Here is a 220,429-nt window from a genome sequence, read left to right as displayed (position 1 = left end):
TGGTGGCAAGTTTTCAGCTGGGTGAGGCGTGAGGGTTTAACCCCTTGAGGCGCTCCTTGGAACTGAGAGGTATGGTTTAATAAGTCAGCGAATGTGACTTGGGACAACTAAAGTTGGCAGGCTTGGATTAGCTGTCACTCAAGGAAGGGTGGGTCCTTGGTCTGTAACTGCCAATCAGGTTGTGGAGATTTTAGGGCAGCCGCAGCAGCAGCAGCACTGCAGTTGAAGGAAGAGTACAGCCTGCTAGTCAGAGGGAGGCTAGAGGCAGCAGCTACCTGTCATCGCTACTTGCTTTCTGGAAACTGTTGGGATATCGTAGAGCTCACAAACTCTCATACATGTTCTTAGTTCCCGGGGGGTACAGAGGATCTATTTTATTCTCATATTGTAGATGAGGAAACTTAGTGAAATGCCTTACCCTTTACCTAGTGAGCTACAGGTTAGGCTAAGACCCATTTATCCTGACCTCCAGATGAGTGCTTGTTCCTTAAAGACGGTCATGTGAACTCCAAGATATTAGGGACTTTAAAAAGTGGATGTGTGGGGAGAAGCTGACTTCTGTCTCACCCCAACTCTATGTTTTCAGTTGTATCTTGACTCCCCACCTTCCATTTCCAGACCCACACAATGATGATAGTTGAATGTATTACTGCAAATGCAAGAATATAGCATTTGAATGTGAAACAAATCTGAAATCAATGAAACAGGTAACGTCCTGAAGCAGTGCTGTTCAGTAGAAACATGTCAGCCACGTATGTTACATTTTCTAGTAGCTCCTTTTTATAAATAAAAAGGGACAGAGTAAATTAATATCTTTAATTTAATTCAATATATCAAAAATATTTTTAAAACAATCAATATAAAATATTAATGAGACAGTTTAAATTCTAAGTCTTCAGAATCTGGTGTGCATATTACACTTAAGGACATCTCAGTTTGGACTAGCCATATTTCAAGTACTCAATTCGACTTGTAGCTTGGACAGTCTTGGTCAGTGCAGTTCTAGAAGTAGAATTGCTAGTCGTTGAGGCTGACCAGTGTGAAGTTGGCAGACATCTTTTTGGGGACAAGATGTCTTCTAACATCCCTCATGTCACACGAAATAAGCATGTACTAGGCCATCCTTCAAGAAAAGGAAATGAAAAGGAACTATAGCTAAGTCAACTTTTTAAATTGTAAAAGATTGTATTGGAAGGGCTCTCTGAGATGACCTAGTCCAGAAGTTGGCAAACTTCAGCCCTGGGCCATATCTGGCTCACTGCCTGCTTTGTTTTTTAAATTTAATTAATTAATTAATTAATTAGGCTGCGTGGGTTCTTCGTTGCTGTGCGCGGTCTTTCTCTAGTTGTGGCGAGCGGAGCTACTCTTCGTTGTCATGCGCGGGCTTCTCATTGCAGTGTCTTCTCTTGTTGCAGAGGACAGGCTCTAGGTGCACCGGTGTCAGTAGTTGCGGCTCGTGGGCTCTAGAGTGCAGGTTCAGTAGTTGTGACGCACCGGCTTAGTTGCTCTACAGCATGTGGGATCTTCCCGGAGCAGGGCTTGAACCCGTGTCCCCTGCATTGGCCAGCGGATTCTTAACCACTGCGCCGCCAGGGAAGTCCCTGCCTGTTTTTTTTCTGTGGCCTGAGAGCTAAACAATGGTTTCTACATTTTTAAATGGTTAAAAAAAACTAAATGAAGAATAATGCTTCATGACGTGAATATTATATGAAATTCAAAATTCAGCGTCCATAAAATAAAGTTTTTTCAGAACACCTCCACCCTCATTTGCGTACATTTTGTCTACGGCTGCTTTTGAGCTACAACGACAGAGTTGCCACAATGACAAGTGACCCACCAAGCTCTTTTACAGGAAATGTTGGCTGACTCCTGCACTGACCAGTCGTTCCCATTCTATTGGTAGGGAATTGAGGCACAAAGAAATGACAGGCCTGAGATCACACAGTCCGCCAGTGGCCTAAATGAGAACTCAGCGGTGCCCTGTTAAGTGTTCTTTTCACTACACCATCACATAAAAGCAAAAGCTTCTCAGTTTATCATGATAATGTCTGCTTGGTCCTTTTACTTGCGTATCTGCTTCTCACCCGCAGGCCTAACCTAGGTTTCAGTAGGGGCGGCTGCAATCTGCAACCTCGAGAGGGCAGCAATGGTTAAGGTGACTCCAGAGTGCAACCTCTTATCCAAGAAATAACCAAAATAGAGTATATTGTCCCGACTTAAAAAAAAAAAAAAGGAAAAAAGAAAGCAGGTCAAAAAGGGCCTGAGTTGCTTTTGATGATGACATGCATACATACTAGTGCAAATGTAAGGCATTTTCAGTTTTTTTTTTTTTTTGGACAAATTGCCAAAGGTGAGTTCACGCTCAGAAAATCTCCACATCTAGCTGGAATTGAAAGAACAAAAGCCAAATTGGCAGCGAAACAAAGGTAGGCATTTAAGAGAAAAGCACCCACACATTAAAAAAAAAAAAATCTATTTTCTGAGTATTGGGGGAACATGGAGTGGAAATTAGTTCTCCTCGAGCCCTAGGGACAGTTTTAAGTAGGCGAGTGGAGCTGTGCTCATGACCCAGATTTGTCCTCGTTCTGAGTGGGCTGAAGAAGGGGTTCCATCTCTTCATTTGGGGGATGTCTAATCATAAAATGTGTCTAGTGAGGCTTACAGCCTAGTATCTATGAAGTATCATTAATATTTGCAGGGCTTCCCTGGTGGCGCAGTGGTTGAGAGTCCGCCTGCCGATGCAGGGGACACGGGTTCGTGCCCCGGTCCGGAAGATCCGCGGCTGGGCCCGTGAGCCATGGCCACTGAGCCTGCGCGTCTGGAGCCTGTGCTCTGCAACGGGAGAGGCCATAGCAGTGAGAGGCCCGCGTACCACAAAAAAAAAAAAAAAAAAAAAAAAAATTTCAGTGGTATGTAAGATCCTTCATATTAAAAGGTGCCCTGTGCAAGATGCAAGATAGATTGGTGTTACTGTGAGGGCAGATATATTTTGTGGATGTCACCACTGTTGTTGTTTACTGAGGTGTCATGGGAAAAAAAAGTAGGTTAAGACCAGGTGGCATAGTCTTTCAACGTGACCTAGAACTGGGCCACAGGAACCTGTATAGGCAGACTATCACATCAGATAGTGTAGAGAAATCTCCCCAAGAATGCATAACTCCTCAGAGGCAGAATGGTTAGTTTCATGACACATAATCACGCCTGGAAGAAATCTGGTGGGGCTAATTAGAAACACACATATGGCACTCCCGACTTTACAGGGGAGGGGACTGAATTGTATTACTCAGCAAATATTTTCCTCAGCCTGAGCTTGACTTCTGAGATTTTCTGAGAACTGAGCATTTTTTCTAAGTAATCCTAAAAGGCCTGGTGCTGGGTAACAGCAGGAACTAGGCTGGTAGCCTAATTAAGCATCCCAATACTGCAATACTTAAAAACACTTATGGGAACCCCAATGAGTTCCTAATGTCTAATTCCTAAATTTAATCCTAAAGTGCTCCACTGAATCCTCTTGTATGACCTTGGTTAATTATGTAATATCTAATCACCAGAGATAACGATGAAAAATTGAAAATGATGGCATGAGCTGATTCACTCTCCTTGCAGGTATTCCATCAGGACCAAAGATTAGGGCTTCTCCTAGGAATAAAACTTCAGCATATAGGGAATTGCTTTCAAACTCTAGCAATTAAGTGTATTACTTACTTTAGTCCCTGGAATGATAAGAAAATGGAAATGAACTGAACGGGATTTTTTTTTTTTTTTCAGTCACAACTCTGGTCCAAATCAGTCCTATAATGTGGGAAGACCATACAGAATTATCATGAAAATAGTCTGGTGTACTTGGAGTATGTTAAGAAATCCTCAGCAGAAATATCATTATGTTTACACCTTGTTTCTTTTACCTAGAAAAGTAAATCCACAACTCCAATACTGTATTTACTTTGGAACTTATAAATTACCAGAAAATAAAACAAAGACAGGAAGAAAGAAAAGAAAAAGAGAGGTATTATACCACTCATATGTCCAGTATTGTAAATATAACTTGGAACTTAATTTACGACATCGCATAAAGCTAATTGACTTAGATGGTTTGGGTTTTCTGGCCTTTGTATATTTTTGTCAGTTCTGTAATGTTACATGGTTTATAGGATCAAATCCTATTTTACAAATTCAGATACAAAGGTTGTATTCCACCTTTGAATTTCAAACCAGTTGACAGAATCTTTAGGTCTTGGTATATCCCTCAAAGGAAAAAAAAATCCAAACTAACAATGACTCTGTTTCCATATTTATATTGTATTTCTCATTTAAGGAGTCAAAAACTCAGTGGACTTTACTCCAACTCTTTCTAACATAATACCTTGGATTTCAGTAGCATTTCTCAGATTATAAAGTACTTTTACATCTACTCTCTCATTTCATCGGGTCTTCAGAACAACCCTGTGGGGTAGGTATGGCATACATAGTACAGTTCTTTAATAGATTAATTTCCAAAAATTAATTCAATGAATATCTATTGAATAGCTATTGTTTGCCAGACACTCTTTTAGATAATGACCATTCAGTGGAAAATAAAACACACCAAGGGCCTGCAAAAAATGTTTGTGATTTGCCCAAGACCATAGAAAGTAAATCCAAAACCTTTTGACTGTTCCCATCCTCAGCTGGAAAAACGGAGCATGGAAAACTTACTTATCTCGACTCTGTCTCTTAGTACAGTAGTGGCATTTCTTGTATAGACTTGTTCACCAGCATTTGCTCCCATACATTCCAGCTCCTGGTCTTTCACTAGATCAACTATTTTATACTCCCAGCTAAGGTCAATTCCTTGGGACTTCCTTGGTAGTCCAGTGGTTGAGAATCCTCCTTCCAATGGAGACAAGTGGGTTCGATCCCTAGTCAGGGAACTAAGATCCCACATACCGCTGGGCAACTAAGCCCGAGTGCCACAACTACTGAGCTCACACGCCTCAACTAGAGAGAGAAAAAACCTGCATGCCACAACTAGAGAGAAGCCTGCACGCCGCAACAAAAGATCCCGCACGCTGCAACTAAGACTCGACGCAGCCAAAAATAAATAAATAAAATAAGTCTTAAAAAAAAAAGTATTGAAATTTCTTCCCTCTTAAAAACAAACTTCTCGGGAATTCCCTGGCGGTCCAGTGGTTAGGACTCCACACTTTCACTGCCGAGGGTGTGGGTTCAATCCCTGGTTGGGGAACTAAGATCTGCAAGCCGTGCAGTGATGCCAAAAAGAAAAAGAATAAATAAAATAAAAACAAACTTCTCTCAATCCTACTTCCCCCCCAGCCACTCTCCCCTTACCAGTGACCACTCCATTTTTCTTCTCTTCTTTCACAGCAAACTGCTCCCATTCTCTAATTTATAAGTCAAATAAGTATTTATGGAACAGATACAGAATAAATGAACTAGGAATGTTTCACATGAAGATAAGTAAGTTTGAATATTCAGAGGACTTGTAACAAAAAAAAACAAACAAAACAAAACTGGTTTTATATTTCTCCAAAAGGGAGAACTGTTAACCATTGGCTAGAAACATCCAGCATAATATTTGCACATATAGTTTCAATACAAGGGATCCTACACTTTTTCAAAGTAAGAAATCTTTTTTTAAAAAAATAGTATTCTTGGACCTTCCAAGGAAGTCGATTTTTCATGACATATCCTCCACACCAGCAACTGATGCACTCATACCACCAGAAATACATCTCAAGTCAACTAACTGGTTTGTTAAGGAAGTGGTCTTTTGTTCCTCAGTTATATTTTAAGTTCCACATCAGGGATTCTCAGGAGGTATGAGAAAAGTCCTACAAAGCAGACATATCAGAATCCCTGGAATGCTGATATTCCATTCTAGGGAGACAGTCTCCCTTCAACCCCTGAATGACTCTCTTACCAGTACAAATCAGTATGAATTGATGGAAGTATAGTCTGTGCTAGTACAAGAGAGTAATTAGAAAATATAAACTACATAATGAGCTAGGCTTCATAAGTAGAAATTGTTTCAACAATTATTAAGCATAAATGTTTCAGGATAAAATATACATAATACTTTATATTTTATCACAAGCTCCAATAAGGAATGATAAAGTAATACAGTTGAAAGTAAAAATTTTAATGTCTGTATTTATCAGAACACAAGATTCTGAAGGTGGAGCTTGAGCCCAGGATGATAAACACATTTTCAAATAAAGCATGTAGCAAAACTAGTTAACTGTTGTTCATTGGGGAACTACAGCAGGCTCCAATATGACAGGTGGAGAAAACCTGTTAAAAGGAAACTTCTGGGCACTTACCTTCTAGGGCATTACCATTCTTGTGATGGAGTCAGTTTGTTATCATTGTTCTAATACTTTTACAGGAAGTCCAACAAAAGTTGCAAAGTCATCAGCAATTATTGAAGTATACACTTGAGAAACCAGGGTAAAGTCTGCCTTGTTGCATCTCTAAGCACTGCACGACTGGCTGGCTGAATCACCTCAGACCACTGGTGAGCATCAATACTTATATAAATTCCAGGAAAATCTCTCTGCTAGATTCTTCGTCCTACTAACCAAATTCTTCTAAGTACTGACCAAATTCCAAGTTCAGAATTTTCAGATTTCATAAGATAGTATTCTTTCTCAAAGAAATCGTGCATTATTCAGATCATTATGGAACAGATACAAGGCTAGCAGCAGGCCGTATCTTGAGAGTGTAATAACTCTTCCAAAAGCCTAAAGGTTTTGAGTTTCTGATTCTTGCACTGATCCAGGAACTTTTTGAAACTGACAGTACTTTATATCACCATAGTCCCTGGCATCTTTCTCTCCAAGTCCACTGTAGTACTTTTCCAAAGGTCAGACTTCATATACTAATTTTTTTTTCAACCCGGTCCAATCAAGCTTTTGTCCCTTCTGCTCCATTAAAACTGCTCTTGCCAAGATCACCAGTGACCTCCACATTGCTCCAAGAGTCAATTCTCAGGCCTCACCTTAACCTCTCAGCAGCATTTCACAGTTGATCACTTCCTCCTCCTTCAGATATTTTCTTCACCTGAATTCCAGGACACTACTCATCTCTTGGCTTTCCTCCTGCCTAACTGGTTTGTTCCTACTCAGTTGCTCTGCAAGTTCCTTGCTTCTGAGACCTCTTAAGTGAGAAATGCCTCAGGGCTTTCCTGGTTCTCTTTCCTTCTGTATCTACACTTACTCTCTTGGTGATGTCATTCCGTTTCAGACTTTAAATGCCATTTATATGCTAACAACTCCCAAATACACAAGTACACACGATTATGCATTATATATATATATATATATGTAAAACACATCTTCAGAACTTCATCCTGAACTAGACTCATATCCAACAGCCTACCTAATGTCTCCATTTGAATATTTAATAAATATCTCAAATTGAACATGTCCAAAACTGAACTCTTAATATTCCCCTGGATAATTGTTCTGTCTAGTGTTTCCTATTTCAGATGACTGCAACTTGATCTTTCTCGTTGCCCAGGTGAAAAACCTCAGGCTCATCCTTGACACCTTTTATGAACTCTATATTCAATCCTTCAAAAAGTCCTCTTGGATTTACCTTCAAAGTATATCCAGGATCCCTTAGTCATTAAAGCTCTCTTATTTTTCATTTGGGTTACTGAAAGAGCCTCCTTTCTAGGTTCCTGCTTCTATCCTTGATTTTTTTTTTTAATTTATTTATTTTATCTTTGGCTGCACTGGGTCTTTGTTGCTGTGCATGGGCTTCCTCTAGTTGCGGTAAGCAGGGGCTACTCTTCGTTGCGGTGCGAGGGATTCGCATCGCAGTCGCTTCTCTTGCTGTGGAGCAGGGGCTCTAGGTGCGTGGGCTCAGTAGTTGTGGCGCACGGCCTTAGTTGCTCCGCGGCATGTGGGATCTTCCCAGACCAGGGCTCGAACAAGTGTCGCCTTCATTGGCAGGCGGACTCTTAACCACTGCGCCACCAGGGAAGCCCCTATCCTTCATCTCTTATTCTCAACGCTTCTCAAAACCTAAGTCATACCATGCAACACCTCACCAATTAAAAGCCAAAGCGTTCCTGCTATGGCCTACCAGGTAGTGTAGATCTGCCTCTCACTCCCTTTACCTCTTTGACATCCATCATATCTTATACTCTCTCCCTTGCTCATTCTGTTTCAGCCACACTGGTTTACCTTGCTGCTTTTCATGTGCCCGTCATGCTTCTACCTCAGGGTCTTTGGACTTGCTGTTCCCTCTCCCTGGAATCTCTTCCCTAGATATCCACAGTTTGCTCCCTTAGCTCCTTCAAGTCTTCAGTATTTTCTTAAGGCCTACCCTGGTTGCCCCATTTGAAACGACAACACATGCTTTCTCTCTCTTATCTTTATATTTCACCATCTTACTGCTATTATTTAATTTCCTTTTTATTATATTTATTGCCTCTTCTTCCCCTCTCCCCCACAATAAGCTTCATGAGAACAGGTATTTGTTTTATTCTGCAACGTATCTTAAGTATTTAGAATAGGACCTGGCACAAGGGTGATGCTCAAAAATTATCTGTTGAGTGAAGACCCTGATTTTAGAAGTCTTTTTGATGTGTTGTCTAACTTGGCCATTTAAAACTGTGATGCCAAAATGATAAGCCTACAGGTTTCATATAATCTGCACAATTGTCTTGTTTTAGGGATGACCATATATACTCTGGCAGGACAAACAAATGTTGGGCTGTTCAGGAGTATTTTTAATTTGTAGAGATATATTTCTATTTTAATAAAAAATATACTGTTGGCGGCAAGGATTTGTTCTTTGAACTCCAGTACTTCTGAAGTGCTGAACTTCTCAGCTTTGCCTCAGAAGGGAAGAGACTATTACAGCATGTGGGAGTGCTTAACTACGGCCAAAAATATTTTGAAAAACTTCTCATATTACTAAAGTCTTTAAAGAAGATCATTTATCTTTTCCAGGAAAAGGTTATTATTGTTTTAAATTTGCTTCTATGCCAGAGTTTGACATGAAAAGCTATCCTTTCCTGGAACAATGAATAGAGATATTTAATATTTCTATATGTTGTTTAGAAAAGTTGCACACAAGCTTCACCAAATGCCAAAAGATAAAATCAAAGGCATGAGCCAAAGAGGCCTAGCACATACCACTTCAATTCTACACCAGCTGTCTTAAGGATCTGGGTATAATTAAAGGTTTTGGTTAACACTTAATTTCTTTCAGGGAACACAAACTGCTACAAATTAATTCAAAACCTGTTTTAGAATAAGAAAGAAAAACTAAAGGAACAATGGATTGGTAATCCTGAAATTCACTAGTCCTGCCTGCTTCGACAAAGTGAAGAGACCCAGGACTACATATACAAAAGTATTTTCACTCCTGGGGCAGATTATGAGACTATGAAAAGTTGGAAAATGTTTTGAGGCCAACAATAGAAGGGGAGAATGGGGAGGAGAGTTATTCCTGAATTTCTGTTCGACTGTTTTGCAAATGTATGGCATTGGTCATAAGGGAGAAGTGAACAGTGCAAGACACTACCTACTTTTTTTTTTTTAAGTGGTATCACTTTTTAAGTTAACCATTTTTGAGAGCAGTTTTAGGTTCACAGCAAAATAGAGCAAAAAGTACAGAGTTCCTATATACCCCGTGCCCTCAACACATACAGCCTCTCCAACTACCAACATCCCACATCGGAGCAGTAAATTTGTTACATTTGATGAGTGTACATTGACACATCATCACCCAAAGTCCACAGTTTACATTAGGGTTCACTCTTGGTACTGTAAGTCTATGGGCTTTGACAAACATATAATGACACATACCCACCATTGTATCACTGCCCTAAAAAGCCCCTGTGCTCTGCCTGTTCATTCATCCCTCTCCACTAACCCTTGGCAACCACTAATCTTTTTACTGTCTTCATAGTTTCGCTTTTTCTAGGATACAGTTGGAATCATATAGTACATACATAGATACTACCTACTCTTAAGAATATACGAATTGCGGGACTTCCCTGGTGGCACAGTGGTTGACAATCCGCCTGCATGCAAATGCAGAGGACACGGGTTTGAGCCCTGGTCTGGGAAGATCCCACATGCCGCGGAGCAACTAAGCCCGTGCGCCACAACTACTGAAGCCTGCGCGCCTAGAGCCTGAGCTCTGCAACAAGAGAAGCCACGACAATAAGAAGCCCACACACCACAACAAAGAGTAGCCCCCGCTCACCGCAACTAGAGAAAGCCCACGTGTAGCAACGAAGACCCAACAACGAAGACCCAATGCAGCCAAAAATAAACAAATAAAATAAAATGAATGGGATTACTGCAAAATATATATATATATACGAATTGCAAACATTTTTGTGTAAAAAAAGATGTGCTTTTGTGTTAAATGTAATAGCTAAAGATGTGAAATAAGTACTCGTTTTATAAATTTAAAAAATTCGAATTAGAATTGTTTAAACATACTTCTATGTCTGTACAAAGTGAAAGAAAGGTTGTGCGATCATTCTCTGAATTTCAACTGCTTGGCTAATTAGGGGCATGATATTTTGTTTGCATTATTAGGATACCATATTCTAATTTCCCAATAAAACTAATAGTTTCATACTATTTAATTTTGGTTGTGTAGGCAAAAAGTAACAGCATTTAAAAATAACACATTTCAGGGACCTCCCTGGTGGCACAGTGGTTAAGAATCCGCCTGCCAATGCAGGGGACATGGGTTCAAGCCCTGGTCTGGGAAGATCCCACATGCCCCGGAGCAAGTAAGCCTGTGTGCCACAACTACTGAGCCTGCGCTCTAGAGCCCGGGAGCCACAACTACTGAGCCCACGTGCCACAACTACTGAAGCCTGCGTGCCTAGAGCCCGTGCACCGCAACAAGAGAAGCCACTGCAATGAGAAGCCTGCGCCCCACAACTAAGACTAGCCCCCGCTCGCTGCAACTAGAGAAAGCCCGTGTGCAGCAACGAAGACCCCAGCACAGCCAAAAATAAATAAATAATTTAAAAATATACATTTCAGTAAATCAACTATACCCCAATATAAAATCAAATTTAAAAAGGAAAAAAAATGTTTCATAAACTCTCACAACCAAAAGAATGTACAGTATTCTGCTTTACAGAAATCTTGGGTATAAAAAATCAAAACTCTGTGCAGTGCTTTTAGTCATACTGGAACTGAAATAAAATTTGGAATCTAACATCCACTCCTCAGACACATCTTTCATCTGGAAGCCATCAAATCCTGATCTGTTCCCTCAACAACAAATATATTTTTTACATTTCCATCCTATCATTATGGCTTACCCCCCCATTACTGAAACAGATAGCCGCCTATAATTAAACGTAGTAAGAAGAAGAAAGAAAAACCTACTGTAGTTGTGACACCAAAAAACTTGAGCCAGAAAAGCCTGTTTAAATTATGAACTCAGGCTACTGTGGAAAAAAAAAAAAGTTAAAAACAAAAATACCTTGTACAAAAAGCAAGTCTAGAAGACAAATTCAGCAGCATTACTGTTGAATTTCCTGGCTTTGTTGATTCGAGTCGCAAAGTTAAGATTAACAATGCCAAGATTCATATTTAAATATGTCCCTTGAAATCAGGAAAATAGCTCTTTCAGGATTTCAAATGATACTGGAAGGCACAGAACGGAGATTTTATTGAGTCAATTTGTTATTCACATACTCACAAAGGATTTTAAAAAGAAGTCAAATGGAAGATATTCTCAATAGACAGAAATAAGACATTCCAATCTATTGTTCCAGTTTATAGCTCAGATATAAATGGGCTATAAAACCTGATCTGAAAATAGTTGCGCAGTGCGTGCTTCACAGCCAGCCAATGAAAAGCAACGTCTCGTTTCTCCTACAGCTGACAGCCCTCCAAAGACACTACTTTTTTTTTTTTTTAAAGAGACCAACCTCTCGGTTACACTGGCGTTTAGCACCTTTGTTGGGTCTCCCAGCTCCGCAGTTTTAACTTCTATTTGCGGAACGCCACTGTGATTCAAGACATGGCATTCCAGCGGGCTTAGTACCCCCGGCAGCACAGGGGTGCAGAAAGCGCCTCCACTCTCAGAGTGAAATTACAGCTTCCCACGCTCCAGTTCTGAGCACTACCTTGTAAAATCGATCCCTTTCACACTGCAAGGGTGGGGGTGAGCAATCCCACTTTTCAAGGGCTTAGAGAGCAGAAAGAATTCGGGACTCCGTGCACGCCTCTCGGAGCTTCTCAGAGGTTCACACGCCGCGCGCACCCGGCGCGTGTCCGGGGCGGGTCCCGGCACAGCCCGAGCCGAGCCCAGAGCCCAGAGGCGAAGAACAAAGGGCATTCGCCCGCCTTCACTGCCGGAGGCTGCCCGCGCGCGCTCGCCGGCCCCGCCCCTCCCCCCCACCCCTGCGGCTGCGCGAAATGGCGGCCACACCACAAAATGGCAGCCCAAGCGGGCCCAGGCGAAGAAATGAAAGGCGCCGCGGACCCCTCCCCCACAGCGCAGCAATGCCAGGCCGAGCTTTCTCCTGATGGCACTCAGGGGCCTCGGCGCGCCTCCTTAGCCGCACGGAGACACCACGGCCTCCCCGCGGCGCCCCGCCGGGCAGCACCGTCGGCCACCCCGCCTCGAGTCCAAACGACGCAGCGGCTTTATGCCTGGACTGCCTCTGCTCTTCCAAACGGGCCCCTCTTAAGGAGTCTCTTACTTAAGGGGGTACAAACTGGAAAGAACTGAGCGTGGCACACCTGCCGGGCGACCCTTGCCCGCTCAGGTCGCCCCTCGGGCAGGGCGCGGGGAGGGAGCAACCTTTTCTAGGGTCTCCACACTCGCAACTTTAGCTCCAGGTCACCAAAGAGAGGAAAGGGGTGATCAAAGAAGCCCCCAAATGAGGGGGAACTAAGGAACCAGGGGCCAAAGCCCCAGACCACTCCTTCAGCAGCCACGTCGACCCCAACGCACTGAGCCCACACCCGAGAGCGCAGCGAAGAGCCGCTGGTGGCCCGTCGTGCGCGGGCAGCTCCAGAGCGCGGATGTCGGCTTTCCCTCCACCACGCAAACATCCAGTGAGCGTTTTAGGTTTTTCATCGTTCCCCCCTGCCCTCTCCCTTCTCCCTGTGGTGAGGGGCCTCGGGGGCTGGGCACAGGTACAGGAAGGAGCGGTTGCTGTGGTCCCCTTGCTTTTTCCCCTGGCGTAAGGGTCTCGGTGGGCTTGGGCTTTGCTTTGGTCGTGGCTTGATAGAGGCAGGGTGGTGGCGGTGTGCTTTGGATTTTTCGCTTTTCGTTCTCTCAAACGCTCGTTTCCCTGCCCTCCCCATCCCCCAGCTTCCCCTGAGCTCCGTCTTTCCAGAAACTTCTCAGGGAAACTCAGCAAAAAGCCGTAGGCTCCGACACCACCTTCCTCCCGGAGCATGCGCGACGCACTGGGCGGCAAGCTCAACGCCCGAGTGTACGAGTGTGAGAGTCGTAGGTGTGCGCGCGCGCGCTCGCCTTGCAGGGCGGGGCGGTTCTCTCACAATGAAGGGAATAGGTTTTTCTCCCCTCCCCCAACGTTCCGTCGTTGCGCAAGCGCGTTGAGCCAACTCCCCTGGCCTTTTGAGAGTAGTGGGGGAGGGGCAGGCCTAAAGCTCTGGAGTCGCTGCTCCGCGCGCCTGCGCACTGGGTTGGCCGCGATTTTTCCGCGCAGCTTGTGGTAGTGTCTTTGATGGTGAGGTGCGTCTGAACACCTCGGTTGTGCCCTACTCACTGTGTCCTCTATTCCCTCTCGCGAAAACTGTAGCCTCTTGAGGGGTTATTAATTACGTCCCGCGGGTTTCCTGAAGATTGGCCTTCCCTTTGTGTCTCAGGGCTAAGGTTGCACCGTGTCTCGTTGGCCCCCTTCCACCCCTGCCTGTGCCAGGACCCCAGACTGGAATCGGTGACTGGAGTGTGTTGGAGCCTTCTCCCAAGTGGGGGAAACAGCCCTGGCCGAAGGACTGGGTGATGGCAGCGCTGGCTTCCATCAGGAACTGCCTGCAGTTCTTGCTTACTAAGCCAAAATAAAGGTGTTCTTTATTTGGTACGCTGCCCTTGGTCCTCGACACCAGCCGCTGCTCGGGCTGGCGGGGCTGGCTGCTGGGTTGGTCCTCCATGTATGGATACAGACAAAGAAAGGGCCTTGGCGTACCGCTCTGTCTTCATTTGCAGAATTGAGCTTGGAGCGTGGTAACCATAGTAACCGCATTTACTCTCTTAAGGTGCCTATTGTTTTGTTCTCCTTTCCTCTTCCTTTAGTAGTGTGATGGAAATTACTGCCAGAGTTGTAGGTTCTTAACCCGCCCCCCCCCCACCCCAAGCTCTTTACCTTGCCATGTAATCCACTTCCACCCAACCCTGTTTTTGAAATCCAGAAGGTTAAGTAAGGTCGTCTTGGCAGGGCATGGAGGCTTGCCACTTTTCCAGTCTGAGCTTTGTTTCCTTGCCACTCTTCCTTTTGAAGTACCTTCGTTTCCCCAGTGGAGTAATTGTCTTCCTATATTCGTTAGCCGGGTAACATATTCAAAGCCTCAGAGATGTAAGGTTTAAAAGAGGGAGCTTGTTTGCGAAAAAGGCACCTTTCGGGGCTCCAAAAGACTGACGTGGCGGTTGCAATTTGGCATTTTATCATCGTGAGCGCTTGCTAACTCGCCCGCAGGTGCTAGGGAGCCGTTGACCACACCGAGTCCGAGGTCAGTCCAGGTCATCGCTGTGGGAGGAGCCACTCAGTGGGTCCCACCTCAGGGAGATCTTTCTTCCTGGTGGGAATTTTGAGTTGGTGCCAGATTACTAGCAGGAACTCTTAGTTATCTCGAGGCTGTTGAAGTTCTAGCAAGCAATAGAATTCTACCCCTGCTAACAAGGCTGTACTGTCATTTGAGGCTTGGAAATGACCAGATCAAGAGTCCCTTGAGTTTGCAGAACTTCTGTTAGAGATTCTGCCTTAACAAATTATGGTTAGTGAGAGTATTTAAAGACAAAGTTCCTACCATAAGGATAATGCTACTAAAAAAGGGGAAGAAAAATTTGAGTATGTACGTTTTGCAATTTTAGAAAGGCATAAAATCAAAGTTTTTATGTGCTGTCTAATAATTAGAATCTTGCAAAACTGATCTCGAGGGAAACAATGTATTTAAGTTGAAAACTATGGAGAACAAAAGTAACCAAGTTTAAAGCCACTTTTTCGGGTGAATGTTTTTTAAGTAAAGGGTTTAGGCTTGGGTGTGTGTTTAAATTATCTTGTGGGGGTGGGCAAAACACAAACCCCTTTTATTAGTTCGTCTCACTGCACCCCTCCCACCAGCTAACAGTATACAGTGAAATCTTTAGTTGTGACTCTTGCTGGTTCTGTTTTCTTAGAAAAAAACATTTTAAGTTAATCTCCTATCTTCAAAGAGAGTTATCTTGGGACTTTCTTGGTGGTGCCGTGGTTAAGAATCCTCCTGCCAAAGCAGGGGACACGGGTTCGAGCCCTGTCTGGGAAGATCCCACATGCCGCGGAGAAGCTAAGCCTGCGAGCCACAACTACTGAGCCCACGTGCCACAACTAACTGATACCCGCGCACCTAGAGCCCGTGCTTCACAAGAGAAGCCACTGCAATGAGAAGCCCGCGCACTGCAACGAAGAGTGGCCCCCACTCAACGCAACTAGAGAAAGCCCGGGCGCAGCAACGAAGATCCAACGCAGCCAAAAATAAATAAATAAATAAGAGAGAGTTATCTTGAGGCGAATGCTTTTCAGCCAAAGAATTTTCCAAATAAAACTGTAAGGGATGGTTCCTAGGACTTTTGTAGTATATAGCCTGAAAAAATTCTATTACCTCCTTTATCAAAATACTGAAATTTAACTTTTAAATATACATTTAAAAATAATTCCAGCATTTAACTCAGAAATGCATCATATCCTACCTAGCCTTTAAACAGAATGTGGTTTTATTTTAAGCCAAAGGTTTCAAGTGTCTAATTATGGAATATCATGTAAAATTAGCAATCATTACCATCCTGAAGATTAATAGCAAAATATTGAAGCAGTTACGTGATTTAAAGAAGCATTACTGGGACTTCCCTGGTGGCACAGTGGTTAAGAATCTGCCTACCAATGCAGGGGACACGGGTTCGAGCCCTGGTCCGGGAAGATCCCACATGCCGCGGAGCAAGTAAGCCTGTATGCCACAACTACTGAGCCTGCGCTCTAGAGCCTGTGAGCCACAACTACTGAGCCCACATGCCACAACTACTGAAGCCCATGTGCCTAGAGTCCGTGCTCTGCAATAAGAGAAGCCACTCATTCACTGCAATGAAGAGTAGCCCCTGCTCGCTGCAACTAGAGAAATCCTGCGCGCAGCAAGGAAGACCCAACGCAGCCAAAAATAAATAAATAAAGGGCATTACTATTAAATAGCAATAATTTAATTAAAATGGAAACAGGTTTTTTTAAAAAAATAAATTTATTTATTTTTGGCTGCGTTGGGTCTTCGTTGCTGCGCGCGGGCTTTTTCTAGTTGTGGCGAGCGGGGGCTACTCTTCGTTACAGTGCCTGGTCTTCTCATTGGGTGGCTTCTCTTGTTGCAGAGCATGGGCTCTAGGCGCATGGGCTTCAGTAGATGTGGCACTCAGGCTCAGTAGTTGTGGCTCGCGGGCTCTAGAGAGCAGGCTCTGTAGTTGTGGTGCACAGGCTTAGTTGCTCTGCAGCACGTAGGATCTTCCTGGACCAGGGCTCGAACCCGTGTCCCCTGCATGGCAGGCAGATTCTTAACCACTGCGCCACCAGGGAATCCCAGAAACAGTTTTAAAACATATTTGGAACAAGTTCATGATGTTTTGACTTCTCTACTTCAAACTAGAGCAAGGCTTTCAGAGGAGCAGTAGGGGAGCTTAACACCCGAAGTCTGAAAATGTCAAGACACATGTAATAAGTTACTAAATATATTTTATTTGGTATCATTGTTTTTGAGATTCCCATCAAGTGCACTTTGATAGTCTTCTCTGAATTAAATAGTAGCCTTAGTTTGCATTATGTGTATTCTGCTGACTTCCTGATGTTTAAGTGACAATCTCTTAGACCTGGGGTGTTTTTGCTATTGTATGTCATTTATAATGAAGAGGTTAAGTTTTTTCTCACATGAGGATTAGTAGTAGAATTTTAAAAGGTTGAATGAACTCTCTGAATTAACATAAAGAATAATAACGTTTTGTTCATGTGGGATCTGTTAACATAAATATGTTGATTTAATGTAGTGAAGTATCAGCATTTCAGAGGAGCCCTAAACTAAAGTAACCCAGATGCTGACTTCCAGCTCATTTTACTGTAACTTTTTCTAATTACAAGAGCAATATATGTTAACCAAAGAAAAGTTTAGAAAATATAGATGAATAAGAACTTTAAAAAAAATTGAATTCTACCACATAGGCACAACCATTATTAATATTTGCAAGTATCCTTCCAGTCTATCTTTTATTCAGTGCCATAAACATTAGTAAATTGTATTCACAATTCTAACTATTAGGTATAATCTACTGTATAGCACAGGGAACTCTGCTCAAAGTTATGTGGCAGCCTGGATGGGAGGGGAGTTTGAGCGAGAATGGATACATGTATATGTATGGCTGAGTCCCTTTGCTATGTACCTGAAACTATCACAACATTGTTATTATTTATTTATTTACTTTAAAAATTTTATTTATTTCTTTATTTGGCTGTGTTGGGTCTTCGTTGCTTCACGCCGGCTTTCTCTAGTCCTGGCGAGCAGGGGCTACGCTTCGTTGCAGTGCGCGGGCTTCTCATTGCAGTGGCTTCTCTTGTTGCGGAGCACAGGCTCTAGGTGCACGGGCTTCAGTAGTTGTGGCTCGCGGGCTCTAGAGCACAGGCTCAGTAGTTGTGGTGCATGGGCTTAGTTGTTCTGCAGCATGTGGGATCTTCCTGGACCAGGGCTCGAACCCGTGTCACCTGCACTGGCGGGTGGATTCTTAACCACTGCTCCACCAGGGTAGTCCTTATCACAACACTGTTAATAGGTTATACTCCAATATAAAATAGAAAGTTTAAAAAAAATAATAAAAGGTATATTCGCAGTATTTCCTCATAGAAGGAAGAAAGTTACCTTTAGCAACTTTCCAAGGAAATGGTGGAAATATAAAAATTGATTTTTTAAAAAAGAAAATATCAGCCATTATATTCATTTCTGGAAAACCAAAAACAATGTGGAATAAATTATTTAGCTTTCTTAGAGAATTGAACAGTAAAGTAGATTATGAAGTGTTATGCTGAAAGAATGATTTCGAGAAGGACTAGCTAGCTAATACTATTCAACTGATTGGCGTTTTGATCATTTATGTATATATAATTTCACTACAATGAGCCTGCTATATCAAAATAAATCCGTTAATTGACTGGTCTGTCTTTTTCACTAGTTGACCCTCAGAACTAGCAAGATGTCAAACACTCTTTGACAATAATATATTAGTGTTGTCTGTTTTATTTTCTACTGTTTAGGAAAAAGCAAAAAACAAAAAACAAACCCTGATTCTAATAATAGGAGTTTGTTAGTATTGACAAGTTCTCATGTGGTTGGGTCTTTGATCATTTTAGAGCTAGTTAATATATATTTATATGATGCCTTTAGGAACAGTGTTTATATTTTAAATATATGTTTTCTCATGAAACAGTTCAATTTTAATAGTGTGGAACTCGATTGGTAACAAAATTTTTGTTAAATATCTGGTAACTATTCTGTTCTCCTGTTTAAATGGTGATAGTAATTTATCTGCTCTATTGGCTAGGTTAGCATTCAGAGCCTGAGTTTGAGGCTCAGATGCTTTCCCCAACTGGGCTTCCATTATGCATGACTGAACTCTTTGAGCACATCTAGCATGCTAAATACAGGTGCTCTTCACAGTGTGAAATAAGACCTGATTAAAAACACATCTTTTTTTTTTTTTTTTTTTTTCGGTACGCGGGCCTCTCACTGTTGTGGCGTCTCCCATTGCGGAGCACAGGCTCCGGACGCGCAGGCTCAGCGGCCATGGCTCACGGGCCTAGCCGCTCCGCAGCATATGGGATCTTCCCGGACCGTCCGAACCCGTGTTCCCCGCATCGGCAGGCCGACTCTCAACCACTGCGCCACCAGGGAAGCCCAACACATCTGTTTTAATTCCACTTTTCAAATGCCTCTGCTTTAATGTCACCTTTCTGAATTGTCTTTCACACTCAAATGGGGAAATTCACTTCACCATCCATTTATCATAGATGAGAGAAGAGATCATACCCTACGTTTTGATCATTTTCAGTGAGCGTCAATTATTAATTGTTAGACTAAATTTAAAAAATCAGAATAAGAGTGGGTTGTATTTCTATTGAAAACATACAAAAATAAATGCTTATGAAAAAAAATTTGTAAATATTTGTAACAAGGACAGAAACAAAGAAAAGCTTTCCCAGTGTTTCCTGATACATTGCCAATAAACATGAAAGCACTGAGAAAACCCAACACTTGATTTGGGGCTGTGCAAAGGGCATGTACTTATCAGTTTTGTTGTTATTAAGAGTTTTGCAATAGAAAAAGTCAGCAAAAGAGTGCAAGGAACTTCGTACTTGATATGCAATCACTGCATGTTGATTTGATTATAAGACCTGGCTATAATCCTGAAAATGTTATAAATTGATCATGGTATGTTTTTAACTTCAACTGATGCTTACTTTTGGTATTCAAATGAAATTAGCAGTCAACTTAATAGTATTCATGATATTTTTATTCTGTGTTACTTCCAAATACTTTTACATATATTATCTCATTTGATACTTCTAGCAACCTTACCAGGTCGAGAAAACAGATATTTTTATCCTCATTTTGCAGATAAGGGTATTGAGACTTTGAGGATTTAATTGTCTTTACCTAGGCTGTATAGCCAGTGACAAAATTGGAACTGGAATTTTTGACTCTTTATTTATTTTTAAAAATTTATTTATTTTTGGCTGCATTGGGTCTTCGTTGCTGTGCACGGGCTTTCTCAGAGCGGGGGGCTACTCTTTGTTGCGGTGCGCAGGATTCTCATTGCGGTGGCTTCTCTTGTTGCGGAGCATGGGGTCTAGAGCGCAGGCTCAGTAGTTGTGGCACATGGGCTCAGTAGTTGTGGCTCATGGGCTCAGTAGTTGTGGCTCATGGGCTCTAGAGCGCAGGCTCAGTAGTTGTGGTGCACAGGCTTAGTTGCTCCGCGGCATGTGGGATCTTCCTGGACCAGGGCTCGAACCCATGTCCCCTGCATTGACAGGCGGATTCTTAACCACTGCGCCACCAGAGAAGCCCCTGGAATTTTTGACTCTTAACCCAGAGGTACTTCCATTATACTATAATGTCTCTCATTCATACCATCAGTGTTTTTCAGTATCCCCCAAAGTTCAAGGTCAAGTAGCATTATGCTGAAAGAATCTGTAAGGAGCATGGACATTACTTTTAACCTGCAAATATTAACTTTTATAGAGATGGATAGAATTCCCACCTGAATTGCTCATTTGAACTTAGCATCTATAATGTGAACTATTTTTCCTTCAAATGAATCTGCCTTATTGAAATTAGAATAATATTTTTGGGGACATCATAGGAACACATTAAAAATTTGAACAGAAATGAAATTTGTTTTACACATTAAATAATCTGCATGTCTATTTAAGCTGATGTATTGACATTTTATAAACTGAGAATTCTCTTTTGAGAAGTGTGTATCAGATTTTTTAAAACCCAAGGAGCTAAAATGAACACCTTGGGTGCTATTTTTGGTGTCTGTAATTCTGAAAACAAATATTTTGATGAAAGTAACACTTCAAGAGAATCTGAGTATGAGGTGCTATCAAATGATGTTTAATGGAATTTTGCGAGCATGTGTGTGTGTGTGTGTGTGTGTGTGTGGTGTGTTTGTGTGTGTGCGCGTGCAGGTGCGTGCCTTGCTGCTTGTGGGATCTTAGTTCCCTGACCAGGGATTGAATCTGGGCTTTGGGCAGTGAAAGCGTGGAGTCCTAACCACTGGACTGCCAGGGAATTCCCTAGCCTTTATATTGTTAAACAGAGACGGTTTCTCAGTTGTTTAATAAATCTCTGGTAAAATGAGAAATGATAATTAACTTAATTTGGCATTTGCTAATCATCTTTTTGATATCCTGTGATCTCTAAAGGTCTTTGGGAGAACTTTAACTCAACTTTGTTTAACAATTTGTATGTTAGTAATTTTCCACGCAATTTCTCTTCTGTTACCTCCCAAAGGTGGGGAGCTTGAAAGTATTTGCAAACAACTTTGTCCATTTCAAATTAAATTTTATATAAAAATTATGTATCTACCCTGCTTTCTACATGGGGAAACAGCACTGCTGTAACAAGACCTTTAGGATAATCTAAGAGAACTACATTTAAAAAAAATTTAGCTGGCAAACATGTTGCTTTTAATTTTCATTTAATGTCTCCTCATTCTTGTGCCATGGAGAAAGTATAAATACCTCTTAGTTGGTTCTTTGTTTTAGCTTATCCTTTTACTGTTCTGTGGGAGTACATAGATGGATACAAAATACCACATTTAATAATGACTCTAACTAGGCTCTCTTCTAAGATTTTGCTCTGAAAGCCCCCCCCCCCTTTCAGCCCTTTAATTTTCTTCAGCATGATTTTAACTGAAGGCTGCCTTCAAGGTGAGATATGCCCTTTATTTCTCTAATTGCAAGGTAGTGTTTTCTGAATCCTCTTCTTTGTTGCCCCTTTTAGTGTGATTGAGCTCAGCCTTTTCTCTTCTTCCTGGTGACACCAAGAAGATGCAGCTAATTCAGGGCCTATCAGGTTTTATTTATTTCGTTTTTAAAAATTTATTTATTTATTTTTGGCTGCGTTGGGTCTTTGTTGCTACACGCGGGCTTTCTCTAGTTGCGGCGAGCGGGGACTACTCTTTGTTGTGGTGTGCGGGCTTCTCATTGCGGTGGCTTCTCTTGTTGAGCACGGGCCCTAGGTGTGTGGGCTTCAGTAGTTGTGGCTCATGGGCTCAGTAGTTGTGGCTTGAGGGCTCTAGAGCACAGGCTCAGTAGTTGTGGTGCAAGGGCTTAGTTGGTCCGCGGCATGTGGGATCTTCCCGGACGGGGGCTCGAACCCGTGTCCCCTGCTTTGGCAGGCGGATTCTTAACCACTGCGCTCCCAGGGAAGCCCCGCCTATCAGGTTTTAAATGAGTAATTTACATAATATTTTTAAATGTGTTTCAAATTGTGGTTACTAATATTGAAATTTATGCTTCGTGGAAAAATGCCCATCGGTTCAACACTAACTGCAGCCACATATACAGAACTATGAAGTTCATGAGTTTAGGTAACTGTGCTGGCCTGACACTCCTTATGTGATAGTTGTGGCAAATGTAAATGGCTAATCCTACATCTGAATGTAGGTTGATTTGCTTTCACTTTTACTGAGGAATCAATTCCATAATATTTTCAAGAACAAAAATTTCCATATCATTTAATGACTGATTTGCATGAAGACAAGGTCAACCTCTGTGGTGGCGTTAAAGGCCTTAACTGAATTATGAATGAGTGCCGTTATTGTGGTGGTGCTTTTTCTAACTTTTCTAAACCACCTCTTTCCATTTCTGCCTGTTACTGGCCGGCCCCTCCCCCCCGCAAAAAAAGTGTGTTGAAACAGAAAATGTAAACATAAGCCAGAAAAATAGCATAGAAAAAAATTAAATTACCTGGCTCAAAATCTAGAATTTTTAGAAGTAACTTGTCAAAATTCCAAATATTATTTCAATGGATGGTAAGGTTATTACCTGAGCTAGCACATCTTGTTCTGTAATTGTTGCAACTGTGTAAGTAAGACAAGGGCTTGCTTAGCCTTCTAACATCCTGAGAGAGGAAGGAAGAGAGACGATCTTAGTTGAGAGTTGAGTAGACCTGCTGAGATCAAGTTTAAGTATAGACTATTAAACCAAATGCAAGAAAAGTTGATGTGACTCTGACACATCATTAAGAAGCTTATGTTAAACTATATGGCAAACAAAAAAACTACTTGGAGCTTTACCATCTTTGGAATTAAAGAAACAATTTATGCACAGGTGACCCCATATATTAGTGCTATTTATTATGGTGACCATATTTTCCAATTCAAAATAGCACAGTTTGATGATAAGTTGGCTTGTATCAATATTTATGGAGAAAGTGTATGAGATCGAATATTTAAAATCTGGTCTGTACCTAAAGCACTACACCTGTGATATTTTATTTCTGTAGATAGAAAATGTAAAAGAAAGCTGAGTTACTGATTGTTCTAAAAAATTCCATTTTTTCTGGACTCAGTACTGTTGCCTTAATTTTGTGGGTTTTCCCCGGGGTTCTGTAAACTAAAAGGTTCAACTGTAGGCTTTAAAATTTAAAAGCTTTTAGGCCTGGAAAGGCTGGAGTTCTAATCCCCTCCTCGGCTTAGATATTAAATTATATAGCAAATCCTCTGAGGGGAACACCATCAGACATGTAACCGTCTCACTTCATTCAGTTCTATTCCTGGTATGCCATAACGATCAGCAAAGAGAACGTGCAAACGGTTTCGCAAGATTCTATATAAAGTGAAGTTGCTTAATGTTACATTCTTGAGAGGGATGGGTTTCTGAAGCCGTCACAGCTTAGCTGGGCCGTGAGAAGGGCGGCCTTGTTCTGACACTTTCCCAAGCAGGCGCGTCTCTAAGTGCCCGGAAACGCCAGAAGCTGGCCAAAGGTGAGCAGGGGAAGAGGTCCTGGCTTCTCCTAGCAGAGAAGCCTTGGCAGCCGCTTTGACACGCAGCCCTGTGAATACCAACCCCCTTTCTCTCTTTTATTCCCCCAGGCCAGCGCCTGGGACCCCCTACTCGAGGGGCTGGAGGCTATGCCCGCCTCTGCAAGCGCGGGGCCCCAGGCCTGACACGGCACCCGCCCTAACAGAGTGCTGCGCGCCTGCGCACCGGGACCGAGCGCGCGAGCGTTCCTTCCTGGCCCTGCGTTCCTCCCTCCCCCGCGCGCCTGCGCATCGGCTGGGAGGAACTCGGCGTCTCAGCCTCGGCGGGCTGTCGGGAGGCTGCGCGCGCGCCCGAGGTGAGGGAGGCGGGTCGCGCGCGCCGGTGGGAAGCGTCCGGCTGCCACAGCGCCAGCTTCGTCGTAGTCGCTGCCGCCCGGGTCTCGCTCGCCCCTCCTACCCGCTCCCCCTCCCGCCGCCTCCCGAGCGCATGCGCCGCCGGAGCGCGGGGGTCGGCTTCGGGTGTGTGGTGGCGGCAGAGCGGAGCTGCGAGGCCCGAGAGTCAGAACCTGGGGGAGAGGGATGGTCTCTGCACGGGGGGGAGCCGGAGGAGCCGCCGCCGCTGCCGACGCCACCGCCGCAGCCGCCGCCGCCGCCGCCTCGGCGCCCGCCTCCCGGCGCTGACGGGCTCGTACGAAGCCGGCGAGGGGGAACCAGCACCAGCGGTCGCCGGCACACCGCCCAGCATGGTCCGGGAAACCAGGCATCTCTGGGTGGGCAACTTACCGGAGAATGTGCGGGAAGAGAAGATCATCGAGCATTTCAAACGGTGAGTGACATGAGGCCCGGGGCCGCGCTCTCTCCTCGGGCGCCGCTGGCCCCTCCGGCCCGTTGCCGGCCCCTCCCCGTGCGCGGAACTGGTGAGGAGACCCGGGCCAGACCCACGGACGGGTGCGGGGGGCACCCGGCTGCCTGGCCGCTGCTCGGCCCGTGTCGCGGCGTTGGGCCTCGGGCCTCGGCGGAGCGGGCCCGGCTGCCGCCCTCTCCGTTCCCAATAAGGAGGCGGCTGTCTCTCGGCCTCCGCGAAGCCGGCGCCGGCAGGGTGCCCTCAGGCTGGCCAGCCGGCGGTGGGGTCGCGTCCTAGCGCGCCGCTGCCCCGGCTCCGAGCAGCCGCCCCCGCCGGCCCGGCAGATGCGGCGGAACCGAGCCGCCGACGGGCCGGGACCCGAACCCCTACCCCGCCCCGACAGCCCCCGGCCCGGCCGACTCCAGAGTCCCGCAGCAACTCGCGCTTCTCGCCCTGCGGACGCGTGGACATGTCTGACCTAGAGAGGGTTTTGTGGGGAAAGGAAAGGTTATACAAAAACAAAAGTCTTGGTAGGTATCGTAGGGATATCTCGGAACTGGGAAGACCCTGCTGGATTCTAGGGACCTCTCACGGAAGGTTCACAGACCTAGAAACGAAATGGAAATGGCAAACGCAAATGTTTTGATTTCTTCCCCTTGTTTATGTGGGGTTGGGTGGGGGGTGGTGTCTGAAAATAAGTTGGTGCGTCTGTTTCGGCTCTTTTCGCCTTCCTCCCTTCAGCGCTCTGGGGTCCCTGGATGAGGAGGGTGGTGGGGACCGAGTGCTCGCAGAGGAGGAGCCACCTCATGTAGCAGAGTCCCCACCGCGCTGTGCTCCCAGCCTCGGGAATCTCCGCTGCTGCGGCCGCGCCGGCGTTAACACTGCAGAGCCTTTTTAAAAAGGATGGTGTTTCCCTCCCACCCAGAATTCCTAAATCAGTGGTTAAAAAATGCATGCCTTTTCAGATTAGAAGATGTAGCTCTTTTAAAAAAAGATGTAGCTTTTAAAAATGTTCTTCCCAGAATATTTTTTGTTTTGTTCATAGCGGAGTAGGAATGAATGTTATTACATTTTACTTATTTAGTAGCTTTTACCGTTTGATTTTGTTTTGTGAAATCTATATGGGTCATAGCTGATAGAGCCCTCCATGTGAAATACTGAAAATGACGGTTTACTTACACTGGTGTAAATTGAGAAGGACTGTAGCAGATATGTGATTGTCCTCGAAAATTACTGTTTCTTGCGATATTAAAGACTGCGGAAGGTTTTAAGTTTGGTATACTCTAAATTCCTCTTACTGTCTATTGAGTGAAGGGGAAATTATGGAGCGTCCTTATTAGTGAGTCACCATGGGAAAAAGAGATTGCGTCGCTTGCTCTTGAGCAGCTTGCATAAGGAAATGGAAGCAGAGGCAGCGGAGCTCCGCTCTTTCAAATGGAGGATCATTGATTCTGTTGGTGGTTGCTGTTACTGGGGTATTAAATCTTCACCGCTGGAGCGCGCGTCTGCGCGTGTCCGCGTGTGAAAAGGAGCCTGGAATAGTGAGGCCGTTCATAACCCGCTAAAGCTGTCCTCGTTAGGACTGGGGGAGGCGCGCTTCCAGGCACTCCCGGTGTTTACTACGTTGTGCTGAGAAATCAGGCAGCGGGAAGGCAGGAGCAAAAACTCGCCTCTGTCCCCTGTGACAAAGGGGAGATTTCGGGCTCAGTGGGGAAACAGATGGGAACTCTCCGTGGCGCTGCTCCACCCCTTACCCCATATGGAGGCCCCATATCTTCAGTGTTTTGGTGGAAAAATCATTTAGGTGCAGATTATTGGACTGGAAAAGCCACTTAGATGTGCTCACTTTTATCTCCTTGTGGACCTTCTCTGTAGGTGTCTGCCTGGGAAATTCGTATGCACCGACGTGCAAACACGTGCATTGCAGCATTTGCTTTGCCCCCTCAGTATCATGTGGCCAGACGTGTCATTTCGCATTATGCAGATTCTAGAGACACTGTATGCCTATCGCGGGGAGTTTGACCCCTCTGCAAGATGAGGGGTTAGAGAGGAAAGAGGAAATCGTCCGAGGGAGTTTTGGAAGGTTTTTTAAGTGGATGGTGCTGCCGGCCGGCTTGTGTGAATGACTTTCTAAAATGGCGGCCAGGACCCACTTTAAGTGGGAATCAGCAGAGCAGATCTCAGAATGCACAGAGGGAGGAGCGGGCAGAGGATGCGAGCTGCCTTGGAAAGCGGCGGTCTGGAGGAACGTTGCTGTATTAAAGAGGGCTTAGCTGGCACATTGCTCACGACTGCATTTAAAGGAGTGTGTTACGTATTGCAGAGCAAAAGCAGATGCTATTGATAAGATTATCTTAAAACTAAGTAGACCTAGTGTCCCTGAAATTCCTTTATTTTAAAAGCGACTTTTGAAAATTTTAAACAAGTTTGCTTAGTTCTTTGGGTAGATAGTGCATTCTTAGTGGGTTTAAAGAGTGTAAAAAGGTTTACAGAGAAAAATCTCCTCTTTACCCCGACGCTGGGAATTCCAGTTCCCACTCTCCCCTTCCCATCTCCACCCCCTAACAGGTAATCTCTAATTCTGGCTTCTTGTGTATCCTTAAAACGGGTACAAGAAATGTTCTTGCTGATCCAGCTGTGAAGCTAAATGGACTTTGTTTGGAGAAATTCAAGGTCTTTTATCCTTATTGTAGAAAATGTTTTGTAAAGTGTGTGGTTGCTACCGGGAGGAAAACTAAATGTGAATGATTTAAGTGAAAGGGATAAAACGGTTCTTGTACCAGAATGAGAGTTCTGCAAGAAAATTTAAGAACATCCAATTCTGATGTCTTCTAGAAATCATAATGAGAAAAACCATGCAATACCTATACTAAAACTGAGGTTGAAGTGCCTACTTTTACCGTTTTCCCTAGCTGATTTCAACATTAATAACTGTTTTACAGGATTAAGAGGTGTACGCTGGGAATACATTATATAAAATGTTTTCAAAATGAATGTTCTCGTAACGGTGATTAGGCTTTTGTAGTAAGTATTTGGATTAAAAAAATGATTAAATGAGGCAGCTTTGGGAGCAGGGCAGTTTAAGAGGCATTTGGGATGGGGGAGGGTCAGAGCCAATTCTTTTATTTATATTTTGATCAGTGTTTTTGGTAGAAAATAGGTTGAGGGAGGGTTGCTGATTTGGCTTTTTTTTTTCCCTCTGTGCCAAAGAAAGAGCAAACCTTTAAAATGTAATCAGAACATTTTCAAAATTTGGCTTTACCTTCTTGCAATAAGAATAATCTATTGTGCTCATGATTTTAACAGCATTCAATATGCTGACTGAAAAGAATTAAATGAGTATTTCTGAATCAGATTTAGTTAACAAAGATCCATTGCAGGGACTGAATTTGCACAATAGAGAAAGTCCTTTCCTTTGTATGGTATGTTAGCTGGATTGAAGGGGGAAGGGAGGAGTTATACAACAATTGGTCGCTGTCTTAGTTGTTAGAGGGAGAGAGGTGTGTGCAGAGGCGACTCCCTGAATCAGAATGAGCAAATGAATAGAACCCTTTAAAGGACATAAAAGTCTCTGTATCTTATTTTCAGGTTTGAAGTAAATCACATATTCAGGTTCTTCCCATCCATTCTCCACTTCTAGAGAATAAGTTAAAGATCACAGAGAGGTTGAGCAAGGTAGCAGCTCATGTAAAAATTTTGTCAAAGAATGAAACTCATTTAAAAGTGTTTTGTTTTCTTATTTTATCTTGCTGCGGTCACTTTCTTTAACCTCTTTATTGGAGTATAATTGCTTTACAATGCTGTGTTAGTGTCTGCTTTATAACAAAGTGAATCAGCTATACATATACGTATATCTGCATATCTTCTCCCTCATTTTGCTAACTTTACATGTCCAATCATAATAGTTTTCCTGAGTTTAAATAGCTGGAATATATGTTATGTTACATGAATTTGGATTACTTCTGGGACACAATATAAAGTATTGTGGTAAAATTTCCTTGTCCTTACATACTCCTATAACTAGAGATACTTTTAGACTTAAACAAATTTGACTCCCTAGCCCGCATCACTGCTACATGGTTTATTCTTTTGAGCTGAGCCAGTTTCTTTGAAGAAACCCCTCTGTTTTTGAATGTTATAATTTTGAATACCTATTTTCATGACAGGCTTTTTGAACATTAAAAAAAGTAAAGTAAAATAATTTTATACTTATCTTGAGAAATAGCATTAGAAACTAATACAGAATACTTGCGATGTTGTATTTTATTTCCTGAGTTAGAATGCTTCTGGCAGATTGGAGGAAAACATAGGGCTCAGTGCCAAGAAGAATGATGGTGTTTGACTTGTATAGAGGGCACCTTTTCCCAACTACGTTTCTTGTGGACTCTTGATTGCTCAGGCGTTGTATTGTTTGGTATGCTTATGAAGAGATTTCGGGCTTGATTTAGGAGACATTTTTAATCCTGTACGCACCAGTGGTTTGGAAAGACTTGTATAGAAGTTATAGAGATAGTGGTAATGTGGAAGTTTTTCCAAATATTCTTCCAAGTCTCATTTTCCTCTTAGTTTGAAATTTTGCCTAAATTAAAAAAAAAACTGAAATATTTCATGAAAACTAGCATATTCCAGTTGGAGACTATATATTTTTTTGCTTTTACTTTTATGACTCCCTAGTGTTTGAGCTGTATTTAACTAGTCACAGTATTTAGAGTAAACGCTGTAGGCTGAAAAATACCTTGAGTATATATATTCATTCAGATTGTGCTCCTGAATGTTGATATTGGATGATTTGAAATAAATAGGTGTTCGTCAACTTTAAACTGACATATTAGTCTGCTGAACAAGGAGACTAAATAATGTAACACTTTTCTATAATTCAATTTCTAACCTTCACTGTTTGTTTTGTTTAATGTTTTCTTTATTATTATATGTCTTACAGCTACTCAAAAATTTTTTTTTAATTTTCTTTCTTTCTTTCTTTTCTTTTCTTTTCTTTTCTTTTATATTTTGGCTGCGTTGGGTCTTCGTTGCTGCTCCCGGGCTTTCTCTAGTTGTGGCAGGCTGGGGCTACTCTTTGTTGCAGTGCGTGGGCTTCTCATTGTAGAGGTTTCACTTGTTGTGGCACAGCATGGGCTGTAGGCGCTCAGGCTTCAGTAGTTGTGGCACGCGGGCTCAGTAGTTGTGGCACGCGGGCTTAGTTGGTCTGCGGCATGTGGGATCTTTCCGGACCAGTGCTGGAACCCGTGTCCCCTGTATTGGCAGGCAGATTCTTTAACCACTGTGCCACCAGGGAAGCCCGCTACCCATATTTTGAATGAAAATAGCATACTCTATTGTGGAAACCAATTAGGATGTTTAATCAATTTATTAGAAATTACATAATTTTGCGTGCTGTCTAGCTGGTTTTTAGTGTGTGGAAATACGCTTTGCAGTGAAAAGATGTTCTTGGTATGATATTAAAGTATTGCAATATTCCGATTTTTCCCCCTACATGTGTCACTGTCTGCCAAGTTGAAAATTATAAACATCTAAAAAAAACCCCACAACGGGATGTCTCTATAAAACCCTAACTTAAATTTAGTGAATTTTTGGATTTAATTACTTAGGATTTCATTTTGAGTATAGGGATGAATTGAAATCTAGCATGTTTAAAGATTTTTATTATATAAGAACTGCTCCACCTCTTACAGCTAAGGAATATTTATGGGAAAATTCAAATGGAAGACACCTATTATTGCTTGTGTTATGCACTTGGTGCTAGATTTTTAGTCCAGCATTAAACTCTGGGGGTATGTGTATGTCTTTGTATCTTTGTATTAGATGCTGAGTTTGGGTGACATTGACAAATGAAATTAAGATTTTTCTGTTTATATCTTGTATTGGCTTTGTTACATTCTTATCATGTTTACACACAGTATATGTACTTTTACATATAATACATTTATAGTTTCTTTGATTCTTAAAATTGACTCTGATTTTTTTAGAAAAATACTCCATCATTTTATTCCTTTGATTAAAAAACTAGGGGCTTCCCTGGTGGCGCAGTGGTTGAGAGTCCGCCTGCCAATGCAGGGGACACGGGTTCGTGCCCCGGTCCGGGAAGATCCCACATGCCGCGGAGCGGCTGCGCCCGTGAGCCATGGCCACTGAGCCTGCGCGTCCCGAGCCTGTGCTCCGCAACGGGAGAGGCCACAACAGTGAGAGGCCCGCGTACCGCAAAAAACAGACAGACAAACAAAAAACCAAAAAACTAGGATATTTTTACTCAAAAACACTTTGTATTTTACAAACTATATTGGATGTATAGTGATTTGCATCTTTTGTAAGTCAGTAAATTGGTAGGTGGTGGATTTTTGTTTCAACCATTAATTTTTAAAATTTATGCTGTCTGCAGTAAAGTCTCTTTTTCACTCAAGATTTTTTTAATCTTTATTTTTAAAATTTTTTAATTTTTATTTTTTGGCCACGTGGCTCAGCATGCAGGATCTTAGTTCCCCGACCAGAGATCGAACCCATGCCCCCTGCAATGGAAGCAAGGAACCCTAACTACTGGATTGCCAGGATATTCCCCACTTAAGATTATTTAAGTAACCTTGGATAAAAAGAAAAAAGATTTTAAAAGTTTATCACTTTATTATATCAAAAGGATGTTAGAATGAAAACTATTACTATTTAGACCAGAATTTAGGAGGAGGTACTTAAATTTGGATAGGAAAATAGTATGTCTTTATTTTCACTAACTTCTTAATCAGAATTTAGCATTTCCATCAATTATAACTATATTGTGGTGTAGTACCAACCTGGTAGTATTAGTAGTACCTGTGATGATTTCACCACCAACGCCAATCAGATGTATTTTCATATTTTACATTACAGTTGTTGCAGATATTTCATTTATGCTCATCACAACTTGGAAATGACAATAGCTGTTAGACCTGCTGCTAAATACTTATATTTAATGCATCAATAAAGATGCATATATATATTACTGTATGATCAATCAGTGTTGTAGATATACTTTTAAACTTTACCTTGGAGAATTTTGAACATACACAAAAGTAGAAGAATAGTAAGTAAATCTCATGTACCCATTGTTCAGCCCCAATGACCATCAACCATGACGTATTCTGCCTTATGAGGAAAAATAAAGCAGAGGAGGGGATGGAGAGTAAATGCGGGTGGGAGTGACTAGGAAGGCCTCTTTGAAAATATGGCATTTGATACACAGGAATGAAGGCCTATCCATACACGCAGATCCACTTCTCGCCTTCCTATGTGTTTGTTTGTTGTTTTTCATTTAAAATTTATTTTGAAATAGTTCAGGAAAAGTGCAGAGAATTCCCACATTCCCTTCACACAAATTCCTCAGTTGTTAGCATTTTGCCACATTTGCTCCATTACCTTCTCTTGTCTTTCCTGGCATGACATCCTTAAATTCTCCAGTGTATATCTCCCCAAAACTGCATTGCACCATACAGTATTTTCGGCAAGGAAATCAACATTGGTATAGCACTATTACTCAATCCATAGACCTCATTCAAATGATGCCAGCCATCCCAACAATGTCCCTCTTTCCTTTTTGGTCCAGGATCCTAGCCGGTACGTGTTGTCCGTCTGGAACAGATTCTTACCCAAATTCTCATGTGCCTGATAGTCTTAAAGAGCACAATTCTTTTTTTATTTTTAATTAATTTATTTTTGACTGCGTTGGGTCTTCAATTTTTAATTAATTTATTTTTGACTGCATTGGGTCTTCATTGCTGCGTGCGGACTTTCTCTAGTTGTGGCAAGTGGGGGCTACTCTTCTTTGCGGTGTGCGGGCTTCTCATTGCGGTGGCTTCTCTTGTTGCAGAGCACGGACTCTAGGTATGCGGGCTCAGTAGCTGTGGCTCGCGGGCTCTAGAGCACAGGTTCAGTAGTTGTGGCACATGGGCTTAGTTGCTCCGCGGCATGTGGGATCTTCCCAGACCAGGGCTCGAACCCGTGTGCCCTGCATTGGCAGGCAGATTCTTAACCACTGAGCCACCAGGGAAGCCCAAGAGCATAATTCTTTAATTCTGCAGGCTGACCCTCTACCCAGGTCTGTCCAGTATTACCCCATGACCAGATCAGGTCTTGCAATCTTGGCAGGAATACCAGAGAAATGATTCTGTGCTTTTTCAGAATATGGAGACAGTATTGGATCCATCCCACCACTGGTGATGTTAACTTTGATCACCTAATAAAGTTAGCGTCTTCACCATTTTTCCCCCTTTATTTGATTAGCATTTTATGGGGAGATATTCCAGTATTACACTGATAGTCTTTTCCATCATCAACCCTAAACCCAGTAGCCTTAGCAGCTATTGATAACTTTTTGTGAAAATATTTATTTATTCATTTATTTATTTTTGGCTGCATCGTGTCTTAGTTGCGGCATGTGGAATCTTTTGTTGCAGCATGCGGGCTTCTCTCTCTAGTTTTGGTGCATGGGCTCAGTAGTTGCGGCACGCGGGCTTAGTTGCCCTGTGGCATGTGGGATCTTAGTTCCCCGACCAGGGATCAAACCCACATCCCCTGCATTGGAAGGCAGGCTCTTAACCACTGGACCCCCAGGGTAGTCCCCCATTGATAACTCTTGACTGTATTATATACTGCTGTGATTGTTGCCAAATGAGCATCTATTACTGTGATTTCTTATACATTTATTCTGTAGGTAAGAATTTTCCATAATTATATTTGGAAATATATATACACACACACATATATATGATTTCCATTTTTTTCAATGGGTTTTAATTCAGGACTTGCTTATTTTGATACCCAAATCATTCTAGATTTGACCAGTGGGAGCTCCTTCAAACTGGCTACTGTGTCCTTTTGATATCTCCCCACTACTCTTTTAAGCATTTCTTTATTTCTGGCAACAACAAAGGCTCATCTTGTATTTTCCCTTTCCCAGTCCTGTAATCAGCCATTCTCCAAGAGACTCTGGTTCCTTTTAGGGAGGGATGGTATTTGGAAACCCAAGATCTGGGTGCACAGTTTACCCACTGCTGCAGAGCTAAGAGGATATGTATTGTGTGTGTACACATGTATATATGTTTACATGTATATATAATACATGTATCTCTATATAATATATTTTGAAACTATGTTCACACATGTTTCAATACATGAGGATTCTTTGTAACCTCCCCATTTCCATGTTTATAAATCCCTTCTCAGACAGTGAGAAACTTATTATTCTCAATATATTTACTTATTTGCCCAGTATGTTCTTAGTGTAACTAATAGGCTAACCACTCTGCCTCCCCCACCTCTGCCTGCCACCTCTGGGCACCTCACCCCTGCTGCCTCTGCGTCAAATCACCTCCCTCTTGGCTTTTCTCGTTGGAAACCAACATTGTGGGGGAGGTGGAAGGCAAGGCAAGAAAAGGAAGGTGGGGCTGGAAATGACTTGCATGTTTTTGTCTTCAGTTTTTTCTCTCATAGGAGGCAACTTGTGGATGAATGAATTACCTGCCTCTGGTACCATTTGTAAGCAGATTTAGAGCTACCCCACTTTTAAAATTTTAGTTTTGGTTCTACTTCCACCACTGACTTTATGACATGAGGTTAATCACAGGATCAGTATGAGCTGTATTATATGCTGAGTCATTCAGAAGAGGGGCTAGTAAGAAGGGAGTTTGTTTTTTAGGTATCATCATTGCTCCATTTATTTGGGCGTCAGTCACTCACTTTGTGTGGTATCTCAGCAAAATCTTGCCCTTGCCCCACTTCCCCCAGGCTTATTGACCTCAACCTTATTTCTTTTTTTGTTTGTTTTAACTTAAAATTTTTAATACTAATTTTAAATTAATAAGTTTTAATTAATTTAATTCTTAACTGAAGTATAACTGACATATAACATTATATTGGTTTCAGGTATACAACATAATGATCTGATATTTGTATATATTGCAAAATGATCACCACAGTGAGTCTAGTTAACATTCCTCACCATACATAGTTACAAAAAACGTTTTTTTTCCTTGTGATAAGTACTTTCAAGATTTACTCTCTTAAAGTACTTTCAAGATTTACTCTCTTAGGAACTTTCACATATGCAATACAATATTAACTGTAGTCACTGTGCTGTACATTATATCCCCATGACTTATTCATTTTATAATTGGAAGTTTTTATCTTTTGAGCCCTTTCATTCCACCCGTCACCCCAACCCCCAACCACCAATCTGTTTTGTGGTATATAAAACCACAAAACAGCATCTGTATCAATGACTTTTTTTTTAAGATTCCACATATAAGTGAGATCTTATGGTATTTATCTTTCTCTAACTTATTTCACTTAGAATAATGCCCTCAAGGTTTATCCATGTTGTTGCAAATGACAAGATTTCCTTCTTTTTTACGGCTGAATAGTATTCCATTGTATGTACGTCCGTGTGTGTGTGCGCGCGCGCGCGTGCACATGTGCGCACTCCACATATGCCACATGTTCTTTATCCATCCATCAATCCCTGGACACAGGTTGTTTCTGTATCTTGGCTTTGGTAAATAAAATGCTGCAATGAACATGGAGATGCATATCTTTTCAAATTGCTGTTTTCCGTTTCCTTGGTTATATACCCAGAAGTGGAATTGCTGTGTCATATGGTAATTCTATTTTTAACTTTTTGAGGCACCTCCATACTGCTTTCCATAGTGCCTGCATCACCTTTTTTTTTCTGCTCCCTCTACACTACTCTTCACCCCTGTCCAGAGTTCCTTAATGAATCAAAATCTTATTCCTTTGCACAAGCCCTACAATGTGTATAGTAGGTATTATTTTGAAGTAGATCCCAGACATCTTATTTAATCCACAAGTATTTCAGTGTTTCTCTCTAGAAGATAAGAACTGTTTAAAGATGTTCAGCAATACTGTGGTATATCCTTATTTCAAATACCCAGTCAGTATTTTCAAATATCCAGCCAGTACCTGAATTTGTAATTGTTTTAAGAATCTTTTTTTTTTCACTCAGTCTCTAAATAAGGTACATAAGATATATTTTAAAAATTTTATTGAGGTATAATTTGCATACAGTAAAATGTACCTATTTCAAGTGTTGAGTTTGTTGAATTTTGAGAAATGTAGGCATCCTTGTAATCACCACCACCACAGTCAGGATACCACAGTTTATTTACTTACTGATGGACATGGGACTGTTTCAACCTTTTTTAATCCATAGGTTTTAATCTCTCTCTCTGCTTACAACTTAATTTGTTGGAAACCAAGTTGTAGAGTTTCTCAGTGTGTGTTTTGCTGATTACATGCCTGTCCTGTGGTATACATTAACATCACCTTTTGTCCTCTGTATTTCCTGTATGTTCAAAAGTTGATAATTGTATTTCAATATAATTGGTTTCTTTGTAATTCGTGCATTTTACTTGATTAATTTAATAATAGTCCGAGAAAGGGTTTATAGGTTTCACTGGCTGTCAAAGCAGTCCGTGGAAAAAAGTGTAAGAAATATTGGTTTAGGCAAACCATTATGTTAAGAATAGAATGCTAGCAGTATATTTAAGTACTTAACTTTAGCTTTGACCTAAAAAGGTTGAAGTTAAAAAGTTAAGAATCACTGGAAAACTTTAAGACTAGTAAACAAAACAAAGATAGTGTCCTGTGAATAGCTTTATTTTTCCCCTCCTCTTTTTCCTCATTGTAAACTTATAGGATTAGAACTGCTGTTTTTCTTGTGGGAATTTTTTTCTGTTTTTTCATCCACCGGCCCCCCACCCCCACCCCGCCTCAGTTTTATCGTAGAAATCATGGAATCCTTAGATCTTTTAAGGTTGTTCCTTTTAGCTTGAATTCTTTCAATGAAATGAATTTCAAGCACATCCAATGTTAGAATTAAATGCCATAATAGATATTAATTTCTCTTATGTGAGGGGGTTCAGCCTTAATCAAAGAAAACAAGATTTGCAAAAATCTCAATTTATAGAGAGTATCTAAAATTCAGTTAGTATGTGATGCTGTATATGAAAAAGACAGGGAATTCCCTGGCAGTCCAGTGGTTGGGACTCTGTGCTCTCACTTCCTAAGGCCCAGGTTCACTCCCTGGTCGGAGAGCTAAGATCCTGCAAGTTGTGCGGCGCGGCCAATAAAACAAAAACCAAAAACAAAGTAAGACACCTTAACTCTTCAGTAAAACATTTATTTGTTTATTTATTTAAATATTTATTTTGGCTGTGCTGGATCTTCATTGTTGCACTCGGGATCTTCGTTGTGGCACGTGGGATCTTTTTTGCAGCATGTGGACTCTTAGTTGCAGCATGCAAACTCTTTAGTTGCGGCATGCATGTGGAATCTAGTTCCCTGATGAGGGATTGAACATGGGGTCCCTGCATTGGGAGCGCGGAGTTTTACCCACTGGACTACCAGGGAAGTTCCCAGTAACACATTTATTATATAAAGTAGGTACATTTATTTTCTCCCATGAATTGAATGGGTCGGATTATAAGATTTATAAGGGGACTTCCCTGGTGGTGCAGTGGTTAAGAATCCGCCTGCCAGTGCAGGGGACACGGGTTTGATACCTGGTCTGGGAAGATCCCCCATGCCGCAGAGCAACTAAGCTCGTGCACCACAACTACTGAGCCTGTACTCTAGGGCCCACGTGCTGCAACTGCTGAGCCCCCGTGCTGCAGCTACTGAAACCCATGTGCCTAGAGCTCCGCAACAAGAGAAGCCACTGCAACGAGAAGCCCGAGCACCGCAATGAAGAGTAGCTTCCGCTCACTGCAACTAGAGAAAACCCGCGCACAGCAACAAAGACCCAATGCAGCCAAAAAATAAATTAAAAAAAAAAAAAAGATTTCTAAGGTCTTTTTAGTTTAGAAAATCTTGTTCTAGGGCACACCATGTTAGAACTGGCAAAGGGTCTTTATTGGCATGGGAAAATATTAAATGACAAAACAAGGTGTAAAATGGGACATGTAACATCTCTATGGGGTCAGTGAAAATCTGTACGTGACTCTCCTGTGTATATGCTCACTGTGTCAGCTTTTGATACAAATGGTGTTTCCATTGATAACTGAAAATCTAAAGTGAGAGATGAATAAGTATAATATTAAAAGCTCTCTCATGCAAAAAAAAAGAAAAGAAAATCTTATTCTAGCCATTCTCCATAGTGTATAAAGGTCACTGGAATGCTGTGAAGATTTTTAAAAAGTATATTTTGATGATTAGTTGGATTATAAAAGAGCTTAATATCTAGAAATACTGTGTAGCCATCATACAAAACATTGGTGTACCAATTCCTTTCAGATAAATCATCTCCTAACCAGCTATGCTCATCAATCAAAAATAGTCTTTCTTGGGTTCAGACTTAAGTGGCATTTGTAACGTTTCAAATAGTTTTAAATTATATTGCAGTTAATTTAAAAAAATGGTGTCTGTGCTTTGTTATACTAATCTAAGGTGTATAATGATATACTGTAGTTTTTCTTGTCACTTATACCTTTCTGTTTTTTTTTTTTTTTAATGAAGTAGCCCTTTCCACGGTGGTTTTTGACACATATTATTCCTTTTCAGCAAGTTTGCTATGCCGCTCTAAAAGTAGATGTATAAAAGGAACTTTCGTCACAGCTTGGGGTCTCACAAGGTTATGACATTTGATTTCCTTTGTGTTGATCTTATTGGAAATCTGTATAAAGGTTTTGCTTGTAAAGAAAAGCTTTTTAGTTCTAGAGATTATAATTAATGACTAAAGTGTTGACTGGAGAAGTTTGCATATTTAACAGGTTTCAAGAATGATTGGCATAGAGACTGGTGACTTATTTCTTAATTTAATAGGCTTAATTTCATGCAGAGTTTTTATTGGGAAGCATGATTATTTAAAAGTTTATAAACCATTGGAAGTGAGTAGAAAAACCCAAAGACCTTTTAAGATTAAAGAGTGATAAAGAAGACCCATTTCCTTAATCTGGAAGTATTGGTAGTCTTTAAAGATTTACAGAAATGCAGTGGTGATAAAAAGAATATGGAATTTATGTATATTACAAAAAGATCACATTTGTCCTGATTCTGTTCTAAGTAACCATATATTGTGAAATAAGGATAGAAGTCTAATCAAGTGAAATATTAGAGGGAATTTATAAATTTCTGAAAGTCTTTTTTTAAACTGTTATTTTACTAAGAAGTAAGCCATAGGTTAGAAGTTAATTTCCTTCTCAGCAGTTGTACTGTAATAGTCCTATTAAGCCAGGTAGGAAGCACATTTTCAGAGTCCTTTGTATTTACACCCCGGACTCTTGATGTGGATTTTTGTTAGTTTCTTGGCTTCTGCTACTTCAACTTTGTTTTCTCCAGCCTTCCCCTTTTGATCAACTTGCCTTGCTCCTTTTTTTCTTCATCTAACTGTTTTATTTACTGCCATTACTTTAAGAAATGGTTAATCATGGTCATTTGCATTCTCTTTACAATTGTACTTGAGCTTTTCTCAGTACTATGTAAATCAGACACATTTATGAAGTTGTTCATTAATTATTGTGAGAAGAAATGTCCAAAAGTTAACTTAGTGGCCACCATCATTGTCTGTATTCCTGCATTGTGTGTGTGTGTGTGTGTGTGTGTGTGTGTGTGTATATATATATATATTTTAATATTTATTTATTTGGCTACACCTGGTCTTATGGCACGTGGGATTTTGCGGCGTGTGGGATCTTTAGTTGCGGCATGTGGGATCTTTTAGTTGCGGCATGCGGGATCTAGTTCCCTGACCAGGGATCGAACTCAGGCCCTCTGCATTGGGAATGTAGAGTCTTAACTGCTGGACTGCCAGAGAAGTCCCCTGCACTATATATTTTGACTTTTAGAGTGTAAACTCCTCCCTCCTATTCTCTGAAGAAGTACGTTATGAATTCTTTCTAAGATTGTCTAAAAGATTCAGGCTTCCTATTTTATGTAGCCAGTAACGTCTAAAGATCATAGAATCTTTGGGATTGTTTTCTTATAATTGGATAATCTTTCAGAGGTTTACATATCAGTTGCGCACTCTCTTTTTGTTAACAATTAATTTTAGTTAGTAAATAGTTATTTTGCACCATTAGATTGGTGCAAAATAATGCATATACGTATTTTTTTCACTGAAGTAATGGTGCCGTTAATAGTTCTGAAGAATTTTGTCATTCAAAGCTTTACTGAAAACATTGCCTTTTCCCAAGAGTTGTAGTCATCAAGTTTTCATGTACAGGAATCTAGGCACTAACCATGGATTTGATAAACAGCTGACTATAGTTTTGTTGGTTGAATTAAGCTTATCTTCAGTCTTCAAGTTTTCTTAAACCTTTTCTAATTAGAGTCAATAAATCATTTCTCATCTTAAAAAAGTAATGTATTATGTTCATAGAAGCATTTACAATAGCCAAAAGATAGAAGCAATCTAAGTGTTCATGACCCATGGAAGGATAAACAGAATGTGTGACAACAAAATACGTATCACGGAGTATTATTCAGCCTTAGAAAGGAAGGAAATTCTTCTTTTTAAAATTGAAGTATTGTTGATTTACAGTATTATATTAGGAGAGGAAATTCTGACATATGCTTCAACATGGATGAACCTTGAAGACTTTATGCTAAGTGAAATAAGGCTGTTACAAAAGGACAAATATTGTATGAGTCTACTTACATTAGCTTCCTGGAGCAGTCAAATTCATAGAGAAAGTGGAATGGTGCGTTCCTTTTTTTTTCTTCTTTTTTTTTCTTTCTTCTTTTTTTTTTTTTAACTGTTATAAGCAGTGTTGCTTACTAAGCAGTCTATCAAATTGTCTTCCTAAGAGGTTTCTCTAATTTATACTCCTGCAGACGGTGTTATGAAAGTATCTATTTTCTTAGACTCTAGCTAATATCTAGGTATTATTAAAATTTAGGTCTTTGTGTTGCATGGCATTTTTTTTTAAATTTGGATTTTTGAAATTTTGAGTGGAAATTGAGCAGCTTTTTTGAGTGTGTTTGTTTTGTTTACCATTTTGTGTGTATGGGTGTATTTTTAAAGAATTTCCTGGAACTTCCCTGGTAGCGCAGTGGTTAAGACTCCGTGCTCCCAATGCAGGGGGCCTGGGTTCGATCCTTGGTCCGGGAACTAGATCCCACATGCATGCCTCAAGTAAGAGTTCGCATGCCACAACTAAGGAGCCAGCCTGCTGCAACTAAGACCCGACGCAACCAAATAAATAAAATAAATATTAAAAAAAAAATTTCCTATTTGGGTATTTTGCCTGTGTTTTGTTTGGACCTCTGTCTCCCTTGATTTGGAAGAATTTTTATATTTAGGAAATCATTTATTTCTCATGTGCAAGTATTTTTCCCCATTTGTTTTTTGACTGTATTTTGCTATTTAGGAGCTGTAATTTTTATGCGGTTTAATTTATATGGTCTTTTCTTTTATGACATAGGGATTTTATCTCAGGCTGAGAGTCTTTCCCAGACTACAACAAACTTATATATATATATATATATATATATATATATATTTATTTATTTATTTATTTTTGGCAGAGAGAGAACACAAATCAGCAAAATATTACAAATCATTCTCCCCCCGCCCTTCTTTTCCCACCTCTCCCCCATTCCTCCAAGTAGAGAAACATTTTAGGATTTTAGCTTTTTCTAAAATGAGGCTAGGGGTCCTGTGTTTGACTGCGCTTTGCTGGCTTTAGGGATTCTGAGTCTGTTTTTTTCATCTTTAGTAATCATTTGTACTTACTCCAAAGATAAAGTGATTAAAGGGAAATATATTAATTATTTAAGAATAATTTTAAAATCTTTCATACATAAATTTATTTCACAGTAGATTTCCTGAAAGAATTCTGTATCTCCATGAAGTGAAGATAGGTTTTGGCTGTCATCTAATGGGTTACTTATCTTCCCAGGCAGGCATGCTTGAAATAGAAAATGTTTTCCTTAAATGTGCCCATTTACAGGAAACATGGCAGGCAGTTGATTTGTATTGAGATAACACAGACACTTGTGACTAAAGGATATGTAAAATCTGTTGTATTAAAAGACGGTGACAGGGACTTCCCTGGTGGTCCAGTGGCTAAGGCTCTGTGCTCCCAGTGCAGGGGCCCCAGGTTCAGTCCCTGGTCAGGGAACTAGATCCACATGCCGCAACTAAAGATCCCGCATGCCACAACTAAGACCCAGTGCAGCCAAATAAATAAATATAAAAGGCAGTGACAGGTACTATTTTTTGTCTTTTTTCTTTTAATAATAGTTTTAACGAGATATAATTCGCATGGCATAAAATTTTTCCTTTGAAAAGTGTACAGTTGTTTTTAGTATATTTGCAGAGTTATGCAGCCATCACCACTAATTTCAGAACATTTCCATCACTACAGAATGAAACCCGCATACCCATTAGCAGTCATTCCCCATTCTTCCTTCTCCCCAGCTCCTGGAATCCACTAATCTATTTTATGTTTCTGTGTATTTGCCTATTTTGGACCTTTCACATATATATGGAATCATAAAATATGTGATTGGCTTCTTTCCCTTATAGTGTTCTCGAGGTTCATCCATGTTGTAGCATGTATAAGAACTTCATTCCTTTTTATTGCCAAATGACATTCCATTGTATGGACATATACCACATTTTAAAAACTCCACTCAGCAGTTGAACATTTGTTTCCATTTTTTTGGCTATTATGAATAATGATACTGTGAACATTCCTGTATGTGTTTTTATGTGGACTTCTCTTTTCAGTTCATACCCAGGAGTAGAATTGCTGGCTTATACGGTAATTCTAAGTTTAACATTTTGAGGAACTGCCAAATTGAATTCCAAAGTGGCTGTACCATTTTACAATCTCACCAACAATTTATTAGGGTTTAGATTTCTCCTTATACTTGTTATTGTCTGTCGTTTTTATCAATATTCTAGCCATCCTATTTCGTGTGAAGTGGTATCTCATTGTGGTTTTGGTTTTTATTTTCCTAAAGTCTAATATCGTTAAGCAAATTTTTGTGTGTTTATTGGCTATTGGCTGTTTGTATATATTTTTAGAGAAATTGTCTATATCCTTTGCCTATTTTTAAATTGCATTATTATTTTTTCATTGTTGAGTTGTAAGAGCTCCTATCAGATAAATAATTTGCAAATATTTTCTATTTTCTGGGTTTATATCAATTTTTGATCATTGTCTTTGGTTAGAGTAAAACTGTTAACTTGTAATTTATCATTGTCATGCTAACAATTTAAATTTATCTTTGTCATTCTAGATAATTGTTAAACCAAGTTCTTCTTTTGGATTTTAACTTATTTTAACTGATATAATGAGACATATGACATATTAAAAATATTACTATCTTACTTGGTTATGTCCAAATTGCAGGAGTTTTGCCATCTGAGTATATGATTCTGAGCTACTTACTACATTTAATGGTTTGAAGTATGGGCGATATCAGTAATTGTGAATGAGGTAGCTTTAATGTCTACCTCTACTATGTTGATGACAAGAAATAGCCGTGATTAATTTGAAAAGATTGGGATTGTACACTTAAAAATGGTTAAAATAGCTAATTTTATGTTATATTTTATCACAATAAAAAATTTTAAAAATTTGATCTGTGATTATGTAGGAAAAATGTGTCCAGCTCCAATTTAAATGCTGTTATGATGCATTATTTAAGTTTCTAGGGAATTCTGCCTTTTGGCATTCTTGAAGTATTTGTAGTCACTGGTATAGAAAATAAAATAAAGGTCTAACACAGAGGGGAAACCAGTCTTTTGGTTTAAATATAGGATCAAGTGGTTGATTTATAAATTAGTAATTCCTTCATAAAAATTTTTTACTATGAAAGGGTTATATAAATAAGTGTTGATGTTACTGCATTATTGCAGATAATTTGCTGGTTGTAATGGGTATATTTATGACCCAACTGTCTGAGTTTGGAAGAGGAATGATTTTGAATATTTTCATAATATAAAAAATAAGTGAGCTTCCCTGGTGGCGCAGTGGTTGAGAGTCCGCCTGGCGATGCAGGGGACGCGGGTTCGTGCCCCAGTCCGGGAAGATCCCACATGCCGCGGAGCGGCTGGGCCCGTGGGCCGTGGCCGCTGAGCCTGCACGTCCGGAGCCTGTGCTCCGCGGCGGGAGGGGCCACGGCAGTGAGAGGCCCGCATATGGTAAAAATAATAATAATAATAATAAGTAAACATAAACATTTATTGTTTCTACTATTATAGGTCACCCAACCAGACTGTAATACTCATCTCTTAGGCCTTTTTATCCCTTACAGCATGCTCATTTGCTTTTCGCTTTCTGTCTCTTCACACTTATTGATCGTTTTCTTTTGAATAAGGAACAGCTTAGCCATGATGGTGTGGAAGGGTGGAAAAGTGGGCAATACGCAAAGAATTGATAGTTTGATAAAATATGTAATCTTTGGAAAATGATGTATTGGGTTTTAGATGAATGGGTGTTTTAGGTTAATTGCATGCCTCTTCAAAGAGGCAGATATTCTCCTCATTACAATTCTGTAAGTCTATCCTGAATAACAGGTAAATGTTTCAAGAATGACTTGGGGAGGATTGTTTTCTGTAGTAGGAGGACTTGTGTGAAAACGAATTGTGGCTATTCTTTTTTATTGCTTATTATTAGTAGGGTCACTTGCAAAAAAAGGTAGGATTAAAATTAATAATTGCATTCTTATTGATAAACCAGCTTATAAAAGATAAATGTAACTTTTAGAAAGAAAGGGTATTGAGAGAATTCATTGGGTTTTAGCATACTAATGATCTTTAGCTTTATGTATTTAGTGTTGCTTTGGAAATTAACAAAGTAAGTTTCTTGTAGAGTTGAGGAAAAGTTTAGAATAGGAGGAATCTTCTTTTCACATATCAAGGAGCTGAAAATTGTAAATAAATCAATTCCATGAGACTAGGGATCTTTGTTTTATTCCCTGATATGCATCAAGTGCCTACAACAGTGCCTGTTAAGAACCATAAAATTAAAAATAATTGATTCAGGATTAGAACCCTACTCTTTTCTCATAGTGGAGGAAAAACATTAGAGTATATCATGATGCTCTCAAATGTAAAATGTGAGGCCATTAATACACTGCAATTATATTCTTCAAGGAGATGCTAAGGACTATAAATTTGACTGTGTAAATAGTCACATGTTGAAAGACCAAACATCTCAGCAAATCTGGCATTGTTTTGGGTTATTTTAAAATTCTCTCTTAAAAACGTAGAAGAATTATAGTGTATGTTGATCGGTTTAATATTTTTTGATGGTGAATATTTTTGACCAAACAGAAACGAATTTAATGTTGTTTTTTGATTGTGTTTTTGAAGACAAACCCATTAGATTGTTATATACTGCAGCTTGTAGCAATCAAGCACACTTTCTTAACTTTATGTTCTTATTTTAAAGAAAAAGGTTTTCTTGATTCTTTAAAAATTACAAATGAGTTAACTTATTACTACAACCTTTGACTATGTAATTTAAGAAAATATTTTGTGCATATTACTGGAGACTATTCCATAGGTTCTCTGAAAACCTGTAACTAAGGCTCTATGTTTAAAAAAAAGAAATACTATTTAACTGTGGTTTTATTATTTTTGCTCTTTTTTCTTTTTTAATTAGTAGATGTCAGTAAATGTTTCGTTTGAATACTTAAGGAATACTTGAATACTATAGGAACTGTGTTGTTTTGGAAAGAGTAGATAAAATCAGGACATCACATTTACATTTACCAGCTGAGTTCTCATGGCTGTGAAGAGTTAACAGGTTTTTTTTTTTTAGTATAGAAGAGTAATGTAATACCTGATAAAGTTCTCTTATGTTAAATTTGGAGATAAATTCGTATTTTGTTTCCAGAGTGTACTCTCCTTATGTAAAAATTATGGGAACCGTGAGCCCACCCTTTTGAAGACGGAGGGCCATTTGACTTTGTTCTGCATGCATAATCTATGCATTAAGTATTTGGTTCTTCTTTTCAGTATTGCATTTAGCTCTTTGTTATTAAGAATTTAAGCTTAAATATTTGTTTTCCCTGTATTACGCTTTGGCTAACTGACTTTTTTGATGGGGAATTGACTGATGCTTCCCTCTTTTTTTCTTCTTTCTAATAGAAAAACCTATGTAGTCTTGGGCTTAGTGATAAGTTGTGTGTGTGTGTTAAAATATACAAAATTTATTATCTTAACCATTTTTAAGTGTACAATTCAGTGGCATTAAGTGCATTCACAGGGAATTCTCTGGCAGTCCAGCGGTTAGGACTTGGCGCTTTCACTGCCAGGGCCCAGGTTTGATCCCTGGTCGGGGAACTAAGATCCTACAAGCTGCTTGGCGTGGCCAAAAAAAAAGTGCATTCACAATGTTATGTAACCATCAGCACTATCTATTTCTAGAATTTTTTTCATCCCACACAAAAACTCTGTGTCTCCCCAGTCCCTGTTAACTTCTGTTCTACTTTCTGTCTCCATGAATTTGTCTATTCCAGATTCTTCATGTAAGTGGAATCATAAACTAATTGTCCTTTTGTGTCTGGCTTATTTCATTTAGTATGATGTTTTCAAGGTTTATCCATGTTGTAGTGTGTATCGAAACTTCATTTCTTTTTATGTTTTAATATAATATTCCATTGTTTGTATATGCCACATTTTGTTTATCCATTCATCCATTGTTGAACAGTCGGGTTGTTTCCATCTTTCGGTTTTTGTGAATAATGATGCAGTGAACATTCGTGTAATGTATCTTTTTGAGCCCCAGTTTTCAGTTCTCTTGGGTATATACCTAGGAATGGAGTTTTCAGTTCTCTTGGGTATATACCTAGGAATGGAATTGCTGGGTCATATGGTAATTCTGTGCTTAACTTTTGGAGAAAAATGCCACTTTCCACAGTGGCTGCGACATTTTACAGTTCCACCAGCTATGCAGGAGGTTTCAAATTTCTCCATATCCTTGCCAATACGTGTTTTGTTCTGTTCTGTTCTCTTTTCTAATAGCAATCCTAGTGGGTGTGAAGTGGTATTTTATTGTGGTTTTGATTTGTATTTCCCTATGCCTACTGATTTTGAGCATCTCTTTCTGTGCTTATCTGCCACCTGTATTTCTTCTTTGGTGAAGTGTTTTCCCTATTTTTTATTTTTATTTTTTTTACAAATCTATCTATCTATCTATCTATCTATCTATCTATCTATCTATCTATGTTGGGTCCTCGCTGCTGCGCGTGGGCTTTCTTCAGCTGTGGCGAGCGCGGGCCACTCTTCGCTGCGGTGCACAGGCTTCTTATTGCGGTTGATTCTCCTGTCACGGAGCACAGGCTCTAGGCACGTGGGTCTCAGTACTTGTGGCTCACAGGTTCCAGAGCGCAGACTCAGCAGCTGCCGCTCCGAGGCATGTGGGATCTTCCCAGATCAGGGCTCGAACCCGTGCCCCCTGCATTGGCCAGCAGATTATTAACCACGGAGCCACCAGGGAAGCCCATCTTCCCTATTTTTAAAAAATGGGTTGAGTTGTAAGATTTCTTATATTCTAGATACAAGTCCTTTGTCAGATACATTGGAAGATTTTTTTTTTTTTTTTTTTTTGTGGTATGCGGGCCTCTCACTGTTGTGGCCTCTCCCGCTGCGGAGCACAGGCTCCGGACGCGCAGGTTCAGCGGCCATGGCTCACGGGCCCAGCCGCTCCACGGCATGCGGGATCCTCCCGGACCGGGGCACGAACCCGTGTCCCCTGCACCGGCAGGCGGACTCCCAACCACTGCGCCACCAGGGAAGCCCCAAGGAAGGTATTTTTTTTAATGTTTGTATGGAAAGAACTATTTCAGTTTCTATTTTTCCCCCGAATTTAAGAGATCCTTTCATCAGTTAATTTACGCCAAGTAATTTCGTTACATCTAGTTCAGTGGCCTGATGAAACTGCATTTTAGGATTATGTTTCCCTTCTGAGAGGTAATAACTTAAATCATACTGGAGGATGTAAAAGGAAAGTTCGGGTTTCTGATAATGTTGTCAGCTTCTTCAGGGGAAGTGTAAAATTATGATATTGGGGACTTCCCTGGTGGCACAGTGGTTAAGAATCCGCCTGCCCATGCAGGGGGCATGGGTTCGAGCCCTGGTCCGGGAAGATCCCACATGCCGCGGAGCAACTAAGCCCGTGTGCCACAACTACTGAGCCTGTGTGCCACAACTACTGAAGCCTGTGTGCCTAGAGCCTGTGCTCCAGAGCAAGAGAAGCCACTACAATGAGAAGCCCATGCACTGCAGCAAATAGTAGCCCCCATTCACCACAACTAGAGAAAGGCTGTGCACAACAGCGAAGACCCAATGCAGCCATAAATTTTAAAAAAAAGAAAAAAATTATGATCTTGGATTGTCAGCATGTAAGAGTGCTCTATTTAAAAGTGCTGTGCCCTTCTTTCTAAAATGCCAAATTATAAGTATACATAAGAGTCTGTCAAAAGATTTTCTGATTTATTAATTTATATAAATAACAATTATACATAAATTATAAATTTTAACACTTTTTCTTTTAATCCCCTGGAAAAGAGAATTAAATGGCAAAAGATTACATTAAAAACTAGACACACTTGCAAATGCACAAAATATTTGAATTTATTTTGTCTTCCAGAAAGGAGTGTTTGAAGTCATCTCATTTTTTCACTAAGATCATTTTCACTTAGTGAATTAAATTAAAATGAGATCTGTAAAATAGCCATTTTTAGCTACAGTTTTTACTTTAATGAAAATCTCTTAAGATAGGTAAGTTACTTTGATTATCTTAGGTATAATATCCTTTTTTAGAATGTAAAAATGCCTAAAAACTTCTGAGAGTCATTTCAGCTAAGTGTTCCAGGAAGGTAAAAGGCAGTTTATAGTAAATACTATATTTAAAAAGTTAGAGCAATAAAATAATGTGGTAAAAATGTTTGTAAATATTTGCCTCAAAAAAGAAAAATGTGAGTTTAAAAGCCATTTAAAATTAACTCGCAACCCCTCCCCCATACATGCATAATGTAAATTGTTTAAAAATAACAAACAGTTTTTAAAACTATTTTTGGAAAATTATTACTATGCAACAATAACGTTGACTTTATTTTTTTTCAGATATGGCCGCGTGGAAAGTGTCAAAATTCTCCCCAAGAGGGGTTCTGAAGGAGGAGTGGCTGCCTTTGTGGATTTTGTGGACATCAAAAGTGCACAGAAGGCTCACAACTCAGTCAACAAAATGGGAGATAGAGACCTACGCACGGATTATAATGAACCAGGCACCATTCCGAGCGCTGCTCGGGGATTGGATGATACAGTTTCCATAGCATCTCGTAGTAGAGAGGTTTCTGGGTTCAGAGGAGGTGGTGGAGGGCCTGCTTATGGCCCCCCACCATCACTTCATGCACGAGAAGGACGTTATGAGCGGAGACTTGATGGGTAAGTTCCAAGGTTTCTGTAGGCAGGTATTTTGTATTTGATATGGTGAAACAGAAACTCGTATTTAGGGGCCCCAGATGGATTTAAAGTTTTGGGCATTCTCAATGTTTCCTATTTTGGGTTGGAAACGGAAGTGATTTCTATCCCAGTGGCTGGTATCTTATGGAATCGTAGAGGATATTTCCTGCAGCTGGTTGGATATCTACTCCTGAGATATAAAGTGGTGGAAGATTTTATATTGCAGCATCATTTTTGGAGTTACCTGTCTTCTAGAATTAATTATTCCTTCTCTTGGATAATGTTAAGTCTTTCCTTGGATATATCCCTTCTACCTGATGGAGCTACTTGGCTACAGATTTTGTGGTTGTACTATATGGAATATTTCTGGAATATTAGAGCCTACAGATTCTTTTAGAATTTGATATCTGCTTCTCAGTTTTCACTACACAAAGTGTACAAACGAATTGGATTGTCACCAAAAAACCTAGCAGACCATATGATTCAACCTCTTGGATTCTACAAACAATACTTTAACCTGGAAATGTGTACTTGGATGAAGAAGAGTGAAGGCAATGCTTCATTTTTCCATTTTGGATCTACACAGTTTCCATGTTGGAATTATACTCCTTGATGGAATGGGGAAAAATTGAGATGATGGACGTTCCTAAATCCTGGAATATAGCCATTCTTTTCTGTTTGCTGGAATGTATGGGATGTCGTGCGGTCAAGATTCCATTAGCCCAGGAGAAGAGGATTACTATCTTGTTTCTTAAGCAAGTTGCTGTCCAATTAAAGGTACTTTAGCTTTGAACATATGGTGACGATCAGTTGTGGATACAGCAATCAAAATTGACTGTGCTGGATGGCTACAAAGGTGAACTGTTGGCGAGCAACTGTGCCTTCCTCATTTGGTGGAATTGTAGAGGATATTTCCTCTTCTGTCAGCTGCCTGATTCATACTTAGGGCTGGACATTTTTGTGAATGTGGATCAATTTATAATTTTCTGCTATCTCAAGAAAGAAGTCTGGGGGTTTGAGAGTTACAGTTTGTCTGGGACTGCTTGCTTCCAGTGGAATTATTTTGTCTGGTCATTAAGATTTTTTTTTTCCTTGTGGTTCATCTAAATATCATTTGACACCCTTACCCATTAAGAAGGTGGATTACCCCCATAAGAGGGGCCAAAATTGGGGAAGTTATGTTCACAATTCTCTCCCTAGATTTAATTGGGATTATAGGTCGTGTTTCCACACTTGGAAAAGGTTGGTATGTCCTGACCTGTGTATATTAGCCCCTCTCCTAACCCAAGTCAAACTTTCTTTTTTTCCCACTAACTCTAGAATCATTTAGTACTAATAGATGAATCAAAGAATAGCTATTAGATTTCAGCTCTGCTAGCTCTTGTGCCTGCCTTCTATATCTTCCTCATGGTTAAGAACTTTGCACATTTATAAAATATCAGCTGTAGCAGTAATTCTCCTAGAACTATTGCCTGTTGCTTCTGTTATATCATTAATAACAGCTCTTACTGATTAACATTTGATAGGGTACTAATGGAATTATTTATGAAATTTTCTCTTGTCTCAAAGGAACACCTCTTGTTTGTTAGAAGTTGAAATATCTATTCAAATTCCAGAAATAGTGAATAAAAAAGGAGAAAGTCATTTAATATATCTAAGTAGGAAAGATAATACTGAATTTTTGCCATGCCAGTTGCTTTTAATAATAGCAGTAAAAAGAAAAAACAGCCTAGGAGAAGGTATGGTTGCTAAGTGAAATGGTGGGTGAAAATGAAGGTTAGTGGAGAGATTTGGAATCTAAGCACGTATTGGGGACATAGTATTAGTTGTAAGATTTTGCCACGTATTCTTTATTGGAGAGATTCTAATTCTTCTATGTCTTTCATAATTCCTTAATCACTTTTGATAGAAGATAGACCCAAAGGTGAGGTTGAGAAGAGACTCAACCTCATGTTTGAGATTCAAGTGAAATTGTCTTTCAGGAACTCTCTTAAGTAGAGAACTTAAGATTTCTTTGTAGGACTGGAATCGGTTTTTAATATTAATACGTAATTGCATGTGTGTAATTGTACATGCAACAGTTTTTGTACTCTTCGATTGACAAGTATTCATGCCCTACAGGAAGATTTTTTAAAGTTAAACCATTGCTAATAGCAGTTTTTAGCGTATCTTAACGGTTTCCCAAGTTGACTTATTTCATCAGAGGCAATTTGAATATAGCTGAACCCTAAGAGAATATATTTCCTGTAACCATTAAGTAATACATTAACACATTGAATCATGGAATAGGCATTTTAAAAATTATGTGGAATTTGATAGCACAAGAAGATAAAATAACCATTATTCTTTAATTAGTTAAGTTCATCATAGAATAGCATGTGGCAGCCCAATATTTTTATATCCCAAGTGGTTTTTTGGTTTGATTTTCTTTTTAAAATTCCATTTTTATTATTAAATGTGATTGTTTGGGCACAACAATTTACATAATTTAGTAATTTTTATAATTACCCAAGAAGTTGAAAGTTAATAAGAAAAAGTTACACTTAACATTTTTTTCTGTACTTCTTTGAAAATGCCCTCCTATTTCTGGGACATGGGCATGCATTGCAATGGGGCTTTCATGTCTGTGTGAGAAATCTATCATGGAAATTTTGCCTGAAATACACTTGCAAAGTAAATAAAGTTTGGTATATATTTTAATCAGATGAAAGTATAGAAAACTTTCATATTAAAATGAAAGTCTCTTCTTGTTCCATTAAATTTAAAATAAAAAGGAGATGACATATGTATATTTCTGTTTATAAGCCAGAAAATCCCTAATAAAAAGAACAACTGACTTGCAGAACACTAGTCATGAAAGTCCAATATACAGTTACAACAGTGATTTCTCAGCTGTGAAAATAAGTTTTGGAGTCAAGTAAAATGTTAAGCTTATTAGTGTTTGCTTACTAAGTAGGTTAATGCTGTTTAGAAAATGACCAGTTGCAAAGACAAAGACAATGCTCAAGTGAATGTTTGCATGACTTGCTTTTAGTTTTGCTTTCCCCTTTCTGATTGATTAAATATTTTTCCCCCCCTCCTAAATGCAGGGCTTCAGATAACAGGGAGCGTGCTTATGAACATAGTGCCTATGGACACCATGAACGGGGGACGGGAGGATTTGATCGGACAAGACATTACGATCAGGATTACTATAGAGATCCTCGCGAGCGGACTTTACAACATGGGCTCTATTATACTTCTCGGAGTCGAAGTCCAAACCGTTTTGATGCTCATGATCCCCGATACGAACCTAGGGCTCGGGAGCAGTTTACACTGCCCAGTGTGGTACACAGGGATATCTACAGGGATGATATTACCCGGGAGGTACGAGGCAGAAGGCCAGAGCGGAATTACCAGCACAGCAGGAGTCGCTCACCACATTCATCCCAGTCTAGAAATCAGTCTCCTCAGAGGCTGGCTAGCCAAGCGTCTAGACCCGCAAGGTCCCCTAGCGGCAGCGGCTCTAGGAGTAGATCCTCCAGTAGTGATTCAATCAGCAGCAGCAGTAGTACCAGCAGTGACAGGTAGGTTAACAGCCTTTTGTTGTAACAGATGAGCTGTTGAATAAATTGTTACAAATTTGCTACTTTCAGTGGTACTGATTTTTAGTATAGTAATATTTTTAAAAGAAAGTAATCTTGGATCATGTATATAATGAATGAAGAAACTTTTATTAGCATTGTGGCCATTGAATTAACCATTCTCCCAGTACTTAAAGCTAAATGATGATTTGCAAATACTGTTTCATTCTCCAGTTGCTCAACATTAAAATTGCCAAAAAGGAAGAAAAGTAGTAACGTTACTTGTATGAAACAAATCTTGTGCCACGTAATGAACTTTTAAAAGTTCTTAATTTCTTAGGTATATACTACTATTTCTATTATTTGGTTGAAAATTTGTAAAAGCGCTGTTTGGGTAAAGATGTATTGGTGAAATATATTGTTGACACACTTATTATCAATGTATAAATTAACTTATGTATATTTTAACTAATTTTAACATCAAGATGGTAGTCAATTTATAAGCTCAAGTAGGAAAGCTTTCTTTAAATTCAGGTGGTAACTTTGCTGTTCACTAAGGCTGAGTAAGCTCATTTCATTAGTTGGGAATTTTTTTTACAAAGGAGTTTTATTCCAAAGATGATAAATTTATTATTTATAAATTGAAAATAATCTTAACAAGAAACAGCTTAGAAGTTAGGTATATGGGTTTTGAAAAATAATAGATCAAGGTAGACAGTATACTACTTTTACAATCTTTGGACAAGTTACTTAAGCTCTCTAGGACTCAGCTTTCTCATCTTTTATAAGAACCATGCTTCATAAAGTTATTTTGAATATTAAAATGAAGAAATATGTAAAGTGCTTAGCTTGATACCCATATATGTTAAATAAATACAACCTTTAATAACTGCTAGCTATAATTATTACTGCTATTCAGTACTTCACATGTTGATAGTCTTTTGAGTATTTCCCATTTCTAGTGATTGTTATTCAATCTGTTAATCTCAGATATTCTAGTTTTAAATTTAGGTGGTGTGTATATTATTTATTTATTTATTATTTTTTGTCTGCGTCGGGTCATAGTTTCGGCACGTGGGATCTTTCGTTGCGGCGTGCTGGCTTCTCTCTAGTTGTGTTGCGAGGACTCCAGAGAGCGCAGGCTCAGTAGCTGGGGCGTGTGAGGGCTTAGTTGCCCCGAGGCATGTGGGATCCTAGTTCCCAGACCAGGGATCCAACCATCATCCCCTGCATTGCAAGGCCGATTCTTAACCACTGGATCACCGGGGAAGTCCCAGGTGTGTGTGTTTTAAATTTGCAAGATACAGATTCTTCAACCTGATTAAAAATGCCCAGATTATTTTTCCTTTAGTATTGCCTGTTTAGAATTAATTTAAGGAAAGTAAATGATCATGGAATTGATAAATGGCTCCTTTTAGGCCTCCTAAATTTTCAAATTCAAAATAATAAATGGAAACATTTTATATCTCTGTCTATCTAGATATAATTCAAACATTCTAGAAGATGTAGCATATTATAATGAAACAAGCACTTAGTTTAGGAAGTCAGGAGAGTTAGTTTCTGGCTTCAGCTTTGCAGCTCTGTGACATGGGTAAAACCCTTAACTTTTGATTTCATTTGGTATATTATTGAGTTAAATGATTGACAGTATTCATTTGAATTCTATAAACTGATTATAAAATCTTGTCATGATTCACTTTCTTCTACGTAGAATTGTCTAAGATACTCAAGTTTTTAGTCATTTTCCCCAAACCTACCTCATTAAAGGAATGGCATTGCATTCCACTGGATCAAACCTTTTTGAGAAGTCAACCAATTGTGGAAGTATAGAAGTTAGAGGTGAAACATAATTCACGGCTTTCAGGATGGCATTGTACTTTGGTGGGAGTTACAGTGGTTTGAGATCTGGCCCTTGGCATTGTGGGCTCAGAAGCTTGAACCCAGAGGTGATCTGATGAATTTGATGGAGATAATTCTCTGTTTACATAATCAAAAGAAACAGTTATATGCTTCTGAATATTTACATTTAGAAAGATAACTGCCACAAAGGCAGGATGAGCTTGGAAAATCTACATGGGGACTAAATTACAACCGTAGAGGATATTTTCTCTTCTGTCAGCTGCCTGATCCATACTTAGGGCTGGCAGTTTTTATGATTTAGGGCTGTGAAGGATATGTATTCTTCTCTTCAACAAGAAGAGACGAATTTTAGGCTAGACAGGGAACATTGTGAGCAGAAGGAACAACTTGAAGAGATACGAGTGGGTGGAAGAATGTTTTGAGAACAGCAAATAATTTAGTATGACTTAACTACGCTAATGTTTTTGGGTTTTTTTCTTTATGCAGAGATGAGCCGTTGAAGGATTGAGAAGGGAAATATCTTGTTGAGATCTGCTTTAGGAAGGCATCTGGGGACTTAGAATAGGAAAGACAGAGATTCCAGTTAGGAGACTCTTCCAGTATTTCGGAGAAGACAAACTTGGACTATGAGAGTGCCTAACTTGGGAAAAGCGGAAGGGACATTGTATTAAGAATCAGATTATGTTGATTTATGAAAAACAGCATCAATTTTTTTTGAAGATATGACCAAATGATGGGCCTTTTGGTGTCATCCTGTAAGAACAGGGCCAGGTCTTCCTTTGTGCACATTGCAGAGCCCACCAAGTGTTTTTATTGCCCTTCTCTGAGTACGTGTTCAAATAGTTGAAATACTTAGATACAATTCTTAGCTAATAGGAAGGTAAAAGCAAAATTGATGTAAATAGTTAAAAGATTTGGTCATTATATTGTGATTGAAGCAAGTACAGAGAAATAAAATCCTTTGGTGTTCAGAGTATATCCATTATCCCTGGGTTCATCCCCCGTTTTATCAGATGTCCTCTTTTCCTCTATAATTATATTGATTTTAAAATGTACTATTTTGAGGTGTTATGTCAACTCAGAATGTTTAATGCCCTTTGGAAGAACTAAGTTCTTTTTTGTAATCTCTAAAACTTGATTGTGAAATGGTGACATTCCAAGTCCTTAAAAATGTTTAAAAGCAACATGTAATAGTAGACAAAATATAGCTTGTTTTATCTATAAAAACAAGTTTCTATTCTGTCTGTATGACTGGGAAATTAATCATCCTCCATCCCCCTTAATTGTTACAGCTTTGGTGAACAGATTCCTAGCAGTGCATTTCAAATGACTAAATGTGGGATTGATGAGAGTCTAGTTGTGAAGTCCTTATAGATGATACACTTAATGTTTCTGCCAAACTATTCACAGTATTTAGCTGGTGAGAAGTTCGGGGGAGGAGGGGGGCTTAATGTTACACACTTTCCTGTGTGCAGCCCTTTGCTGCTGTATGTCTGTTTTCTTTCTCTGCCTTGGTCATTTAGGGAGTCCCTTTGCTTTTCAACATAAAAATTTAAATACATAAATTCCACAGAAGCATTTATTTTAAGTCCTTGATTGAAGTTGAACGTATTTTATTTCTGTAGTTCCCTATCAGTTCTTTTTTTCTATCATGTTAAGAATTTGTTTTAATTCAGGCTACAGGAGTTGAAGAATTTATTGAAATTAAATTAGTTCATAATATCCTTTCCTACTATCTTAAAGTAATTTTAATTGAGATTTGTTTCTCCGTTGTTTACTTTTTTTTTTTTTTTTTGCGGTACGCGGGCCTCTCACTGTTGTGGCCTCTCCTGTTGAGGAGCACAGGCTCCGGACGCGCAGGCTCAGCGGCCATGGCTCACGGGCCCAGCCTCTCCGCGGCATGTGGGATCTTCCCGGACCAGGGCACAAACCCGTGTCCCCTGCATCGGCAGGCAGACTCTCAACCACTGCGCCACCAGGGAAGCCCTCCGTTGTTTACTTTGATCACAGCCAAAGATGATTAGGCTGGCTCAGGGTCCCTGAACCTTTTTTTTTTCCGGCTGTGCTGCGCAGCTTGTGGTGGGATCTTAGTTCCCTGACCAGGTATTGAACGCAGACCCTCAGCAGTGAGAGTGCGGAGTCCTAACCACTGGACTGCCACGGAATTCCCTTTTTAAATTTTATTATTATTATTTTTTTGGTCCCTGAATTTAGATGCAGGGGAAAAAATTACATCTTTTCACTAACCTGAAAGTGAATTAAGCATTGCCTCCCATTATATGAAAGTAGCCAACAAAAAAACAGTAGATTAGCAGTATGACTGACTTTGTTCTCAGTATAAATACACAGGTAATTTATGATTATTATAGTTGCAGAGATCTCAAAATTGGGCTTATATTAATCATGACTGGGAAATTGTTATTAAACTCAGTGTTAGGTATTGTTATTTAATGTTAATAAAGACATTACTATATCACAAAATTTTAAAACATTTTAATAACTGTGTCAGTATAATTTGTTTCCATTTAATTCCTATTTATTTTATTTTATGCATTTAGAAACATTATTCTGAAAAGGAGTCCATAGACTTCACCAGATTGCTGAAAAGGGGTCCTGGCTCCTTTGGAGCTGCAGTTAGCCCTTGATTCTATATCCTGTAAAGGTTTACAGAATGAATGAGGGGAAATGGATGAAAAAGTAATGGGAGGGAGTTGAGATTTGGATAATCCAAAACCTTTTCTTATTTTATCCCTTCCCCCTCAGTAGATTACTTCCCTAAATCTTCTTTCAGTTTAGATAAAGTTAACTTTTTTTTGGAGGGGGGGGCCCTGCTGTGAGTTATGTGGCATCTTAGCTCCCCGACCAGGGATCGAACCTGCACCCACTACATTGGAAGTGCGGAGTCTTAACCACTGGATCGTCTGGGAAGTCCTAAAGTTAACTTTTGAGTTTATATTCAGCCATCTATTTGTTTAACATATATTGCTTATTTTTTGCACCAAATTTATGAAATAAAATAGCTGGTTGTATGGAGTCCCAAAAATAGAGCCAGTTTGGATTAAACATTGGCTGTGGCTAATCCAAAACAAAATCTACATATGTCTAATTAAGAGTTAACATGTAATTAAATTAACCTGGGCGTCTATGGCTAGGTGCATCTTTACAGTTTTATCAAAGGCAACCCCATCTTCTGCCCCCTTAAAAATTCTGGAGGTGTCTTGTCAGCCTTTTTCTTTTTGTTCCTCTGAATCCTTTTGGTTTGTCTAAAGAAGAATATGTCAAGTAACTACACTTTCATTCTTTCTAATCACAGAAATAGGCCTTTAGTTGGAAACGCTTAAAATAAATGTAGTAGGAGTAAGCACAGAAAAACTACATGAAAATAACTGTAGTGGGTGACATCTCATTGTCTCTTGTCTCTGTGGCTTTCAGTAAGCCCTGTGGCCTTAAATTGTGCTTAGTTTACCTGTTTGAAAAAATCAGAATTTTAGAGCAAGCTTCTTAAGTAGATTTTAAGAATTGAAATAAGTTGATTTAAAAACTGTATGTAGGGAGTTCCCTGGTGGTCCAGTGGTTAGGACTCCATGCTTTCACTGCCCAGGGCCTGGGTTCATAAGTTGGAATATGTAAGGAAGAAGCTTGGAGACAGGAAGTGGGAGAAAAAGACACACATACAGTATCAGTTCCAGGACAGGAAAACTAGCATGTGAAATAGTCTTTGTGGTGTTTGTTTAATGTAATAAGAAAAGCCTATAGACCTGCAGGCAATCAGACTTTTCAACTCTGATGCCGTATTAAGATAACGGCATGCTTTATGCCCATCTCTTGTCCAGTATATTAGCTTTGCATTAGAATAATTACTTTTTATTGAAAGGGAAATGAAAAGTATTTCTTATTGCTGGTATTATTTGTAGAACTTGTTTGTATATTTCTTTTATATGTTTTGAGTAAAATATATCAGGGCTTCCCTGGTGGCGCAGTGGTTGAGGGACTGCCTGTCGATGCAGGGGACACGGGTTCGTGCCCCGATCCGGGAAGATCCCACATGCCGCGGAGCAGTTAGGCCCGTGAGCCATGGCCGCTGAGCCTGCGTGTCCGGAGCCTGTGCTCCGCAACGGGAGAGGCCACAACAGTGAGAGGCCCGCGCACTGCAAAAATAAATAAATAAATAAATAAAATATATCAAAAGTTGTCTATAACCGTATTAATTTTTTTCTGTTAGACAATATAAGAATATTTTACCTGAGTTATAGTTAAATAGTAATTAGAATATTGACCAAATTCTGGATTTTTACAACAGTTAAAAGGGAATGTGACCCTTTTAACTAAATAAGGATTAACACGACGACAGTCCCTAATCTTTTTCTTTTTTAACAAAGACCAATTCTACTAATCATTTTGTGAATGATCTAGACGTTTTATTTTTATTTATTTTTGGCTGCATTGGGTCTTTGTTGCTGCGGGCAGGCTTTCTCTAGTTGCGGTGAGCGGGGGCTGCTCTTCATTGTGGTGCGCAGCCTCTCATTGCGGTGGCTTCTCTTGTTGCAGAGCACAGGCTCTAGGGTGTGTGGGTTTCAGTAGTTGTGGCGTGTGGGCTCAGTAGTTGTGGTGCACGGGTTTAGTTGCTCCGCGGCTTGTGGGATCTTCCCCGACCAGGGATCGAACCCGTGTCCCCTGCATTGGCAGGAGGATTCTTAACCACTGCGCCACCAGGGAAGTTCTGATCTAGATGTTTTAGATTTCTTAGAGGGGGAATTTTATTCAAATATCCTTTTGTCTGATTTCATGAGGAAGTTTTGCAGTTCATTTAGTTTATGAGAGAGGACCTCCTTTCAAATTCATATAGAAAAATTTTCAAAATTGCTGTCATTCTGAAGCTTTGTGGAAGAACATGGATGAAGCTGAAAATGTAGTTCCCAGTGGTTATTGGATAAGGTTGCAATGCATGTATCAGAGTGATAGTGACAGTGTACTTTCCATTTCTCTTAAAGTCTGCTTATTTAGAATGTTGATTGGGGGAAGGAATGCTCATTTTATTACCTGGCTGTATAATTTGTTATGATATATATTACGTGCTAGAACCTGTCAGATATGGCACCAGTTTTAACAAATATATATATGAAGTAAGAGTCAGTTTCTTAAAGTTGTTAAAGGAGTTAATAATTAGTGGCTTTTTTGGTGATCATTGCAGTGCTTACTCATAAAAACACATTTGTCTGAAGTTTTATCATCAGAGGTGATCTTATCTATAATAATGAATAGTAGATAATTTCTGTTTAGCCGTGTGTGCTTTGAAGAGAAATACACCCCCCATATATATTAATGTATACATAAATTTTTATTTTTATTTATTTATTTGGCTGCACCGCATGGCATGTGGGATCTTAGCTCCCCGACCGGGGATCGAACCCGTGCCCCCTGCGTTGGAAGCGTGAGTCTTAACCACTGGACCTCCAGGGAAGTCCCTATTTTTATTTTTATTTTATTGGTAGTATTCTTTTCCATTCTCATCAGTGGCAGGCAAAATGAAGAGCCCATATTTTGGAAACAACATTCCTTTGTAGGCTACTGTATAGTTTGTTACTGGGCAGTAAGCTACACACTTCTGCCTTTTGGGGTCATGTTAGCCAGCCAAGCCTTTTTTTGTGCTAAATATGGAAAATGGAAGTGTTTGCTTTCTAATTGCTCTGGTGGGCTTAACTTTCATTATGGAGATTTATAAATCAGACTAGTTCCTTTCTGGTTTTCCTTTTTTGTCAAGTACAGCATTTCAGTAAGGCTTTTGAGAGGTGTAGTTGTTGCCAGTTTTAGCATTCGGTGCGGAATGGGCAGTTGGCTTCGGAAACAAGTGCGGGACTGACCCATATTTGCTGTACTGGGAACCTTGCTTTCATTTCGAGCCTCTGCTGCTAGGGAAATGAGAATGAGGTAGGCTTAGATCTGAGAATAAATGAGGAGAGTTCATTGTGTGCCGCCTGAGCAGCCAGTGCCTCTGAATATGGTGGGGAAAGCTAGGAACTGCTTGTTTGTGACTGAAACCAGACTAAACTGGAATCATCCAGTTTGAGTTGGCTGCTTGCCACCTCCCAGAGGCTTCCTTATTTTGCCAGAGTTTTTGCCTGGCCCTCAGCCCAGGGAGTGGGGCTTGCGCACTGTGACCGGCTGCTTAGGGGAGTAGAGGCTGTGAAGTGGGTGCCAGTTAACCTGGGTTTGTTCATGGGAAGGAGGCACTTCAAACAAAGGATTGAGGAGCCGAAGGCTGGAAGCTGGTGTGAATGCTACTATTTTCAGTGCATCTTTCCCTTATTACTCCCTTGCTTTAACTGTAACTTTGTCTCATGCCCCTTAGAAACGAAGGCTTGAAAAACAGCTTCTGTCATGCTGCTGCTTGGGTACATCACAGCATGGTCTGCGTTTAGTATTAAAGAATTTATTACCAAAAAATTAATTAATTACCAAAGTTCGCTGGGAACTTGCTTTTAGTTGTTAGTCTGTTTGCAGTAAAGAACTCTCTCCCATGCCCCTTTTCATTCTTTCCGCTGGGGTTGTGCTGGAGTTTATTTTGGTTTGATTGATTGTTAGGTGGAAGGAATGAAAATAGGTTTCTGGGGTAAACTTGTGACTTGGTGTCTTGTGAGTTTTAATTTAACCTTGAAGTAAATTTTTAAAATGTTGCCTTAAAAATTAACAAAAAGTAATTCACATTAAAGTCCTAAACAACAAACTTTAAAATTAAAAATGCTATGCTAGATTGTATTTGATTTAGAAGCAAACTCTTTAAAAAATGCTTAAATTGGCATATTTTTAGTGTCATGACTGCTTTGTGCATAGCCTCTCTGTCAGCTTTCCTCTTTGACAAGGGAGTTAAACGTGGCCTAATTCCTGATCAGAGAACACTCAGAAGTCACTAAGAAATATTAAAGCCACAAATAAAGGGGTACATTTATTTTTGTCTTTATCAGCGCCAGGGCTATATAGAAAATGTAAGTTCCTATAACCTTGCTTATGTTTTAAACTTTTGGAATGACATTGAAACCTCTGTTAGTCTTTTTTACTTACAGTGAAAGTTTGCTCAGAGCAGTTTCAGAGACCTTGTTATTCTCTTTTATCCTTTTTGGGTTGTTTTCACTTGGAGGCCTTCTATGGTAATTCTCAGAAGTCATGGTATAATTTTACCCTGCCCTGAACAAAGGGATCATCCATGCACAGAACTAAAGGAAAATGTGGTGTTCTCATTTTAAAATAAACATTAGCATTTTCTGAAGCTCAGAATTAGCCAAGATTTCATTACCCACACCCTCTCCTTAATTTTTTTAAAAAAATCTGTGTCTTAGACTACAGCCTAAGTGCTTGCCTTTATCTATAAAGGGTAGGTGGTTTTTTTTGTTTTTTGTTTTGCAGTACGTGGGCCTCTCACTGCCATGGCCTCTCCCGTTGTAGAGCACAGGCTCCGGATGCGCGGCCTCAGCGGCCATGGCTCACGGGCCCAGCCGCTCTGCGGCATGTGGGAGCTTCCCGGACCAGGGCACGAACCTGTGTCCCCCGCATCGGCAGGCGGACTCTCGACCACTGCGTCACCAGGGAAGCCCTAAAGGATAGTTTTGTGATTGCTTCTCCTATGAGAAAATGGAAAGAGCACCCTCTGATAATTTATTTACTTAAATTATTAGTCATTACTTAATCTAAATGCTGTTAGGGTTTCCTGCTGCTACAAATTGTATAAAGTCATTTCTGTGGAACGTCTTCCTAAAAGTCTACTTTGTAGGATGAACGAACTTCCTCTTTCCAGGTAGACAAGATAGTGAAATATATTTCAAAATTAACTTTGCAAAACAGAGTTGGTTTTTCCTAAGAATCTGAGTTACACTCTTTTTAATTTAATTAATTTATTTATTAATATTTATTTGGCTGCATTGGGTCTTAGTTGCGGCACATGGGATCTTTCATTGTGGCTTGTGGGCTTCTCTCTAGTTGTGATGCATGGGCTCCAGAGTGCATGGGCTCAGTAGTTGTGGCATGAGGGCTCTCTAGTTGTGGCACATGGGCTCAGTAGTTGTGGCACCTGAGCTTAGTTGCGGTATGTGGGATCTTATTTCCCCAACCAGGGATCGAACCTGGGCCCCCTGCATTGGGAGCTTGGAATCCTAACCACTGGACCACCAGGGAAGTTCCTAACATGGTCTCTTATTTAAGGCTGATATGCTTGTTTATTGGGGAGCTTTCTGGTTCTAGAACTAGGTTGTCCAGTACTGTATCCACTAGCCACATGTGGCTGTTGAGTGCTTGAAATTTGGCTAGTCTGTGCACCAGTACTGATCCACACTATAACATGGATGAACCTCAAAAAAATGCTTAGTGAAAGAAGATGGTACAAATCATATGATTCTCTTTATGTAAAATGTCCAGAATAGGTAATTACAGAGACAGAAAGTAGATTAGTGGTTACCAAGACTGAAGATGGAAGAGAATGGAGAGTGCTGCTAATAGGTATGAGGTTTCTTTCTGGGGCAATGCAGATGTACCAAAGTTACATTATGGTGATGATTGCATAATTCCATAAATATACTAAAAACTACTGTATACTTTTATTTATTTTTTGCTGTATGCGGGCCTCTCACTGTTGTGGCCTCTCCCGTTGCGGAGCACAGGCTCCGGATGCGCAGCCTCAGTGGCCATGGCTCACGGGCCCAGCCACTCCGCGGCATGTGGGATCTTCCCAGACCGGGGCACGAACCCGCGTCCCCTGCATCGGCAGGCGGACTCTCAACCACTGCGCCACCAGGGAAGCCCCCTTTTTATTTATTTTTTATATTTTTAAAAATTTTATTTATTTTTGGCTGCGTCAGGTCTTTGTTGCTGTGCGCGGGCTTTCCCTAGTTGCAGCGAGCAGGGGCTACTCTTCATTGTGGTGCGTGGGCTTCTCATTGCGGTGGCTTCTCTTGTTGCGGAGCATGGGCTCTAGGCGCATGGGCTTCAGTTGTGGCACGCGGGCTCAGTAGTTGTGGCTCACAGGCTCTAGAGTGCGTGGGCTTCAGTAGTTGTGGCACTTGGGCTTAGTTGCTCCCCGGCGTGTGGGATCTTCCTGGACCAGGGATTGAACCTCTGTGCCCTACATTGGCAGGATTCTTAACCACTGTGCCACCAGGGAAGCCCCAGTAGAACTATTTTTAAAAATACAGAATTTTGATGATATAGCACACAAAAAAAAGTATTACTGGTTTTTATGTTGAGATAATATTTCAAGTATATTACATTAAATAAAATACGTTATTAAATTTCACCTGTTCTTACTTTTTACATTTAATTTATTTTGGCTGTGCCGGATCTTAGTGCAGCACTTGCGATCTTCGTTGTGGCATGTTTAGTTGCGGCATGCGGACCTCTTAGTTGCGGCATGTGGACCTCTTAGTTGCAGCATGTATGTGGGATCTAGTTCCCCGACCAGGGATTGAACCCTGGCCCCTGCATTGGGAATGCAGACTCTCACCCACTGGACCACCAGTGGGTAAAAGTCTCTTACTTTTTGAAGTGTGGCTATTTAAAAATTTTAAATTACATTTTTGACTTCTATTAAATTTCTGTTGGACAGCACAGAATAGAAATGAGCTCTGTCAAAATAGAATGTCATGGAGTAATTTGTGTGTCCATTTACTGCTTTTCATTTTGTTTAAAGAATAGAGTCCACTATTTTATTCTCAACACCCTTCTACTCTTTTGAAATTATGGATTAATGGAAAAAGTTCTTGGGACTTGTAAGCTTAAAATATATATTGAACTATTTTGCAGATTCTGTCTTTAACAAATTTAGGATTGGTCAGGCTAAAATATTAAAATGCATGTTGATTTCCAGGGTGGCCAAGGGAATGTCTCAGCTGTTGAAAAACTTTAATATTTAAGTCCCCAAATAAATTAGTTTAATCCCCCAAGAAGAAAATTAAGTCATCTTAACCAGAGTAATTTTTTTTAATTAAAAAAAAAAACCACACACACAACCCCTTAATCTGAAGGTAATTTTGAAGCGATGGCTAATACTTTTGATAGAGGTTTAAAATGTGTCTATTAACAGGCATGGAGTTCTGGTGTTGGAATTAGAATAAGACACACATTTTATAGATGCTCGTCTTGCTTCTAGATATGATTTATGTAACCACACCTGGGGAGTTCCATGGTTCTTTGAATGTTATTTTTGATTGTGTGGGGAGGGGCACAGTAGCTTCCTGAATGTGCTGTGTCATGGTGGTTGGAGCCATTTGGAGTGTAGCTTTGTGTTTGTTTCCACTGGAAGAAACTGCAGAGGAGTTGTTTAAGTAGAAGGACTTTAGGTTGGAGTTTCTTAGTGAGTAATTTGAAGTCATTTATAAATAATTAAACAAGTGCATCAAACAGTGGGTGGCTTTAGGCTTCCTGGTGGGGAGTTAGGTGCCCTTCTAACCTCTTGAGTATGGAGCTGCCTTAACAAAGAGTTCAGAAGTGGGAAATAGCAAACTTTTTTATTCTGGATAGTAAGGAGATGTAATTAGCACCAAGTTAAATTGGAAAAAGGCAAAACCCAAGGTTCAAATTTACTTGCAGGTTTGGTAAAGGCTACGGCATTTGTACATAACCATTTGGAACTTAACAACAACGACAACAGAACGGTTTCACATGATCTGTATGCTTTCTTGGTTTATGCCTTTTAAACCATTTAGTTGTTCATATAAGAAATATATCTAGTTTTTATACTGCATGTGGTTAAGGAAGTAAGAAATCCCGCTGTTACAATTAACAGTTTAGATTTCTCCTGAGTTTGTCCCTTGAGTGAGGCATCCATCCTGTGGGTGTTCTAAGGGCTTTGCTGCCATACAGAAAGATTTCTTGTTCCTTAGGCAGGTGTGTTATATCTGCTTATTACTTCTAGGGCGCCTGCATGTTTGATGGTTTTTGCTTTGAGTTACCTGAGTAGCAGGTTTTGTGAGTCTTAAGGGATTGCCAAGAATGTAATGACACTGCAGGCCTAGGCTCTTTGGAATTTAAGACAGAAGTACTCTTGGCCCTAAGGGCTGTGTTTTGGACACAGAATATGTAGAAAAATAATTTTTTCACTTTATCTTCTGTGAATTTTGTACTTAGCAGAATCTTCAGTAGCAGAATCTGATCACATATCTGCCCCCAAAAACCTGTTTTAAAAAAAAAATGGTAAGCTGCACTTTGTGACTAGGTCACTGCTAACCCATCATCTTATAATTCTTAAAGTTAACTAGGGAATTTTTTAGAGTCCCATAAAGCCCACCAGCAAATACGCCACGTGATTCTTAGTGATAGATTTATAAGAGCATAGCCGCTTTCCATTTTTGCTATTGTTATTAGAATACTTAGATTTGAAACCACGAAATTATGCTTTTAATGCCAAAAACTTATAAGCCTTCAATTTTTAAAAAATTGTAAAAATATACATAATGTGAAATTACCATTTTAACTATATATATATTTTAAAATTAGGTCTAAGTTTCCGTGTTTTTTAAAATAATTTATTTTATTTATTTATTTATTTTTGGCTGCGTTGGGTCTTCGTTGCTGTGCGCGGGCTTTCTCTAGTTGTGGCGAGCGGGGTCTACTCTTCATTGCGGTACTTGGGCTTCTCATTGCAGTGGCTTCTCTTGTTGTGGAACACGGGCTATAGGCATGTGGGCTCAGTAGTTGTGGTGCACAGGCTTAGTTGCTCTGCGGCATGTGGGATCCTCCCGGACCAGGGCTCGAACCCGTGTGCCCTGCGTTGGCAGGTGGATTCTTAACCACTTCACCACCAGGGAAGTCCTGTCTTCCTTTTTAAGACTGAAAAATATTCCTTCAGGCTTTTTTTTGGGTAACCTTTAATTATCCAGCAGTCATCCTATATATAAACTATTTCCATATTCCTTTTAATTCTACTAAAAATAGTAGTAAGCTTAAAAACATTAACTTGTAGCTGTAATTGCATCCCAAAGAGTTACTTGTGCATAACCACACATAGCATATTTACACTTAATTTTAAACAGTATTTTCCACCAAAATAAGGTGCTCTTTAAAAACCTGTCTTTAATGATTTTGTTTTTTCCTTCATTTATGTAAACTATTGGACTTTAGAATAGGAAGATAAATAAAACCAATTATTTTAATTACTGTGGTTGAATTTACCACCACTTTAGTGACCATGAACACTGAACATGTTTAATCTTACCTGCCTATAAAATGGAGCCAGTACCTGTCTAAGGTTTAGGCATGCTTGATATTTATAAATGCTCACAGGGGAAGGCCACTAGAACTCAAGAAAAGTTAATTTTTGAGGTCTAGATTTTCTGTTATACTTAGAAATCCTTAGGAAATAAATTATTTTTTTTATATCAGCAATAAAAACTGATTGCAGTGAAAGGAAAAAATACTGCCGGTGGATTATGGCTCTCTTTCTGCTTCTCCCTGTTTCTATTAAAAGAAGATATACACACACACTTAGGAATATTACTCAGCCATAAAAAAGAATGAAATAATGCCACTTGTAGCAATGTGGATGGACCTAGAGATTACTATACTAAGCAAAGTAAGTCGGAGAGAGAAAGACAAATATCTTACGATATCGCTTATGTGTAGCATCTAAAAAGATGATATGAGTGAACTTACAAAACAGAAATAGACTCACAGACATAGAAACAAGCTTATGGCTACCAGAGGGTAAAGGAGGGAGGAGGGATAAATTAGGAGTTTGGGATTAACACATACACACTACTGTATATAAAATAGATAAACAATAGGACCTACTGTATAGCACAGGGAACTATATTCAATATCTTGTAGTAACCTATAGTGGAAGAGAATCTGAAAAAGAGAATATAAATAACTGAGTCACTTTGCTGTACACCTGAATCTAACACAACATTGTAAATCAATTATACTTCAATTAGAAAAAACAGATAAATGATGGAAAAAACTAGGAGAAAAAAGCTTCCTCTGTTGTCAGTTTCACTCTATTAATTTATTTAGTCATAATTTTTTAAATCAGATCTTTTCCCATTAGAAGTCTTTGTGGTTTCTAATGACAGAAGAAGAAATATGTGGACCAAAACAAAATTGAAGTTAAAATATTGGTTCCATAATTTAAAAAATGCATTTTCACTGTTTAATATATTAATACAGTTTTTCTCAATAAGTATCCTAAATACCAAGAATTTAGGCAACTTTTCATTAACTTTGGCTCTAAAGAGTTTAATTTATCATTTATACAGTCGAGTCCTAAAGTGCTTTCCCCGTTTCTTTTGCAGTAGTTGCAGAATCACCAGTTAGAGCTGACTCATTTCTCTGAAATCATTTCTGAGGAACTTTTACCTTGATAAGCCAGGTTGTGAGACCTTTTGATTCAGCAGAGCCTTATTGACAAAACCCAGCAGGTAGCCTGTTACATTGACTGGTTTGGAATCTCATTTTTTTCTAAGGCGCAAAGAGAAGAACAGTTCATTTTTGGTTTTTTTTTTTTTGTTTTTAAATAATTAATTTATTCATTTATTTGTTATTTGGTTGAGCCGGTCTTAGTTGTGGCCCGTGGGCTCCTTAGTTGTGGCACATGGGCTCCGTCGTTGCAGCACGTGAACTCTCAGTCACGGCATGCATGCGGGATCTAGCTCCCTCACCGGGGATTGAACCCCAGGCCCCCTGCATTGGGAGTGCGGAGTCTTATCCACTGCGCCACTAGGGAAGTCCCAAGAAGAATAGTTTATTTTGTACTTTACTTCTTAGGTCATGTTTGTATGTGTGTGTGTTAAAATAACATAAAATTTACCTTTTTTTTTTTTTTTTTGCGGTACGCGGGCCTCTCACTGTTGTGGCCTCTCCCGTTGCGGAGCGCAGGCTCCGGACGCGCAGGCTCAGCGGCCATGGCTCACGGGCCCAGCTGCTCTGCAGCATGTGGGATCTTCCCGGACCGGGGCACGAACCCATGTCCCCTGCATCGGCAGGTGGACTCTCAACCACTGTGCCACCAGGGAAGCCCTAAAGTTTACCATTTTAACCACTTTTAAGTGTACTGTTCAGTGGTATTAAGTACATTCACCTTGTGGTGCAGCAGTCACCACTGTTCATCTCTAGAACCCTTTCATCTTTCTGTTAAACAACTCCCATTCTCCTCTGCCCCAGCCCCAGGCTATGCCACTATTCCTTCTGTCTTTATGAATTTGACTGCTGTAGTTCCCTCAAAAAAACTGAATCATACAGCATTTGTCCTTTTCTGCCTGGCTTATTTCACTTAGCATAATGTCCTCAGGGTTCATACAAGTTTTAGTGTATGGCCGAATTTTCTTCCTTTTTAAGGCTGAATAATATTGCATTGTATATAGACACCACATTTTGTTTATCCAGTCATCTGTCGCTATATACTTGGGTTGCTTCTACCTTTTGGCTGTTAACATGCTCTGAATGTGGGTAAACAAATACCTATTCAAGTACCTGCTTTCAGTTCTTTTTGTTATATATCCAGAAGTGGAATTGCTGAATAATTGTGGCAATTGTAAGTTTTTAAGGAACTACCATACTGTTTTCTATAGTGTCTACACTATTTTACTTTTCCACCAGCAGTGCACAGGGGTTCCAGTTTCTTTACATCCTAGCCAACAGTGTTACATTCTGTTTTTTGATAATAGCCATCCTAATGAGTGTGAAATGGTATCTTGCTGTTTTTTGTGTTTTTTTTTTTTTGCGGTACATGGGCCTCTCACTGTTGTGGCCTCTCCTGTCCGGAGCACAGTCTCCGGACGCACAGGCCCAGCGGCCATGGCTCACCGGCCCAGCCGCTCCGCGGCATGTGGGATCTTCCCAGACCGGGGCACGAACCCGTGTCCCCTGCATCAGCAGGCGGACTCTCAACCACTGCGCCACCAGGGAAACCCTTGCTGTTGTTTTGATTTGAATTTCCGTAACAGTCATGTTGAGCATCTTTTCATGTGTGCCTTGGCCATTTATGTCTTCTTTGGAGAAATGTCTGTTCAAGTTCAAAGATGCCCATTTTTGCATCTGGTTGGTTGATTGGTTTTTTTGTTTTTGTTTTTTTTTGCTGTTGAGTTATGTTTTCATTCTTAAAGGCAAATTTAAAAATGTCTTAAAGTTATAAGACAAAATACCCCCTTAAGCTCTTCATGCAGAATAGAAGTTTTATTCATTCTCTGACCATGGTACTTGATGAGAAAAAATCTAGTTGTGATACTAAACTACCATCTTAAGTCCCTAGTTTGAGGGTAAACAAAGCTATTGAGCTGAGAAACAATTTTAACATGAATTGGAATAGTTATCATTGATGTAAGCCTTACTAGAGTAGGGGTAGCAGTACTATATATTTCACCCATTATTTGTTCAAAATTATAAAATAGTTTTGTCTACAAGTACTTTGACCCTGCTATTGACATGGCAAAACACATACTGTAAAAAGCTATTTGCAGTTTCTCTTTTTGTCACGTTTGCCAGAATCGAGTGACATCGGAACGTTTTGGATCCCAGCTTCTTCTCAGTCTAATCTTTAGAAGTTGACCTTTTTTTTTTTCCCCTGTAAGTTTGGACTTATTCAAAGATTTTTATGAAGTGATATATTAGTAATAAGGAAGAACAGTGACTGTAAGGATCCTGCATTTGAATCGCAGCTTAATATTAGCATGTTAGATTTTCAAAAGAAGAGAAAGCGGTCAAAGAAGGTCATGTAGGCTGGGGTTTCTCAACCTTGGTACTATTCACTTTTAAAAAATAATAAATTTATTTATTTTTAATTTTATTTAGTTTTGGCTGCGTTGGGTCTTAGTTACTACGCGTGGGCTTTCTCTAGTTGCGGCAGGGGGAGGCTACTCTTCGTTGCAGTGTGCGGGCTTCTCATTGCCATGGCTTCGCTTGTCGCGGAGCATGGGCTCTAGGCATGCGGGCTCAGTAGTTGTGGTGCACGGGCTTAGTTGCTCCGTGGCATGTGGGATCTTCCCGGACCAGGGATCGAACCCATGTCCCCTGCATTGGCAGGCGGATTCTTAACCTCTGTGCCACCAGGGAAGACCCCACTATTCACTTTTGAGGCCAGATAATTCCTTGTTGTGGGGCTGTCCTGTGCACCATAGGATGTTTAGCAGCATCCCTGGCTTCTACTCACTAAATGGCAGTAAACTTCACCACCCACCCACAGTTGGACAACCAAAAATGTCCTTTGGGACGCAAAATGGCCCCAGTTGGGAGCCACTGATGCAGGTATTCACAGTTATAGGATTTATGAATGAAATTGAATAGTGCAAAATCCACACTCTGGACTTTGTTAGATATTTAGAGCACTATTTTATGTGTTATAATTGTGCTTTTGCTTTCATCCCAGAAAAATGTCTATTTTAAAAAATCATCTTCTACCAAGTTCTAGATGACAGGATCCATGAAGTGTTTTTGTTTTTACAGTTACCAGTGATTTTTCAGTCAGGTTATTAATATATGTCAAAGTCCTAGAGTCTTGGCTAGAACAGCCATTAACATTAAAGAAGAAAGACATACTTTGCAGTTTCCAACAAAGTAATATTTTCTCAGAAATGTTCCTTTCACTCTTAGATACTGAATGTAGTTAATACCTTCATTTTATTGAGCTTGGTGTACTTTCCTAGGCATTAATTTCAGTTGCTTGGATAATTCAAATCAATAACTTTCTGGAGTCACACATCCATTACATATTGGGCACCATGCTAGGCTCTGTTTACAAAGATGAATCTAGTCTTGGACTTTTAGGAGGCTGGTAAAGGAGTAGTTATAATACAGAGTGAAAGGGTTTGAGATAGACATTGTAGTAAAAGAGGCTTAGAAATACACAACTAAGAAAGCAATGAATGCTGTGGGGCGGGGTGGGAATGTCAAGAACAGCTGCAGAGCAGGAGGTTAACACTGGAGCTAGCTAATCCTCGAAGGCAGGGCAAGCAGGGAGGGACAGAAAGGTGTCTTCAATAGGAATAGGTATGGACAAGAGCTCTCATATTCTTGCTGTATGCTAGGCAGAGTGCTAAGTACTTTACAATCACAAACTCATTAAATTCTCACCATAGCCCCTCACAAGTGATAGGTATTATCACCATTTACATACAAGAAAGTGAAGTATTAGAGAGGAAGTAATTTAACCAAGGACTTATATCTAATAAGAAAAAAAGGGGGGTGCCCATGATTAGAAACTGGTATACTCTTTTTTTGTTTTGGACACGCTTTGCGGCATGCGGGATCTTAATTCCTCGACCAGGGATCGAACCCATGCCCCCTGCTGTGGAAGTGCAGAGCCCTAACCACTTGGTGGCCATTCCTGGGCCACCAAGGAATTCCCAAAACTGGTATACTCTTATGTGGATAGATCATTAGTGGGTAGGTTAAAGAGTGACAAGGGAATGAGAATAAGCGACTGGAAAATTAGTTTGGGGCCAAGTTGTAAAGGGTCCCCTCTCTCCCTTGTTGGACAGTGTGGAGCTGTCAGAGCTGGAAGGTTTGGAGGTAGATGGAGAGTCACAGAACCCTAGAGTTAGCAGGACCTTTGAAGGTTATGAGGTCTGGTAACCCGCTAGGGAAATTAAAGTTTAGAGAGGCAAAATGTGGTACCTTACCAGACTGAACAGTTGAGTATTTCCTTCCTGATTTTCTTATAAAACAAAAAAGACAGAGACTTAATTCAGGTTGTATCAGAAGTGGTAGAGTTGAAAATGGAATTAAGATCACATCAGAATGCCTGCTAAGCTAGTGGGGTTTTTGTTTAAACTTTTAGTTTTAGTTTAAACTTTCTGGGCTCAGGACCCTTTTGCATTCTTAAATTATTGAGCTTTTGTTTACTTTGTAATATCTATTGACATTTGCCATATTAGAAATTTAAACTTTAATTTGAAAATTTTATTAATTCACCATAACTTTTTTCTTTCATTTTAAATTTTAATAGTTTATTTGAGCAAATATCTATTTGAATTGGGCAGCGCCAAACTGGAAATGGTTAGGAGGGCTCCATCAACAGGAGCTGCGGGAAAAGCTTTTATAGAGAAAAGCAAAGCAGAAAAATTAGTTGATCAGTTATAGCTTTAGCGTTTGCCTTATTTGGAAAAGCCTCATTGGCTGTTTGTTATTGGTTGTCCTTAGGTTTGATTTCTTAGCCTTGAGGCAGTTACAGGCTTAGGTTTTAGTTTGCTTATGTGGGGTTGCTAAGGTATTAGAACCACCTCAGTCTAATGGTCTCCTTGTTTAATTAATTTAACACATTCCCCCCTCCTTTTGGCCCTCCTCTCATATCGGAGAGTTTAACCAAAAATTTGGTGATAGTGCCACTCTTGGTCACCATCAGGTTGTTGTTTTTGTCTCGTCGTGAAACTCATAGGTTATGAGTCTGGTTTGTGGAAGAATTGTTTTTGCTGTTCATCTCATTGTTTATCTTATTTCTCTGCAAGTGCAGTGAGACCATCTGATGTATTGCTGATGGCTACAGACATGAATTTAAGACCCTTGAGAGAACATAGCCCACCAGGGAGATTATAATGATGACGGTCAGTCGGATAATACCAAGAGACTGAGTATGCTCCTTAGGGCTCCCTATGAACCAAACAAGTTCTTATCAAATAAAGCAAAGAATGTACCCAAAGGGCCATCAACCTGTTTTACGTCAAGAGGCTTGTTTGTTAATTTCCTGTATTTGCTATAGTATCAGAGGATGTGATCCAGTTATAGCAGGAGGTTTTTGCTATGGCACAGACTTATGGCTTGTTTTGCCAGTAAGTAATCGAAAGCAATGCTATTATCCAAAACCACCTTAGCAAGAAATTTTAGGGACTTTTGTTGTGGAGCTATGGCCTTAGTGGTAGATTTAGAGGCAGTTGCCAGAGTTAAGGAACATTGTCTTTCTGTGCATTTACAGAGAGCAAAAGCAAGAGGCAAAAAGGCAAACGGAATAAAGGTTTCATATTGGAGACAAAGATCTTCATCCATGATATTGGGAGAGCCAAATACCTCAAGATGTTGTCTGCTTCTGGAGAGGAAGCTCCAAAGTCTATTTTATTTTATTTATTTATTTAAAAAATTTATTTATTTTTATTTTGGGCGGCACTGGGTCTTCATTGCTGCATGCAGGCTTTCTCTAGTTGTGGCGAGTGGGGGCTACTCTTTGTTGTGTTGTGCGGGCTTCTTATTGCAGTGGCTTCTCTCTTTGTAGAGCACAGGCTCTAGGCGCGTGGGCTCAGTAGTTGTGGCGCACGGGCTTAGTTGCTCCGCAGCATGTGGAATCTTCCCGGTCTAGGGCTCAAACCCATGTCCCCTGTATTGGCAGGCGGATTCTTAACCACTGGGCCACCAGGGAAGTCCCTATAAACTTTTTATTGAAGTGAAGTTGATTTACAGTGTTGTGTTAGTTTCAGGTGTACAGCAAAGTGATTGAGTTATACATACATATATATCTTTTTTTTCCAAATTCTTTTCTCTTATAGGTTATTACAAAATATTGAGTATAGATCACTGTGTTATACAGTAGGTCCTCGTTGGTTATCTGTTTTATATAGTGTGTATATGTTAATCCCAAACTCTTAATTAACCCTCCACTCCCTTTCCCCTTTGGTAACCATAAGTTTGTTTTCTGTGTCTGTGGGTCTATTTCTGTTTTGTATATAAATTCATTTGTATCATATATTTTTTAGAGTCCACATATAGGTGATATCATATATTTGTTTTTCTCTGTCTGGCTTACTTCAGTTAGTATGATAATCTCTAGGTCCATCCATGTTGCTGCAAATGGCATTATTTCATTCTTTTTTATGGCTGAGTAATATCCCATTGTATAAATATACCACATCTTCTTTATCCATTCATCTGTCATGGACATTTAGGTTGCTTTCATATCTTGGCTATTGTAAATAGTGCTTCAATGAATATTGGGGTGCGTGTATTTTTTCAAATTATGGTTTTCTCCAGATATATGCCCAGGAGTGGGATTATAGAATCATAAGGTAGCTCTCTTTTTAGTTTTTTAAGGAACCTCCACACTGTTCTCCATAGTGGCTGTACCAATCTACATTCCCACCAACAGTGTAGAAGGGTTCCTTTTTCTCTACACCCTCTTCAGCATTTATTATTTGTTGACTTTTTGATGCTGGCCATTCTGATCAGTGTGAGGTGATACCTCATTGAAGTTTTGATTTGCATTTCTCTGATAATTAGCAATGTTGGAGATATTTTCATGTGCGTCTTGTGGCCAGGTAAATTTGAAGTTCACTTTCTTAAAACTATTAGTTGATGCACCGTCATTGCCACTACTTTAGACAATTTAGATTGAAAAGCTTCTTATTAACTACTTCTGGCTTTTAAGAAACAACTAAAATACTGTATATCATAAATTTTGGTGAATTCTTGTGATTCTTCTGTTTTAACAAGATTCTGAAAATAAGGATTTTTTAAACTTAAAATTGACACACATATTCTGGGCACTTGGATTTTCTTTCAGTTTATAGGACTAAAAAGTATTTGCGGGGGCTTCCCTGGTGGCACAGTGGTTGAGAGTCTGCCTGCCGATGCAGGGGACACGGGTTCGTGCCCCGGTCCGGGAAGATCCCACATGCCGCGGAGCGGCTGGGCCCGTGAGCCATGGCCGCTGAGCCTGCGCGTCCGGAGCCTGTACTCCGCAACGGGAGAGGCCACAACAGTGAGAGGCCCGCGTACTGCCAAAAAAAAAAAAAAAGTATTTGGGGGCCTAAATTTGTGCCCCTGTTTTGATTCAGGACCTTAAAATCCATAGTACATTTAATAGACTACACTGGAAATATACATTGCAGTTTTGGGTTAGCATATTAAAATGTGAACTCAAAAGTTGTATCATTTTATCACTTCATAATTTATTTAAAAACCTTTCCTTCTTTTTAGTTATAACTTCAAATTGGTCGACAGATATTTCTGCCGGTTAAATTTTACATCTTGTTTCAAAATTGGTGTGGTAGCAGGGAATTCACCAAAAGTGTGATGACATTTATAACAAAACTAAGTTCTGTCACTATTTTATACTTTAAAATCATTGCTCCCATTGATTCCTTTGCATTTTTATAATATGGACTTAAACAGAACTTTGTTGGCTCACTATTTTAGTACCCAGAAATTCTGCTCTTGCCCATATTTGTTTACTTCTTTTTTTAAAATTAAATTAATTAATTAATTAATTAATTTGGCTGCGTTGGGTCTTCATTACTGCGCGTGGGCTTTCTCTAGTTGTGGCGAGCGGAGGCTACGTTTCATTGTGGTGTGCAGGCTTCTCATTGAGATGGCTTCTCTTGTTGCAGAGCATGGGCTCTAGGCGCGTGGGCATCAGTAGTTGTGGTTCGCGGGCTCTAGAGCGCAGGCTCAGTAGTTGTGGCGCACGGGCTTAGTTGCTCCATGGCATGTGGAATCTTCCCAGACCAGGGATCGAGCCCGTGTCTCCTGCATTGGCAGGCGGATTCTTAACCATTGTGCCACCAGGGCAGCCCCTATTCGTTTACTTCTTTACCCACTACGGCCATTGATTCCTCTACATTTTTAAAATATGGACTTAAACGGAACTTTGTTGGCTCATTATTTTAGTACCCAGAAATTCTGCTCTTGCCCATATTTGTTTACTTCTTTACCTACTACTGCTAAGGAATTTTGGTGTATATATTATTGGTGGTATTGTAATTAAAGTGTTTTCCTTAATGGTTATTTTATGATTCCTTGGAATTAAATTGATAAGTCACATACATATTCTATACTGTAGTCATCTGGTGGCCTTATGAATAATCTTGTATTGCTTGGAGTACATTATACATGTAGAACATTTTTTTCTTTCTGTGCTGAAAACAGAAGATAAATTAATTTTGTTAACCCTTAATTTGAGAAAGTACAATGTCCTATTCACTTAGTACTAGTAATACTACTTTTGCTTAATGATACGGAAAAAAATTTATTGATGGGAAAATGGAAACCGAGTCATTTCTAGGAGGCTTGGCAATGATGACTTGTGGTTCTACCTTGAGGCTTTTATCATAGTAGTTTGTATTTTGTAACTCAGGTATCTACTTTTGGCTCTTACTGGCATAGGTTTATTTCTTTATGTTTCAAACTGCAGAAAGCTCTGGTAACTTCATAAAGTTTTTATCTTTTGCCTTATCATGTGAGAGCTAAATAAAAATGCTATGTAAATTCTATTTTCTTATGGTATTTCTTTTTTTAAAAAGTGATAGCAAATTTGTCTCAGATCCTGGAGTTAGACTTATTCATCTGGCTGGTTTAGAGTTTGTATTGGATGTGAGAGCTGTAGTCTGGGCGCAAATGACAAAAACTGTTGAACCTGTCCTCTACGGAGTGTGCCTAAAGCGGATTAACTGCCTGCACTCCCCGCCCCCCACCCTGAGTTATTTGCTTTTAGGATTAAGTCTTCCTCAGCAAGGAGGGGAGAGTATGAAGCAAAATTTCAGAAACCTGTAAATAGCTTTTTATTAATGTATTTGATAATGCTATAAAAGAACTTAAAACCGTAGCAGTCTTGTACATGCAGTACTGAAATAATTTAATATTTCTCACATGGTTCTTGGGCATAATAAACTTGTTCTGACCATGTTGGTAATATTTTCTCCTTGTCTTTCAACTGTGACCCTTAGAGGTTTGTATTAAACTGAAGAGAGAAATTAAATTTCATTGCCTCTCATTTCCCACATTATTCACAAAGAGCCTAAACTAACAAGACTCAAGTAACTTATATTTCTTTATTAGTCCTTCAAAAATTTAAATTACCTGGGAAATTATTTTGGATGTCTATTTTTTCCTAAAGATTAACTTACCCATGAGGCGGTGGTGGTAGTAGTAGTAACAGTAATAGTAACAGAGCATTGCCACTTCATTTATGGATTCCCGTCATATTCCAAACTCTGTTAGCCTGTGTGTTATTTTTTTAAACTCTTAACCTTGTGTTATTATTTCCATTTTACAGATGTAGAAACTGAGGTTTAGCAAGAGGTTAAGTGACTTGTCCAAGGATACATGCTGTATGTCTGAGCCAAGATTTGAATCGAGATCTCTGAATCCAAAACCCATATATCCACTATTCTATTAATATTACCCTTAAGTCATTTGTGTTTACTAGTCGTATTTCATTTAGAAAAAATTGTTCAGATTTTGCACAGAACGAAACATTGGTCTTTCGGTGGCGTGTGGTGATAAAAGATTGTTACTTTTACTTCCACATTCCCAGGCTGGTATTTGCTGTCTTCTGCCATCTCTGAAGGTAGAGTAATGAAATAGATGTGGAGAAGGTAGGGTGTCTAGAAATCCCAGATCTGCAATTTAGACCTTTTTTTGTTGTTTTTTTTTTAGACCTTTTAATTATTGCCATTTGTTAATTTTAAGAAGTTTTATATGCGACTCATTTCCTGTTTGATTTTTTCACGTAAGTTTTTTTTCCCCCCTTCTGTAGCACTGATTCCAGCAGTAGTTCAAGTGATGACTCTCCAGCCCGATCAGTTCAATCTGCAGCAGTCCCAGCACCCACTTCCCAGTTGCTTTCATCCCTGGAAAAAGATGAGCCCCGTAAAAGTTTTGGGATCAAGGTTCAGAATCTTCCAGTACGCTCCACAGGTAGAATTTTGTTACTCTACTTTCCTCTCTGCTACTGTTGGGGAACGAGAGATTGAGCAACTTAAATTCTATACTTTGTACAGAATTTGTTTAAATAGCTCTCTTTCTTATCTGACTGTGTTGGTAATATTTTCTATTTGTCTTTCAATTTGACTCTCTCCCCCTTTTTCTTTTTGTGGTTCATTGATATTTAATGCCGTGTAATAAAAAGCAAGTGATTATAACTGTATGTAGTTTCTAGATTGTTATATATGTAAAGATTGCATGTTACTTATACTTAATTATATACACATACATATATAAATACACATTATTACGCATATTATATGCATATACATATACACACATAAAGACTTTATGGTGCGTGTTATGTAAAGAAAACATGGTTCATTTTTTATTATGAATGTATTTAAAAAAAATTTTTTTTTGGCTGCGTTGGGTCTTCATTGCTGTGCATGGACTTTCTCTAGTTGCTGTGAGTGGGGCCTACTCTTCATTGCGGTGCGCGGGCTTCTCATTGCAGTGGCTTCTCTTGTTGTGAAGCACGGGCCCTAGGCATGTGGGCTTCAGTAGTTGTGGCTCGCAGGCTATAGAGTGCAGGCTCAGTAGTTTTGGCGCACGGGCTTAGTTGCTCCATGGCATGTAGGATCTTCCCGGACCAGGGATCAAACCCATGTCCCCTGCATTGGCAGGAGGATTCTTAACCACTGCGCTACCAGGGAAGTCCCAAAGCATGGTTCATTTTTGAATAAAAATGCTTTCTGGATTAAATATTTTGATATTAGAGAAAATTTGGTACGATGAAATTGTAGAAATACTATTTTCAGTTAGATTTATATTGGTCTGGAGTCCTGTGTGAAATAACTTGGATATAAAAAAATTATGATAGGAAATCCACTTCAAAACATTAACATTATAAATGAGGAAAGTCATGAATAATCACTTTGTATAGTTAAAAGCTATACCGTTGTCTTTTATTCCTAATGTTTTTGACTGACATTTGGCCATAATATGTTTTTATTTCTATGTCAGGCATATTGAGTATGTGAACAACTGTTAGTAGATGGTCTAAACAACTGTTAGTAGATGGTCTAAACAACTGTTAGTAGGTGGTCAAACCAACAAAGACCAAACTAAGCATTTCTTAGCTAAGTGCATTTTAATGATTACTTAAATTATTTATTAAAACAGCCTATAAAACCTACATACCAGGTTTATGAATAGAGATATTGAGACACAAATGTTGGTGAACTTTTGATTTAGATTACTTTGTAATTTAGGAGTGGACAGGGGTTATAATTGGCTTGTCTTTCTCTACAATTTTATTTTTTATTTATTTATTTTTTTTTGCGGTACACGGGCCTCTCACTGCTGTGGCCTCTCCCGTTGAGGAGCACAGGCTCCGGACGAGCAGGCTCAGTGGCCGTGGCTCACGGGCCCAGCCGCTCCGCGGCATGTGGGATCTTCCCGGACGGGGGCACAAACCCGTGTCCCCTGCATCGGCAGGCGGACTCTCAACCCGTGCGCCACCAGGGAAGCCCTACAATTTTAATTTTTATAATGAAGCAAATTAACACAAGACCTCCAGATAGTATAATTCATCTGTAAAAGGCCTTAAAGTTGTTTAGCATGTTACATGCCATTTCCCACACAATTTTATCATCAACATGATGCTTGGAAAACTAGAAATATGGCTTTCTTTCTAAGTCTTTAAAGTTTTATATATGCATATATATGTGTGTTTGTATAGTTTTTATCATGAAAATTTTAAACATACCCACAGTAGAAGGAGTAGCAAAAATGAACTCCCCTTATACCATACCCCAGATTAAAAAATCATCAATATTTTGCCACATTTGCTTTGTCCGCCTCCATCTTCCTTCTTTCCTGTTCTTTGTTACCTTTTTATCGTAAAGTAAATCCCTGATGTTACATCATTTCACACTTGACTTAAAAGATCTATACTTTTGTATTTATTTGTAAAATATAAGGGTATTTTCCTGTGTAAGCATGATATCATTCTTACCTAACAAATAACTAGTAACATCTTCTAACCCCCGGTTTATTTTCAGAATTGTACGGTAGTCTCTAAAATTCATTTTTAGAGTTATTTTATTTGAAAAAGTAAAGTTTTAATGCTAATTAGGTCAAAAATCAGACTAAAGATTTAGTAGCTTACACTTCGAGTTGTAACTAAATTAGAAAAATAAGCAACTTGTTTTTGTTTGGGGATTTAGATACAAGTCTCAAAGATGGCCTTTTCCATGAATTTAAGAAATTTGGAAAGGTGACTTCAGTGCAGATACATGGAACTTCAGAAGAAAGGTATGGTCTGGTATTCTTCCGGCAGCAGGAGGACCAAGAAAAAGCATTGACTGCATCAAAAGGAAAACTTTTCTTTGGCATGCAGATTGAAGTAACAGCATGGATAGGGCCAGGTAAGAGACAAGGAAGCTGAGTTTTAGTGTAATTTTTATTCCATTATATGAAAGGGCCACATGTTATCCTCAATGTGGACAGTATTCCAGCTCTGTTTATTTTATTTTATATTTTTTTAACAATTTAAATTTATTTATTTTGGGCTGTGTTGGGTCTTCATTTCTGTGTGAGGGCTTTCTCTAGTTGTGGCAAGCGGGGGCCACTCTTCATCGCGGTGCGCGGGCCTCTCACTATCGCAGCCTCTCTTGTTGCGGAGCACAGGCTCCAGATGCGCAGGCTCAGTAGTTGTGGTTCACGGGCCTAGTTGCTCTGCGGCGTGGGATCTTCCCAGACCAGGGCTCGAACCCATGTCCTCTGCATTAGCAGGCAGATTCTCAACCACTGCGCCACCAGGGAAGCCCCCAAGCTCTGTTTTTTAAAACATACCTTCGGTGTCTTCTGTTTTAAAGAGTGGTTGCATTTTGTCATTCAACTTAATAAAATAGGTTGTTTTGGCTAGGAAGGGTTAAAGATTCTTCTGTTTCTGTTAGAGAGCATGCTAACTTTTAAGAGTTGTGAAAGGCAAAGTATAGTCCGTTGTTGAATCCTGCTTTCCCAAAAGGATTGAGTTGATTGAGATAAGGTGATAGTTCCGAGGAGAATGACAACAGAATTATTCTGAATTAGAAAACAGACTATATCAATTTGAGGGACTAGTTAGACCAGTTTTCTTTCCATTATGCCCAGCACAAATTGGATCTGTTATTCTAGCTTCTATGACCTTGAAAGATAGTGGCAGAGTGGCAGGACTAAGTCTTTTGAGTGCAACCCGTTGAAAATTTCAAGGGGACATTTTATTGTTTGAACCTACCTGTAAGACCTATCTATTCTAAGGCAGGAAGTCTTGTCAGGCATGACTTGGGTCAGTGTTTTTCCTGTTTCAGAACCACTTGCAGTGCTTGTTTAGAATACAGACTCTTTGATCATACCGCAGCTTACTGGTTTAGAATTTGCATACTCAAGTTTTAAAAACCCCTGATTTACTTGTGAGTAAATCTGTAGAAGAATGAATAGAAATGTTAAAATTATGCATTCATATTAAGTGTGTGGGACAGTTGAACTTTAAGACTAAAACTTTGAGTGGAATTTATAGGGTAAACATAGCCCATTTTCTTGGAATATTCATTTTATGTGACAATTAAGAGGAAAAAAATACAATTTCCCTGGTAAGAATGTGTCATTTGTATATTAAAACAGGCACAGTCAGGGTTGTTAGAGTGAAGGCTATAAAGTGTGCATAATTTTATGATAAAACACAGGAATTCAAAGACATACTGTTTTTTCAAAGGAATTATAAGTTATGCCTTCACATTCCCTCCTCCGCAAAGTTTGAGATGTACTGCCCTAACTTGTACTGGGCTAAGAGCAACTCAGGAGTTCTTATTTAACACAATTGGAACAGGTCAGAACTGACTTTGAGGAATAATATTTAGAATGTCATATCATCTCTGTAAGTTTTTAGAGCCATATATAATTATTAACTAGTGAGGATCTAACTCAGGGGCATTATCAATAGGTGACTTTCTAATCTCCAAGTAGTGGGCTTAGCTTGAGATATTTATTGTAAAAAAAAAAATCATTTTACCTAATTAGTTAGCACCCAGGATGTTAATTGGGGCTTTTTAACCACCTGCCACTGAAGATGTTGAGAAGTTTGATTGGTTCAAGCATCGGAGAGCTGAAGGTACTTTTTCCAGATGGGACAGCATTGAAACACCAGTTTAAATGGGATATTTGAAAGCTGAGTAGGGACACTTGGTTGGAATTACGCTGTTGGATGGTTGTCATAAATGTTTTATATTGAAATGTATGGAGCTGATTGCTTCCTTAGGTCAAGGACGTCTTGGAATTAAAAAGATCCAAATCCAAGAAACCTAACTCTGTAGGCAGACCTCTGGTGGCTTCTAAGATTGTGCTTTTGTACTCCTATGCACAGCATTACAATCCCCTAAACATGAAATTGCAGGATAAAACAGTCTTTTCAATGATGTGTAGGACAGTAAGACTTAAAACTGGTCATGAAGGTTGAATAGATTACATGTGGAAAAGACACTCCCTCCCTGCCCCCAACTGAATTTCTGATTTTGAAATTTTAAGTGAGCTATTTGGTAGAAATGAATTCATTACAGATTTTAATGGTTGCAAATCATGCTTTATCCTTCTGATTCTGCTTTTTTTTTTTTTATTCTATGCCACGTGGCTTGCAGGATGTCAGTTCCCCAGCCAGGGATTGAACATGGGCCATGGCAGTGAAAGCCCAGAATCCTAACTGCTAGGTCACCAGGGAACTCCCCTGATTCTGCCTTTTGAAGTACAAACCTCAAGATGTGCCTGAATTATTTTTTTCTTTTTCTCCTTTTAAATGAAATATTCCTAAGTATGTGCCCTCTGTTAGTTACATAATTTTAAGAAGACCTAGTTGAGCTTAAAATGAGATATACCCCTGTGAAATAAGATGAAAATGTAGAGATAGGTGTATGAGTGCTGGACAGTTTCTGGGTCCACCTGACTGAAAAAGTATGTACTCTCTGATGACACAGGTAAGATTAAGCTGAGCTGCCATTATCAAACTGGAATCAGGAGTGAGATGTGTTCTGGCTGAGTTCACCCAACATCTCAGAAGTTGAGTCTTTTTAATACCGGTGTTGTCATTGACATTATCAGTAATGTTTCAGTGGCTGGCACTAAACACTTTGATTTAGTCAGGTTGATCAAATACTAACTTTTTGGGATGGGTTTGTTTTACATTAAAAAAGAGAGCGAGAACATACAGGCTGTATTATAATTACTATCCAGAAAACGTTGAATGTCCCTGCCCTAGACGAAGTTAATAAATGGAGCTTCAGAGAAAGCCTGTGATTGAATTAGACGTTGAACCAGGGCTTTTGATCATAAGAAGTAGAAACCTTAAGAGTCATTTAGTCTCTTTCTGTTTGTCATTGGGTACCATGCAACACCAAAAGAAGATATTTCATAAGCGTTACTTCAGTCAGTTTTCATACAAGTATTATTCTTGTATTTAAAAATTGCTGCATTTAGACAGTTGGGTATGGCAAACATAAAATGCTAACTGTTTTATAAAATGTTGAAATGTAAATTAAATAATGAAGCTGGACTATTTTTAGCTGAATTTTATGTTTATTTCAGATTATAGTTTTATACTGCACATTCAGAGCCTGCCACATAATTTTGGAACCTAAGATTAGGCTCAAATACTACTATTTTTTGCTGGGGATTAAAACCTATTTCTGTATTAGTGATTATTTTTTAAAACAAATCAACTTAGATTGAAATTCAGTCTTCTTTTCTATTTTAAAGATCAGGGTGTTAACTTTCTCTTAATTTTTTGGACAAGTTTCTCTAGCCTCTGTATTCTTCTTTTGATTTGGAGCTGTTTCTGATGGTGTGTATAATTTTTCAGATTATATGAGAATTAATCCCAATATTTCAGAGATCTGATTTTTTAAAGTAGATTTTCCCATGATATATGAATATATTAAAACACTCTCTGTCCCCATCCCACTTACAGAAACAGAAAGTGAAAATGAATTTCGCCCTTTGGATGAAAGGATAGATGAATTTCACCCCAAAGCAACAAGAACTCTCTTTATTGGTAACCTTGAAAAAACCACTACTTATCATGATCTTCGCAACATCTTCCAACGCTTTGGAGAAATTGTGGTATGTTTTGTTTTGTTTTGTTTTTACAATAAAAACAGTGTTAGATCTTTGTCACAAAACATAAAGCATAGCAGAGATTATATTTGGAAAAACGATACTTAGATGGTGTAATGAATATTTTTCCCATTTGCCCTATGTGGTTTATTTTTTTTAAACATTTTTTTATTGGAGTATAATTGCTTTACAATGGTGTGTTAGTTTCTGCTTTATAACAAAGTGAATCAGTTATACATATACATATATCCCCATATCTCTTCCCTCTTGCATCTCCTGCCCTATGTGTTTTTAACTGCTGCTAAAAGATGATCTGGCAAAACCCAGCAGGGACTGCTTTATGTGTGTATGTAAAAATATGTAATTGTCTGTATTTTGTTTACATATATATTTTCCTTTCCACTTTTCTTATCTTTGTCCATCTGGTGCTGTTTTAATGCCATCTCTAGTCCTGTGGGTTGAAAGGAAAATCTGGAAGAGAAAACGTGTTTGTAAGAAAGAAGCAGCAGATTAGTGTATGATTATTTTTATCACAATGCACATCAGAAGTACCTTGGGGATTACTAGAATGTGGATAGCATGCTGGAAACTCAGTTCTATTTTGAAATTCTAATTAGAATCATTTTTCAAATTATGTAATTGTTAGATTTAGGGATAGAAAGATTTTTCTATTCCCCATGACTTAAAACTTGAGTCATATTATAGTGAAAATAGTTTGGTTGCAGCTTTGTACCCTTAGGATATACTATTTTGTTTTGTGTTTGAAAAAACAGGGAAATACTTCTGTTTTCCTAGATTTTCTCTATATTAATAACAGTGAAGAAAGTACTCTAGTATATTTGGACTTTGGAGAGTAAAAAAATGTTTTGGATAGAAACAGCTATTGTTAATCTTTTAAGGGTGTGTGTGATGTCCATTTATCCATCTGTATTTATACACTAATGCTCTAAACAAAAGATTCTTAATTTTTTAAATGACATAATCTAGTCCTGTGAATAAAACATTACTTGTGCTTGTGGCTGAGCTAAACCTCATCTTTAGGGGCTTGAGGCAAGAGATTGAAGTGGTTGGTAGAAGTGAAGAAAAAAAAGAGAAGCTGTATATTTAGATACACCAGCAAAACATTCATCTTTCTTTTTCAACTATTTCGACTTTTCTCAGTTTCGTATTTTTGTGAGGGTAGTGTATACTCTTTTTTTAATTTAAAGTCATTTATTTTATTTATTTTATTTTTGGCTGCACTGGGTCTTTGTTGCTGCATGCGGGCTTTCTCTAGTTGCAGCGAGCGGGGGCTGCTCTTCGTTGTGGTGCGCGGGCTTCTCATTGCGGTGCCTTCTCTTGTTGTGGAGCACAGGCTCTAGGCATGCAGGCTTCAGTAGTTGTGGCTTGCGGGCTCTAGAGTGCAGGCTTAGTAGTTGTGGCTCACGGGCTTAGTTGCTCCGCGGCATGTGGGATCTTTGCGGACCAGGGCTCGAACCCGTGTCCCCTGCATTGGCAGGCAGATTCTTAGCCACTGCGCCACTAGGGAAGCCCAGAGGGTAGTGTATACTCTTAATTCCAGCTCTACTGCCTACCTGGATGAGTGACTAGATGGTCAATTACCTATCTGGGCTCCAGCTTCTTCTGTCTTTATACCACGATCTGTTATTTAATTTGCTGTTTGGCATTCATGAGGCTTTGAATTGATAAAACTTTCAAACATACTTTTATTGAATGTAGCTGCTACTATAAATTTTGGAGGAGTACAAAAGTTGTATTTGGGCACATGGATACATTTTCATCACCAGGGTTGCTAAAAATGGGATGATTATTGTGTTTTAAGAGCTATGCTTATCAATAAGGTGGACATGTCAGTACTCTGTTTGAAAACTGTTATCTTACCATGTTTGCAATTGCTCATGATTGTCACTGTTTTAATGACATACAGTCTTTGAGAACATGGTCTTCTACTTACCGATAACGGATCATGCTATAGCCGGAAGCACCTATTTAGTGAATCTACCCACCAGTATTCCTTTGAAACATTTCTCTTTAAGTAGAGCTATCCTGGGTTATTACATTCTACATAATGATGAAAACAGCTTCTGTTTACCATTACTTAGAAAAATTTTGAGTGTAAATTATTGCTTTTTTTTTTTTAAAGACCCATCAAACAGCTCTTTAAATGCATTACTCATTTTGCTCTGTTTCAGGTTTTGATTATTGGCTTGTGACCCTTAAGGAGGCTTAGATAATCACAATACATAATCTGCACTATATGGCCCAGCTCATTATTGTTTAAGTACAAGTTTTGCCATCCAGGTGTCTGGTTTCTCTGGACCATTTTCCTGTGTAAGCCAGGTTTTTTCACTACCTCCTTTTAATAGGCAGGACCGGAGTGTCAGATGTGACTACAGGTTTTGAGCATTCCAAAGAGATGGGGGTATTCCTTTATAGAGTGTTTCTTTAATCCAGGGATGGTGTTCTAATGCATCTTCACGGAGTAGTTCAGGTATTTATATAATCCATTCATTCTGGTTATGAGAGATTATTACCACATTTATCATCACCAGGTTTGATTCAGTTAGATATACTGATAGAATGAGTCTTCTAATTTAGGATTGCGTATTTTAAATCACTTTTTGAAAACTTGATTTCTTTATCATTCTTACTCTTCTCAGATACTGTATTTTAAATGGCTTACCCCTAATAAGGATTTTAGATATTACAGAAGAGAATTGTTTCTTAGATTTTCATTAAATAGGCTGCTTTTTTTCTTCTCATAAATGTCTCTTAACACAGGTGTTGTGGATTTAAAATTTTGAGTTTTGAGTTGCACTGCAGTTGCTCTTCTGCAGAGAGCTTCACATGAGAAGGATTTCATGGTTTGTGACTACAAATGCTGTGTTGAATAGTTTTTTAGGCTGTTAATTTACAGTTGCATTAAGATGTATAATTGTAACTAGGAAAATGATTTGGGGGAATATGACTATTTTGAGAAATATGTAGCTCATATGGACTTGGTTTATTCTGATTTATTTTTTTATTGGCATATCACTAAGTGGTATCCATCCATTGGCTTTTTCAGGATATTGATATTAAGAAAGTAAATGGAGTTCCTCAGTATGCGTTCTTGCAATACTGTGATATTGCCAGCGTTTGTAAGGCTATTAAGAAGATGGATGGGGAATACCTTGGAAATAATCGTCTCAAGGTAAAGGAATTTACATAAGTTATTGTACTGTTAATAGTCGCTGCGTTTTTTTTTAAGATTTGGAGTTTTCTGTTCATATGTCTGATTATTTAAAATTGTAGTAGTACAGTTAGATAACCATAAAGGTGATAAACCTCTTCGCATCCTTATCCTGTTATACTGTAATCTGAGTTAATCCTCGCTTAGCCAGGCAGGATAATTTTTGTGTCAGTTTCTGTTGGATTTTAACCTGATGGTTCCCACTTGAGGTGTTGGTTTGATAAGATTCCTACAGAAGACAAGTTTTCTCAGAATTTTGTTGTTGAATAATTGGTGACTTAACTAATAGAAATTTTGCCTTTTGTATTCAGCTGGGTTTTGGAAAGAGCATGCCTACAAACTGTGTGTGGTTAGATGGGCTTTCTTCAAACGTATCGGATCAATATTTAACACGACATTTCTGCCGATATGGGCCTGTGGTGAAGGTAGGTGGGAGGTTTGGTTGTGTGGTTTAAAGTTACTCCTGACTCCCTTTTTTTGGTATTCTGTCCTTTCAGTCCCAGTTTCTAGTACTGACTTTTTCTTTTCTTTAGTAACTCATACATTAAAATTCTCTTTTCCAAAATTGGGTTTAGAAGAGCATTTGCATCTATTAGCTTATGATATGAGTATTTTGAGAAACTATCTAGAACCCGCCAAAATGATTAATTTTGGAACTAATCTGCATAATACTGTTAAATAGAATATTTCTTAGGGATTTCTGTAACTTTATCTCACATTAAGATTAGACAGCCTAATTATATAATTACTCACATTCACACTAATATGTAATTAGACTTGATTTTTTTTTAAACCATGATGACTTTAAAGGGACACACAACAGAATACTCATCTAACCAATGTTTGTTATGTAACACATTCACAAACATAACAGGAACAGGGTCTCTGGACCCCATTCCATTATGTGAAGGTAAAGATTTTAACTTCTTGAAAGCAGATTTACACTGTGGTAGGTATGTTGCATAACTTTGACATTTCTTTAAATGTAGCTTTTGTTGTTTGAAGAAGCACATCTTAAAGACTATTAGTATAAATAAAAAATCTAAAAGCTTTAAGACAGTGCTGCTTATGACCAAAATTCATTGCAACTTACTATTTTTTTCTTATTTTTCCTTTGCTATAGTGTAGTTTTTTCTTTTTTTTTCTTTTTTTTGCTGAAGTACAGTGGATGTACAATATGAAATTTATGTTGATTCAGTACTCTTTACTTTTTTCCCCCTTTTTCAGGGGTGTTGTTTTTTTGAGCCAACATGAGTCAGTCAGCATAAAATAAAGAAATAAAGTAAAATAAAGTAAATACAGAAAAACAAAGTAAAGGCATAATATACCTCAAGCCACAATATCCATGGTTCTAAATGGTCCCTACGACATTTTGTTGTGTTTTCAGTATAACATGCATCATCGGAAAAGCCTGAAATTTTTTCTAGAATAAAAAAATATATATATTTTTTCTTAGCAGTGTCATTGTGATTTAGAATTTTGTTGGGACTGACACTAAGTCTAGTGGATGAGCCTCTTGTTTTTTTTTGTCGTCGTTTTTTTTACAGGTGGTGTTTGACCGCTTAAAAGGCATGGCCCTGGTTCTCTACAATGAAATTGAATATGCACAAGCAGCTGTAAAAGAGACCAAGGGGAGGAAAATCGGTGGGAATAAAATTAAGGTGTGCAGAATGACTTCAAACAGAAGCAAAACAAAATCGTGTTTAGATCCCAGCCTCTTAATAATTGGCATTTTGTTGGTTTACAGGACATGCAGTATATATGGCCTCAGTTTCTAAGGGCGATGTTACATTTTTTATATTTGGCTAGCTACTTAAGGGCACAGTGTCTTTTAAACCATTAGCCACAGAACCTTCCCTAAAAATCCTCTCATTCAAGGATGTGTGCTTCTCTACGCCCCAGGTACCTGATGCTCACTTGTGTGCTTTTAGTGCAGGCTGGCCCACAGTCACCTGTGGGTTTCTGCACACCCAGGAGCTCCAGGTATCAGTCCAGCTTCTTGAACGATCCTCTCTTCATCTTCTTTCCTCCTCTCCTAAAGAGTGGGTAACCACTGAAAGCACGATATTTGTCTGGTGTTTTTGTTTAGAAACTTCTGTTTATGATAGTTTGAAGGAATTTTTGCACTTAATAACTATGACAGTTAGATTGAAATCAGTCTTCTCGAAATAAGATATTGATAGATGGTGGGTATCATGCTTTAAGTGACTCTGAGTCCTGGCTGTGAGTAAAGTTCAAATGTTCTTCCATATTTTATGTTCTAACTGTGGTTCCAGCAAATTATGCACAGTAGATTACTGGATTTAGTTGGTCTGATTATTTAATTGACAACCTAGAATCATGATAGGTATGTTTCAGTTTTCCATATTGCTTTTTCCACTCCTCAGGATTGGGTTCTAGAACTTTAAATTGTAATTCTTTATCAAGATTTGTGTAGAATTTGAGAGGGATTTCAGGTTAAAAAAATACAGTTTTAGTTATGAGGACTGTTTCACTTAGATAAGTTACTTTTTCTTGAAATTTATCCAGAAGGCTATGTTGGGAAGAATTTTTCAAATTTGGTAACACTTTCCATCATTAAAATCTGAAACTTGGATTAAACACGCAGTATTCTTTTTTTTTTAAAGGTGGATTTTGCAAATCGGGAAAGTCAGCTGGCATTTTATCACTGTATGGAAAAATCTGGTCAAGATATCAGAGACTTCTATGAAATGTTAGCAGAAAGAAGGTATGTATTTTAAACCTACCATAGCTTGAATTTTAAAATTTCTAATACGTAAAGTTTAGATGGGATTAAATTTTGTTTTTTACCCCTTATTGCTACTCTCATTCCCCCCAAACTTATCCCTTTTATCCCCACATACAGAAAGAAACACATAAAAAACACATAAAGGGACTTCCCTGGTGGTCCAGTGGGTAAGAATCCGCCTTCCAACGCAGGGGACACCGGTTCGATCCCTGGTCTGGGAACTAAGATCCCACATGCCGTGGGTCAGCTAAGCCTGCGTGCCGCAACTACTGAGCCTGCATCCTCTGGAGCCTGCGTGCCACAATGAAAGATCCCGCATGCCGCAACTAAGACCTGACGCAGCTGAATAAATAAATATTTTTAAGAAACAAAACAAAAACAAACACACATAAAAACTGATTTTTATAGATCCAGTTTTCATGTAGCTCATGGGAGTTGGGGTATTTTCTCCCTGAGAATACTCATTAAAAGAGTTACTGTTTTCCAGATTATAACTATGTACAAATCATTTTGCCTTACAGTTTTAAATTAAATATAACTTGTTGAAATGCATTGTAAACTTTTTTTTTTTTAATTTATTTTTGGCTTTGTTGGGTCTTCATTGCTGTGCGGGCTTTCTCTAGTTGGGGCGAGCAGGGGCTACTCTTCATTGCGGTGAACAGGCGTCTCATTGTGGTGGCTTCTCGTTGCAGAGCACAGGCTCTAGGCACGTGGGCTTCAGTAGTTGTGGCACATGGGCTCAGTAGTTGTGGCTCGCGGGCTCTAGAGTGCAGGCTCAGTAGTTGTGGCACACAGGCTTAGTTGCTCCGTGGCATGTGGGATCTTCCCGGACCAGGGCTCAAACCCGTGTCCCCTGCTTTGGCAGGCGGATTCTTAACCACTGTGCCACCAGGGAAGCCCCGCATTGTAAACTATTAAATGCCCTGTGAATTTAGTAGTGACAACATCCAGGTTGTCACCACGCATGAGCTCATAGAATTAATTTAAAAAAACAGAAACTTTCAAAAGACTGTCAAGAGCTTTGTTTTAAATTCAGATCTCTTAAATTTGTGAATCAGTAAGCCAAAGCTGATATAAATTGGTAAGTTTAGCTGTGTAAAAAGTAAACCTTGGGAATTTCTTGGCAGTCCAGTGGTTAGGACTGGGTGATTTCACTGCCGTGGGCCTGGGTTCAATCCCTGGTCAGGGAACTAAGATCCCGCAAGCCATGAGGCACGACCAAAAAAAAAGAAAAGAAAAGTATACCTTACTTCTCCTTGTTAATGTTTTCAGTCATGGGACTGTAGTATTTTTTTCTGCAGCTCGTGGGAACATTTCACAATCGTTTAAGGTCTCACAGTCTGAATCAGGCTGTCTCCGTTAGCTTAAAAATTGCCCCAGAACTGATGATTGATTCTTTTTTAGACTAAATATATTAAAACACCCTAACAGTGTCACCAGGTTCTTCAGTAGCTGATCACATTTGAAAATGGAAACTATCATCCCTATGATGAACCTGTTTGTCCAAACATGCCTCTGATTAAGTCTCCTGGAATGTTACTGCTAGGTCTCCACCCCTTCAGATGTGTGTTAGACAAAAGACCGTTTGACAAATGCCTTTAGACACTCAAGTTCAAGTATAAAAGGGCTTTATGACCAGGATGAGGCAAAATCCTGATCGTGCTCCCAGAAACCTGTTGAATGCATTCTCTTTTTACTACCTCTTCTTGCCACTTCATTTTTGTTTAAATCATAGAAGATATGTATTTCTTTTTCATTTCCTCATGGAGTATAGTGTAATGGTCATTGAATACTTGAGAGGTTTTTTAATGAAAAATGTGCCCTACAGCCAAATTTCCAAAAGGTTGAACTTCTAAGGTTTCGATGATTTTTCACTAGTGGATTGGAATCCACATTCTAAATTTCTCTCTCTCTCCCTCTCTCTCTCCCTCTGTGTGTGTGTGTGTGTGTGTGTGTATGTATGTGTGTGTGTGTGAGAGAGAGAGAATGAACATATGTAAGAGAACGTAGGTGTCTGTGGGGAGGGTTCTCCATCTTGGTGGCCCTCATCCCCCACCGCAGCAGTCGGAAGTCATTGTTAATACTTTAAGTGCTTATAGGAATTCGTACCTATAAGTGAGTGAAAAGTGTGTTGATGGTCTAGTGGCACTTAAGACATAAAAATTCCATTAAAATTCTCTGTGTGCACATTAAATATTTTTCAAAGAATGGTATCTTGTGAGGGCTGGATAATGTTGTGTGGGTGTTAATTTTTGTATATTATCACTTAAATTCACTCACTTTACTGATGATCTGGCTCTGGCTTTGTTCTTTGGTTCTTACCTGTGGTTATTTATCTCTGTTGAATGGAGTTTATCTCCTAAAGTGGGAAGCAGGAGGGTGTGGGACTTTACTGTGACCCAGTTTTGCCCCATTTGGTTTCAGATGGCAGTGCTTCTGGAATGCATTCCTTGCAGTAGAACTTGAGAATCTTTGCCCTTTCCATAGAGTGGAAGGAAGTCATCCCACTGAATAGTTGATGAATAAGTGGCGGGGGGGGGGGGGAGCTTTGCCCCTAATGACAGTTCAGGTCAGGAATGCAAATGATGATCCATTTACATAGTGCCCTGCAGTTTAAAAGTAGTATTTCTTTTATTCCCTTAAATACAGTGTCAGGGAAATAGGGCTGTGGCTCTTGTCATATATTACTTATGGTGGGAACTGAAGATCAGGTGACTTGGCTGATAAGGTCACAGGCTAGTAAGTGGTTGGGCTGGGGGTAAACCCAGGGCTCCTACCTGGTATGCATTGAGCCTTCCAGTTTACCAAAGTGATTCTCAAGACATTTATAGGGTCACATTATGCTTTAGATGAATTCCCCACTTACTTACGGTGGTTTGGGTATTGTGCAGTCATGGGAACAGAGTTCTCTGAAAACCTGACATTTCAAAGTTCCTCAGAGCCCTGCCAGAGCCTTTTGTGTATAGTACCAGTGTGCAGTTGTATTGTCCCTTGCATAAGTTGAGTTCCTTGGTGGCAGGAATGCTCATTTCTTTTGGTAGAGCCCGGCAAAATATGTACAAAATCATCATCTATTAAACTGAACAGTGCAGCACTAATGTTTACACGTATATCTTTTGACTTCTGTAACTTTTTTTTTTCATATTTTGGATATAGTTTTAGTTTGCTTATTTTAGAAAATATCTGGAAACCATTTTTAAACGTACTTTTAATGCAGGCAGCAAACTAGTGGCCATTCTAGGTGTCTTAACCACTTTATATTAGAAAGTTAGGGAATTCCCTGGTGGTCCAGTGGTTAGGACTCGGCACTTTTATTGCCAGGGGCCCAGGTTCAGCCCCTGGTCAGGGAACTAAGATCCTACAAGCAGTGCTGTGGCCAAAGGAGAAAAGAAAGCTTGTAGTGTGTTCACCTTTACATAATGAAAGTGATGCTTCCTTGGAGTTTGTATTTATGATGGTAATGAGTTAAATTAGCCTAATTTCATTCCTAGTAACATCTATTTGCAAGATGGCTGGCCAGTATTGAGGCAAAGAATCTGATTCCTGTGGAACTGTAGAAGGATCATCTTGAATCAAATCAAGTCAGATATCATAGATATGTCATAAACTATTCTCTTTGAAATGAGAAAGCTCAGTATAAATGCATATAATAATGTGTTATTGATGCTTCCAGTGTTTGAATGGTAAGTCTAGATGCTTCATTTGCTATTGAAAATGGGTTAGAACATTGCCCAGTAGCAACTTTGACATATTTTTCTAAGGTTCATTTTTTTCAACAAATGAGTACCTGCTGTGAGCCGAGAAGACAAAAGCTCATGCCTTCAGAGGTTTAAGTTCTAGGTTCGTTATGTTTCATTGAGCCGTCATTGACAGTACTATGTAGACTGAGTAAGCCATACCTGCTTGAAAGACAAAAATGGAAAGTGAACAAGAGTAAAGGAATTGGCCTCTATCACAGGTGAATTTCATTTTATACACCATACATGTTCTTGAAATTTAATCTTATTTTGAATGCACTGGGACGTGTCACTGTGGGAGAAAATCTGAGGTGAATTCTTTTACAATTAAGGAATTATCTCACACAGTTTGTAATCACCTAATTTGTTAGTTGGCAGGTTGGGGAAAAGTAACTACTGAAGGCCAAGTATGTGCCTTGTATTATGTTAGGAAAGTTTTTACAAATGTTATCTTATTTAATCTCCTTAAGATCTTTGTGAAGAAGAGCTATCATTTTGTAAGTGAGGAGACTGAGCCCAGGGAGACTGGCCCCCAGCGTGTGTGGGGATTTTTTTTTGTTTTGTTTTTTTAATATTTATTTGGCTGCGCCGGGTCTTACTTGCGGCACATGGGATCTAGTTCCCTGACCAGGGATTGAACCCGGGCCCCCTGTATTGTGAGTGCGGACTCTTAGCCACTCGACCACCAGGGAAGTCCCCAATGTGTTTTTTTAAATTGTGAATTGAGGTAGAGGTGTTACCGATATACAGGTTGCATAGGTGGGAAGATTTTAGTTAAATTGTTATCTTTTCAAACAGTACATTTGTTTCCCAAGTTGTGGTAAGAATATCTTTTGGCAGGAAAGTAATTATGAAAGACTTAGAAATGTGGGATGTGATACTGTTTAATACTAGTGCTCATCATAAGTCACGACAACCGATACCAAAAGAATAAAAAGGGGCTGAAGCACTGCTGTTCAAGTCCAATAGAAATGTAATGCAAGCTGTATATGCGGTTTTGCATTTTCTAGTAAAACTAAAGGTAAAATTAATTTTATTTAACCCAATATGTCTGAAATACTGTTTCAACATATACTCAATCTGAATAAATTATTGAAGTGTTTCTTTTTTTTGAAACTAAGTCTACCAAACCCAGTGTGTATTTTACACTCACACCTCAACTGAGACTAGCCAGATTTCAAGTTCTCAGTAGCCACATGTGGCTTGTAGGTATGGTATTGGTCAGTGCAGTTCTAATGATTAAAAAATGGAAAAGATTTTTGGAAGCAGGACTTTGTAATCTCATATGTATGATTAATGTGTAAGTGACGAGGAAACAAAAAACTAATACATTCTTTTTTGTCTTTGGCAGAGAAGAACGAAGGGGATCGTATGACTATAGCCAAGATCGTACATATTATGAGAATGTTCGTACTCCAGGCACATACGCTGAGGATTCCAGACGGGACTATCCAGCTCGAGGGAGAGAGTTTTATTCAGAATGGGAAACTTACCAAGGAGACTACTATGAGTCACGATATTACGATGATCCCCGGGAGTACAGGGATTACAGAAATGATCCTTATGAACAAGATATTCGGGAATACAGTTACAGGCAAAGGGAACGAGAAAGAGAACGGGAAAGATTTGAGTCTGACCGGGACAGAGACCACGAGAGGAGGCCAATTGAACGCAGTCAGAGTCCAGTTCACTTGCGACGCCCACAGAGTCCTGGAGCATCACCCTCACAGTCAGAGAGATTGCCTAGTGATTCCGAGAGGAGGATTTACAGCCGATCCTCGGACCGGAGTGGAAGCTGTAGCTCGCTTTCCCCTCCAAGATATGATAAACTTGACAAACCTCGTTTGGAACGCTATACAAAAAACGAAAAGACAGATAAAGAACGAACTTTTGATCCTGAGAGAGTGGAAAGAGAGAGACGTTTAATAAGGAAGGAAAAGGTGGAGAAGGACAAAACTGACAAGCAGAAACGGAAAGGAAAAGTTCATTCCCCTAGTTCTCAGTCTTCAGAAACAGACCAAGAAAATGAGAGAGAACAAAGCCCTGAAAAATCAAGGAGTTCTAATAAACTGAGCAGAGAGAAAGCTGACAAAGAAGGAGTAGCAAAAAACCGCTTGGAACTCATGCCTTGTGTGGTTTTGACTCGAGTGAAAGAAAAAGAGGGGAAGGTTATTGACCACACTCCTTTGGAAAAGCTGAAAGCCAAGCTTGATAATGACACTGTCAAGTCTTCTGCCTTAGATCAGAAACTTCAGGTCTCTCAGACAGAGCCTGCAAAATCTGAGTTGTCTAAACTAGAATCTGTTAGAATGAAAGCGCCAAAGGAAAGGGGGCTTTCAAGCCACATAGAAGTGGTAGATAAGGAAGGCAGGCCTAAACCCAGGAAGCATCTAAAACCAGAGCAAACTGTTGATGGGGTAAGTGCTGTGGATCTGGAGAAGCTGGAAGCGAGGAAAAGGCGTTTTGCAGATTCCAATTTGAAAGCAGAAAGGCAAAAATCAGACGTTAAGAAAAGTAGCCCAGAGATGGAAGAGGCTCGGGTGCTTTTAAAGAAACAGCCTGACATATCATCTAGAGATGTCATTCTACTGAGGGAAGGAGAGTCTGAAAAAAAGACGGTGAGGAAAGAAATTCTTAAAAGAGAATCGAAAAAAATCAAACTAGACAGACTTAATGCTGTTCCCAGCCCCAGAGAGTGTCAGGAGCTTGCCAGCATTTCTGTTGGGACTGTATCAAGGCCCAACTCAGATCTGCAAGCAAGGCTGAGAGAACCAGTAGGTGAATCTGTGGAAAACCAAGAAATCCAGTCAAAAAAATCCACTCCTTCAAAACCACCACTTAAACAGCTGGAGCTATTAGATGATCAAGGACCAGAGAGAGAAGATAATAGGAAAAACTATTGCAGTCTTCGTGATGAACCACTTGAATGTAAATCAGGCCAAGATAAACCACATTCAGTAAATACCGAAGAAAAAATTGGCATTGATATTGATCACACGCAGAGTTACCGAAAACAAATGGAGCAGAGTCGTAGAAAACAGCAGATGGAGATGGAAATAGCCAAGTCCGAAAAGTTTGGCAGTCCTAAAAAAGATGTGGATGAATATGAAAGACGTAGTCTTGTTCACGAGGTCGGCAAACCCCCTCAGGATGTCACTGACGACTCTCCTCCCAGCAAAAAGAAAAGGATGGACCATGTTGATTTTGACATCTGCACCAAGAGAGAACGGAACTACAGAAGTTCACGCCAAATCAGTGAAGATTCTGAAAGGACTGGTGGTTCCCCCAGTATCCGACATGGTTCCTTCCATGAGGAAGATGACCCTGTTGGTTCCCCTAGGGTAATGTCAATAAAAGGGTCTCCTAAAGTAGATGAAAAAGGTCTCCCGTATTCTAATATAACAGTCAGAGAAGAGTCCTTAAAATTTAATCCTTATGATTCTAGCAGGAGAGAACAGATGGCAGACATGGCCAAAATAAAGCTATCTGTCTTGAATCCTGAAGATGAACTAAATCGGTGGGACTCTCAAATGAAACAAGATGCCAGCAGATTTGATGTGAGTTTCCCAAACAGCATAATTAAGAGAGACAGCCTTCGAAAGAGGTCTGTACGTGACTTGGAACCTGGTGAGGTGCCTTCTGATTCTGATGAAGATGGTGAACACAAATCTCACTCACCCAGAGCCTCTGCGTTATTTGAAAGTTCTCGGTTGTCTTTTTTATTGAGGGACAGAGAAGACAAACTACGTGAGAGAGATGAAAGACTCTCCAGTTCTTTAGAAAGGAACAAATTTTATTCTTTTGCATTGGATAAGACAATCACACCAGACACTAAGGCTTTGCTTGAAAGAGCTAAATCCCTGTCTTCATCTCGAGAAGAAAATTGGTCTTTTCTTGATTGGGACTCCCGATTTGCTAATTTTCGAAACAACAAAGATAAAGAAAAGGTTGACTCTGCTCCAAGACCTATTCCATCCTGGTACATGAAAAAGAAGAAAATTCGGACTGATTCAGAAGGAAAAATGGATGATAAGAAAGATGACCATAAAGAAGAAGAACAGGAAAGGCAAGAATTATTTGCTTCTCGTTTTTTACACAGCTCAATCTTTGAACAAGATTCCAAGCGATTGCAGCATCTAGAGAGAAAAGATGAAGAATCTGACTTCGTTTCTGGCAGGTTATATGGGAGGCAGACATCTGATGGAGTGAATAGCACAACTGATTTGATTCAAGAGCCAGTAGTTCTTTTCCATAGCAGATTTATGGAACTCACACGAATGCAACAGAAAGAAAAAGAAAAAGACCAAAAACCCAAAGAGGTCGAGAAACAGGAGGATACAGAGGATCACCCCAAGACCTCAGAATCTGCTTCTGAAAATAAAGAGTCGGAACTGAAAACTCCACCTTCGATTGGGCCTCCTAGTGTCACAGTTGTAGCTCCAGAGTCTGCAGCATCATCACTGGAGAAGACAGCTGCTGAAAAAACAGGAGAGGTGCCTCCAGTGACAGAAGAGAAGACCACTGAGCCAGCCTCTGCCTCAGAAGAAGCAAAACCTGTATCTGATCTGACTCCCATCGCTGTGGAACAACCAGAACAAGTAGACTTGCCCCCAGGAGTGGACACCAGGAAAGACGTTGCTGAGACTCCTTTAGTTGTTGAAGAAAATTCATCAGTTGATCAGCTGCCTTATTTGGATGCCAAGCCTCCAACTCCTGGGGCCTCATTTTCCCAGGTAGAGATCAGTGTAGACCCAGAGCCTGACAGTACCCAGACACTTTCAAAACCGACTCAGAAGCCTGAGGAAGCCGATGAGCCAAAAGTGGAGAAGCCAGACTCAGCTGCTAATGTCGAACCTAATGCAAGTCAAAACGCTGAAGATGTTCACGAGGTCCCGCCTCCAGCTACTGAGGGTGTAGAGGTTGATCCTCCAGTTGCTGCAAAAGATAAAAAGCCGAACAAAAGTAAACGTTCCAAGACCCCCATTCAGGCAGCTGCAGCAAGTATCGTGGAGAAGCCTGTCACAAGGAAGAGTGAGAGGATAGACCGGGAAAAGCTCAAGCGGTCCAGTTCTCCTCGGGGAGAAGCACAGAAGCTTTTAGAATTGAAGATGGAGGCAGAGAAGATTACAAGGGCTGCCTCTAAAAACTCGTCCGCGGACCCTGAACACCCTGAGCCAAGCTTGCCCCTCAGCCGAACCAGGCGCCGGAATGTAAGGAGTGTCTACGCTACCATGGGTGACCACGAGAGCCGCTCTCCAGTCAAGGAGCCCGTTGAGCAACCACGAGTGACCAGGAAGAGACTGGAGCGGGAGCTGCAGGAGGCTGCAGTGGTTCCTACAACCCCTAGGAGGGGGAGGCCTCCAAAAGCACGCCGTCGAGCTGATGAAGATGATGAGACCGAGGCAAAAGAGCCAGTGGAGACAGTCAAGCCAGCTGAGGGGTGGAGGTCCCCACGATCCCAAAAAGTAGCTGCTGGTGTCCAGCAGGGGAAAAAGGGGAAAAATGAACCAAAAGTTGATGCTGAACGTCCTGAGGCCACCACTGAGGTGAGTCCCCAGTTAAACGTGAAAGAAAATAACACAAAATCCAAGACTGATAAAGAAGAAGCAGGAAGTGAACAAAAACGTGATAGAAAAGAAATTAGCACAGACAAAAATCCACCCGTAACCCCCCCAGCTGAAGTGGTGGAGAAAAAAACAGCCCCTGAGAAAAACTCCAAGTCCAAGAGAGGAAGATCTCGAAACTCTAGATCAGCGGTGGACAAATCTGCAAATCTGAGAAATGTGGAAGCCACTGTAAGTCCCGGCGCGGCTGCAGGCCCTGCGGGACTGCCGGCGGAGGAGGCGGCTGCAGTCGCGGCAGTTTCCCCTGAGAAGAGCGAGAGTCCCCAAGAGGAGGCTAGTTTATCGTTGCGTTTGAGCAGTGAGCCAGCTGATCTGGACAAGGAACCAGAGAAGGAAGATGGGTCTGCCTCTAAGCCGTCCCCGGAAGCAAATCAGCTAGCCAAGCAGATGGAGCTGGAGCAGGCCGTGGAGAACATCGAGAAGCTCGCGGAAACCTCCACCCCCACGGCTTTCAAGGCGGCAGCTGCAGATGCCCCAGAGCGCCTCTCCACAGAGGACCGGGACAAGCCCGCACACCAGGCCAGCGAAACAGAGCTGGCTGCGGCCATCGGTTCCATCATCAATGACATTTCTGGGGAGCCAGAAAACTTCCCAGCACCTCCACCTTACCCTGCAGAGTCTCAGACAGATCTTCAGTCTCCTGAGGAAGGAATGGAGCCTGAGACCGATGAGGCTGTGTCTGGCATCTTGGAGACTGAGGCTGCTACAGAATCTTCTAGGCCACCAGGCAGTGCACCTGACCCCTCAGCAGGCCCAGCAGATACCAAGGAAGCCAGAGAGAACAGCAGCGAAACCTCCCACCCAGTGCCGCAAGTCAAAGGATCAAAAGAAGCAGAAGTTACTCTTGCTCGGAAAGACAAAGGGCGCCAGAAGACCACTCGATCACGCCGCAAACGGAATACAAACAAGAAAACGGGGGGCGCTACAGAGACCCATGTCTCTGAACCTGACCAAGTTCAAAGCAAGAGCCCTGCTACAAGCGAGGGGGCCACGACACAGCCCCCAGAAACTCCACAGGAAGAAAAGCAGAGTGACAAGCCCCAGTCCACTCCCCCTGAGTCATGTGCTTCTGACCCAAGCAAGACTACATCCCAGGGAAATTTGTCCCAAGAAAGCAGTGTTGAAGAAAAGACTCCAACCAAAGCATCTGCGCTCCCAGACCTTCCCCCGGCCTCACAGCCAACCCCCGTGGATGATGAGCCTCGAGCCAGATTCAAGGTGCACTCCATCATTGAAAGTGACCCGGTGACCCCGCCCAGTGACTCAAGCATGCCCACCCCCCCAATTCCTTCCGTAACCATAGCAAAGCTCCCACCCCCTGCCGCTGCTGGGGGGATCCCACACCAGAGCCCGCCGACGAAGGTGACAGAGTGGATCACGAGGCAGGAGGAGCCACGGGCGCAATCCACCCCATCACCGGCCCTTCCCCCAGACACAAAGGCCTCCGACATAGACACCAGCTCCAGTACACTGAGGAAGATCCTCATGGACCCTAAGTACGTATCTGCCACGGGCGTCACTTCCACGAGTGTCACAACTGCCATTGCAGAGCCTGTCAGTGCTGCCCCTTGCCTGCATGAGGCACTGCCCCCTCCGGTTGAATCTAAAAAGCCTCTTTTAGAAGAAAAAGCAGCAGCTCCAGTAACTAACACCTCCGACACACAGGCCTCAGAGGTTCCAGTGGCCACCGACAAAGAAAAGGTGACTCCAGTCATTGCTCCCAAAATTACTTCTGTTATTAGCCGGATGCCTGTCAGCATTGATTTGGAGAATTCGCAAAAGATAACTCTGGCGAAGCCAGCTCCTCAGACCCTGACTGGCCTGGTGAGCGCCCTGACCGGCCTGGTGAATGTCTCCTTGGTTCCAGTGAATGCGCTGGCCGGCCCAGTGAATGCCCTGAAAGGCCCTGTGAAGGGCTCAGTGGCCACGCTGAAAGGCTTGGTGAACACCCCCGCTGGCCCCGTGAACGTCCTAAAGGGACCAGTGAATGTTCTGACAGGGCCCGTGAATGTTCTCACGGCTCCAGTGAACGCCGCCACGGGCACAGTGAACACTGCCGCGGGTGCGGTGACAGTTTCCGCAGGCGCGGTGACTGCTGCATCTGGGGTTGTGACTGCCACGACAACAGGTGCAGTGACTGTGGCAGGTGCAGTGATTGCACCATCCGCAAAGTGCCGACAGAGATCCGGCACTAATGACAACAGTCGGTTCCACCCAGGGTCTATGTCTGTGATTGACGACCGTCCGGCAGACACGGGCTCTGGCACTGGGCTGCGTGTGAACACTTCAGAAGGGGTTGTGCTGCTGAGCTATTCGGGGCAGAAGACTGAAGGCCCACAGCGGATCAGTGCCAAGATTAGCCAGATCCCCCCAGCAAGTGCAATGGACATTGAGTTTCAACAGTCGGTGTCCAAGTCCCAGGTCAAACCCGATTCTGTCACGCCATCTCAGCCTCCGCCCAAAGGCCCTCAAGCTCCTTCAGGCTATGCAAATGTGGCCACCCATTCTACTCTGGTACTAACTGCCCAGACCTATAACGCATCTCCTGTGATTTCATCGGTTAAGGCCGACCGTCCGTCCTTGGAGAAGCCTGAGCCCATTCATCTCTCTGTGTCCACACCCGTCACCCAGGGTGGCACAGTAAAGGTCCTCACCCAGGGCATAAACACACCCCCGGTGCTGGTTCACAACCAGCTGGTCCTCACCCCAAGCATAGTCACCACTAACAAAAAGCTTGCTGACCCCGTCACCCTCAAAATAGAGACCAAGGTCCTTCAGCCAGCAAACCTGGGGTCCACTCTTACACCCCACCACCCTCCTGCTCTGCCCAGCAAACTGCCTGCAGAAGTGAACCACGTCACCTCGGGGCCCAGCACCCCGACAGATCGGACTGTCTCCCATTTGGCAGCCACCAAGCCAGATGTGCATTCCCCTCGACCTAGCGGGCCGGCTCCATCCCCATTCCCGAGGGCATGCCACCCCAGCAGCACCACATCCGCCGCGCTCTCCACTAATGCCACGGTCATGCTGGCTGCGGGCATTCCTGTGCCGCAGTTCATCTCTAGCATCCACCCAGAGCAGTCCGTCATCATGCCACCCCACAGCATCACCCAGACCGTGTCGCTTAGCCACCTGTCACAGGGCGAGGTGAGGATGAACACGCCCACGTTGCCCAGCATCACCTACAGCATCCGACCAGAGACACTTCATTCTCCTCGGGCCCCCCTGCAGCCCCAGCAAATAGAGGTCCGGGCCCCGCAGCGTGCGGGCACCCCGCAGCCAGCCACAGCTGGTGTGCCCGCCTTGGCCTCCCAGCACCCTCCAGAGGAAGAAGTGCATTATCACCTCCCCGTTGCTCGAGCCGCAGCCCCTGTGCAGTCGGAGGTGCTGGTCATGCAGTCTGAGTACCGACTACACCCGTACACTGTGCCCCGGGACGTGAGGATCATGGTGCATCCTCACGTGACGGCCGTCAGCGAGCAGCCCCGGGCAGCGGACGGGGTGGTGAAAGTGTCACCAGCCAGCAAGGCCCCTCAGCAGCCAGGGAAGGAAGCCGCCAAGATGGCAGATGCCAAAGCCGCCCCCGCCCCCGCCCCCCACGGCGAGGCCCGCATCCTCACAGTCACACCCAGCAACCAGCTGCAGGGGCTGCCTCTGACCCCGCCTGTGGTGGTGACGCACGGGGTGCAGATCGTGCACTCCAGCGGGGAGCTCTTTCAGGAGTACAGGTACGGGGACATCCGCACCTACCACGGCCCGGCTCAGCTCGCGCACACGCAGTTTCCTGCTGCTGCCTCCATTGGCCTGCCTTCCCGGACCAAGGCTCCTGCTCAGGTGAGAGCGCCAGAAATCTGCCTTCTGGTCCGCATGGTGGTGGAGGTGCCAGTAAGGTCCCTGAAATACGTTGTCCTTGTTGTGGATTTAAAGAGGCGCTTCCTAAATTTCAGGATGGAGGGGTGAATCACAGCACGGAGAGCCCGGGGACATGGAGGGAGCTCATTGTGGGAGCGGGTGGCGGGGCGGCTCTTGCCTGCGGTGGGTGAGGAGGTAGGGAACAGGTGACCTTTCACCGGAACCCTCAATCCTGAATGCCCAGGAGCATGGCCGTCTGGTTAAAGCCCCTTCCGGGGGCCTGGCCTACAGGAGATGCCCTGCAGCTGACCTGCCCAGGGGCTCACGGCTGCTTGGTTGGGGCAGGATGTTGTTGGTGCGTAACAGACTCTGACTGTTCCTTTCTCTTCCCGCCCAACTCCAGGGCCTCCCTCCTGAAGGTGAGCCCTCGCAGCCTCTGCAGCCTGCGCAGTCCGCACAGCCGGCCCAGTCCACGCAGACCTCCCAGCTCAGCCAGCCAGGCCAGCCACCAAGCAGCAAGATGCCTCCAGTCTCCCAGGAGGCAAAGGGCACCCAGACAGGAGTAGAGCAGCCGCGCCTCCCAAATGTACCTGGAAACAGGCCGGCGGAGCCTCATGCCCAGGTCCACAGGGCACAGGCGGAAACAAGCCAGACCTCCTATCCCTCCCCCGTGTCTGTCTCGATGAAGCCTGACCTCCCGGCCCCTCTTCCTGCTCAGGCTGCCCCAAAGCAGCCATTGTTTGTCCCTGCACCCTCAGGCCCCAGCCCCCCTCCAGGACTGGCTCTGCCGCATACTGAAACCCAGCCCGCCCCCAAACAAGATTCCTCTCCTCATTTGACTTCCCAGAGACCTGTGGATATGGTCCAGCTTCTGAAGGTAAGCCTGGGCAGGGCCTCCCCTACCACCCTTCGAGCTTTGTGCTATTGTCAGTGTCCCGAGAGCCCCACTTGACTTAGATCAGCAAGCTGCTGCCTGGGGCCGTGGCCAGCACAGCTGTGTTCTCCAGCCGTGAGCTCACTTCTGTTTGTTTCCCTGTGAGCAGAAGTACCCCATCGTGTGGCAGGGCCTACTGGCCCTCAAGAACGACACAGCTGCTGTGCAGCTCCACTTCGTCTCTGGCAACAATGTCCTGGCCCATCGGTCCCTGCCGCTCTCTGAAGGAGGGCCCCCCCTGAGGATTGCCCAGAGGATGCGGCTGGAGGCCTCACAGCTGGAGGGGGTTGCCCGAAGGATGACGGTAAGACTCAGGGCCCAGGTGAGCAACTGCCCCGCCCACAGCAAGGGAAGGCATGGGTGGCCCCCCACTGCCTGTCTCCGTGGCTTGTCACGGGGTGCAATAATGGCTTTCTTGGAGGGGATGATGAAGGGCATGTCCTCTCTCCACTAGGGGTGTAAAGTGCCTCTAGATCCAGAGATGCTTTTTTTCATTCAGCAAATATATGGATGGCCCTCAGGGTCATCATAGAGGTGGGGATTTAGGAGCCGAATCACCTGGGTTGGACAGGCCTCTTCTTGGGCTGTTTTGTGAGGTGGCCCCCCGATCACTGACAGCTTCCTGTTCCCCAGGTGGAGACAGATTACTGTCTGCTGCTGGCTCTGCCCTGTGGCCGTGACCAAGAGGACGTTGTGAGCCAGACCGAGTCCCTCAAGGCTGCCTTCATCACGTATCTGCAGGCCAAGCAGGCAGCAGGCATCATCAACGTTCCCAACCCTGGCTCCAATCAGGTCAGCCCGGTGTCCTGCCTCGGCGCACACACGTGGGGCTGGTCTCGGCTGGTCAGGCCGTCTGACTGATCTGGTGGCATGGGCTGCCAGTGCCACCCAGAGTAGTCAGGACAGCTTCCCAGAGGAGCTGGACAAAGGGGCATTCTGGGTAGAGGAAACCAGTGGAGTGCATGGGCCGGATTACTGCTGCCCATCCTGGAGACAGTCAGTGGACGGCTGAGGCAGCAGAGGTTTTTCTTTAGCTTAAGGATAGAGAAGAAGTTCTCAGGGGTTAGTTTCATGTTAGTTCTCTGATACCTAGTTTTCTTCTGGTAGACAGTCTTGGAGACCTTAGCTGGTTGGGAAATTGACTCAGCCTGGCTCTCTGTTGGGCCTTTGGGCCCCCAGTTGGAAATGTTTTAGGGAAGAGTGGTAGTGGGGTGGGTGACGTGAAGACAGGAGGTCCCATTTTTCTCTCTTGTCCCTTTCTCCAGCCCGCCTACGTGCTGCAGATCTTCCCGCCCTGCGAATTCTCTGAGAGTCACCTGTCCCGTCTGGCCCCCGACCTCCTGGCCAGCATCTCCCACATTTCTCCCCACCTCATGATCGTCATTGCCTCTGTGTGAGCCACTGAATGGTCACCACTCGGCGTATCTTCCTGAGGCTCTGCAGCAAAAAATAAAACACAGGACAACCCAGCCAAGTGGAGGAAGAAGCTGCCGAGGGGGACAGACTCCACTGCCAGACGGCCAGCCTCGCTCTCCTACCCGCCCGCCCGCCCGCCCGCCCGCCCGCCCGGCTCAGTCAGACAGACCCCCGCCCTGGGCAGTGGTGCTGCTACTCGTATGTTTACATGACATTTAGCCCAAGGACAGACCACCAACCAATGGACTTGCAGACACCTTGAGGCTGGGTTTCTCTCTCCTCCTCTTGGAGAAAAGGAACAGGGCAGTGGAATTTTTTTGTTGTTTTTGTTTTTAAGAAACAAAACAGAACTGCCTTTGCACTAAATTAGTGACTTGGACTTTTGCACAGTGAAGACAGGCTGTGACACTCTGGATGTCTTGGTGTACGTGAACACACATGGCACACACATCGCAGACTCTCATGCAGGACTTCAAACTTCTGCTGAAACCTTGGGGTCAAGGAACATTTCATTGGGCTGTGTTGTCCCCACCCCTCCCTTCCCCTTGCTCATTTGGATGTCATCTCTCTTTAATTCTCCTGCTGCCACCATCTTTGATTCACCCAGGATGTACAGTTTACAATCAGAAAAGAGCAAACAGAAGGATTTTCTCTCTTGGTGGAATATGCAGAACTTGGGATGTGTGTATATATAAATATATAATATATATAAATATATATAATACTGTCTTAAAAATCAAATTCCCCGACATACATTTTTTTTAATCTGTGCCAAAAAATGTGTTTTCAGAGAAAATCTTATTTTCATACTCAGACTTTGTATTGTCACTCATTTGTATAAGTGCGCTTCGTTACAGCACGGGCCCTGCTCCCGCAACTTGGAAGTGTCACACACACAAAAAGACTGTACAAAAGACTGGCTTCCCTTCTTCCTGTGACCTTGACCTCTCCCCCGACTTCCTAACACTTATTAATTTATGAAAACTGTTTTTCTCAGCGCAGTTTTGTTTTGTGTGTCCATTGGATTACAAACTTTATTAAAAAATACAGAACATGTCAAGTGTGGATGTGATTGTCGCTTGGATGGGAGGGCCAGGGGTCCTTGGCTTATGGGAACAGCTAGCCTTCGTCCCACTTTTGCTTTCAACCCCCCACCACGTCTGTATGTGGAACCTATTATTTCCTTTCTGCCACTGATCTTCCCAAGGATCATTTTATCTTGTACAAAAGAAGATTCTCATCACAGACTGAACTTGAACTGTTCTTCAGTGCTGTGGTGTTTATCTGACACTTCAAGGTCCCAATTGGCTCCTGCGTAATGTCGAAGGCACTTCAAATTTGATTGATTAAAGAATAAAGCCACCTCCCACTCAAACTCAGAAACATCTTAAGGAAGCCTTGGGGTCTTGCCTCTTGTCCCTTCCTCCTTCGGGTGTGGTGCAGGCTGGCCCTGCAGCAGCTGCCTCCCAGTTGGCCCTGGTGGGCCAAGCTTCCCCAGCAGCTGGGCCCACCACAAGCTGGGGAGTTGGGCGTGGGGGACGGGAACACAAGGACCACAGAGTTGCTGGTCTCACTTGCAGTATCCCTGGGGCTCCTCCAAACAGAGCTATGCTTTCGGTGGGAGATGGTACCATCTCTGAGTGAGGAATTACAGGTGCTGGGGACAAGCTGTATGGAAAAGCGGCAGAGACGGCATCTCATGTCTCCCTGCTGACAGGTAAGAATGAGCTGCTTCACAGTCCGCATTGCTGCTCCTGGTTTAAGCAGTGCTGCCATCTCCCACCTCCCCATCACAGCTCCTGGCTGCTCATCCCTGTCCCTCCAGGCTCTCAGCCTTGTAGAGACGCCACTGATTCAGGGCAAGTAAACGTTCTCAAAAGATGACACTGGCTTGGCCCCGATCTTGCGGCCAGGGTTCTACCGTGAAGCGAGCGTGGAGCCTCTCCCTCTTCCCTAGGCCCAACAGAAGCAGGCCTGCGGCCTGTTGGGTCTGGTGCTCTGCCTACCTTGCTGTTCTGGCTGAATGGGCCCCCGAGCTGGGCTCTGTACGGGTGGCCTGGATCCTGGTAAGCAGTTGTGGCCAAGCCCTGTGGGCCCAGCTCCCAACACAAGGGCGCAGGGTCACAGCCGTGGCTCCACAGCGGAGGGAGGTGGAGAGGGGAGGTCCGATCCTCACGCCGGGCCGACGAGAAGCCTCCAAAGAGGAGGCCAGATGGGGCTCGTGGAGCCGCAGTTTCTCTGGCCTGAGTGTGCTGCCCACACCCCAACTCAGGCAAAGCAACCAGCTTGCTTCTAGACGGGTCCCGGGGCTCCAGTCCCATCCTGCAAAGGGACAGCCTGGCTTCCCCCACAAGCAGGTCTCTGCCGACTGGTCGCTGGGTGGAGCAACCCTTCCCCGGCATCAGCCACAGCTGCCAGCTCCCCGCCCCAGCCCCACAGGGAGCTATAGGCAGCGTTAGAAAATAATCAGATTTATTCTCTCTAGGGAATGGGCTCACCCCTCTCGGTTCCAGGGTGCCGTCCAACCTTAAATAAACAGGAGGAGGGGGTGCCTGCTCACTCAGCAGATGGTGGACATTCAGGGGCTGTGGGAGGTGTCTCTGCCAGGGCCGGCTGCCCATCAGCCCCATCCCGAGGGCGGAAGACTAGCTCCCCAGCCTGCAGCACCTGCCCGGCTGGCCACGTGCTGCCTGGCCCGTACTGCTGGTAGAAGTCCGCATCCGTCTGGAACATGACCAGTGCCTGGGCCGTGTGGATCCGCACGTGCTGGGCCAGGCTGTTGGCATCCAGGAACTTATCTCCACAGGAGTCACAGGCATAGAGGATGTGAGTGTTGGGATCTGTGGGAGTGGGGCTGCAGTTAGGACAGGAAGGGCCCCTGGGTCCAGCAGCTTTCCCCCAGGCAGGCCCTCTCACCTTCTTCCTGCACTTGCTTCACAGCTTTGCTGATCTCGGCTTTAAGTACTTCTGTCTCATCTGCGGTCACCGCCGCCCCCACTGGCACCACTGTGGGCGGCATCGGCAGAGCCTGAGACCAGACTCACCTGCCCCTTTGCTGCCACCCCAGAGGCAACCCCTGCTGTGACCACCCCCTGCTGCCCTGGGAGCTGAGTGACAGTCCGCACCTGTGAGCTGAGTGACGGCCGTTGCCGCCAGTGCCTCAGTGGCCAGCGTGACCATGTCATCGACGGTGACCACGCTGACCTCACCGCCCTCCTCTGGCTCCAGGATTTTGATGCCTGCCTTGCCCTGGTGCACAGTCTTCACATGGGAACGAAGGTTGTCCACCCGGTTGAAGCCGCGACCGCACTTGTCACACAGGTAAGGCTTCTCTCCTGGGGGGGGAGGCAAGGTTCTCTCCTGCCATTGGGGGGGGGTGCAGGGGGGGGTAGGACCTCAGTGGCCTCCAGCTTCCCCCGCAGCCCTGTCTCTTCCAGCAGGAAGCGCTCTGGGGCGGCCACCTGAGGCACAGGGAAGCTTCCAGTGGCCCCTGCACCTTCCAGAAGCTCTGAAAAAATGGGGCCCTCCTTGGAGTTAAACTGCTTTCAAGGCCGCCTTCAGCAAGTGCCGGCACCGAGGGCTGGGGTCCGGGGTGCCTCCCACCCCACCACGCGCCCCAGAGCCAGGGCTTGGGACAGAGAGGCGGGTGGCACGCACTCACCAGTGTGGATAATGATATGCTTGGACAGGTCCCCCACGTTCACGAAGGCCTTGCTGCACACGCTGCACTTGTGAGGACGGATGTTGTCATGGTGGCGGATGTGATTGGCCAGCTGGCTAGACTGGACAAATCTGCAGGGCCAGAAGGAAAGGCTTACACAGAACCGCCCAGGCCTGGGCCGGGGGTGCTGGGCTGGGGCCTCCCACCTCAGGGTCTAGATCCGAGAGGACGCCGGGACCTGCGCCGGAGCAGTCTGCCCGGCTACCGACCGAGCCCTGGGCTTATTCTCTGACCCCCTCCACCCAGCCGAGTGCCAGGACCCCACAGGACGCCGGCCGGGGGCCGGAAGGGCAGGACCTCTTTCCGCAACGCTCGCAGACGTAAGGCTTCTCCCCGGTGTGCTGGCGCACGTGGGCGATGAGGGAGCTGGCCTGGGTGAAGGCTTTGCCGCACATCACGCACTGGCATGGCTTCTCACCTGGGGACGGAGGCAGGGGACGGGAAGGTGTCGGCGCCTGCTCTCCTCCCTTGTGCCCGCACCCGGGCGCCGCCGGGCCGCTCACCCACCCGTGTGGATGCGGACGTGCCGCTGCAGGGCGCCGGGGTCAGCGAACTGCCGCTGGCAGTGGACGCACACGTAGGGCTTCTCACCACTGTGAATCCGAAGGTGCCGCTTCAGGTTCCCTGTGGCGAGACCGAGGGTGGGCCTGGCACTGGCGCCCGGGGCCGGGGGCGGGGCCGGGGGCGGGGCCAGCCGGGCCCTACCTGAGGTGGTGAACTGCTTCCCACACTCCCGGCACTTGAGGGGCCCGTCGGCGATGTGGATCTTCAGGTGGGCCTTCAGGTTCCCCACCTGCGCCCAGGCAGGGGGTCAGACGGCAGGGAACCACCGATTCTCGGTCCTCCCGGGGGCCTGTGCGGGGCTCCCCCTTTCCTCAAGGCCGGGGGAAATGGGAACACCACCCCCCTCAGTTCTTCCTGGCCCGCGCCCGCCCCCCAGGCCTGCCTTCCCAGTTTGCTCGGCAGAGCAGTCAAGAGCTCCACCCGGCAGGATCATTTTCTGCTCAGCCACCACCACCTACTTCCCCGCTAGGCACCCCGGGCCCCCGAGACGGAAGCCGCCGGAGCACAGGGGCCCGGGGCCGGCTCCCCCCACCTGGTTGAACTTCTTGTCGCAGTGAGGGCACTTGTGCTCCTTGTCGGTGTCGTGCGTCTCCAGGTGGCGCATCTTGGACGTGGGGTCGGAGAAAGAGCGGCCGCAGTAGTCGCACTGGTAAGGCTTCTCGCCGCTGTGCACCAGCTGGTGCCGCTTGAGGTTGCCCGACGTGGTGAAGAGCTTGCCACAGTCCTCGCAGCGGTAGCGCGCCTCGCCTGAGTGCCGCTTCTTGTGCAGGTTCAGCAGGCTGATGAGCCGGTAGCTCTTGCCGCACTCCTCGCAGCCGTATGGCTTCAGCGGGCTGGCGGCAGAACACGGGGACAGGAGGCTCGCAGGGCTCGCGGGGCCGGGGCGGGTGGGCGGGCATGGGGGGCGGCCGCTGGGCCTACCTGTGGGTCTTCTCGTGGGCCTTGCAGGCGGCCGGGTCGGAGAAGGCCTTGCTACACTCCCGGCACGAGAAGGGCTTCTCGCCCGTGTGGATGCGGATGTGCCGCTTGAAGTTGCCCGTGTGCGTGAACTCCTTCCCACAGTCCTGCGGGCACAGGGGGCGGGGTGTCAGGGGCGACGCCGGGCGGGGGGCCGGGGTGGGGCCGCCACTGCCCTAGGCGCACCTCGCACTTGTGGATGACGGAGCCGTACGCCTTGGACTCCGTGCGGTCGCCGTAGGTGCCCGAGCGCAGGCCCCGCGCCTCCGCGCCGAGCTCCTGGCCTGAGTCCGTGCTGGCCGACTCCTCGCTCTCCTCGGGGGCCTCGCCCTTTTCCAGCGGCGGCCCCTCCTCCTTGACCACCGCGGGCACGGCGCCCTCCTCCTCTCGTTCTTCTCCCTTCCTGGCTGGCTCCACCTCCATTTCTGCCACAAGAGGGGCAGACGCTGAGGAAGCCGACCTGGCAACTGGCCAAGTGAGGCCTGGGCACGGCTCATCTCTGCACACACCCTCTCTCTGCGTGGGCGCCTCGCAGGGGCAGGGCAATGTCTGGGACCCGCTGATAAATGGTCCCCAGCACCGCCAGGGCAAGCCCAGGGGAGACCAATGACCGGGACAGTTGCTGCTTGGAGGACGCAGATGGGCCTCAGTCCACCGGGGGCCCCATATTTGGCGACACAGGTGGGAAGGGTACCGTCAGCCAACAAGCACCGGGGGCAGGGGCTGGGGTGGGTGCCATGGGCGGCCAGGTTCCGCCACGGTGCTCAGCCCAGGGAAAAACAGCAGGGCCAGTACTGCGACAAGGACACTTCTGTGCTAAAGGGAAGCATGGCCAGGGTGTACAACCAAGAAACTGATGTCAAAATTCAAGAATGAGGAAAGATGTCGGCCCAAAAGCTGATGTGAAAGACTGACTCACAGTGAGATCAGCTAAGGGAGGAAGAGAGCTGGCGGAAGGGGTGTGTGTGTGTGTGTGTGAGACGTGTGAGTGGGGACGCTTGCGTGAGGGAGGGCGCCCCAGCTGGCAGAGGGTACCTTGCTCTGAGCTCTCCGACAAGGCAGCCTCGGCCTCAGCAGCAGCCATGCCACTCGTGGGGTCCGGCTTGAGCTCCACAGGCTCCCGGGGGGCATCGGCCTTCTCCGTCTGCTCTGCACCTGGGGTAGGGGTGTGGGGGCATCCGAGGCTGGACCGGCACCCTCTGTCCAGGGGCTGGTCGGCTCTCCTGGACCAGACCCCTGGAAGCGGCTATGGCCCCAGGGGTGGGGGCAGCACATCCAAGCTCGGGCTGCTTGAGCCTCTGCTCTGGCTTCAACAGATGCCCCAGAAAAAATAACCGGTGGTTTTGGGTAACCTGAGCTCAAGGGATGCAGTTGCCTGTGCCTCCCTCCCCCAGGAGCCTCCTGAGAAAGCTGCTCACTGCGCTGGAGCCCACGCTGCTGGCAGGTGATGGACAGTCAGCCAGGTCCTCAGCATCACAACTCACCGCTGGCCGCGCTCTCGGCCTGGCCGCCTCGCTCCTCTTTGGGCTCCCTGCCCAGGCCCGCGGGTGGACTGCTTCTGGCCAGGTCCAGCTCGCTCAGTGTAGTGGCAGCCGTCTTCTCTTCTTTGGCCCTCTTGTCCCCCACTGGAGGTGGAACAGGACAGACCTGCCATTTCCCATCAAGTGTCCACCACTTGGCGGGGTGAAGTGGCCCAGAGCTGGCAGCTCTTCCAAACCTCCCTGGGGATACGTCTAAGGAGCGGCTTGTTGGCTTGCTCATTCAACAGATTATTCACAGGCACCGACATCACACCAGGCTGCCGCCGGGCCTGGGGTACAACAGTCACGGTTGCTGCTCCCACGGGGCTTGCAGACTGGTCGGGGAGACAGTTGTCACACGTGAAATGACTCTGAGCAGAGATGGGTGCTTACAAGGAGAGGAGCGTGGTTCTCTGAAAGTGTGCCACAAGGCACGTGGCCCACACTGGGCCGCAAGGGGCCTTCCTGAGGCACTAAGGGGAGCAGGAGTAAGCGTGTGGGAGAGGAGACCTGCCGGAAGAGGGAAGTCCTGTGCAAAGGCCTTGAGCCAGGCATGGCTGCCGGTGCCCTCAGTCAGGGAGGGCAGACGGGGCCCCTCTGAGAGGCGTTCCCAGACTTCACTGCAGCTGCTCCTCACGAGCTCCCCACAACACAGGCGAGGCCAAAGAGGTGACACAGAGAGGCGGGGGCAGAGCTCCCATCAGAAGCCACCTGCTCAGGAACAGCCTGCCAAGAATCTTACCTTCCAAGGCCGAGGACTCCATACTCTCCCCAGGGCTGGCAGCCGGCTCAGCCAGTGACTTGAGGGCATGGCAGGCCGTGATGATGTCCTGCATCTGCAGGAAGCTGGCCACAGCCAGCACATCGTCCACGTTCTCAGAGCTCAGGCTCAGCTTGGCCGTGTACATAAACTCCAGCACCTGCCCCAGGCCTGCCAAGGACACAGACAGCCATCACGGACCCACCTCGAGGCCTGGCCCCAGCAGCCTGTCCAGCTGCCCCACTCCGTGGCAGGATCCAGGGATTTGTGAAAAGCAGCGGGGCAGTGGCAGCCCACTGTCTCCCCATCTCCCGTGCCAGTGGAGAGGCGGGCAACCTGGAGATTCTCAACCCAGACAACAGCCTCCAAAGAGCAGCACACCCATAGAGGGCGGAGGGTGTGAGTGCCCACCCTGAACACTCTCTGCCCATCCACTGCACTTCACCACCAGAGGACAGAGCCTCTCACCACTGGCTTTCATCAGGGCTCTGCCACAAACTCTCTACCTGACCTCCAGGCCAGTCACCTGACCTCTCTGGGCCTCAGTTTCCGCATGTGTAAAATGGGGGAACGACACCTTGCCCGAACTTCTGGCGGCATGGCACGTCATTCTGGGTTGGGAACCTGAACCTAGGACAGTTAGTTCCTTCCTCAATCCCAGGACCTTCCTGACACCCCTCCCCATCCTAACCCTTGCCGTTCCCATCAAGGTGAGCACTGGGGTAGGGGGTTGAGGACTGACTCAGCAATGGAAAGGGACCAGGGCTCAGAGCCCCTCCCGCTCTCTGTCCCTCCTGACGAGCTTGTCCTATGTTCACTCCGGAGCTTATCATGAGCCCTTCCTGCCAGCTCTCCCCTTACCACCCCACTCCCAGTCAAAAGAGGCCCCACAAATGTGCTAAGAACTTGGTACCCACGCACTCATGGCCGAGTCTTGTGTGGGAGGTCTGGCGCACCCCACAGCTGGAAGGTGCTGCTCAAAGGAGGGCCTCACGTGGCACGGGGCCCGCCACAAGCTCGGCCCTGGACCCAGTGGGGTACCTGCCGCGTTACTGATGTCCAGGTGCACCACATCCTTCTGGTCCACGAACAGCATCTTGAAGTACTCGCTGCAGGCCGCCAGCACTGCTTTATGAGCCTTAAAGTCAACACCATCCACCACAAAAGTGCAGTCACACAAAAGCCCCAGTTGCCGCTGCTGGTTCAGCTGCTCCAAGACACGCTGGCTGTGCTGGGGAAAATCCATGGCTGGGGAAAGCCACAGAGCCCTCGAGTTAGCACGAGGGAGGACACCAACCAGCCCCAACAGCAATCCCAGCACTCCCAGGTGAGAAGCAGGGGGATGGGTGGGAGGGTGAAACCAAATCCACACAGGGCAGGTGCCTCTGCAGGCCCAGACCGACGGGGGGTGGCTTCTAGATTCCTGTGCTAACTGGTCAGGAAAGTTCCAAAACGCAAGAAGCATGGAGGGACCAACACAAAATAGCCACCTTTGTGCCTTGCCAGGTAATGACATTAAAAAATCAAAAACCAAGCACACACAAAACACTGATTACTGTCAGCATTTCAAAAAAAGAAAAAGACACGGTCGCTTAACTTTTTTATTACAAAAAGAATGCATGACATAATCTTAGACTAAAAGACAGATCTTTCTCGACTGGATAGATCTGGCTTCATGAAAACCTTTCTATTTTGTTCTTATTTTTCTCAGTTCGTCACGTACAGGTGAAATATGCGCTTGGGAAGGCAGACGTTTCATCATCCAGCATTTCAGGAATCAGCCCCTCTCCCGCTGCATCCACAGGGGTCTGTGCAGGTTCCCTTGTCCTCGGCAAAGCCTGGCCCTCGGGGGTGAGGATCCATCTCTCTCCCCCACTTCCCCAACCTCTGATTCATGGGCTCAGGGAACTACACGAGAGCTGGTGAGCCTTCTGTGTCCAGAAACCTCTCTAGGCTGTCCCTCGAGAAAGAATGAACTCTGACCCTGAGGCCTGGAGTTGCTGGCCTGGCTGCAGTTTCTCTGTCAAAGGCCTCACTTGCTGCCTGGAAATTTCACAACTGTCTCAAGTAAAAATGCTCACAAAAACTCCATGGCCTGGTGCCGAATCATCCTGAACTGCACAAGCCAGGCCTAAGTTAAGTATCTAAAACGGCTCTCCCCTCCCCCTCAACACCACACCAGAGCCAGTCTCAGGATCGGCATTTTCTAGGGAAAAGCAGCAGACTCTCCTTTCAAGAAAGAACCAATTTCTAAGTAAACGTCAGTGCCCACTCCTGGAACCACATTACATAGATCCAACCAGGCTGGGCTGTCACGCCTTGGCCTGGAATCTGATAAGTGGCAGTGGTTTCTCTTCCAGTTCTTCTAGAACTTTTCCTCTGAGGCCTGGGTCTGCTCAGAGCTGCCCCAGGTGGTTTCTGGGCAGGTGAGCATGACCCTGGGAGGCTCTCGGCCTCCAGGTTTCAACAGCCACTCACTGGCTCTGGCTGTTCCCCTGTTACATCAGCCTCTCGGGGCTGAGTCACCACGCTGCAGCTCTGGAGCTGCAGTGACCATGTATGGCTGTCTGGCTGTGATGAGACATAACGAAAGCCACGCCCCCGCCCACGTAGCTTAGCCAGCACAGATCGGCTTTGAAGGATGCAAAGCCCACTCACCCATGGTGTCTGGAAACTTTTCACAAGTGGAAGGGTGTATTTGCTGAACTGGGAGAAGTCACCGAGTAGGTGGGTAGGGCTCCATCAAGTAAGAGGGGACAGGCAGTGGCAACAGGCCGTGTGCTATGGGGTGCCAGCCCCTGAGTCATGAGTTCAGAGTTGCTGCTGCTGGAGACTTGAAAATACCCTGTGTCTCCCTCCAACGTCCCCAGGACTGTCCTTTGGTCCCAGCCTCCACACACAAGCTCCCAGCCAGAGGCACAGTTTCTTGGGCCGATCAGATCGTAAGTGGCTGAGGCGCAAGCTCTTGTATAAGCAGGGGAGAGCCGGAAGCCAGCCCTGGAGTCAAGAGGTCAGGCGCAAGGCGGCTGGGCCCGCTGCGGCTGCTGAACCACCTGCTCGGTTACAAACCAGCCGGCACAGCACGGAGCCGCCGGAGCAAAGGCTGCTACTGACCAGGACACCCCATGAAGGCATCCTCCTCTAGGTCTTCAGTTCCTAGAAAAAGCAAGTTCTCATTTGTGACCTCGAGGGATACAAGGGAGAAGTTCGGCTGTTCTGTTCCTGAGCAGGTCAAAGCTAAAACAGAGAAGTTTTGGAGGACATGGGAAAGAGCCAGTGTATAGCCTGTAGGGTTAAACAGGCAGGCTGGGCACTTAGGCCTAGGACCTAAAGGGGGTACACACAGGCAAGGTGTAAATGGAACCAAAGGCAGGTGGCAAGGAGAGGCCTGGGCCAAACCGACCTGAGCTGTCTTCTCTCTGCTGTGGAAAAAGCCACGTGAGCTGACAAACGTGTGCACGTGTGCATGGGCAGCCCCTGAGCTCCCATCACCAGTTCACCCTCTTTGTCCTCAGGTGAAATACCCTCCAAGTGCAGAAAGGGAGGGGCCACCAGGGCCCACAGGTGCCTTCTCAATCAGCTGCAGAATAATCCCCTTCAGAACTTCCCAATCAGATCCAAACTCTTCCCTCCTGGCAATGGGCCTGGCTCCCTCACCTTCACCAGGAGCCAACCCAGGAACTGAACTGGGAGGAAGAACCTCCCAGGCTCAGGAACAACTGGGGAGCACTGGCTGAGCACCCATGCCCTGTGCACCCCCCCACCCCCCGCCACCGCCAGGTACAGAGTTGTTCCCAGGCCCCTGGGCTGGAGCCTGCCGAGAACAGAACCCTCCAGCCAGAAAGCGATCTGACTTGCTGGGAAGACAAACATGAGAAAAGACTCCTGGCCAACAGGGTGGAAGGGACCTACCAGCTCCAAGGTCAGGTGGTTACTGGCCTTGCCTGGGACCAAGGCTGAGAGGAGCCCTGGCGGGGGAGGGGGGACGACACATCAGGATGGGGCGCACTCACTTCCAGAGGCCTTGGGAGAAGGCTGGTACAGGTCCCTGCGAGAGGGTGGGCGGTGGCCCAGCACCCCAGCCCCTCCCCCCCCAAACACGGGGGAGCAGCTGCGCGCCACGAGTAATGTTTTCCACCCAAAGCTAACTGCAGTGTTCTGATGCGAGATGCCTGCCCAGAAGTGGGCTACTCCCCAAATGTGGGTGTCGGGAGAACACCAGAGGCTTCTGGAATCCCTCTGAAGCCTCCAGAGCTGTTCCAACGAGAGAAACATCTGTTCTGACAAAACCAAAGAAAGAAATGGACGAGAGAGAAAACACACGGGGATAAAAGGGAAGGAGGAAGCAGGGAAGGATGGGGCAAGTAGGGAGAGGAACTAGAAGGAAGGAAGAAGGGAAAAAAAGGCCATCCCCACAAACAGATAAACAGCGCTAAAACATGCACTCACAAGCCCCATCTTGTGACCGGCCCCCCCAGGGGGTGTGAGGGCCCTTGGGGGGCTTGCCGAGTGCTAAATGGTGTCACTTGTCAGCAGCACCGTGGATTTTATAATCGCACAGCCCCCCGGGGCAGTCGAGCTCAGAGCCCCCAGGCTGTCGTCCGGTGCTCACCCACTCACCTCCCCCAGCTGCCTGCCTGCTACAAAGCTCCAACAGCCCCTCTCTTCTCCCCAAGACGGTGCGGTGAGCCGGTGAGGGGTCAGCCGGCTCGGTCCTCCCCTCAGAGGGGCTGAGCTAGAAGCAGGCCGTGCCCCACCTCCAAACCTAGGTGAACTGTTGTTCTAGAATGAGCATGCAGTCCTCTGTCTCCTCTTTTACACTCTACAGTGAAAGGAACCCACCAGGATCTGGCCAAGCTTAGAGGGGACCAGGAAAAGAGGTGAGCGCGTGGGGCAGGATGCACCTGCCTGGGCCACACAGAGGGACACGCGGACCCCAGGGGCGGGCGGCGATGTGGGAGCCGCGTCCCGAGTGCACGCAAGGAGGGAGCGTTGTCTGAGGAGACCTGAATACAGTAACAAGATCAGCAGCCAGCCCGCTGCTCATGACCCGTGGCGGGGATCAAGTGCGGTTCTGCCGGCCCGCCCGCGGTGTGAGGTGCCCTCCGCTAAGCACGAGAGTGGGGTCCCCTCCTCCTCGTTTCATCTTGCTTCAAGGGTGCTACGTGTGGGCCTTAGTTAAAGCTCCTTCTAAGAAAGACCCCCAAAACATAGCACAACAGAAAACTCACACAGAACTAGACCGCAGAGCCCATCGAGCCCAAAGCCCTCGTGTTTCCGACCAACTCCGGCCTGCGAGCGGGCACCTTCCATGACACTGCCGTCTGCTCGGTCCATATCCCTGACTGACGGGGCAGACCTCGGTGTCAGAGGTGGGATGCTCCCCTGAGGACAAGCAGCCTAGCTGGACACAAGCCCTGGCCAGCCTCACAAGGAATTCATTTGGGAACGAAAACATGAGGGACCTGGGGAAGCCCTGCAGTGCGGATGCAAAGAGGCGACCCGGACATGGATGTGCGGGCGCCGTGGGCTCAGTCTCTGAGGATGGCCGCCAACAATCCCTTCCATCCGACCACGCCTGCCGTGGGACTCCAGCGGAACCCGGGCGGCCCTGGGATGACTCTGCCCAGCAGGATGCAGTGACTCTGTGCCAGTTCCAGGCCTGGCCCTTAAGAGGTCTGGAAGATTCTGCGTTGCTTTCTTGGAACCCGGCCACTCCACTGCAGTGATGGCCGGGCGCTCCTGTTGCGGGGGAGAGCACACATGGAGGGGCCCCGGAGGAGACACCAAGGTGCACGGGCCCCCTGAAGAAGAGCCGAGATGCCCCAGCTGACAGCACCAGGGCTCCAGCCCAGCCACCGGCTGAATGCTGGCACGCGAGTGACCTCAACACCTTGTAGAACAGAAACAACTGCCCAGTCGACCTACAAAATGGGGAGAAATAATAAACTGCTGATGGTTAAAGACACTAAGTTTCGAGGTGGTTTGCTTACAGCAAGCGATAACTGATACAGATGGTAAAACTGTAAAGCAAAGGGGATGACTGACAAACCATTTGAGGGCAACAGTTCTCTCTGGACGGGAGGGTCCTCTGAGACACTGGGGGCGCTCTATTTCTTCATTTGGATACACTAGGTTTATTAGTTAAATATGTGCATTTCATATACTTTTATACGGGAACATTTTTCAAAATTTAACAAAATTTGTAATAAGAAAAAAGTGAGGTAAAAGTGCCACACTCAATCCGTGCAGAGATGGGATGTTTCCAACCATGTTCCCAGACGCTCTGGCCAGGGCTGCCCTGAGGAGGGGAAAGAGCCGCAAAGGCGGACGGGAGTGACAGGGGGTGGAGCGCCGGAGAAAACACAATCCATCTCATTTGTCTTTCGGATCCAAAACATCCGCACACAGACTGCTGCCGTGAGAAAAGTTTCTCCCTGGGTCGTGAAATCCACTCTGCTCAATTCACCAAAACCTGAATCCCAGATCCCCACAGCAACAACAAAATGGCATTTATGGAGGGTCTTCAACACGCCAAGCAGCACGGCACCACGTGTGGCACAGTCCAATCACCTAAAAACTAAGAGCATGGCTACACCAGGCCCCAAGCTCCGCCCTGCTGCCTCCAACAGTTAGGACTTGAGAGGCAGCTCGGCACCACGGAGGCAGCAGAGCCTCTGGGGCCAAAGCCAAGTAGGCTCACCTCCAGGTCCTGCCTCCTACCACACCCGCAGGTGACCTACAGCAAAGCTCTCCTCTGGCATAGTGGAGCCAGGGGGACTACCTCCCACATTCTTTACAGGATTAAGCTAGGTAACGTTAGCAAAGCCTGCCCAGTGCCTGGCATGTGGTAAGCACTCAGCAAACGACTGTTACCAGGAAGCAGAGATGCTGACTCTACATATTTTTTTAGGCCAAAGACCACATCAGATGGTTTCTACATATCCTTTTACGCTGGGCACCTCGGGTGTACTCAAAAACTACTTGGTGGGCTTGCCCGGTGGCGCAGTGGTTGAGAGTCCGCCTGCCGATGCAGGGGACACGGGTTCGTGTCCCGGTCCGGGAAGATCCCACATGCCGCGGAGCGGCTGGGCCCGTGAGCCATGGCCGCTGAGCCTGCGCGTCCGGAGCCTGTGCTCCGCAACGGGAGAGGCCACAACAGTGAGAGGCCCGCGTACCGCAAAAAAAAACCAAACCAAAACAAAAAAACACCCTACTTGGTGACTTGAACCTTGTTTAGATGTTGTAATCACAACCCATTATTCCTTCTAAATGCAGTCTGGAAAAATCCCGGAGCCCAATTAACATGAAGAGACGGGGGGCACTGGGCAAGAACCACTCAGAGCAATGTTCTCTGTCAGGCAAGCACTTTATATTGAACAACTATTCCATAAACCCCAAGGGTGCTCCTGGCTGAAGGCTGGAGCGCCTGCCCAGAGCTCTAAGTGGGTCCACAGAGCAACGCTCCATCTCAGAGTCAAATGGGCACCTGTCAAACATGAAATATCGCCCAGGTTATTAGCAAGCACTGAACTGCATGCACTTCCAAACTGCTGCACAGAGGGAAGCCATTAGCCAGGAAACAACTGGCCTACCACCAGGAGGTGCCCTCCGATCTGCTGAACAACAGTCCCCAGCGCCCAGAGCATGCTGTGCCAGTTGCAGGCCTGGGCAGGAGACCTGTCCAAGGGCCTCGAGGCAGCTGAGAGTGATGACAGGGATCAGCGTTCCTGACTTTCCAGAAATACTGGTGGCTCGTGTACACAACCTGGCGTACACGAGCTCAGGCCAAGGGAACGGAAGTTCCCAGCAGGCCAGCCCTGCAAACATGAAAGCTACCTGCTGTGACAACCCGTCCCTTTTCAGCGCAACGTGGCAGAGAAGCAAATATCAACAAAACCAACCGTACTGGAACTTTCCTCCTTGCCCAGGAAACACAGCTCTTATATTAAGCTTGTGTTTCTCCAACTTTTAGAAGTCCATTTCCACTTTGTGAAAACACACAAACCTGACTCAGCCCTTCCCAACAGCCCCAAACGTTTCATCTTCTCCTGAATAGGGGCCCCGCCCTGAAAAAGCACTGCTTCCTTCTACAGAATGCTCCCTGCCAAGATTCAGTACCGTTTGCTTTGAAGTTTGTGTTATAAAAAACACTGACTTTTTTTCTAAATCTAAAAATAATGTCTGAATATAAAATTAAACTGTGCTATTGACTTTGCTCTTCAAACTATACAACTTGTATTATCTCTAAATTTAACCACACTTCTGAAGAGGGAGTGGACATCCCTTTCCCTGACCCCCGATGGGCCCTACTGCTCTAGGAACGTGGCTGAGCGGGAAGGCTGGCTGGCCCTGAAGAAAGTGTGTCCTGTACCCCAGCACCCGTGCCGGTTTAGAACCCATCATGCTAGTACTTGCTCTGGGGCTCCTGAAGCTTGACACGGGATAAATCAAGGGCCTTGCTACCAGAAAGACAAAATCAGACATGTGGGACTGGCATGGGGTCTGATCATTCTCCCAACGTCTCCCCTGCTCCCCTCTGCCCAGTACTCCCTGAGTGGTGGTGGCACATGGACACAGCCTGAAATTATACTGGTAGGTGGACTCCCCTACCAAGTTTAATAAACTCATTGCTGGGTAGGCCGACTTCTTGTTTCTTCCTTACAGCTGTTTATAGCACCTACCCTAGGACTGTGCCCTCAAATCAAGTTGGGGTACAGGCCTGGTATAGAACCAATTCCTGGCCTTGTTGAATAGGACCAACTCAAGGTCAAAATATTCTGAAATGATCATTGTACTTTTGGTGCTTGTTAACTGAAAAAATATAGACAAAAACCACTATGAAAAATGAATTTCCCATCTAATAATCACAACAGCACTAATATGTATTTGAGAAGCAGTTCTATGTAAGTGAATGATAAATCTCCCCTAATACACAGAAGGTCTGTGGTGTGATACAGCCGCACAACTACTCATACATACTGCATTCCCCCTAGGGGTCCTCACTCCATAAATTAAGAAACAGATATAAACAAAGGCCAAAGAATTTCTCAAACATTTAATGAGTGCCTACTCTGTGCTCACCTTAGGGGCAGTATTCTCACTTTGAGCCTAGCAGGGAAGACAGGTAATAAATCAATATAATACATAATGTCACATACTAAGTGCTGTGAAGAGAACCAAAGCAAGCCGAGGCAGAGGCTATTAACTACCTAAGAGAAGGTCAAGGAGGACCTCTCTTGAGGAGGTGACATTTAAGCAAAGACCAGAATAAGAGTGAGCCATGCTACCATAAGCCCAGGGACCGTTACAGTAGGTACAAGGTAGAGCAAATGCAAAGGTCTTGAGACGGGTGTGGCCTTGGCAAAAGGGGCTGGCGTGCCTGAAAAGGAGGAAGCGAGTGGGAGGATGAGAAGCGCTGAGGTTGGCAGCAGGAGAGGCTGCGATCACTCAGGGTTTTAGAGGCCAGTTAGGCTTTGGAGTTCTAAGTATGCTGGGGCACCCTAGGAGGGTTGAGAGCAGAAGAGCGACTGCAAGGGGGCAAGCGTGGACACAGGAACACCAGGAAAGAAGCAAGAGAGGGAGGAGGCCTCCACCAAGGTGGAGGTGGAAAGAAGCAGTCAGATTAGGGATATGTTTTGGTGGAGCCAACATAATGGCTGAGCAAGTAGCTGTGGGTTGTGAGAAAAGAAAGGAGGCAAGGATGACACCAGAATTTTTAGCCTGAGAAACCTGGCTAAGGTTTTAGCCTGGCCAAGTGGCAGTGCCACTTACTGAGGTGAGGAATGATTGTGGGAGCAAAGGTTTAGTGGGAGGAAAGCAAGAGTTCTGTTTTGGCCAACTATGGTTGAGATGTCAACAGCAGAGATGGTTGAACAGATCTCTTCGCTTCATTCTAGTCTTTGCCACAAGATGGAGTGGGACCACCCTGAGAGAGATTATTGTATAAAGAAGAGACAAGACGTATGGACTCAGACTCAAAGCACATGCATTTGAATCCTGGCTCCAATATTACCAAGGGGGGCTCAAGCAAGCTTCCCTGAGTTCTAGATTGCTCACCCGTTAAATTGGAGAACCACCACATACACAATGGCTGTGAGGATTAAAGAAGATAAATAACAAGGAGTATTGCACAAATCTTGGCAAAAGTAGAATTAGATATTTTTTCTCTAACAAAGTCTGTGACTGATACACAGTGAAACAAACAAGGAAAAATTAATTAAAACAAATTAATTAAAATTAACTAAAACAAAACAAACCAGGTTATCCCAGTGAAGTCCCTTTACCAGTGAATCGCATGGCTGCTTTTGGAAAAGGCAGCTGGTCAAGGCCTCGGGAAGGCAGTTGGAGACCAAAGCAGCCACACTCTAGTCCAACGTGACAAAAAAGCACATGGACTTTGTTCCTACCTGGCTTCAAACTTCTGCCGTCAGGTCTTTGTGACTGTGTGACTTAGGGCAGAAAGCCTGGGAAGAATCACCCACTCAAGTTAAATACAGATGGATTCGGGGTCCAATCTTTGCATGTGGTGGGCTGAGGGGACAGGGTAGTGGACAGTACCTTAAAGTCAACTGCAGAGCACTACCTAGTGCGGGTGCCCTGCTGGGAGCTGGCGGCTCCCAGGGGAGTAAGGCCAAGGCTGTCTGGGCACCCACTCTCGAGGACCTTCCCCCGGAGAGAAAGACCCAGACTGTCACTACCCACTGATGAGAGCTGAAAGGTGCCACTGAGTGCCAACCTGGAAGGAAGTGGTGCTTAGTACATCTAAAAACACGCGAACAAAGGCAGGAAGGGCGTCCAGGTAAAGATCAGCACAAGCAACGGTGTTGGATGCATGACAGAGAGTGGTGTGCACGCTTGGGGACTGGGCCGGGGGAGAACAGCACGCTTCACATCATGAGATTAACAAGTGAGTGGAAAAAGTGGTGAGAAATGCAGCTGGAGGGACAGGCTGGAGGCCACACCTATCACACCAGGACTTAGCTTCATCCCCAGCTGATGGGAGTCACGCCAGGGGTTTAAGCAAGAGAGAGCCACGGTCAGACTCACATTTCTGAAAGGTCACTCTGGCTGCATGAGTATGGAGAACAGGCTGAAGGGGCAAGAGCAGAAGCAGAAAAACAACTCAGGAAGTCCCGCAGCGCTGGACCCTCAGGACGTGAAGAATGGGACAATGTCACCCCCCGCTGGCACCAGGAGGCTCTGGCTGGCGCCCAGAATCCAACACAATCACTGCGGATCTTTCTGAGCAGCCTGTGCAAGCGGCCCTCCTGCTGAATATTATAACATCCTTTGAAGGTTTTCAGTACCTCTTCCTCGAGTGCCCCAACGTCCCTTAATATTTAGTATCCGAGCCTTCCTGGGAGAAGCTGGGCCATGCTGCTTGTCCAAAACCACATCCCAGGCTGAGAATTCCTACCTCTTACTCACGTTTCAAAGAAAACGCCCACATCTCTGGAGGGACATAACAAGAAAGTGGTAACGGGGATCCCCTCAGAGCAGCAGGGAAGGGTGGAAAGGACTTACACTTTTCACTCTGTATCCTTTCTGGATTTTTTGTTTGTTTGTTTTGTTTTACCATTTGTAAATGTTATCTATTAAAATATTAAAACTGAGAAAGTAAAACAAGGAGGGAAGGAGGGAAGAAAGAAAAAAGAGAGAAAAAAAGAAAATGTCCACAAAGTCAGAGTTTCTTTGTTTCTATTCACCGTAAACCTTTCAGACATTTTCTACAAGACTTGGTGACTGAAAACTTCTCAACAGGAAAAATTTCTCATAAGGGAAATGGAAAATTATGATAATTTGCACAAAGAATGTGTCACTCGGGAAAACATGATGAGCAAAAATTCCTTAAGGGGACAAAATGGAAAATCCCCTAGAAGAGCAGCTGGTAGCCTTTTCCAGACCCAGATGAACCCCTCCGACACTTCGAAGGCACTGAAGGCCTCTCCTGGGAGAGTCACACACACTCAGGGGGCTGACTGACTCCCCACACCCAGTTAAAACCCCTGCCTTGGAATCCAGCCAAAGCTGGTTAAGTCCCTGGGGTAAGAGTACTTAAATCTCTGCACCTCAATTCCCTTTCTGTAAAATGCAGATGATAATAAAAGTTTCCACTTCACAGAGCTGCCACTGGCCATCATCATTCTTTCTGGGTTTTTTTTTTTTTTTTTTGCTGTACGCGGGCCTCTCACTGTTGTGGCCTCTCCCGTTGCGGAGCACAGGCTCCGGACGTGCGGGCCCAGCGGCCATGGCCCACAGGCCCAGCCGCTCCGCGGCATGTGGGATCCTCCCGGACCGGGGCACGAACCCGTGTGCCCTGCGTCGGCAGGCGGACTCTCAACCACTGCGCCACCAGGGAAGCCCCATCATCATTCTTATATGACTACATATAAACCAATGCCAGCAACATCGATCTATTACAGGAAAATGGGGAACCCAATGCTCTCCTCTTGGCCCTATCTTTTAAAATGGACATAAAATCTCATCAGTAACCCAGGCACCCACGACAGATAAAGCTTCAACCTGAAAAAAGATCAGGAAAAGGCCCTGCAAACTGCAATGCTTATTCCACTCAACCGTAACCATAAGGCAAGGCAGAGGTGCTTTGTACTTGAAGGCAAAAGCTACCTTCTTTTTTTTTAATTAAAAGGTTATTTATTTATTTATGGCTGTGTTGGGTCTTCATTGCTGTGTGCGGGCTTTAGTTGCAGAGAGCAGGGGCTACTCTTCGTTGTGCGAGGGCTTCTCATTGCAGTGGCTTCTCTTGTTGCGCAACATGGGCTCTAAGCGCACAGGCTTCAGTAGTTGTGGCTCGTGGGCTCTAGAGAGCAGGCTCAGTAGTTGTGGCGCACGGACTTAGTTGCTCTGTGGCATGTGGGATCTTCCCGGACCAGGGATTGAACCCGTATCGCCTGCACTGGCAGGTGGATTCTTAACCACTGCGCCACCAGGGAAGTCCCGCTAACTTCTTTCTACAAAGAACATGATGATTTTGGAGGAGCAACGAGGCTTTCATTGAGGAAGAGGATAGACTATAACAAGTCCAAAGGAAGGATTAGTTGTCCCATGGTATTAGTTAAGATCAAGAATCCAAAGCAAAAGAAAAAAGTAGGTTGAATACTAATTATTAGGAGGTAGACGTATATGGACTTCAAGGTAGCACATGCTTTTCATGTGACTGACTTTTTCTGGGTTTGTTTCCTCATTACGATTAGTAACTGTGAAGGTCCCTTCTACTGTTAAGATTTAATAAATGCTGAGTAAATGATTTCATTAATAAGACTACAAATGCATGCATTTGAAGTATAACAGACACCATGTGAATGACAATGAAAATGAGATATTTATCTAGCATTTAGCAGAGTTTTTTTTTCATCTAAAACTTTCCCTATATTGGAAATCTTAAGATTTCCAACTATGAACATGAACTATGAATATGAACATATAGGACATGAACATCAACTACAAACTGTATACGAACATCTATGAACTATATAAGCCAACATCAAGTCGTACATTTACTATTCCAAATAGGATTAAACTAAAGTTAATATTCTGTAAAACTTGAATGGGCAAAACGAAATGTGTAAGAGGATATTTTAGAGGAATATTCTAGGAGACCTCAAAACCTTAAGATAGGCCTGGACAGAAAGTGGTCAAGAATTCAATGTCTCAATTTCCAAGGATTTCTTAAAACTGTGAGGCTACTCAAATCCAGATGCTGAGTGTCGCTCCAGAAGAGAGTGTTTGGACAGCAGCCCTGGGAGGATTAGAAGCAGCTCAGGCCCCAGCGCTGGCCCTTGAAGAAACAGTGCTGCGGACCTCCTGCCCCTCCCACCCACCACCTGCGGCAGCGTGAGGCCTTTTAATGGATGACTTGCAACCCTGGCGGTTTTTCAGCCAGCTATTTTGAAGTGCGAGCTTCTGAGAGAAACTTGGAAACCACCCTAAGTGCTGCCTGGTTCTAGGGCAGGCAGGCTGAGAGACAGAGACACAGAGAAAGAGAGACAGAGAGAGCACCCGCACGGCCATGTAAGGAAGCCGGCCAGCCCCAAGGGGCTGCTTATGGGGACTAGGGTGGGGAAGTGAGGGTACACAAACTTAATTCTTAGGGGTATGAAAGACTGGTCAGAAACCTAAATGTTCTGTTTCATTCACATTTCTACCCTTATCTTCTCAACTTCCCAAATGCAAATATAAACTGGGGGGAAATGTTTACAGCCTATATGGAAAATAAGGGTTAATAGTCCTGATATATAAAAGGCTCTTAAAATTAGTCAACAGTGAAAACGTACATCCACACAAAACTTGTAGACAAGTGTTCACAGCAGCGTTACTCATAATAGTCAAAAGGTCAAAACAGCCCAAATGTCTATTAACTAATGAATGGATAAATAAAACGTGGTATATCCATACAATAGAGTATTATTTGACAATAAGAAAAGTACTGATATGTGCTACAACCTGAACGAACCTTGAAAATATTGTGCTACGTGAAAGAAGCCAGCCACAAAAGGCTACAAGTTGCGTGATTCCACTTATATGAAATGCCCAGAACAGGCAAATCCATAATGATAGAAAGTGGTTGCCTAGGTCTGGGGGAGATAGAGGTAAATGGGGAGTGACTGCTAATGGGCTGTGGGCTCCTTTTGGGGACGATGAAAATGTTCTGGTGGTGACGGCTGCACAACTCTGTGAATAAACTAAAAGCCATTGAATTGTACACTTAAAATAGGTGAATTGTATGGTGTGTGACTGTCTCAATAAAGCTGTTATTAAAATTAAACAACAAGAAAAAATCTCCCAACAGAAAAATGAGTCAGAGAAATGAACAGGCAATTCCCAAAAGAAGAAATATGAGTGGTCAATATACTCGATACAGAAAAAAGACGTTCAACCTCACTAATAATCGAATATGAATAAGTACAAGTTACCACTTCCAGTTTCAAACTGGCGAAGACTGAAGAGACTGAGTTTCCACTGTAGGTCAGTGTATGTCCCCAGCGAGCAGAAGCAGAAGGCGGTACACTGGGTCAGACCTGTCACTACCGATGTAAGTTCTAAATACATTCACTGGTTAGGTACAAATTAATGCTTGGATGTAAGTAACTGATCAGACAGTCCCATGCAGAGGCTACAATTTCCCAGCCTGATGGGGTATTACCCAGCTGTAAGGAAATCATGAGTCCTGGTAAAGGACTGTGGGTGGGACTGTGGGACTGCATCTAGAGAAAACACAGTCTTGCTAATAATAAGTCCCACCATGCTAAACGCTTGAGGGGAGGTTACTGCCAAGAGAAATAGTAGGCTCGCTGTTTCCCAACGGCAGCGACCGGTGGAGAGCACACGTCTAACAGGGGCCACTAAGGGAGTAACTGGAGTAGCTGCCGTGGCAACCTGCCTGCAAAGTGTTTCCTATATACATGCTAACTCATCCATACCCACAAGAGTCCTCTGGGAGGGTATTAATATGATCACCCCCATTGTGCACATGAGCAAAATGAGGCTTAGAGGAGTTGTCATCCGACCCAGGTCTCAACGACATGCCCAGATTCAAGGCCAAAGTCCACCACACTCTACAAGCTGTCCTCTTTTCACTTTAAACAAGGACAAAACTTCTGTGGACAGACACGGAATTCTGGGTTCACCAGGTCCTTAGTCTGTCCCAAAAGGGCAAATTCTCTGTCATTAATTGGCACTTACCAACTCCCTTTCCTTATACTAATCAGTGTCACAAAACATGTTATAAAAAAAAGTCAGAAGTGAACATTACTAAGTCTTAGTTCTAACCTGCAGAGTTTGTTGCTGCCAAATGAAACACAAAATTGAAACTCTGAAGCATCTTAATTTCTGGAAGCATGGCACACCAGGTACGCTGGCTGGCTCGCATTACAAACGGCTACAAATACTGAAGAAAAATTTTCATCTTTCATACCCCTAAGTTTGACATCTTTTAAAATGCATCGAAGAACTGGCAAGTCAGTAAGGAATACTGACAGATGAAACAAACTTAAGCAAAGGCTGGAATCCAGAGAGCAAGTGGAGCTATAAGGGTGGGCAGTGAGGGCATTTGCAGAACTGAGCGAGCTCGAGTTCTCCCCCTGCCGCCAAGAAGGGAGGTCTCTCGGGAGGGCCCTCCAGAATAAAGCTGGCCCCAAAGGGTTATATCTTAGTGGAAAGAAGATGGCACAGAAAAAGCCTAAATGAAATCTTGGCACCAAATGGAAGGGTATAAAATTCTCCCTGGGAGAATCTGTAACCGTTAGGTGGCCCCCAAATGGGCTACAGCCCAAATTCACACATTATAAAAGGTACACTTCAAGTAGCTAAAAAGTGATCCCAGAATGAAAGTATTAAACGCAAGAAGGAGTGAGAACCAACTAAGGTAGTAAGAAATAAGTAAATCTAAACAAATACTGAACAAACGACATCTTCTAAAATTGAAAAAGAACACACACACCTATAGAATAAAAGTTGAGGAGGGAGTGTTAGGAATTAAAGTGAATTAAGGTCCTAACTGCTTGAGAGTAAAGTGTAAAGACACTGACTAAAGTTAGAATTTGCTAAGTTATGTAAATTGAGAGATATATCATATTCGTGGATCAGAAGATCAATATCATAAAAATGTCAACTCTACCCAAATTGATATGTAATAAGTTCAATTCTAATAAAATTCAAAGCAATTCTAATAAAAGACTCCAACAATTTTTGTGAATTTGATAAGCACAATCTAAAATGAAGATGGAAAAGCAACGGGCCAAAGCCTTACCAGAGGCCAAGGATTATTATGTGAAAACTTCGAGTGTGATACTGGCACACAGAGAGGGAATAGACGGGAAAGAGGCCAGGTGTGGACACCTGATGTATGATAATGGTTACTGGTGACATTAAAGACCCACAAGAAAGGGATATATTCTTTCAATAAATAGTACTGGGACAATCTGATGCGCTTATTTAAAAAAAAAGGAAAAAGAAATTAGCTCCTTATCTAACACCATACACAAAAATAATTATAAACAGACCAAAGAACTTAATGTAAAAGGCAAAATCATAAAATGTTTGGAAGACAACATATGGGGGAATACCTTTATAAACTTGAAGTAGGAACTTCTTAAAAAGGAACAAAAAGTGCTATTAAAAAATTGATAAATGACATTAAAATTAAGAATTTCTGTTCATTGGGGACTTCTCTGGTGGTGCAGTGGTTAAGAATCTGCCTGCCAATACAGGGGACACAGGTTCGTGCCCTGGTCCAGGAGTATCCCACATGCCGCAGAGCAGCTAAGCCCGTGAGCCACAACTACTGAGCCTGCATGCCACAACTACTGAAGCCCGCGCGCCTAGAGCCTGTGCTCCACAACAAGAGAAGCCACCACAATGAGAAGCCCACACAACACAACAAAGACCCAACGCAGCCAAATAAATAATTAATTTAAAAAAAAAAGAATTTCTTTTCATTAAAAAAAAAGCTAGAGTGACAAGACAAGCCACAAACTGGAAGTGGATAATTACAACACAACTAACTGACAAAGGATTAGTATCAAAACAAAAAACAAGAAAAAAAGTCTACATATAAATAAAAAGACAAACAATTCAATAAAAAAAATAAGCAAAAGATTTAAGCAATTGTTTCAGAGAAGCTGAAACCTGAATGATCCATTAATGCATGAAAGATGCTCAACACACTAATAATCATGAAAATGCAAATCAAAACCACGAGGGGGCTTCCCTCATGGAGCAGTGGTTAAGAATCCACCTGCCAACGCAGGGGACACAGGTTCGATCCCTGGTCTGGGAAGATCCCACATGCCGCGGAGCAACTAAGCCTGTGCACCACAACTACTGAAGCCCGGGCGCCTAGAGCCCGTGCTCCGCAACAAGAGAAGCCACCGCAATGAGAAGCCCACACACCACGAGGAAGACTAGCCCCCGCTCACCGCAACTAGAGAAAGCCCGCGTGCAGCAACGAAGACCCAATGCAGCCAAAAATAAATAAACAAAATAAATTTATTAAAAAAGAAAAAACCATATAAGGTATCACTGACCTTCCAACAGGTTAGTAAAAATTTTTTAATGTGATAATATCATTGTTTGGAGGATGTGAAGCAAACAGAATTGTCAGTTGAAGTGTAAATTGCGGAAACCACTTTGGAAACTATTTGGTATTATTTGGTCAAATTGAAGATGCACGCACCCTGTGATCCAGTCCTCCTCCCAGGGATGTACCCTGAGAGGCTGTACACATGTGTCCCAGGAATGGTCACAGCATCACTGTCTGTCTCAGCAAAATACTGGAAACAAGTCAAATGTCCATCAACAACAGAATGGATATGTTCTCATACAATGGAACATAATTCATCAGTGAAAATGAAATACACCTATATGTAACATGGCTTAATCTCAAGAACATATGTTAAGGAAAAAATTTAGATCACTGAAAAATAACGAAATGATTTATTTAGTTCAAAAACATGCAAAATTAAACAATACATTGCTTAGCAATACAAACACGTGGTAAAACTATAAAGAAAAGCTAGAGGTGGGAATTCCCTGGCGGTCCAGTGGTTAGGATGCAGAACTTTCACGGCTGTGGCCCAGGTTCAATCCCTGGTCAGGGAACTAAAATCCCACAAGCAGGCTTAGCACAGCCAAAAAAAAAAAAAAAGTAAAAAATAGAAAAGCAAGAGAATGATAAAAGCCAAATTCAGTGATTAGGTGGGGGTGGGAATGGGACAGGATCAGGAAGGGGCACTCCAAAGGTAATGGTAACATTCTTTTTTGTAAACTGGGTGATGGGTACATGGGTGTTCCTGGTATCCTTTTCCTTTATACGGTACAGTATTCTTTTGTATCTACTCAATATTTAATAAGACAATTTACAAAATTAAACAATGTTCCTTCTGACTTTAAGCAATGATTTGAAGCATTAACTTGGGCAGCTGACTGAGTTACACTAAACCAGGAAAGTCCCTGACAGGGGCCCATCCAGCCCTGAGACTATAGTAATGAGAAGTGCTTCACCACCCTGGCTCCGAAGCCGAAGCTGGAGAGATACAACTTCCCACTGAACCCTGGAGCCTTCCATTCAGGACAGGAAAATTACTGCTTAGATTAATCGGCCAGTACAGGAAGTAGTGCGGGTTGGGTGAGGAGAACAGGTTCTGCTGCCAGACCTTTTAAGACCAGAAGCTGAGTATGTTTTTGATGTAACAATGAACCCACCAAGCCTCCCTTCGGGCTAGGTCCCTACTCTCGGCTGGAATTGCCACCTCTGAGGCTCTGCATTCTGCGGTTTAGACATGAGTGAACAACTCTCAATTCTAACCATGCCCTTTGCTTCCTTCCTTTGAAGCTCAAGGCTGATCTCTCCAATTCATAACAAGCAGGTTTGAATGGAAGAGCCCGTGCTCTGGTTTTCTGTACGTATCTGTGACTACATTATTGAGGTCAACCTTAATTGGTCCTTGGACTGTTGAGCTACTGACACCCATGAGGACCTCCGAGAGTGCCAGGCACCTATGCTGACACTCAACACACACATCTGCAGCAAATGCTGAAAGCACTCGGTGCTAAAATGCCTACTCTTTGTGACCTCTATGATTTCAATCATTTAAAAATGTGGCCAGCAAAAGAGGTAGATTATGGTCTCCAGGACAATATGCTTTGTGCACAAAAGGTACTGGGAGTTTTTCATTTCCTCTAAGGTTGGGGTCCCTCCCTTTTGTGGTGTCTGTTACCCTGACAGACACCATGTCTGAGTACCTCCGTGCCACCCACGTGGCGCCATCTTGGGGGAATTCCAGGACGGTAGAGAGTGGGCCACCTGCTCTCTTTCTGTGGCAAACTGTTAAAACTGAAGCTCTGCCCACAGAGGCTGCCCTTTCAGCGTTCTCAATGGAAGGTTCAGTATATGTGCAACGAAACCAAGCCATTTGGCACTTAAAAATGGTCTTCCTTATATATACATACAGACATATATATGCACAGGAGAGCCCGGGCACGACACACAAACGCTGTTAATAGTTATCTGCGAGGGGAACCGGGTCAGGTGTGGGAGGGTGACTTACTTTCCCCAGTACTTTTGTTAGAACCTTCTGATTTTTGGACCTCATGCATGTATTCCTGTCCTAAACATTTTTTTCTTCCTCAACTCTGCACACTTTCTTTCTTGACCCTCACAGGGTCATCCTCTCCTAACACATAATAATGCTGGTTACCAATTATGGAGTCAAGGACTTGACTAAGCATTTTACATGCATTACCTCATTAATAATTCCACCCAATAAAGTTAGTGTGAGGTCATCATTATCTCCACTTCACACCCGAGGAAGTGGAGGCTTAAGAGAGGTCAAGTACTTTGCCCAAAGGCACACAGCTAGTAAGTATAAGGACCAGCTCAGGTATGCTTGGCTTAGAAGTTCAAGCTTCTAACCAGCACCCTGGACCTCAGGGGTTCTTAGCTGGGGGCAATTTTGCCCCAGGAGACATACAGCCTCCTCTGGAGACATTTTCAGCTGCCATACTTGGAGGTAGGTGGGGGCTACTGGCATCTGTGGACAGAGGCCAGAGATGCTACTTGCATCCTGTGCACAGGACGGCCCCCAAGACAAAGACTCACTAAGCCCCAAATGGCAATAATGTCGACGCTGAGAAACCCTGCTCTACTGGAAAAAGAAAGAGAAACTATCTCTGACCTAGACTCTCATAGTTTAGGTCATAGTTTACCATGTCCACATCCCATATTACACCCAAACACCAAATAAACCATTGGGTTGTCCTCTCTTCATTAATAGTATGCCAAACCCTCATCACACTGGCGGTCTCTCCAGCCCCACTGGCCGATCATCCAGTCATCCAACAATGTTTACTGAGCACCAACTGCGTGCCAGGAAATGACCTACACAGTGGGAATACCAGGAGAAATAAGACCCTGTCTCTGCCCACGAGCTGCTGGTGGTCTCACAGGGAGACAGGCAAGAAAACCTATGATCATCATTGGAGGTAAGAATGTACTCCGAGGGGCTTCCCTGGTGGTGCAGTGGTTAAGAATCCGCCTGCCAATGCAGGGGAGATGGGTTCGAGCCCTGGTCCAAGAAGATCCCACATGCTGCGGAGCAACTAACTCCGTGCGCCACAACTACTGAGGCTGCGCTCTAGAGCCCGCGAGCCACAGCTACTGAGCCCACGCGCCACAACTACTGAAGTCGCATGTCTAGAGCCCGTGCTCCACAACAAGAGAAGCCACCGCAATGAGAAGCCCACGCACCACAATGAAGGGTAGCCCCCACTTGCGGCAACTAGAGAGAGGCCGCACACAGCAACAAAGACCCAACGCAGCCAAAAAAAAAAAAAAGTACTGCAAGGTCATTGCAGGATGCTAAGAAATCACAGAGGAGGGGCTCCAAACTCAGCTGGGGCGGGGGTGCAAGGGTGAGTAGGGCTGGGAGAAGGCTTCCCAGAAGCATTTGAGCTTGAAGGAGTTAACCAGGCAGAGGGAATCCTTTCCTTCCCAAAGGACCCCTCACCAGAGCTTTCAGAATATGGTCTCTGAGAATCCAGGTTGACAACTTTAATTAGAACATTGGTGGAACTCCTGAGAAAAACAGGGAGTGCACAGGGCAGTCCTTGATCCTCTGAGTACAACCTGGATAATTCCTGCCTCGAGAGGGACAGACCGCAACCTGGCTTCCCTATCGGTCTGGGTGTTCTTCAACCGCAATCCTAACGTGTCTCTCTGGCTTCGAACCACCCCACACCTTGCAGCAGGAGGGAACTGACATGTTCACAGCAGATCCCGTGAATTACTTGCTTGACCTCACATAATTCTCAAAACAGTTCTCTAAAGTAAACATTGTTATCCCTATTTTACAGATGAGGAAACTGAGGAAGAGGAATGAAGTAACTGACCCTCAGGACAGAGAGCCACTAACCAGGGAAGCAGGGATTCACACCCAACTCCAGAGTCCTTGCCGCCTCTATCTGAGGGGACCTTTATAGTTATCAATCCAAAACATGTTATGTACTCTGAATCTTCACCACCTCAGTACAGCCTTCCAACGTCAGTCATCCTCCTTCCGTACACCACACACTTTTGAACAGGTATCTGTGGTGTTCCTTGCGTTGTACTGTGATCACCCATGTGGCTAAGAGCTCCTTGCTCCCAGGATCCAGTCTCACTTATCTTCACATCCCGAGCCCCCAGCGCAGTGTCTGACACGTCAGGCACATAAAACACTGAATGAGTAAACAAGCCCGGACTCTCTGGGCCCAAGCAACACAAACTACCCAAAGCCAGGGGAGCCTGCCTTGGAGACCCAGAGGCCTGGGAAACACACCCCACCCTCTTTCACCAGTGCAGTGGACTTCCCTTGGGCTGGGCCCAACCCCCAAAGCCAGCAATCTAGTCACACTGGGGACACAGCAGGTTCCGTCAGCCAGCTTTCTCTCTAGCACTGGAATAGTCGTGATTCCTCCTTTGGTTGTACACCAGATGCTTGTGTTTGGGGACACGCTGTACAAAAATATGTATCTCTAAACATTAGAACCTTAAAAGGAATGAGCGTGTGCTCCCCACTCTGTCTTTCCCTCTCTGCCAGACAGAGTGCATCCGTGATGGCAGGAGCTAGAGCAGCCAGCTTAGTCCATGAGATGGAAGACTGGGTTTGAGCAAGGAGAGCCACATGATCAATGAAACCCTGTGTCTGGATAACTTCATGGAACAGAGTGAGCTGCCCTGACCAGCTCTGACTGCCTACTTCCAGGCTGTGAAGGAGCGAGGAATAAATTTCTATTTCCTTTCAGCCACCGTATTTTGGAGCATTTTGGTTTGTACTTACTTAAAACAAGGTGTGAACATTGCCCAGGGATTAACCTAGCATGATCTTTGTTAGTAAAACGACAATAATGTTACCAACATTCTCCCAACCAAACTAACTAGGATTTTGTCATTACTGTATAATTTTAAAGAAAAAGCTATCTTGAAAGGGTGATTTGAATCACATTGAGCCTAGAGAAGAAGGACAAACAAACTGACCTCCTGGTTTGTTTCATCTTTGAGTATTACAGACATACCTCAGATTTCCAAGTAGCCCAGGCTACTCTGTTCTGACAGTTTGTCTGGGGCAACTCCAGCTTGGCGCTCCTCCTCCAGCTCATTACCTGAATCGAAGACCAAGTGGAAAAACTGATGAGAAACTGCAGGGTACCTGCTCCCTAAGAGCTGCCCTTTCATCCACCGAACACAGGCAAATGCTGAGCACTGAGCACAGAGCCTGGCACAAAGTGTTCAGTAAGCGTTAAATTGGATTGTTACTGGCCTGCTGCACGCCAGCCCCTGTGCTGGACATCTGAGACACAAAGATCAATAAAGCCAGTGCCATTCCCTACGCTCAGGAACGCCTGCTGACCGAAAGACATAACACGAGGTCGACAAGCAAAAGCAATGAGGCTGTGTCCAAGTATCATTACAGCGTTAGCATTCCTCCAGGATGTCCCAGACACCGTGCTTCTCATTCCAGACCCTCACCCAGGTGACACATCCCTGCCCACAACTTTAGTGACCTTCGCTGGATGCTAGATCACCACTGGACAGCTCCACTTGGACGTTTTACGGGCACCTACTTTCAACATGTTCAAAACGAAATTTATCTTCCCTCCTCAGACCTGCCCCCCATCCTGCCCCCTATCCCACTGAGCCGCACCACCAGCCACCAGCCAAACATGTGGAGTCAACCTGACTCCTCCCTGCCTCTAAACCCCTCATCTAAGTAATCACCAACTTTGGCCAAGTCTACCTCCAAAACATCTCTCCCCACCTTCTGCCTCTAATCTAACTCAAGTCCACCCTCGTTTCTCACCTGATAGTTCTAGTAACCTCTTAATTGGCCTCCGGGCCCACTCCCTTTAATACGTTCTTTAACTAGAGTGATCTTTCTAGCCCACAAATCTGACTTTTAAATGGAGTCCCATTAACCTAAAATTTCAAGTCCACAGCTAAGTTTAAAAGGCCCTCTAGGGGACTTCCCTGGTGGTCCAGTGGTTAAGACTCCGGCTTCTACTGCCTCCACTGCAGGGGGCATGGGTTCGATCCCTGGTCAGGGAACTAAGGATCCCGCATGCCGCATGGTGGCCAAAAAAAAAAAAGAAAAGTGGGGAGGGCCCCCTAGGACCAGACCAGACTGCCTCTTTAGTCTTACCTCTAATCTCTGTCTCTAGGCAGAGAACTTCATTTAATTATTACACTGGCTTCCCAGCTTTCTCACAAACTCTATCTTCAACTGAGAATACTCTCCCTCTTTCCTGCCCGTGCTCCCCAAGCATCCTTCAGGTCTCAGTTTCCTGGGGAACAGAAGCCTCCCTGGATTCGCCTAGACTGAGTGAGGCGCCTCTACTCAGTGTTTCCAGAGCAAGAACTTTTCTGCTTTTCTTCCATCATATCAGAATTGCCTATGTATCTGTATGTCTCCCACATGAATCTCTGAGCTCTGGGTGGTGATGCGGATACGAAAGATAACAGCAACAAACACATACAGCGTTTACTTTGTGCCAGGAAGCGTTCTCAGTACTTTACACCTATTACCTCATTTAATCTTTATAACCATTTTAGGAAGCAGATTTTATTCTGAACTCTTCTTTAAGGATGAGGAAACCGTGACAGGGAGCGAGAGACTAACGAAGGACACAGTTGGCAAGCACAGAGTCGGGATTCAAACCTGGCTGCCAGGCTCCACAGTTTAAACTTTTTAACCACTATGCCAGTCCGGATCACTCTCTCTATCCCCAGAACCTATCAAGAGCTGAACCACTGTCTGTGGAACCAACGAATGAATGAAATAATCTTATACGGGGTCAGTGTCGGCCTCCTACACGGCAAGCTCCTCCTAGGCCCTGACAGGCTTGTGCCGTCGGGCCCCGCCGGCCAAAGAGAACTACGCCTGCACCCCGCCACCTCGCGGCCTCAGAACGCCCACCAGCTGCGGCGCGCGGGGTCAAGGGGCGGTGACAGCCGGGCGGCGGGGGCGGAGATGCTACCAGCTGGGGTGTCACCCAGCCCGGAGGCGACTCGCGCTCCCTCGCCGGGACGGTGGGTCCGGTCCGCCCGCCCACTCCCCGCCCGCTCGCCGGGCGACGCCCCCCACCCATTTGCCCCGCACCCTCTTGTCCTGTGGGGTCCCCTCAGTCCGGGTTCCCTTCTCAGTCCACTCCCTCCCCTCCCCCACACAACCGTCCCCGGCGTCCCGCCGCGCCCCATCCTGCGCCGCCTCCGCCCAACTCCTGGGACTCCTCCGGCCCCGGATGCTTGCTGACCCTCACCTGCCATGTCCTGGACCCCACCGCAGAGGGAGGTGCATCACGGCAGCGAGGAGGCCGGGGACAGCACTTCAGAGCAGACAAAGGGCGCCGCCATGTTGGAGTCGGGCGGAACCGACCTCGCTGGCTTCCCGTCTGCAACTTCCGGCGCATGCGCAGCGTTCGCCCTAGCCGTAGCTCGTGGACAGGCGCATGCGCCTACTGTAATAACAGTTACTTCTACACTTAGAATTGTTCGCCTTGTAACTGTTTCTTGGTTTTCTATTCCAAATATCACAATAACAGCTCCTACGTGTTCAGCGCTTACTGTGTGCCAGGCACTGTGTTAAGCGCTTTATGTGCATTATCTCAAGTCCTCTCACCAACATACGATGATTTTGTTTCCCTTTTGAAGAAGGGAAAACGGAGTCTCAGGGTAAATGAATTGCCAGCTGTCACGCATCTTGCAAGTGATGAAGCAGAGATGTGAACCTAGTTGTGGCATCAAAGCTGCAGAACCACGATTATGTTTTTCTACTTTCTGAGCCAACCACTGCCCGCTTCCCTGTTTGGAGGAGATCCAGGATTAGCCTGGATGTGAATGAGGGTGCCTGGAAACAAAAGTCTGCCTACAGACGTGACCAGCCACTCTGTGGCCTCTTTCCAACTTTTCAGCACCTTCAGGCCATTCACTTTTCTACTTCCAAACAGTTCCTCGGCTTTCTCCTTTCTTCACTTCCGACCCTATTTATTTTTCATGATCCATAATTTTAAAAACACTCTTGTCACAACCCAAAACTCCTTTGCTCTTTTTTTTTGTCACATGGATTTGGTAAAAATTTCAGCCCTGGGTGAATCCAACTGCTCCTTTTCCCTTTGCTGACACCTAAACAGCCAAACACAATTGGAGAAAGTACCCAGTGGGACAGACTGTTCCCTACAAATCCATGACTGCCAGCCTTAAGAGGGACTTCAGCAAATGTCAGTCTGGCCAATTGACTGCTCCTCTCTTCACAATAACTAGAGAAACTAAAAAACTCAGCAGCAGTTGACTTCACCCTTTCATTTACAGGAAAATGATAGCAAATCTGATAGGAACTCTCCTGTCTTCCCAATACTAAGCATGCAAATATACTTCTGAGTCATCTGTGTTGGATGTAGTCAATTGAGACTCGGCATCCATTCCTTCCAGAATTTAAAAAGTTAAAATTTTATTTCCCAGACTCAGTAGCAGTTAGAATCCCAGATACAGATGGTTCTGCCAGTAGGTAAGATTTGGAGTGTGGAAGAGAGGGAGTAGCCATTGGCCTGCTGATGTTAGCTGATTTTTGCTGACAAGAAAGGTCATGCAAATGTGGGGGTTGCAGCAGTGCATTGTGGCCAGTCTCCAGCTTCATGAGTGTTCAGAAGCATCTGTGAGATGTTGCCAGCCGAACTCAGCATTTTAGTGCCTGGGAACCAGCTTCTAGTCCCAAATTTAGATCCATGGACCCTTGCTGTGGTGATATGTTCTTGAGTGCAATAATCTCAGTGGTGGCCTCTCAATTCCCCATCTTCCTGATTGTGGCAGAAGTAATAGCTCCTAACTGGTGAGTTCAATGGTATTCTGGGAGCCATTAATAAAAGTCCAGTCTAGAGACCATTTTTTCAGCCCCTCCAGTAAGTTTATAAACATTTAATTCTCTGTATTAAATCCATTTCTAGTTAAAATAAGCTTAGAAACAAGGTAAGTGATCTTTGCATTGATGGAAATGTTCTGTACCTTGACTATGTCAATATAAATATCCTGGTTGTGATATTGTACTACAGTTTTGCAAGGTGTTACCATTGGGGGAAACTGGGTAAAGGATGGAGAGGGGGATGGAATTGCTCTGTATTGTTTCTTACAATTGCATGTGAACCTACAATTATTTCAAAATAAAAAGTTTAATTAAAGAGAAAGTCCAGCAAGGTTTCTATTTCTGCAGGAAACTGACGCTCAAAGATGGAAATCAGGGCATTAAGTTTGAAGGTGATGCAGATCTAGTCTATTTCATGCAGGCAAAAAATAGTTACATAACTTACCATTCATCACAATAAGTATTGTTGCCTAGAGGAAAGTGCCTAATGAAGGTAAGGCTGTAGATGGAGCAGTTGCTACAACAGACCATTATGGTGAGAGTGAGGACCACGAGGACTGTGGGGTGAACTGGCTGTTTATAATTACACTGAAGAGTTTCAAAAAAGAAATATTTAGGGTTTAAATTCTCAGCTCAAGACAGAGCCAGAGAACCAGGGCCCAATCCTGATTACTCTAAATATGTTTTCTCATCTCTTGTAGCCACAGGGTTTATGCAGTCAAAAATTGGACGGAGCTGATCCTGTGAGTTGCTAAACTCCAATATAATTGCAATGTAAGTTGTAATATAATTGCAGTATAACTGCAACGGGCCAGATGCATTGACTGGGAACAAGGGACACTTAGGAATCGAAATGGGGATGTTTGGGTGGATGCAGATGACTGAGTTCCCTGACTTCCCAAATCCAGAATTCAGTGAAACTCTCGTGCCACAGAAGCAGTCCCTCCTCCCATGGAATGGGCTGGTCCTGCTTTCCCTGGAGAGCATGTAATAACCTCATAGTAGGAAGTTATTTTGCAAGGAGATGCTGGTTCCTTTCAGAGACCACTCCACCATCCTTCATTTGTCTCCAGATCTATAAAGAGAGTCTAATTCCAAAATGCCCCAGGGAACAAGCATAGAGTCTGGCTATGGAGATGGTTTACACACAAGAAAGAAAGAAGGAAAGGAAGGGAAGGGAAGGAGGGTGGAAGGAAAAGAAGGAAGGAGGGAGGGAAGGAGGAAGAGAAAGAAAGAGAGAGAGAGAGCACCTTAACTAATAAATGAGCTGAAACCTGGGGAATATAGGTGTAACTGGATTCTAAAGGTGCTAGGTCCAGGAGGAAGGGAGATTACATTAGACTTGGCAGAATGTTTCGATACAAATGCACATTACAGAGATTTGGGTGTTTTAATGTTCCAGCTGAGAATGGTTCTAACAGCACAGTTCGTTGAATAAAATCTGGACCCCATAGTGGTCTTCATTAAATGACGGTGAGATGATGGAAACTCTTTAGAGTAATAGAGAGGAAGAAATGCAAAAATTTGGGCAGGGTGGTTGTATACATGGGAGTAAGTATACATGTGTTGATTGAATGAGTGAAGGACTGACTTTCCTGGTTTCTCACTAGGGGCCATTCCTCCAGTGTATTACTAACTGGCCCCCTCACCCTGAGCTCCTCCCCCTCTAACCCCCTCTTCTCCTTAGCCCCCAGAGTGAGACACAGGTCCCGTCACCATCTCCAAAGTCTCCGGCCTAAACCTCATCCACCCCCTACCCTAAAGTCTTCCCAAAGCTCAGTCACTATTTACACATGGGCTACCTTGCATTTTCCCAATAAGGAGATTTTTTTTAACTGGTTGGCCAGCTTGTGGATATAAACTTGAAGCACTGTAGATAAACTGACAAATGTCTATTTATACAATTTAGTTTATCATTTTGATTATAAACAGCTTAAAAATCATGAATTATATAACAGTGTATTAATTTATAAACGCTACTTTTTTTTTTCTCTGCTCACTTTTCATGTAATGGTTTCCTTTACTCTTCACAGACATCCTCGGCACACATCCTTGACATACACTTTTAAATTCCTTTTCATTTTGAAAACTTTGTTAAAGTACACAAGCGTAGTGAAAGTAATGAAATATTTTCTATACCCCTATTACCCAGATTCAACAGTTAACTTTTGCTAAGTGTACTTAGGATATCCTTCCTTTCTTTCTTTCTTTTTTTTTTTTTAAGATATTGGGGGTAGGAGTTTATTAATTAATTTATTTATTTTTGCTGTGTTGGGTCTTCGTTTCTGTGTGAGGGCTTTCTCTAGTTGTGGCAAGCGGGGGCCACTCTTCATTGCGGTGCGCAGGCCTCTCACTATCGCGGCCTCTCTTGTTGCGGAGCACAGGCTCCAGACGCGCAGGCTCAGTAGTTGTGGCTCACGGGCCTAGTTGCTCCGCGGCATGTGGGATCCTCCCAGACCAGGGCTCGAACCCGTGTCCCGTGCATTAGCAGGCAGATTCTCAACCACTGTGCCACCAGGGAAGCCCCTCTTCCTTTTTTTTTGGCTGCACTGTGAGGCATGTGGATCTTAGTTATCCCCACTGACCAGGGATGGAACCTGTGAACCCTGCAATGAGAGTGCGGAGTCTTAACAACTGGACCGCCAAGGAAGTCCCTATCCTTCCTTTCTTTTTTTTTTAAATTTATTTGACGTATTTGTTTTTGGCTGCGTTGGGTCTTTGTTGCTGTGTGCGGGCCTTCTCTAGTTGTGGCGAGTGGGGTCTACTCTTCGTTGCGGTGCGCGGGCTTCTCATTGTGGTGGCTTCTCTTGTTGAGCACGGGCTCTAGAGCACAGGCTCAGTAGTTGTGGCCCACAGGCTTAGTTGCTCCGCGGCATGTGGGATCTTCCTGGACCAGGGCCCGAACCCGTGTCCCCTGCATTGGCAGGCAGATTCTTAACCACTGCGCCACGAGGGAAGTCCCTGTCACATCTCTTTCTAACCCAGCCAGGAGAAGGTCTCCAATTATGAAGACTAGTGTGATTACATTGAACTCACTCAGATAATCCAGATCAATATCCCTATCTCAAAGTCCACACCTCTGACAAATATATATATTTAAATAAATATATATTTGGTCTTCTGGTTCCTGGCACAGAGCTCCTAACAGCCTTGAAATTTCCCAAGTCAGAAGAGTGAAAAGGGTGTCTTTTGTTATGTAAATGAGGTGGCTTTTGGAAAGCCCCTGTGTCACTTAAGAATGTGGGCAGGAGAACCAACCACGTGATTAGAGGGTTGGAACTGTCAGTTCCACCGACCCGCTGACCTCTGTGATGTGAGCAGGGCTGGAGATTGATGGCCACCAAAGGCCAGTGATTTGATCAGTCGTGCCTATGTAACGAACCTCCATTAAAACCCAAAAGGACAGGGTTTGGAGAGCTTCTGGGTTGGTGAACACGTGGAGACTGGGGAAAAGTGGCGCTCTCAGACAGTGTGGAAGCTCCTAGCCCTCCACACATACCTCGCCTGTGCATCTCTTCCTGAGTTATATTCTTTTTTTTTTTTTTGCGGTACGCGGGCCTCTCACTGTTGTGGCCTCTCCCGTTGCGGAGCACAGGCTCCGGACGCACAGGCTCAGCGGCCATGGCTCACGGGCCCAGCCGCTCCGCGGCATGTGTGATCTTCCCAGACCGGGGCACGAACCCGTGTCCCCTGCATCGGCAAGTGGACTCTCAACCACTGCGCCACCAGGGAAGCCCAGTTATATTCTTTTATAACAAACTAGTAATCTAGTAAGTAAAATGTTTCTCTGAGTTCTGTGATCAGCTCTAGCAAACTAATTGAATCCAAGGAGTGCATTGTGGGACACTCCCATCTGTAGGTCAGAAGCACAGGTGACAAACCAGGACTTGTGATTGATGTCTGTGACAGGCAGTCTTGTAGGACTGAACTCTTAGCCTGTGAGATGTGAAGCTATCTCCAGGTAGGTAATGTCAGAAATGAATTAATTGGTTGGTAATGTGGAACAAAACAAAACAAAACACATCAGAACTGGTGTCAGAATTGGAATACCCTTAATCACACCTGCAAAGACGCTTTTGCTGTGTAAGGTAACATTTTTCACAGGTTCTGGGGATTAAGGCATGGACATCTTTGGGGTACCATCTTCTACCATACATAGTTACTTATTTATAGTAGTACTACTGTTTCTGTTTAATGAAGCCATACCAAGTTTCCTCTTGTGGACAAAGAATGTCACCTGCCATAACAGTAAACAAAGGATGTTGCAGCCATCAGGCCACCAGCCAATGCAGCCACCCCAACAGTGCAACCTGAAGGGATCCAGGATGGAGAAAAACAGGATACTGACCCTAGGTAAGGTGGAGCCCTCATGATGGGGTTAGTGCCCTTGTAAAAGGGACCCCAGAGAGCTTTCTTGCACTTTCTGTGAGGTGAAGACACAGCTGAAAGATAGCCATCTATGAACCAGTAGGCAGGTCCTTACCAAACACTAAAATCTATAGGCGCCTTGATCTCAGACTTCCCAGCGTCCAGAACTGTGAGAAACAAACGTTTGTGGTTGAACTCCCCTAGTCTATTACTGCTTGAACCGACTAAGACGTGGACATATTGTCAGCAGTATTCCATATAGTTCTTAGGTAGAAAAGAAGCAAAACTAAAAACAACTAAAAACTGGGAATGCAGCCAGAGAATGACTGAGGTTTGGGAAACTGAGGCCTGGATGAGAAGGTTCCAAGGCTTGTCTCAAGTGAGGAAGCAGCTGGAGTTGGAGGAAACAGCATGTTTGGTAGAAGGCCTACCTCCCAGTGACCCGGCAGCAACCCTGTTGACATAACCCCGTTGATCAAAGCAATCCCCCAACTCCTCCAAGCCAGTTCCTGTGGCTCGTGGTGGAATTCACTCAGCGGATCCGGAGCTGGTAAATATAAAACGTTTGGTCCTCTGGTGGGAGCTGCATCCTGGAAAAGGCTGCTGACAACGGCTCCCTCTGCCAGTGCTAAGCCAGGCGCTATGGAATCAGTAACAGTCCCAACAGAAGACCCCAGAGACCTGAGAGCCTGCCCCAAAGTCAGGGGCCTGGAGACGGGCTTGGAGACTAGCTCAGGTAAGAGGTGGCAGAGGGTGCCTCAGCCCTGAAGCTGAGGGGGCTGGGCAGGCTGGGGGGTGCTGGCAGCAGAGGGCAGACACCCTCCCCTCTGGGGCCGCCAGGATTCTCAAGCCATGGGTGGGCTTCAGTTACAGTTGAACCTTGAACAACTTGGGGGTTAAGGGCTCTGACCCTCCACGCAGTAGAAAATCCGCCTGTAACTACAATCAGCCCTTCGTATCTGAGGTTCTACATCCACAGATTCAGCTACTACGGATTGTGTAGTAATTGGTATTTATTGAAAAACATCTGCATATAAGTGGACCTGCAATTCAAACCCATGTTGTTCAAGGATCGACTGTATTTCCTGTGTTAACTAACCTACCAGCACAGAAGCTTCCTTCTGAAGCCTGTGCCATAGTGAAGAGCACGTAGTGAAGAGGATGGATTTGTTTATTATTTGGGTAACTTGAAATGTTACTTTTCTAAGAGCACAGGCTTTGGGTTCAGAGATACCTGCTCTGGCCTTGCTTCACCGATAAATCGATTGACTGGTTCTTGGCTTCTCCCCGTTTGGCGGGGTGGACAGAGCAGGGATCCCCAGGGCAGAGGGGACCGATGGACAAGATTATGGGTGGGGAAGGAAGAACAGCATGATGTTCCCTGAGGACCACCAACATCTGTACAAGCTGAGCCTGAGTTTCCTCACCTGTAGAAGGCGGCCGGGGGTCTCCTCTTACTCCTCACTACAGCGCGGCCCGTGGACCAGCAGTACCGGCATTCCCTGGGAGCTTGTTAGAAACGCAGACCCTCAGGCTCCACTCCAGACCCGCTCTCTGTACCAGAATCTGCATGTTCACAAGATGCTCAGGCAGCTCGTGGGCACAGCGGGGTTGAGAGGCTCTGATGCAGTGGCCTCCATGTTCCTGGAAGGCACAGAGCTGATAGGGGGAAGCCAGGTTTAAACTCAGGTCTCCCCAGTGCTGAAATCCACGCTCTTAGGCCCCGCTGTCTTCCCATCTTTGTGCGTCAACTAACACGCAGTTAAATCCCTGTTAACTCTACTCAGGATTCTGTAATAACCTATACGGGAAAAGAATCCGAAAAAGAATGTATGCGTGTATATGTATAACTGAATCACTGTGCTGTACACCTGAAACTAACACAACATGGTAAATTAACTACACTCCAATATAAAATAAAAATTAAAAAAAATCCCTGTTGAATGAATGAACAAGTTAATGAACACATGAATTAATGGAACCATATCCCTTTCAGGGCTAGCACAAATCTTTGGTCTTTTCCTTCCTTCTAGGTGGAAAGCCGGCCCGCCATCAGAAGGCCATCCCCAAAGCTCACTTAACTTTCGTTATCGACTGTACTCGTGGGAAACACATCTCCCTGGCAGCACTCCCAGGGCCACCCCGCGTCCCTAGTCCCAACTTAGGACCTGTCATCCCTCCAATGAAGACTTACATCTTGTTATGTGGGGAAAACCGGCCCCCCCATATAAATCAGGAGGCTCCCCTAGGTGGGGGAGGCCTTGCCCAGACCAGGGGACCCCTGCCACCCTGCAGAGAGACTACGGCCCCAGATTCCTCCCCAGCCAGCCCACTCTGCCTCCAGGGGGCTCCTGAAGCCAAGGGGAGCCCGGCGAAGACTGTGTCCTCGAGGTCTTCAGCTTGGGGAACGGTCATCGTCTCGCTCAAAGCCCTCTCCTCCTGTGTCTGTGCGCAGGCTGATTAACTGGAAGAGCCTGGCCAAGGAGGAGAGGGCTGGCAACCCACGCTCCAGAGTTCAGCAGATGCAGTTCCCAGGGTTCACTCCCTCTTCCCCAGCCAAGCAGAAGTCTTTTGTGCCTGAGCCAGGGAAGGAGCATTAGATCCCTAAAGGACATCTGAAACAGCCACGAGTATCCTACTTCTCCATCCTCTGCATCTTTGTTCACCTTTCAGCGGAAGCAAGATAAGGCAACGCCACATAGAAAGAGACTCATTCACTAATACAGCAAATTCTGAAGGAGCATCTCCCACATGCCAGGCCCTGCAAAGTGCTAAAGAAGATACTACAGCTTTCTTGGAGCTTGTACTCTTGGGGGTGGGGAAGAAAGGTTAAACAACCTAATAAAGATGATTTTGAACAGTGTCATGAGTGCTGTGTAGAAACTGAAACAGGGGGCTGGGATGGAAAATGATAGGGCAAAGAGCTTTTCTGATACACTGATTGGGAAAGGCCTCTCTGAGTGGGTAACAAAGTATGATCTAAAAGATGAGAAGGAGCCAGCACTGCGAACCATACTCCCTAGGGTCACCTGGTTGACATCTCATCCCAGAGCAGGAGTCAGAACCTCCCAGCACAATGGGCAGGGGTAGCACATTGCCTGCTGTCAGCTCACGTGCAAGTGTGTAGGTCACTAGGGATCACTCGGAGGGCACAGGACTCAGGATGGGAGAATCAAGGGCCCAGGTGGGATGGGAAGTAAGGGGAACTGCTGCTCAAGAGGGGGCAGAAGTGCTCAGAAAGGGAATGGAGTATCATGTTTGAATGAATGAAAATAAGAGATATTATTTATTGAGCTGCATACCAGGATTATACTGCCCTCTAGGGATACAGAAAAGGGGGCTGGGGGCTTTGTCCCTACCCCGCAGGGCAGTCCTGTCCTCAGCAGGAAGTGGGGGTTGCTGTGAGGGGAGGTGTAGGTCTAAGAGATGCACAGAGCTGTGTGAGATTCATCTGAGGAAGAGTGTCTCAAGGCTCTTGGATTAAAATTGCTGAATGTTCATTTATTCAATGACGGTTTTACTAGGTTCCTACAAACACTAGTGGCTAACATGTACTGACCATTTGGTCTGTGCCAGGGATGTGACATCCTCCAAGTGTCAGTACCAGGAAGCACTGTTTTGTACCCATTTCACAGATTAGAGAATAGAGGCACAGAGAGGTTGAGGAATGCACTCAAGGTCTCATAGACTGGTGCAGTTGGGATTCGAACCCAAGCCAGCCTGGTGCTCAATTTCTTGCTCTTAACTGTAGAGCAGATGGCCTCTCATCCTGGCAGGGTCTCTTCTAAACAGAGGGGATCTAGAGAGAGCAGACCCTGTCCTCAACGAGCTCACAGCCTGGTGGGGGAGGCAAGAAGAAGGTGACTATTGCAATAGCTTCTGGTAAGTGCAACAGTAAGGGCACAGAGAATGATGTTGGTGCTGGAGGAGGATGCCCAGCCCATTAGGGAGAGGAGATCAAGGAGGGCTTCCTGCAGGAAGTGGCATCTAAACTAAAATCTGACCAGTGAGTGAGTCATACAAAGGCAAGGGGGCCGGGGTGGGGAGTGTTCCAAGGAGAAGGACCAAAGTTATTCAGTCTGGCTGGAGTATTCATTCACTCATCAAGTATTTGTTGGGTACCCACTGTGTGCTACTCTCTGGGCTAGACCCTGGGAGGGAGCAGTGATAGACAGACAAGGCCCTGCCATGAAGGAGCTTATCCTCCAGCTGGGGGAGACAATGCATGTACACACTCGAAACAGAGAGGCCAGAGAAGTGACAGGGACCATATCATGTGAGGCCTTGCAGGCCACGATGAGGTCTTTGTTTTTTGTTTGTTTTTTGGGCAGCGCTGCATGGCTTGTGGGATCTTAATTCCCCCATCAGGGACCGAACCTGGGCCCCCCGCAGTGAGAGCACGGAGTCCTAACCACTGGACCGCCAGGAATTCCCGAGGTCTTTTTATTTTATTCTGAGATGGGGATCGTTGGAAATTGTGAGCAGACAGCAACATGACCTACCTTTAAAAAAATTCCTTAGCTCTTGCGCTGGGATAGGAAGGCAGGGGAGGAAGCTGAGGAGGCTGCACCTTAATCCAGGCAAAGGGGGTGATAGTCTGGATTAGGGAGGTGGTGAGAGAATAGTCTGGACCACATTTACCCACCTCCTCTTTCCTCCCCCTGCTGAGAATCACTGGACTAGAAAAGCCCAAAGACGTCGCTGCAAAGGGAGTTTGAGACCCACAAGGAAAAGTGTGGGGCTGCGGGTCTAGCTTTACGCCAGTAGGTGTCGCCCTATCATCAGAATGGAGGCACCACCCCCTGGTCTGGGTGGGGAGGGCGGGAACCTGCGCGCCGAGGGGCCGGCAGCCATCTGGTGCGGTCAAGTTTTCAGAAGCCAGACTTTCATTCTAACCAGAATCCCTCTCATCTAGAAAAATAACTACTGATATTTTTATATGCACCACCTCAGTTCTTCTCACACTAGACCCAGGAGGTGGGTATAATTCTTGTTGCCGTTTTACAGGTGAAGAAACTGAGGCACAGAGAGATGAAATGATTTGCCCAAGGTCACCAACTAGAAAGAGGCAGAGCCCAAATCCCAATCCCAAGCAGTGTGACTGTGTAGTCATAGCATCATAACCCTGTACTGTGCTGTAGGTGCTCTGTTCATGTGTGTTGAATGAGTGAAGGAAGGAAGAATGAACATTCTCCAGGGACCCAGCCTAGGGCCTGGCAGTGTGTAGGGAGTGTTTGGGGGTCGAACACGTGAGTGAGGCCCTCACTGAGCTGGGGGTACGCAGGTGCAGGAGAACAGCTCAGTCTCTTCACCACAGTCCTGTGAGGTGCTGTCCCATTTTACACATATGGAAACTGAGGCTCGGGTAGGTTAAGCAACTGGCCCACGGTCACACAGATAGTAAGTGGCAGAGCCAGGGTTGAAATGGAGGTAGTTCGCCCTCCGAGCTTTACCTACCCACAATACTGCAGGAGTTTACTGAAAAGCTGTTGAGAGAATGAATCAACAAAGAGATGAAAGACTTTACTGAACCAGTGAGTGGAATGTGTGAATCAGTGAATGTGTTTCCAGGTTGGCAGTTATGCCTAATCAGGACTGTGTCCCCAGTGCCCTAAAAGTGCCTGGTACATAATAGGTGGTCAAGAATTGTGTGGGAAGGAAAGAAGTAAGGAAGGGAGGGAGTGAGGCAGGAAGGAAGGAAGGAAGGAAGGAAGGAAGGAAGGAAGGAAGGAAGGAAGGGGGGGATGAAGGGGCAGATTTGCTGTCCTGCTCTCTCCTCTCTGGCTCCCTGGGGCCAGCAGCCTCGCTTTGTGCCCTTCAGGGAGGCATCTCAGAGGGCCCCCACCCGGTCTAGCAGCCCTCAGGCTCCCATGGAAGGTTGACCCTGGGTCCAGGCCCTGGAGGGCCTCAGAGCTCAGGACTGGCCTGGCTGGCTGCCCAGGGTGAGCCCCAGGCCAGCTGTGCTGACTGTAAACAACACCTCCTCCCCTGCCCAGAGGCTCCTGCTAGCCGGCTCAAGTCACCATGCCCCTCAGGACCCTCTCTTGTTTGAGGGCAGAGCCAGAGGGTGGAAGCTTGGTTTTCCCTGTTCAGAAAACAAGCACAGAGATTTTAACAGGAGCTTAGCATTTATCGAGCTTATACTAAAACACCATCTCTCTCTGGTTGCTCACAGCAGCCCTGGGAGGGGGTTACTTGATCTTTGTTTGTGATGAGAAATTAAGGCTTCCAGGTGCTTTTCTCCCCCACCTCTACCCCCAGGACCCAGACAGGTCTTCTGAGAGGACCCTGGGGAACATACCTTTTAGCTCCGCCTCACCTGCTTTTCCTGGAAAGAAGACCCCAGGTACAGGGCAGCTCCTCCGCCCTACCAGCCCAAGTCTTGGTCTTTTTTCTTTTTTAATTTATTTATTTGGTTGCACCAGGTCTTAGTTGCAGCAGGCAGGCTCCTTAGTTGCAGCAGGAGGTCTTCCTTAGTTGCAGTAGGAGGGCTCCTTAGTTGTGGCTCGCGGGCTACTTAGTTGCGTCACGAGAACTCTTAGTTGTGGCATGCATGTGGGATCCAGTTCCCTGACCAGGGATTGAACCTGGGCCCCCTGCAGTGGTAGCACAGAGTCTTAACCACTGTGCCGCCAGGGAAGTCCCCCAAGTCTTGGTCTTGATGGAGCCAGAGACAGTGTGGGTGAACTGGGGGTGTCAGGATCCAAATCTAAATGAAATAACAGGGCTCTAAATGAGCCCTTCTGGGCATTTTCAATGCATGGCATATGTGGGCTAGAGTCAACCACCATGTGCCAAGCCCCTTAAGTGAATTACAGAACAACCACAGCAGGTAGATCCTATTAAGCACCATTTTATGGTGCAACGGAGGCACAGAGAGGTTAAGTTACTTACTCAAGGTCACAAAGCTCAGGAGCAGCAGAGCCAGGATTTGAAGCCAGGCGCTGTGACTCCAGAGTCCGCAATCGACCCTCCACCCTCTACTGAGGCCTCTTAGCTTTTAAAAAAATTCTACAAACATTGACTTAGCTCCTTTCCCATGCCAGGCTTGGGAGCAGGAGGGCAGAATAAGGCATCTTCTGCCATGGCAGAATTGGGATCCAAGGCAGACTGGGAAGAGGATGGAGGCAGGGGGGAGATGGAGGGGTACAATGTTGGAGGTGAGTTGGAAGGGTGGCCTGGGGCTGGGGGGTTGGTCTGGTAGAGAAGCTCTGGCCTGCAGTTCTAGAGTCCTGGGTCTTCACCTCATCTCTGCCACTGACTTGCTGTGTGACCCTGGGCAAGATCCTACCCCTCCCTGGGCCTAGGTCCCACCATCAAACCATGAGGAGTTTGGAATAACTCCCAGAGGACACAGGGCTGGCCAACCAAGCCTCAGGGTCTGCCCTCACTCCCAGGCATGTGCTCCTTTCATCTGAATTTGAGCTTCTTTTAAAGACAAGTTTTGGACCTAGGGTTCTTTGGGCTCTGTCTGTGACTCCGAGCTGGTAACTCTGGAGGGCTTTCTGGAGGAGGAGGCTTTTGGCCTGGGCTAGGACTTTGAAAGTGATGGAAACTCCTAAGTCCTCCACACCCCTCTGGCACCACCTGACCTGGACCTTCTTGCCGGTCTCTAGCCCTAGAAGGCTGCATCTTTTCAACCGCCTCGGCCTCCTGCCCACCCCCACTCCAAAAGCTCTAAGATGTAGGAGTTCCCCTTCCCTATACAGGAAGGGAGCAGGGGAGCTGCCTCGGCCCTTTGGTGGTGGGGGACTGATCTGGAGTGACCCAGCAGAGGACCTTCTAGAGTCACAGACAATGATTCAAATTCCAGCCATACCACTTCTAAGCTGGGTGACCTTGGGCCAGTTGCTTGACCTCTCTGAACCTCCTGTCCTCCTTGGTACCTACCTTGCGTTTGTGATTGTTGTGGGGATGAGCATGTGTTTGGCACACACTAGGTGCTCAATGGATGGGGCTGCTATAATCATTCTTCACGGGGCGGGGGCGGGGCCCAGGGCCCGCAGCCAGGCCTATATTTAGCCTAGAAAGTGTGGGGGGCCAGTGGAGACAAAGCGTGGCGGCCAGCCCAGGCGCCAGGGGGCGGAGCCAGCGAAAGAAAGCCTGCAGTCCCCACGTCCCCGCCCTCCTCTTCCGCAGGGTCACCTTGGCAGGAGGGCACCTTCACTCTACACGTGCCTAGTCCCCAGCGCCGCTCTGTCCGCGGCGCAGCCCTCATCCTCTAAAACCGGGATCTGGGGAGGGGGCTGCTGGGGTCTGCGGGGTGGGGAGTATTCGGCCCCACTGGTGACTTAAGGAAGTGCCCCCTTTCCCAGCCCAGCTTCCTGCCAGCCCGGCCCAGGGAGGGACGCCACTGGGTCGGGACGCCAAGGTGAGCCTGACCCCAAGTGGGGGTCGAGGGAGGGGGAAAGCTGGTCCGGCTCCTCCCCGCAACTCCTCGCCGATGAGTGTCGGGCTGCAAATAGCCCAGTGGAATCAGTGAGTCACCGAGGCTGGAAATACCGCGCCCCCGCTTCCCTCCCCTCCTCCCGTCTGCACAGAGCTGCACGGAGGAGCTCCGCGGAGGAACTCCGATTTCAGTAGCGCCTGGGGGTGTGTGTGTGAGTCCCTCCAAAGGGTACTCAGACTCCCTGAACCAGTCAACTTCCCAGCCAGGTTTCAGCCGGGCTATGCCCCTGGGGCTGTGTGACTCTAGGCTAGTCACTCGGCCTCTCTGGTCGTCAGAACCCATCTGGTACGAGATAGGCTTCAAGAGCAACCCAGTGCAGCTGGCCCAACTTTGGTGTCCCTGTGCCTGGGACAGTGCCTGGCAGGTAGTAGCAGGGGTTGGCAGTTGGAAGAGAAGGCGATGCAAGGTTTTTCAGAGAAATAATTCCCAGATTATTGCCCTGGTGGGCCTGGGAGCCAAAGGAGGGGGCCGAAGGACACCCACATTTCTGTGAGGTCTTGAACTTTGCTTGAGCTACCACCCCTGCCCCCAAATCTCAAGAAAGGTATGTCTGTTCATCCCCGGCCTTCGCACTCTGCTGCCTCCAGCCCCATCCCAAGTTTGAGAACTTCAGGCGGGTGTTCTCCAGAAGTCCATGATTCTGTTGTTTATTGTGTGTGCAGGGTACAATGCCAGAACCCTCCTCTGCGCCCCCCACCCCGAGTCATTTCCTAAGGGCCCCAGAATGGCAGGGGTGAGAGGGCACCTTACAGAACACTGACCAAAGAAGTGCAGAGGGCCGAGGCTGGCCTTGCCACTTGCTCCGGGGGCCCCGACTAACTGGGAACCACCCTTACCCATCACCCCTGCTTCTGTATGTGGGAGACTGAGCCAGGGTCACGGGGGGCAGTTGGGGCTCCCCAGAATGAAGGCAGGCGGGAGGTCCTCGCCCTGGACTGGGGACTGGGAGGGAACTGGGGTGGGGACTCTTCCTGTGATTGGGAGGGAACTGGGGTGGGGACTCTTCCTGTGATTAGGACATTCTCTAGCAGGAAACTGTGGGCACAGGGTGCACAGGCTGAGAGGCAGAATAAGGAGAACTACCCCCCATTGCACGGAGGGCTGGGAGGGCGGTTTGAGAGCAGCTTCTGACATTGTGGGTTCAAATCCAACCATCAGAGGTTAAGCTGGGCGCTCAGCTGTTCAGACTCCGTCCCCATCGAGAAGAATGGAGATTGCAAATCTGATTTTAGAACGTTCCGAATTTGGCTTTAACCAGTGGTAATGTTCAGTATTTGAAGGACAAGGATAAGTGTGCACGTGTGCACGTGCATGTGTGCACGCCTGTTTGTGTGTGTGTGTTTGTGTGTGTGTGTGTGTGTGGTATACACCACCAAGCCTATAGCTTCGCGGATTATAGAGGACAGGATGGGGGAGGTGAATGGCCACAGGGGAAGGTTGGCAGGAAGCTGGGGTCCTACCTTGAGGACCCCAAGCCCCATGCATGCTTCCTCTGCGGGGTAAGCTGTCTGCAGTGGAGGCAGCCCCGGGAGCCCAGGTCTCTGGGTGGGAGGCAGAAGGATCAGCCCCACCCCTTGGCCCAGGCTTACCTGGGGGCATATGAGCAGGTAACAGACGGTTCACACAGTTTATCACGAACCAGCTGTATTGGAAAAACCCCATCTATATACAGACACAATGTGGCCCTGCCCTGGCACAGCTGGCTGGCTGGGGCACCTTGTGGGCAGACAGCCTGGCAGCTGGTTTGGGGCTTGGAGGGCAGCATAGGGGAAGTGGACCATCACGGCTGTCTTTGGCCTCCCTGTGCCCGGGCAGTTCACTTTAGCTGGGCACCTCTGCCTGTGATCTCCCTCTGCCTCTCCCGCTCCCCTTAGCCAAGGGGGTCCCAGGTCCCCAGGTCCCCAGTCCCCCTGCCCCTGCCCTGCAGAGACTCCATAGATCAGAATTTGTCTGTCTGTCCTGCAGATTATTTGCCCAGAGATCCTGCCTGTCCCAATCCCCCTTCCCCCAACTGGCTTCTTCGGGGTCTCCTGTTCTCCACCCCAATCCCTTTATTCTGGATTAAGTGAACGAGGCCATATCTGGAATCTGGGCACCACGGGTGAAGCAAGGGGGGTCCCTGGTCTGCCCTGGGTAGAGCAGAAGGCCACATTTGGAGGGGATGACCCACCTGGGGTCTGGGGTTGAGGTGTCAGGGCCTGAACCTGGGCTGAGATGTCCCGGAAGCTGTCATGAGGGGGTCAGGAGAGCCACTCTGGCCGGCCAGTGGGGGAGAAGATGGGGGAGCTGGGGGAAGGGAGTGGGAGGCCCTCAGATTTTTATCTCGGTCCGGAAGATCTGCTGGACGTGCTCCGTGTGTGGTTGGCGCCGAGCCCGGATGGTGAGGCTGCCGTCCTCCCTCAGGGCCGAGGTCACCGACGTGGGGTCCACGTCCTCCGGCAGTTGGCACTTGTGAGCAAAGGTGTTCATGACCGTGCCGTCAGCTGCCAGCTGGGGAAGGGGTAGTGGGTCAGGGCAGGCTGCCCCCCACCCTTGTCCTGCTCACGTCCAGCCACAGCCCCTGCTCCCCAGTCTAACCCCAGCCGGGCCCCCTGTGCCGAGAGGTTCTGCTCTCAGGTGCAGAGGCCCGGTCTAGGGGCTGGCCAGGGCTGAGCAGGGACAGGTGCCGAGGTGCTTAGAGGAGCTCCAGTGGTCCTGGGGGAGAGGCAAGGGCTTGGTGGGGGAGCTCAGATGGGGAGGAGACTCAGTGGCAGAATCTGGGGCTCCTGAGCAGCAAGGAGGTGGCACAGAGCAGAGCTGAGCCCTCTTGGATACCCGGATACACGGTGTCTACCGTCAGGGCTCGGCCGGCGGCCCCTCCTGCGTGACTCAGCCAGCACATAGTGTCCAGAGGAGCCTGGGGCGGCTGAGTCACTGGTGAGGGTGGCAGGGCTGGCACGTGCTGCCCACTGGTCCTGGTGCGCACAGTCCTTGGCTTCCCTGACAGGCGCCCCTCGGGCATCCAGCCTCCTGTGCTCAGGGGAGAAAGCCAGGCCAAGGGGGATCCAGAGGCAGCCTTGGGCCGAGCCTCTTCCCTAAGGAGCAGCAGTGGCTCTGGCCCGCTGGGGGCAGCATCCCTGTGCAGCCAGGGCCACACCCTCCTCCAGGGTGCAGGCCTCCTGGGAGCTGGGACTCAGAGACCCTAGTGACCAAGTGACCCTGAGACCTGTGGGTGGAGGGAGTGTGGGGTTTGGGGTGTGTGTGACCCTGAAGTGCAGGGCCTCTGTGCAACCTTGGGCCTAATTCAGGGGTCCAGAGGTGAGGGTCCAGCGAGCCCCCCACCTCTCCAGATGCCCACAGGAAGGGCTATCCTGCCTCAGCCACGATCTCCCTCCTCTCATCTCCCTTCTCACCTCCTGCAGCATCCCTCCCCCCTCCCCCATCCCCTGTGGCTTCCTCAGCTGCCCTGGACTCCGGAAGAAAGCATCTGGGAGCCTGGTGCAGAGAGAGGCAGTAACGGGGGTCCCGTGGCCCACCAGCTACAGGAGCGAGGCCTCTAGTTTGTCCTGGGGGTTGGGGGGTACTGGGCAGGGTGCGGGGTCCCGGGATGAGTGGGGACACGGGGCAGAGGGTACAGGCGTGGGGCCCAGGGTCTGGGGGCAGGGAACGGGCTCACCTTCTCAGCTCGCACCTCGATGTTGTTGTTGGAGGTGGTGACGATGATGTCTTCAGGTGAGAAGTCGCTCACGTCCACAGCAAACTCATAGGCATCTCCCAGGGTCTTGATGTTGCCCTGCCCCCCGGGACGGGCTGTGGGGAGGGCTGCCGTAAGCAGAGCAGCGGGCGGGCTGGCACTCAGAACCCAGGTCTCCGGCTCCCCCTCCGGAGGGAAGGGGCTGGCCGTCCGGGCCTGAGCTCCCCCTCAGCCGTAGCTGCCACCCTCCCTGCCACCCGCCCTCCTGCAGCACACCTTTTCCGCCTGGGGGGTGGGGCCTTACCCAGCACAGGTGGGGTGGTGTGTGTATATGTCTGTAGTGACCCACCCCAGGCCTGGAGTAGGGGTGCGTGTAGCTGAGCCCCAGGCCAGAGCTGTTTCTTGAAGGCCTGCCTGTTCCCACGGCCACATCTGTCTCTGTGGCCGCATCTGTCCCGGTGGTCACCCGCGGCAGCAGCTGTACGGCACCTGCAGCCACGGCGGGGGGTGCGCTGGAGCCGGTGTCCCCCCCCGGGCGCCTCCCCTCCCCACGGAGGACTTGCCTGGGAAGGCCAGGGGCTCCGGGTGGGGCCGCATGAAGCTGCCGAAATCCTCGGAGAACATGCTCAACGCCTTCTCCATGGGCGGCTCCTGGGCGGGAAGGGTGTGGGAGGCTGAGGAGGAGGAGGAGGAAGAATGGAAGCTTCTCTCCGCTCTGAAGGTGGAGGAGGTCCTGTGGCTCATCCACGAGCGGGCGGCCGGGCCCTGGCCAGTGGGCAGGGTGGACAGGAGGGCGCGTGGGCAGCAGGCTCGGAGGGAGTGTGCCGGGCCCCGGCTGCCGCCGCTTTATAAGGCCCGACCGTCCCTGGGCGCGGGGCCAGCCCCTTGTCTACCAGCTAAATTTAGTCCTCTCGGTGGCCCAGAGGGGCTGGAAATCTTCTCCAGTGAGACGGCCCTGCTGACAGTCCAACACAGGCAGGCCCAGGAGGCTGAGCTCACTGCCTGGCATTCCAGGCCGATAACTCCAGCCTGGAGCCTCCCATGGCAACGAGGTGGGGACCCATGCTCTCCCCTCACCACTCAGACCCCTGGGCCCACCTCAGGACCTTGTGTGTGTTCCGTGTTTCTGTGTCTCCCCCACCAGATTGCAAGCTCCTTGAGGACAGGGTTTTCTCTCTCTCCATCCCCTCTCCCCCAAAGTTCCAGCCCTTGGGGAGAGGGATCTAGGTGTGGGTGATCAGGGCAGAAAGGCCCAAGCCCCTGGCTCTGGGGAGAGTGAGAGATGCAAGGTCAGGAGGTCAGGGGTGCATGGAGGACCCCCACCTGCTGGACCCCTGTGTGAGGCGAGGGGTTCCCTCCCTCAGGGCAGATAATGTTCACAGCCATCTCTGAGGAAGGACTGAGACAGCCCCGGAGGGGGGTATAGAATGTGCAGCTGTTCCCCTGCCAGCTCCCACGGGGACCCAGATTTCATGCTTACCTCCCTCCCCACCCCCCACCTCCCAACTCTGGAACAGTTCGGGACCCAAGAGGAGAAAGCTGAGGCCGGGCTGGGGCTTGGGCCTGGACTCAGGGGAGGAGAGCAGATAATTTAGTAATGGTCCTTAACAATATAGAAGGTTATGTTCCCAGGAAATGTCTGCTTGACCTCCAGCTCAGAGGAGATGCTGGGGGTGGCAGCGGGCAGGGTCTTAGTCAGAGGTATAGGAGAGTTCCGCAAGACAATCATTCTAGCTCTGACTTCTGAGATGCCTGCTGGGCGCCGGCTCCTGGCTGTGAGCTCTCCAGCATGGCCTCATTTGATCCCCGTACGGCTCAGGAAGGAGACGGTATTCCCATTTTATAGATAGAGAAACAGAGCCTCACAGAGAGCCTGGGGCTTGCACACGAACAAGTGGCAGAGCTGGGATTTGAACCCTGTCTTATCTGATCCAAAACCTCCAGGAGGCCAGGGTGGCCTGAACATTCGTGTATGGAGACAGTCTGGTCCCGAACGCCCCTGAGAAACACCTCTGCCCATGCACAGATCATACGGGACCAGGGGATGAAGCAGGGAAGGCCATTCTGGGAGGCCGGGGGTCCTCTGCTGCCCAAGTTGCAGTGTGGGGCCTCTGCTCCCCCCTCCAAATCCTGCCCTTCCTTCCCAGATCAGCTCCGGTTCCTCCTCCTCCATGGAGCCCTCTCTGATTGCTGCAGCCCACGCAGGGGGGCCTGCCCAGATGCCCGCTGTACCAACTGGCTTTGCCCACCCCAGCACCTGAATGTGACATGGTCCTCCTGGGTCCTCTCTCCCCTATCAGACCGGCAGTTCCCTGGGTTAGGGGTTCGCCTGTCTCCCCGTTAGATTGAGGGCTCCTGAAGGTAGGGACTGTTTCTCTTTTCTCTGGCTCCCACAACACTTCCTCCCTGCGGCGGTGGGCGGGGGGGTCCATCAACACGGGTAACCACTGGTGCCGGTAGTCCGTGAAGTGGGGTCAGGGTGGTGGCTGGAGCCAAAGGGGTCTGTCGGTCTGTCTAGTGGAGATTCCTGCCTGGCTTGTGTCACCCATCCTGGCCGACGGGGTTCCAGTAGGGCTGCCAGGAAGTTACCAGCACTGAGGTGAGGTGGAAAGAGGGTGGGGTGGGGGTGGGGGACCAAGAAGCCTGCCACCCGCCAGGGAAACAGGAGCCAGTGGCTAAATGCAGACACAAGGTCACGGTGCTGCGGGCCTGAGTCACTGCTCCTGGACGGCAGACCTCATTACCCACCCCCGCCCACCATTCCCCCCCCCCCCCCGCTTACCCCGTCCCTAAGGCATCACCCACACATGCACTGGATCCACTGACTTCAATGGCCGGGAGGGACCCTGAAAGGTCATCAAGGCCGTTCCCCTGTCTCTGTACATGTCTCTCCTTTCAGATCCCAGGGACAGAAGGAGCTTCAGAGATGATCCAATGCCTTGAATCCCATACCTGCCAGTGCACCCCAATCACTTGGAGGGACTCTCAACAAACACAGACTCTTCTCATGTACCCCAAGATTCTGATCTGGGGTCTAGGGAAGGGACCAGGAATCGGCTCCCATCAGGTCCCCACTCAGCCAGCCCACAGGCCAGTGTTCGGAAACCACTCATCACTCAGCAGGTATCTACTGAACACCTGCTATGTGCCGGGCACCGTTGAGGCTCTGGGGGACTCGTGATGAACGAGACAGAGATGGGGCCCTGCCGCCATGGCTCTCAGGCTCCCCTCATTGGACAGAAGGGGAAACTGAGGCTCCGAGTGGTGAAGGACCCATTAGGGGTGGGAGAGCTGCTCGGGCATCAAGCTCTCACCCTTCACTGCTTGATGCGGGAGAGGGAGAAGCTGGGGGCTGGCATGAGGGGGAAATGGCTTTGGGAGGGACTTGCCACCAGCACCATGTCCCTTTGCTTCCCTCTTCCCAGTTTCCTGATGCTCACAGGGCCGGAGGTGAGGGTGTGGACGTGCGGTGCTGGCTGACCGGCCGATGCCAGCTATGAGTTGGAGCGAGCAGCTGCCCGAGACCAGAGACGGGTTTGGGATGTCAACAGGGCGGCCAATTATCCTGTTACTGTACACAGGTTGGGGCAGCCGAGGCAACGGTGGGCCCAGGTCCACGCAGAGCAGCAGCCCACCGCTCACAACACACACGTGCTCCCAGTTGGGAGTAACTTGGCTGACATCTAGGGGCAGAGGGTGGCTCAGGGCCTCAGGATTTTAACAAGTCATTGAAGGGCCATCATGATTTTCAGAAAGGGGGCTTTGTCTGGAAGAGCGGGGGGGGGGGGGCTTGTCCCAGATCTCTTGCCCAAATCTTCTAAAAGTGGTATCAGGCACAAATCCTCTGCTTTGTGCCCAAACCCTTGCCCTGAAGGCTTAAGCCACAGGTGCTGGAGGAGCTCTGGGAAGAGGGAGAGCCACAGAATCGAAGTCTGGGTTCAGCCTCTGCTTTGTGACCTTAGATGAGTGACTGCACCTCTCTGATCCTCCATTATTATCTGCAAAATGGTGATACTGTGCCTGACCCGCAAGGGTGCTGGGAGGATGAACTGGGTTCCAGACCTAGTGTGCATGTTCCTACATTCCGTTCGGGTGGGACAGGGTCTGTGGCATTTACGTAGAAGCCCCAAGCAGAGCCACTGCCCCTTGGGTGCTGTGGTTTGAGGCAGTCTTCTCAGACTGGAGGGTCTGGACATGAGGATCTAGCCCAATTCCCTTCCCCCGCTCCAGCTCGTCGGCCCCCTCCCCAGCTCTGAGCAAGGCAGGTCTTCAAGGCAGGACCTCGGAGAGGTGTGAAGCCTTTGGAGTCAGGCAAACCTGGATGGAACTTTTGACTTTGTGCCTCAGCCTCTGTGACCCTGGGCAAGCAAGCAGCCTCAATTCTCCGAAGCTCCGTTTTTTTTATTTAAATATTCATTTATTTATTTATTACTTATTCCTTTATTTTGGCCGGGCCGTGTCTTAGTTGTGGCACTCAGAATCTTGGTTGTGGCACGTGGGATCTTTAGTTGCAATGTGCGGACTTCTTAGTTGTGGCATGCATGCGGGATCTAGTTCCGTGACCAGGGAGCAAACCCTGGCCCCCTGCACTGGGAGCGTGGAGTCTTACCCACTGGACCACCAGGGAAGTTCTGAAACTCCATTTCTTTAAAATGGCCTAACACTGCCCACCCCGCTGGGTTTCTCTGAGCACTCACTGATTTGGAGGAGGGTTGAGCACAGTGCCTGGCATATAGCAAAGGTGCAGTAATGATAGCACCCCTCCCCTATGGGTCCTTCTCCTCTTCCTTCTCTGCTCTTTCAAACCCCTCCCATGCCCAGCTCTGAGAACCCAGAGCCCTGACCTTCAGCCCCTGCAGATGACCCCTCACCACCCTGCTGTGTCATGAGCTTCCCCCTCCCAGGCCCTGTGTACCCCAGCCGGTAGCTGGGTTGGGTGCCACCCGCCTCTGTGTGGCTCTGGTAGGTTGGGGAGCCCCTGCCCCTCGTCCCTCCTGGCTGCTCTGGCCTGCACCACTCAGCTAGCCGGGGCAGTTCCAGTTGGTTTGTCAAGGACATTCTTAATGGCCAGGGTAAACCCCGGCGGGGTGGGGCGGGAAGGGGGGGGCAGGATGTTGATTGGTGGAACACACACCTGTCCAGGTGCACCTGAGCTGCAAGCAAAGGAGTCTCTGTCAGAGGAGGGCTGGCTGGGGCCACAGCAGAGTGGACTGACAAAGGTGAGGGGCCGCCGGGTGCAGAGCTGGGGCAGGGACTTGGATGGAACCTGCCAGGACCAGGGCAGGCAGGGCAGGAGCAGGAAGCTGCGGGGCAATGAGCCAGCACCTCCTTTGGACCCTCACGGCTTCTCCTTCTGGGCCTGGGGTTTTCCTGACTCTGGCCTGAGCCGAGGGGTTGGAGGCTCAGGGATGGGCATGGGGAGTCAGAGTGGTCCATGGGGACCCCACAGTGAGACAGTGACTCCCCTGGGCAAGGAGACTGCTCTGAGCAGTGGGAGCAGACAAGCGTCCAGGGAGGGTAGGAGTGGCAGGCACAGGATGGGGAAGGGGGCTCTGAGCCTGGGGCCCAGCCTTGATCAACCTGCTGCTGGACATGTAGGGGACAGCTAGGAGCCACTGCCCTCATCCTAAACATTAACACACACACTCGCACCCTCGGGGTCACCCCCTCAGGAATGAAGGCACACCAGACCCACGTCCCCTCCTGAAAATGCCACCTTTCCCTTCTATCTGGGAAGTAGATATTGGAAGGGCCCAGTGGCTGGGTAAGGGTGTTGGAGCAGCTCACCAAGGGTCCGTCTGCCTGTCCACTCCCTCAGGGGCCTGATGGAGGAGCTGGTAGGGCTTCGTGAGGGCTCCTCGGGGAATCCTGTGACACTTCAGGAGCTATGGGGCCCGTGTCCCCGCATCCGCCGAGGCATCCGAGGTGACAGCTAGGTTCCCTTCTGCTCCCTGCCGAAAACCCCTCGGGACATCACCCTCCCCGGGTCCGCCTCCCCACCCACCTTGGAGCCCAAGAGCTGCCCCCATCCTGGGCGGCAGGGAGGGTGGGGATCTCTCTGCCAGTCTGTGGGACAGATGTGCTAGAGGTCTGCTCTCTGCCTTTTGGGAACGCAGCCTGATCACTCCGCCGGGGACCTTGCTAGGGGCCCAGTGGGTGCTCTCTGGCCTGACACCAGGACAGCCCCACCGGTCCTCGGACAACAGAGCAGTCTCTCTAGACTCTCGTGTCCTCTAAGCTATGTCCCCTGCGGAGATGCTGGAGAAAGTGTAGTTTCCAGTTCTCCCTCCACACCCTGCCCCCTCTGTCATTCTTCCATAAGTACCTCAGGAAGGGGCAGGGGTGGGGAGGGTGGGTAGGTCAAAGGCTCCCTCCTGGCGGGGCCAATAGGCCTGGCGCCCACTGTGCTGCCACCTTCACTTGCACAAATCCTGCTGTCTCTCACGTGAGGAAGAGCCCCCTCCCAGCTTCCCTGGATTCGACCACCTGGCCCCAGCCCCACACAGCCCCTGCCCCCCGCCCCCGCCCCGTGCCCTCACTGGGCCCTGGGCTACCACCCGACGCCCCTGCCCCAGGTGGCCTCGAGTGGTTGAAGCAGAAGCTGTTCCGCATGGGTGAGGACTGGTACTTCCTGATGACCCTCGGGGTGCTCATGGCCCTGATCAGCTACACCATGAGCTTCACTGTCGGCCGTGTGGTCCGAGGTAACCCCTCCCCGGCATGCACGCCTGCTCTGGACCCGGGGCTTTCGAGCACGCTTTCGGGATGCCAGATGGGCCGCCAGGTGCAGCGGGGGTGGGGGAGGGCTCTGGGTGGGGAGGAGGCCTGGGTCTGGTCCTGGCCTTGCTCTTGACTTGCTGTGTGACCCTGGGCAGGCTCCTGCCCCTCTCTGGGCCTCAGTCTCCTCATCTGCCCAATGAGTGAAAGACCAAATAGTCCTTCTTCCTCTGAGCTCTATGCCCACCGCTTCCTGCCGCCCCTGCTCCCTTCTCCTCCCTCCTTGCTCTCAGCTCAGTAACTGTGGGGGAGAACACTTGTCTAGACCACCAGGCATAGAACGTTCTCTCCCCATGCTTCGGCAGGCTCTCTCCACCCTGAGGTCTCCCTGGAAGAGGGGGCACGGGGCAGGAAGTGTCTAACACACCTTCTCTGGGAGACTTGCTCAGGTGGCATTATGAGGACCTGCCATGCACCAGACCTCATCTGAGAGCCCATTTGACAGATGGGGAAACAGAGGCTCAGAGATGTTGAATGGCTTGCAAAAGGTCACTCAGCTAGGGAGTGGCAACACTGGGATGTGATCCAGGGTCCTACTCTTGCCTCCTCTTGGGGATCTGCCACTTACTGGGTGGTCCTGGGCCACCGCCCTCTGAGCCTCCATTTCCTGGCCAGCAAGTGGGCGCCTGAGGGCTGCAGAGCCCGTGGATGGCTCCCTGACTCCCAGCTGTTCCCAGCACACAAGTGGCTGTACCGGGAGATTGGGGACAGCCACCTACTCCGGTATCTCTCCTGGACCGTGTACCCTGTGGCCCTGGTCTCCTTCTCCTCAGGCTTTTCCCAGAGCATCACGCCCTTCTCGGGAGGTAAGCCCATCGCCCCACCACTCACCTGTTGGCCTTGCCCCACAGTGCCCACTGCCCAAAGCCTTTTCCTGTCCTTCGGGGCTCCTGATGGGGGGAGGCAGGAAACAGTAACCCCACTTCACAGCCAGAGAAGCCAGGCTCAGAAGAGTTGTGTAAGTTGCCTGAAGTCACACAGTGAGAAGAACAGATCTTTTTTTTTTTTATAAATTTATTTATTTATTTTTGGCTGTGTTGGGTCTTCGTTGCTGCGTGCGGGCTTTCTCTAGTTGCAGCGAGCGGGGGCTACTCTTCGTTGCGTTGTTCGGGCTTCTCATTGTCGTGGCTTCTCTTGTTGTGGAGCACGGGCTCTAGGCACGCAGGCTTCAGTAGTTGTGGCACGTGGGCTCAGTAGTTGTGGCGCATGGGCTTAGTTGCTCTGCGGCATGTGGGATCTTCCCGGATCAGGGCTCAAACCCGTGTCCCTTGCATTGGCAGGCGGATTCTTAACCACTGCGCCACCAGGGAAGCCCCAGAAGGACAGATCTTGCTTGACTCGGGTCACTGTTGGCTCTGCTCCCTTTCTGAGGGCTCCTCTGGGCCGGCACCATGGCTCCCCAGGGAGGGGCTCACGGAGGGGCGCATCTCTTCCAGGCCTCTCAGCTCTGCTTTCAGCTCCAGGCCAGCCGCACAGGGGAGCTGCAGGGATGCATCTGGGTGGCCTGAGATTCTCTCCTAGGTTCCCCCCATCCTGCAATAGCTGACTGGCAGGACCAGCTGGAAGAACGTAGGCAATTCACATCCCCTCTCTGACCCGCAGCTCCCTCATCTGCAAAATGAGTTTAGGAATCCTAACTCACAGGGTTTAGGAGAGCTGATGAGATCACGATGTGAAGCCCTGTGCAGGGTAAAGCGATAAGGGTTTATCTAGATATTGTCCCTCCTCTTCCTCCCTACCCCCACCCCGTCCATCCATCCCCTGCCAAGGTTCTGGAATTCCGGAGCTGAAGACCATCCTGTCGGGCGTGGTCTTGGAGGACTACCTGGATATCAAGAACTTCGGGGCCAAGGTGGTGGGCCTCACCTGCACCCTGGCCACGGGCAGCACCATCTTCCTGGGCAAAGTGGTATGGACGGGCATGAGAGCACCCCACCCCGTCCCACCCTGCCCTCCTGCCCCCTCTGCCTTTTCTCCATCCCCACCGAAGCTAGGTCGGGGGAACTCAGACCAGGGCCTGCCTTCGCAGTGCTCCGTCTTGGGGAGGAGACAGGCCAGGTCCCCAGAGTATGACAAAGGAACTGGGGAGATGGAGGCATAGGGAGTGGGTGGGACGGCTGAGCTGTCTCTGGATGAGGCTCCCTCTACCCCCAACCCTGGGCCCGGAGCGGGAGGAAGGAGAGGAGCAAGGGCCCCGGCTCCCCGCAAGGGGCGGACCCTGTGCCCTGTGCGCACACCTCCTCTGGCAGGGCCCCTTCGTGCACCTGTCTGTGATGATCGCTGCCTACCTGGGCCGCCTGCGCACCAAGGCCATTGGGGAGTCTGAGGTAAGGGGCTCATGGGCCCCCCCTGCTTGGAGGAAAGAGACGGAGGGGAGGGCGGGGGCTGACTCTCAGCGCGGGACTCCGGATCCCCCCAGAACAAGAGCAAGCAAAACGAAATGCTGGTGGCGGCAGCGGCGGTGGGCGTGGCCACAGTGTTCGCAGCGCCCTTCAGCGGTGAGGCCCTCCCCCTGCACCCCGGGCTCCCACCCCCGACCCCCAGTCCCTCCCCTGGCGGACTGACCAGCTCGCTCCTCCGCCCAGTGGAGGAACCCGCAGGGAGGATGGCGGCTAATCTGGTCTTGGTTGTTACTTCAGTCTTACCGGGAGGGCAGAGCCGCCCCAGGGTGGAGGTGGGGGTGGGCGTCGAGATGCTTCACGGTCACATTAGACAGACTTGGGTTTGAAACTCAGCTCGCCTTGCGTGACCCTGGGCCGGTGAGTTCAGTCCTCAGCCTCATTTCCTCATCTGTAAAATGGGGATTGTAATCGTCCCCACCCCAAAGGCTGTTGTAAGGTTTGGGATGGCCGAGAGGAGCGCCTACAAGCCTGTTCCCTGGGCAGGGGGCTCCCGCCCTGCCCTCCTCTCCCCTCAGCTCAGAACCAAAGAGAAGGGGTGGCCCTGTCTGTTCGGGCTGTGGGAGAGCAGGACGGGAGTGGTCAGGGCGCTGGGATGGGCGTGGTGGTGTCTGTCGAAGCTCAGTGTTGCCCCCAGGCGTCCTGTTCAGCATCGAGGTCATGTCCTCCCACTTCTCGGTCTGGGATTACTGGAGGGGCTTCTTCGCTGCCACCTGTGGGGCCTTCATGTTCCGCCTCCTGGCTGTCTTCAACAGCGAGCAGGGTGAGCCCCGCCCTAGACCCTGCCCCCTGCCCCGCCTTCCCTCCCTCCTCCCTCCTCCCCCCTCCCCTCCCTTCTCCCCTCTCTCTTCCCTTTTCCCTCCTCCTCCCCTTCCTCTCCCTCCTCCCTCCTTTCTCCTGTCTCTTCTCTTCTTCCTCTCCGCTCCCCTCCTTCTACAAGTGTGGAAACGAATTGACCTGGATTGGGCATGAAGGATGGGAGCCCCGAGGGTAGAAGGGGGAGGCAGGGCCAGGGAAAGGGTATCTGGGGGCAGGACGTGGCAGCACCTCCACTCCTGCCTGTTAATTCTGAGCCTTCGGTTTGGCTGGGGTAGGAGTGTGGTCCCTGATCCCCACTCCCCTCCTTTCCCAGAGACCATCACCTCCCTCTACAAGACCAGTTTCCGGGTAGACGTCCCCTTTGACCTGCCAGAGATCTTCTTTTTTGTGGCGCTGGGGTGAGTGGATGACTCTAGCCCCTCAAGAGCCCAACTGGGGGCCTCCCCCAGCCTGAACTGCTGCCCTCGGTTCCGGCGAGGGGCTCTGGACTCCCCTCCCCTCCCTGCAGGGCCATCTGTGGCATCCTGAGCTGTGCTTACCTCTTCTGTCAGCGAACGTTCCTCGGCTTTGTCAAGACCAATCGGGTCCTCTCCAAACTGCTGGCCACCAGGTGGGCTCTGAATGGGGGCCAGGGACCCCGCAGGGTGATGCCCCTAGACTCTCCTGAGCCTTATATGGAGATCCCCACCCCTCACTAACACCCCTGTCCAGGTCCCCATAGTAACGGCTCCCCCACTTACTAGGCTCCCAACCCCAATATTTGAGCCCTCCCTCCCTCACTAACCTCCCTCCCCCTCACTGAACCTCTACTTTCCCGTGGAGCCCCAGGCCCCTTACTGAGCTCCCTCTCCGTCCCAACCTTGTCTGCCCCCTGGCGTTGGCATTTCAGAATCAGCCCTCCTCCACCTTGGCGGGTCCTGCCCTGGTCCCACCTGCCTGGCGGGCAGCCCGCCTGTGTCCCAAGCTCTCCTATGAGCCCCGACCCCTGCTTACCCGAGCGGTGTGGGGCTGACCCCCACCCGTCCCCTGCTCCTGTGCCTCTTTCTCCCGTCCCTGCCTCAGCGTCAGCCAGCAGGGTGGCGGCCCGCTCCGTGGGGTGGGGGGAGGGGAAGAGGACGGCTGGCACTGGAGCTGGCCCTCCGCCCCCACCCCACAGCAAGCCTCTGTATTCCGCTCTGGCGGCCTTGGTTCTCGCCTCCATCACCTATCCCCCTGGCGTGGGCCGCTTCATGGCTTCTCGGGTAAGGGGTGCTGAGCTGGGGTGGCCAGAGGGGGGAATGCCCAGTCGTTGTCCAACTTGTGCCCATCATCTCAATCCCCACAACGCCTATAAGGGGATGGCTGTGCAGCTCCAAGAGGGCCAGAGCCCTTCCCAAGGTCTCCCCCCAACAGGAAGTGGCAGATGAGGATTTGAAGCAGGGTCAGGCAGTGGGGGGGGTGGGGGTGGCAGGGACTGCTGCCCGGCCCTCACGCAGAACTCCAAGCTGCCCCCTTCTCCAGCTGTCCATGAGGGAGCATCTGGACTCACTGTTCGACAATAACTCGTGGGCGCTGATGACCCGGAACTCGTCCCCACCCTGGCCCTCGGAGCCCGACCCACAGAACCTATGGTTCGAATGGTACCACCCGCAGTTCACCATCTTTGGGACCCTCGCCTTCTTCCTGGTTATGAAGGTGGGCTCCCGGGGCCCCCAGGGATGTGCGCAGAGCTGAGGCCAGCCTTGGGTGGGATGGGGTACCTCCCCATAGCATGTACATAGCGCAGGGCCTAGGCCTTCATGCAGACTCCCTGGCCTGACCTCTGCCGCTGTGTGGTCCTGGGCAAGTTGCTTCAGCTCTCTGAGCCTCAGTTTCCTCGTCTTTAAAATGGGCTAGTTACTGTGCTTACATAAAGGAAGGTTGAGAGGGAAGAAAGGAGAGTCCCTGGCACAGTGCCAGGCACACAGTAGGCACTTTGCCAGGGTGGGGATCCTTCCCCTGGGCACACCTTCCCTCACACCAGATACTGGCGATGGGCATGTGCCTGGGCATCCTCCTTCTCCCTGGGAAACCCCCCTGCCCCCTGTCTTGTCCCTCCCTTGCCTACTCTTGTCCAGCTGCCTCTAACCTCTGCCCCCTCGGTACCCACCACCCACAGTTCTGGATGATAATTCTGGCCACCACGATCCCCATGCCCGCGGGGTACTTCATGCCCATATTTATCTTCGGTGAGTCTGGGGTGTTGAGGGGCTGAGAGACTCAGGGTTAGCGGGTCAGGGCCATGGCTCCTGGTCCACCCACCTCCCCAGGATGGTACTGAGGTTGATCCCCAGGGATGGAGGGCTGTGGGGACTGGGTCAGCCTGGCTCCCTGCCCTCACCCTAAATCTGCGACCAGGAGCTGCCATCGGGCGCCTCATAGGGGAGGCCCTCTCTGTTGCCTTCCCAGAGGGCATCGTGGCTGGAGGTGTCACCAACCCCATCATGCCTGGGGGGTATGCCCTGGCAGGTGAGTAAACCGGGTTCCCAGCGGACGGGCAAACATCGTGGGTCTGGGCTGGACCCGGAGAATCAGCCAGTAGCTCTGCAGGGCATGGGGAGATCATTAGCCTCCCAATGAGCCCCACCTTTCCCTGAGCCCCTCCCCTTAGGCTCCATTACTTTTTCTAGCTCCTGTCATGTCCCTGGTGCCCCTTCTTCCTTACTGCTCTTTCAAGCCCAGGCATAGGGCACTTCCAACAGTGGCCAATGTGTGGCCTCTGGACAATTCCCACCCCAGCCCATGGCCACAGTCACAGCAGCCTTGCCCTTTGCATGAAGCTGTCTCCTGGCCTGAGCCCCCCTCCCTGGCTCTGCCCCCTGCAGGGGCTGCGGCTTTCTCAGGGGCTGTGACCCACACCATCTCCACAGCATTGCTGGCCTTCGAGCTGACTGGCCAGATCGTGCACGCACTGCCTGTGCTGATGGCGGTGCTGGCGGCCAACGCCATCGCCCAGAGCTGCCAGCCTTCCTTCTACGACGGCACCATCATTGTCAAGAGACTGCCATACCTTCCGTGGATCCGGTGCCGAAAAATCAGGTGAGCGGCGTCTGCTCAGGCTGGCTGACTGAGGTGATGGTGTCTGGGTGGGCTGACCTTGGACATGGGTGAGCGTGGGAGGGGCCGACACAAGGCTGCTCCCTAGTCTCCATTCTCGCCAGCTCCCTGTGTGACCTTGGGGGAGTCCTTGGCCTCAGTGTCTTACTGGTCATCAGTCGGTCTCCACAACAGTAGGACAGATATTGCCCATTTGTCAGAAAGTGGGGCTCAGAGAGGTGCCACGTCTTGCTCCAGGTCACACAGAGAGTCAGCGCCAGCTCTGGGAGGCCCCACCCCTCCCCCTGCTCCTGCTCTGCTGTCCTCACTGGGGCGTTGGGAGCTGGAGGTGGGACTGGAATACTGCAATGGAAACGAGCTTTGAGGTCCTGACTCAACCAGACGGGGCCGAGCAGCCTCTGTCCCCAGAGAAGCAGGACTAAGAGGCTCTGAGAGCCCTGGGTCCAAGGCCCAGCTCCAAACATGTGCGAGTTGCCCCCTTCTCCAGACTCAGTTTCCCCATCTGTTAAATGGGGGTGGTTACTCCCGTGATTTTCAAACTTCAAAGCTCTTTTTTCCCTTTATGCCATAAAGCTTTTCTTCAAATGAAAGTCTCCAGCGATGGCTTCTGAATAAAACAGGTCAAAGTAGAGCTGGTCTGGGGGGAGATAGGGGTCCAGAGGGCATAGGCCAGCTGGTCCCCAGGTTCCTCCCTCCCTACCTTGGGGTGCTAGGAGCTGTTCATCCCAGGAATCTCTTAGACCCTGCCCACGCTGAAGAACCGGCAAAACTCCTCCCGGCTTGCCCCAGCTTGTCCAGGGGTCTGGATAACCCCCCACCCCAGGACCTGATGGGAGCATCCCTCTGCCCCAGCTCTCACCATGTAATTGTGGAGCACTTCATGAACTGTACCATCACCACGCTGGCCAAGGACACACCGCAGGAGGAGGTGGTCAAGGTCGTGACCTCCACAGACACTGCCGAGTACCCCCTGGTGGAGAGCACAGGTGCCCGACAGGAAGGGGGAGCACGAATGGGGAGGAGGCATTCCCTCTACCTTCCTCTTGGACCTGGGAGGGTCAGGCCCAGGAATGGGTAAGCAGGGCATTGTACCTATCAGGCACCTGGATCCAAAACCAGGCTCTGCAACTGTGTGACCTTGGGCAAGTCACTTCACCTCTCCGAGCCTCAGTTTCCTCATTGGTAAAATGGAGGTAATAGCCATCCTACTTGCAGAGCTTAGTCCTACAGTAGGATGATGGGAACACTACTAGGGCCTCCCAGAAGGCTCCTTCCCTCAGTCTCCCCTTCAGGCATTCCCCAACTGAGTCACCACCCTCAACCCTGTTGCCCTGAGAAAGACATCCTTTTAGAGAAAAATGAGTGGGGGCCCTTGTTAAAAGACACATAAGCTGAATTTTGGGAGAGAACCTAGCTAGAGCATCATTTCCCTCTAGGACAAGTACAGTATGAGTGGGAAAGATAAGCTGGGGGGTAGGGAGGGGACAGCCATGCCCCAGTCAGGGCCACTGTCAGCCCATTTGTCCCCTTTGTGCAAATGAAACAAAATGCACACTTGGCAGCATAGCACAGCTGGATTTTGATCCCCACTTGTCCTTTGGGCAGGTATCTTGTGCAGTGAGCAACCTGCACAACCGTATGGGTCATCCCTATACCTACCCCAAGAGGCATAAAGCTATTTATGAGCAGCCGAACTGTAGTAAATCCCTTAAGCTCTATGAACTGCAGTTGCCACATCTGGAAAATAGGGAGGACAGAGTTGTCAGAGGTTCTCATCCCAAAGGCCAGGCCCTTCTCCCCACCCAAATTGGGACACCTATAACATTATCCACAGAACACGCCAGATATCACACTTGAAAATACCTGCACGTGGGTGACCCCTCAAGAAGCTTCACCCCTTTGCTAGAACAAGACAGACTCCACTTCTACCCTTAGAGCCACAGAGTTCCCAACCAGCACAGGCCCAGCCTGTGGGACCTGCTGCTCATCCAAGAAACAGCTTTAATTGTTTTTGTTTTTAAACAGGGAGCCTTCGTATGTCCAGTTGTAAAGTTTTTATTTTACTGGACAAAAATCAAAACTATCAGGCTGTCCCTCAAAACGAAATACCTGCAGACTCCAGTGGTACCCTGCAGTGAGGCTCGCCAGGCCTCCAGCACACAGGAGGACCTCAGGACATGGCGGCCTTCCAGGTTCATGCCTTCACTGGGCTGAGCCAGTGCAACTTCCTATGGGAAACGAGGGACAAAGCCCAGCCCTGACGCACAGACAGTTTCATGCAGGTGTCCCAGACCTGCTCCTGCCTTGAGGCCCTGCCAGGTGGGGCATCTTGGGGTGGGCAGGTTACCTCCCGGCCCCCTGGCAGCCTTACCTGGCCACCCTCAGCTACCACTCCTCCACGTCAGAAGCTGAGTGACCTTGGGCAAGACAACTAATCTCTCTGTGCCTCTGAGCCTCGGTTTCCTCTCCTGTAAAATGGGTGATAATAGTTCCTGACCCATAGGTGCTGTATGTTCCCGAGAGTCATGAGAACACCCAGCATAGTTCTTGGCACATCGTAGCAGTCCAGTAAACGTAAGTTCCTTTTTCATAATGTGGCTTTTTTCCTCTCCCTCTCCACTTGTCCAGAGTCTCAGATGCTGGTGGGCACCGTGCGAAGGGCACACCTGGTGCAGGCCCTCCAGGCTGAGCCACCCTCCCGGGTTCCAGGACACCAGGTGAGTGCTCATATGAGGTGTGAGTAGAGGATGGGGAGTCAGCAGGGTTGTGAGGGGAGTGGCCAGCTGATAGCCTGTGGTTTGAGAGGGGCTGCCTGGGGAAGGGGGAGCTGTCCCAGGCCCCCATAACCCTTCCCCCATCCCCAGCAGTGTCTGCAGGACATCTTGGCTGGGGGCTGCCCCGTGGAGCCAGTGACCCTGAAGCTGTCCCCGGAGACCTCCCTGCACCAGGTAATGGGGAAATTTTTCGCTGTGGGCAGACAGGGGCCCTGGGATAGAGGGGAAGAGCCTGAGAGGGAAACTTGGCTCCAGCTTCCCGGACATGCTGTGTGGCTTTCTGTTCCTCCTGGGCCTGCATCCTCACCTGTGGAATGGGCATGCAGTTCCTGCCCTCTCTGTCTCTCAGTTCCAGGGCTGTTGGGATGATGCAGAGACTAGGGAAGAGGGAGAGCTTGGGAACCAGAAGATTCTGGATGGAAAGAAACAGTGGTTAAAAATATGTCTTTTCATCAAGGCACACATGGGTTTCAATTTCAGGTCTACCACATTCTGCCTGTGTGATCTTGGGCAAAGTACTTAATCACTCTGAACGCTGATCCCCTCCCCCCTGCAAGCACAGAGCCTGGCACATGGGTCATGGAGGGACAGAAACAGGTTGGGGACCTAAGGGTGGCCCCAACCCCTCGGTGCCAGTGGATGACGCCGGATGATGCTGAAAAACGGGTCCTTTCCACTAGTCCCTTGTGTGGACTCTGGGGACCCCTGGTGGTCACATTGGACATTGCGGGCCCAGGTCTTGGTCTCCCACCCACCATCACAGCTGTCCAGCCCTCCCAGGCTCAGAAACAAGGTGGGGTGGGCACCACTGGGACAGAGCCTGGCCCGGGCCTTCACCTCTGCTCAAAGCTGCCAAGCTAGGAAGAAACTGAAGCCAGAGGGTTCGGGTGGGTGCCACCTATCCTCCAGTGTTTCCTAACCGCCCCCCCTGCAGGCACACAACCTCTTCGAGCTGTTGAACCTTCAGTCCCTCTTCGTGACATCTCAGGGCAGAGCTGTGGGCTTCGTGTCTTGGGTGGAGGTACCATGGTCCCGAGGGTGGAGCAAAGGGGAGGAGCCATGCTCGAACAGGCTGGGGAGGTGGGGGGGGCACCAAAATTCTGCCATCAAATTTGGAGGGGACCTGGGACTTCCCTGGTGGTCCCGTGGTTAAGATTCTGCTCTTCCACTGCAGGGGGCGTGGGTTCGATCCCTGGTCGGGGAACTAAGATCCCACATGCCGCACAGTGTGGCCAAAAAAAAAAAAAAACTTGGAGGGGCCTCATGGGAATCTGATGAGCCTCACTTCCTGGCCAGAGTAGCCAGCCACTTGGTCCAGCTACCTCTACCTTATTTTGTGGCCAGCCCTGCCATTCTCTGGGCCTCAATGATCTGATCTATGCAATAGGGAGGCACTGGCTCTAAAATTCACTCCAGAATCAACCCTTAGGGGAGTCAAACTATACTGGCGCCCCCCACTTGCAATCTCCTCTACATCCTCCCCACTCTGTTCTCCGTTCTAGTTGAAGAAAGCAATTTCCAACCTGACAAACCCTCCGGCCCCAAAGTGAGCCAGCCTGGCAAGATGAAACAGGGCCCCTCAGCTGCCCTGGTGAAGGAGATGGGGCAGAGACCCTGCCTCTCTCCCCCCCCATCATAACGCACCCCTCCCCTCCAGCCCAGCTCAACTCTTCGGCGAAGTAGGCAGCTAAGCTAGCACTGAAGAGGCCCCATAGTCACCACGTCCCACTCTCAATGAAACAAGAGCTACCTGCCTTGAAGGACAAATTCCCCTCTGGACAGAACTCAGAACGCAAGACAGCAGAAAACCAGCATATGGTGGGGGCTCCATGAAAGGATCAAATTCATGAATGAAGACATTGGGATATTCTGTCGCCAAGGGCACGCAGAGATGCCCTCTGAGGGTTGTATGACTCCCAAACGGAGGCTCCTGAGAAAAAATAAAGCTGATTGCCAGAGCCGTCTGTCCCTCATCTCAGCATCCAGGGTGTTATCTTGCCACCTCAGCAAGGCCACATGCGCCGGCCCTGAGTGAGCTCTTGGGGGCCCCCTGGTGGTCATGTGGGCCTTGCAGGCCTGGTTTCCCACGCCTCCTCATGTCCCCCTTCCTGGCAGGGAGTTATGAAAGCAGGTTCCCACCAGGTCTTATGATGCCTGTCGTCATGTGTTAGCACGACCCTGTGGCCCAGTTTCCCTCACTCCAGCAGCCTCAGCCTCCTCCTTGGCTGAGCCAGGGTTGACACAGCGAGGTCCCCACGTGTGCTTCCTTGGAGAGTCCACAGAGCCTTAAGCATCCTCCACGGGGACCCTCCTGGCTGCTGGCAGCAGGTTGACCAGCTGTCTGTGTATTTTGGGGGTAGGGGCCCTCTCCAAAGTCCTTCTAGAGCTCCCCCCGCCAGGGCCTGAGGACATGCCGTCCCCAGCAGAGACCAGGCCAAGTTCCTCCAGGGTGAATCCACCACTTTAATGTCTTCAGAGAACCTTCAGGGAGATGGGAGGAGAGAGCAAGGAGGGGGGAGCAGGGCACCAGGGAGCAGATCCAGAGAGTGACGGACAGACAGACACTCCAGAGACAGAATCCTCGTGAAGAGCACTAAGGAGCAGATGTTAGGTACCCCAGGAGGCCACCCCGCCTCTGGGGGGGGGGCAGGAGCACAGAGGGGAGGGGCGAGGAACCGAGCCCTGGGGTCGAGGCGGGTCTCCCAGGCCCCTCCGCGGTTGTCTGCCTGGGAACCTGGCTGTTGGCCCCTCTGGGCGGCCTGCCTGCTGTCTGCTGAGAGTCCTTGAGCTCGCTGATGGCAGAAACTGCAGGGGAAGGTGCCCGCCTGAGCCGAGTAAAGAGGGAGAAGGGGATTACGGCTCCCACTGCGGGGGGCAGGTCCACAGAGGCACGGAATGGTCCCCAAGGAATGCTGGCCCCCATCCCTGCCGCACCCACCCCGTGCCTGCCCTGAGGGGTCAAGAGATGCCCAGCCAGACCCTGGTGTCCTGATACACCTGGGCTGCCCACCAGGCAAGGTCACGGCGTGAGCAGGCTCCGGCCCCCGCCTCAGTTATAGAACACCTCGTCCTCCTCCGAGAGGGAGCCACTGTCCACCGATGGGAGGGAGCCCTGCAGGCGGGCCCCACTCTCGGGCCCCGGGGCCCCCAGGAGCCGCTGCCAGCGCTGCTGTTCGGGGCTGGGGGGCTGCGGGCCAGAGGCTATGGTGGGGGGCTCGTCAGATGAGGGCCATCCATCGGGGGAGGAGAAGGCCAGAAGACTGTCATCCTGCGAGGGGACACTCAGAAGACTGTCTTGAAGGTAGATGCTCTCCAGGTCTGGAAAAGCAGCAGGGGTGTGGAGGTGAGGAAAGGAGTTCAGAAGACCCGGCTCCGCACCCTCTCCGGGAGTGTGAGGCAGGGAGAGGGGCAGAAGACCTGCCTCCAAATCTGACTTTGTCACTGCCAAGCTGTGTGACCTTGGTCACGTCACTGAACCTCTCTGAGCCCCAGTTTCTCCCTGGGGGGGTGACAGGGTGGTGGTGGCAGTGGCAGTGAGCAGAATAGTTAAGAGCAGGCTCTGGAGCCAGAGCCCTCAAATCCCTCTGCGCTCTGAGAAGTGGGACAGCCAGCGCTCTTCCCAGGCCTCCACTCCCTTCCCTGCCCTCACTGTCGCAGATGAGATAGTGGGTGCAGGCGCCACCTAGGACCCAGGCTCCCTGAAGCCCTCGGTAGGAACCTGGGGTCCTAGAAAGGTGTTAAGGCTCAGATCCTGGCTCTGATGGCTGTAGCTGTGTAATCTGAGGTGAGTGTCTTGATGCCTCCATTTCCCTCATTTGTAAAATGGAGATAACAGCACCTACTTCCTAGAGCTGTCATAAGAATAAAGTGAAATAACACATGTAAAGCACTTAGCACAGTGAGCACTTAATTCATGTTATCTATCTGTCTATCATCTGTCCTTTTCTCCTTTATGCTCGTGGCACTCCTTGGGCAACGGGCAGGGCAAGGATCACCAGCCCCATTTTTCAGATGAAGAAAAACTAAGGCTGAGGGACAGAGGGGCTTGTCTGAGGTCACAGGGCAGAGCGGGCATGCGGCCCCAGCTCTGCCACACCCAGCCCGCCCTGGCGCCCGCGGGCTGTACCCTGTAGCTGGATGACGTCCTGGGGGCTGTTCTCTGGGGGCAGCTCCTCGTCGTCCAGCGAGGACCAGGCACTCAGTGTGGCCTCCGTGATGGCAAACTGCTCGGCAACCCCTGTAGGGGACGGACCCGGCTCAGCAGGGGCACGGGCAGAGGGTGTGGGGGGCCTCCGGTGCCACGTCAGGCTGGCACCAGACACTGCCTCTTGGGGCTGCCCATCCATGCCCGGGCACGCTGATCAGCATGTGCCCACCAATGCCCCGTCCACCCCATGGCATTATTCTTGCCTGCCCAGACGATGCCCAGGGGGTGACCCTGGGTCCCCTAAGGACTACAGCCCCGGCCAGTCCCCGTCCCCAAGCTCCCCCTCCGCCCTCTGACCTGCAGCAAAGCGGGCCTCGCGCAGCTCATCTGGGAGGCAGCAGTAATGCTCGTCCTCGGCTGTGGACAACTCCCAGCCTGAGCGCTGGGCACTCCAGCCCTTCCACTCGATGAGGTGGGCCACGCGGCCACGTGCCATGGCCGTGGGCTTTGTGATGTGGTCCTTGATGCTCTGCACCACTCCTGGGGCAATTGAGGGCAGCTGAGTGATGGCTCTGACCCAAGGCCCAGCTCAGGGCCCCACCCCCAATACCCCAGGCCCTCCAGTACCTCAGGGCAATCCAATGGCCTGTACCGCACATCCATTCAGCGCCCCGTCCTCTCCCAGTGCCCTGCGTCCGCAAAACCCACACCCACAGAGCTTGCACCTGTCCAGTTCCTCCTGCCAGGACAATGCCTCGTGCCCGCTGCCCACCTGCCCCACGCCCTCCCACAGCCTGAGGCCCTCTCACGGAGATGCTCCCCACACATCTGCAGGCCCCATGCCCCCCGCCGTGTCCTGCTTCCAATCAATGCTCCTGCCCACCTGGTGCTTCTTCTCCAGAACTGTCGCACCCTTCATTCCCTCTGTGACCAAGTTTAGACCCTTCTGCTCAAGGAGATTCACTCAAGGATCCGTTCAAGACCCACCCAGCCCTCCCTGTATCCATTAGTTAACAAGTTCCAAGAGAGAGCAGCCCCTGTGCCTAGGACCCTGCCCGCTCAGCTGAGGGTGAGACCTGTAGCAGGCAGGGAAGGCTTCCTGGAAGAGGTAGACTGGAGTCCAGCTTGGAAGGCAGCGTGAGTTGGATAAACAGAGGCAAGACTGGAGGCTATTCCAGAGATGAGAAGAGGATGAAGGCATAGAAGAGTCTGGCATGGTTCCAGGACCACTGGGGACAAGACATGGGGCAACACGAGGAGCAGGGAGGCAGGAGAGGCTGGGAAGCCCAACAGGGGCCAGACCGGGGGCTCAGTGAGCCAGACTGAGGGCGCCACTGTTCTTCTTAGAGCAATGGGGAGCCACAGCAGGGTAATGAGCAAGAGAGTGACAAGCCAGACCTGTCGTTTAGGAAGAACATTAGGGGCCATTTAGAAGAGGATTAGGGGCCAAGGGTGGAGACAGGGGGACATTAGGGGCCATTGAAGGGATCCAGCAAGAGACAGGACAGGGCTGGGCAGATAGGGAGGAGGGCCTGGAGGGGTTCTTGTGAGTAGACCGGTCGGATGTGGAAGATGATAGATAGAAGGTTGTCAAGAATGATTCGGCATCTCCTTTAACCCAGGCTGAGAACTCAGATCTGGGAGTCACTGGTCCCAGAAGCCATAACGTGAGAAGCAGCAATATTTAAGAAAGAAAGGCATCCATGAAGGAAACTGAGACATAAAGCTCTGGGGAAACGGGAAAGATGGAGGTGGAAAGAAGGGGGAGACCCCCCCCCACAGGTTGGGGAGTGCTGGCAACCAGAGAAGGTTTCTGGAGGCGGTGGTTCAGTGGCCCCCCGAGGCGCAGGTGAGGTGGAGGGAAGGGGTTTCAGGTGGAGGGAACGACAGGGGCAAATGTGTGGGGGCAGCAAGGGCCCTCTGGGGAGCTGTGAGGGATGTAAAGAATGGGAGCCTGAGGATCAAGGAGCAGAGCTGCGAGCAGAGGCTGGCTGGCCGAGAAGAGCCGGCGCTGTGGTCAACGCGGGGCAGATGCCGTGCTGGTCCGGCGTGCCCACCCCCTGCCGCTGCAGGTGCTGCTGCCGGCTCATACCTGTGCCCTTCTTGGGAGCCTTGCCCTTAGCTGATGGGAGCTGCCTCACCCAGAGATGCTCGGAAGGTGGCAGCCAGTGATGGACCGATGGAGGAGTAATATGAAACCAGCCACCTTGGGACTTCCCTGGTGGCGCAGTGGTTAAGAATCCGCCTGCCAATGCAGGGGACATGGGTTCGAACCCTGGTCCGGGAAGATCCCACATGCCGCGGAGCAACTAAGCCCACGAGCCACAACTACTGAGCCCGCGTGCCACAACTACTGAGCCCGCGCGCCTAGAGCCCGCGCTCCACAAAGAAGAGGGGCCCCCACTCACGCAACTAGAGAAAGCCCGTGCACAGCAGTGAAGACCCAACACAGCCAAAACAAACAAACAAACAAATACATTTATAAAAACAAAACCCAGCCACCTCGCCCCAAAGTGCCATGAATTCTGTGGTGCAAGTCATGCTCCTGTGCTCCCCATGGGATCAGGCTGAGAAAGACAAGACTTCTGCAGCTACACCTCTGCTGAGCTCCCTCCCCTGCCCTGTCCTGCTGCCCTTGCTCCCTACAGGCTTCCTCCGAGAATAACCTCTCAGGAAATCACTAGCACAATTCCCCTCTCAGGCTCTGCTTCTAGGGAATCTGACCCAAGTTGGCACGAGGGCAGGTTTCATGTGCTGCAGAGAAGCAGGGAGACCACAGCTGGCAGACACCTGGAAAATTGGGGCCATCCCCTCAGAACTTGTGGAGAACCCAACAATTTAACCCATGGTGGGGTCGGGGGTGGGGTGGGGTGGGCAGGAGCCCTAAGTCCTGCAGAGCTCAGCACGGAACCTGGCATTTAGAAAATGCTGAATCCAGCAGGGCCACAGTCCTTCCAGCTGCAATTCAGCTTTGACCTTCCCACCGCCAGTGCCTGGGGGTTGCTACGCGAACTTCCAGGACAGGAGAGGGCAGCTGGAGCTTACCCACGAGGGACGAGGTGGCCAGGGCTGCCACGTTGTAGTTGCTGGAGCAGGATCTGGAGTCGGACAGGTAGCCGTTGGTGGTCTGGAAGCACCTCTGGAGAAACAGGGGTGGGGGCTGAGCAGGGTGGGGCAGACCTGCAAGATGATTTCCCCCCACCCCTCCCATCCCCATTATGCACCCTCCCCACGTCCTCTGGCCATCTTGCCACTCCCCCACAGGACCATCCCCAGCCCTGTTTCCATCAGGCCCCCCTCCCCCAGGGCTGGCAGCCCTGTGTGCCCAGGCTGGGCCCAGCAGAGGGAGGGGCAATGGTGTCAGCTGGGGCTGGCTAGACTGGGGGATGGGCAAGTGCACTGACCTGCCAAGGATCCCAACAGAAATCCATCTGTTTGTCCTAAAACAAGAGGAGAAAGAGGAACAGGCAGGGTCTGGCCCACTGCGCCAGCAGATGGCGCGAATCCTGGAGCCCTGGCTGGTGGTGTGGGTCAGCCTTCTGGTCGCCCCTGAGGTCGGGGTCTGCCTATTCATGGGTCATGCCCTGGTGTCCCCTGGCATGCAGACAGAGGAGCAGGGGGTGCAATGATGGCTCTGCCAGGAGACGCAGTGGGTTAGGGGATAGATCAGACCTGGGCTGGCCTTTGACTCTGCCACTTCCACCTGGGTATCCTTGGACTAGTGACTTAACATCTCAGAACATCAGCTTCGTCCTCTGTAAAATGGTAACAATGCCATTTATCTCACAGGTTGTGCTGAAGCGTAAATGACATAACGTAGGCAAAGTGCCTAGCACGACGCTTAGCATGTGGTATGTGCTCAAAAAAAAAAAAAAAAGGGGTAATTATATCAACTGGTAGGTTCAAGCCACAACCTCTGGGGCAAAGATGGAAATTATGCACGGGATTTGCGGCCCTAGCAAGATCGTCCTGATCTACCTGGACTGAGAATTCCATTCCTGTACTCTCCAGCTGGAGTGCAGGCTGCTAAGGAGTCCGTGGGCTGGTAACAGAACATCTAATCTGCAAGGCTGAGTTAACTTGGGTGGGAAGCCCTTCAGCGTGGGACTCTCTTTTCTAAATAGGTCTGGTCCAGTCCCTGATGCCCAGCCCAGTTCAGACCTTCATCCAGCTGCATACCAACCCTGAGGGGTAGCGGCCAAGTTCGGCAGGGACAGAGGAGGCTGAGATGGTTTCTGCTCCCTGTGGGGGGCCGTAGGGCACAGCCCAGGAACCAGGGCATACGTGGGGGTGAGGGTGGGGACGAAGCGTGACCAGCTACCTTGCCAATGACATGGTCTGGGGCCACGATGGGTGGGCGGCCGGAGGGCGAGTCTGGGCTCAGGGGGGCCGTGCCTTGGGGCATGGGGCAGTCCTTGTGGGTACTTGTGAGCAAATCTGGAAAAAAGAAAGACAAGGAACTTAGAAAAGCCCAGAGCTCTCTTGCTCACGAAGCTTGTTCAAGCCAGTGCTGAGAGATGGGCGTTACTATATTATTACATCATTTCATAGAAAACAGACTCAAGCTCACAGCAGGTGAGGAGGAGTCCAGCCAGATCCCCTCAGTGGGGGTTACTTGCCCACCTGCTTGTTATTCCATTTGCACTAATTCTAGTACCCACACTCCAGCAATTTTTTGACCTCACGGAGACCTCCAATCCACTTATTCTACCTTCCACTAACTCCTCATGTCCTCACTTCCCTCCTGGCCCAGCTAAGACTTACTGGCTCATCCTACGAGCTCTCCTTTGCAGACACCCTTAACTCTCTTAAGCCTGTTTAGTCTAACCCTCTGCCTGCTTCGTGCCTGGACCCTTCGAGCTGCACGTCGCTGGGGAAAGTCACGGGCGTCATGTTAAACCGGCGCCTGCCGGCCTCACACAGCCCGCTACCCAAGGATCCTCCTAGGTTTCTGATTCCTGCTAGTTTGCGTCCTGCGAGGTTGACTACCTCATCCTCTTTCCTTCTTGAACTCCCAACACTGACACCCCTGCTGCTCCCCGGACCTTGCTGCTGGCTTCTCTCCAGCCCTCAATGCAACCCAGGAGCCATCAGAAGGCATCACCCCACTCTCTCCACCTCAAATCATTGCCCTGCCCGCATGCCACATCGTCTGCTTTCCCTCTTGTGACAAAGGAATAACTGTCCCCGCGCTCGGTCCAAGACCAGTCCCTCCCCGCCCCCCCGCCCGGGAGTCTGGGCCCCGTCTCTGCCCTCCCTCCAGGGCGGGCTTCTGTGCTTTCTCGTGTTGCCTGTGTTCCCTCCCCACCAAGTCAGCCCATCAGTGGGGCATGGGCTGCAATGCCTCGCGGCCCAGGGACTCTTGCCAGCATCCCCGCTCCTCTCTTCTGCCTCATGGAGTCCCCTCACCTCTGGGCCAGCCCCCAGCCCCCTCTCTTCCCCCCTTTAAAGACCTACTCCCAGCCCCTGCTTCCCTCTACTCCGTGCTCACTCCTCTGTCCCCTTCGTGGCCAGACTTGTGTCCGACCTCAACTTCCCATCTTTTCCCATTTTCTCCTCCGCCTGTCCCAACCAGCCTTTCATGAGACAGCCCTTGGCAAGTGGCCAGAATCCTGCACTGGGGTGGGGGGGTGGGGGGGGCAAGTTCAGCGGCCCCATCTTCGGTGGCCACCCAGGAGGCACAAGGGTGTCGCCCATCCCTCCTTCCCTCTCCAGCCACACCCTTCTCCCGGCTTCCCTCCCACCTCCATGGCACTCTTCTTCATCCTCCCTCACTGTTCATCCCCTGAGCCCGCCCCACCGCTCCATCCCGCGCCCCTTGCCTCCCTTCTCTCTCTCCCAAGAGATCTCACCCATACGTGGCTGACACCCACATTTACACCTCCAGCCCCGACTCTTTGCTTGAGCTCTTGAATGAGTTTCCAGCTCCCTATGTGGGTGCCCAACAGGCATCTCAAGCAAACCCCGGGCAAAATGGAACTTGCAAACCTGAGTCCATCTTCCTTTACTTCCCCAATTCTAGAAAATGATGCAATGGTCTGCCCAGCTGTACCAACAAAAAATCCAGGAGCTTTCTGGCTGTCCTGCTTTCCCCAACAACCCCATCCAATCACCCAGCAAGTCCCACTGGCTCTCTCTCAGAGCTCCATTCCAGATTTATCCTTCTCCATACCCGCCACTGTTCCCCTGGTGGGACCCATCACCTTCTCTCACCAACAGTCACCTGCTTCCCCTCCTGGCCCTGCCATCCACTCTCTACCCAGCAGCACAGGGACATCGCATTCCAGGTCAGACTGTCTTCACCTGCCCTGGCTTCCTTGCATCGCACTTTAGGAGAAGAGCCAGCCCCTCACCTCGGCCTTCAGGGCCGTACACGTCAGCTCGCCCACTCCTGACCTCAGTCCTCTGCCCGCCCCCTCGCTCACTGTTTCGGCCACTCTGGCCTCCTTGCTGCTCCTCCAATGGCCAAGCTTGTTCTTTGGCCTTGCTGTCCCCTCCCCTGTGCCTGGAACACTCTCTCCCCAGATCTTCCTGAACCTCATCATCCAGGACTCAGCTCAAGAGAGCCCTTCCCTGGCCACGCTGTTCAATGTGGCCCTCCCTGTCCCCATGCCGGCCACCAGTCATCACCCTCTGATATTTTTGTTTATTTAAGCGTCCGACCGCTCTCCCCACAACGAAAGTGAGCACCTTGAGCACGGAGACCATGGCAACCCTGCTCAGCGCTCTGCGTCTTAGAGCCCCGCCTGCACTTAGTAGGTGCTCTGTAAACATCTGTGGGGATGATGTCCACCTTTATTACAGCATTTAGCACAGGATGTCTGGTAAAATTATTCATGTGTGTGGTGGGGGCGGGGCAGGCATCGGCCTGCCCCTGATGCATCCCCAGGGCCCACCACACTGTAAGTTCACAGTCCTTGCTGAGGAAATGAACACCTTGACCTGAGCAACTGGAATTGCTGGACTGAATCGTTGGGCCAAATTGAAGAGGACTCCTCCACCCCCCCACCCCCCCCCCCCAATGACAGAGAACACCATGATCATTCATTTGATTCATGCATTTAGTTACTCTTCCATTCACTGAAAAGTATTAGCTGAGCACCTACTATGCGCCTGGGGACACAATGGTGAAGAAGACAGAGGTGGTTTCTGCCCTCATGGAGCTGACGTTCTAGTGAGGGAGAGAGACTATTAACCGAAAACTCACAAATGAGTCAGACCCATTAGGAAACAATAATAGCTATGAAGGAAAAAATGACAGCGTAAGTGGGAGAGGCTAGAGAGGGCTTCTCAGAGCTGAGGCCTGAGCATCAGGAAAAGCCCTGTTATGTCCAGATCTGGGGGATGATCGTTCATTCATTCATTCATGCATTCATTCATCCATCCATCCATCCATCCATTCCTTCACCCGCTGAGCACCCATCTACTGGACGTCTACACTGTGCAAGCACCTGGGTACAAGGTAGGATTAACTCCATCCCTGCCCTCGGGGAGCTCCCAGTTTGATGCAGGAACACCTCCCCCGCAGAGCCCCTCATTCAAACACAAGGCTGAGCCAGGGGAACAGCAGTACCAGAGGACCTCTCTGCTTTCTGCATTCTCCTTTCTCAGCGTGATGGCAGACCCCCACCTTGACCTAGAGAGGAAGGAATCTGTGGCTCAACCTGACAGGTGAGGAAACTGAGGCACAGATGGAGAAGCCACTAGCCCCAGGCACACAGTCAGTCGCCGGCAGTCAGGACCTGAGTCCTGTGGGTCTGACGCCGAGGTTCACTCTCTTCCAAAGCACAAAAAGAGTTTTGATGAGCTCAGGGTGGGGGTTGGGGGCTGCGCAGGAGAGCTGATGGCAGGGAGTTGGCCAGGAGGTAGGCGGTCCAGGAGAGCTGGGGATGGTGGTGCGGGAAGACGGTGGGGACGGCGCGGGTGGGCGGGGCTTGCACGAAGCCATGGGGTCTGGAAGGAGTCGGCCAGGAGCAGAAGCGTCTGGGCTGCCACAGGGAGGGGGGCCCTCTGCGGGACACTGGTCCCAGCCTGCAGCCTATCCAGCCCTGGGCACTGGCTCCCACCACCCCTTTCTGGCTTGGGCCAGCGCGGGCAGAGGCGGAGGAGCTGACGGCATGGAAGCCGACGGGGCTTCCTGGAAGAAGCTGAGGCCAGGGAGGGTCTGAGGCTGGAGATGAGAGACGTCAGGCAACCCCAGAGACGGGGCTGGGGGCGCCACGGGTGGATGGAGGAGAGTGGGCTGAACTGGAGACTCGGGGTAACGGGGAGGGAAGAACTGGGTGGCAGGGGATGCTGTGGCTGTTGCACCCAATCCCCCAGATCCCGGTGGATCTGTTTCTCCCGATTTTGTGCACCCACAGTCCCCTCCCCACGTACTTTGCTTCCAACAGGCAGCACCTGAGGCTCTTTCTAGGCGGGCTGCCCGCGGGCAACTGGGCTGAAACTGAGAAGTGATGCTGCTCCCACCGGAGCGGCCCTTAGCCCATGACTGGAGGGGCAGGACCCCAGGTCCTCTGTTCTGGGTGGGAAAACACTGAGCTTCACTTTCATCCCAGAGTTCCCTGTGGGATTAGGCGGAAACCACCCCCCGCAGGACGACAGACACCCTTTCCTGGCTGCATCTCCTCTGCCTCACTCTCTCCACTCCTGCACTGGTTTCCTCTCTAAGATTTCCTTCACATTCCAGCTGTACCCACTCACACTCCAGCTGTACCCCCATCCCCGTTTCAGGGTCTGCTCCTGAGGAACTGCTCCTAAGACAGCTGGGTGAGGCTCTGGTGCCAGACTGCCCGGTTCAAATCCTGGGTCTGCCCTTTATGACCGTGGGACCTTGAACAAGTGACTTTGCCTCTCCAAGCCTCTACTTCCACATCTGTAAAATGGGCAGCTGAGGGGGACTGCTCCTTTCCTCAGGAATTGTCTACCAGGATCCAAACTGAGAACCAAGACGCTTTGAGGGCCCCGCTTTTGAAGAAAGTCGCTGTCAGGGGGTGGAGGCGGGATGGGGGTAGCAGACGCTCTCTTCAAAGTGGCTGAAACCGGCTCTGCTACCCCAGCTGTCAACCCCCTTCTGACTCTGACTACCTATTTCTCCCCACGGGGGCTCCCAGAGACTCCCCTGCAGAAATCTGGGAGGCCTGCAAAGGGGAACATTGTGTTGTCAAGGGTCAAGGAGACACTGAGGAAGGGGCCAGGTTTGAGCCTTGCTCCGCCCAAGGCTCCATTTTTGCTCCATTCTTGAGCAGTCCCCTAAGAGGGCTGCTTGCAGGCAAGAGGACCCCAGCCCCAAGAGGCTGCAGGGTGGATCACTTTAGGGGGAAAAGGGAATTCGGCAGGGAATGCAAGAGGTCAAATCAGGTCAGATCTCCCACAACATGGGCTCTATAGTGGGGAGCCCCTCCCGCCGCCACCATGGCTCCCCAGAGAATTCACACATGCTAACCCGAGAGACCCTGGCCCCCCTCCCACCTCATGTCCCTCCTCTCCTCCTCTCTCACTCCAACACACTCCTGCCTCAGGGCCTTTGCACTGCCCGTTTGTTCCTTTTCTCCATCTGGGACTCTCCTGCCACCTACAGGTTCACTCCCTCCCTCCGTTCATGTCTCTGCTCAAATGTTACAACCTCAGCGAGGCCTCCCCCAACCATCTTATTTAATATGACACCCGACTCTTTCTATCCCTTCACCCTGTTTTACACCCATCACTCCACAATGTGTGTGTCTGTTTCCTTGTTCATGGTTTCTCACTGGAACATGAGCTCTGTGAGGACTGGGACCTGGTGTTATTTGCTACGTTAGTCCCAGCACCTGCCTAGGGCCTGGCACATAGTAGGTGCTCATTAAACATTTGTTGTAAGAATGAATATTTGCTTGCCTACAACACAGAGGCTTCATCGCTGAGCCAGTGGTAGCCAAGGGAGACCACTAGAGCTCCAGATAAATACAAATGTCTAGGCCATTTTTTCTCAAGTTCCTCATGCCAGACCCCACCATGTCAGAGAAGAAAGGGACCCAGAGAGGAGAGGGAGGCCTGCAGAGTAAAGAGCAGCCAGCCATGGCCGACGGGGAGAAGGAGAGGGTCAGACGGGATGCGAGATGCAAGTTGTCATCCAAACTGGGTGGACTGTACTTATTGTCCAAAAGAGGCTAGAGAGTTCTGGAATCTGCCTGAAGGCTGTTACGGGTGGGCAGGTCAGGGAGGTTCAAGTGAGACTGTCTGGAGAGGGGACTGGAGAAAAGGAAAGTGGAGCCAGGTTAAGCCCCCACCCGCTGAATCCACAGCTCAGTGACCCGGGCGCTAAGAGCAGCGAGGGCAGCATGGGATCATGGGGGCTAAGCCATGCACCCCACAGTGTCCAATACATCTTGCTCTTTATGCCCAGTCCTGGCTGTGTGACCCTGACAGAGTCCTGCCCCCCTCCGGGCATCAGAGTTTCCATGTGTGCAAAGGCAACGTTCCAGGTCCCTCAAAGGTGGTGTTCAAACCAGGGGCGCATCCTTTAGTGGGTCAAGCAAGCAATTTACTAGGTCATATTTTAAAAGAATGAAGTAGAATTGAGTAGAATAGAAAATATCAGGACCCACTGCAGAGACAGGCTAAGTCTTATTTCACGAAGCCTCTGTTTAAATTGCACAGACACACATGTGTGCACCTGTGTATGTACTGGATTACGATGCAAAATAATTTATTCTTATGGCTCCAGTCAAAAAAGTTTGAGAGTTGCACTCTTAAGGTGCCAGCCTGCACAAGCTGGGGCCTCCAAGGTGGAGACAGGGTGATGCTGGCTACAGCCTACCCCTGGGAACTCTGAAGGGTGAGGGAATATCTCCAGGCCCTGCCCATCGCCCGAAGCTGTTCTAAAACTCCGCAACCACAGGCCAGGGAGCAAGGGGAGCTGGCAGGTGATGTCCAAGGCCTGGAGGGACGTGACTTGAACAAAGTTATCTGTCGACGTGGTGGCGGACGTGGGCTCCTGGCTCCCAGCCCCCTCCCCAGCTTTCCTGCCCCCCACCTCAGCGGGGGTGCAGGCGCCTCTGCCAAAGCTGCCTTCTCCCCTGAGGACTTTGGCCCCGTGATGTCACAGGCTGGTTGCTATGGAGACGTCAGGTAATGAACCAGCCCAGGGTGAAATCACAGGCTGCTTTTCGCCCAGCTGGGACCGGCAGCCACGTCACCACCGGCAACTGGAAAAACACAGCTTTCATGTGGGGTGGGGGCTGGGGGATAGCCTGAGGAGACCCCTAGCCTCTGGTCCTGTGGGCACCTTCCTCTCCCAAGGGAGCTGTGGGGATACCCCCCCTTTCCCAGTCCACACCCTACTCCCCCAAACTCAAGGTCTGAGGCTCCTTCTGACTGCCCCCCTCCCCCACCTGCCCTGGCCACAGAAGTGACGGGCCTCTGGTTGCCACGGCAGCCTGGACGGGGCCACCCTGATCCTTCAAAGAGAGGGGTGCCATCTAGATGTCCCCTCCATCCCTCTGCCTTCAACCGGAGCTTCCCTGCGAACCAAGGATGCTTCCTGCCTTCCCATGCCAGCTCCTCAACCTGCTAGAGTCCAGCCACCCGAGCAGATCCTCCTGATGTTTCACCTAAACCCCCCTGGCTGCAAACGCTCCCACACTGGTTTTCTCTGCTCGTTCCTTGGGTGCGTCTGCAACACTACCACCCAGATTCTTCTCACTTCCTTCCCAGTCGTCCAGCCCCTTGAGCTGTTCCTTGGTGCCTATGTCCCAGCCCACTTGTCATCGTGGCTGCCACCTCCCCCAAAGTGTCTCCCAGGGCTCCACACCCCGGGAGGACATAGTGGTTCCAGGCTTAACCTTGCTCCTTCTCAGCAGCCCAGAGAGGGCAGACCTCCTCTTGAAAGCACACAGTAAACTGAGCAGCAGTCGAAGCCCCTTGTGATGACCCTCCCTGGACAGTCACGGGCCTCCCCACTAAGCTTCTTGGGACCCCTGCGGCCAAGGGCACGATGCGGTCCTCCAGCCATCCGCGCCCTAGGTGTGTGCCGCGCAGCTGTAACATGCCAGGTTCCTGCCTTGCACCGAAGACAGCACAGGGGGCAAGGCCTTCCTTGCACAGTCCCTGCCCTGGGTTTAAATCCTGGCTTTTCACTGTCAGCTCCAGGGCTGTGGGCCTGTGACGCGGCCCCTGGGAGCCTCAGGTTCTCATCTGTGACATGAGAATACTGGCGGGTGGCCGTGAGGATGAAGCACTCCATAAACGACAGCGGCTCTGTCCCCCCTCTCCTCCCAGACCTCACATCCTCTTTCTGGACCCTGGGACAGATCTCAGGCACCACTCCTCTGGTCCTTCCCCAGGGCTGGAGCTTGCCCTGGGGGACTCTGCAGACGGAGGCCACCAAGGGTGAGTCCTTGTGAGTCACTGCCATGGCCGCAGTCCGTCCCTCTGAACTTGGCAGTGGCCTGGCCTTTAGGAGACAAAGTGTCCCCCGCCCCCCAGGACACTGATTTACAGGTCACCAGCTCCATGTCCACGGCAGTAGCTCCATAAGTGAGTCGATACAACTCAGAGCTGCCCAAAGGGGTCCCTTTCCATGTTCTCTTCAGGACTTTCCACACATCCTAGCTCCTTTTTACTCCCTCTGCCATCCTGTGGCCCAACTTCTTTGAACACCCTGATCTAGCCTCACCTCCTCCAGGCAGCCTGCCTAGATTGTCTTCAGATGTATTAGGCTATTACCTTACCAGCAGCCCTAATGGGCAAAGTCTGGCATACAGTGATTTGCTTGCACTGTTCATTGAACACCTACTATGTGTCAGGTACTATCCTAGGCCTTTCGATCCATTATCTCTGATTCAATCTTAATAACAACCCAGCAAAGTAGGTACTGTTATGCCCATTTTACATATGGGGAAACTGAGGCTCAGAGAGGTTAAATCACCTCTGCAACGTCACTTACTAGTAAGTGGCAGAAATGAGGTTCAAACCTAGGCCAGTCTGAAACGCCAAAGCTTGTGCTCCAACCACCGACCAGCGCTGATCTCCTGAGAGGGTCCTCAGGCTGTTTTTCCACCTGTGTGTCCGGCCTCCCCCACTAGACAACTCCAAGGGCAAGGTTGTGTCTCCCTCCTCAGACTGTGAGCTTCTAAATGGCAAGGCCGATGGGGGCGGGGGATGAATTGGGAGATTGGGATTGACATATATACACTATTGATGCTATGTATAAAATAGATAACTAATGAGAACCTACTGTATAGACAGGGAACTCTACTCAATGCTCTGTGGTGACCTAAATGGGAAGGAAATCCAAAAAAGAGGGGATATATATGTATACGTATACCTGATTCACTTTGCTGTACAGCAAAAACTAACACAACAGTATAAAGCAACTATACTCCAATAAAAATTTTTTTAAAAGCGGGGGCAAGGCCCCATCTACCCCTTCCTCAGTCTCTCCACCGTGCCCAGGGGGACTCTGCTCACGGCTCTGCTAGGGCCAAAGTGAGACGGGCCTTGGGGGCTGGGAATGGAGGGGTCACAGTCAGTGGGCCTGAGTACTGGGGGTGGTTCTGGTCGGCTCCTTTAGAGCTTGTGCCTCCTCCCAGACATAATCAGATGCCTGGCCTTCCAGAAGGAACTCCTCGGTCTCCAGTTTCTGCTCTCACCACCCGCCAGTGCCCGGTGCACTAGATCCAGGCGGGAGGTGCAGGGGGGTGGGGGTGGGGGTGGGGCAAGAGGCTGATGGGTTGGCCTGGAGGAGTGGGCTGGGGCGGAAAGGGACAGGCAGAGAGGCTCCGGAGCCAGGGGCATGGGATGGGCACTGAGAGACCCGGAGCTGGACAGAGGGGGGTAGACAGATTGCTCTGTACAGATTGTCACCATCGGTGGTAGCAAAGCCCAAACCAAATGCTAACACTGGAGTTATTCCAGAGGGCTGAATTTCTTGAGCGTTGGCCACACGCTCAGTACCTCCCTCCATGTGGGGACAGGAGAAAGCAAAGGGCAGGTGTTCCGTGCTCAGGCTCTGGGATCCTGGATCCCAGACAGTCCTGGATTCAAATCCTGCCTCTCTGTGTTCTGGCTGTGTGACCTCAGGTAAGACCCTTCCCATCTCTGAGCCCTACATCCCCCCTCCAGGGCTGAATGAGGACTAACGAGGCCAGGTGAGTGATGCCTCAGGCAGCGCAGGATAAGCAGCCAACAAATGGTGGCTTAAAAATAGATAATGAACACAAAATAGCCTCCAGAAACAGCCTTTGTTGCCTTAATCTGGTCCCAATCACTTTCCCCCATGTTCTCAGCACCTCATTTGCTTGTTTCTTTTCCCATGAGGCAGGACGGTGCTCTGAAGCCTCTGTAGCTTGCCCTTTCCCAGCCAAGAGAGGGTCTGGATTAGCTGTCTACACAGAAGGGTAATAATAAAAATTAAAGTGACAGCTAACACAGTATTTACTACATGCCAGGTACTGGTCTGAGTGCTTTACGTGAATTAAGTCATTTAATCCCCTCCCAGTAACTCGAAGATGTCAATACCAGTGTTATTCCCATTTTACAGACGAGAACACTGAGATACATATACAAGGTTAAGTAACTTGCTGAGGTCACAAAGCTAGTGGATGGCGGAGCAGGGATGCGAACCCAGGCTAGCCGGCTCCAGAGTCCACACTCTTTTTTTAAAAAAATTAATTAATTTACTTTTGGCTGCGTTGGGTCTTCGTTGCTGCATGCGGGCTTTCTCTAGTTGCGGCGAGTGGGGGCTACTCTTCGTTGTGGTGCATGGGCTCTAGGCGTGCAGGATTCAGTACTTGTGGTGCATGGGCTTAGTTGCTCCGTCACATGTGGGATCTTCCCGGACCAGGGCTCTACCCGTGTCCCCTGCATTGGCAGGCGGATTCTTAACCACTGTGCCACCAGGGAAGTCCCAGAGTCTGCACTCTTAGCCTCCCAGGCCTGGCTCGCAGAAGCTAACTGCTGCCCAGTGCTGGGATGGGGTGGCTCTCCCAGGTGTGGCTTGCACCTGGGGTTTGGCTGGGGTGGCCCCCGTTGCACGTGGGCTCTGGACTTGGTATGGGCGTCAGCAGGAGGTCAGCAATTCCTGGCCTGGCTGCAGGTTGAGCCCTTGACACAGGGAAGTGCTTCAAGTAACAGGGCTGTTGTTAGCAACTGGTGCAGGTGTGGAGACTCAGAGGCTCGTGGGGGCTCCAGCTGGCAGCTGGAGAGGAGTAGGACAGCCCGGCCCTGGGTCCGAGGGCTGGCTGTGTGGTGCAGAGGACAAGGGCCCAGGCTCCAGAGTCAGCGTGACTGGGTTCAAGTCCTGCTTCTGCTCTTTCTTTCTTTCCTTCTCCCTTTCTCTCTCCCTTCGTTCTTTCAAAATATTTATTTATTTATTTTTGGCTGCATCGGGTCTTAGTTGCGGCATGCGGGATCTTTCACTGTGGCACGCGGGCTTCTCTCTAGTTGTGGCGCGAGGGCTTAGTTGCCCCGCAGCATGTGGGATCTTACTTCCCTGACCAGGGATTGAACCTGTGTCCCCTGCATTGGAAGGCGGATTCTTAACCACTGGACCACCAGGGAAGCCCTGCTCTTTCTTAGCTATGCAGCCTCGGGCTCTGCTCAGTTTCCCTGCTTGTAAAAATGGGGACTGTGATAGTATAAGACCCCAAGTTAGCTAGTTGCGCCTTGAATGTTCCCACCAGTACTCGGTAAGCCGTAAGCACTCTGGGAGCATTAGTGATGACTAGAGGGGTGGGTGGCCTCCACTTAGTGGTTTGGTCACCCAGAACCCGGAGTACTGGGACGACGGCTGTCCTCTGCTGAAGTGGTCTCACACCTTCTTTACGGGCATCCAACTCGCCTGCGTGCATGTTGAGACTGGAAGTAGGCCGACCCCTCAGGACGGGGACAAGGTCAGAATACACAACGGGGAGCCCAAGCCACTGAAGGAAGGGTGGAGAAGACCCATCTCAGGCCAGTGTGACCTCAGACAGGCAGGGCAGAGGGTTCCAGCACCAGGTATGGGGTAGCAGCCAGAGGACCTGGGTCCCAGCCCCAATCCTGGCACCATCTGGCAGCCTGACCTTGGTCTGCAGGTCACAGGCAAGTCCACCTGGGGCTGGGCCTCCAGCACCTGGCACAGGATGGCCAAGTGATGGGGGAGGGACACAGTCAACAAGGAAACACCAGATCCCCAACACCTGGAGCCTGCCCAGAGCCTTCGAGGTTTCTGCAGACACACTGAGAGCCTGTGGGTTCTGAAGAACACGAAATACTCTTCACTCTTAATACCACCTTCCCCTCTGGCCAGGCTGTAGGCGTCAGAGCACATGCTGTGCTGGGCTCACCGCCTCTGGGTGCCCAGCATGTAAACAGTGCCTGGCACACAGTAGGTGTCATGCTAACAGCAGCTTAATGAATAAATAAGTGAATGAACCTTACGCAGCCTAAGCCCCACCCAGGATCCCAGCCCCGACACCCTCCTGAGACACCCTAAGCCACTTACCTGAATGTCCCACATGGACTTGTGGGCAGAGCCCCACAGAGGCCAGAGGATGGGGGGAGGGGACAAGGTCCCCTCCAGAACCTGCCCAGCCCCTCCCCAAGGCCTGGGCATCCCTCCACACCTGAGTAAGCTACTGGGGGTGATGGGTGGGGTGGCAGCCCCCCAAGGCCATGGTTGGAGTCAGTGGATTGGGCTTCAGCCTGCAGAGCTGGAGCCAAGGCCTCAGTCACCCCCTCACCTCACCCCCCCCAACTGGTCCCACTGTGGGGTGAAGTTACCAGGGTGGGAGAATGACCCAGCCAGCCTCTTCTACAATGCTGCTCAGCAGCCTGTCGGGAAACTGATGGTGGGGAGGGTTCCAAAGACCCATCTGCCCACCCCCCCTGCTCTGTGTAGAAGTCCCTGCCACCCCCAAACCTCCCCCCACCCAGGGCAGCTCTCTCAGGCTCCCTGGGGACCACCTTGGGGAGAGCCATGGAGCTCAGGCACAGAAGGAGAGTGGGATAGTGCCCAAAGGCCCAGGGGTTACTGGGAACATCAGCTGTCTCTGTCCCTTCCTGTCCCCTGACCGAGGATGGAGGTGGGGCTGAGGAGTTAGGGATGAGGGTGGGGGAAGGGGAACCTCCTTTATAACCTGTTCATCTCCATTAACCCCTTGCTGCCAATGGGGTTCAGGGTCTCTGAAGACAGGGGCATGGGGTAAGGGGACAGAGTGGGGACACTGAACTACTAAGGCCTGTGTCTTGCGGGGTGTGGGAAGGAGGGTCAGCTTGCTCTCCTGGTGCCCCGCAGTGACCCCAGAGAAGCCAGGAGCAAGCAGAAGCCTCCGTCCCTTCCGAGGCACACGGCAGGGGGTGTGTGGCTGCCTGCTGGAAAGGAAGCGACCCTGCTTCTGCCGCCTGGTGCGGTGTGGGTCTAAGCGGGGCTGGGGATGCGGTGACCTCCCCACGCTCTCTCTCCGCGCTGCTACCCCCCCCCCCACAACGCCCTGTCCCCCTCGGGGCACCGTGTCCCCTGGGGCTCGGCGGGGGTGGGGTGCGGCCGGCCGGGAAGGGCGGGTCGTCCCCACTACCCCCACCGAGGTTCTTTGGAGCGGCCGAGGGGACGTGCGCGCGTCCCCGGCGCGGGGCCCCGGACGCCCGATCTCCTTCCCTTACGGTCCGCGGCCCCCTCACCTCGCGACACGCAGGAGCCCATCACGGGGCCGCGGGGCCGGGCCGCTGCGCCTTGGGTGCGCCGGGCCGCCGGGCGCTCATGTCTCCTCGGGCTCGGGGCTCACGCGCGGCGCTGGCGTAGCGGAAGCGCGGACGAGCGGAGAAGGGGCCGGGGCTCCGCTCGCCTCAGCCGCCGCTCCCGCCGGGTCGTCCACGCCAACGCCGCCGCCGCCGCCGCAGCGCCCGGCTCGCCTCGCGCCGCCGCCTCGCGAGCCGCGCCCGCCCCTGCCAGACGCGGGCAGCACGGCGGGCGGGGCGGCCCCGCGGAGCGCTCGCCCGGAGCCCCGAGCCCCGAGCGCGGAGCCCGCGAGGCCGCTCCGCCCCCAGCGCGCCCGCCGCCTGCAGACCTGTTGCAGCAGCCCGGCTGGGGGGTGGCGGCGGGGTAAGCAGGAGCCCGGCGGGGGGCGGGGGGAGGGGAAGGGGAGCCAGAGGGGGAACCTCTGGCCCTCCCGCCTCCCGCGCCACTAGGCGACAGGGGCTGAAGGTCAGGGAAGAGGGCGGTGGGGGCGGGGAGATTCCGGCATTTGGGGCACAACCTGGCCGAGCGCAGTAACAACAATTCCATTGTACCCATTTTGCAGGGGAAGAAACAGGCTCACGGAGGTCGGATGCCTCGCCTGAGGTCCCTTAGCTGTGAGGGACATCGACTTTTGACCATCAGCTTCTCAGTGGGGTGACGGCGGCCCAGGCTGGGGATACAGAGGGTGGGGATGGTGTACCAGTGGCCTCACTGACGGATGAGAGTTAAACTTCACTCCACGGGGTCAGGCGGGTGAGAAGCCTGGGCTGCCTCAGCCCTGCACCTGCCGTCCGATGGGGCCACAGTGGCCCATCTGATCACTCACACTCTCTCACGTACCTACTCACGAACACGTGTGTACGCACTTGCACGTGCACATCCACACACTAACAGCCACGCACACTCATATTTACACACAGACGCCCCGCCCCACCCCCCAGCTCCACAGCAGATCTTCCCCTGCACGCTGCTCTTCAGCATCTGAGCGCTCACTTTCACATCCTTCTGTCTCACTCCATCTTTACACCTATCTGTGCACCAGGCAGGGCAGGTGTCACTGTTTCCCTTTTACAAGGGAAGAAGCCAGGTTCACTGGTTCTCTTCGAAAACCTGATGATGGCCCAGCAGGACTCTGAAGGATGAACGAGGTTTGAGGCAGGGGTGCGGGTGGAGCCGGAGGCCTCTAGCAGGGCAGGATCTGGGTCCTGTGGGACTGCTGGGTGGCGGTGGGGTGAGCAGTGGGGCGGGTGCTGCCGTTTTTCTCTTTCCCCAGGCCTGGTGCCCTCCTGATGGGGAGTGACCCTGGCCACGGGTGTCAGCAGAACTGGTGTGAATGTGGCTTCAGCTCACACAAGCTGTGTGACCTTGGGAAAGTTGCTTCACTTCTCTGAGCCTCAGATATTTTCTTTGTTAACTGGGGGTAAAAATTTTACCTCATGGGATTGCTGTAAGAATCAATGAGATAATTGTGCAAAAGGACTGACACAGTAGGTTCTTAGAGCTAAAAATAATTAGCGGTGATGGTGAACACAGGTGTGATGCACTATTACTTCACCAAATGTCCCTACCCCCACGGGAATCCTGAAGAAACTCCATTAAGTGGATGTGCTGGTGTGAATAAGACGCCGGTCCTAGAGTCCAGTGCTGTACTCAGACATGGGTGCTCAGAGCCCTCCATGCTCTGCCCCCATCAGACGAGCCTCCCCCCCCCAAGTCTGGTTTGGGGGAGGCTAGCTCTGAAGGGACGAATGCCTTGCTCAGTGCCAGCCCTTGTGTGGAGAAGGAAAGGCTGGCCTGCCTGCAGCCAGGCTCTGGGGTCCTGTGCTACGTGGCCCAGGGTTGGGGCGGCAGAGGTGTCCTTTCTCTTCTTCCTGTCATGGAGTGGCTGGATCTGGCTTGGAGGGAGGGCTCTGACTCACCATGACGCAGGAGGCTCGGTCACAGCTGCAGATGCTCCCAGCTGGCAGCCTGGCAGCTCTGGGGACAGAGGGGACGGGGAGGGGGGACCCAGGCAGAGAAGATGTGCAGCTCACAGGGGAGAGAATGCCTGGGGAGCCCACTGTGCCCCCTTCAGCCCAAGACAGAGACAGGTGGATGAGTCTGGGCCATGGCCCCTCCCAGGGTCTCTTGCTCACCAACTCAGAGACATGTCTGGGGTGGGGGTCTGGCTATCTTAGCCTCTAGCATTCGTGCTGGTCAGTTCCACCCTGACTCAATCCTTTCATTGTACAGATGGGCGCTCAGAGAGGGGCAGGGGCTTGTCTAAGGTCACACAGTAAACTGGCAGCAGAGTGAAAACTAGAACCCAGGCCTCCTGCCTGTCAGCCCATCCCTGGCACCAGCCTGAGACTGGGCCATGTGGGGTGGGCAGCTCCCCTTGCACACCCACATTCACCTTCCCAGTCCTTGGAATTCTGCTGAAGTGAACGATTCCCAGACAGCTCTAAGATGTGCGGTTATCCTTCCCTGGGGCAGGCCGTCCTTTCCCAGCTCAGCCCACAGCCCATCTGCCCAGCGACCTTCCACTACACTCTCACCAGCCATCCAGGGGATGAGGGAAGAGGGGGACTCCTGGTGGGTGAGGGGACCAGGGGAGAGTGCCCAGGCCATGCCCTTCACACTGTGAATCTCACTCTCGCATCATGATTTGGGGGACCCAGCCAGAGCCCCCTCTCCTGTGGCCTGCCCCACTTACTCCTGTTCAACAATGGACATCCACTAGTCCTGAGTGCCTGGCCCCGGGCTGGGCGCTGGAGTGTGGAGAGCAGTTGCTGCAGGGTTTGATCGGAGGGAGATTAATCAACGGGAGCCTCTAGAGTGACGAATCAGACTCAGTCCTTGCCCAGGCAGCCCCGGGAGGGGGGACGGTGCGGTGCACGGGGAGCCACGTGCATAAGTAACTCGGGTCAGGGTGGACAGCAGTGCATCCCCATGCCAGCCAAGTGTGGTAAGAGGAGGGGTGCTTCTGCCAAGGGTCACGAGGATGGTTTCAAGGCGACAGTGACCCTGCAATGGAATTTTGAAGGTTAAGTGGGATGCTGGCAGATGGAGAGGGAGGAGGGCTCTGTGTACACAAAGACTTGGAGGCAGGGATGCTGAGGAGCCCATGGGGGACTGGCGTCTATAACATCCGGGGGTCCAGTGGGAGAGGACGAGACTTCAGACTGGAGTTGCCCACCTCCCAGCCTCAAACATCTCCTCAATATTTGTTTTCTCAGGAAAGGCAGGCAGAGCTGGATAAGCAGAAAGAGAACAGAATTGGAAACCAGACAAATCTAGGTTTAACTCCTGTGCCCAGAATAATACATAGTAGATGCTCAATAAATATTTGTTAACTGAAGGCAAGAAAGTGAGACTTGTCCAAGGCCACACATCTTGAATGTGGTTGCAACCAGGACTGATTCAACCTCTCATTCACCCAGCAAATACTTATTGAGCACCTACTATATGCCCCGCTCTGAGTGGTGCTGAAATTTCGGCATGATTGAGACAGGTCCCCGTTCACTGGGGGAGGGAGAACAGACTGGTTGGGGAGGTTGGCATTAACCCAATAATGACCCAGGCAAATAGAGACTTACAGCTCCGGAAAGTTCTAGGGAAGAGCTCTTGAGAGGGTAGAAGAGAAGGACTTGATCTGGTCTCGCAGGTGGAGGGAGCATCCAGGGGAGGTGACAGTGACTGAGTCCACAGCTGAAAGACGAGTGGGACCTGGCTTGGCAAAGATGACAGCACAGGCAATGGTGTGGAGGAGGGAGGAAGTGTTCGATTCCCAGGAAGGAGAGAGGGCCAGGGTGGCTGGAGCACAGAGGATGAGACGGGGGCAGGGGGTGGCAGGAGTGGGCTGCTGCAGGGCCTCACGCTGGGATCTGGTCTTTATCCAGAGAGCACTGGGAAGCCCCAACCTCTGTTTCTTCATCACCTTCCTTCCAGTTATTTTTGGGATGGGGGGTTGTTGAGGCCCAGATGAGGGTCCCAATACAGTTCCCTGTTTCTCTGGAGGCCCAGCCTGGCCTGAGGGGCCCAAGGACCAGGGCTTGGGGCCTTTCTGGGAAGCCTGAGAGAGAAGGCCACAGGCTGACCTCAGAATGTGTCCACTCTTAGCTCCAGCCTTGGGCCTGGGGGCTTCTAGCCAGAGTGGGGTGACTGGTCAGAGTTCCCTGTCTTCCCCCAGGAAACAAGCTGGACTGGGTGGGATAGGGAGAGGGAGAAGGGTAAGCCCACAGTCTGATGGGGCGGGGGAGACAGAGTCCTCAGGGACTTCCAAGTCTGCTGGAGGAGACACTGTGATAGGCACTGGTGACATGGGTGAAACCAGCCCCGGCCCTGGGGAGGCTTCTAGCCTGGTGAGTGAACAGGTACACTGAGTTCATCTCTAAAATGCCTGACCCAGGCCTGGTCTACAGTGGCTGCTTCATGACAGGATCCCTTTCTCAGGGTTCAGAGGCTGGTACCCTGACTCCTGGACTTCAGGATCTCTGCAGGCAGGGAGGAGGCCCCCCTGCTAGGACCAGGGTAGAGACACTGGGTAAGGCTCACCTGAGATGCTTTTCCTGAGCCATGTGTGTCATGTGGCATATGGCCACCAGGGGGCAGCCTGAGACAGCATCATTCTTCACTGCTTCCATTTTCCTTCCTCTCTTGGCCAATTGACCCAGAAAGTGCCGTGTTTGGCAACTCAGACCCAGACATGGTTCAAGGCTGTGCATCATGTGCCCGGCACAAAGGTGCCCAGCCGAGGGGGAGGACACTGAAGCCCTGCCTGTGCTCTGGTCACCAAGCCCTGAGCTCTGGCATGGGCTGGGTCTGCCCTAGTACGGGGTGCCTTTTCCTTAACGCAAAGTTGTCATCTGCTTTCCACGCTCTGTACTGCAAGGTTGCATCCACCCACATTCGCACAGAGTCTCCATGTAGGCCAGCAACACTCCTGAGCTCAGACATCACCTGGTCCTAACCCCCACTGTGCAGATGTGGAGACAGACCAAGGGAACCAAGGCCAGTTAGTAGCAGAGCTGGGACTGAAACCCCACAGCCAGCAGGACTGCCTGCTCCACCTGGAGTCTTCAGGTGCCAGGTGCTACCTCTTGGAGGCCTGGCCCTGCCTAGGGGTCCCGGGAACCAGGGATTGAGACCTTTCAGGAAGCCTGAGAAAAAAGGCCACAGGCTGACCTCAGAATGTGCCCACTCTCAGCTCCAGGCTCAAGACTGGGGGCTTCCAGCTGGAGTGGGATGACAGGTCAGAGTCTCTCCCAGGCAACCAGCTGGACTAGATGGGGAGGGACAGAGAATAAGCCCCCAGTCTGATGGAGGAGGCACAGCTACTGTGCTGGGCACTGGGGAGACACCAGCCCCTGCCCTCGGGAAGCTTCCAGCCTGGTGAGTAAACAGGTGGTGAGGTGTCTCCAGCATTAGGACCGATGTCCCCCAGCTCCTTGAGAGACAGGCATTCTCATGGTCATTACAGGCGCACCCCCTGCTGACCTCGGTGGGGCCATTGGTAGGGGTTTGGGGCACAGTTTCAGGTGTTTGGATTAATAATAGCAACAATAATAATCATGGCAGCTGAGACCTTCCCGTGCGCCAGTGCTGAGACCCTTTCTGGTCCTGTCCTGTTTAATCCTCCCAGTAACCTTACGAGGTGTGTTCGAGCCGTGGCCATGCTGGGGCAGCCCTGAGAACCCCAGCATTCCTCCTCTGTCTTGACCTTGGGGGCGCTTATGAGCCTGGTAGCTTCTGGGACCTGGCAGCATTGCCTCCATTCCTGCCTCTGGACCTTTGCACAGACTGTGTGCTTCCCCTCGATTAGTCCATGTCACATGTATCCCTCAAGTCTCAGCCACAGAGGTCTTCCCTGTTTCCCTCCTCATTCCTGTCTACATTCATCAAATATTGATCAAATCAGCACCTGCAATGTGCTGTCTGCTCAAATAAGGGGATATAATTGAGAGTAATCAGACAAGTCCCAGTTGTCTTGGAGATTAGAGTAGGTGTCAGCAAACTATGATCTGTGGGCCAAATCTGGCCCTCAGCCTATTTTTGTAAATAAAGTTTTATTGAGACATATCCATGCTCATGTGTTTACCTATTTTCGAAGGCTCTTTGCAATGGCAGAATTGCGTACTTGCAACAGAAATCTTATGGCCCTCAAAGCCGAAAATATTTGCTATCTGGCCCTTTGCAGAAAAAGTTTGCCAGCTCCTGGCTTAGAGTCTTGCAGAGAAGGCAAACATTAACAAGCCACTGGAGGGACTTCCTGGGTGGCGCAGTGGTTAAGAATCCGCCTGCCAACGCAGGAGACACGGGTTTGAGCCCTGGTCTGGGAAGATCCCTCATGCCGTGGAGCAACTAAGCTTGTGCACCACGAGCCTGCAAGCCTGTGCTACTGAGCCTGCGCTCTAGAGCCCGCGAGCCACAACTACTGAAGCCCACGCACCTAGAGCCTATACTCCACAACAAGAGAAGCCACCGCAAAGAAGAGTGGCCCCCGCTCGCCGCAACTAGAGAAAGCCCGCATGCAGCAGCGAAGACCCAACGCAGCCAATAAATAAATAAATAAACAAGCCACTGGAATAAATAATAAATTGACAAATTGTGAGAAGTGCCAGGAGGGGCATAACAGGGGCAGGAATTCAGACTTAGGGTTAGACTGGTCACCATTTCTTCTTACCTCCCACCCTTGATACCCTGATCAGGTCAGTGGAGGCAGGATGTGGACAGCATATACAATGTGCTGGCCCGTCTGAAGGTCAAGCCTTAGACTGGAGTCTCCTCCAGGGTTGTGTTTATGGCAGAGGTGAGGGTCCTGCTGAAATCTGCAGTTTGGACCACTGCCCTCATTCTCACATCACCAGACCTCAGAGTCAGTCATGAGCGCTCTCACGTCCTCCATCTCTCAGCCCCTGGGATCCCCTGGGAGGCAGGCAGAGCGGGAAGTACTGTTCCTTTTACAAATGGGGCAACAGAAGCTTGTTATGTTTAATGACTTGGCCAAGTCTTGCTGAGCTGCAGGCAGAGATCTTGATGTTGTGGGAAAGCCCTGGACCGTATTTAGGACAACAGGGTTCTAGCCCAGGAATCATTTGGGCAAGTCTCTTCCCCTCTGGGCCTCAGTTTGTTCATCTGTAACGGAGAAGGTTAGGGAAAGGAGCTCTTTTCTGGACCTGCCAGCAGCACGCTGGGGCTCACGCCATCCCTCTCCAGGCCTTGGTTGGTCTCTGTAAAGTGGGGAGAGAAATGCTGGGCCCTCGCACACTCCTGGGGCTGGGCCCAGGCTAGGCAGATCACAGATGGGAAAGTCCTTTGAGCTCAGGGGAAGAAAGGAGCTGTATAAACCCAGGGGGTTATTAGGGTGATGGGGATGGGGCCTGAGCTGATGGTCCCAAGGCCCCAGGGCAGTGTGTGATCTGACCAGCAGAGGGCACTGTGGGGAAGCTATGGCCAGCTCCTGAGCTGGAATTATTGTCCCTCCTGGAACACAGTTTGAGGCCCCTCTGTGTGCCTAACCTGCAGTGCTGGATGCGGGGACACGGCTGTGAATGAATAGGACCCGAGATGCTCTCAATCTAGGGATGGGGTTGGGGTGGGGACTTGAAGCAAACAGGCCTTAATACTGAGATGGGCACTATGGCCGGGCCAGGCAGGGATGGTGACCCCCTTGCTGGAGGCTCATGGGAAATCAGAGGTCAGAGGTCTGAGCTGGACAGCCAGAGAAGTGAGGCATACGGGCTGCCTGGGCTTGAATCCTGGCTCTGTCACCTATAGACAAGTTACTTCACCTCTCTAGACCTCATGCTCCTCACCTGTAAAATGGGAATAATAATTGCACCCACCTCACAGAGCTGTTGTAAGGACTAAATTAGCTACTCCTGGGTAACACCTTAGACCAGGGCCTGACTCGTGCAACTTCCTTAAATGTTGCTATTGTGACCTGAACTGGACAGTTTGGACGTTGGCAGCTAAAGCCACGAGGGGTTCTCCTCCACGGATAAGGACAGGGCTGAGGATGGAGCCACCTGGAGAAGAAAAGGGAAAAGGAGAGAAAGGCACTGCTGGAGAGGGGGAGGGGAGCACAAAATTGGGGAGGAGGAAAGAGTAGCTAAGCACCCAGTGCAGCCCCAAACTAAACTCCCTGCTGAGTCACCCCCTCCCAGCCCCCTCCCCAGCTGTGTGCTCTCAGGCATGCTCTTGGGCCTCTCTGAGCCTCAGTCTTCTCCTCTGTAAAATGGGGTAATATCTCCCGCATCACAGGGCTTCAAGGCTTCCTTAAGATGGCTTGGCTCTGAGAGGAATGGAAACGCCCCCTGCCATCTTGTACTGTAATCCCCGGTCCCATGAGGGGGTGGGTCTGGCTCTGGCCCCACAGACTCCCGGGCCTTTTGTTTAGAAAAGCAGCCAAAGAGGAAAACCCCCCAAACAAACACAGCCCAGCTGGTCTCTGCAGCCCTGACCAGCCCTGCCCTGCCCACTCCTGCCTTCCCAGCCCAAGAAGTGGGTGGGGTGAGTGGGGGGAGAAACTGACACTCTGGGAAAGTGTTTCTCCCAGTGCAGGGGGGGCAGTAACCAGGTCAGGGTGGAGTTGACGGAAGGGCCCCCAGGACTCACCTGAGGGATGAGATGTTCCCGTTCCAGCAGGTAGGCAGTGAGGATCAGAATCCCCTGGGAAGCTGGTTAAACATGCAGGTTCCAGAGCCCTGCTGCCTCCTCCCCCCAACCCTGCCACCCAGGTCCTGATTCCCTAATCTTGTGATGACCCCAAGCCCTGTGGGATTAGATGGAGGAGGCCCAGCTGGGCCTGCTGGGAAAGGCAGAAGCCAGTTTCGGGAAGGGCCTGGGGTGGGGTTTGTCTGAGGATGGGGGACTCTTCCAGCAGGCTTGGAGGCCGAGGACATGGCAACCATGGAAATAAGGAAGCCAGAAGTGCAGGAGAAGAGGGGGTGGGGAAAAGACGCACAGAGGGATGGCAAATAAATTCAATTAAAAATAAAAATTCTGGGCTCCTCTGGTGGCGCAGTGGTTGAGAGTCCGCCTGCCGATGCAGGGGACACGGGTTTGTGCCCTGGTCCGGGAGGATCCCACATGCTGCGGAGCGGCTGCGCCCGTGAGCCATGGCCGCTGAGGCTGCGCGTCCGGAGCCTGTGCTCCGCAACAGGAGAGGCCACAACAGTGAGAGGCCCGCGTACCGCAAAAAAAATAAATAAATAAATAAATAAAATAATAAAAATTCTTAGGATTCTGCATCTCACTGTGTGAAGGTTTTGGGTTTTTTTTTTTTTTTTGGCAGCGCTGGCATGTAGGGTCTTACTTAACTCCCTGACCAGGGGTAGAACCAGCACCCCCTGCACTGGAAGCACAGAGTCTTAACCACTGGATTGACAGGGAAGTCCCCTGGGTGAAGGCTTTTTATACATTGTCCTTTCGGTCCTTATCACCAGCCTAGGAAGTGGGGGTTATTTTCAGGACCATTGTACAGATGAGGAAACTGAGGCTCTGAGAGACAAGGGCCAGGATTCCATATCCCATCTGCCTAGGAGAGCACAGGAAGCAGTGCTCTCTATGTCAGGATGTGAAGATGGGGTGCAGGAGGTAAGGCTGGGTCACCGGGGCTTTGTCTAAGGCTGGTCCCTTTGGGGACCCTGAGCTTCAGAGTAGAGTCGTTGTGACACTTCCAGCCCTGGCAGGGGGCAGGATGAAGGTCATGGCTGGCCAGCAGCAAGGTCCAGAGCCTTCTAATCCTGGAGAGCTAGGGAAGAGGCAGGCATCGAGGGTGTTGCCGGGCTCTGGACACACCCTGAGGAGGGGGAGACGTGGCCGCGGGGACAGTAGCTACTTCCCCTGCCCCCAGGGAAGCCGCAGTGTCCTGGCTGAAAGCTGCCTCCGCTGCCTGATTCTCATCCGGAAAACTCTGCACTGCTCTGAGGAAGACCCTCCCGGGGGCCCTGCTTTCCCAGGAGCACACCTGTGCAGACCCTGATCCACGGCACAGTCAGGCAGCGGGGCTCTGGAGTCCATCCTGGGTCAGTATCACTGTGGGAGTGTAACCACTTCCCCTCTCCCCACCACTGAGAAGATCTAGTTCACGGTCAGGCCCTGGGTCCCAGGCTTTTGGTCGGAGAGCCTGGTTCAAATCTGGAGGTGAATAAGAGGCTGTCCAGGCTGGGAGTGCTCCTGTGGTAGAGGGGACGACAGGTGGGGAGGCAGGAGCTAATTCTGCAGGACTCAGGCTCCCAGCCTTGGAAACCCCCTGGCTGGGGACTTGTCAAGGGATTCTCGGTCCCAAACTGCCTTGCTCCCTCCCTGGCCAGGCTGCAGGCCATCTTCAGCTTTCAGCCTCTCTCCCTTCTACCTCACTTTACGCCCATTTTCAGTTCCTCTTCCCATGTCTCCCTAACCCTCTCCCCCACGGCTAGCTAGGGCCCACAGGCCTGGACCACCTCGGGTCAAGTGCCCTCTGATCTAATTTGGACCCACACTTCCTCTCATTCTTAACCCCAGTGTGGGCTGGGCGCCTCCTGAGAGGAGGAGGGCGAAGACACGGGGGCTGCAGGGTGGAGATGGGGTTGGGGAAGCAGATCTCCAAGCGGGAGATGGGAAGAAGTTCTGGGATGCTGGACTGCAAAGGGAGATTCAGCTGTGGCCAAGTGACTTAACCTTGCTCTGCCCCAACCTTCCGGGGTGGCTGTGAGGATTAGGGGATGCTGCACCTGGCATGCACTTAGTCTTCGAGGAAAGTTTGCTGTTATCCTCATTGGAGAATGGCCTCACATGACCTTGTCTCACCCGCTCACTTCTCACTGGGGAAACCATGGCTCAGATAGGGTGTGGGCCCTGTCCCGGGTCACACAGCACTCAGATGGCTAGGCCTGCGCCTTCCTGTGTGGCAGGCTCCATTGTGCTCTCCCCAGCAGGAAACCGCTGTGCTCAGCAGCCTGGGTAGCAGAAAGGAGGAACGAGTTTGGCTACGTGATCTGCAGGCCCCGGAGGCTGAACCAGGCCCAGCACCAGAAAACAACTTGCTGGGGGCAGCCTGGGCAGGGCAAGAGGGGTGGGCACCAGGGCGGAGACCTCCCTGCCTGGAAATGGAGATGTGGGCTGAGCTGCAGCCTTACCCTGGGCCCCAAACCTGCCTGCAGGAGGGCAGCTGGTCTGTTCATTGCTCCCCAGAAGAGCAGCTGCTTGGGGGAGGAGAGGGCACACGGGTGGGCAGCAGGGCCAAATGGGCACCTGCAGCACCTGGGGGTGAATTGCACAGGCTGCCCACCTGCTCATCAGCTCCGGTTTACAGGGATTTGGGCGGCAAGAAGGGGAGGGCTTGGCCCTGGGCTGGGCCTCTGCTGGGCTGCCCGGGTGGGGTTCAGAGAATGGTGGAGTGTCTCTTTGGGCCTCAGTTCTCCTGGCGACTCATGAGGGGACAGTTGCGTCCCTCACTCTGGACACAGGGCTGACTCGGGGCCAGGAACCCAGCTTGAGGAGAAGGCCCTCTGGGCCCAGCTGGTTCATGGTCGGGCTGGTCACCACAGGGAGGGCCCTGGAGGCCAGACCCAGCAGCCAGTGCGCTACCAGGAAGCACAGTGGTGCCACTGAAGGATCCAGCACAGGGGTGGGTGCTGGTCAGATGAGGCTGCTGGAAGGGCCAGACTGGAGGATGGGAGGCCAGAGGCGAGGCCACAGTGTGGGCAGCAGAAGGGGTCTGGAACAGGATGGAGGGAAACAAGGTTTCACAGAGGCCGAGTGGATGAGGCTGGAAGCGTGGGTGCCGGAGCGGGCTGCCTGGGGTCCGCCCCCAGCTCCTCGTAATGCTGTGTAACACGTGGCGGCACATTGATGGTGTATTAAGTCCCCTGGACCTTGTTCTTTGCACGTAAAACAAAAGTGAGTTTGGAACTGGGTCAGAACAGAAAACCCCCTGCCTCGTTCTCTGGATGCCCCAGCACAAATTCTCTGACCAGAGGATGCCTAGAGCAGGACAACGGGGCATAAAGAAGCGGGAACCGGAACGGGATGGGAGGCAGAGCTCTGGCCTGGACAGCAGAGGGGCTGGCGAGGAAACTGGTGTCCCTTGGGGCAGGTCCAAGAAGCCAAGGGCGGCCTCGTGAGCTGGGGTGGTGGGCGTTGGGTAGAACCTCAGCTGGTGGGGTCTGGACGCCAGTGTCATTAGGGGAGCCAGCTGTGCAGTTGGGACCCGTTGCTGAAGGAAGTAAAACTCGGGGAGGCGACTGGAAGGGAACACCCTGTCTGGATGACGAGAACCCCTTGTGATGGGCCCAGCTGCAACCCTGAAGGGAGCTGCTGGTCTCTCCTTCTGCAAACTGCCACACATCCAGGCCACAATCTGAGACTCTGCCTCACTCGTCTGCTCTCTGAGACAGAACAGGGGCCGCCACAGGACACATATCTCCCAGCTTACCAGCCTCGGACTCTCTAAGCCCCAGTTTCCTCATCTGTAAAATGGGGCTACAATGATGCTTGCCTCAGGGTGCCGATGGGAGGAATAAATTAAACCACACATGGCGGATACAACTTGCCTGGCACATCTGGCTGCTGGCGTGACATGGTGTGTCCTCACATAGACCCTGAGAGGCAGATACACTCTGCCCATCATACAGAAGAGGAAAACTGAGGCTCAGAGAGGTTAAAGCGATTTGCCCTGCAATTCTAACCAAGCAACTCGCAACCCTGGTTCTCTCCATGGTGATGGCAGGCAACGTGGAAAGGAATGGGTGGGTGGGTAGGTTTGGGACGGGATCCACATGCCCTTCACCTGGTATCAGGAGAGGTGACCTGGCTCCCCAGTCGCATCCTACATCTCTCCTGGCCCATCTTCCCACTCCTGCCAAAGGCAGGACCCCTAGAGGGGTCAGGTCAGCAGCTCCATAAGCCTCCCTTGCTGAGTCCAGCATGCCTCCTTGGGCTACACTGGCTCTTGGGTCTAGGTTGAATCTTTCCCACTTTAGCTCCAGCCTGTTTCCTCCTCACCTGCCGCTGGGCTGGCAACTGGCAGCCACCCTTACTGAGATGCACCCCCAGTCTACTGGTGTGGAAGAGAAGTCATCAACCCTTTGCCGGGGGCATTGTCCTTTCTGGCCCAGGGGTGCCCTGAAGCACTACCAGCCTCCCCCGGGAGGAGGGTCTGCAGTTCCTCAGACTCAGAGGAGTTGCTGTGGGCCCGGGACAGAAATCAGGCAGAGAGAAAAATCAGACATCTAGTTGTAAACAAGAGTCTGGAGTCATCTTCCTCCGGCTGTGCATTCTGGTGCCCAAATCCAGCAGGGCCAGAGCATTGAATGCCGACTGAAGCTGGGCAGAAGCCAGCCAGCTTCTCCTGGCATGCCTGCAGGTGAGCAGACAGTGAAGCCAAGCGCCAGCTCATCGCTTGGGTGTAAACAGCAGCCCAGCGGGAAGTTGGCAGCCACCTCCTCTGCCCTTTCCCCAGCGCCCTCCCCGGGAGCACGGCCCAGGGAAAAGAGGGTGTCCTGACTTGTTGGAGGAGTTCCCATCCCACACCTGTGCCCATATTGGGTGGGTGTGTGGGGTGACTGAAGGGGGCCCGCAGAGAATCGTTGTCCTTCTGACCCGTCCCAACCCCACGTCTTCTCGCAGCTGGTGCTGGGAAGGCCCTAGGGTTCTTGGAATGCTGAGGCCGCCATCTCATCCACCCCAGCCCAGAGGCCTTTGCCACTCACTCCCAGGGCCCATGCCAGCAGGGCAGAACAAGCACCACCTGGGAGCTGGATCGCGCCCCGAAGGGGGCCCTTGGCTCCCGTTCCCACCGGCTGAGAGCTGTGTCCCTTGGAAGGAGGGCTGCAGCTCCAAGGTTTCCAGAACGAGGAAGAAAACGTCTCCACAGAGCACTAAGACCCGATGCCCTGCGCTTTACAGACACTCTCTGCCTTGTTTGTCCCTGTCTCCCCAGTGGCAGCCACACAGCAAGAGAGCAGGGTTTACTTGTGGAGTGAATGAATGAATGAGGTTCAGAGAAGGCAAGCGATCTGGGCAAGGTCACATAGTCAGAAGGTCGTTCAACTGAGAATTGACGCTGGCTAGTTTGAGCCCTAAACCCAGGCTGTTTCTGACACCCACCTACCATGGTGGGAGCATCACGCAGGTGCCCCTCCCCTGCTGTCAAAGTCCTGCCCACACACATCCGCACACCTACACACACAACCCTCAGCTAAGAGACACCCCCTGCCATACCACTTAAGCCCATGTAAGGGGCCCTCCCCATGCCATCTCCGGCAGGTACATCAACCTCCTTCTGTGCGGGCCTCACACCCTCCTCTGTCGCCACCCACTCCTCCACGCCTGGAGAAGGCAGGACGGTGCATGCCCTCTTCTACCTCCACAGTCCTGGCACCCTCTCTGCCTCTCCGGACCCCACTAACCACATCAGCACCACAGAACATCGATGCTGGGAGGGCACCCCATAGTGTATAGATGGTCAGACCTGGGCCAAAGAGTGGGCAACATCCAGGACATGGTGCTGGAGCTGGTACCTGGGCAGAGCTGGGGGTTCGGCTGCCTTCGGGGCAATTCCAAGATTTGGGGCCACCTCCCCTCTGTGTCACATGGTTCAGCCCCAGGAAGCAGCTGAACATGCAGACCGGAGGGGCCAGGACCTCCTCCTGCTTTGTACAGCCCCAGAACCGCTTGGTGACCAGCTGGCATCTCGGGTCCCTGGGACTCACCCTCCAAAGCAGGCTGAACCTGGAATGGGCCCCTTGTCCTGCTTCCCCACTAATACAGGGCCCACAAGGCAGGGGTGGTCAGGGAGAGTCAGGGACCCCCGGGAAGAACAGATGGCACGTGCCACACTGTGCTAGAGATGCTCCACACGAGTTTCCATTGAACTTCACAGCAACCCTGGGAGATAGACAGGGACCAGTCTCATTCCCATTTTCTAGATGGGTAAACTGAGTCCCAGAGTGTTAAGGATCTTGCCCAAGGTCCCCCATCCCTGGCATACAGTAGGCACTTGCTAAGTATTTGTTGAGTGGATGCAGTTGCAAGGGAGGGGAAGGAGGCTTGTCTAAGAGCCTGAACAGAGGCAGAATTTGAACCCAGGTCTGACTCCAAAGGCTCTTGGCTTCCCTGTCTCAACTGAGCTTCCTCGGCAGCCTTGGGACCCACACACAAGGCATAGCTGACATTTACCCATTATGGGTCTCCTGTGTGACGTGGCCAGCTTTCCAAGGCTCCGTGCTCTTTCCTTTCACACTGAGAAAAAGAAAAGCAGCCCCTGACATCCAGGAGCTGGCTCGGTGCTCCGGGCTAGGCCACCGTGCAGTCCTGTTAAGCATAAGCAATTTCATAGATCACCAGCGTCAGACAAGGCCCCTCGAGGACCATGTTGGATCAAGACAGAAAACAAGGCCACTCCGTAATCATGTCTGAACACAGACAAAAAGTGAATGTGGTCCAAACCACAAAAATGACCAAACACCCCAGCTGAATGAGTGACGACTGCTTCTTTGCCAGTCACAGCCTGAGCTTCAATTCATCCCCCTTCCCTTCCAGATTAAAGCCATGAAGATACCCAATCACAGAATCACCCCCACTTCCTGATGCATCCAACACAGAGCAAAGCTCTATTCCCTCAAGCCCTCCCCAAAGCTCCTAACACCAGCCCAGATCCCTTCCCAAGTCCTGCCTAACTCCCGCTCACGGAGCTGTCCCTCAGTTTGGTCCCTCAGTTTCCTCCCTCGTTGCAACGAGCAGTAAAGCTAGCTTTGTTCGGGTGTGTTTCTGGTGGTCTCTGGCTGGGAGGCATTGACAAAGTCTTAGAAAAACTGCACAAGACATGTTTTGCTCAGCCCGTTGTGTTGATGGCCCTAGAGCCACAGGCCAGGGACGTGTCAGCCTCTGATGAAGCATGACGGGGTGGGAGAGGAGCCCGTAATCTCCCTCTGTTCCCAGGAGGCCGACTTTCAGGCTCTGGGGCTGGAGAACAGTTAACTCCTTGGTTAATTCCCGCCATCCCAAATGTGAGCCTTGAAACCTCCCCTCCCCACGCCCCACCCTGGCAGGTGTCAGACATTTGTGCTGGGGAGGACAGGAGAAGGGAGTGAGTACTGGGCCAGGGGCAGGAGACCTGGGTTCAGCTCTTGCCTCTGCCTCTCATTGGCCGTGTGACCTGAGCCTCCGTTTATCCATCTGGACGATAGGGTGGGGCTGGGTCTGAGTGGGATAGAGGAACCCCTCCAGGTATGATCAGTTACACAACTCCCTGCTATAACCCTTCAGTGGTCGGGACAGAGATCTCCTAGTCTCCCCTCTCAGCGCCTGGTTCCCTGAGGGTTAACCAAACTTCCCTTCCAGGCTTGAGGTCTGGGTGACCTGGGGGCAGGTGAGGGACTGGGGGTCCTATATGTCCCCAGTCACTAGAATTCTGGCTGGATAGAGAAGAGCGTTACTCGTGACCGTTTCTGAGGGCTCAGGGCTTGGCCTCTGCGCCCCGTCACACCCATCCCTCCAGGTTCCCTAGATCAGGGACCACATCCAAGCCAAACAGGACGGGAGGATGGAGCCGGAGGTGCCGCAGGAAGGGCCTCGGGGCCTGTACGGAGGACTCTCTGGCAGAGGCCGTGGAGGAAGACAGTCTGTGTAGCTTCATTCAGCTCTATATCCTGCTTCTCTTGCGACAAGGGGATGTGGCCATTCCCCATTCTGCCCCAGGCAGGAGGGGAGGAAGGAGGCCGAAGCTGAGGGACTGGGGCGAGCCAAGGATGGGTGACCTTTCCTGAAAGGGATCGTTTGGTGCGGAAGGTCAAGGGAGTTTGCCTTCCCGCAAGTGTGGGGCCCTCTAATCTTTGCAGCCCCGTCTTTGGGAGAGGAAGAGGGAAAAGGAGAAACCATAAAGCAGTCAGGGGTGCTGGACCCACCTCCCAGCTTCACCCTGTCTCCTCCTCCCTCGCACCTCATTCTTTTTTTTTTTTTTTTTTTTGCAGTACGCGGGCCTCTCACTGTTGTGGCCTGTCCCGTCGCGGAGCACAGACTCCGGACGCGCAGGCTCAGCGGCCATGGCTCACGGGCCCAGCCACTCCGCGGTATGTGGGATCTTCCCGGACCGGGGCACGAACCCGTGTCCCCTGCATCGGCAGGCGGACTCTCAACCACTGCACCACCAGGGAAGCCCTCGCACCCCATTCTGATTCACCAACTCCACTCTGCACCTTCACAGATGATCACTCTGCCTACAATGCCCTTCCCTGCTCCACTTGTATTTGCTGGGTAATTGCTACACAACCCTCAAGCTTCAGCTTAAATATTACTTCCTCTTGGAAGCCTCCCCTGGTTGAGTCTCCTTGCAATGTACTCCGTGGCTCCCTCTGCTTCTTCCTCCCAACCTTGATCCCACTGGGTTGCGAACAGCTGTTTATTACCCTCCTCGAGGGTAAGGGGCAGCCTCTGTGCTGTTCCCCGTTGAATCCCCAGGGCCTAGGATGGGCCTGGCAAACTGTGGGTACCACATAAATGTTTGATGGTAAATAAATACAGTGATGGAGATATGGACTCTGGGTACCAGGGCGGAGAGCAAGGTACCTTGATTTGGGATAGCCTCTGGTGGCAAAATTCTGGGTAGGGCTTTGAGAGTAAGAGTGCCTGAGATGAGTAGGGAGGGGGTACATCCTGAGCACAGCCTGAGCAAAGGTAAGGAAATGTCCGTGGGAAATTATGGATTTGCAGAGACTTCTGCCTCCAGTGATGGTGGGATATGTAATTTGGACCAACCCTCCTGCTGAAGACACGAGTCCCTAGATCCAATTCAGAAACATCATGTTCTTAAGACCATCGAACAATTAACAAGAATTCCCTAGTAAGAATCTAGGAGAAGGCAAAAATCCAGAGAGGAAAGCCCAGTGTGGAGATCACATTTGCCAATCTGGAAGAAAAAGCTTTGAAACTGAGCTGTGGTTTTGATGGCCTCAAGGGGGGCAGGGAAGGAGGAAGAATAAAAGGTAAGCCTAGCCTTTTGTCCAAGATGGGGAGCCTGATATCCCACACCTTCTTTAACCAGAGACATCCTCAGAATAAGGGTGAACCAGAAGAAAACCAAGCCTTGAGCCCAGTCACCCGGGTGACCCACGAAACTCAAGACTTGAACTTGAATTACAGTGGCCTTAGATTAGCAGTGTCTCCAGGTGCTTGGTAGAAGCAAACAAGACACTTGTCTGGAGGGAGGTGTCATCATCTTAGGCCTCATGTTATTTTCACAAATAATTTTCAAATACAGTGAGCTGAACACAGTCAAAGATAATTAGGTACATAAGGAACAAGACACCACGAGCAAGAATCAGCACAAACAGAAGACAACAGAAATAATAATTATGTATCATGATAGAGGTGGTAACTAACACTATGGTGGTAATCGTATTGCAATATATAAATGTATCAAACCAACATCCTGTACACCTTAAACTTACACAATGTTATATGTCAAATATATTTCAATAAGTTTGAAAAAATATGACAGAAATAGACCACAATGACTTCATATATTGGAATTATCAAAAATTATGGCCTTAGAATCACAGGTTCAAGGACTTCTCTGGTGGCACAATGGTTAAGAATCCACCTGCCAGGCTTCCCTGGTGGCGCAGTGGTTGAGAGTCCACCTGCCGTTGCAGGGGACGTGGGTTCGTGCCCCGGTCCGGGAAGATCACACATGCCGCGGAGCGGCTGGGCCCATGAGCCATGGCCGCTGAGCCTGCGCGTCCAGAGCCTGTGCTCCGCAACGGGAGAGGCCACAACAGTGAGAGGCCCGCAGAGCAACTAAGCCCGTGCGCCACAACTACTGAGCCTGTTCTCTAGAGCCCGCGAGCCACAACTACTGAGCCTGCATACTGCAACTACTGAAGCCTGAGCACCTAGAGCCCGTATTCCGCAACAAGAGAAGCCACCGCAGTGAGAAGCCCGTGCACCGCAACGAAGAGGAGCCCCTGCTCACCACAACTAGAGAAAGCTCGTGCGCAGCAACGGAGACCCAATGCAGCCAAAGCTAGGGGAAAAAAAAAAAAAAAAGACCAAGTGTTCTGAAGCCAGACACCCCCAAAAAAAGATTTCTTACAACTCAACAGTAAAAATGACAAACAACCCAATTTAAAAATGAGCAAGGGATTTGAACAAATATTTCTCTAAAAAAGATATATGAATGGCCAATAAGTACATGAAAAGGTGTTCAATATCATTAGTCACAGGAAAATGTAAATCAAACCCACAAGTAGACACCATTCACACCCACTAAGATGGTTACAATAAAAAAGACATTAACAAGTGTTGGCAAGCGTACAGAGAAACTGGAATCTTCATACATTGCTGGTAGGAATATAAACTGGTGCAACCACTTTGGAAAAGAGTTTGGCAAATCCTCAGAAAGCTAAATGTGATCCAGCAATTCCATTCCAACAGAGATATCCAAGAGAATGAAAAACATATGTTTACATAAAACTTCGACTTGAATGTTTATAACAGCATTATTCATAATAGCCAAAAAGTGGAAACAATCCAAATGTCCATCAACAGATATGGTATATTCATACAATGGAATATTTTTCAGCCATGTAAAGGAATGTAGTACTGAAACATTGTAAATGAACCTTGAAAACATTATGTTAAGTGAAAGAAGCCAGATACAAAACTGTGTATTCCGTTTATATGAAATGTCCAGGATAGGCTAAGTCATAGAGATAGAAAGTAGATTAGCGGTACGTAAACCGTAGCAATATGTCTTTGGATCTGTTTCCTAAAGCAAAGGGAATAAAAGCAAAAATAAACAAATGGGGCCTAATTAAACATAACAGCTTTTGCACAGCAAAGGAAACCATTGACAAAACGAAAAATTCAACCTACTGAATGGGAGAAAATATTTGCAAATGATATGACTGATAAGGGGTTAATATCCAAAATATATAAACAGCTCATACAACTCAACATCAAAAAAAGAAAAGCCTGATTTAACAAATGGGTAGAAGACCTAAATAGACATTTTTCCAAAGAGGAAATGCAGATGGCCAATAGGCACATGAAAAGATGCTCAACATTGCTAATCATCAGGGAAATGCAAATTGAAACCACAGTGAGCTATCACCTCACACCTGTCAGAATGGAGATCATCAAAAGGAGAACAAATAACAAATGTTGGCCAGGATGTGGAGAAAAGGGAACCCTTGTACACTGTTGGTTGGAATGTAGATTGGTGCAGCCACTGTGGAAAATGGTATGGAGGTTTCTCAAAAAACTAAAAATAGAACTATCAGATGATCCAGTGATTCCAATCCTAGGTAGATATCTGAAAAAAAACTAAACCACTAATTTGAAAAGATACATGCACCCCAATGTTCATAGCAGCATTATTTATAATTGCCAAGATATGGAAGCAACCTAAATGTCCATCAACAGATGAATGGATAAAGAAGATGTGGTATATATATATATATATATATATATATATATATATATATATATGATGGAATACTACTCAGCCATTAAAAAAAGAATGAAATTTTGCCATTTGCAACAACATAGATGGACTTGGAGGGTATTATGTTAAGTGAAATAAGTCAGACAAGAAAGACAAACACTGTATGATATCACTTATATGTGGAATCTAAAAAATACAACAAACTAGTGAATATAACAAAAAAGAAACAGACCCACAGATATGGAGAACAAACTAGTGGTTACTAGTGGGGAGAGAGAAGGGAAGAGGGGCCAGATAGGAGTAGGAGATTAAGAGGTACAAACTATTATGTATAAAATAAACTACCATGGTATATTGTACAACATAGGGAATGTAGCCAATATTGTATAATAACTGTAAATGGAGTATAACATTTAAAAATCGTGAATCACTATATGGTACACCTATAACATATAATGTAATATAAACTATACTTCAATAAGAAAATTTTTTAAATAAAAAAAAGAAGGTAGATTAGTGGTTGCCAGGGGTGGGGGATGGGAGAGAATGGGGAAAAACTGACAGGTACAGGGTTTCATTTTGGGGTGATGAACGTGTCTCGGAATTAGACAGTGTTGATGATTGCACAATCTTGTGACTATAGTAAAAGTGACTAAACTGTGTATTTTAAAAGGGTGAATTTTATAGTATGTAACTTATATCTCAATTTTTAAAAAGATCCTCAGAGATAATGTGAGCTAATAATAAGGGCTAACATCTGTGAAGCACTATGTATCAGACCTCTTCTAAGCACTTTACATGTACTAATTCACTTATTCCTCTCAGCATTCCTGTAGGTAGGTACTGTTACTGTTCCATTTTACAGACAAAAACTCAGATGGAGAGAGGTCACTTGCCTAAGTTCATCCAAGTCAACCGGTCATTGTTCAAACAGGGAACCTGAGGCCCAGAGAGGGGCGATGACTCACCCAGGTCACACAGCAATGTAATGGCAAACTCAGAACCAGAACCCAGGGCTCCTGCATGGTTTCCTTCAGGAGGCCTTCAGAATCAGGTCTTGTTTGGGCTGGGGGGTTGCCATTAGGGGTCTGTGTGCCCCTAGAGGCCCCAGGAAAGTTTTTGCAAAGGATTAAAAAAAAGAACAGCTCCTGAGGCTGGAACGCTTACCATAAGCCAGGCACTATGCTCAACGCTCTATGCCTCATCCCAGTGAAACCTCCAAAACCCCTGTTTATCTTCCCCCACATTTTTTTTTTTTTTTTTGGCTGTGTTGGGTCTTCATTGCTGCGCGCGGGCTTTCTCTAGTTGCGGTGAGTGGGCTACTCTTCGTTGCGGTGCGCGGGCTTCTCATTGTGGTGGCTTCTCTTGTTGCAGAGCACAGGCTCTAGGTGCACGGGCTTCAGTAGTTGTGGCTCACGGGCTCTAGAGCACAGGCTCTGTAGTTGTGGCGTAGGGGCTTTTTTGCTCTGCAGCATGTGGGATCTTCCCGGACAAGGGCTCGTACCCGTGTCCCCTGCATTGACAGGAGATTCTTAACTACTGCGCCACCAGGGAATTCCCTCTTTCCCCTTTTCACTGTTGCAAACTGGGGCCTCAGAGAGATGATGGGACTTTCCCAGGATCACACAGCTAGTAAGTGGTGAAGCCAAATATTAACTCAGCCCTTGGGATTAGCATCCATGCTCTAACCACCACACGATGAAAGGATGCATGAATGAACAAATGAATGAATGAGAATTAAGGAGTTCCCTGGCAGATCCCAGGCCCAGAGTGTCACTCGATTGTCATCACAGATGTTGGGGGAGGGGACAGGACCAGGGAAAGAAGTTTTGGGGACATGGGACGGGACCATGAGCTGCTGGTTGAGTCAAGAGTTACCAGGGCCTGGCAGAGAGGGCCCAGCAATACGAAAAGCGGGGCGGTCAGTGGGCTCTGGACTGGGAGGGGCCTCCTGCTAGGAATCTGGGCAGCAAACAGCTCTGGGCAGCCTTCCAAGTTCCTCTCCCCGTCCCCGACAGACCAGGGCACCCACAGCTTGCTGGTGAGAGCTTCTTCCTCTCCCTGCCGTGATGGCCCCTCTAGGTTGTAGTTCTTCATTAGGGGCTGCCAGCTGGGGCAGGGAGGGCCCCAGCGTGGAGCTGAGCACAGCCCTCAGACTCAGCCCGGGCTCAGCCCAACCTGCCCTGCCAGGGAGGCACGAGGAAGGGGGACACCTCCTGTCCAGCGCCCAGGAGTGCCTGGCTGAGTCCACAGTGACTCAGGGTAGTGGATGTGGTCCCCATGTGGTGACTACGGGGGGGGGAATCCCCACGGTGTGGAGCCCGCCTGTCTGGGTCCCCAAGTCTCCTCATTGTAGGAATCTGCAAAGATGAACCTTATCTCCCTGCTGACTTGGGGTGGAAAGAGCGCCATGACCTCCTGCTTTTCAGAAGCCTCAGCTCCACTGACAGCAGCTCACTGAGTGAGCTGATTTGCTGGGGTTCAAATCCCAGCTTGGGCGTTGGCTAGCTGTGTCACTTTGGGCAAGTCACTTGATATCCCTGAGCCTTGGTTTCCCCTTCTGTGAAATGGGCATCACAATGGTGCCTACCTCATAGGACTGAGCTAAGCAAAGTTCTTAAAACGGCCCCTGGCTGTTCTAAGTGAGCTTCAATCCTTTCACCCAGTGCTCAGCATCTGGGTCCCGCTGGGAGCCAAAGTCCCCAGCCTTCAGGGAGCGCACAGCCAAGTAGAGGGTAGACAAACTATAAACAAGGATTTGAATAAATAAACAAGATCTTCAGGAATTGGGGAAAAGTGCTGGGAGGGAAATACTCAGAGGTTTATGATGGAGAGTGCAGGAGGGAACGGGGGTGTCAGGGAAAACCACTCTAAGGGGGGAATATTTAAGCAGATTCTGGAAGGATGAGAAGGCAAGCAGCTATGTGATAATCTGGGGAGAGTGAATTCCAAGCAGGGCCAACAGCACGTGCAAAGGCCCTGAGGCAGGAACTTTGGCACGCCTGGGAACAGAAGGGTGATGCGTATGCTGGACAATTCTTGGTTGTACAGGATGTCCTATAGGATGTTTAGCAGCATGCCTGGCCTCTACCACTAGACACCAGTAGCACACACACACACACACACACCACACACCCCAATTCTGACAAACAAAAATGTCTTCAGACATTGTCAGATGTCCCGCTGGGGCAAAACCACCACGCTTGAGAACCACTGGGTTAGGGTAAGCACAGTGAGAAGTCAGCCAGGTTGCCGGGCCCATGGTGCCTCATAAGCCACTTAAGGGGTGTTGGATGGTGGGAGAGCCAAAATGGGATGGGGATGTGGCTGGTGAGAAGCAGACGCATGGTCCCTGCCCCAGCCCTGCCAGGGTGTGGCCCAGACCCAGCTTTGCACAGCCTCCTGGATGACCCCCACGCTATTCCTCCATCTGAATTGCCCCTCCTGTCTCTGCCAGTCTCCCCTCTTTGCCCCCCCATCCTCTCGGGGCACACTCTGGGACCACTCCCTGGCCTCCTCAGCCTCTAAGCTTTTGCTCCTTTAGGTAGACCACACCCTGGCATGCACAGATAAGAGGTCCTCAGAATATCGCCTTAGGCAGAAACAGAGACACAGATGTAGAGAACAAACGCATGGACACAAAGGAGGGAAGGTGGGCGCGGGGTGGTGGTGGGATGAATTGGGAGATTGGGGTTGACATGTATACACTAATATGTATAAAATGGATAACTAATAAGAACATGCTGTATAAAAAATAAATAAAATAAAGTTCAAAATAAAATAAAATAAAAATCATGGTTCTTATAATCCCCCCCAAAAAAGTATTGCCTTAGGGACGGGTGATCTTAGACCCACTGACCAGAACAAAAGCAGACATAAGGGGTCCTCCCTTGGTCCCCCACTCAGGGGAGGCATGGGTGGGAAGCTGCCTAGACTACAGCCCCGTTCCCTCCAGGGGAGCCCCACCCCTCCCCCATCTCTGCTCTCTGGCTCCCTTTCTCCAATTCGCCCTCTTCCTGGGCATCTCTTGTCTCCCCTCCACCAAACCGACATCCGCCATCATCCTGTCTGTCTGTCTGCCTCCCACCCCACCTCATCCCTCTGGCTCTGTCTCTGTCCTTCCCTGTTTCTCTCCTCGCTGCCTTGGTCTCGTTCCCTCCCTCAGCACCCCCTACTCCCTGCCTCCCCCCACCCCGAGTCTGTCTCTCTCTCCCCTAGTGGCTCCAGTGGTTTGGACAAGCTCAGCTCCCTTCTGCCCAGATGACCTCACTTCCCCACCACACGCAGGCACGCACACACTCACTGTCACACACAAATACAAGCTACACATACACATGCACACACCCTGGTCCCTGGCTGGGTTTCCCTCAGAATCGGAAGGGCCCCAGCCCCAGCGCTGGTCTACCTGGCCAGGTCTGAGGGTGGTGGAGAACCATTCACGTGCCCTGCACCTGGCCTGCACCCTGCCTGGTTGCTGCACAGCAGTCCCTCAACCGCCGCCCAGCAACCTCCCTCCCATCTCCCCCTGGGGCTGCGGGGGCAGGCTCATGTTTCAGGGTCCCCCCTCCACTCCCCAGGAAGGACTAGCCAACTCCACTGTCCCCCACCCTCCCCTCTGCCTTCTACAAAGGGACCAGCCCTGGCCTGGGAGCTGGAAACCTGGGTCCAGCTGGCTTAGCCTCCGACACCCTGGGGGACCGTGAGCTCGTGCCTCAGTTTCTTCCTCTGTTGAATGGACCTTGACGTCCATCTTGCAGTACTTCTGGAAGGATCAAATGTGCTAATTCAGCCCCGTGCCTGGCGCACAGCAGGCACTCGCAGACACAGACACGAGGATTCTGGGGACAGCCGCCCGCCTGCCTGGCTCCCACCCCAGTCTAAGCCCTGGGCACCTCTGTAGTTAGCCCCCCACCAGCGGTCTGTCTCTAGGAGAACTTCCCGGCAGACGTGAGGGGTCGGAGGGAAGGGGGAGCCAGCCTCCTGCCTTCTAATTTAGATTCCTGGGTTTATGGCAGGAAGCACAGTGAGGCTGACGCTGTAATTAAGGCAATTCCTGAGGCTGCGGCAGGAGGCAGGGAGAGGAGCCCACCGCAGGGCTGGCCCCCTCTTCTCTCTACCCCTCTGCCAGAGGCCCCGGCCTCAGACCTTCAGCAGGCTCCTCGGCCTGCAGTCCCCTGCTCCTGCACTCCATTTTGCAGCCCGGGAAACCAGAGACGGGTAGCTGCATTCCAAGGGTCACACAGCACTCAGAGACACATGCCTGAGCCACCCTCGGGGGTTCCCCTCTGCCAGCTCTGGTCCAGCCCAGGGTGCAGGGAGAGTCCAGACACGTGGCTTCTTTGTTCTGCCCACCCCTGGACCCCAGGCCCCATCTTCCCTGAGTCCCCCTCCCCCCACATTCCTGAGGTGTCTGGGCAGAATCTGGCCAGGGCTGTGGCAGGAGGGCAGAGCCCGCCCAGGGGTCAAGACCAGGGCAGCAGCCTGGGCCTGAACACCCGCCTCCCTCCTCCCAGCTGGGCCTGCCCTAGCTGAGGCCTGGGACTGTACTGGGGTCTGCGGTGGCCTGGGAGGGGACCTGGGGACTCAGCATCTCTGACAATCCATCCCAACCGTAGGGCCCCAGGGCTGCAGCTCAAATCCTCACTCTGCTCCTCGCTGGGTAACCTTGGGCCACTCCCCTCCAAACCTCAGTGTTCTCA

The 220,429-nt window shown here is 48.1% G+C and overlaps 6 protein-coding genes, 1 non-coding gene and 1 pseudogene across 29 annotated transcripts; 4 read left to right on the top strand and 4 right to left on the bottom strand.

Annotated features, from left to right (window-relative positions):
• Positions 1-6,323: 6,323 nt before the first annotated feature.
• Positions 6,324-6,826, bottom strand: LOC132516371 (COP9 signalosome complex subunit 8-like; annotated as a pseudogene).
• Positions 6,827-12,573: 5,747 nt separating this feature from the next.
• On the top strand, positions 12,574-106,764 carry SPEN (spen family transcriptional repressor). Of its 8 annotated transcripts, none has more exons than XM_060141321.1 (15): positions 12,574-13,058; positions 48,663-48,983; positions 52,091-52,567; positions 77,853-78,013; positions 80,251-80,451; positions 84,021-84,172; positions 87,234-87,359; positions 87,710-87,823; positions 88,946-89,059; positions 90,026-90,126; positions 95,236-103,342; positions 103,764-104,237; positions 104,404-104,598; positions 104,928-105,086; positions 105,560-106,764. In XM_060141321.1, the coding sequence occupies exons 2-15, from the start codon at positions 48,784-48,786 to the stop codon at positions 105,689-105,691; spliced, it is 10,713 nt and encodes a 3,570-aa protein (XP_059997304.1). In that variant the 5' UTR covers positions 12,574-13,058; positions 48,663-48,783; the 3' UTR covers positions 105,692-106,764. The 8 variants fall into 8 exon arrangements, with proteins under 8 accessions (XP_059997304.1, XP_059997301.1, XP_059997307.1 ...); XM_060141318.1 differs by lacking the exon at positions 12,574-13,058 and adding an exon at positions 24,137-24,562; XM_060141324.1 differs by lacking the exons at positions 12,574-13,058; positions 52,091-52,567 and adding an exon at positions 24,137-24,562.
• Positions 93,425-93,497, top strand: TRNAK-UUU (transfer RNA lysine (anticodon UUU)). The gene has a single exon. It is a non-coding gene; the product is annotated as a tRNA-Lys (tRNA).
• Positions 106,765-108,165: 1,401 nt separating the features above from the next.
• Positions 108,166-138,675, bottom strand: ZBTB17 (zinc finger and BTB domain containing 17). 13 transcript variants are annotated; one of them, XM_060141327.1, is made up of 16 exons: positions 138,547-138,675; positions 136,306-136,392; positions 114,154-114,480; positions 113,215-113,403; positions 112,437-112,577; positions 111,988-112,107; positions 111,139-111,377; positions 110,917-111,059; positions 110,528-110,828; positions 110,137-110,224; positions 109,939-110,055; positions 109,729-109,849; positions 109,372-109,502; positions 108,836-109,045; positions 108,627-108,716; positions 108,166-108,550 (listed from the first exon to the last, which is right to left on the bottom strand). In XM_060141327.1, exons 3-16 carry the CDS (start codon positions 114,476-114,478, stop codon positions 108,267-108,269), a joined length of 2,499 nt encoding a protein of 832 aa, XP_059997310.1. In that variant the 5' UTR covers positions 114,479-114,480; positions 136,306-136,392; positions 138,547-138,675; the 3' UTR covers positions 108,166-108,266. The 13 variants fall into 13 exon arrangements, with proteins under 13 accessions (XP_059997310.1, XP_059997316.1, XP_059997313.1 ...); XM_060141333.1 differs by lacking the exon at positions 114,154-114,480 and having other exon boundaries at positions 112,437-112,599; XM_060141330.1 differs by lacking the exon at positions 114,154-114,480.
• A 5,791-nt stretch (positions 138,676-144,466) lies between these two features.
• On the top strand, positions 144,467-147,317 carry SRARP (steroid receptor associated and regulated protein). The gene is made up of 3 exons (XM_060141971.1): positions 144,467-144,494; positions 145,093-145,245; positions 146,543-147,317. Exons 1-3 carry the CDS (start codon positions 144,467-144,469, stop codon positions 146,971-146,973), a joined length of 612 nt encoding a protein of 203 aa, XP_059997954.1. The 3' UTR covers positions 146,974-147,317.
• A 6,261-nt stretch (positions 147,318-153,578) lies between these two features.
• On the bottom strand, positions 153,579-157,463 carry HSPB7 (heat shock protein family B (small) member 7). Its single transcript, XM_060141317.1, has 3 exons — positions 157,195-157,463; positions 156,614-156,747; positions 153,579-155,448 (listed from the first exon to the last, which is right to left on the bottom strand). The coding sequence occupies exons 1-3, from the start codon at positions 157,373-157,375 to the stop codon at positions 155,269-155,271; spliced, it is 495 nt and encodes a 164-aa protein (XP_059997300.1). The 5' UTR covers positions 157,376-157,463; the 3' UTR covers positions 153,579-155,268.
• Positions 157,464-159,478: 2,015 nt separating this feature from the next.
• LOC132516370 (chloride channel protein ClC-Ka) lies at positions 159,479-174,448 on the top strand. The gene is made up of 21 exons (XM_060142812.1): positions 159,479-159,754; positions 161,774-161,850; positions 162,450-162,556; positions 163,207-163,335; positions 164,086-164,214; positions 165,178-165,317; positions 165,658-165,735; positions 165,828-165,906; positions 166,445-166,570; positions 166,940-167,024; positions 167,135-167,236; positions 167,783-167,867; positions 168,127-168,300; positions 168,764-168,833; positions 169,003-169,113; positions 169,470-169,683; positions 170,554-170,687; positions 172,330-172,418; positions 172,566-172,649; positions 173,410-173,496; positions 173,978-174,448. Exons 3-21 carry the CDS (start codon positions 162,457-162,459, stop codon positions 174,023-174,025), a joined length of 2,064 nt encoding a protein of 687 aa, XP_059998795.1. The 5' UTR covers positions 159,479-159,754; positions 161,774-161,850; positions 162,450-162,456; the 3' UTR covers positions 174,026-174,448.
• Positions 174,449-174,942: 494 nt separating this feature from the next.
• On the bottom strand, positions 174,943-194,439 carry FAM131C (family with sequence similarity 131 member C). Of its 4 annotated transcripts, none has more exons than XM_060142808.1 (7): positions 194,263-194,439; positions 180,944-181,059; positions 180,027-180,062; positions 179,668-179,761; positions 176,980-177,162; positions 176,602-176,712; positions 174,943-175,793 (listed from the first exon to the last, which is right to left on the bottom strand). In XM_060142808.1, exons 1-7 carry the CDS (start codon positions 194,282-194,284, stop codon positions 175,525-175,527), a joined length of 831 nt encoding a protein of 276 aa, XP_059998791.1. In that variant the 5' UTR covers positions 194,285-194,439; the 3' UTR covers positions 174,943-175,524. The 4 variants fall into 4 exon arrangements, with proteins under 4 accessions (XP_059998791.1, XP_059998792.1, XP_059998793.1 ...); XM_060142809.1 differs by having other exon boundaries at positions 180,027-180,053; XM_060142810.1 differs by lacking the exon at positions 180,027-180,062.
• Between the last annotated feature and the right edge of the window lie 25,990 nt (positions 194,440-220,429).

Source organism: Lagenorhynchus albirostris, chromosome 2 (genome assembly GCF_949774975.1).
Source record: "Lagenorhynchus albirostris chromosome 2, mLagAlb1.1, whole genome shotgun sequence".
Lineage (NCBI taxonomy): Eukaryota > Metazoa > Chordata > Mammalia > Artiodactyla > Delphinidae > Lagenorhynchus > Lagenorhynchus albirostris.
Note: the sequence above shows the minus strand (reverse complement) of the source record. Positions and strands in the feature narration are given on the sequence as shown.

What these genes read in the sequence shown, in the direction of transcription:
- SPEN (XM_060141318.1), top strand. Translation starts at nt 24,480, where the DNA reads ATGGTCCGGGAAACCAGGCATCTCTGGGTGGGCAACTTACCGGAGAAT. An exon ending in AGTAGTACCAGCAGTGACAG is followed by an intron (nt 52,568 to 77,852) that starts GTAGGTTAACAG and finishes CCCCTTCTGTAG; the next exon opens with CACTGATTCCAGCAGTAGTT. An exon ending in GAAATGTTAGCAGAAAGAAG is followed by an intron (nt 90,127 to 95,235) that starts GTATGTATTTTA and finishes TGTCTTTGGCAG; the next exon opens with AGAAGAACGAAGGGGATCGT.
- ZBTB17 (XM_060141326.1), bottom strand. An exon ending in GTCGGAGAGCTCAGAGCAAG is followed by an intron (nt 111,378 to 111,987) that starts GTACCCTCTGCC and finishes CTCTTGTGGCAG; the next exon opens with AAATGGAGGTGGAGCCAGCC. An exon ending in CCGTCATCCACAAGTGCGAG is followed by an intron (nt 111,060 to 111,138) that starts GTGCGCCTAGGG and finishes CTGTGCCCGCAG; the next exon opens with GACTGTGGGAAGGAGTTCAC.
- SRARP (XM_060141971.1), top strand. Translation starts at nt 144,467, where the DNA reads ATGGAGAAAAACAGGATACTGACCCTAG. An exon ending in AAACAGGATACTGACCCTAG is followed by an intron (nt 144,495 to 145,092) that starts GTAAGGTGGAGC and finishes CTCTGGTGGGAG; the next exon opens with CTGCATCCTGGAAAAGGCTG. An exon ending in GGGCTTGGAGACTAGCTCAG is followed by an intron (nt 145,246 to 146,542) that starts GTAAGAGGTGGC and finishes CCTTCCTTCTAG; the next exon opens with GTGGAAAGCCGGCCCGCCAT.
- HSPB7 (XM_060141317.1), bottom strand. Translation starts at nt 157,375, where the DNA reads ATGAGCCACAGGACCTCCTCCACCTTCAGAGCGGAGAGAAGCTTCCAT. An exon ending in GGAGCCCCTGGCCTTCCCAG is followed by an intron (nt 156,748 to 157,194) that starts GCAAGTCCTCCG and finishes CCCTCCCCACAG; the next exon opens with CCCGTCCCGGGGGGCAGGGC. An exon ending in TCGAGGTGCGAGCTGAGAAG is followed by an intron (nt 155,449 to 156,613) that starts GTGAGCCCGTTC and finishes CCCCTTCCCCAG; the next exon opens with CTGGCAGCTGACGGCACGGT.
- LOC132516370 (XM_060142812.1), top strand. Translation starts at nt 162,457, where the DNA reads ATGGAGGAGCTGGTAGGGCTTCGTGAGGGCTCCTCGGGGAATCCTGTG. An exon ending in TGTCGGCCGTGTGGTCCGAG is followed by an intron (nt 163,336 to 164,085) that starts GTAACCCCTCCC and finishes AGCTGTTCCCAG; the next exon opens with CACACAAGTGGCTGTACCGG. An exon ending in CCCGGGTTCCAGGACACCAG is followed by an intron (nt 172,419 to 172,565) that starts GTGAGTGCTCAT and finishes CCCCATCCCCAG; the next exon opens with CAGTGTCTGCAGGACATCTT.
- FAM131C (XM_060142808.1), bottom strand. Translation starts at nt 194,284, where the DNA reads ATGGGCTCCTGCGTGTCGCGAG. An exon ending in GGGCTCCTGCGTGTCGCGAG is followed by an intron (nt 181,060 to 194,262) that starts GTGAGGGGGCCG and finishes TCTTTTTTCCAG; the next exon opens with ATTTGCTCACAAGTACCCAC. An exon ending in CAGACCATGTCATTGGCAAG is followed by an intron (nt 180,063 to 180,943) that starts GTAGCTGGTCAC and finishes CTCTTGTTTTAG; the next exon opens with GACAAACAGATGGATTTCTG.